This window comes from Passer domesticus, chromosome 2 (genome assembly GCF_036417665.1).
Source record: "Passer domesticus isolate bPasDom1 chromosome 2, bPasDom1.hap1, whole genome shotgun sequence".
Lineage (NCBI taxonomy): Eukaryota > Metazoa > Chordata > Aves > Passeriformes > Passeridae > Passer > Passer domesticus.
In genome coordinates, this window is record NC_087475.1 from 76107963 (window position 1) to 76396320 (window position 288358).

The 288358-nt window shown below is 39.4% G+C and overlaps 1 protein-coding gene and 3 long non-coding RNA genes across 9 annotated transcripts; 3 read left to right on the top strand and 1 right to left on the bottom strand.

Moving 5' to 3' along the window:
- Positions 1–56509: 56509 nt before the first annotated feature.
- LOC135295526 (uncharacterized) lies at positions 56510–74534 on the top strand. Its single transcript, XR_010357653.1, has 3 exons — positions 56510–56612; positions 64168–64468; positions 74280–74534. It is a non-coding gene; the product is annotated as an uncharacterized LOC135295526 (long non-coding RNA).
- On the bottom strand, positions 66541–73129 carry LOC135295527 (uncharacterized). The gene is made up of 3 exons (XR_010357654.1): positions 73042–73129; positions 72077–72257; positions 66541–66902 (listed from the first exon to the last, which is right to left on the bottom strand). It is a non-coding gene; the product is annotated as an uncharacterized LOC135295527 (long non-coding RNA).
- Positions 74535–90169: 15635 nt separating the features above from the next.
- On the top strand, positions 90170–227129 carry PDGFD (platelet derived growth factor D). Of its 6 annotated transcripts, none has more exons than XM_064409401.1 (8): positions 90170–90791; positions 169183–169369; positions 173354–173534; positions 174188–174229; positions 196950–197009; positions 202249–202450; positions 212771–212985; positions 223612–227129. In XM_064409401.1, exons 1-8 carry the CDS (start codon positions 90662–90664, stop codon positions 223744–223746), a joined length of 1152 nt encoding a protein of 383 aa, XP_064265471.1. In that variant the 5' UTR covers positions 90170–90661; the 3' UTR covers positions 223747–227129. The 6 variants fall into 6 exon arrangements, with proteins under 6 accessions (XP_064265471.1, XP_064265470.1, XP_064265474.1 ...); XM_064409400.1 differs by having other exon boundaries at positions 90172–90791; positions 169165–169369; XM_064409398.1 differs by lacking the exon at positions 90170–90791 and adding an exon at positions 144423–144540.
- Positions 227130–265622: 38493 nt separating this feature from the next.
- Positions 265623–269161, top strand: LOC135290632 (uncharacterized). The gene is made up of 3 exons (XR_010353402.1): positions 265623–265676; positions 267969–268010; positions 269071–269161. It is a non-coding gene; the product is annotated as an uncharacterized LOC135290632 (long non-coding RNA).
- The last annotated feature ends 19197 nt before the right edge of the window (positions 269162–288358 follow it).

The window sequence follows — 288358 nt, forward strand, 5'->3', positions numbered from 1 at the left end:
CAAACAGAACAGGAACTACTGATTCTCTGGAAAATAAAGAGAGCCTTGACTTGATTTTATTTCACTTCTGATGACACTTAAGATTATCACTGAAGTTTTGAAATGTTTGAAATTTTGAATTTTTTCTTAAATTTACTATCTCTTTATGTTCTACTTTATTAAGAACAAATTTTAATATTCCTGTTTGCAAATGCAATTATTTGAAAAGATTAAAAATTTACCAGCATATAAAAACCAAACCAAGTTAAAAAAAAAAAACAGAAAAAAAAAAAAAAAAAAAAAAACATTTCCTTTAAAACTTTGTCATGACCACCCAAAGATATTTTGGACCAAACTGCTTGTGAAAAACACTATACAACTGGACAGCTATAAGAAAAGCATTTGAATTTACTTCTTACCTTCTGATTTATCTTCTAATTTCTATAAATCAAAGCTCTGCTGTAGCTCAGTGCTCAGCCACTTCTCACCAGCTTTACAAAGATACAGCTGGGCACTGTCTCAGTTAGCAGGTCAGAACCAGACCCATGGGGCACTCTTTCAGTTTAACCCTAATATTCTCACTGGCACTGTGGAACCTGGCATAGACTGAAAATGCCAGGGAGGACCAGAGATGGGCTGCACTGTACTTTTAAATAATGGCTATTGTTCACTGAAAGAAGAATCCTTCAGAACATATGAATATGTGCCTAAAATACGTCAATATTTAGAGATAACACCACAATATTAAACTGAAGTAAAGCATTTTCCAGATATATCTGCAAACAGAGTTTATTACTAATAAATTACCCAATGTGCAAACATTCTTATTCAGCAGGGAATACACCACAGGGAGATTTTATTCCCAAGTATCTTCATGTAGGCAAGAATTAAATGAAAACAAGATGGAAGCCTCTGAAAGATGGAAGTATCTGAAAAGCAGAAAATAACAGTGTCTGAATTTAATGATGACTCTATTTCAACTCAGTGGCACTGGGTCTGAAAAAAGGAATCAAGATAATTTTTTTCCATAAAGATCAACAACACATCTGTTAGTTGAAATGTGAGGGGAAGTGGGGAGAAGAATATTGTCACATGTTGTAAGGCCAGAAGTAAAAGTCTTACATTTTGTAAGGCTTTTTTCACACAGTCCTGCAGTACCTCAAGGTTTTCCAAATGTACCTTTGACTTCCAATATTCTCTTATCTTTAATGCTAAGAATGGATTAAATAATCTCACTCTGAACTGATCTGATTTCACTCCAAAGGAAACACTTGAATTCTGTTATCAAGTTACTCTTAAAATTTCTCTCAGTTTGGGTGAGTGTATTATGACGCTGACTGTAGAAAGAGCCTCACTGGAGTCACACTGTAGGTCATTCAGGGAGCCCTTAACTCAGTGCACTTCTTGCAGTTCTTGGCCACAAAATGGACCCTGGGCTCCCACTCCTCATTTCTTCCCTGCAGAGCAGCAGTACCAGATCTGGGCTCCTCCTCAGTCGTACTTTCCCTATGAATGTTAACTCCCTCAGCCATAACTGGCTGCTCCTTACTCAGCTGACTCTTTCCAGGCTGCTGCTTTCCACAGCACGGTCTTCCCACACTGCCAGTACAGTCTGTGCTGCTTGCAGATGTGTGATCTAGCACTAAACTGTTACAAGTTTTCTAAACTAATAAAAGTTTCCTAGCAAACGTTTTTATATCATCTTCTAGAAGATATCTCTGTGAATATTTACTGGGTGTTAATTTTAAAAAGGAAATTTAATTTTCTTTTCCTGAAAAACATTCCATGTGATCTCTGACCTAAAATTTTTATTGTTACATTGTAGAAATGAACCTGAAAGTAAGTAATTTGTGGTAATGCCTGCTGATGCTGCCAAGATACATATCCTTAAACAAATATAGGTTTCATTCCAAGCCTTACTTTGGGATTTCAGACAGTCATGTGTTGGATTTTCCATACTGCTAACACCCAGGCTATTCCAGTGGTTCAAACCTTGGACACAGCTATGCAGCCCAAGGACCAAGTCATAAAGTTTACATTTCTCAACAGGACTGGTGCTATACCATTTCCTATAATCACTGTCCATCTGACAGGCCTCCTACCTGCCATAATGCTGGTATGGGCTTTGTATCATTGTTGATATGCTTTTTTGAAGAGAAAAATAGTCTTGCTACACAGCATAGCTTCTGATTATTCAGGCTTGATAAAACTCAATATTGTGTACTACAAATGGCTGCTTCTGGCAGCTGCTGCTATCAGTTCTTCAAAGTGCTGGCATTAGATGGGAAAATAGGCAGTAGGAAAGAACAGTTCCTCTCACCCACATTAACACAGCAATGTATTACAGCAGTGGGAAGTTCTTTTTTGCCTTACAAATGATAATACAGAAGAAATATTAGCAATTTTCTTTGAGCATTAATTGAATTGATCTAGTTCTGATTACCACAATCTGCAAACAGCTTCTCCAATGTACGGAAGATCTAATTATTCCCAGAAGAAATGTTTTGTAAATCTGAGGTATAGTAAGTATGTGAATGGACTAAATATTCTTGCAGTTCATCACCCTGTAGGTATCTCCTTACATGGCAGAAAAGCAAACAGAAACATTAGAGGCACAAGAAGAAAGAACAGCTTAAAAAAAAGGGGCTGTATCTAGCAGCAAAAATGTACACCATGTAGCCCCATGTGCTTCTCTTTGAACTCTAAAGATGTTTGAGGATTTCAGAACATTGTAAGGAGAATCAGAACAAGGACACCAGGGCACCTCACAAGGCTTCAGCAAAGAACAGATTGTTAAAAAAGGGGTTCTAGATTATCTCCTGCTTGACAAAGACAAGACTGTTTTGTAAAGGCAGCATCTAATGCCATGTGTCTGAGGATAAAAGAACAGCAAGAGTCATTACCACAAGCAGCACATCATCAGCTTTCTCAATATGCATGCCCAATCCTTTAATTGTTTACCATACACTTGCATCTTAATGGGAATTCTGCCAAAGTATAAACTGTTAGATTAACTGCTACAAAATGTTGAAAAATTAGAACAAATGGTCTGTGCAGGAATGGTAATGTACAAAAAATATCAATAGCTTTTGCATTGGAAGCTGAGCCAGAAAAGCCATGAGCAAGAAAAAAATAGGAAAGCCACTTGATCATGCCATTTACTTCATTAATATGCTCACTTTTTGCATGGAGTATTTTCTGAAATGCTCCTACCATATTACCTGCTAAAAAAACCCCACCCTAAATGTCCTGGGCACAATATCAGGTCCAAAAAGGAACAGTTTCCTGAACTTGTCAGAATTCTATTAGGCAGACAAAATTATCTTTGTTTCATGATTTAATAGCATGCTACTGATATTGTGTCTGTGTCAGAGCTTATGTAAACCAGCATGGCGTTTCTGAATTCATTCACATACTGTGTAGTGCAGGAGTGACTACCATTGCTCACAAACCTCATTTCAAAACCTGAGGTGTCTGGGATGCACACCTCTCCAAGGCCTGAGAGGAAGAGACATCAAGAGCAGCATTTGATAAGTGGACAGTGACAATAGATTCCCAAATGCTCTGTTGCAGAATAAGAACTGGCTGAACATTGAGCTGAAATCCCATCAGCATCCACCTCATCACATCTTCTAGCCTGCTACTTCCCATATTTGGAGATTTAGATTTCCTTCCATGTCAACAAGGACCCAGACTCTTCCTAACTTAGTAAGCCAACAAAATGATAAACAAAATAATATATAGGAGCTTCCCCACTAAAGTTAAACCAAATTATACCAGTACTTCAATTAATTACCTTCCAAAGGGACTAGGATCTCACAGAATCTATAAAATGCCAAGAAGCAATTCTGCTGTGACCACACTCATCAATGCTTTTGTATGCCAGATTACTCTGATCAACAGCAAAGAGAACATTCCTGAGGCATGTGGAGGGAAAATCTAATCAAGACAGTCTATTTCTAGACATCTGGCCTTGCCTTATAACCAGTGAACCAACAAACAATTTAGGGACTAATTGGTAGAATTTCAGCTATTAATATGAACCTAAAGTATTTCACTGTAGAAGTAGCTATTTCTATCTCCTGTCTTGACCTTGGAATAGTGCCCTGGAGCAGCACCTTGCCTTCCTCCCCTTATGCAATGATGGGTTGTTTTGAACATGTCAAAGTCCCATTCTCATTTCCAAACGAGTTAGAAGAGGACACTAGATGGTGCCGACTGCTGATTGTCTTTGTAAGCTTGAAATACACAGTTAGAGGCCAGTTTAGGTAATCTTTGCTCACAGCTGTAACTCCTTACAGCCTGCTCTCCCATGATCTATAAATATCAGCCAAGTATTTGCTTAGAGTTTAATAACTAACCTTAAAATAATCTATAGAAAGGATCACTGGCTGAAGAAGGGGCATCAAATAATTACACTCGGGAGATTTTGGTAGTTCGTTTTTCTATACAAAAGCATAGTTTATAATAAGTGTAATTCATATCGAGTTTGATGTGTTCTATTCATAACAGTGACTGGTGTGCTCTTATTTCAATCTACATACACCATAGAAGTCTCAATAAACACACAAACTATAAAGAATTTCCTGTGCTGTAGCAAAGTGTCTAGTTAGTTTGGTGAACAGGGACTTCTGGCAGTGATGGCAATTATTTCAACAGGATTTCCTCAAACAGTGAGAGCTTTCAGAACCATCTCTTGTTGGTAAACCCCTGACTTCAGTTTGGTTACAACTGATGCCTTCCCACCCAATAACTCATAGGCTGATAGAAAGACAAGTCTTTTTTCTTTGCCTCCTCAGAGGCAAAAGCATGATCATGTGAGTTATTTTAAGAACTTTTTTAAAAAACAGTATAGGCGCACACTCTTCATTTGTGCATTAACCCAGTAGTACGACTGGTGGATGTTTTTCCACTTCTAAAGCTCTGATTTTCATTCACCTCTGTGCGGTAGTCCCAGCCTTTCATAGGCTTCCAATAGGTAAATTAAAATGGCTAAGCTATATATCTGATGGATGCAAAACCAATTTGGTATACTTTCAAAACACCTTTTTGTGGACAAAGGCAATCAATTTCAAAGGAAAACATAAAACTTCTTCCTTTCTAGGTGTTTGTCCCTTATATTGAATAAACAAAGTTCAAATCAGTGATTTCTTACAAGTATATATCCATACAATTGGTAAAAGAAATATGTTACTTGTATTTTTTTTCTGCTAACAGTACAAGTGGAATGAAAATCCAAGTCAAAATGGGACAAAAATAGAGTACTGAAACAGGTAGCCCAGATTTCATCCTTTGTGCATTGAAAAGAAAAAGTCAACTCATCCAGAAGGAACAGGAAGGGAAGAGAGGATTGGAGGGGCAGACACTTGTGATTTGTGCCATTGTAAAAAAGACTCTGAAGTGTCTGATCCACTTATAGCACCTCACATTAAAGGAGACAAAGAATCCCTCCTGATATGTTGTCTCATCTCACAAGAAAGCACGTACCAAACCTTTTGGAGAAAAATCTTACACCAGGTTCTGGGCAATAGAAAGAATCTGGGGCTACATTTGCTCACATCTCAGCTGGAAACAGCCCCCTGGGCTGGAGGGACTGAACTGCTGTCACCTCGGCTCACCCAGGGACACCAGTTTTTCCCCCAGGCTTCTGGTCTTGAATGCTTACATACTTCTCTTGGAGAACTCTCCTATGTCCAGGGAGAGTATTTTCAGTATTTTCTTACACATGTGCCCCTCATTCTGCCTTGCTTTCTCCTCTGCAAGCCCTGCAGCAGAGGTGTGGGTGGGAGCATGGCCTCTGCCAGCAGCACCAAGGATGAGCAGTCCTGACTCCTTGCAAATAGGAAGTCAAAGACAACATCAAGGCCTTGTTCACAGCAGGAGACCTTTTTCACCCAAGAAGAGCACAAACACATTATTTATGCACATATGGAATTCCTGCATGGGTTCAGCTTTCTTCCTCTGCATCACTGAAAAAAATCTACTTTTTTCTAATATCATGCCCAGACAGTAATTGCCATTTGGTGTCCAGACAGAGGTAGTCACTCTAATTCTTAACATTCTCAAATTCTTCTAAATGCCAACATTAAAGATCAGAATATTAGCTCAAATACTAAGAGAGCATAAAGGGCAAATGAATACCCAGAGGTACAAGGAGAGGCAGAGGGAAAAAGAAAGGAGGAATATCTTGATTCATGGCAGCACGGTTGAAGTGTTTGTCTTTAAAATGTTCAAAAGTATATAATGGTGATCTAATGAAATTTCACTCCTACCTTTCATGTCCTCAAATATACCCTGAAGCAGAGTCAGCTTTCTTTATTGTTAAGTATCAAAATAAATGTTGTATGGTTTTGTTGGATTTTTTGGAGTTGGTTTTTTTTCTTTTTTTTCTGGTTTTTTTTTCCTCTTAAATGAACGTTAGTTGTCAGTGTACAAAAATTTTTCAGACAAGGGCTCACAACTGTGCTACTGAAATATTTTTTTAGAACTGTGTTCTCCAGATTAATTTTCAAAGGCTGACTTGACCTTCAAAAGACTATGTTATCTGTGTTTTTTCTTGTCATTTGATCAAAGAGGCTTTGCATGTGTCTGGACAAGCAGAAATCACATAGACGTTCCTTTCCTTTTTTTTTTTTTTTTTTTTTGGTGTCTTTTCTGGGAGGTTCCACCTTAAATTTTGCTTTCTTGCCTTGCTAGAAAAAAATTGGTGTCTGCATTCTAACTGCTGACACCAGCTTTCACATCCCTTCTGAAATTTATTCAGCTAATTGTGCTTTTTCAGTTAATACACTTACATGGAACTAATAACATAATCAAAACACTGAGAGGTTCCTTGTAATAAAATATACCCTGCCTCACTATGTTTCTAGTCTGACCTTGACAATGAGCTTTTTTTTTGCTTAAAGTAATTAGTTAGATGGCTACTACTCCCTCCAGAAATTCCATTGCCTTTTGCGATCTGAGGGGTGTGCGAAATAATTGCTTAAGTGTTTTGTGAGTTTTTCAAATCCTTGCCCAGCTAGGCTTTTTTTTGTCTTCATGGACACTAGTGTAAGGACTAATTTCTAACACAGATGAGAGCTCCTGGATGAGGTGAGCAGGATCCATGGCAGTGGATAAACTAAACTCATAAAAACCCAGGATGTTCAAACCCCAAAATGGCACAGGTGCACCCAAATAATAAGAACATGACACATGACTAGGAATGAAAAAATGGAACTTTTTCCATGCAACTTTTTTTCTAGCTAAAAGTAAAAAAATGTGTTGGTTAGAAAACCAAATGATACATATTAATTTATAAGGGGTTGGGGGTTTTTTTATGGCTACTCAAGGCCATTACAGGGAAATGAGTTACAGTCCCATTTTCTTCTACAGTCTGGACCCCCAAATAGGACCACACATTCCATGAAGCACTGTGGGAGAAGACAGCTCCTCACAGCTTCAGAGCCTCAGAGCTGGTGAGGTTGTCAAGGAATGCAGATAGGGATAACCAAACCTCTACCCTGAGATTCTGTGGCCACAAAATATTTCAAATTATCTATGCTCTTCTATCAAGGATTTTTTTCCCCCAAAGGAAAATAGTGATATTTTCTGTAGAAAATCTATCTAAAACTGTTTACTGTATAAACAGTTTCATAATATTTTTCCCTACCTTAGTACTTTTCCCCTTTCTCAAATTCCTCAGGGAAAAAGAGCCTTGAAATGGATAAGATGAGCAAGACTCCCTGATCATATTCTCTTTATTTTTTTTTTTTTCTTTTTGCACAAGAAAACTTGAATTTTCTTTAGCAGCTGCTATTACTTCCAGCTGAGGGTCTTTTAGAAATATATTAGAGCTCAAGGAAACTGTATGCCCACCCACATACAAGTTAAACATAGTATTTTACTTTCTTGTAGAGAAATTTGCAAAATAGTCATTGTCTGAAAGAACATCCTCTAGAAAACCAGATTTATGAAACATCAAGCTTTAAGCTAAAGCATCAAAAGGTGATATTTTAGAAAATTTTGTCAGGTTGGACTAAGAAAAAACAGTACCCTTAGCTTGCAAAACTTAGGGCCAGGAAAGAACACCTGATTCTTGTCTTTCTTCTTTACAAACTTTTTTTATTTCTAGAATAGTTTCTAATGTGTGACCCCATCGTCTAATGTTACATAACCTGAAAGAATCTCTTTTTTATATTGATCATCTCTAGCCAAAGTCTTGAGCAGTACTCTCTGCTGTTGGATCTGCAATGTAAATGACCTTTTTTCTTTTCCTGTGCTAAATTTCTGATACAGCTGGTGCAAATTCTGTGCAGACAGGAGAATAGCAATCTGTTCTTACAGAAAAAAAATGCTGAGAAATGGAGAATATTTTCCTTATCATTATTTTCCATGAATATGCTACAGTATTAACGACAGGATAAGTTAGCATGCACAAAGACTCCAACCCCTTTAAAATTTTCCCTTTACAAAAACATTTTTTGAAAGATGTTTTCCACCACTGAGCCTTTTTTGAAAGGATCTTTAGAAAGGAAATCTAAAAGAGAGTTTGATCATGCATTTAAGAGAATATAAGGCTGAAAAAATTCCATATGCTGCATTTTCAAAATGGCAATAAAATCCAGTTCATATTCAATTTTTCATTAAAGATATATAGAAATGAGTAACACTAGAGAGTTATATAAAGGTTGTGCCAGTAAAGCTTTCTTTCTGCCTTTATCACTATTCTATGTAGGTCATATAATTTACAAAAAAACTCAACCCAACTTTCAAAATGTGTCATCTCTCAAAATAATTATCAAGGATTTTAATATCCTTCTTCTTTTACAGACATACCTGGTATCCTAGGTCTGCCTAGGCAGACCTCTGGGAGACAGAGAGGAAAACCAAAATATGTTATATGCTTTAAAAATTGTGAACATCCATCCAAAGCTTGGGTTATCCAAGCAATATATGTGTTTAACTTTATTACAAGCTTTTATTGCATAATTGTACCATTGCAAAGCCTTTAAAATGTTTAGTTAAAGAGAAAACAATAAAATCTCTGATACAGGCAAATGTTGACTATTGTTGAAGTGCTCACAACATGCAATAATGCTCATACTTCACATTTCTGTGGTTAATTTGGACCAGAGTGACCAAACAAAGCAGCCTAAAACCAAAGCTAAGGATAACACTATGTGAGAACTCTAGAAAGGTCAACATGACAAAATTTTATGAAAGATAGGATACCCCAAACTATTGCTCTCAAATAAGACTTCAGTTTGTTTCAGAATTTCCACAACTTAATAAATATGATTCATGGAGTTTGAGTGATTATTTCCCAGCTTTAGCTTTATGCACAGTTTTTCAGCCTGCCAATCTAGGATCATCACATAGAGTACTAACCAACTATTTGTTTTTTAGTGTAGCTACTGGCTGATAACTCCTTACTGAAAATTCTCCTGCTGTTCCACTTGGCATATAAAGAGAGAAACTTACCCAGTCCCAGGAACACCTAAGAAATTCACAATATCTTACACGGGGACTGTATGTCACAGATCTTACAAATAATTTGAACTCTAAGAAATGAAAAAAAAATTAAATTTCTAAATCTTACAGAACAAACTCTGAAGACAAGATGATACTTTCTTTTTTATAGAGGATGTTGCCTCTGTACTAGCTGTAAATCATTCATTTCTTGTGTTGTACATGATGTGTAATTATTTATATTACAGAAAGATAAAGTCCAAAAAGTAATTCTGGATTGAGCTAAGCATTCACCTATTTTAAAGGTACTCATGCTTCCTGCTCTACCCCAAAAACCCCAATTTCAAATTTTAATTATTAACATTGGCAGCTTCATCAATCTGAAATACTATTCCCAGAAGAACTGAAGCAGAACTGAGTGAAGAAAGTTAGGAGTCAAAATCATCTGTCTTCTAGCACAGGCTTATTCCTGAATGACAAAATTATCTTTCCTCTCTGACACTGGAGGTGAGGTGAAGTGGACTCTGCTTTGTTGTCTGAATAATTAGCTTGTGAATTTTGCAATTCCAGAGGCTCGAGCACGTCTGTGTAATTTGCACATAGCATACATAGTAAATAGAGTACACTGAGCTCATCGGCAGGCTCCTGTTATTGTTGCATAAAGCTATCTAAATAGAGGTTTTTTTTCAGTGCAGCATTATTAATTCTTTCCCTATTATTGTGTAACATGAGGAACAGAAGGCCTTTATCTCCTTTGTTGGCTGCAGGTTTTCAGCAGAGTTTAAACATGTACTTTGTTCTGCAAGTACAATCTGGTTCAAACCTAATGCAAACAAATGCAGGTTGAAAAATGTTTTTCAAAAGGAACTTTCTCTAACAGCCATCCTTCCCCATAACAATCAGTTCCTAATTAGGACTGACCAGTCTTCACTCTTCATTATGGATTTTGGAGTCTGATCTTCCTCGGCTCATATTCTCTCTCTCTGCAGATATGCCAAGCTTTCCTTTTCAGACATATCCTGGTACTGCTCTCCTCCCACTAAAACCAGTGTAGGCATGCAGAAGCCCCATGCCCCCAGCCCTTCCCACCAATCCAGGCAGCTCTGTTCCCAATGTCCCTGTCCCAGTCCCCAGCAGGCTGTCTCCACCACTGGAGAAGTAGTACTATGTGTCAGGACACCAGCAAGGTGGAGTTCTTTGGGCATCCACCCAGCACTGGCCTGCCACACATCCACAGACTTGAGGGAAACCTCTCTGTGCTGCTGAGGAAAGGATGAAAGGGAGTAATCCTGCCACCACAGCAAAACAAAAAGGGAGGAAGATACAAAAATTATTTAAGGGAATAAAAAATGGACAATAAAAAAATTTCCTCTTCTACATAATTCCTTTCTGGAGGCTTTACTGTTGAACACCCGGATTCAAAGCTATATTCCAGGTGTTTTTTCAGTCATTTGACCTTTGTGCACCTCATCCAGCTTCTTGTTCGGTGAAGGCCCTTGTGTTTGTCTGATGGCTAAATAAAAGTAAGTGGCATTAGCATGAACCTGAAATAACTGCAGATACCACCAGTACATGTGAGAAACCACATTAAACTAATTTTAACCTGTGATCCTGCCCTTTCTCAATGGAAGTTCTCTCTCTGCTTAATGAAGTGTGTGTCTAGAGAAATCTGCAACAAACTATTATCTGATTAACCAGGCAAAAGGTATGGGAATTAAATACCAACAGACATTTCTTCTCATGCCTCAAGCTTAAACATCCTACTCCCTACCCTGAAATATACACTTCAATTCTGTATCTAGTGAGAACAGATGACAGCCTCTGCTATAAGACTGAGAATCTTGTTAGTAGCATAATGCTTTCAAATAGCCAGGAAGCTGCCTTCTGTTCTGTACTGGTGAGTAGAGGACTCAGTAGGCTGACATACATTTCACAGTTCTGCATATTAGAACTTCAGATTTCAATTATTGCTTCAGGTACACATGAATGAGAAAAGAAGGCAGAATTGTAGTGAAAAGCTCTTGCAGGCATAATTTGTGCTTCTTAATGTGCTTGGTTATGAAAGAGAAGTACAAATGACCTACACAACACTATTTAGCAAATAAGAGACTAAAATGCTGGTGTGATGATTAACCCTTGGTTTTCTAGCAAAGAAAAATGTCCACTACTGTATTCTTGTATATTTTTTCCCTAAAACTTTCAGACTGTACCACAATTCAGATCAACAATAATAAACATGTACTAGCCCTCTGTCACGGATGACTACCAGATTTCATCTCAATGACCATCAAAATCAAAGCTCAATATCTTGTGAAAGAAAAGTGAGTACAGAATGAGGCCAAATGAATTTTCAGCATTACTTCCTTTAAAGTACTAATACTCTGAGCCATAGATATGCTGTAATCACTGATCAATGCTTGTCAAACTTCACCTTTGAGATCAAGGGTATGGATTTTCAAATTTTCATTTTTGAGTATAACAGAGCTTACACTCAAAAAGTCTCATAGGTGAGATGTGTAACTATATGTGTGTTTCAAAGGGAGGGAAAAGTTTGAATATACATTTTGAAAATTAGTAGTTTGCCTAATGGTGAAATTAGATTTCTTATTTGTTTCCATGTGATTGCTGGCATACCATACTACAAGAATTCTAGACTAACTTTTTGTGCTTTGTTTTTTATAACAAAAGTTTTAAAAATTAATGAAAAATTTATTTCTTTTTCCTTTTCTTTCTATGTCATCCTATACATACTTTGAACTGAAATCCTTAAAGAGACAACTGTTGAACAGTTTCATCTTACCATGTAGGCTGCCAGAGCAAATAAGCAAATCAAATGAGGAAAAAAATAATATAAACGCCTACTGTTCAAAAATGTTGGCATACCTCATTGTTTTCCACCAGTTGGACATAATTTTTTGGTGCTACATGTCTTTTTTTTTTCATTTTTCATGTGAACAACAGTTACATGTCTGGCTCCCCATCTCTAGCAAATGCACTGAGAGCAGATGTGATTTGCCTGACTCACTCTGGATGCCCATGGTGCAGGCATGCACATCTGAATGGAAATCATGGATATTTTACTGTCAATAGAAATTGAGTTAATGCAGTCAGTGGAGTATAAATGCAATTCATTGTCTGCCAATGTAGTCAATAAAGTTTGTTTGATTAGACCTTCACAGGATGATTACTTCAGACACAGATCCCCAGCGAACAACTTCAGTTACCTAAGTATAGATGTCTCATGTCATCTTAGGTGCCGTGGTACATCTTCTGGTGCCTCACAGAGACATTTCAGAGAGGAGCAGATCTATTGGAACTCTTGCCTCAAACACACCATCATTATTTAGAATTTCATGACAGCGTACAACAGCTTCAAACAAACCTAGAAGCTGCAGGTCATGAAACTGCATCAGGCCCCTAAAGTAAGATGAAACCCAACTGTGAGGACAGGAGAGCAAGTGAAAGACCACAGGGCTTCTTCAGCTTAGCTCCAAGCCCTGCAACAGAGTTTACATGTGTCACACAATGGCAGTCAGATGTGTGCCCATGTCATACTACTGGCCTTTGGGATTTTTCCCACAAAATGTAGAAGAAACACTTTTCTATTGGGTGCTGTTGTTGTTGCTATTGTTGTTGTATTTTGATATTGTCTAATCAAAAAAGCCAAAATTAGACCAGCAGAAATTACAAGAGCAGAATCTGGCTTTCTAAAATCTGATCTGAAGCTCAAGCTTTGGGCCACATGGATTCTGTTCCTAGTTCTTCCCAGCAGTTTCCTATTCTTATTTTTTTCCTGAACACCACAGCAATGAAACAGCAACAGAGAATTAGACCCATTCTCTAATTTTTCTTACTTTCTTTCCTGACCCTAGATGAGGACACTTATTTCCAGGCTGGGACAGATTTTTTGTGAAGTCATCCAGCTCTCCCTCTCCACTGAGCCCTTCCTGTCTGCCTGCTGCTGTGTTTGCCTGTAAAACACACTCTCCCCTGCTGACCCTCAGCAGGCTAACTGCTGGCATAGATTTTCATATTTTCTCTATTGGATAATTACATGGAAGGACTCCACGCAACTAAAATTACCTGTCTCTAAAGATTCTCATTTTCCTGGGGTGCTGAAGCTAAAGCTGGACTTCCATCCATGATCCCACAGAATGAATGCCAGTTTTTTTTCTAGTCCCTTCCCTTGTGCAATCCAGGCTTCTCTTGCTGCATGCAGGTTCTAGATCATTCCATGGCACACTGACTAAACTTCAGACAGGCTCTGCTTCTTCTACAAGAAATATAGTTTCTTGAATAAAATTGAAACATTCACCCCAGAATTGAACACACTAATTGGAAGTCCCTAGGAGCACGTACAGGGAACTACATGCCTCCCTCGCACCCAATTTAGACATCACTCACTGTCATAACTGATCTCATTGGTAGTTATGCACACAGTGAGCATATCCTTGGAATCATGGTGGTAAAATATGGAAAACATTGATGGACCGATACAAAAATATCCTAATTTGTGTCATATTCCTAGATTTACCTGTGCCCTCTAATCTGCACAGTCACTGTGATATACAGAAGGTTCATGGAAAGTAAGGAGAAATGAATGTTGGGGTAGGGTTGCTCTGAAGAATTTCCAATCTCAGAAAGGAAGCTGAAGCATTTAGATACAAAATTGAGAGGAGTTGTTGACTCCCTTGAAGGCTTGACAAATTAGGGAGCTGGGCAATTATCAGCCACATGAAGTTTCACAAAGAGAAGAGCCAGATTCTGCACTTGGGACAGGGCAACTGTGGCTGGATGTGTAGACTGGGGAATGAGATGCTGCAGAGCAGTGCTGCACAAAGGGAGCTGGGGGTCCCGGTCTGTGACAAGTGGAACGTGAGCCAGCAGTGCCCTGGCAGCCAGGAGGGCCAACCCTGGCCTGGGGGCATCAGGCACAGCATGGCCAGCTGGGCAAGGGAGGGGATTGTCCTGCTCTGCTCTGCTCTGGGGCAGCCTCACCTCCAGTGCTGGGGCAGTTCTGGGTGCCACCATAGAGGACAGATATGAAACTATTAAAGGAGGGCCAGGAAGATGGTAAAAGGCCACGACGGGAAGCCATATGAGGAATGGGTGAGATCACTTGGTCTGTTCAGCCTGGAGAGGGTGAGACAGGGGAGACCTCAATTTGTCACAACAATACACACACAATCCAAGTTGTGCTCTGTGTGGTATAATCGTGTCAAGAGGTCATTGGACTGATAAGTTTTTAAGATTCTCCTGCTAAATAATCCTCTCTTGAATTCTCATTAGTAGAAGTGATTTACACTTCATGTATGGAACAATGACAATAAAATGGTGGTCAGATGGAGAAAGTGTCAGGAATATGCTGTTATTTTTATAACAAACATCAAATAAATCAATTCACTTACCCTTCTCTTGAGACACCTTGGATAACTACCTTCAATATGTCAGTTGTCTAAAAGAAGTTGTGTGACCTTGAGATATAGTAATCCAAGAATTCCACTGTTTCATTCCACCCTCTCTCCCCCTGCTTTTTGTAGGACTGTGTTTGACCATGCCTGGCTGTCAGATCAGTGCAGGGCAGAAGGCCTGAGTTAAAGTTACTAAAGCTGGCACACTTGACTAGAGCTTCTCTACTTCAGTATATCTGTATGTGTTATATAGGCCTGTCACTAAAAAACAAATGTACTGGATATCACGGTAATAATAACTCTGATAGAATGTGACATTAGGCACATTCAGAATCCTGATGTGGTGTCTGCTCTGACCACATTACTCAGTGTCATATAAGGCTTTCACTCCTAACCTACCAAAGTATTAAATATTGATCAAGAAGCACCCCTGTTAGCTCCAAAGGCTCCACAGCCTCTGAATAAGGATACCCTAGTATCTCTGCACTCCAAAATCTTTTAGGGAAACTGAGAACATCAATACCAGCATCTCAGTCTTGTGAAAATTTCAATTACAGATCTTTTTGTTTTGAGGGGTGATTTTTTTAAATCTTCTCCAGCTACATTTTTCTTCACCCACCTTAAGTTAATTTCTGTATATGTTCATGGCAAAACAAATTTCAATTTCATGCATCTAGATTTGCTTTTGTAGCTATTTATTTGATAGCTGCTGACATGCTTATCCAATCAGAGAACAAATATAATTTCTTTTCAGTCTGTGAAATTAAATGGTGGGGCCTAAATACCCAAAATGAACTGGTTTCAGATCCCTTTGAATCAGGTACATTAAAGTGGAAAAATTAATACAGTGAAATAAGATGTCCAGAGATGATGTGAAATTAAAAAAAAATACTGTTGGCTAACATAATACAAAGTGAGTGTAAATGACCTGGTACTTTTTAATAACAGCTACTACTATTCACAGACACCACAGAATCACTGTGATACCATACAGACAAGGCTGAACTACCTAGCAACCCATCATGGATGTTTCAGTCAGTACAGATTACAGTACAGATGCAATGCAAAATAAGTCCTTTACATATCAGCTGTTTGGTGACTTGAAAAACACACACACAAATATCATGTCAACCTAAGAAAATACTCCAAAGGATTAGAATAACATCATGCCTCTTTGCTTAATGTTTCTGGCAATGTGTTAAAAATGTGGCTAATTAGAGACAGAATAATGTAATCTATAAAATTTTTAGCTTTGCATTGGAAAACAGTCTTCTAATTTAGACTGAAGACACTGTTTGCAGAGAAAATTGAAAAGAGATGCAGTAAAGCATATTGAATCATCAGTTTCTTAGACAATTTAATAAAAGGAATTTTAGCTGGTTACAATTAATCTCTTGCTTGAGAGACTAGTAATATTACTAGTAATGACTACCTGTTTTCACAGGAGTAAATTCACTTTTTCTTTTTAGAAGTTCCTACACTTTTAAAGACATCCTTTTGACTGGCATTCTTGCAAGAAGGTTTATTCAATACTTTGGATTTTATAAATGCACATGTAGATTATCCTGCACTAGATATTTTGCAAGTACCTCTGAATCCAAATTCCCAAGGTGTATTGGACACAAAAGCCTAAGGGAAGTACCAGAATTTCATATTGGGGACAGCGAGACACCAAAAGGACTTCCAATGTCAGCTTTGTGTGTACTAACAAGAAATAAGAGAAAATATTTTCTTTCTATACTTCTTTCAATGCCTATGAGAAAAAAAATTATAGCCTGAAAACCCTTCCTGAATTTCTACATTCCTTCCCCTTCCTCTCTCTCACAGCCTACTAGCCACAAACGTAGCAGGAGCGAGCAATTTACTGCCACAGATCAAGCCTGCTTCTCCTCATCAACACTCTTGTAGAAGAGCTGAAGGCAAAGCCTAACCCATCCATTCTCCATTCAAAAGTGGAACCAGAGACCAGAAAAGAAGGAACCTGATTTCCTAAGTTTTCAAGGATGACACCATCTTCCTGCAAAGGAACCCTCTCTACTCCTGTACTACTTTAGAATGTAAAGTTCTGATCCCATTAGTCTAAGAAATGCTGCAGTCCCTTGTCCTCAAACTGCAGCTTCAGCATTCCTTCCACCTTCAAGGAGACTTCTAAGGTCACTCACTGCCATGTCAGATGCTAGGGGAAAACACAAGGAGGCAAATTGAGGGACATCATTTGTAATGTGAGATTTTTCCACAGGGAAGGCAACTACATCTACCCTGATTACCATGATGAAGGAGATAAAGCTGGAAGTGGTGCAAAGGAAATGCAAAATGAGGAGTGCTTTTGCACACTTACAGGGCTGGAAGCTAATTTTCTCAATAAAGAAAGGGCTGCAAGAATATTCAAGGAATTGTGACCAAGTCTGTCACAGAGGTGCTCAAGAAAGCACTTACCTTTTCCAAGAAAGTGAAAGTATTCTTTGGGCTATAGGGAGTTGGACCATTATTCTTTTCCAGAATAATTTTCTTCAACTCTCCAAATTCTGAAGTGTGCTGTTGTGAGTGGTCAAGGCTGGATGACAATTGTGATACACAGTGGCCTTGAATTCTATGAGGTTCAGCCTCTCTATCATCAGTTTCATAGATGAGCAGATGCTGTTTTCAGCCTTATCTGTGTTTGGTCAACACTTGCATTGTCACTTGTTATGGCACTTCTAATACAGCATTCTTCTCTGCAGCAGTTGTTCCTCAGCTCACTTCAAACATTTCCAATATAGTTCTGTGATAAATGACTAAGCTAAAATGGTTACAACTCTTTGAATGAGGCTCTTTAACGGGAACCAACTGGAATTTGGTACTTTCAGCAAAACTTGACCTGACTATATTAGTAAAGAAAGATATTTCACAACCCGGTGTCATGATCAAGGAGTCAGAAGGTAGCCTGATTTTGGCACATGACTCTCTGTCATGGTCTTCTGTTAATAAAAAGGATAGCAATCACTGTCTCCAGAAAAAAAAACAATATTGCAGTGTGAGATATTCAAGGCCCTACCCCAAGACCTACAAAAACACCTAGAATATGTTGCTAGGAAAAACTTCCTTATAAGAAAAAAGCAGTTGTCATTCATTCTTTCCTAATGTCCAAGTCAACTCAGAGATTATATAGACATAGGGAAAACCTAGTCAAGAGTATTAGCAGTGTTTATCTGGAGCAATCTAACAAGAGTGTCAGAAAGAGAATTTAGAGCATTATTTGTTATCTGAAGTCAATTAAGTTCTGTAGCGATAATATCTTTCATTAAATGAAAGTGTATAATCTTTAAAAGGTAAAGATATTTGATTTTGGGCACCTGAGATGCTGAGATGTTCTCACATTAAAAAAAAAAAAAAAAAGCAGCATAAAACTTCACAGCTGTGGAGTGGAACAACTTCTATAATTATCGCAAGTATGTCAATCAATCAGATAGGGCATCTGAGGGAAATAAAAATTGATACTTGCTCAAGAAATTACAGGAAGGTGAAAAGTGATAATGGCCACTCCAATAAAAAGCTGCTGATAGAAGACTTCTATACTCTTTAAAGGAGCATTCAAATATGGAAAACCAAAATTCTTGTTCCTTACATTGTTTCTGAAACATAATATCAAAGCAAGCTTTTCTGCACTGATCAGCTATGTTTTCAGCCTTAAAAAAGCGGGATTCAAATATTCTCGTCACTCTCAGACACAACTTCATATTTAATGTATGAAATTTGAAATATCATATTTTGTAAGTCATAGAATGTAATCTAGAAACCAGGCAGTAATTTTTGAATTTGGGATTGGAAGCCAAAACCACTTTTATCCATATTTTCCTTGATATGATCACATTGGAAATTACAAAAAAAAAAAAACATTGAGATGTCAAATTACATCTTTATTAACTAATATTAATTAGCCCAAGAATCTGCTTCACAATTAGTATACTAATTTCACACAAACTGCTAAAATTACTTTTTTAAAAGCTATGCAAAAGATTGGATTTTATTTTGCTTATCTATAAAAGGCTCGTATTTTTCCTTTCTTACTGGCTTGCTCACTGTTGGAATGCCACTGTTTTGTAAACATCCATCTCCATAACATGTTATTACCCCCCTCTCTTTCATTGTCGTCTCATAGCACAAGATCCTCTAACTCCCAAACATACCAATGAAGAGTCCTTCCTCTTCGTGCAATTCAACAATAAAAGTTACTGAAATAGGAGGATGTTTCCCAAGCAAATGATTATAACAGTCTGGATCAGGTATGTAAATCTAGTTACTACAGCAAAATATCAGCAAAAGTAAAAGCACATTTATATATCAGGGAACCAGATCTGGAGAAGATAGCCATGTTACACGTGCATATCTCCAGTCTGTGCCAAAACTGCAAGAAGCTACCGTATAAGTAAGGAAGAAAAGACTTCACTGAAAAGCACTATGAAGGTGACAGATTTTATGATTTTACTAACATATACTCTTGCACATCCAAAGGCAACTCCTACCTTCAAAGTTATCTCAAAATCTATTAAGCATTCTTCCCTTGTGCTCTTTTAAGAAGCCTAACTTCGTTTCTCTCTGGCCTATTTTGCCTGTTCAAATAGACTTACACACAGTGTTGTCACACCTGTATTGATGCAGGTAATATCTGAGCCCTACTAGTATTCTGCATCATTTACAATGATTTTGACAGGCAAAATGAGAAGAGTTCATATTTGTAGAAAACATTGGTTATAGTCATCTGGCCTTGATTTTCTTATTCAGAAGCTTCTGTTTTTCCCTTCTGCCTCCCTGAGCTTAGTGAGACAAATTGGATGTAACTAAATTGTGTTATCAGGTCAAACAGACTAGATATGATTATTCATGGGCCAGACAATTGTTCTGAGAAAATTTCATTGACATCTAAGCCTGGGAGCTTTTACATTTCATTTCATTTCATTTCATTTACCTCTGTTCTGCATAGAAGAGAATAAATATTTCTTATCGGCAGAAAGAACCATTAAAACACCGTGGGCACAGAAGTTTCTTTCACAGAACTGTCAGAAGAGACACAAGGTAACTGGTAGCCTTACCTACCCAGGACATCATCTCTCTGAAGCCAGCAGGACACAAGTCAGGATGCAGCACAACCTGGGGAGGCAGAAATGAGATAAAACTGTCTTGCCTAACTCTGGCAGCTACTGCAGCAGGATGCAAACTGGAAGAAAGCAGAAAGCCCCTAAACTTCATTGTATGTCCATGCCTAGTGGTGAAGCAGCTATGAAGAAGGGGAAGAAGCACAATCTCTAAGTCTGCACAGTAAGAGAGGGAAGATTTCAAGCATCTCTACTCTTCTTCCTTCAGATGTCAGATACAAATGCATTGCTTGCTCATGCAAAGCCATAGTTCTTTGTATCCAGACCCCTCCCACAGTTCATTATTGTTCCTAAGCACAAATGTATTGAGTACACATCAGAAATTGCATTACCTTGAAATAGCTACACTTTTCATCATCCTCCCTTCTCCCATCTTATGTCTGCCTTAATTGCTTCAATCTAAACAGCTCTTAGAAAGAAGCATCAGCTAGACTTAAGGTACTTAGCAAGATTTAGGTCCTTCTGTTTCCTCCCACATAATGTAAGCGGAAGAAAATAGATGGCCCTCTACAAACAGATGATCTGTGTATTACCTGACATCATATTCCACTTTGTGACCAGAATGGGGCTGTCTGGGGCTTTTTATTCCCAAAATTTTAAAGAATGCTCCTTTTTCCTGAATCTTGCATTTTACGAGTGAGTTACCGTTCCCTTAGGTCAGAAAAAGGAAGCTTTGATAGCCAGAGACAGCTGCAACATAGCTGATATAGTATATCCATTATGAGTTTGGTTTAGTCACACATAAAAGTTCTGTTGATTTAAGTATTCATGTGTGTCTAATTCTGCTCCATGAGACAGTTTTCAGGCATCTGTGTGCAATATATCTTTCTATTTACCTTCCATGTGAATTGAGAGAATAGTTTGTCAGTCTTGATCCTGATTTTTTTCCTCTGTAGTGTTCCACTTTGCCTTTTGCCATGAATGTATCCCTGCATCCCACTTTTCAATGCAACATTATTTTGGCAAAGAAATCACCTCAATTGCCATTTACAGATGGTAAGAGGACAACTGGCACAGAAATTTTTCAATTTGCATCATGTAGGGGCTCCTGGAAGCTTTACAATTGCAACTCAATTTGAATCACATTTCCTAGAGATCAAGTAAAATTGCATACTAATTAAGGGAGGCTCCCAGCTCCTTCTAAGCCCATGCATCTCCAATAAATCAAACCAGCTTCCCTAAGTTTAAATCAGCTGAAGCCTTTGTCCTGACTTTTTGTACTACAAAAAGCTAAGAAATGGGATAAAAGACATATAAGAACAGATTTCTTGCACAAGCAGATGGAATTTTTAACCTCTAATCTGTCCAGGTGTTGAGTAAATCCTCCTTAAGTCATATATTGTACCTATTTAAGTAGAAGAAGGGGCTGGAAGAAACACCACTGATATTGCACTACAGAATTCACCACATAATCTAGCTGTATCTTGGGCACCTGAAAAAATGAACTTATCCACATGCCTAAGATTTCACAATAAATTTCATTATATTCCCCATGAAATTGGTGCAGTTATTGGCTTTGATAACTGCAGAGTAAGCATTTATATAAACAATGGTTGTAGCTTTGTAGCACAAATACAAACAGGTCTCTCAGAGATCTGTTGGCTGAATGACACTTGTTGATATCCCAATAATTGCTAATTAATTGCAATGTATTTAACACAGGATCTTACACAGCAATAGGTCAGAGGCATGTAGCACGGCTGCGAAAACTGAGCAATGAATTAAGCAAAACATTCACAAAATAATATTATATATAACTCCATACATGTTAGAGAGGAGCTTCAGACAATGAGAATAAATGTAAAAATAAATGTAAAAATATGAAAAGAAACAAGGAAAAAGAGACGGCAGTAATCTAATTAACATTGGTTTTGTTAAAAATAGGATTTCTTGGTACAGCAGGAATTGAAGAGAAAAAGAAAATTACACCATATTTGATTTAGAACAGACTATACAGGAAAATCCTGAGGAAGGTGTTAGACATACAAAATGAAGTGAGAACAAGTGTATATGGCACCTGGTACTTCCTTCAACACATTGCAGTTGAACCTTCTCTAGGCAAAGAAATATCTTACCATGGATGCTAAATATAGACTTCAAAGAGGCAATCATGGGACAAGAGCTCTTCTCTTACATAGCCTTTACTTCTTTTAATAACATTTTTAATTAATTTTGACTTGGTATTGTCTGCAACTTCCATGCCTTGGGTGATTTTTTCTAAAACTGGTTTAGCAAAAATATACGATTTGTTAAAAAAATATTTTAAACTCACAGAATGTCCTCCCAAGAATAACCATTGACATGAAAAGGTCAGTGCCTTTTTAAGGAGACAGTCCCTTCAACAAGAGCTTGATTTTTTTTTTCTTTCTTTTTTATGGAATGAAAGAATTAAAGTTGGATACTCTGCTAAAGCAATACAGTAACACTGGAGTGGGTTCATATGATGCAAGAGTCTGCAGAACTGCCTTGTACACCACCATGCTCTGAAACTTATGGATACCACAGTCCATAGGGATATTTTGTACACAAATTTTAAAAGCTTGAGAAAACCTGCCAAGTAAGTGGCTGTTTTTGATTGATAGAAATAAATAATAGAAGAAGTAAAAAAAAAAATAAAAATCAAAACTGTACGAGTAATAGAGATGCACATTTAACCCTAAAAAAAAAAAGAGTTTCTTTGAAAGTTACTGTAGGAAGTATTTTCCCTTGTTCAAGAGACAGTCACGAAAGCACAGCTGTGAGTGAATGGGATTGCACATAGCTCAATCCTGTCAGCCCAGTAACACAGGAATTGTTTTCCACAGGCAACTTGGAAAGGGAATTATAGCTTCTGCCCTTATATCCTCTTAACAACTGCTGCACCAGAAGACAAAAGCTTGGGTCAGCCTTGTCCCAGGGATAGATCTTCACCCCTTGAATGAATAAAGGACTTTAATGAATCAAGTTATTGAGTGGAAATTTAAAAAAAGCATTAGACTTTCATTAATTTCTTAAAATTTCTGCCTGATTTCTCACATGCAAGACTGTAGAGAGACATATATGCCGTCTGGTAACATGTTATACTGCATTTGCCTTTTATAATGTCCTCCAACAGGTGCTCAGATTATAGCCTACATCCAAATCATGAGGTCAATGTCTAAATCATGGGGTCATTATATATTTTATATATATATATATATATATATATATATAAAATAAATGCAATTTATAGACTTTAAAGTTAAGACGTATGCAGAGCTATTTGGTGTGGCCAGTAGAATTTTATGCATCCATCCACAAGAACTGTAAATTGATTTTCTACTTGAACTCCCAATGTTGCCCAGTAATTTGAAACTATTATAGAAAGATCATTTTCATTATATTTTCAAGGATCTCATTAAGGAAGAAATTTGGGATTAATATCTTCTTGCTCTTCATTTTCATGAAACATTTCTGTAAATCTTCTATTGCATTTTTTAAAATGTAAATAATATCCACCCTGATTTATAATTTTTGTGCATATTGTCCATATGTATACAACTGTGTGTGAAAAGGAAGAAATTAATTACTCCAAAGCTATAGCTTATCTGTTAAACATATTAGTTACATATGGATCACAGAACCAGGATCATAATTTTGTGTCAATTTTGTCTCAGTGTTTTGCATTCCCAGCAGGTGGCTGACATTGTTAACATTCTGTCAATTTGCATCTTTTGTTTTCAACGCTCTTTTTTTTTATTATTTGTTACAATCAAAATAACATTAGCCAATCTTTTACCTATCTTCCTTGCAGTCTCTCCAGGAAAACACACAGACTCCCACACACTTACAAACAAAGCCAGCACAACTTAATCAAACTGTTTTTTCAGATGAGAAAGCAGCAGAGATTGTCACGGCGAATGCGTTACGAAACTATTGCAAAGCCATGGGGAGAGCAGGGCAAGTTATGCCAAGCCATCGTTGTTTAGGTCAGAGACTGGGCACAGATACCAAAGCAATCCTGAATTCAGGACTGCAATCCTAAATCCTGTTAGCAAACAGCTCATTGCAGCACAGATCTCTGTGCTTTTCACTGATATTAATCAGCCTGGATAGACCCTTATGCTGCTCAGCCAGGTTGCCTCCAGCTAGCCAGAGTAGCTTAGTCTGATGCTCACACACCTCTTGCCTGTGCAGCAATGTGTGGTACAGTCTATCTTTAGAGGAGCCAGAAAGAATGAAAATCAAGACGAGCCATGAGATTAATTTCTTTCAGCAATTTTTAAAAGCTCACCACAATTAAATTACTGTATGAATTTCTTCAGCATATAAATGAAATGCAGCTATGGAACTGAGGTTTTATTCTTTTAACTTCCAAGGAAAAATGTTATTTACATTCAGAGATATCTGAAATTATTTCTGTGCTGAAATTATGAATCTATTATTAAAAAAAGGAAAAAAAAAAGATAAATATCATTAGTAAACAGACTACACCCTGTAATGATCATTTTATCATTTAGATGACTCCAAAGTAAAACCTATATATTTTCTTGCCTTCCTCCAGATTTTTATATAATCCTTCTGTCACGATAACTTTCCTTAAAATCTGAAATGCATCTCAAGGTTTTATTTGCAAAGGTAGGGAAAAAAAAAATTTCTACGCACAAGAAGATTACTTTCCTAGCATAGACTCACAGCTAATAAAAGTTTCTACTTAAGAATTGCCTTTATATCTATTAATCAGTATTTTCTATCTTTTTTCCCTCCTCTTGCTTTTAATATATTTTTTATTGCTACTAAATGGTTTAAAGTACTGTTCTGTGTGCAAGTTTGTGCATGTGAAGCATTGATCCTACAAGTGATAGCAAATAATTGAAGCATGTACTGTCAAAGTCCTGAGTAATTTGTATGCAATGTAAATCCATACAATCACTTGCAGGAGTATGTCATGGGAAAAAGCAGAAGTCAAGAAGCTATTCAGAAGCCTTTTTTATCTATCCATCTACCTATCTGTCTGCTTCGACATTTTAGCTTGCAGCAGTGCTCAAAATGATTGCAATAGTTAAATCTGTATCTTTGCTCCTACTTTAAATCCCAGTCTTAAAAGGATGAGAACTCAGAAAAATTCCCTCCAGGCTGGTTTGACATATGGTTTCTGACAACATTGCCAGCACAGAATGGTAGAAGAAAGACCAGTTAAAATAACTTTTAGGAGGAATCTTGTAGCACCTAATCCCACCTAGGACTCCACCCAGACAAGCTTGAAACCTGGGCTCATGGGAATCTCCTCGTGTGCTTTAAACAAGGCCAACTATAAGGTGCTTCACCTGGGTCAGGACAAAACCCAGTGTACCAGCACAGGCTAGGGGATGAACAGATCAGAGCAGCCCTGCTAAGAAGGGCTTGGGGGTGCTGGTGAATGAGAGGCTGGACACGACCCAGCAACGTGCACTCATATCCTGGAAAGCCAAATGTGCCCTGGGCTGCATTCAAAGCAGTGTAGGCAGCAGGGCCAGGGAGGGGATTCTGCCCCTCTGCTCTGCTCAGACCCCACCTGCAGGGCTGCTCCAGCTCTGGGGCCCCAGCACAGGGAGGACAGGGACTGAGTACAGAGAAGCCCACCAAGTTGATTAAAGCAATGGAGCACCTCTCACATGAGGAAAGACTGAGATAATTTAGTCTGGGAAAGAGAAGGCTTTGGGGTTACCTAGTTGCAGTCTTCCAGTACCTGAAGGGAACTACAAGAAAGATGGAGAAAGACTATTTACAGGGGAATGTAGTGACAGGAAAAGGGGGAATTGATTCAAACTGAAAAAGAGAGTAGGTTAGATTAGATATCAGGAAGAAATATTTTAGTGTGAGGGTGGTGAGGCACAGGAAAATGTTGTGGATGCCCCATTCCTGGAAATGCTCAAGGTGACTTTGGATGAGGCTCTAAGCAACCTGGTCTAATGAATTGTTCCAGCCCTTTCTCTCTATTGCATCAACATTCTGTTTCCTTTTCCTGATGTCCAAGACTATTTCTCACTTTCTTTTCACAGAAGCATTTTCATGCCTTCTCCATGACTGCTGTTCCTTTTAGAAAGAGTTTCCTGTAATTGTCAAAGCTACTTCCTTATCCTTCAAAGTTTCAAAAACATGCCTAGGTATCTTCTGGCTCTATCATTGTAAAATGTCACTGCTTTCTTGCACCCTTACACTTTGACTGTGTATTACAATATTATGAGATAGAGATCTTTGATCTTTGGAGCAGAAGCCAGCCCTGTGTTGTGGTGGCACTGCACCTGGGATCTAGAACTATCAGCAGGTGTTTAGGTGATACCACCAGCAAAAGTATTCTCACTGTGCTGAACTATTATGGTGGAGTTTCTAAGGCTCCCAGAAATCAGCATGACATCCTCTAAGCCTTCACAGGCACAGAAACGTCACTGTAAATTTAGCTGAACTTCCAGTCCTACTCAGGGTAGACATGGGTTTTGCTCCCCGTATCTCACTGAGTTTACCTTCGTCTGATTACATGACTTTGTGTACTTAATGCATTAGGAAAAGAAGCCTGGTTTAGCCAGAATAAACTACAAGAGGTTGAAATGCAATGGATAAATCATCAGTAATTACAACTTCATATCTCATTTCCCCTAGAATAACAAATGATTTCTCATTCTCATGTGGCCTAACAAGCCTTCAAGTTGACTCCTTATGAGCCAAGCCATGACTTTCTTTCCAGTACAATTGCTAATTTGTTTCTTTGCATTGTACCTAGAACATGACCAAATTCTGATTTTAGCAATCAGAATACTGTAGTCATAAGTATTTACTTACTACATCACTTTAAAATTTCATTGAGACACTGAGTGCTTACTACGCTCTAAAATTAATGAGATCACCTCCCTGCCCTAAACAACTTTCAAGGAAAGAAAAGACACCAGCTGCAACAGAACAAATTGAACAAAAAATGTTAGAAGCCCCCTTACCCACTGTTTTGAGCAACACATTTTAAAAGGTTGACAAGGCTTTACAGAGGCAGATCAAGTCAGAAAATAAATAAGATACTGTTGGTTATTTCACACCCAACCTTTTCTTTATTTTTTGAACTGTCATGGTTCAACCCCAGCTGGCAACTAAGCACCAACCAGCCATGGACGCAATTCTTCCTCAGTGGGATGGAGCACAGGATCAGAAAAGTGAGAAAACTGGTAGATTGATATAAAGACAGCTTAATAGGCAAAGCATGGTGTGCAGCCATCCCTAGGAAAGCAGGACTCCATCACACATAAAAGTTGATTAGGAAGACAAATGTCATCACCCCAAACATCCTTCCATTCTTTCTTCACTCAGATTTTTATCACTAAGCAAAACACCATATGGTCGTGAGTATCTCTTAGGTCAATTGGGTTCTGCTGTCCCAGCTGTGTGCTCTCCAAACTCCGTGTGCACCCCCAGCCTCCTCGCTGGTAGGGTGGGCTGAGAGGGTGAAGAGTCCTTAACTCTGTGTAAGCCCTGCTCAGCAGTAACTAAAACTTCCCTGTGTTATCAGCTCTGTTTTCAGCACAAATCAAAAATGCAGTCCTGTAGGAGGTACTCTGAAGAAAAATACCTACTTCAGCAGAAACCAGCATATTAGCCAAAGGAAATAATTTATCTTTTGTACTTGACAACCAGTAGGAAAAACTAAATAAAATTACAATTAACCCTCCACTCCTTTACATATTTAACCATAAAAAAATGAATGAAGTTGTAGCTATAAGAAACCATTCCACACAGCATAATGCTACTAAGTTGCTCTCCACACATCAAAAAAAAGTTTAAAATCACATGGGTCTGATTGCCATTTGCACAAAAGCCACTAATCGCCACTTTGGCAGTATAAAGGAGCTTTGAAGTGGGTACAAATGCTTGTTCTGCATTCTTATTAAGGCTCCTTTCATCTGTCAGAAAAATCTAAAAAAAGACAATGGTCATGTCTGTAAAAACTTCCCATCTCATTGTAAAACACACTCAATCTCATAATAGCTGTTTATCACAGAGTAACATTCTTGGAACCTACAACTCAAGAAACTGCATCAACAGTGACTGTGTCTTGTCTCCTCTAGCACTTTACACTGAACTGTCTGTCTATAAAAGCAGAGCTAATAGAGTTTTCAGATAAGGATATAAAATCCTGAATCTTGTTAGATTCTATTAGATTTGAATAGCGTGCCAAGTTGTTATCCCTGGGTCTGGCAGTAATGATCACTTCACTACACAAAGGCAAGCTTTTTAATAGGAAAGGGCTCTCCCTCATTTTAATTTTCCTGTCCCATTTCAGAAAAACAGGTATCTGATTTAAAGAGGAACATGTGATTAAATATTTATTACGAAGTCCTGAATCAGAAATATAAGTAGAGGGATTCTTGTTCTATAAAAGATATTGGTGAGATGCATATATCTGTAGATAAGAGGCATGAACCCATATAAGTCAAAACATTTTCAGATTATGTTGGGCATACAGGTGAATAACAGCTGATGTCACTGGGAACAGTCTGAGTGTACAAGCACAAATAAAAGCTCTTGCAAGAATCACAGGACTGACTATGCTCTCACTCTTCTCTCATCTACCTTCATGACCTTTCCTTGGCCGGTCTTCTCTAATCATCCTGTAAAGTCTACAGGTCACAAAGCTCAGTGCTGCTTCCAAAGGTGTGTTACCATCCAGACTGTTTTTCTAGTTGTACTGCAACCCCCTACCCCTGGTCATTCGTGGCTGAGACAACACCAAAACATGAAAATATTAAATGGGGGGAAAAATGGTTTATTTTCATTTGTCTTGTACTTCAGCAGTGAGACTGGTTCAGAAAACAATCTGCAATGCACCAGCCTGACATTGTGCCAGGAAACCGCATGGCAAGACCCACACAAAACAGCTTGAATTTCCTAGCATCACTTATCAAAACCAAAAAATCAATAATTAATTTAAAGAAATATCAAAGAAACCAAGAAAACCAAGGATCCCCAATGACAACAAGAAAATCCAACCACCAAAAAACAAAACTGAAATAAACCAGATGTAAATTTGAACAGCAGTCATATTTGAATGAACCCTGACACCACTACAGTGTTTGAGAGAGAGCTCTTTGTGTTTGGGTTCTTGCATGATGAATAGTTTTAACAAGCCTGTTTCAGACAGTAGAGTGAGGTGAATAAACTTCAACAGTAGCTTGGGGAGAATGCCCCCAGCCAATGGGCTGTAGGGACAAACAAACAAGTTACTCAACTGAGAAAATGCAGGAAATTATTTTCTACATCCTGGATTAGTCTGTCTTGCTGTGTTTCTCCCCATTCTTAGCTATAGTTCCTTTGGCTAATATTAACATTTGCAGATTATTCTTCCCTAAGTGATTATGGATTATTACTTTGAGTATCATCCACTCCTAGGTGACTACTTGCTGTGCCTGCCTAGCCATGTGCTGTTGCAATGGATGGGTTTCAATCCTAAGGGCTTTTTATGCTGATTTTTAGCTACTGCCAATACAAGGAAGGCATCTAGGCACACAAATGGTATGCTCCATTTGTAGGAATACTCTGATATGAATATTCTATGAACTTGCTTGTCAAGGAAATTGGTTTTGCATGAATCTTAATTTTAAGTGACTAAAGGGATCACAAATATTATCTTGGTGATTGGTTTTGTAGCATTCTTGAAGATTTATTTCTAGTTATAAAGAAAGTTTTCTAGTCCCTGGATAATAGTGAACAATTCATCTCCATCCAAGGAACATATGCTTCTCAAATAATACCTGTAGATCCTTATTAAAGGCAGAGTAATTGTAATTTAACCAAGCAATATGTATAAAGTTATTTTAATCTTTTCTCATAAATCACTTATCCTAGCCATTTAATCAATTAGGTAGAACTCCACTAAAGGACTACTAATTTGAGAAAAATCCGCTGGTACAGAGACTTACAGTACTACAAAGTGTCCTCTAGACATTATTTTAGGAGTGGCAGATTGAAAAAAAGGTCTTTCCCCAAGAAAGAGAGATGCTCTGCAGTGCTCTAGAGAATTTGGTTGACTAGCCCATAGCTATATCACAGCAAATGAAATTGAGGGGAATCAGAACACTGTAAAACTAGGAATTGTGGTCTTCAAATGCTCACCAGTGACACAGACAATATACCAAAACAGTATCTCACTAGCCATATGCACTGCAAATTTCTGTTCCTGATCCCAAATTAGTTGAATGGACTCTGACTGTATACAAATTTTCTTCTACTGGTTAGCAAGCACATAATCTTATTCTTGGAGAATAGTTTATCAAGATAGACTGAATAAAATTGAATGACTATTTAAACTATTCAGTCATTTTTTTTCTAAATTTTGGCAGGTTATTCTTTACTCAGAGATTTAGTAGTGCAACATGACATGTCTTACCATAGTGAGGGTAAGTTGCTTTTAACAGCAGTGTTGAGTTACTCAGGAGAGAAAACTTTCGTCTATAATTAGGGAAATAGAATTCTTTGCTGTCATAGCAGCACTGTAACATCTCACATCTTTTGTTTAAACAAATGTGTGCCACTTATGTCATAGGAAATCTACCTTCCAGTTTGATCCTTCTGGATGTTTGCCAGCATAGAACTTGAGGGCTTGAAAAGTGAATATTTTAATGGTATATAATCCTGGCACCTGGCATCTTTAAAACCATTGCTTGTCAAACCAGCAAGAACAGATGTTCCTGTCTGTTTGGCAGTGCTGTTGCAGCAGGTTAAGCTGTCTGTATCTATCTTTATAAGAAAGAAAATCTTTATAATTTTTCTGATCATTATTTTTCTAAGAAGCATTAATCTGCTTTGTGGTTTACATAATACAAAAAATACATGAGCCCTTCTCTTTGGCCATCCACATCTTATAATAAATGTGGTAAACGTTCCTTACAGTAATTGTCCTGGGTTCTTATAAGAAGAACTGACTTCAAATGATCTTCCACCTCATTCTTTTTCTTATTTTCTTTTTATTTTTACTTTTCTTTCATGGAGTGTGAATAGACTTAATACAACTTGCAGGTTCATTTAATGTTATCATTCTAAACTATAGTATCAATCAATCAATCCAGATGGTAAAATGCATAAATTTTCACCTCTGGCTAATCAAAAGCAGCTATCTTAAGAGGAGTATTGGCTATAACAAGGGTGACCTACAAACACAAAACCTCTGCACTGTCTTATAACTGTGGTATTACAGTTATCTGTAATATCAACAGCAATCTGTCTCACTTTCACATTTATATTGTCAAGAAAAAGAAGCTTCAGCCATAAACTCCTGTTAGAAAGATGTTCCATTCCCTGATCATACCAGTAACTTTTCTCATTATATGGCACTGGAAATAAGAATTTCACAGGGGCTATGAGGGCAGCCACAGCTTCAATGCTTCCTTGTCTTTACAAAAACAGCAGAACCAACCCTGTTCCACTATGCTCTAAATGCTGGTTCCTGGTGTCAACTTCTGAAATCCACAGACTCCAACACCACCCACCTGCTACTAAAGTTTTGTATCTAATGCACATTCATTGTGTCTAATAAATATAATTCAACAGCACCTAAAGAAATAGCTGAAGCAGTATCAGGGCCATTAATGTTTCTCTCTGAAAAGTGACAAAGTGAAAAGGCAGCAAAATACTTGGAATGTGAAAAAAGACTGAATATTGTGCTGTTTTTAAAATAAGGAGCAAAATAAGAGATGATGAACTATACACTGACCATTTTGACTTAAATTCCCAGCAGATTTTGTAATAAATAAATAATCTAGACATTAGCAAACAGCTTGCAAAAGACATCCACAATGGCTAATCGTGTACTTTTCAATAGTACCTTGTGTTAAATCAGTCTAATTGTCTTCTACAAGCAAGAATACACAGATGGCAAATACTCAAGTCTGGACATGAGCTATCTGATTCGACCCTAGGTAGCTCAAATGATGCTTTCACAATCAAGTTATGAACATATGATCTAGATTTAAATATCATATTTTTTGTTCATTTTTTTTCAAGAATATATTTTACCAGCAATCAAATAGAAGAATGTCTAGCATAAAGTTTCACCTGGGTTTGGATTTGTCTTTCCCTTCATGACACAGATTATGAAATAGAGGTTATGCTTATGAAATCTGCAAGAAATGTGAAAGTGGGAGTGGAGGACAGGATTCAAAGTAATCTTGACAAATTGGACACAGGGAGCAGAAATAATAAATAAAATTCAAAGGGCGATAAGGGGAAAGTTGTACACTTGTGCAGGAACAATCCATTTAAACAGAATACAGAACAACTGCTTAGGAAACACATTTCAGAGTAGGGTTTGAGATTACAGCAGATGACAGCTGAATATGAGTCAACAGTGCCACATTTGTGAAAAAAAAGTAGCATTGTCTGCAGGTCATACTGAAAGAATAAGAATCTGCAATTCTTGAATAAATTTCATGCTGAGGCAGCTACAGTATTTGGATTATTTTTGATCAAAACTTTCCAAATAAGAAATTCCAAGAGAGAATTAGCAGAATGATGAGAGGACATTCAGCTGTCATTTGTTTAGCTGATGGTGTGAGTTAAAATCAGGAAGACTGAAAAATGAAATTATTTTTTCTAAAGAGGAGAAGATTGAGGAGGAAGCTGGTAACTAAGTATGGCTGCCCAATAGAGATAATTTCATTTTAATGAGAGCTAGGATAGCTAGATAGGAGATTGAAATTGTACTAAGAAAAATTCAAGAAGGGCTTTAAAGACATCTAAAGATGATAAGATAATGGTAAAGATAGAGAACTGCTGAAATAAACTGCAAAGAGGAAAGGGAGAAGTTGTTTAAGAATAAGTTATCTGAGTATTTGTCAAGACTTATCTTAGAAGATACAGTGGACTACCCTCTCTCCCTCCCTCCACCAAAAATATCTTCTAGCTTTATTTTTCTGTTATACTTTTTCCTCATTCTATTACATTTCCTTTGTCTGGATAGGGACTGGACTATTTTTTCATTTGCTATATAAGTGTTTTATGACATTAGCCAAATCCCATTAAATCATCCCTTGGGATGAGTTATCAATAATAATATCAGCTTTGAGAAAGTTAATAAAATGTCCATTTCTTTGAGATATGTCATTTCAGCTTTGCAGTTAACCATCCTGAATTTGAGCACTGCTGAGCTGTTTACTGTTGTATCTTTGGGATTTGACAGTTTTTATTTGATAGATGGTGATTTATTCTTTCAGCATATCAACATTATTAATTTAACTAAATAAATAATACTACAGATGAGTATTAAAATATCAATGCCATACACTGCTGCATGGATGAAACAATACTTTCTAGCAGGTCACATTATTGATATAAAAATAATAAATTATTATCATCAGTTCCAAGATTCCTAATAATTTACAAAATATATTCTGTGTTATCATTTATAGGGGTAACTGGAACAAAGTTTTGCTATTTTATGACCTGAAAGCAAAAAGTAAACTACTAAATATAGTTCATATTGTGCAATGGAAATGCCAATGAAAAATACCTACCTCAAAGAAGAATATTAAAATCAAATCTCCCATTTGAGCAAGAGTTTGTGATTTAGAATAATAAGAGATGCAGTATTGCTTCATGTATAGATCACTTCTTTCAATAACAGTTGTCTACTGTATTGGTACAATCACAAATCAGTGCAGAAAGGCAATGATGCCATCAGTTATTTATGCCTATAAAATCGTTGCTGTAAGAACTTTAAAAAGAGCCAAGTACTGGTCTTTAGGGAAATAGTAGTGCTTGTAGTCCAGCCAGTAAAATGTAGGCATGAGTGGCACTTAGATGACCCAAAAGTCTGCTTGCTGGTGTTTGCATCACTTATCACACACAACATTAAACTCCCTTCTGAAGGCTCTCTTGAGGTGGAAAAATTGTTCATGTGTGGAATTGATCATCACTCCTTACTCCCAAAAATGGGCTGGCCAGAGCCAATTAAGCCAATTCTTATTGAGGGTGATCGTCAGCCCTTGCAAACCCCAAAATCATTCTTGTCTCTGTCTGGAAGATTTCTGCTGGGCCTAGACCCAGGCTATAATGGAGCCCAGACTGACAGACTTGGAACAGTGCCCTGTGGCTGGCGCTGGTACCTTGCCTGTTGCAGTCTATACCCAACTCCTGTGGCACCAGTCAGGACTGGCCTCGGTGTCTGATTTCAGATCTTCAGACTGAATCTAGTTTTACTGAGGCATTCAAAGAAAAACAGGAAACTGACAAAGATGCCTTGTGTGCAGCCATTTGCAGTCACATATACTCCAGAACATGAGAGTCCAGTGCCATCACCTGAAGAAAGCCCCAAAACACATATGGGGCTCCTCTGAAAACTTCCATTGTTCACCACTGCCTGAAAAGAAGGTTAGGGTGGTTTTATAGATCCTCTATATCATCTTGCAATGCAGTGTCCAAATTGGAGGCTCTTGAGAAAACACTTTAGGTCTTTCCTTAGACAAATTATATAAGAATAGTTATTCCATAGTTCTGAAGCAGCAGAGGAGAATTTGCTTTCAGGATTACTCTGGAGTTATGAGTTTTTCCTGTGAGGGTGGCATGACAGTGGAGCAGGTTGCCCGGAGAAATTGTGGGTACCCAGTTCCTGAAAATGTTCAAGGCCAGGTTGGATGGGACTCTGAGAAAACTGATCTAATAAAAGGTGTCCCTGCCCAAGTCAGGAGGCTTGGAACTAAATGATCTTTAAGGTCTCTTCCAATCCAAACCCTTCTATGATTCTATGATCCAACTTAAACAGAAGATACCTGAGAAACTTGAATAAATCTTCCCTGGATGTCTTTCCCTGTTTGCAGAAACTACAGAAGGGGACCACAAACTTCATGTAGCTTTAAATGACAATATAAGGTTACATATATCCAGTACATCCAACAGAACAAATAAATTTAATAAATAAAATAAATTTTGATTTTTGCTCTGTAGTCCTTCAGAAGACAAGTTAATTGAGATTCAGAGATTATTTCTACTGTATATTACATTCATTTTTCATAATACACTACTTTTCTCTTGTGTATACCCATGGGTAATGCAGTCTTAAAGGATTACATAGTGTGCTTTAATATCAGCTGTATATGAGTGTTGACTAAAGAAGAGGCATACAAAGAAAGGCCAAATTTAAAAGAATATTTTAATTTTGAAAACAAAGCAATGGCAAACAATTCTTTGTGGATTATTAATAGCTGGGTGATGAAATGTGATATTCATCAATATGTAAAGTAAGATTGGAATGGCAAGTGTGAGGTTTGCAGTACTGAAGCAGTACTATGAAGTATTCAGAAAGCACTCTTTGTTTCTTAGGTTCTGAATGTTCTCTGGAAAACTTCAGGGAAATCAGCTGGGACAAGTCACAGTACTTTGGGGGAAACTGGAACAACGGCATTAATGCAGGGGGCTCACATTGATTCAGAACAGGTTGTATCTCTGCTCTTTGTATTCCTTTGAGCTCATAACACACCTGCCAAGCATGTCAGAGGAGGTTTGTACAGAGAGACTGTAGGTAGAAAAAGGCCTTAATGTAGTAGTTAATTTTTTTTTTTAATTTAATTTATTGACTCCAGTTAGCATGTGCTGTTCCAAGAGGCCTTGGAATTGCTGTCAATAAGAATTGAAAAATCTGTCTGTACAAGTTTCTATTAGGTAGCAGTGTACATGTTGTGCCAGACTTTTTTTCCAGAAAAGATTGTCATACTGGAAATTAAATCTTTTCGCTTTCTGAGTGTTCATTCAAATCATAAAAAATATTTGGGAGAAACTGATAGCCTGACAATATCCATTCACATTCCTCCTCTCCCTGACACTGCTGCAAGTTCCCACTAGTTCCCACTGCTTTGGAAAGGCCATGAATCAGAGTGGCTCATGATCGTATTTGCAGAAATACCACAATTACCTAGGTATAGGTTTATTCAAGGAATGAAGCCCTTATTAAGAATGGATAAGGCTCTAAAACTACAACAGACACCATCACTAATATTTCAGTGCACAAGGTCAATTTGATATGGCACAAAACAGCCTTGTAGAGAAGATGCAATTCTGACTGGCTTTATATGCCTTTTTACCACCATGTTTGAAAATAGGCCTGGATGCAGTACCAGCAGTTTTTTTGTTTCATTCTTTGCAAGATGAAGTCTGAGGATGACAGCAGTAACTCTGAAATGCAAATTCATAATAGCCACATGGAAACAATATAAACTGTATTCTAATGTGTTAAAGATATCTTAACTCACTTAAGTGAGTACTCTACCAAACTTCTGAAATACTGCTGGGAGTTGGAAGATCCTATGATAAGCAGTGCAGTAGTCTTTTATTGCCCTGTCAATCCATCCTCATCCTCACCATTAAGTCTTCCGTTTATTCAGTTGTCTCAATGAGTCCCTGTAAGCCTTTTCATAAAATGGAATCCAGGGATTTTTCAGGCTCAATTTATCATACAGTAGAGTTTGAAACATCATATCTTCCCCAGTAATTTATTGCTGTGTGAACTAATAACTTTTTTCAATGTCAGTGCAAACCCAGCCAAGATAGAAATATCACTAAGTTATGACCACTTGTGTAGGATACAAAATTTCACAAAAATGAGTTGATGATTTCAGTAGATCACTGTTCTCAGCAAGACCCATTACAATAGACACTAATAACTCAAAGATTAGACTGGGCTAGCAATATTATATTCCTTAGATAGTTTTCTTATGATTTCCCATCACAGACATGCCACACCACTTCTATCAATTTGACAAAATAAACAATTCAGGCTTCATGGAAGTGCTATGAAGATGTGGTCTTTCAAACACTGTATTTTTTTCAGGTGACATAATTTTCAAAGATAAGATGCTAAAGCAAAAGTTATATTAATGTTTTTAATACTGATATTATTTGTATTCATAGAGACAGAATTTTTCATGTATTTCTATGGCCATGCCAATAATCAGATATAATTTCCTTGACTCACCAAGTGTGTGACACACTGAATATGTATACTGTATGTGCTTGATGTCTGCAGTATTGCATGTATTGTTACAGGTGGTATTGTGGTTTCACCTGCTTGACATTTTTTGAGCAGTATTCAGTGCTTGTGCAGTCCTTCACTGTGCAAAACCACTTTATGTTAACTGTAAATACCAACCAGGTTAATTAAACCTGATATGCCGCATACTGAATATCAACTTGCAATACAATTAGTAAACAGCACTTCCATCTAGGAAACATTGGTTTTACTCCTGATTGCTCTGGATTCTGTGGTTCTAGACAATGTCTCTTAATGTTCAGTCTTCCTGAGTGACATAATTACAGATTTATAACAGCCTACATAGGCCATAATTTTAAGGATCAGTAGGTTCAGCTAGTTGCAAGTTCTTCTAGTCATAGATGCTCCCTGAGCTGGAATCATGTTGCCAGAAAAACTCACTGTATCCCATTAGAGTTAAAGTAGTCAGTAAGAAAAATTAAATTGCCTAAAGCTCCAAGGAGAAATAGCATAAGCAAAGGCAACTGGTAAACACAGAGGGAGGAAACTTAAACGTTTGGATTTTTATCAGTAATTATATCTTTAAAAGATATATTATTTAATCTATTTTAATCATTTTAGTGAATTTTCTATTCTCTTTATCTTCTTTAAAACTATTCATATTTCTTTTGGAACTTTTCAGTTTCATAGATGAAAAATTGCTTAATATATGTTTTGTTCTTTAAAAAACTAAGAACAGTCACTTTTTCCTTCCTTCAGTCTCACTCACTAGATAAAGTGTTTTGCAGAAAACCTGCGTGAAATCTAAAGAAGCAATAGTTTGTCCAAAGTGCAGGCATTAACGGCTTCTGCAAAAGAGTTTGACAACATTTTCCATGCCTCCTACATGCAGTTTATTTGTTTATGGCTTATCAGGAAACTGAACCTTCTGAAGGTGCTTGAAGTTGTGTTACTGAAGACAGGCAACAGCTGACAGCAAGCAAGCTGACAGATTCTTTGCTTAGAGTGCAAGAGACAGCTTTTCAGCTGAATGATGGAGGTATCTCATTCCAGTGTTAGCCTAGAACTTTCCACCTCAGCAAAATGCTTTAGTTTGACCCTCTGCTGTGAAGTAGAATGTTTCATTCCATCCAGGAAATTCAGGGATCAAGCCTACATACATATTGCCAGAAAATGCTCTAATTGGAGAGCTCTGCTGCAAAAAGCAGGCAGGGGCTTGTTCTCCCATTGAGTGTGCTTTTTACACTCATGTTCCTAGTTGTAGTGGCATGGAAGTCAAGCAGAAAGGTGGTTTTACTGGATACAGCCCCTTTGGCACTCCCTCTTTGCTTGTTCAGCCATTCCCTGTTTAGGCTACTAAACACTGCCACAAAATTAATCTTTTAACATCCATCTTTCCCTGTTCACTGTCCTTCAGCATTGTCTCAATTGTATTCTTGAAGCCAGGCAACTGCATCTTTGTGCTGTCACCCTGGCTGCCAGGGTAGGAAAGGCACTTGGGGGCCCTTATGCATGTGCATTGTCCCTATTTGTATTTTTCTCTTTTTTTCTCACCATTTGTTTTTCTGTTCACTGACTAGTTTCAAAACCTGTTTTATATAAAGGTGAACACCTGAATAACATCTGTATATACAACATTTGGAGCAGTGATCAAGCAGATCATCAAGCAGATGATGAAGCAGAGAAGAAAGAACCTATTAACATTCCAAGTAAATGGTATGGTGATGCAGGAACTGAAGATGTCAGTGGTGTTAGAAAACATAAGGGGGATGAAGTTCCTCCTTTCTCCTCACCTTCCCTCGACATACTAACCATGAGAAAGCTTCACTCGGATCTCACAAAGAGACACATCAAAATCAGTCATGAGACACAAATCTGCACAAAGCCAAGATTTTTAATTTCCTATATTCAAAATACTACTTGGATCACTGATCCTGATAACACTTTCACACAAGAGTATCGGAAGCAGCCATCATGTAGGCACAGGGACTAATTGTCAACAGATAATTTATGGGAAAGGTTTTGATTTGTTCTGCTCACATATTGTCAGGTCACAGCCAGATTCCTACTAATGAGGTAATTCACCAGGTATTTTTCACTCTTTAAGGGCGGATAGGATATTCATACATTCACACTAGAAAAGAGTAAATGGTTTTATCTTTTATCCCACAGTTAACTGTAGCAGTTCCTTTGGATAGAACAAAATCAATCAATCCCACATGTTTTCGCAGGAGGCATAAAAAGTTTCCAAACTTTTACTTAAGAACTTGAGAATGCTTCACTGAATATTTTCACTTTTTCCGTCTCTAGGGCTAGTCAAGCAGGATGTTCTGACATACAGCTGGAAGGGTCATGGCCAATACTTATACTATTGTGCTCTGGCCCCTAAAAGCAGGTGTTCTAAAAAGACAAATGCACTTTATAGACACAGAGGTTATCAGGGTTATTGGAAAGCAACAAATGCTAAGAAAAGTTGTAGGTTGTATAACAACAGCTTCAGTTTTCTATCTGGAAGAAAAAGAAGTAGACCCATTACTGAATTTCAGAACAGGATCAAAATGGGATTTTTGACAGCAAAATCTGAAAGAATGTTACCTAGTTCCCACAGCAAAAGAAAAAAAAGAATAAAAAGAAGAAAGAAGACATAAGAAGCCACCACAGGAAATACCAGAAAAAAAAGAGGTAGTGTTTCAGTTTGTTCAGGCATAGTATCATAGTATCACAGAATGGTTTGGCTTGGAAGGGACCCTTAATATCACCTGGTTCCAGCCCTCTTGCCGTGGGCAGGGAACCTTTCACAAGACAAGGTTACTCAGAGCCTCATCCAGCCTTGAACACTGCCAGGGATGGAAAGTTCACAAAATCTGTTGATTTATAGATTTTTATTTTTTTGTTGAGTACAGGTGTATAGTAGAAGATGAACAGCGAGGACACTAAGAAAAAAGGAGCTGTCTAAAAGTCATGCAGCTATCACTAAATGTCCAGAGGCTTGACTGACCTCTTCTTTTTAGGTTGGCCAGATGGATGAACTAATGAAGGCAAAACTGGAGCAACAGATATACTCAATATATACCCTAACAAGCTTGTTTACAAATAAATTTAAATTTGCTTTTAGCCTTGAGTGGTGGAAAGCAAAAGTTTAATAAAGAATGATGCTTTGTCATTACCTTGCTTTGCTCATGTCTGAGTGTAGGAATTACATACTCTGCCTCAGATTCACATGGAGTATCTTCATTTTATTTTCTCAGCCATGAAAATAAATATTTATGAAAGGCAATATAATGTTTGTCTTCAGTACTTAGGATTTTTTCACCTCTATGCAATAATTGATACCATGTAGAAACTCATCTGTGTACCCCTGCTAAGACAGGCAACAAGACCTTAAAACTCACTATACTGAATTTTCCAAAAGACACCAGTGACAGGCTGATTTTTCATTAAAGTGGAGTAGTATAAAAAACTGAGGAATTACTTTTCCCATTGAGGTACTGCCCATGCAGTGCAACACTTGCCTGTAGTGCTTTGTTTAAAGATGCATGTTTGCAAAGGCTTCCAAACATCCAAAACACAACTCCTTTTTCAATCATTTCAATTTCAGTAAGATCTGCAGTGCTACATTTTCTTCCAAAGTCAAGAAAACATGGTTCTGCCTATAAGAAATCTAAAAGTCAACAAGACAAGACTCCTCTGATGCTGAATTACAGTGCATTGGTGAAGTTATTACTCACTATGAAGGACCAGGCAGAGTCAGTAGTGGATAATGTGATAATCATTCATGATGCTCATGCAGGAGGATGAGGAAAGCCAGTAGCTTGCTTGTTGGTGTGCAAGAGGCCAGAGGCCAGCTGTACCTAGTGCCCATCTGAAAAGTTCTGGGCGTTGGCTCAGACTGTGAAGCCAGCAACTCCAAGCAGCTCAACCCAACAGTGCTTAGCACCAGCCCTCTATTTACCTAGGAGCAAAGCAATGTCACAGTGCTTCAAATTATTTTCTGTCTTTCTTGTTTTGTCCTTGAGTTACCTTGACAGACACACTGCACAACACTTTGCTCTCTCTGTCCCTGTAACCTCCTACAATGAAAGCAAAACTGAGGTCATACAGCACATTTGATTGTGAGCAGAGGCTGGAAACACAGGAGTCACACTTTTTTCAACATGCGTGCTGAGAACCATCAGTTCTTGCAAACCAGCAAGAGCAGATGTATGACAAAGTATTACTCATTAATGTTGGGTTACTATTAAAAAAAAATGTTTCTTTGCTTTCCTCAAAGCTTCTTCTAAAGGAGTTAGGCCTACCATATTTCCTGGAAGAAAAGACTGCAGTTTTACTAGCATTTGACAACTAACTGGCCTACTGAGAGGATGGAAATAATAGAGAGGAACCTGGTTTCCATATCTCTTTTATCAATTTACAGACACTATAAATTCCAGTTTTCAGCCACAGCTGCAGAATAAAAAGATGCCTGTTTTCTGTATCAGGCATTCTTCACCCATAAATTGTTCCAAAGCTAAACTCAGTAAACACAAAATGAAAGGAAAAGTGCAACAGGAAGATTTCATACTCATGAATTTAATGTGAAAAGTTTCAACCTCATTGCATTTATACTCCAGATTGGGGGCCCCAAAGTAAAGCTCTGCCAAGGGAAGAGCCCTCACCTCAACATTATTGGGAAAGCCCAGCTGCTTCTTGAGATCATCTGTACAACACTGAGGTCACTTAAGCTCTCCATCTAAAATAACATACAAATAAAAGTACCACAGGAACTCATAAGGGTAGCAGAAAGAACAGGCCCTCTGAAGCATCCAGATCCTATGTGTTTCATAGAGAAAGGAGGAGAATAAATTTTGGATTTTATTATCAAAAAACTAGAAGAGAATAGAACTGGGTTTTCTTTTTTAGTTTTTGGGTTTGGGCTTTTTCTCTTTTTTTTTTTTTTTTTGAGAGTTTGTTGGGGTTTTTTGACCAAGCATAAAGCTTTTTCTAAGTTCTTAGGGAAACAAAGCAAAGAAAATGTCTATCCAAGTTCAAACTAGATAAAAATGTCAACCCATGTAAAAGTTAACTGAGTCCTTTCTCTAGTACAGTTTCACAATGAAACATTGCAAGCAGTGACCTCACTGAAAACCACATATTTTTGACTGTTGAATATATAACATTTTAACATTCAGTTTTAAATATCTTCTTAAGGGTCTACCATTTTTTTTTCATCTTTTAGGGTTTTGGGGTTTTTTTGGGGGGGGGCAGGGGCAAAAAAAAATCATTAGAGCTACCGATGGCTTACTGAAGCAGTCAGGTGAACTCAGCTGAATTTGTGGACAAGCAATCCCCTTATGGGCATCACAGAATGACTGAAAACTACCAGTGGTCTTATAGCTCAAACGCAGCTTCTCAGCATGTCTTTCTCCCTGTGCATACTAATGTCAGAGACCAATTTTTTTCATGCCAGAAGCCCATAACTCACCTAACAGCTATTTTAAATTTTCTTTATGGGGTGAAGAAAGGGTGTTGAAAAGACGAGTTAATCATTGGAGGGGAAAGCAAAACAAACAAAAAAATGGAACGGAGGTTTGGGCTAAATTATTTCTGAATATTTCTGAATATGTTACAATTAGCATCTTAGACAGTTTTCATTTTATGTGCTGTGCCACTGATTAGACATAACTTCACTGAAATAAAATCAAACCAGAAATTTAGCCTATTGTAACAGATCTTGTCATTCTCAAAGGACATTTTCCAATGTTTCCAGCCTATTTGATGTTCAAGTTTATTTTGTTATTCAGTATAGGATGACCTTGGCTACCAGTTAACAAGGGACCTTGTCTACTTAATAGAGCTGACAAAAGGCACATAAAAGACAGTGGAATATACATAATACTTACTAACTGTGACTAAATCCCACATGGCACAACTTTAAGAAAGAACACTTGTGTTCTGTAATCTTTCATTATGACTGCGGGGTTTTATTTCTACTATAGTGTCACACACACACAAAAAAAAAAAATGGCATGAAAAGCCTTGGCCTCGATGAAGTGTATAAATCTAAATGAAATTTCCTTATATATTGAGATTACAAGCTAGGGGAAAAAATGGACAAAACAGCCAACTAACATAATGGAAACTTAAAAGCTAGACAAGCTACGAAAATGAAGAATGTAACTCTTGACAGTATTTGAGAGAAGTCACCTAGAAAGATGGTGAGGAAAATAGACTAGCAGAAGAAACTTGGCTGCACCACAAATTCTGGCCTTGCAAAGGCAGGTATCATTTCTCAGTTTCACCATAATAAATGGTGTGATAAATGTGGTTTATACATATAAAAGATTATTCAACAAGAAGGAAAATAATCTGCTTTGTGAAAGGAAGTGTTAAAGGATTTCTCTTCCCATTACTTCACATTATTTGTCCCATGTGAAGAAGTGCACTTGAGTATTCCATAGACTACATTTATTAAGGGGAAATAAATCTTTTGGATGTAATCCCAAATAGAGAAGGAAACAAGGTGAGCTGGCAGTATGTGACCTGGCTTCTGAATGTAGAATGGGAGACAACAACTCAGAGGCACCACAGTCTTCAAAACCCACATTGTTATAGCTGAAGATATGATTTCTGATAATTCAAATTTTGGTATATCTTCTGTGTGTCCAGGGAGATCCAAAAGAGTCCCACTGTGATATTTTATAACTTGAAAGGTAGGTGCAATCTCCAGAGGTGCTGATGGCATTATCTGACGTAAGAGCTGCAGAAGCTTGTTTTCCAAAACTGTGCATAATTTAACCTACTATTTTCCTGCACTCTGTTTTCTAGATGGAAGATTTTTTAAGCTTCAGACAGAAAGAGAACAAAAGTGTTTATTATAACTGAGAGAGATAAATAATTTTCTACCAGATGACCTTTACACTTGTGTGCATGTATTGCCCAAAAATTAAAGTAGGAAAATACAAATTATTTAAGCTGCAGTACAACCAATATAATTTATTTCCCTTCCATAAGAGTTGTTGTCAATACTACAGAAACTTGAAGCAAGTTCAGAAATTAAATTAATTTTAACAATAATTCTGTGGCTCAAGTGAGTAAGTTATCACATTTTTATAGCCCCAAACTCCCCTCTTTTTAAATTTTCTGAATTCTACGTCCAGTCCCTTGAAGACTGCTGCATGCATAAAAATTAAATAGTTGAACAATTATTTGCATATCTAAAGCCTAAAATGTAGCCTAAGTGAAGGTTGACATTATATTCAAAAGGACATTGCAGTCAACATCTTTAAAATGCCTGTTTTCAACAATCTAGACTTTAATAGTGTTTAAGACCCTCTTGTAGAGCAAAAGAAAGCAGAGATTTTAAAAAAGCATTTTTAAAAATTCATTCCTATGCAATCCTTGTTTTTTTAGTATGTTTAGCTATGCACATGAAAACATGCAACTTATTTTTTTCCAGCTTGCTCTTCAAGACTGGTACAGTTACAGGTTTAACTACCTCTTCTAGACCAAGACAAATTGCTCTATCATTACTATTTTATTTTTATAGTCATTCCAACCTAAAATTTTGTCTCAGCAGTGTGGATTTTTATTAGCCTTTTGAAAACACTGGGTCAGAAAATTCAAACTATAAAGCAGTCATTACTCGGTTATTGATGCTAACTCTTTGATAGGTCTGAGGAAATCAGGTACATTACGTCTGGGCCTTTGAACATTTTTTTTCCTTTCATTTCAGCAAGCATTAACATCAGAGACATCAAGCTAATCCTTTCAGCTTCTAATCAGTGTTGTGGACACTTTTATTTCAGCAACTGAGCCTCTCTTCAGCTACTGAGAATTTCAAGTTGAAATGTTAATGATTCTAAAAATGTCAGTGAGATGGCATATTGTCCCTTCCTGCTGCCTACAGTTTGTAGGAAAACAAAGTTACTGGAAGTAGCACTTGTTGGTGCTGGGGAAGTACAACACAACTGCAACCATTCTACATGTGTAGACTGACTTTATAGAAAAAAAAACTTTCCTAAAGTACTACTGTTGCTAGTCAGCATAGATCTGTCTGCTCTAGTCAGTGCCCTCTTTACATATCTTCCAGGAAGTATTCGATGGTTTCAGTAACCACTCCTTTCTGGTGAGCTTCCCTGATGATCTCAGTGAGATTCCCTGAGAATCTCAGACCTCAAGTCTAGACTTTTCCTATGGTGTTATTTTTACCTCCTATAGAAGACACCTGTGTTGTCCACCAGAAAGATGCCACAGAGAAGTCAGAGTGAGTGAAAGAGTTATTTTCTGATTTAACATGTTGAAAGTTAGCATTTGTTCTTAAATAATCAAGCTCAGCTCTGCTTTCTGTTCTTCCTCTCTTGTGACCAAACAGCACAAAATAGAAGTGAAGAGAATGCTTTTAATTTCTTTTTGAGCAACATGGAGCTGCTATGGATCACACTTTAAACCCCCAGGAAAAGAAAAGAAAAAAACTAAAACAAAACCAAAAGAAAAACAGACACAAAAATAAAACAAAATCAAAACCAAAAATTCCTTTGGTATAAGCCAGGATTTTCATATAAGTTCCAAAGTCCCAGATCTCAAAATCCAAAGAGAATATTAAAGTTTATTATGATTAACCCTCCCCCCCCCAACAATTTACAAAAATCACAAGACTTGACAATACAAAAAAATTTAAATATTTTGTCCATTATAGAAGTGCACTAAAGAGCTTTAAAAGTTTTCTTATTTTTGCAGGGGAATAAACTCTTTCTCTTCTACCTGCAAAAAAACTTTGATTCAGTGTGAAGGGAGAGACAGCTACTGATGCTTGCCAACTAAATGAGGTAGAGAAACCTTTATAAACCCAGGATTTTCATCTCTAATCTGTGCTGTGAAATATTTTTAAAAGGCTTTGATAATAATGTCTGCACTCAAAATTAGCAGCAACACAATTTTTACAATTCTAATACAAGTTAATTAGTGTAACATCTACAAAGTCTTATCAGCGCTCAGTCTTGCTAAGACTGAGCGCTGATAAGCAACACCACTATCCCTCCATCACACTTTTTTATACAGAATCAATGTTTAGCAAAAGGAGTGGGGTTACTAATTGTTATCTGCCATATTACAGGCCATTTTGATATATCATCATAGGTCAAGCTCTTAAAATAGACATTGTGCTTCAGAGTTTAGAAACTTCTAAATTTTATGACAGCTTTAATTGATACAATTTTAAAGAACCAAGTCCCCTCCATATCCCTGATTTTCTTATAGGAACAGCTGGGGCTGCAACTCAGATTTTGGATGGGCAAGTCAGGTACATTCCTACTAAAACAAGTGGGCACTGGTGTTTCATTCCCTTCCACTCTACACTGTATACGGTCTACAGCAGAAACTGTCTTAATTCTAGATGGGTGGTTGTGTTTACTTAGTGACTGAATTTGGACTTGCTTATAATTTATGTACAAAGACTTCACAGTTCTCGACAAAACAGCAAATTTTATTTCCAAGCATTTCTTGAAGTAATTGCAAACTAATATTGGTGCACAACTCACAGAATTATGTTGATTGTTAAGTAACATTTGTCATTGGTAAAAGAGTGTTTTGGATTTATTCACAAGTTCCTCTCTAAGTAGGGGCAGGCCTGGTTTCACAAACCTCCTTGGCAAAACATAAGACACATAGACTGGATCTTTCTGGATTCATGTTTGAATTTTGTCACTATTCTGACTTAAAGACAGACCCTGTATTTTTCCCAAAATGGATAATGTTGAAGAGCTTTTTTTTGGCCATTTTTTTAATGCACCTTGGTCCTCTGCTCATGAAACAGTCTATTTCAATTAGGTAAATATGTGTAATGACCAGCTTTGTCTTCAAAGCATTTTGAGGATATTCCAGCTTTTTAGAGCATTAGCTTCTTCTTTATTAATTTGGAATTCCAGTATTAACATTTGTTTTATTCTTATTTAAATAAGGAAAAAAATTCCTCAATGCTCTCTATTGACTGGTTTCCAAAATAATATTTACTTTCTAATATTTGCAGTTAAATTAAAAGTCAATACTAACACAAGCAATAGTTTGCCAATAAATGCAAACTACTTTGGCCTTTCCTGGGTCCTTCTAAGACAGCTGACTCCTAGAATAAATGACAGTAGCATTTTCAAAGCTGCTAAATTATTCCAATCCTAGTGAAGCAGATACTGTCTGGCATGAAGGATCCTAAGACTGGTGAATCTGAACAGACAGGAGTAACTGAGTGAGCAGAATTCACTGTTAAAACTGTGATAAAGAGCTTAAGATAAAAGGAGAGATTTATATTGAAATAGCAGCTTACAGTAGCAGATCAGTGTAATTTACTCCACCATGTAGTAAGCAAAAAGCGTGTAAAAGGTGGGTAGACAGATTTGACTTGTGGATCAATATTCTGTTGATCTCTGGCCACAAAACAATTAATCTCTGCAGTGCAGGACAAAAGTAAAGGGGAATTTAATGTCAAATCAGTTAACCACAATCTGAAATTGAAAAAGCAGTATTGATAACGATGGTTAGCACAAGTTCCTCCTATTAAGTGATATCATCCAGTGCATTCATCGCAATGTATTAATTACACAGTGCAGGCAGCTTGATCATAGCAATCAATTCCAGCAGTGTCTCCACCATTCTGTTAAGAACTACATTTCCTTAGCTGATTCTGAACTTAGAGAAAAATTTAATTTCAGCTATCTGCCATAAGCTCTCTTTATCTACACAGCTCACATTTTGGAGGGAACCCAAATCTTTAGAAAATATATTTAGACACAATACCATCATTATTTTAATATATGTGGAAATTCCATTTGGAGATCAGCTGTATTTGTCAGGTGAGACTTTAGGAAACACAAATAGATTCAGTCTCTTAAAAAAAAAATGCATGCAGGGATTGATAGCACAGGGGATGATAGTAAAAAAGAGAAAAAAGGAGAGGAAACAGATAATTTAGCTCTCCTAAGAACAGGATCATTTTTAAGGAACAGACACAAACACAGTGTGCATATTAGATTAATAATGGCAATGAACAGAAAAAAGCACTATGCAACTGTACGAAAAGAATAACTGTTCAAAATTACATAAATAGTCCAAAAACTAACATTCTTCTGTCCATCTCCTCAAGTAATTCAAAACCCATCCCTCATTTTTAAAAAGTCAGACTTTGTCAGTTCTCTCCTGATGCTTTGCAGTTTTACCATGAGTTGCTCACATGAATAGTTCAAACATATTTTTCTTGCTCCTCATCAGAACCAAGGCTTCTCAGTTTTCCTCATGAAACAGGAGTATCCAAACAGACACACTGACCATGCTGGACTGAGATTTATTCACTTCATTTCAGCCAGCTGCCAGAGCTACCTGATCAAGAAGTATCTCTGAGGTTTCAATGCCACCATGGGACATAGCGTTGCCTTTCCAGCCATAAATCAGATCTCCTGGCATCAGCTCAATGCAAGAGAGACCCGTGCGAGAGCCACATCCTCTTGGGTGAACTTGGAACAGAGCACCTTCACTTTATCAGAGCCACTGCTCTAAAACTAAGCTAGGTAACAGTAAATGTCTGCTCTGAAACTGGTCACTCAAGGATCTCCCTGTAAATAAACAGAAAATGGTTTTTTTTAAGGTTTGGTTCATCTGATCTATTTTAGCTGTCTACAAGCTAAATATCAGAAGCTCCTGTTTCTCTCCACTGACTACAAAACAAGGTTCAACAGCCACCTCAGGTGTAAGAAACCACAAGAAATATGAATTTGGTCAGATAAACGCATTGCCTCCTCCTTTCACTGGCTCTCCATGTATCATCCTGTATCCTACTACAACTTCTCAAAAAAGCATTTTTCCCTATCATGTACTCTTTTTTTTTTTTTTTTAAGAACCAGTTATTTACCTCCAACCTCTGCTATAACTGATCCTTGAAATGAACAGGATAGAAACAAAAATATTTCAGAAAGACTTTTTTGCATGATTTACATGTATTTATTTTGAAACTGCTCAGATGCACCAATTATATCAGTCACTACGGATTAAAGAAATGTTCTTAACCCACTGTAACTTATTGTCTGCATCTATAATCTACCTTGAGGAAGAGACATGAACCAGAGCTACAAATACTTGAAAATTGTAGTGGAAGACCAGCAGAAAGGCAAAAAGACAACAGATAATGTAAGTACGTAAAGAGGCAGTACTGTCAATTAGAACTAATTTTTCAACAAAAACCCCTTTCAGTGTAAATATTCACACTACAAAGGCATACTGCCTCAGCTATTAAAGACAGTATGTACATATTTGTAGATTCACTGGGGGAGGTAGAGAAAAAGAATTGTTGATCCTTCATCACGATCTGCCATTATTGACTCTACTAAAAATTAATTACAGCATTTTAAGATACTTACTGATATTGGCAAAACTCTTCCTGAATGAATAACTGCACTAGAAATCAGGGAAGAACTATTTAATCAAGATCAGTGGTTCAAATGCAGGTAAAACCCAAATGAGTAATTTCTAAACTGAAGCATATTGGTAAGCCAAAAAATTAATTACTCCTGAAGGAATTACAACTTAAATTAAAGTAACGCTACTGAGTACCTGCAAGACATGAACATTCTTAAGTGCATCTTGTTAGCATGGTGATATCACGACCCTATTCCCACTTCAGAGGCACTCACAGCTCAGCTCTGCAGGGCATCTTTTTTCCCCCGATTGCCTCAAAATGTCAAAGGAGGTGTCAAACATATAAGTACCTCCACCAAAGTGCCAAAGGAAAGTTTACGAGGGTGTCTCTGGAGTTGAACAGTGATATCAGAGAAGTAACCAGGTTAACTCAGGCAGCTCTCAGCAGAGAGCAATGCTGAACAAACTCTTTTATACCACCTCCTGATGTATAGCCAGTGGTGATTAGCTTATCAGTGGTTACAGGCAGTGTAGGCTTCAAAACAGTTACACCCATACCTCTGCCAAAGGGGCTCGAGTCAGATATACACAGGGGATGCCCACAGAGGAAACAGACAAAGCAAACAGTTCAAATTCAAACCCATCTCCAGTGCTTCATTTTTAGACTAGATCTCATCGTTTATATTCCAGGTGTTTTCCTTTGCTGCCACAATGTGAGCTGGAGACATCGGAAAACGTGGATGGTTCAAATATTCAATAAAGTTGAGTGATGGATGCAGACTTGTTTTCTCTGAACTGTGTATCAAGCCATTAAACATTTGATGTTACATTCTCTGCTGCTGTAAAGACAAGTAGTTCTACTTAATCCCAGAGAATTGCACCCACTCAGACCTGTAAAACAATCTAACCTCCTTCAGTGATGAGTTTGCCTGCATATCGCTCAGGTCAGAAGCACTTGTCTGTGTTTTCTTGGTTTTTACCTTTTAATGGCTGCACTTTGCCCTTTTTGCCAAGAGGGAGCTAGCAAGTGAACTCAGAGCAAGATATTATTTTTGAGTATGAATAATGTTTATATCCCACCAGTCCAGCAACCCTTCCTTTTACACTAATGAGCCATTAAAATCTGTGTTAGAGGATCACTAATCTTGCAGGAGGTTAACATGTAGCTCATCCAATTCTAACACTTTGATCACAGAAGCAGGAATTTAGGAACAGAGCATGTTTTATTAAAAAGAAAAGGAAACACATGGAAAGAGAAATGCATTGTTAAGACTTAGGAGTGCCTGTGTTATTTCAGATATTTATACAGGAATAAAAGCTTTGACTCTGACCCCATTTTTTCCACTGTTTTGTCCTGCAATGACATCAGCCTTCTGACATGATTATAGTCTTGAAAATGCACAGTGGTATAAGGCTAAAGATGGGGCAGAGAAGCAAACATTAATAGCAGTGATCCATCATAACAGAACCTCCTAAGAGGCATCTGCTGTTCATCTTCAAGACAAGAAGCATGGACTGAGAGAGGCCCCTTTGGGCACAAAGGAGGTCACCAAGAGGCTCCCAAGAATGGGGGCTCACCAAAAGCCCAGGTCACCAAGTGAAGCATGGTAGACATAGATGGTGAAGCTGGTACTTAGACTGTGTAACCTGAGTTTTAGCCACCAGGAAGAAAAATATCTCTAGTGCAAACATGAAGCTCAGAGGGCTCATACAGTGCAGTGAGTAGAATGAGAATGTTCTCAGCAATTCTCAGCAGTATGCAGTTCAGAAATCAAATCTTCTGCAGAGATAAAGGCGGAATGTGCCCTTTTTTCAGCAGGAAAAAGAGGGATGTTTTGGTCTCCTGCCCTCTCCTGGTGCTAATACTTGTTTGTGCCCTTGATGGTCTCAGCAGACATATTTATCAACAGCCAGTGAAAAAACAGCCTCCAGATCATAACATCCCACAGTCATGTGCACTAAAACCTCCTTTCTCAAATGCAATCATTCCTTCTTCAGTTACATCTCATCCTTTGAGATGGATCTTTACATTTTAATTCATCTATGAAATTCACTGGAATTATTCACAACATAGAAGAGAGTGCAGGGTACCCAGCTACACTGCACGTAGTACAAGAAAATTGAAAATCAAATAGGCTTACCAACAGCTCTCTGCTCTCTACAGTAACCTGTCAGCGCCGCTTCTCTGCAGCAAGTGACAGCAACAGGAAATGATGGGATGCTGACTGCTCTCTGCACTGCTGGGACACAATAATATAATATTTCCTTTATGGTACCAGAGGAGCTACCTAGACCTCAGAGATTAATTCTCTAAGGAACTTGCAAAATATTAGCAGCCTCTTTCTGAGGCACTTGGAAAAACACTGAAAAAATAATTGAGTGATCTCCTGCTGCCTGTAGCTGATGCACAATTTGGTGAGCTCCGCAGAACTATGCTAAACAGAAGCATCTGTACATTTCCTGCTACTGCTATTCTAGCTTGGCTGTTTCACTGTAGCAATGTAACAAAACACATACCAAACAGGAAAACTGACTGTGGGCTGTTATGGAGATTGCTTTATTTTATATCATATCCTCACAAATTATCACAAATTATTATTAGCAGATCATGGAGTTTTTTCAGTGGTCCAGTCACTCTTCGAAGCTCTTTGTTAGATCATTTCCAATTATCTATTCTGAATGTCAATTAGGAGTGTTCAAAATAGGATTGGTTTTGGCTGGGTAGTGAGCACACTGTCTCAGCTCCTAAACAACCCAAATTCAATTCATTGCAGGCACTCATCAGAAAAAAAAAAATGGATCTTTAACTTCTCAAAACTTTTATGGCACAGTGGCTTGGTTTGAAAGACCTGTGTCTGCTAAGGAAGGAATGGAAAAATATGACCCCTTTCTGAATTATTATAATTTTGAAATTATGGGGCTTTCAGGCAAAGTTATGGGAATAGGAATAACAGTTCTTTACTAGCATGTGTAACAAGGCAAACCAACAACAACTACAGCACTAACACCAAACAGAACCGGGAGCCCAGCGCCATCCTTCCAGCTGCGGCACCTTCCCCGTCAGTGCAGTCCCGGTCACGGCCAGCAGGGGCGCTGGTGGCTCCCGGTGGGCGGGGCAGGTGCTGTGATTCCCCCGCGGCTGCAGGCGGCGCTGTGGCGCGCGGAGCACGCGGTGATGGCGGAAGCAGCTGGCGGGAAGGGATGGAGAAGGGGCCTCTTTTATGGCTTTCCAGAGGGCGCTGGGATCACCCAGCCCTTTGGATAGCAAAAGGAGCTGTAGCAGGAAACCTCTGGAGAAGCAAGCTGGAATGGCAGGACGTCCAGCAGGCAGAGAGTGAAAAGCTACAGTGCAGCACAAACCCGGAGCAATGGCGGAGGTACGGTGTGGGTTGGGCAGTAGCAGTCCAGCTCCGCGATACGGTAAAGGCTCCTTGGGCTTTTCTCACCTGTGCTGGTGGTCCCAGGTCCTTGTGGGGCATCCACTGGCTCTGGGCTCCCCAAAAGCAAAACAGCAAAAGAAGCCAAGCGGGCAAGCTCAGTCCCAGTGCTGAAGCAAAAAACAAAGACCAACAACAACAACAACAACAAAAAAAACCCCACACACAAAAAGGCCCCCCAAAGAACAACAACAACAACGCCACACCAAAAAAACAACAACAACAACAAAGAAAAAACCAAAAAGAAGCAGGCAAAACCCAGAGAAACAGCAAGATCCCTGGTCAGAGATACCAGCCGTGTGTATCAAATCAAACCACCCACTGGAAAAGAGCAGACTGCCTCTCGCCTCGCCCTCAGTTCTCCCCAGAAACCCCAGCTCAGCTTCCATTTGTCATGACAGCCCCACAACCAGGGAGGATGGGGAGGGGGCAGGGACAGCTGCCACCCCTGAGCACACAACCAAGCAAAACAGATCAAAGACACCAAAAACAGGATGGGATAATAAACAATCCTCAAGACACAGAGCTTGATTTATGCATAAGAAAACCAAATCTCTTTATGTTCCAGAATAGAAAGAAAAAAGAATCAGTTCAAAAGCCCCTCTATGCACTTCCCATATGGATATGGCAGTGAACAGTGTGGTAGAAAGAAACCTCTGTTCTGCTGTCTCTTGGTTTCTACAAGTAAGGAGAGGCAGAACACAAGAAGAGCAAATAGATCAAAAGTCCCAGAAACTCACAAAGGATGAGTAGACTTAGCTCAGGGGAAAAAAGAAACAAGAGGTGTTCTAATAACACCATGCAATCAAGGAGGGTTAAGATGGAGGGGATTACACTTTCTCTTGTGTAAACAAATGTGTGAAAACCAAGTTTCTCCTTGTTGTGCTCAGTGTCACCTGAGAGAACAAACCAGGGCTCCAGAAGCCTTTTTTGGACCATGTGCAGGACACAGAAACAGCACCCTGCTCTTGCCTCTGCTTCCAAGCAAAACCATGTCATTGTTTCTGCAAATGCTCTAGCAAAGGGCTATTAAAAGAATACATATTAATGTCCAGACTAGGCCCTGTCCAGTAGTTGCCCATTTGCTCTGACAGCATTATTTTGTTAAACAGCTCTAGCAAATCTTTGAGAGTTGCCCAAAACAATGAAAAAAATTTAAAAGCACCAATAAAATAAAATAAACCCTCAACACTGAGCAGGTGACAAGAATATTTTTATATATTTATTTTATAAGATATAAACAAGACTACTTTGTAGGCAGAAACACCTTCTGTTTCTGTTTCTTCAGAAATATTTTCTACAAAGCAAGCAGGAGTTTCAGCCATTTCTTATCCGTAACTGAAGCTAAATCGCACAAAGAACATCTGTTGTAAAAATACCCTACATCATATTATAGACTTCAGTGAAAAAAAAATATTTTAAAAATCACTTGCAAGTGGATGGCTAAGGGGTTATAAATCTAAGGATACACACACAAGGAGAGATAACTGGCTGTGGTTTAATACTGTAGTTAATTTTGTCAAACTGCCCATTTAGACACACATTTTACTAGTTATTGAGTTACAGCTTCTTCAGCATTTTTATTGATAAGAATCAAATGATTATTTAAGTTCACGCTTAACTGGCATTACTGTTGAAAGACTGTGAACTTCAGTATGACTGAAACAATGATAAATTATTAAACTATTTGCTCCTTATTACATAAATGTTCAGATGCTATTCTTACTCAAAAACTTAAAAAATTTTAGGAAAAGTAAGCCAAAAAACCTTTAAAAGTGGAGTATGGAGAAAGAGGGGGGTGGGGTGGTAGGAAAGGCAACGTAAGAGTAATCTCTCTAGCATATCTAGAATGCAGACAAATGCAGTGAGCTGGTAGCAATTTATAGTGCTACTCCATAAACAGTTGGCATGTAGATGGCATAACAGTACCACTAGTCAAGTAAATCTATGTGCACTATGTTCAGACTGCAGCTAAGAAACTTTAACTATCAAGACTACAATGGAACAATGAGTAGCTTTTACTGAAATATAAGCATCAAAACCCTCTTTCTCCCCATGAAGAAAAAAAAGCCTGATCCTTGTATTATATTTTGTATGATTTAGAATGCCTATGGTAGTTTTTCTGTGATTCCAGCAAATGCACTAAAGAAGACTCATGGCTGTTTTAAGCCCATACGCCTTGATTTACTAACCCACCTCACTTATTGGGACTGTTGCAGAAGAGGCTGCATCTATATTTGACATATTGGCAGAAAATACTCCAAAGTTTACAAAAAGTCATTAGCTGTTTATCAGAAGCATGTGTCAAGCAGACTTGAGAGGCATGCAGTAAATGAGCAGTTGTTACATGTGAATTAAGTGAAGCCAGAACAAGATATAAGATCCCTTATTCCAACCTTTTCTATAGTTCTTCCTATGATTCTGCTTCTCATTATTTACCTGAAATAAAGTATACAGACTTGCAATATCCAAAAAGGTGAAGAACCCATCACTCCTCATGGAAGCCACTCACCAGTTTTTTGCTCAGAAAAAAGTTTTAAACAAAGTTGTCTTCCCCTCACAGCCTTTGGCTTTTTCCTCTTCCCTGCATCACAGATACACATTAAAGACGTTTCCCTGTCACTGCTTCAAAACCATGAGTAACATTCTGTCATCACCTGCTTAGCTCCTGCAACCTGACTGAAATTGTAATTTAACAGTAGGCAGAGGTGTTGGGTGTTACTGAAGAACAAGGCATGGGGAGGCAGGCAGACATTCAAAGCACTGGCCACAAAACCCATCAGGCATTTCTGAGGAAAGGAACTCTGAAACCCTCAAGCTGTGCCCCAACCAGGGCTGTGCCTTCAGCAACCAACAGGCTGTGTTCTCCCTGGGGTTCCTTCCTGTAGACTCCTGGATTTTGCTGAAGAACAACCATCCAAGCTTCACGGCATGATTACTCACTGGCTCACTATCAGAAATAGTGAAAGGTAAATATGGCTTTAGGCAACACTGCTACTTGGAAGTATGTATTTTGTAAAGTTTTCCTGCTTTTAATGGAAAATAAGTTACCTGAAGAGTTAACAGCAACTCTACAGGACTGCAGAGACACTTCCAAAATGCTAAACAGAGTCTGAACCCATCTACTTTCAAATTCATGATGTTTATAACTTCTTCAGTAATAATTACTCACATAGTTCTCTAATATTCCCCCTAAAACACCTTTAAGTTATACTGGTTTTAAGTCTGGACACTCCAGGTACTTCATCTTACGGTAATTCTTGCTTCTATACTTCTTTTAAAAATAGTAACTATTTTCTTAAAATGCATTGAGAATGTGTGTTTCTAGTTTAAAAATTCAGCTAGTAACTGCATTTGGTATGGGGAGAGAAGTGGGGGAAAAACCCACGTAAAGGCATAGGGAAGGGGGGAAAATGCTCATTTGTGTAGCAATCTTAAACAGCACTTACATGTTGTCAGACTTCTAGTCTTGACATGTTAACAAATGTTAATGGGTTCAATTGCAGACAATTTTTAAAATTCTTTTTGTGTTTTTGAGGGGGGTGTCTGTGTCAGGCAGAGTGAGTGTAGTCTGAAATATGTCTGAGAAAAAATAGCAGCACCATTAAATTCAGTCTGAGGTGCATTTGAAGAAAGAAAGGGGGTTTGGTGCTATTCTGTGTGGCTAGCAGTATTTTGATAACACAGCTTGTCTTTTCATAAGATGTATCATGACCTCTTAGCAGGCAAAAATAGTCAAAGTCTCTTCCAGTCACTGAGGCAGGCAGATTTTATTCAAGAGATATATCACAGCTTTCCTAAACACAGCCCAGGATCATGGTGTTGGACACATGCAGCTGATTGTGGACATGGAAAAAAACTTCCTTTAACCAAGGTAAAAGGAAAATTTAAAATACTGTGTGTTCATCCAAAACAGCAATTACTACATGAACAGCACACAAAAAGCCTGACGTGAAGCCAATTAAGAAGTAATATGAAAATTTCTGGTGTCATAAACAAGTTTCAGATCTCACCTAAAGTGTTTTTGAAGTCCTTGATGAGACTCATCCCTGAAATTCTAACATAAAGAGAATGACTGTAGTTTTTAAAAACATATATAAAAAAGCATAAGCTCTTCAAATTTTTTGCCAAAATTTGTGATTACTCCTTTGTAAAAATTCCAGTGTTTATAAAGTGCTTAAAAAAACCCAGAAATTCTGTCAAAGTCTTCTTTGACATGTTCCAAAAAAGGCATCATTAAAATAAAATAAACTGCAGCTATACTGGTAAGACTCACTAGGAGCAGTCATTCTCCATACTCACATGATTCCTGGACTCCTCACAGGTCATCAGTAGAGACACATATAATGACATAATTCATGAAGGGAAGTCATATAGTGCATCCTGTCCCTGGGCACATTTATTTCTGCCTAAATCACTCCTGACCTATGTTTATTTACCCTAATCCTAAAAAAGGGAATGAAATCTTGCAATTTCAGTGAGGATCTATTGGGCAAGCTCTGGTCTATTTCCCTTCTTTTCATGTCATCCCATTGGCTTTTCTTGTTTTCACTTCATTCACTAATTTTTATTTTTTAATTTTTGTGGTATCTCATTTCTTCAGATTCTTCTTTGTCTCTTTGTTTACGTTCTTCAAGTTTTGGTCCTTTTCACTGCATGTCATTTCATCTCGGTATATTTGGTCATAATCACTGCATTTCAAATTTTCTGTTTTTTTCAATTGCATTTTAATTTGGTCATATCTCCTTACCAGAGTGTTTGTTTTGCTTGGTTGTCTGATTTCAGGATTTCATTTCTTTTCCTGACAGGAATCATTTTATAATTTTAGTTATTTTCATAGGTACTTCAGGCACATCACAGAGCTGTTAACATGTTAAAATGGGGTGTTTGCTCTTGCCTCATCTCATGTCCCTAAGATTTTCTGTCTGTGTGGCTTAGGATCACTATATGCCACGTCTGGTCCTGTCCTTTTTCGTACCTGGATTTGTAAAATGCAGAACAGGCAATATTACGCCCATACTTACTGGCCTTTGGCAACCAATTCCTATGGCTCTGCAAGTCTCTCCTTAACTTGGTGTCTGTGTTGTAAGAGAAGGTAGGGAACCTGTGGCTGTGTGGCTAAGAACTTAGATCCAGAGCCTTGTGTGAGCCTCTGGCTCTGTAGAAGAGGGGGAGTTGCCATCTCTCACACCATGGGCAACGCCTGAGTGCTGCATGAGCTCAGCCAGCCTGCCCTCCTCTCCCTCTCCTCTTGCCTCATGCACTGATTTCTTCACCTCCCCTCTGGGTCAGCACTCACACAGCCTTTCCTATATGCATCCTGAGCCCCTCTGTCATGGCAACCACCAGCATTCTCCCTGCTGCCACCATATCAATTTAAGGAGCCACAGCCAGAGGGAATGCCCATGCCTTGGCTGCCTGGAGGAAATGGGCTGTCGCTCTTCAGCCTTGTTAAATGCTGTGAGATGAATAAACCCCACAGCTCAGGCCCGTGGGGAAATGGCCAACATGGTGAGCTGCTGTCACTTCTGTCTCTGTGGACAGCCTCTTGAGCCAGTGCTGTGGTCACCTCACAGTAGTTTAGCCCTGGCAATGACTCTTTGTTCTCTAAAGAGAGCATTTCACCTCACAAGTCATAATTATATGAATGGATGTTCAATAATTTACTACAGAATTCCTATCTTTTAGCACATACTGGAAACCGAATGACTGCCATGTTGGCTGTTTCTACACAGGATGAATTATACTCAGCTGGAGAATGATGACAAAGTGTTATTCAATTCACAGCTCTATAAGTTGTTTCTTGGCCAGGTACTTTTGTTCTGATCCAAAGCTAAGTGCACATTATTTTTTCTCTGGTCTACCTGTGACTATTGTCAAAATTATACAGATTTACAGACTTTATAACTGCCTTTCAAGGTAAATCAGCACTAATTTTATTCACAGGGATAGAAAAGATCTTTAGGAACAGAAAGTTGAAAGTGTCTGCACTTTCATTGCCCAACCTCAAAATCTTGCGGCCTGGTTTTGCAGGTCTCCTAGCACAATATTTATCATTCATCTCATACTGACTTTGTTTTTATAACATCTGTATACCACCAAAATCCCTGGGGATTGGTATTTGTCTCCTTTGACCACAGGAAAATAATGACTGACATATATAGAGATGTCTGTCTCTATAGGTGCAGAGACAATTGAGTCAAAGGAGAGTGATCCGTACTTCCACAGCAGATGACCCCTTTAATTAAGATGAATAGCAACATTAAATGTTCCTGTTTCTCTCCACTGACTGTAACAAGAGTCTAACACAATCAGTCCTAAGGACAAAGGATGCCTCTTCAGCATCACGGACTGGCGGTTGTGGAACAAGTCTTCTTTTTCCCAAAGAAAAAGAAGACTTCTTCTTCCCAAAGCCAAGATTCTGTATGCTCATATTTTAAGCAGTCACACAGGAGGGGGGAGTTCTGGGTGTCACCAGGGCTATTTATGCAGTCTGCATGGGACATTTATTGAATCATACATATAAAAAGTAGCATAAAAAGCCTTTTTTCTTCTCATTTTTTATTTCTTATTCTACTCTAACATGACTGAGGGTCCCAAACAGTAAAAAATATTTCAGTACTATGTTTATAGCTCCCATGTAGCAACACCCTTTATTAGGGATAAAATCTGAGCAGGAAGGGAAAAAGTCAGGACTTTATTATGAACAGATTTCCTCTCTGCATAATACTGAAAAATATTCTTTCAGCAGCAAAGGTCAACAAAAATAAGCAATAGATTGTTTCTCAGACTTGCCAAATCTACTGTTCTGCCCTCACCATTCCCTCACCTTAAGAACAATAGAACCTATTCCATGTTGTTTAAGCCAAATTTCACACAAAGAGATTTAACAGAAAAGATATGTTAGTTTTGGGGTTTTTTCTAGTAGCTTTAGTCCCAGAAAATTTGACTTTTGTTTTCCTATGATCTCTTTTCAAACACCACCATTTAGATTATCTAAATCTAAGTTTCTTTGATTGTCCTACACATGTCAACAAAAAGTGGTTTTTCTCCCCAGGTATGTATAGTATGTCATTCCCCAGGCACCAAGAAACTCAGTATCCCTTCTACCCTTTGCATGGCACATAGTATGTTACTGTGCATGGTGCAGGTCTTACCTGTTCCCACCTTTGCAAATCTTGGCAGAGAGGTCCCTGCAGATTCTGGTTCTCTGCTGCTGGCATCCATCCCCTTGCACAAGAACATCAGCCTAGCAGTCATTGTCTGTATCCACTGTCAAAAGTATGTCTGATCCCAAACAGCTTTGAAACTAAATACAAGGCACATTAAGAGATGCTGTGTGGGAAATTATATCATTCTCACTTTACAGAAGTCCACTTTTCTGCTGTATGTTATTTGATTGCAGTTCAAAATAGGTCACAGATATTTCTTGTCTTCTCACTTCCCATAGTTTTTCCTTCCCTTCAGGAAAAACACCATGTGGTAGGAAACAGAAGAAGTATGTGAAACCCAATAGATGTCATAGCCTTCCGACCTGGAGTAAGCCATTTCCCAGCACCTTCGATTCAGATCTTGCCATTTAATTAATACACATCAGCAGAACAAAACAGTCCTCTTCACCATTAATTGCAAACAGTTTGTGACCAGTTACTTGCAACGTATTTCAGGCAAGCTTATGAGAGGATGTTGGCAAATATATTTTGGTAGTAGACCTCAATATGGAGAAGCTGACCCTGCACAAAATACCCGAAGAATCGCTCTATGTGCCTGAGAACATTGTAACATTGTCCAAACACTCAGACAGGCTGGATGCTATAACCACTTCCCTGGGAAGCCCAATTCCAGTGGTCAGCTACCCTCTGGGTGGAAAACCTTTTCCCAAAATCTAACTTATACCTCCTCTGATTCAGCTTCATGCTGTTTCCTCAAGTCCTGTCACTGGTCCTGAGAGAGAAGAGATCAATGCCTATCCCCGTCTTCTTGCACTCACAAGGAAGCTGTAGACTGCAGTGTGGTCTCCCCTCAGTCTTCTCCAGGCTGAACACACCAACTGACTTCAGCTGTTCCTCATACAGCTTCCCCTCAAGGCCCTTCACCATCTTTGTTGCCCTCCTTTGGACACTCTCCCATAGTTTAATGTCTTTTTTATGTGGTGGCACCCAGAACTGCTCCCAGCACTGGAGGTGAGGCTGCCCCAGTGCAGAGCAGAGCAGGACAATCCCCTCCCTTGCCCGGCTGGCCATGCTGTGCCTGATGCCCCCAGGACAGGGTTGGCCCTCCTGGCTGCCAGGGCACTGCTGGCTCATGTTCAACTTGTCCCATGTTCCTTTCCACAGCTCTTTTATCCAGTTTTTCACTCCTCAGTCTACACACACATCCAGGGTTGCTCTGTCCCGGGTGCAGAATCCAGCACTTTCCCATGATGAACTTCATGCAGTTGGTGATTGCCCCATTTTTCTAATTTGTTGAGGTCTCTCTGCAGGGCCTTTCTTCCTCTGAGGCAGTCAACAGCTCCTCCCTATTTAGTGTCACTGACAAACTTAGTATTCCTTCAAGGCCTGCATTCAAGATTTTCATGAAGATGTTGAAGAGAAGTGGGCTGAGGATGAAGCCCTGTGGAATCCCACTAGTGACTGGATGCCAGCCTGATGTCACCCCATTTACTGTAATTCGTTATGCCTGACCTGTGTGACAGCTGCTCATCTATTACAAGAAATTAGGGTGATTCTTTCTTCATACCTTTAGCCCTCAGATGCATTTCCTTTTTTGTAGACCAATATAAGACACTCCATGAAAAGCTTCTAGCAACAGAAATAATTAATAATTTCTACTTCCCTAATATATAATTTCCTCTTGTTCACTATTCCTCCCTATTCTCTAGTGAGCTTGCACATCACTGCAGGACAGAAATATATAGGCAACCAGAAATACTGTGTTCTTGCTCTATTTAAATTCTTTAGGCATACTTAGATTCTCTTTCATTCAGTTTCTTGCTCTTTCCTGATGGAAGATTTAGACTTGTTAAGAGGAAAAATAGGGAACACTCCATGCTATTTCATTGCATTAATGACATCCAAAAAGAATTTCATCTTTAAAAATTAGTCTGTTCCCCTCCCTGGAATATTTCTGGAATTTTTTGTCCTGGCTTTACTAGAAATGGTGCCCTGAAAAGCAGGCTGTGATAGATGGGGTTGTTCAGAGGGGAGAAGTCTCTGGGATACCTTATTCTGGCCTTTCAAAATGTAAAGGGGACTTACAAGAAAGATGGAGAGAGACTTTTTGACAGGGCGTGTAGTGACAGGATAAAGGGCTGGTTTTAGAGAAGGTAGGTTTATATTGGACATAAGGAAGAAATTTCCTGTGATAATGGTGGTGAGACACTGGAATAGGCTGCTGAGAGAAGTTGTGGATGCCCCATCACTGCAAACATTAAAAGTCAGATTGGATGCAGCTTTGAGCAGCCTGAACTAGTTGAAGGCATCTCTTCCTCTGACAAGGGGTTTGGACTAAGTTATCTGTAACAGTCCCCTCTAGTCCAAACTATGAAATCTAGAACTCCATCACATAGTTTATGGATTCACCTGTGTAATGCAAAGTACAGTGTGTCAGTGCAAACTCTGGCTGTCTCTGAGCAGATCTCATCTGGAGATCTATTTACAAATTTTAGTATAAAAACTATGCACAATGCTGTTTAGCTTCCCCTCAGAAGATGTAAATGTCACTGCTGCTATGGCCAGCATAAACTTAGTCTTGAAAATACTAAACAACAAGCCTGTGCTTTCTCAAATTCTCAGGCTAGTTCTTCTGCTCATCTCACTGTGAGAGTTTGAACTGGCAGAAGTGGGAGGTCTTGAGGACGCATTCTGAACTAAATTTCACACAAAGTAAAAAAAAGTCCCAGAATGTTTAAGGGAAAGATTAGAGCTGTATCTAACACAAAGGTCTGGAAAACTGTTCATACTCTAATAATTCTTTCAGTAAAAAAATAAAACCTGGCTCTTCTATTTATATTTGGCTTTTGTTACCTCTATGGATATTCCAAGTCCTGCCCAGAATTTACCTGCCTGTCTCAGACAACATGAAACAGCTTCGCTGAAGTATCTGGCTGAGTACCCCATTCAGGAATATCTCTAATTTACATAGGTAAGACACTGTTACAATTCCCTCACATGGAAAAATAAACTGAAGCTGTGCTTTACACATGTTGGATGAGTACAATAATCTAAGAATCTTTGAATAAAGTATGTTGAGTAGTTCTTTAGCCATGTTTTGTGAAATAAATTTGAGAGAAGCACTTCATTTGATGAATTTTTTTTAAGATTATAAGTCTCTCCCAGATGAAGAAGGTTTTCTAAATCCTTGGGGAAGAAGAGTATAGTTTAAAGAAAACTCAGATCTTTAGGTAAGAAAACAATATTCTTGCTTTCTATAGGCAAGTTTCTGATCAGATATGGGCTTTTTCCAATCCCTTTCTTTTCCACCAATTGCTACATCTGAGTATTGTTCTTCAATGGTCATCTGCGATTTTGGCAACTAAAATTCATAACTAGTGGAGTCATAGACTGAATAGGAACATGGGTTCACAACCCTTTACAATTTTCCAGTCTCTTATTCCCTCCACCCACAGTCTGTTTTTTATCTGGTATAAAAATTATATCCATCTTAATTAATCACAGTTGTAATTTGCTTTGATACTTGCTGTGTTACTCCTAGTGAAAAGCTTGTTCCTCTGAAAGCTTGTCTTCCTTTAGATGCATATATATAGATATATATGTATATACACAAAAGCTAGACAAATACAAATATTCCTCATTCCCACAAACTTTTTACTAAGTGCTTTTCTGTCTTTTTGCTTGACAAATGAAACAAAGGCTTTATTACTCAGTGATCGTTTCAGATCATGGTTGTCAGCATGATTCATTGTCAAACTGACCCTGCATCAGGCTGTAATTTTGTTTCCTTTGGACTGCTGGTTTCTGCACAAAATGGACACTGCTTGGTGTAGGCAGGAATGCTCTTGCTCTGAATACTCTGTGGATTCAGCATGAGGGTGATCCATGAATTTATACATTTATATAGTTTAGTTTTCTCTGTTATACCAAATAATTTTCTTGTATGTTCCGGGATGTGATCTGTTGATTTTGGTTTGGTGTTTCTTTTCTTCTGTTGGTTGGTTGTTCTGTCAGGTACTGAGTGCATTTTTCCACTGATCTATCTGTCATAACCTCAAGTCTTACTTTTATAACATTAATGGTCACCTCAGACCCTGTCAATTTATACAGGAAACTGAGTGTCTTTCTCCTCACATACATCACTTCACATCTATCTACACCAAATTTCATCTTTCATTTTATTGCCCAGTCACTCAATCTCATAAGCTCCCTACGTAGTTCTTCATAGTGATCTCCTGTCTTTTTTATTTTGAATAGATTAATATCATCAGCAGACTTTGTGACCTCAGAGCTCACACTCTTCAGCTCATTTATGAGTATGTTGTCTGGAGAACAAATGTACACTGCACAGAGAAGAGCTCTCAGTGGAAGGTACGGTGAACCTTCAACACCCTGATTTTGGTACAAAAGTGTCCAAGTCTTGTAGGAGTGACTGTCAAATGCCAGTGGTTGGAGGACTGCACAAATTGTCATTTGCACGTTCCCTAAGGGGATGGGAGCACTAGGCTGCAGTGACAGTGGCAAGAGAAAGGTTTTCCACTCAGACACATCAGAGGAGGTAAGAAAATAGTAATTCCTAGATAACATGAGAAGGTTTGTGCAATATCATGACTACACTCATGATTTTTAAGTGCTGTAGTTACAATTTGTTAGAGTGAGGAAGATACTCTGACCACTATCCAAAAGACCAGAGCCACTGGAAGCTCAAACAAGACAAAAACCAATCAAAAGTAATATTGATGTTTCAAGTGAAGTAATAGACTGTTTGGTCTAGTGGACTGTATTACTTCATATATTTTGGTTGTGAGTTGGTATTTTTATACAATGATGATCTCACTGAAACAAGTCACATTCCTGTTATGAAAGCTGGTTTGCATTTGATATTGCCTTTTTCATGCTTAGGGTTTTAAAATAGACAAAGATATAGACTCAGCTTCAGACATAGGAGTAACTGTGTCTGAACTAATGTTTATGGAGAAGAGTTCAGAATATACATATACATAAAATTATATATATGAAATTTTTATTTCTAATTCTATATATATAAAATTATGCTGGATGCACATGCTTTATAAAGCATCAGGATGTTCACAGACCCTTATTTCTACATCTCTGTGCCTAAACTGCAAAGTCATCACAATTGCATGAAGCTTTCTATCCATTTCAATCACTTATTTGGTAAATAGTTCCATATTAGAATGAACCTCCATATCAGAATTTTAATATCTAAGAATAATTTTATGCACAGTGTTAACTCTCTGGTACACTTCAAGTTAGAAATAACTTGGATATAAAAAAGCAATCATTAGTGGAATTTTATTCTGTTCTCAACTCAGGATCCAGTATTTTCATCTTCTGAGCAGAAGGCAAGATACAGTTTTTTAGATACTGACTTATTTAACAATAACTGAGAGCTTCATATCTCATTACTCCTTAATTTTTCACTATTTCATAGACCTAAATAATCCTCTTCCTGATGGATTTTGTATCCAACAGTCTCAGAAGCTACACTGCGGTATCTTTCCAGATGATCTGATTTGAAACACTTGTTCCACTGAACTACTTAATCATTGCAGCTTTAAATGTTTTGGTAAAGTTTCATAATTTCATAATTAGTTCATTAACTCTTTTTTTATATGATGTACTTCTTCTGCGAAAACTTTAATCCTAAGGGATTTTGATATTTGTATAATATAATGGAAGCATGCACAATTTTGTCCTTGTCTTTAGTATTCCACTGACAAGTGTCATTTTGGAATGGATTGATTAGGTTTAATCACAGACATGGATTACTAAATATTATGTATCCAGCATAAACAATTATTTTACTCCCTGCTGTTTTATGCTGGCCATGAATAATGAATTATTTGTCACTATTTGTGGCACCAAATGATTTTTTTTCACAAAAAGACAACTGACCACATTTTTCATTGCTTTTAGTATCTGCGGCAACTTCCCATTTCTTACTTTTGGTTGTGAGTTTTAATGTATGTCATATCTACTGTGCTAGGTCATCATGATGGCTTTTTTTTTTTTTTTTTTTTATCCCACAGAATAATCCTGCATGTGACTAAAGCTTTTTGCTTAATGCTTCAGGGCATCCAAGGGCTTTCTCTGTCACACTTACCACAACATTACTTTTCAGTGACTACATTTCACTTGCAGGTCTAGGCATTGCTAAACCACAACCTTTTTTCCTATGTGCATTATTGGCTTTCCAGAGCTAGAATAGTCTAGTTAAACTAGCACAGATCTATTTATTTCAGTGGAAAAATTCTTTTTAGTGCCTAATCCATTCTTTCTTACTGTTAAAGCTTACTAAGGTCATCTAGTGAAGAAGATCCCACAGAGGAATCTATTGTCTGGCACAGCTATCAAAAACTAGGGGAATAAAACCACAGCCACATAAAAGAACTTTGTAGACTCCAGTTGTTTGCAAAATCATTTGTTATAGTTTGATTATGTGTTATTCTCAGGTGACATTTATGAGCCTCATGTTATATTTTAATGTCTGTAATAATCCAACAGAAAGTGCATTTGAATAAATTCCACACTGCATTTTAGATGATGTTGCTTTCCTAGGAAAATTGCACCATTCCTCATAGTTTAAAATTTTTCTGATGTCTGACTTTTCAATTTTCTAGTTCTAAACTGATACCTGTGAACTTCATGCCTTTTTTTTCCACCCAGACATTTTCTCTGCTTCTTTGCTGCACTGGATCACAAAACCAATGGTACAAAGATCATGGCAGTGTTACTTATGCTTTGGGAAGGGCTGCCAACTGTCATAGGCAGTGATAAAATTCAAATACTGTTTCAAATAGTCTTTTTTCCACTCTGTAGAAGCCAGGCTACCTAGGATATGATTCAATAATGGGTGGTGTTGCAGTCACAGAAAGGCCTTTTTCCTTCTTCTTTGGATGTGAATTCCTCTCCTGTGTCCATTTTCCAGTGAATCCTAAATACACATTCTTTAAGGACATGCCTTGCTCCTGTAAGTAAATGTAATTGTGAAGTATAAGAAAGTGAATGCTTCCTATGAAACATATAAATTACACTACTGAAGGAGAACCAGTTTAGAAGATATAAGGGAATTTGTCTATTTATTTATTGTTTTTTCAGGACTGTGTAGCAAAAATACCCTAATAAATAGTCTTTTAAATACTGAGATCCTCTAACAGTAATTCCCAACAAGTTATGGTACTTATAATAAAAAATTAATCCAAAATATATAATACAATGTGATTTCATGAGAATATATTGCATCTAAAAAAAGAAAGCATTCAAGATCAGTGTGCAACAGTGATCAGAATAAAACTCCTACGTGATTTGCCCAGAAGTAATTTACATGGATATTGTAACAACTTAGAATTGTTAGAGGAATTTTGATTTTATTATGAGAGTAAGTTTGATTAAAGAAAGTAACTTTGTGATGATTTAGCACTGCTTTAAAATGACTGATTGGATATTTTGCCCCAAAATCTGTCCTGTGGGAGTGGTGTTTTAGTGAGCCTGTGAACTTTGTGCCTTTTTCTCCACCCACCCCTTTTCAAGCCAATAGGGCTTGTTTTCTAGAGGATTTGGTGCCATTTGAAATGCCTTCTGGATCCTGTTGGGTCCTCAGATGATACTGCAGAAGGGAACACACTTCTACAAGCTCTAAGTGGTACCAGTAAGCTGCAATGAATTCTCTACAATGTTTCTAATCTTACATACATTTTAGATAACCAAATCATACTATGTATGCTCCAAATAAATAATAGAATTGGTGTGACATCCAGAACAGTTTCTGCATCATTGCCATTTCTGAGCTGCCAAGTTGTTAAGACCATGAGGTCAGCTGGGTGCTAAGGAGAGCCTCAGACCACTTCAATGAACTTCTCCGGCCTCTGCATCTCAGTCTACTTGCAGACATATAGAAAAGATGCCACAATGATTACTCTGTCAGCGGGGGCAAGTTGCAGATTTGAGAGCTGTAGAACTGCACAAAGTACTCCATAACATAGCCACAGAATGATTTGGGTTGGAAAGCAACTTAATGAACACCTAGTCCAACATACCTGCCAGAGGCAGGGACAGGTTTCACCGGATCATACTGCTCAAAGCCTCATGCAACCTGACTTTTAACATTTCTAGTGGTGAGGCACCCACAAAGTCTCTCAGCAAACTGTTCCTGTGTCTCACCACCCTCATGGAAAAAAAAAAAATCTTCACTACATCCATTCTAAACCACTCTTCTTGTATTTTAAAAACACTGCCCCTTTTCCTGTCACTACAGGCCCTGTTAAAAAGTCTCAATTTTCCTTATAAAATGCCTATACATTTTAAAGGACCACAATAAAATTCCACTTGAAGCCTTCTCCAGGCTGAATAATCCCTGGACATATTACTTCAGGTGCTGTCTCATGAAACAAGAGATGAATGTTAAAATTCTGTACATACTCTGTTCTTCCCTTTCTGCAGTAGCATCAATAAAGGAGTTGTTCTGTAAAACACTTTCCACTACTTAAAAAACTTCTCTTTTGCCCTTTACTTGATAACTTCTCCATTCCTAAGAAATCTTGTTCTTTTACTTGTAAAGGATGATAATTCAGAATTGGTCAAGTAATTAAACCTCCAACCTCTTTGTTTTCTAAGTCTTTTCTTATATTTTTATTTTAGAGGGTATAGTGTACTACTATAAATATAGCTAAATCAGTAGATTACATATTCTTGAGTCTTGTTTTGTGAACAGAGATCATTTGTTCTGATTTGTGCTGATTCTGTAGAGCCTCTTAAGAGAAGTTAAAGGCTCCCCTGGCTGATCTGGGCTGCTCTATGAGTATGGACTGTGGGAATTCCTACTCTCTGGAAAGGGCTTCTTACTGAGTCAGGAGCCAAACACTTCAGCCTCTTGTCTGGTCTTACCCAGGACAAGAACACAAAGCATCTGCTGAACCTTGCCATTAGAGGGATGGGATTAGTACCTGCATTTCTGCACTGGAATGTTTAAATTCCATGCAGCCCTGAGAAGGTGTCCAAGACTTCCATAATTTGATCATGAATATTTCCAAACATCAGTTCCACCTGAAAAATACTCAGATTCTTCACTTAGAACCCTCATGTTCCAAAGCTGTACAGGAGGTACAATACTGGCATGAGGAAATTCATTAAAAAAAGATAACAGGGGTGGATTTTTCCCTCTCATAGCAGTGAGGGAGCCCAAAAACTTGGATCTTGACAGTGGTATCAATCAACCACCAAAAAAAAAGTCATCACTTTTTAATCATATATCAAATTTCATAAAAAATCTATAGGAAGACTAAAATGAAAAATAGCAGAGAGATACACTTGGTACATCTAAAAGAGCACCTGGTAGATTTTCAGAGGAATTTGGAATTAGCTTAGCTCTTTTAAAATAATCCATTTTTAGTCACTACACCTTTTTTATTTTAATAGCACATGAAATACATTTCCAGTACCTTCATATTTCTTAAGACAATTATGTTTCACATAAAATATCTGAAAAATAAAAAAAAATTATTTACACATATTCTATTTTTCTTAGTAGCAACTGTGTATTTTTTTTTTTTTTTTTCATTTTCCTCACCAATTGTTTTCTGGGTGGTTTCTTTGCTTTTGTTTTTTGTTTGGTGGGGTTGGGGGGTTTGTTGCTCTACGCCCTTGGTGTTACAATATGCTGAGAAGCTGGGACACAGAGCAAAGCTCTATTAAAAGCTTTCAGTAAGATTTCTCTCTCTACTACTTCTGTGGTTCATCAGCATTCCCATTCCACAAAATAATTAAGTGGGTGCTTATACTTAGGCTTGTAAAGTGGTTCAATTTGAAGATGGATGCTGCAAGGTTTAAAATAAGGCTCAAGACATTTTTCAGACTCAGGGCCTCATTATTTTCCTTATATCTCAGGCGTGCTGAATCAGAGGGCCACGGAAAATCATCCAGCAGTAACGTAATCATAGCTGCCTGAGAAGACAGGCATGGAAAGGTCTGTAAATAATGGCAAAGCTTTTCTTTAGTTCAAATAGTACAGCTGGAAAAGCCTTTACATAGTCTCTTCCAATTTTATGGCTTGCCAGTGCTGTGGGATTTCTGCGTCCCTTGAGTGGATATGCAGTGAGAAAGCTAAGGTGACTTAGCTATCACTTACTGGAATGCAAGCAACTAGAGCTGAGCAGTATGCATGAATTTCTTTTACAAACTACATATGGCTTTTCTTTGCCTACACAGAAAGTTCAAATAAAAATGCTTTATTTGTGAAAATGTCTTGTCCAGCTTGTATAATTTATACAGTTCAGAATGCCATTTAGCATTCAATGATAAGGTACTTTATAATATCTCTTATAGAGTGAAAAAATAGAATTATGTATCTTTTCTATTTTATTTTGTAGAAAATAAAGTAAATTTTGCCATGTCTAAGCTTTGTCACTGTCTTCATGCTGTGATCCATAAAGCAAAAAAATCTGCAGAGAAGAGCTCCATATTCTCTGGCAATAAGGATTAATAAATCATTGCACAAAAGACTGAAAAATACCCCCAATAACTAAAAATTCACAATAAACTTTGACAGCAAGATGAACTTTGGAAAAATCCCATTTACTTATGCCTTAGGAAGTCCTACTGAAACTCATATTTATATTTCATTTGCTTTGACTTCTGGGAAATCATCTATCTATTGAATATCAAGTACAAGAGAATACTACAGAGAAATATACTAGAGATTAGTGAGTACAAGAAATTTTATAAAAGTGCACATTTTTGGGGCTTTATATCCCATATATACAGGTGACTCCAGAAAGAAATGTTGACTGCAGAGGACTAGAATTTAAGTCTGATAGGTACTCAACACAGCTCTTCCACTGATGTGCCTCATCATCAATTTTAGCACCTTTGAATGTGCATGTACTGGTCTTTAAAACAGCTGTCCAAAGTCTGCCAAACTCACAGGCCCCGAGAAGTTAATAAATAATATTTGCAAAGTAGATTCCTATCTTAGTATTGGAAGTGTTTGATAGATTATTGTGACTTGATTAGGAAAGAAACTGGAGGACACAAGGGTAGAGATTAGGTGCCCAAATACTTTCTAGAATCAGTCCCCTGCACTATATGCATATTTACATGTAGATGTTTACATAGTGACTGAGACTGGGATAGTGATTGTTATACCAAGTGTGAAAATGTAACTTCCCAGAAAAATCAGTCATGCTAAACTGCACCAAAGGAGTAAGGAACTTATACTTCATGAACAGCAATTTGTTTTTGTTTTCTTACATTGTTCTACTTTAAATTATACTATAAATCTGATACTAAATCTGAGCTACTTTTAATTAGGAATATTTTCTGAAATACCAGTTCCAACCACTAGCTTTTTATCCCATTTCACAGCAGGAACTCATTCTATATAATAATTCAGTCTAACAGATCTTTTGCAGTCCTTTTCCACAATATTTGGGACATTTATCCTATCTTCATGGAATTTTTGCTTCAGTTTTGTACACTAATAACAGATCAATTGATTAATGAACTGAATCAACCATTTTTGACTCAAAAGAGAGCCAAATTCCTCATACTTTGAAATCTTGAATAGAAAGCAAAGTCCAGAGCAAATTTCTTAATGGAAAATCCTGTGAAAGCTATGTTGTGAGAAATAAATAACACTAATGCTCAGCAGGTCTTACAGAGCTTGCAATAGAAGTCTCTTTCAATGGTGGCTTGAGATGATATTATACATTAAACTTCACGGTGGATCATGCTGCTTTTCTGTGACTTATCAGTCAAGAATCACAAAATCAGTGATTAATTTAGGCTGGAAAAGATCTCTAAGACCATCCAGTCCAACTGTTAACCAAGCACTATCAAATTCCCACTAAACCATGTCCCCAGTACCACATCTAACCTGGCCTTGAACACTTCCAGGCACGGGGCATCCACAACTTCTCTGGACAACTTGTTCCAGTGCCTCACGACCTTCAGAGTAAAGGATTTCTTCTAATATCTGATCTTACCTTGACCTATTTCAGTTTAAAGGTGTCCCCCTATGTGCTGTCACTACATGTCCTTTTAAAAATCCCTCTCCACCTTCCATTTAGGTTGTTTTTTGGTGCTACAAGGCTGCTGTATGCTTACTCACAAATCATCCAGTATTTTCTATTTCCTCCTGAACTCTTACCTTCACTACATTTTGTAGCAATGAGTAATACTGGTAGTTCGCTTGCTTATCTGCCTTTTTTTTTTTTAATGTCAGCTTCACTCATGTTCATGTGTCAGCAGGTACACTTACTTCAACATCTCTTCAAGTCCTGTAAATTTGGAGTCGAACTCTGAAAGTTCTCCCCAGAGTATGGGATTAGCTTGGGGAAAGAATAAATTATGCACAAAATTACATTCTTCTCCTGTAGATAATAATGCTAGCATGAGAGAATAATTAGCTTATTAATGTCATATGAAGTCTAAGACTTCTAAGAGATAGTCCAACCTGGTATCACATTATTTTCATTTTTTTATGCTGAAGAAATGGTGTTCTCCGATGTAATGCTGCCAATCTGCCCTTTCCATTTTCTGTTACAGCCAGACTAATTTTTATGTATCTCATGCCCTTTGGGTCTAAAATCTGCTTAGTGGTACTAAGAAGCCAAGTTTCTAGGTGCCTTTGAAATGCTAGAGAAGAGAAAGCCAGAAAGATTGTCCAGGGTTCCATTTACCTCGTACCTATTTTAAAAGCACATTAAATCAAGAGCTTAAAGCACCCTTGCTAATTACTATTCGCTATAGTTAATCATAGGACAAGATGGTAAAATAGCCTACTGAATCATTTGGATAGACTGCACAAGGTTTTGATCTTCCGTGGTGCTATGTCTTGAATTTCAAATTGCTCAGAAAATTCAAATCCACGATCTAAATCAGCTAAATACTGCAGCCTTTGGATTCAGAGCTAATACCTGTGTACAGATGATAATAATCTCCTGACTTCCCAAAATTTTTGAACACTAGCTGGCAAGGATAAGTTGCTTCAGTTATAGGACAGAAAGCCAAATATCTACAATATTACAATGGGATATGGTATCTATCTTGTAAGCAGTTAGAATGAGGACTGACTAAAAATTCCACTCTCCCTTGTAAATTGTAAATCAGTACCTTCTAAGAAATTTGTTCCCTCTTGCATGCATGATACTAGTCCTGTGATGCCACTGCAAAGGTGGGCAAGAAATATGAGCACAGCCAGGGAAACAACATTCTGCTGGGGTGGATCTGAGGTCACAGCAGATAGCAGTGCCTTTGGATGCACTTTACAATGCAGGAGGTACTAGAAATTTTCCTACTGCATACAGAAGCTGGCTTACTCTAAACCTGGCCTTTGGATCACTCTTCATGAATAACAAGGGCAATTAGTGAATCTATTCTCAAAGAACAGCATATAGAGAACCTCTGTTTTCCAGTTCTTCTGTAAAACAATGGCAAGTTATAATTAATAATGCATAGCAGAGGTATTACGGAAATGAACATATTTTGAAAATGGCTCAGATACTGTTTTAGATGGGGAATGACTGAAATTGCATCAGTTCCACATAGTATATTACATAAATTGTATTAGAGACATGATAATTCATTATTATTTTTAGTACTACTAAAAAGAACCTATACACAGTAACAAGGTGTTACCTGAATTTGCATAAGGATACCAAAGGAAACATAATACTCCAGGAATACATCCAAGCAGTAATCTCTAAAGAATCCAGGTAAAATCCTTATATTTGCTGTAATCAGATCTCAAACTTCTATGCCTATGTTCTCCAGTATTTACAACCTTAAAACCATAGAAATGAAAATCATAATCTTGCTTACAAAAAGAACTTTAACTAAAAGTCTTTTTCACTTGCTCACTTTCTTACTCAAATACTTAGGGTCTGGCTGGGTTCATCCATGAAAACTTTTCCACATGCAAAAAATTGGGTCTTAGAGTAGTAAAAAATGAATCACTGATGATGTCAAAAACTGAACACAGGAGAGGATGGCTACAACGTCTTCATTAAGCTGGTGATCGGCATCTGGCTGATAATAAGGTAAAAAAAAAAAGTTTGTGAAGCCCTCTTCTCCAGAAAATACCTAATTTATCAATGTCAACCTGACATACAGCCTACTAATCATATTAGTTCAACTGACTGAATTAGCCACACATTTTTGACTAAGGGAATGATAATGCACTGTGCTGAATAAGGTTGCTCTATTATCTAAGGTTTAATGGTCTGAAATGACAAATGGTTTGGTTGCAATTTGGATTAAAAACTAAAAAACTATGTATTAAGGATATTGGTTATATGTGATTTTCTCTTGGCCCACAATTAAACTGAATTTTACATTTTTTTCCTCTGTAGATTGCTGCTGAAAATTCATAGCAAGATACGAAGGAACTGGTTTTCTTCTATATTATCTAGAGCAGAGCTCATTTTGCAACAGATGACACATGAAGAAAGAGCTGGACCATGCAAGAAAATAAAATATAAACAACATAGGATTTTTCTTTTTTCTAGGAATAGCTTCTTTCCTTTAATCAAAAAGAAGTCATACATATTACGAGTTTTGAAATCATATATATTATGAGCCTTATAATGATGATGAAAACACAATGATCCCCAGTACAAAACCAAGATGATTTTCCATTACATTAAAGCTCATTATAAAGTTATCTATTTTAAAACATGCTTTACAGAAATCATAGAATTGTTTAAGTTGGAAAAGATCTCTAAGATAATCAAGTTTAACCCAGCACTGCCAAGTGCTCCACTAAGCCATGTCCCTGAGTGCCACATCTACACATCTTTTAAATACTTCCAGTGATGGTGACTCCACTGCTGCTGTGGGGAGCCTGTTCCAGTGCTTGGCAACCCATTTGGTGAGAAATTTTTTTCCTAATACCCCATTCAAACCTCCCGTGGCACAATTTGAGGCAATGTCCTCTTGTCTTGTCACCTGTTACGTTGGAGAAGAGACTGACACACACCCCACTGAAAACTCCATCCACCTCCACAGACTTATGTGTGTCTAAGGGGTGCAGCAGTTGCTGACCATTTCCCCCTGGGTTATAGGGACTTCACTCTGCTCCTCATCCTCGTCTTTCAGCTCAGAGGACTGGGTACCTGGAAAACAACCGATCTTAGTATTGTAGACTGAGGCAAAGAAGGCATTAAGTACCTCAGCCTTTGTTGCTACGTGTTCCTCTGCATCCAGTAAAGGATGCACACCCTCCTTGGCCCTTCATTTTTGCCAATGTATTTGAAAAAGCATTCTTTATTGTCTTTTATGGTAGTAGAGAGATTAACTTCTAGTTGGGCTTTTGCTCTGCTAATTTTCCCCTTCATAACCTCTCAACATCCTCATAGTCCTTGTGAGTTTGCCTGCCCCTTTTTCCAAAGTGTTCCATAAACTCTCCTTTTCTTCCTGAGTTCCAGATAAATCTCTCTGTTTAGCCAGCCCCTCTGGCTTATCTTTTGGCACATGGGGACAGCCTTCCCCTGTGGCTTTTTTGATCTTGAAGAATGTCCAGCCTTCCTGCACTACTTTGCCCTTCAGGTCTGCCTCCCAAGGGACTCTAGCAACTGAACTCTGGAAAAGTCTGTGCCCTATCATGCCAGGGCATATGGTGGGGTAAAGCAGTCACAGAGGAGCTGCCTTATCAGAAACCTATATGGGGACATGATGAGAGTACAATGTTCTGATTATGTATCACATCCTTTTCTTTAACGAATAAAATATAGTATGGAAAATACAAAGTAAAATGCTTTTTTTTTTTTCAAGAAAAAAAATTAAGGCAATGAAAATAAGTTCACCAAAGCACTAAATCAGAATAAAATGAATGAAACCTTTAAATGTCATTTTAGTAGCTATATGAAACAATGGCCTTAACCAAAAAGAGTAGAAAAAAATATTAGAAAGGCCAATCATGGGGATCTCAATATTTTGAAAGTTTGTCCTTTGTACCCTGTACACTGCAAATTAGAGGAAAGAAGGGGTAACACTCAAAGGCTAAAAATATGGTCTCTCGGCACAAAAAGAGCAAAAGGATAAAGAGAATGCAAAAAATGACAGCATCTGGATAAAAGCCAGTCATATAAAGATATCAGCACAGAATAATAAAAGAGACTGGCACACATCCCAAATCAATTATGGAGGATTAGTGCAGCATAGTCCAATATACCTGCCTTCAGAAAGACTAAGATATGCATAAAAAAGTTCAAGAACAGCTACAAAAAAAGGGAAGAAAAAGTGAACTTTGGGAGATAGCAGGAAAATGAATGCAATGTTAATTATAAATCAAAGGAAGGCACAAATGTATTATTATTTCACTAGAACTGTTTGTCAACTCTGTATGAACTACACAGGTCTGAATTTACTCATCACAGACTCTACCTAAGACAGTAACATATTGAGACACCTCATCCTGTTACCAGGTAGATTGTCACTTGATATTCAGTACTTCTGAAAAGATACAACTTGGTATAAGATCCCAAAGGCCTAATTTACTCAAGATGTGATATATTCTTACCAAACCAAGCATGTCTAATATGATATATTTCCATTTTTTAAATTAATAATGTTTTATGGACACTAACAAAAAAATGTCAAATAGACTACTGCTCATGAATCAGTACTGCTTGTAAATAAGCCCAAGGCCGTTTCCATTACTCACTCAGAAAGGGAAACATGATCACCTTGGGTACCTTAAAATTCAGGGTAAAGGTAAAGTAACACAAAAATGCTGTGCAGGGTAGTTCAACATACATTAATAATTGGCTAGTGGAGCTACAACTACTTGGACTACAACTCAGCTGTCAATCACATTGAGACTGTGACTGAAAATACTGACAGGAAGACAAGCATTAAAATCACCTACTGTTCAACTTTTATGAACTACCATTGCTGATTTACTTCTGTAAGCTATAGCTCTTTCCCTGGCAATTATGCACTGAATTCCAAGCTAAGTATGCTCATCTTCCTTGGATTAATTTTTTTTTCCTTCATGCTTCTCAAACACCTAACATAAGAGCAAGCCTTCTAATTTTTCATCTAAATCTCTGTTTACACTATTTAAAGCATAACAGACTTTGAAGGGCATTTTCAGACAAACAGAAAATTGCCCCTTCTACCTCATTTGGTTTTTATTCTGTGTGTTCAGCAACAGAATTCAGAAGAATGCATTATTATTGTTTCTGTAGAGTTATTATTGTTATTTTGTTATGAAAACACTAAGAAAACATGATCTAAAAATATATTGTAAATCACAGACTGGTAACAAAGCTACATTACTAGAACTGAGGTCCCTTTCATTACTGATTAGATCCAATAAGGGACATAAAATAGGGTCTTTCTCATGCAAATATATGACTGTGTGTGTTTATGCAGGCGTGAAGAGGTAAAAGTCTCACCTGTAAGAATACAATAAAAATAGGCACATAGCTTCCATTTCAATTACCAAAACAAATTCCTTCTCCTTTAAAACTGTGAGATTTGATCAGAAAACATTGTTTGAATGCTTTTGTAAAACCTGCAGTAAGCCTTCTTTATCTTTTAATCCAAGAAAGAGACTGATCATTTTTCCTTTTACAAATTGCTCTTTTCAGATCTCAGTGACTCAGCTGATTTTGCTCCAAATTAGTTTACTTTGACACCTGACTGAACACCAGAGCTGCAGATTCTGTAGTTCAAAGCAGAGATATTTCTTTCATCAGTAAATATCTGTAGATGACTTTGTTGAAGTTTTTTCTTGGTGTCTTAGATCTGCACCAGAACCATGATGTGTTCAGTCTAAAACAGCTGTCTATTGCATCACTATGTGACTTTTGTCCTGCAGATATGCATAGTGTAATTGATACATACAATTAATTCCTACCTCCAGTTACTTCTGATATAAACTAGCTGTGAGTATAGCCACACAAACAGTTCTCAAAAAAAACTTGGTTACTCAATGAGTAGTCCCACAGTCCTTATTTAAACTGTGGGTGGAGAATAGTAGTAATGCAAATATATCTAATAATGTGATGATTCGCTCAGTGTTAACAGAATGACTAAAAAAGTTCACAGTCCATTTCTCTTTTTCCTTCCCAAGTAAATCTGCAACAGCAGTAGAGATACAATTGTAATGCCTGAATATCTACTGTGGCTGAAGATGATGCACTCTTCTGAAAAGCAGATTTCCAAAATTAGTAGGCAGTTTTGGGTTTGACCTTTATTTAAAGGTCAAAATCAGTTTTCTGTTGTCCTGTGGTAAACTAAATCAAGTCAGACTCAGAACTGATGCCTCCAAAGTCCTTTTAGAATGTGTTAGATCTTTATGCCCTGCCTAGGAAGGTCACAAGTTCTCATACACTGTGTAGTGGGTTCGCAATGGCTAATAAGGAGCTCACATGGCCTACCCCTGCTTAAAGTAAGTTTGCAACACAGCCAGAGCAACCCTACAGCAGAGCCTATAATGCCTGATCTTACTGACTTCCCCCATCCAGGGCAGTTTCTAAGCAAGCAAAGTGCAGACAATAAACTTAGGAAGGAAGTACAATGGTATGTAACACTGCTTAGTGAGATTGAAAGACTTTACAATGCTCATGAAATATCCTCAAGACTTACACCAGGAAGACATATGAAAGATGGCTGGTAAGCTTAACATAAACTGTGTCTGAGGAACTGTGAATCAAGCTGTACAATCACCTCCTGCCAGACACTGTAATCCCTGAGCTGTTTGAAATGGTCATATCACACAGTTTTCAGGGCTTAGTCAAGGTCCTTCTCCTTTTAGAGAAGCCTGTAACATCAGCATGCAAAGTCATTGCCCACATGCAATGGGACAGTGCAGCCTTGCCAGGAAGAAACAGAGAGAAAACTTTGTAAGGAATGTTAGCCTAATGAATTAAACACTGACTCGTACTTCCATTTGTTACCTGATAATTTTGTGCAATGTGACCCTGGACAAACAATTGCAGTCCATGTTTTCCCTATTTTTATAGTGTGAATGTTAACAAACACCTAGATAGTTTCCAGTTCCTGAGGATTAGGCCATTTTTGTGAATACTCTTGGAAATTAAATGTCCTTACTAACCTTAGAGGAATGCTGAACATAGTACTAGAGCTGAAACATGCACAGGCCTACAGCGCTGCCCTGCAAGCTCTGTTGCATGTCACAGGACTGAAAAATGATGGAAGTTTCTCAGGGAGAACTGGTAAAATTGCCTATTATGAATTTGTTCTCTTTTCCTACTGTTCAACTCTCTTTTCAAACTTTAACTGTTTGAACAGAAATGCAACATTCCAAGTGTCTGCCTCAGGCTGACGTCTTTTCATTCCCACTGAATAACTATTATACTGCTATGAAGATTGCCACACCAGACTTTCAGAAAACATTCTGTGCAAACTTAGTTTGGTCCCTTGTGCACAGCTATTACAAAGACAACTAACAAATAACATGATCTGAGACTATTTTTTCTTATCGTCTCTGCCTCATTCAGCGTCCAAAATGGAGGTCAGCACAGTAGGCAGGATTCTCCTGCACTGCCTCCAGATACATGCAGCCCTGATGTCTACAGATGAAGTAGACAGTTTGTGTTTCCCTTAGTTTAATGGGAAAAAAAAAAAAAAAGTACTTCCAGGATGCAACTCAATATACTCTTAGATAGACACATTAACTCTGTTCAAAAACGGTCAATTTTTGTCTATGTTACAGACACATCTATGGTTAGATGTAGGATTTTATTTGGCAGATAATATACCAGTCATTAATTTGGGTGTTACAGTGTATAGTGAAGTACATCATCCCTTTTCTCAAATGGGATTGGGGTGCAGAAAGATTAAGTTTCTGTTAGTTCTAGACACTGAGATTTATAATGTTTGGTATTATATAGCACTACACATATTCAAGAAACAGCGAACAGCAACTGTTAACTTCAAATACAGTTATGCATGCTCTGAACTTTTTCTAATGAGACTCTACTGTCTCCAGCTGGGCATCCAGAAAATGAGAAACATAGAGCTGAAGACCAGCTGTGAGAAATCTGGTTTGTGTCATCAGTGTAACAACACACAGGTGGGTGTAGAAACCTTTCCATGTCACTTAACTGCCTCAGGGATTCAGTTTTCTTTTCCATCCACCTCCTGTCCCACTCACTTAATGACTTTAAGCACGGTAACAAATGAAGTAAAGATTCTACAGACTATCTCCCTTTGCACTGCAAAGTCATGATTTATCTCCATTAGGTATATTTAATCCTCTGAAAAAAGTAGTTTTCACATGTGGTAATTACAACATATGCCAAAAGGTGGCTGAATCAAAGTGTTTTATTTCAGAAATGTTCTAACTCCGGATTGGTAACTTAGGTTTTCTTAAAATAAACATCTAAGTCTGTGCTAATCATCTGCATTTGTCTTACTGGGCAAAAAGAAAGCCATTGGAGGTGGGGGAAGGGCAAGGGGAAATCAACACTTCCTAAGTTAATTATAAAAATGGCATATTAGATCAAGTACCCTCTGGTGGCACCTGCTTTTCTCTCAGACTGCAAATGGGATATACAATGTCTACATCACATTTAGCCCTCAAAGTTTTGTTTACCCTTCTAAGTTTTGTTTCTTACATCTATGTTTAGAGCAGATTATTCCAACATTTGTTTATTAAGTACATCATTATTTTAAAGTTTCCACAATTGCCTTAGGTGTGCACAAATCTTTCTTTTCCTTGTATTTTTCTACTGCATGTTTTTGTCTTGTTCTGCCATTCCAGAGGTCTCTGGAGAGGCCTTGATATTTAATTTAATACTTGAACTAAAAATCGAGCTCAATAAATGACAAAATGTATTTTAATATACATGCTACTTCCTAGGAATGCATTGAATTAGTATGCCTTGTTGGGTTCTCCCCCAGGAGACTGATTTAGTCTAATGATAGTGCAAGGTCATTAGCACAGTATCAGCATAAATTCTGCTTAACCAATGCCAGGTGATTAACTAGTTTGTGTTAATGTGTTCTGTGCATAAAACTGTGAACCCAACTCCTCTGTATGGCAATGTGATCTCAAGAAAGATTTGGGCAGCCTGAATGTGTTCCCACTAATCTGGAACCAGAGATAAGTCATTCTCACCGGTGCACCTAAGATAAATTGAAGACACTCATTGCCATCCAAGGCAGATTAAAAATATTTTTTCTTAGCAAGCTGATTAAAAAACTTCATATATTTAAAAGAAAATCTTAAGCATGCTTGTCCTGATTTAGGGCAAATTTGGGAGAAAACCTCCAAAGGGGGCCCCTCCTGAAAGCAAACCCACACAGCCCCCCCTCCCCCACCCCTCACCCCCAACTGGATCGGAAAGGATTCCTCAGAGAGAAGTGGAAAGAAATTGTTTATTTGACAGGCAAAACACCCCCAGCACACAAAATGAACAATACCGGATGACAACACGCTTTCACCACTGAAAAAGATGACAAATTCAGAAAGTCTTTCCTGGGAGTGGTCACCCTGTTGTTGGTCCTTCAGGTGCTGGGGATGGCAGCTGCAGCCACAAGATGCAAACTCATGTTGTTTCCCAGGTCCCAGTCCACAGCAGGCTCGAGTGGTTCCAAGAAAGGGAAAGAAAAACACTCTAGGAAAAATTCAGACTGCTTAGCTAAACTAGCTAATGAGAAGAAGCAAAAGCAAGAGCAAAGAAAACGCAAATCAAAAAGCAAAAGGCGCACCATGTACTGCCCTGTCTCTCTGTCCCACTGACCCTTGGGGGAGTGAGCAGGCTGGTAACAAAACAAAAATTGGCTCTTCAGAGCCAGTCTTGAAGGCACAGAACATAATATCCAGCATAAACAGAACACACGACTGGGGATACAAGCTTGACCCTAGGACAATGCTTCATGTGCTTTCTCCAATATGTATAAATCAATTCCATTTGAAAATCTGGTTGCTTTTATATTTTTATCAATTGTATAGGTTTCTGTTTTTTGTGTTTTTTTATGATCTAAAACAATCTTCATTAAAGAAAGCAAACCCAAACTGTGAGTGCAGAGGTACATTTTACAACAAGGGTGACTGGAAGGCCCTGCACATGGGTCAGGGCAATGCACGGTATCAATATGGACTGGAGGAATAAATGGATTGAGAGCAACCCTGGGAAGAAGGACTTTCATCAATGGATGAAAAAATGGACATGACCTGGCAATGTGCGCTCATGGCCCAAAAAGCCAAACACATCCTCAGTTGCATCAAAAGAAGCATAGCCACCAAGGCAAGGGAGATGTTTTCCTCCACAATTCCCCATTTGTGAGACCCCACCTGAAGTGTTGCATCCAGCTCTGGAGGCCCCAGTGCGAAAAAACCAAAAGGCAACCTGTTAGAGTAGGTCAAGAGATGGACCCTGAAAATGGCCCAAGGGCCGGTATATACACTTCTCCTACGGACAAAAGCTTACAGAGCTGGCAATATTCAGCCTGGAAAAGTCTCAGGGAGGACTTCATTGAATTCCTGCAATATCCAAACAGGGCTTGTAGAAAAGGTGAAGGGAGACTTTTTACCAGGACCTGTAATAACAGGACAAGGGAAAATGGTTTTAAAGCAAAAGAGGGGACGTTCAGAGTGGCTGAAGGAATATTTGTTTTGGTTTTTTTCCACTGTGAGGGTGGTGAGGTACTGGAACAGCTCACTGATAGAAGTTCTGGTAGTCCCACTACAGTAGATGTTGAAAGTCAGGTGGATGGGGCTTTGAGCAACCTGATCTAGTGAGAGATGTCCCTGCCCATAGCAGGGAGGTTTCCCTATGTGATAATTATTGTTTTTCCAATTCAAACCCTTCTATGATTTTATAATAAAAGCTCTGAATTTTCAGCATCGGAGTTTCGCATTTTTTATTTTTATGTTCTGGATTTTTCCATTTAATGATGTCAAGTTATTGATTGTGAAATGATTGAAAAGGCTTCATTTTGCTGTGTCTATGAAATACAGGCAAATCAAGAGAAATATGAGAAGCTTTTCCAACAACAGTACTAATTCAGTACCAAGACGGTCAGCAACGGAAAAATGGTTCTCCATTCTGCATTGCACATTTCTCACTGCAAGCCAAAATCTTCCCTATTTATGAAGTGGTGACGGAAAATTCTTCAGTGGGAAAGAAAAACAGGAAAAAAAATGGGCTGAGGTTCTTGAATGATCAAATTTAGGAAGTATGTCCACTGCACATATGTGTCCAGACCTCAAAAAGGAATGAAATTACCCATGAAGGAATGAAAAAAAAAAAAAAAAAAAGCCCAGCATCATGGCTTGGAGGTTTTGGAACACTCTCAACGATATGAGTCAGTGATGTTCTATTGAATTCAACAAGGGATTAAAGGCAAGCTGTAACTCAGGAGGACAATAAAGAATTTTGCATAACTAGAAGGTTCAGTCCTTATAAAATCCTTAAAATATTTTAATAAACTTCTGATTATCTAGGTGGCTGTGTAGAGGAATTTACACAGGACCGATATATATGATGGCTGCTCAGAACTCCAGCCTTGGGAAAGTGAGGGGAAATCTTCAATCACCAAAGGAAGATATTTAATCTCTTACATGTATTCTGAATTGAGCACAAACTGCAACACCGCAGATGACAAGAAGTTCATATGCCATCTTTGTTGTGCTGAGACATGAGTTACTACTCTCAGGCTTCAGCATCAAGATGCATTTCAGTCTTTAGAACAATGCTCGGATGATATCTCCTAAGTTGTTTACAAGATAATTTATAGAATTTGAAAAATGTTCCCATGCTGAAAACATGCTGAAGAAAACAATGCTGAAGTCAAGAGAAGGCAAATACATCCTACCACAGAGAAGACAACACAGAGCAGTCCAGAAGGAATGTCTGGGCAGTATTACACACAGAGAACCTACACCATTACTGTTCTTACTAAAACTTGATGCTTTATTTGTAAAGTAGTACTTGCAACTTGCAGACAGAAAGCATGAATTACCATGAAAAATTCTGAGTCTGAAACCTCAGCTCCTAGAAATCTCATACTTGCCGTTGTAAAATGTTCCTAGGATTTCTTTAGAATTTTAGATGTCAGTTTTCTACTCAAATGTATTTGAAGACAAAATCTGACATCATTTTGAAAGGAGCAAAGAAATTTATCACAGAAGTAACAGAAGTGGTTAGGTAGAAGATACAAGGGTTTGAGGACAGCTCTTTTACTAAATCCAAACGAATCGTTCCAGCTTACTTACATCCAAATATTTAAGACCAAGCACAGGATCCTGATAAACCATTACTGTTCATTCACAACACAAGATCTAGAGGAAAAAAAATCAACCAAATTAAACCAGTCATTAATCACTTGAATTACCTAACACTGATGGTGGGTGATTCTGTGTCTCAAGATACTGTAAAATTGATTTCCTGTTTTAAAATCAAGTTTTGATCTTTTCTTTTTCTAAAAGATACCACACTTTTAAGCAAACAAAGCAGGAGGTCAGACAGCAGAACAGTTTGGCTTATTAATGCAAGAAGTCTATATCACGTCAGAAAGGCCTCTTCAGCTTTAAATCTACAAGGGAAGAAGGGCTACAGAAGAAATGTAGTATTTTTGAAGCTTTTACTTTTTTCTTATTAAAAACTTATGAGAAAACATAGCCCGATATTTTTAAACCTGAATTTATCTCTAACTGCTGCTTTCACTGATATAAATGGTGGGTAAAAACCCTACTTGACCTCAGGAGGGCAACATTTCTTATTTCATTGTGGATTATCTTCAGTTTTTGAAAGCATGACTCTGAATATTGCATGCACACTAGATGTCAAATGATATTGTCACTAGGTACCAGGGCAACAGTCTGAGTGACGTGGCACTTTCTCAAAATTTAATATATCAGTGCGTTCAGCTTAGGATAATGTTTTTCTCTCCCTTCCTATGTGCATGTTGGTGCAATATTCTTCTAGCCATTTGCAGTGGAAAATTATCCAAAAGTTACATAAAGCCAGCAAAAGTAATTTAAGAGTTGGGACCAGAAGCAGGTATGCAAAAAGAAGAAGGGCATCTTGTAGCAGTGCAGGCACAAAAAGGAAAATCAGAAGACTGGATAAATCAAAGCTGCCTGCAGCTGTTCTCAAGAATGGGCCAGACAAGTGACCTTGCACAGCTGGTTGCTGGAGGGGGACAAACAGCAGTACCACTTGCAGGTCTGTGGCCCAGATCTAGTGTTCAGTGTTTTAACATGAGGTTCCACAAATCAATGCTATGTTTGTAGTGATACCAGGCAGCAGTGCTTGAGCTTGTGTTTGATAGGTCTGGCCACCTAAAGCGACCAGTTTCACTGGGGATTTTCTGTGTGTGCAGGCAGTAAATCTGGCCATACATCCCGGTGCTGCACTTTTTTCTTGAAGTCGTGGTGCCTGGGGCAATTTTCTTAGTAACACTTGACTCTGCCTGTGTTTTCCACTTCCAGACATATAATGGCTTTGGTCTAATTTTCCTTACATTCTTTTAGTCTTCCATCATGGTTACAGTTGTTTACTTAAGACATATTTCAGCAATTTTGAGATGTTTCTCCATCCTACTCTATGTACCTCTGCTCATTCTTACATCTTTGTCACAGACTATAAACTAGGGGATGAGGTCATTGCCCTCTCTTGACTGCCTTCCTATATAAAAATCACAGTGCCTGGAATTAATCCTTGGAGTTTTATTTTTTCTAGTTGTTGTTTTCCATTAAAATTTAATGGAAATTTAATTATTAAAATTAAAATTTATCTGTAGCTTGTAGTATAGAGCATATGAACATGCTTTCTTCTGTTGCCTTTACAGACTTTCTAGAAGTGATCAATAGACCCTAAGAATTCCTAAGCACAGCTTGAAACCACTTGAGTGGTTTTAGGAAAACACCAAATCTTGCCTTTCAGATTTTCAATGGTGAAGAACTTTGATAGTTCCATAGCTTTCTATAGAGAAATATGTGACTTTTACTCCTAACCTTAATTTGTCTATCTCCAGCCTTCACCTTGATATGTCATTGTCCACTAGACAAAATAGCCTTCTAGAATCAATACCTTACCTCCGGGAGGAAGCTGTGACCCCTCTGATTTTCTTCTTGATAAGCTAAACGGCTTGTGATTTTTTTTAAGCTTTTCCCTGAGTGGCATGTTTCTCAACCTCCAGCTAACCCTGTGGTTTTCCTCTGAGTGTTTCTCACTTTATTATGATCCTAAGACTTTATTCATAGGAACTTGAGGCAGCAGTCTAATAATAACATAAAAAGGCATAATGCCCCTACTCTGTTATTCTCTTCTTTAAATAAGTAGTCAAGGATCCCAGAGAAAACTCAGAGATCTTGGATTTTGCTACTTAATCAACATAGATCAAATATTCTGGACAAACAGTGCATTTGTGCTCCATAGACAAACTGCATGACTCTGTAGCATCACCCAGTCAACAAACGATAACAGAGATGGCTACAGGCCATTGACTTTCTTGATAATCCACGCCCATAATTTTTTTTCTGCATCAGTGCTTTCTAGAATTAAATACTCTATCCTATAACTATGAATGCATTTTTTCTCTGTACTCTCTCCATAGTGAAGAGAAACTGGACCTTTCAAGCCACCCCACCATGACTGCCTAAAACCTCTGGGCTAGAGGATCCTCTGATGGGAACTCAATTCTCTCAATGAACAATGAGAACCTGTGTGACTAACACCATACACTTTCAGAGAACTAAAACAAGGTGAGGTGAATGCCACAGGCACTGGGAAGTACTGCCAGTGGCTATTTTGATGCATAAGCTGGGCCAGGGCACAGCTTTACACTTATATCCAGTAACTACATATCTGTCTCAGTGTATCACCAATGCTATAAATCATCCTATTGTTACTCCCCCAAAGTTTTTGTCATCTTCAATACTCATCTATAATAGCTGCAATTTTATAGGTCATTGTTAGAAATGTATGTTGCAGCATATGTCACAGCTGAGACAGCCACAACACACAGAATATTACCACACAATTTCAGAAAGCATCAACCCACACAGAGCAACACCATGCCACTCCAGAAGGCTCCCAGAGTTGCTCTTCAGGCCCTTTTATACCCTGATTGTTCATGCATGGCACCTGTACACCCTCTGTGCCCTTTGTGATTGCTCAGTGCACCTCAGCACTCTGTGTCTCATTACCTTCAATGCTGCTCATCGGCCCTGCACAGCTGTAGCCCACTGGGGATGAGGCTTGGCCACAGCCCCACTCCCAATTATCACAAACTGTATGGTTACAAATGTAAAGCAATGCAGAAATAAAAAATTAGCCTAAATGGCACTCTCTCAAAGAGAATACATTTAATAATATTTCCCTTTTTCATAAACATTTTTAAGCCTGTCATTTAAGAAGTTTTGAAAACCTTTAGTATGCATGGCTTTCATTTTATATTATTCAAATCATGCAGTACCAATTGATATGTTATGAAAGCCATAATGGGATGCTATTCTGCTTGTCAACCAGATTTCCAAGTTGGCATGGTAAGATTTTCCAGGTTGGTAGAAAACACTTATATATTTTTTTTAATTTATATTAATTTACTTTTATGTGAAGACTTTTTTTATTAGGGTCCTAGCTGACAAATCTATAATTACCAAGGTTATCACACTTATATATCAGTGTGTCCTTTTATGCAGCAACCTTTTATGACTTGGTATAGGTCTTCCTGTAGAAGCCACCTGATGCTTTAAATTATTCCAAGCACTTAGAATGCAGATTAGCCAATGTGCTAGAATTTTTGCCAGAAAGTAAAGGCCCAGTGATGTGCTTATAAAACTGCCTGAATATAAACCAAACTTCTCTCTCTTTGATGGAGGTTCTATGACACCTTATTATAAAGATACTTTTCTGGCTTTTAGTGGACCTAGTGGTTTTAAAAGTGAACTAAGAAGCTGTAGCAACAGTCATTAGAATGTAGGCTTTTCCTCTAACAGCCTACTAATGCATGTTAGTTTTGCTTCTCTGTCCCAAAATCTTTCTGTCCAACTGTACATCAAATTGGAAAATCTGGGGTTTTTTGACACTAGGGCTAAAATAAACATTTGATAATTCATAGATCTAGGCCTCTGTTTTGGACCCCACAATGTTATTCCTCTTTTCTGACCTGAGAAACAGACTTGTCTGCTACAGAAATAATTTTTGCTTTAAGAACAAAGAGTGGCACTATACCATGCTTTGTACAGGGAGAAACAGGAATGTACTGTGAGCATATGATACGAGTGATAAAGGGCTCCTCTTAGTATGTATCAAAGCCACAGGTGGTGGAATCCACTTGCCTGTATCCATCATCGTCTAGTTGATGAGGTCTCATGCTGTTTGCTTGAGAATTCTCCAAGCAATCAGCTATCTCTGCTACATAAACAGGAATTTCATCTTATGTACCAAAACAGTATGTACTCTCAAAAAAAAAGAAAAGAAAAAGAAGTGCTAAGGAAACCTCACTTCTGTGCCCTGGTCAGCTCAAGGAAGTTTAAACTTATAGTCCCTATCAAGCCAGGGAGCATGTCAGCCAAACAGCTGTGGAGTGTTAAAGACAAAAGTCTCTTTTACTCTTCTGTTAAAGCTGGACCTTTGTAGCCAGGGAGGCATGGGGCCAGAGAGACTCTGTCTCTATACTCAGGTCTTGGGAAGATGTATGAATTTTATATAAGCAAATGTATATGGATGAATTTCAATACAGAAAGAGAAACAGTCTGGGAAATACTGCCATTTCTTGACTGAATTGTGCAATTGCTCAGATACTGTCAAAACATTTTTTTTTGTCTGACTTTTGGCTGGAAGGTAATCTGTCCTTCTTTCTCTTTCAGTTTAAAATGGCCACTCCCCCAAAGAGAACCAATTACAGGTTCCAGCATCCTGAATCTAAAAGTGAAGGAGGTCCTGAAGGCACTAAGAAAGGCAAGACTTCACCACGAGTTGTGCTAAAGGTCAGAAGAGAGCTGGGGAGCAGGGGTTCTATCGGCATTTTGTGGTAGTTCCTTGCAAGGTAACTGGAGAGAGGCAGACACACTGACTGGCTGAAAAGAGAACATCTCCCAAGATCCCCCCATACTCATTCATTCTGTGTCCTCTATTTGACATTCTGTTTCTATTAGGATGATTGAATTGGCCACCTTCCCTCTCTTCACCCAGCTCCCCCCCTGAAATGGGCACCTAAAATATAGTCACATCTGCTCACAAATGAAGCACTGTTGGAGCCTTTCCATTATCTACCACATGGGAGCAGGATTAGGTTCGCTGTCAGTTTTGGGGAACATGAAAGGGATAAAGGAGCATGAATTATGCATAACAGAATTGCACCCTACTGGGTTCCTAAGACATACAAGATGTTTCAGTCCCATTGTCATCCTAGCATGCTCTTGGAGAAAATGCTTCACACAGCCAGAGGCAGAACTCACAGTGTAGCAGGACTCATCCAAGACTCCTGATACAGCACCATATTGACATTCTTCTGCTAATGACGTATGTTTCATGTTGTTAAAGATCTGGCAGCATGTAACAGTTTGTTAGACTGGCTAAGACTGCATAAAATGTTGTAAGAAATAAACTGAGTAGGGAAAAATTTATTAGAGAACTGTTAAAACCTAAGTGTTTTTGGTTTTTTTTTCCTTTTTTTAAATTTTATTTTATTTTTGGGGTTTTTTTGCATCTTCCTTTTGATTATTTTCATTGCAACTAATGGAAAGAAAAAGAATATTAAACTAGCAATCTGATTACAACCCTCACATACCTTTGGTTTAGACCTAAACTCTTCCAGGCAGTAATACAATCTTTTAAAACCAGACCAATTTAATGAGGCTCTAAATTAGTAAGAACTAACTTTTTATGAAAAGCTTTGCACAGTGCTTGGCATGACAGGAGAAGCCCATATATTTCTCCCAGGGACAACTGCGGATTATTCGCCAGTTGTCCCACGAAGTCTTCTCACCCGCCCTGGCACAGCTCGGAGATTTGAGGCATTCGGCCCAGCGATGACTTTTACGTGGCCACCGCGAGCCCGAGGGTGACGGGACCGCCGGGTGCGTGGCCCCTGTGCAGGCGGAGAGCCCTTGGCACACGACTCCTGTCCCATCCACTCGCCGTGAGCCCGGCGTCCACTCCGCACCGCACCGGGGACAGCCCCCTCCTCGCACCATCCCTCCTGCCACTTTCTGCCCGGAGTGGAGACGGCGCGGCCGGTAGCTCGGGGAGGGCCTGGGCACCGCTCCCGCCCCCTTCCCCCGGGCCCCCTTTCCTCCCCCGGCGCTGCAGACCCCGGCGGCGGCTCCCGCGGCGGGCGGGGGCGGTGCGAGGCGCGGTGCAGCCCGGCGGCGGCCGCGGGGGAGCGCGGCTGCGGCAGCCCCCGCCTGCTCCTGGGGCACGGCCGTGCTGGACGAGGGGAGCGGGCGGCGGTCCCGGCCCGGGCGCTCCGCACCTCTGCCGAGTTTGGCCGGCCCAGAAGGGCAGCCGAGAGTTCAGCATGCAGGAAGTTTTGAGGCAGCTCGGAGAGTAGCGCGGCGGCGGTAACCGCTGCTTCGCGTGCTCTGGGGTTTTGCGCCTTTTTTTTTTTTTTTTTTTTTTTTTTTAATTTGCGGGGATTGTGCCTTTTTTGCCCCCCGCCTACAACTGACCCAAACACACAAGCAACTCGCAAGAAGCAAAAAGTCCGGTAAGGGGGAAGAGAACACGAGCGAGGGAAGCACCCTCGGCGGGAGAGGAGAGCCCGTTTCTTCGCAGAGACACGGTCCCGCTCGCAGCTGGTCCCAATGCAACTGCTCATCCTCCTCCTGCTCTACGCCGTCGTCTGTGCGAACTTCTGCAGCCGTCAGGGCACCACCGCCCCTGCCCAGAGCGGATCTATAAAAGCCCTGCGGGCTTCCAACATCAGGCGAGATGGTAGGTGTCCTGCTGCTTTATTTATTCCCAAGGGCTGCTTGTGCGGGGGTAGCCCTTAAGCGCGCCCCGGGGCTGCCGCTCTCCTGTCCCGGGAGCGAGGGCCGCGTGCCCAGAGGGCGACTGGGGTCGGTCCGGGTGGGGTCCCGTCCCGGGGGGCTCAGCCAGGCCGTGGGGTCGGTCTCCGGGGTCCGGTCCCGGCGGCCGGTCCGGGAGCGTGTGGCCAGGTGGCAGGAGGGAGGTGTGGGCTGAGGGGGCTGCACCTCCGGGCCGTCCCAGACTTCTCGGGGCAACTTCAGGGAGGTACCCCCAGCGTCCCGTCTGGGCTTTGGGGAGCACCTCGCCCCTGACAAGGCGGAGTGCTCGGTCCCGGCTGCCCAGGCGGGCCTCGGCACCCCCGGGCCCGTGTCCCCCGTGTGCCCGTGATGTGCCGGCGGCGGGGCAGAGCGGGGCGAGCGGCGGCTTCGTGGCGTCTCCGGCCGCACGGCCGCCGCTGCGGGGGCTCTCATGGGCGGCGTGTCGGGGGCGCTGCCGTCGCCACAGGGCACCTTGGCCGGGAGTGGGATCGTCTCCCGGCCCTGGCACAGCCTCGCCGCCTTCGAGTCCTGTCGAAGGGCTGTCGGCGTGCTGCTCGCCGGGTTAGGGGACTTCCTCGAGCGCAGGGTCTGAGCCCAGAGCTTGGTACTCCCCTGCATCGGCTGGGCACTGCCCCACCAGGACTGGCCTCGTCCCTTGTGATGGCCGGGGATGCTGCGCACCCATTAGGGCGGCTCTCGGACACCGCCCGCCCCTAAGGGTGTTCTCAGCCCTTAGCTCCGGTGCGGTCCCCTCCGGGAGCTGAGGATGTCCTGGACAGCCGAGGTGCTGCCCAGGGTCCGCAGCGCAGCAGTGCGGGACACAGGTGCCTCCAGTGAACGCGGTCGTGTGCCATGGCCCCACGGGCAGTGAGTGGGAAACTGAATGGAGATAGTGCTGCTGAAATTCACCTGTAGAATCTACGACTTTAAGTTTGGGAAGACTGATGGGCCTTTGGCCGGGGAGCAGCCTGGATTGTTCCAGCCTCACGTGGGAGAGCTTGCTTTTGCACGTTGCCGTGTACCTTCTTAGACGACGAAATGCAGGATGTTCTCCTTGCAGATGAACAGAGTCAACATCAGTCTTCAAGTTAACATCATCCAGTTGACAGCAGTTATATATTTTATAAACCCTTTTCAAAAACCCAGGCCCTTGAGCCATTTCCAAGACTGTATTTGCCAGTGTTTATTTTCCAGCATGTATACAATGCATGTAATGGGTATACAGTTGATTTAGGAAGATGTTTTTGTTTAAAGTTTGGAGCCATATTGAACTTAATAATATTTTTTATGCCTTTCCTAGTCACTGAAAGAGGACTTAGAGAAGGTGGAAGATTTTTTCTTATAGTGGAAATGTTGAGTCAGGAAGCAGGACAGAATTGCAGTTCTTTCTGATACAGAAGTCAAATTTAATCTCATTAAAGAAAAAAAAATTATGTGTTTGCAATAAAAGTACATCTTTGTTGTTTCTATTTCATTCTTTAAAATTTCTCTGTGTTTTATTAAGCTTCATGACTTGTTAGCCTGCCATCTTCATAGAAGAACTGAGTCCATCTCTGAATAAGGCTAAGCAAGCTTCCATCCAGCTCAGACTTCAAACAAGCTTTTTCATTGAAAATTTACATACTTAGAACATCAAAATGTGTGCTACTCTCATCATCTCTGTAAAGACAATGAAGTAATCATTAACCCCTAATAAAGTTTTTTTATTAATGGAAGTATGATGGGTGTTTTACTCCTCAGAAGACTTCCTGTGGTGAAATTGATTCTTGGACTGATGAAGAGAACAAGCCTCTGAAATTATTTCTTAATTGCTGTCTTCCTAGTTGTGATAATTTAACACTTTGATTAAGCTTTGCACCTTCAAAATTACCTGAGGCAACTTGTAGTGTTTGATCTTTGTGGGTACCAGGTGGACTAATACTGGGGCTGTTGGAAGGTGGCAGATCTATGTGTAATTACATCCTACCTTTCATCTTTGATGGGACATGTGCCTTGCAGCCTATAGTGAATGTGCCTATGGTAAAGTCAGACATTACTGCATGTTATGAATGTACTGAAGAGGTCACAGGCTTTGATGGAGACTACCTGCAGACCTCTAGCATGCTGCAGCCTTGCTCTCTCCCTGTGCTTGGGAATCCTGTTGCTTTTTCTCTGCAAAGTATGGTGTGTTCTGGTGTGGGGTTTCAACATTTAAAGCAGGTCAGCTGCTGATCTCCCTGATTTTACTCAAATGAAACTGTTGCTTGAGTTCCTTGACTGAGGGTCTATATTTGTACAGCCAGAGGTTTTGAGCAGTATTCCAAATGTTGCATGCATGTGATAGACTCACAAGCAAATGCTTAGACCACAGTTGGCTGTAGGCCACTAATAGTATTTCTGTCTTTTGTAATTCGCAGCGTTTTTGTGTTGTTTTGGTCTGAGGCAATTATATGGAACAGCATGAAAGACATGTAAGTTGTGTTGCTGAGTCAGACAGTATTTTTTGCTTTGTAAATATTTGCAGATATGACAATACAGAATGGGATCTGAGAACATGCAGTACATGGAGGTAAATGTGTTACAACACTCTCTCAACACATAGCAAAGATAAAAAGTAGTTTAATATTATGTTCTGGGTTGGTTATCATGATTATTAGGTTTTGAAATTAAAAGAGAAGAGGAAAAAAGGCCTATTCAGCTTAAAAAAAAAATCGTGGTAAGTTCAAGACCACCTGCACATTTTATTTAAAAAAAAAAATAAAGTAACCCTTTGAGTTCCAGTTCCAAGCAGGATAACCTAGTGGTACTGCATACACAGAGTTTAATATGGAGGCTTGGTCTTGCTTCTGGCTAAAATAAACCTTTGCAGTGTGCATGATTCAGTATTGTCTTTCTTCTTTCAGACTAAAAGAGGTTGGCCTATTTGTAATTGCTCTTACTCAAGACTGAAGTTGATCTGATAAGAAATCTATGGAGGAGGGCAGCTCATACAAAAATTGCTATTTAATGATTACCAAACCTAACCAGACTGTACTTTCTGCTGAAGATATTAAGAATATAAATAACTTGCTTACAAGACATCCTCTTGTCCTAGTTGAAGGACGGTCATTGATGACTCAGCAGTCCAGTGTAGCATTAATCAATTTTTTAAAGTGTCCTGGAGGTGCCAGCAACATTTATAGCACAAGTACTGGTATTCACTTAGAGTGTTTATTAATGCTATTAAGTTAAGTACTTTGAAGTTCATCAGAATAACACAGAGGTCTTCCAGATGCTTCCATTGTTCTATTTTGACTCAGTTTCCCAGTTTGCAGTATGCAGGTAATACTGCCTAATTACAAGACATATGATTTTTTTTTTCTTCTATTTTGGTTGTTTATGTGTACGTAGAGATGAAAAGTAGAAGATTAAAAGTGCTAAATAATATTATTTACTATATAATGTCTAACTGAAACATCACATACTTTTCCTTATCAGTTATTGAACAAACATCTGCCTAGTATAGGGAAGTATGCCTTGGCTGTATCTTCAGACTAAGCATCACCATACATACTTTAAACTTCAAACTCCAGAGTTCAAAGAAAAACCAGAACAGAACAGACAGCATAGTGTCAGGTCATTTCAGTATGTAAACAACTGAAAGCCATGGAATCAGTGTCTTCTCATGTGGATTTGAAACCATAACATCAGATGACTCTTGATAAGATTTCACTCTCTTGTGGTTTTCATTATGAATCCAAAAAAACCTGGAATTTTCAAACTTTGCTTTGCTTGTGCACCACCAAAATACAAGGAAAAAAACTGTACTTTATAATTCTGGAGAACTGCCAACAGCTTTTAGCTCTTCAAGGCCTGGTCCAAATGGCTGTATGCCATTAACTCTACCCTCTTCTTCCCTGTATTGGCTGATGCCTAATCTCAGGGAAAAGTATATGGTGATTTGGGTGGCATTCTCTCACCAAACAAATGTTAAGTGCCTGTTTTGGGGAGAAAAATGTGTTGTTTTCTGGTTTTTGGTTGGTTTTTTTCAAAGAGGATAGGTTTAGATCAGGTTCTTTAAGGTCCCTTCCAACCCAAGCCATACCATTTTATGGTATTAGGAGGAATTCTTTACTGTGGGTGTGGTGGGGCCCTGGCACAGGTTGCACAGAGAGGTCTGCTCAAGGGGTTTCATCAGGCTGGTCTAGTGCAAAGTGTCCCTGCTCATGGCAGGGGGATTGGAACTAGATAACCCTTGAGGTTCCTTTCAACCCAAACCATTCCATGACTGTGATTTTATGTTTCCATGATTCTATGAAATGTCTCTGGTATCACTAGTGGTATAGAACATCACTTTTAGAATGCACTTACTGAGTTATTTTGTAATAGGCTTGTATACATTTTTTTAGAGGACTCTGGTAACATAAAATTGTGTCAACTATAAAATGGCCAAAATAAATTGGTTTTTACAGGCTTTATTTCCTTGTTTTCTAGATTTTGTATAAAAATATGTATTTCAGACTTCATCAGTTAAAAAAAAAAGGCTTACTAATTTCCCTGCAGTAATGCACTTTGGTCTACAATTATTTGACATTGATGATATCTCATATCTGTATAATTAACAGTTTGGACTGAAATATCAAAGCATATTGCATGAAAATTCCAACCCTGACTCAGCAGCAAGGAGCACAGAGGAATTCTCTAAAGGAGCTTGAAATATGTTTTATCAGGCAGATGTATATCATAGTAAAAGTCACTATAAATTCTTCAGACTCTTGAAACTTCTTGGTTTTCATTCTGGCTTTTTTAAGTATTACTATGAAGCTGAATTAGGCCAGCTACTTCTTAAAAGGCTGGAAGAGAAAACTCAGTTGTATTGCTTTGATTTGTGGAAACTGAACAGTGCGGAAAATCTAAAATAACGTTAGGAGTTCTTTTCCACTGTTGTGCCACAGAGATGTTGTGTTTCATAAAACATCTAGGAATAGGCATAAAAAGAAAATTCACTAAGAATCATTACTGCAGTAATATTCATCATGTACTTAACTTTGACCATCTTCATAATTCTGCTAAAGTCAAGGGGTTCAAGTCATACAGGACAGTGTAATAAGAAAGCTCAAATAGCTTTTATGTAAATGAGGTGAGTAAAAATAACTATATATTTTTTATGAATCAAATGTACCAGATATTTGCAAAATTAGGAATCAGAGAATTGTTTAGGTCACAAAGACCTCCAAGATCATCAAGCCCAGCTGTTTACTGAGCACTCATACAATTGGCCTTGGGCCATTGATCTGGCCTGTCCAGATCCCTCTGCAGAGCCTTCCTACCCTGCAGCAAACCAACACTCTTGCCCAACTTGCTTTTATCTGCAGGCTTGCTGAGGGTGCACTCACTCATCCATCTTTATCATTGATAAAGATATTGAACAGGACTGGCCCCAGTACCGAGCTTGTAACTCCATTCAGCACCACTCTCTGGGCTTTGACATTAGGGCAGTCTTCTATACAGGAAATAATGCACCTCTCCTAGCCGTTTCTGCAGGATAATTCTGTGAGATATGGTGTCAGAAGCTTTACTAAAGTGTCTTGGCACTGGCTGAGATGGAGTTAATTTTCCCCACATCAGCCCTTAGTACTGTGGTCTACTTTGGTAGGTAGGAAGGTGTGGATGACACAGCAGTGCTGGCACAGCATCAGGGCTGTCTCTCTCACATTCTGCGCCTCTCAAGTGGCTGGGAGTGGGAAAGGTCCTGGGATGGGGGACAACCGGGCCCAAATTAACCAAAGGGGTATTCTACACCGTATGACATCAGCTCAAATATAAAAGCTAAAGGAAGGAGGAGGAATGGGGGATATTTGTTATTTTTGCCTTTGCGCCAGTATTTGCCTTCTGGCGCAATCACTACATGTGCTGCAGCTTTGGGAAGTGGCTGGATATCACTCCCTGATGGAAAGTAGAGAATAAACTTTTTTTCTCTTTGTTTATACACACCAAATTTTTGCCTTTTTTTGTTTTTTGGTTTAGTGAAATGCCTTACATCAAGTTGTTTTCCATCTTACTTTCTCTCTCTTGTCCCACTGAGAAGGGGAGTGATAGAGAGGCTTGATGGGCACTTGGTGTCCAGTCAAGGTAAGCCCACTACATAAAGTCCAGGCAGGCAATATCCACAGCCTTTCCCTCATCCATTGAGAGGATCACCAGACCTTCTTCTGGTCACAGAAGGAGATCAGGTTGGTCAATCAGACCTGCCTTTGCTAGAGCCATGCTGACTGGGCTTGATCCCCTGGTTGTCATGCATGTTCTGCATGATGACACTCTTGTTGGCAAGGTGTGCTATGACTTTCCCCTGCACTGAGGTCAGGCTGACAGGCTGGTATTTCGCTGTATCCTCCTTCTGGCCATTCTTGTGCTTTGGTGCCATATTTGCTGACCTCTAGTAAACTGGACCTTCCAGATTTGCTAGGACTGTTGGTAAATGGTGGAATGTGGTTTGGTGAGTACTTCTGCCAGTTCTCAAGACCCTTGGGTGGATTCCATCTGTCCCTATAGACTAATGTCTAAGTGGTGTAGCAGGTCACTGACCATTTCCTTTTGGATTGTGGAGGCTTCATTCTGCTCCTTGTCCCTCTCTTCCAGCACAGGAGGCTGGATACCCAAAGCAAACTAGTCTTACTATCAAAGTCTAAGGCAAAGAAGGCATACATAACTTTGGCTTTTCTGCAGGTGTTGTTGCTATGTTTTTGTCAGTTGTATTTAGTCTATCAGAATATAAAAGTATATGTCATAGGCATGAGTCTTTTGTACATGCATTTGCAGATTAAATAATTTTTTTATCTTTAGAATATTGTCAAATGTCACAAAATAGATATTCACCTATCACAGAATCACAAAATACGTTTAGTTGGAAAGGACTGAGAATGATCATTGAGTCCAGCTCAATGATTTTAATTCTTAAAAGTTTTTAGCATGATCCCAGCTCCAAAGAAGGGCTACCTGGCTTGCTCTGGCTTTTGTGCACCTGCAGGTATTTGACATCAGGATACTGAAAGAGTCCTAAGAAATACCATGAAGGCTCTGTGTTGGCATTCTCTGTAGTATGACTTTGCCTACTAATGCAGGGAAATTTAGTAGTAATCTTTTAGTCAGTTGTTTCAAGCTATATTCACGAACTGCCTCCAAAATTCTGATACTGTATTTATGAGGTTGATTACATTATACTACATTTTGGATAAAAGAGAGCACTTATATCACTGCTTCTGGTGAGGTTTTCTTGGCTGAAATACTGGGTTGCCTAGAGTTGTTTGGCAGTTAGTTTCAAATCAGTCTCCTGTTTACAAAGTTAAGGAAGTGTCCTGTTTAGTGTGAAACTGGAGATACTTTCTCTTGGGAGTTTGGGTTTGGCTCTAATATTTTTGGTAGTGAATAAATCCTCCATGATCTTGAGCTTCCTACTGAACTTATGTAATCTTCAGTTTCTTGTTTCCTTTTTGATCTGTATCCCACACTCTGAAGGCCAACATCCCATGTTTCTGTTTTGTTAATTAGAGCTCTGCGTATTTGGAGATGGTGCAGGAGGACACACTTACCTTCTGTTCAAACTTCATGCCAGTGTATTTTAACCCTGCTGTGCCGTGGGACTTGATGATGTTGAGACTCTGTAAAACTGTTAATTAAGCAGTAGGTCCATGAACAACTTAAAAAATAGCCATCTTGACTTTTGTTGCACTAAAATCAATGACAAAACTTCCGTCAGCACTTCTCGTGGCAGGGCCTGGCACACAGTTCACATGAATTAATACAGGATAAAATAAAATGTAGGAATTCAGTGATAAGTTTGTAATACAATCAAAGACTTATAGAAATATTTTATTTGAAAAAGATTGAGTGGCTACACCCTCCTTTCAGGGAGTGGTAGAGAGTGATAAGGTCCTCCTGAGCTTCCTCTTCTCCAGGCTGAACATCCCCAGTTCCCTTGGCCAGTTCTCATCAGACTTGTGCTCCAGACCCTTCCTGAGCTTTGTTTCTCTTTGGATGTGCCTCAGCACCTCATTTTCTTTCTTGTAGTGAGGGGCTTGTATATAGTACTCAAAGTTATGATGTTTGATTAAGTGTCCATGCACTGAGACAAACCAAACAAATCCTTTACACTGATAGAGATGGAGATTGTGTAGCCAAAATACAGAACAAAGCCTTGTATTCAAATGTCCAGTTTCTTTTTCTCCTACTTTACGTGTCACCCACAGGATATCCTACAAGTGACTTCAGCTGCAGTACATTTCTAAACAAGACCATAAGGAAACCTGTCGATATTTTTCAGTGTCTTGCATTGTTTCTGTTTGTTTTTTAAAGAGGCTCCAAATGTAATATGCAGGGGTTTCTGTTATTGTTTCTTTTTGGATCAGTTGCAAAAGATTTTTCTCATAGTTGAATGCATTTCTAATCTGATGTGACTCACAAAAAAAGTGGATTGAGGATGAAGCAGAGACCCAGACTGGCTAGAGAGAAGGAATAAAAATAGATACACAGAATGTTGATCACTGGATGTACTGTGGGATCTAGAAACCCTTTATGTACTGTTCTGCCCTTAATTTTTCAGCCAGTTTTCTAGAAAGATAAATCCTTTGCCTTAGCAAACCAGTAGCAGTAATGCTGAGTGAGAACAGCAAGTAGGTGGTGATAATGCCTTGGCATTCTTTGTGGAGATGGACCAACACAGCTTCTTAATAATGATTCCACAGCAGGGATAGTCACTGATAGGAGTGATTTCACTCACACATCCAGATGTCAGTAAAAGCGTTTAAGACCTCCTTGTAGAAGCCTACAGGGAATTTTCTGCTTTGAAATTGATAGAAAGCCCCAAAGTTACGGCACTGTTTCCCTTTGTAGATCAGATTGTAAGCCTGTTCCCTTTCTCCATTAGCCACATTCACATTGATTTGTTAGGTTTCTGAATGTTTGGCAGTTCACATAGGGGCTGCTGGTTTGCTTCCTCGCTGGCCATATGGTGTGACCTGGGGTTCCCAAAACCCCAGGTATGCATGTATCACTGCTCCTCTAGTAAGATATCTTTGAAATTGTGAGAAGGGGAAAGGGATTCTTTGGGTTTTTTTCATCCTCCTAATGGAAGAAAAGTGTTCTGTACCTGAATAGGCTTGGCTTTATTTTTGTTTGGAATTACTATTTGTCACCCAGGAGAGCTTATTGAATGATATGCATTTCTCACCAGTTCCTGACATTTATAAGATCCTGGAAAATTAAACTCTTCTTTTAAGCAAAATACAAAATTCTAGCGTCATATATAGGAGTGATCTGGCTGCTCCTAGTATGTGTGTGGTCTGCTGCTACATAATTAGCCTGTGCAAACGTTTGAACGTTTGAACTAGAGTCAGTTCAGTGCACACACCCTGTTTACAGTATACTCAGAGTGTCTTGAGTGGTGCCTCGGAGAAATGGCTGCAGTGACATCCCCATCTTTGCAGAACCCTTGAGTAATCTTAAGGTGTCTTGAGTCTGTTCTTGGACCTGCATGGCAAAGCCTGATCTCCATACATACAGCCTTGCCTCCCAACAGACTTCAAGAAATGAGGAATTCTCTTGGCCATGTGACAACATAGAAACAAGCATCACTCCAGAAATAAACTTGTTTGCACCACAGAGGGACCTCATGCTATACTTTAACGTGCATCTGAGGACTGATCCTGTACCTGTGTTGTTCCCACACTGGCAAGCAAAGGAGGATGAGAAGTGGATCAGTATGGCTGATCTTGTTCTTTCCCCAGTCTCCTCGCCAGTCGCAGCATACACAGTAAGCCTTTCCTGGGCAGTGCACATGCATTTGACAATATTTTCCTGCAGGCAATATCACTACATGTAAATTCCTTCGGTTTCAATGTCAGTGTTGAGCCCTGGCAGCTTGGAGAGGCAGAAGTGCCACCCACTGCCACAGTGGCATGTGGGCAAAGACTGGAGATCCTTGCCAGGGTGCATCCGTCCTTAAAATGCTGTGGCCTTGCTGTCTGTGCTGTTCTGCCTCCTGTCTGCTTTCCTGCTCGGAGCTGCCACTATTTTTGCAGACTGAGAGCCATGTGCCATACATGAGGTAAAATAACAGGGCACATGAATAGCCAGTTTTGGGGAACAAAGAATTACACAAAGTGACAGTGTGATGTCCTGTATAAAAATCAAATATCTTGGTTTTCACATGCTTGCCTGAATATGACTTCAGTGGCATGGGAGTTAAATAGCAGTCTCTTCTCTAAAGAAATCCTGGAACAAAACAGGGAAAGCTATTATTCTGGTTTTGTTACTTTGCACTTTTGTTCTCTGGGTTTGGTTTCATCTAGTGCATAAGGATATAGAGGAAGGTCACGAAGAAGAAATCACAATGACTGGATATGTCAGTTCAGTTTATTTTTTTGAAGAATTACTTTAAAGGCCTTTTTATCAATGTGTGCAGGATATTTTTCAAGGCTTGCAGGAGCTCCCTTTTATTTTTGTACAGGGATCTTGTCTCAGGATTTGTCTCCAATGACTGTGCCATTTCCTGATTCTCCTGCTATCTTTTGTGCCATCACCAACCTTTGCAGGATCTAAAGTTAAGCCTTGTCAAGCAGATTGCTTTTAAAGCTTACCTCAGGCAAGGGAAAAAGTGTCACCTGTTTTTCTTTCAGAAGTCAGACAAAATGTATTTCTATATATGCTTTTACAGTGAAGTGATTGCAAATTTAAGTACATGTCATTGCAGTTTTGACAATGAATTGTTAGCACATCAATTTCAAAAAGGTATTTGAAGGTAGCTTCAAAGGTATTTGGCCAAACCAGAACAAAAATACTGTGAGCTGCCTTGTTTAATTCTAGGGAAATACCCAGCCTTGTCACCTAATGCAGCTTCTCCTTCCCTTCTCTTACCAAAGCTGGGAGAGAAGCATTTCTTTCAGGTATTTATTATAAATCAGTATTGTAGAAATTTTTAATTTTTATTTTACAGTTACTGTGGCTAACGCAAAATCTATTCTTAAAAGACAAACCACTATGAACTCCACGGTATTATCATTATCTTGCTGGCTTGATGTTCTTTCCAGTTAAAAGTTGCTTAAAATTGCCAGATAAAATAGAGGATCTGATGCCAGCACATGAAACCAGGCAGTTCTCTAAACTGGTTTTGACAGAGTTTTCTGTGTGTGCAGCAGCAGCTGGCAGAGCTTTTCAGAGAGCAGAGTGGGCCTGGCAAAAGAACTGACCTGTGGAAGCCCAGGGAGTTCCCACTGGGGGCTTGGCTGAGCCTCTGTCAGAGAGCTACCTTAGACATACACCATGCTTGCTTATGATGGACACTAACAAAGAGTTCTTACCCATAATGACTGCTGAATAGTTTCACTTGGAATGTGAATTTCACTTTTTCCCGCATGTATGCACAGCATTTCTGTTAAAAAGCTGGTAAATTTTGACTGGCTGGTGCTGACATCTGAGGTTCAGAAAAAGAAAATTGAGAATAGACTCGCAGTTCTTGAAGCTGAAGATTTCTAGAACCTGTCAAATCTCCACATTTACTGTATTCAAAACAAAGCACTGCTCTCACAAACTTTTCACTAAATATTTGCTTTTAAAATAAAGCGAAGGAAAGCAGCCAGAGAGAAAGAAAGCATCAGAGACATTTTCATTTTGGTTTTTGCCAGGAGATAAAAAACCCCAAAACATAAAAGCACTGCACTGTCAGGTCACTGAACATGTGGGTTTAGCCTGAAACATACTTTTTAAAAAAAGAAATTCAAAATCACATTAGGTACAAAGTTGAATTGACTACGCAGCCTTAATGTTAAATGTTGAAAATAAAGAAAACAGATGAACTAAAAATCTTGAAGTTATTATTTTTTTTTTTTTTGTGGTGGTGGCGGTTTTTATGTCTTGGTTTTTTTTGTTAGATGCATTGTAGGGCCAGACACAACAGGAATAAAGGGTGAAATCATGCATGTTCAGCCAGGTGCATTACCAACCATGTAGTGTGTCATAGGGAAGATGATCTTCAACCCTGTCTCACTTTACCGAATAATCTTCCCCTTGGGTACCAACACAATGGAGTAGGAGGGGAAGGGGTCATAGTAACTGATTGGTAAGGCAGAGGAGCCAGAAGAAGTTGAATAGTGTGCCAAGACTCCGCCTTAGTTCCTGCTGAAGTGACTGCTCCATCTCCTGCTGGTGAATGTGGAAGGGCATCCTCTTGTTCCAGTGTGCCCTGGTTGGGGCTGGTCCTTCCTCCCCCCATGTCTGTATAACTGAAGCCCCATCTTAGCCCTGTGTCAGCAAGCAATCTGATATACTGCCAGATTTGTTTTTTCCCAGTTCCTCCATGTGATACTGCAACTCTTGCTAAGAAAAAGATGTCCCTGATCATTGCAGGGTGATGGGACTAGATGACATTCAGAAGTCCATTCCAACCAATTTATGCTTAGATGATTCTATGAAAAACAAATGATGTGTGCAGTCTCTGTATTCCTCAGTGAGCTGTGTGGGAGAGACCGTCCATGTGCGCCTCATGTGAGATATATATATATTTTGTGCATTTGTTTGTCAGTGCATGCCATTTTTACTTCCTTTGGAAAATGGACACTAGGTGTAGATCCTATCTTCTACACCTTGTCCCACGACTGGGAATAATGCAATTTTAAGTATTGTGTGATTGTGTTCAGTTTGCAAAAAAGTAATTTACTGTAATTGTGACCTTATTAATGTAGTGTGATTTCAGCTGCAACTCACCTCTTAATAATGAACGGTAAATAAAATGCTAATCTATTTTACAGTTTTTGTGTTGCGAAAGTTCAGGTACTCAGATAACTTAATTAGCACTAATTTCCCCAGTACACTGATTAGTTTCTCAAATTTATCAATTTTTAGACATCTTAGCTAAAAGTAGTCAAATTATAATGAAGCTGGTATTGCCACTGTGGCTTGAGGTCTGTCTTTTTAATATTAACTGGTATCTTTGCGTTCATACTCTATTAATCCATATTTGACTGTCAGTAGACAAGAGAAGGAATAGTATAAATAACAATTATGGTTTTTCTCCCTTGTGGTTGACAGAGGAGAAAGGAACATTACAAAAACATGAGAGGGAATGTCTTTATGTGTGCTCCCCTCTAGATTTGGTGTATGATTGCTGTTCTGTGTGCAAGTTTAACTGAAGAATACAGTATCTCGCATTGTGTCTCATAAATCCATCAGGATCACTCAGTCAAGAGCGGGGCAGCAGCTGATTCTGTCTAATTTTATGTAAATTATGAGTTACTCTTTTATTATCCTTTAGTGATTAACGTCTCTGTCCTTATGATTATTCTGGTAACTTGTAAACTGAAAAAGGAATACCTCAGACAGCTCCTCATAAAGAAATCCTCTGCTGCAACATGATTCAGGCTTGCATTCATCGTGCCAGTGCTGGGGGTGTCATGTGGAACTCTTAGCGATTCTCTGGAGTTCTCTGGTTTCTAGTGCTCTGAAGGATCTGGTTTTAAGACCTTAGCCATATTCTGCCACCTTCTCCCATGTCCTGTTTGTCTAAGAGAGGTGGTTCCTATGCCCGTGTGTGTAGCAGCTAGTCTGTCTGTGGAAAGGTAATCAAACAGTGTGCAGTCTTGCTTGATTCTAGTGCAAATATCTGTTTCCATAGAGCGTTAAAAAGATAATACCAGTCTCTATGCTGTTATATTTTAGTTTTTTCCTTTGGCTCTTCATGCCAGAACAATTTCAGAATAAACCTTTTCTGTTTGCCTCTGTTTTGCAAAGAAGTCCTGATGGACCAAGTGACATTGTCAGCCAGTGAGAAAGTTTATATGTCACGTATAGTTAGGATTTCTCTCAAATAAGTGCAAAGTCTTATAGATTAATTTCTTTTTGCAATCCCTGGTAGTATGCATGGTCTTAAGCTGATGCTGATCTCTCAGTACCTGAGACCTAACTCTGAATTCAGGTGTCAAAATGGTACAATTTTGTTAACAGGCCCTACAACCTTCTATTTAAAATCTATGTAGGACTTCTTATTGTTCTGATAGACATTGAAAAGCAGCTCATGCTTTTTTTGCGTCGACAGTTTTGGGCTTACCTGGACATAAAACTTTAATGCTACTACCCTAAATGTGTTGTTCTTAGATATAATATTGGTTTATATTTCAATGAAAATCTTTCTAATCCTATGTTGTTTTGAAGAATTGGTCGTGATGAAATTAGTAGCTTTTTGAAGGTCTGTTTACTTTTCCTGTATTGTTTACATCTGTTGCATTGCAAACTGAATGCTGGTGATGCTGCTATACTCTGCATATTATTCTTCACAAATCTCCATAAAATCTGCAAAATTTTCTTTGTGATTATATATATTTTTCTTTAACTTAGGGCTCCATTGTGTAATAAAAACATACTTAATAAAAAACATATGCTATCTAGCTTGAAAAAGAAACCCATTTGAAATCATGACAGCTTATTTGAAGATGTGAGCAAAATGTAATACTTTACAAAATGTAAGACATACGCTGCAAAAGGCTTTCGTTGGAATCTGTTAAATTCTACTTGACATATTGCTGTTTTTGTAATTATGTATGGAATTGAAGACCTATTTTTATCTCTTGAGGTCAGCCCCAGTTTTTCAACTATAGCACTGTGAGATGCAGTTCCTTACATGTCAGTATGGACCACATTTACAGTAGGCTGAATAATGGTTTTAGCATTTCTTTTTTTTTTTTTCCCCAAAATCTGCCGTCTTCAATTGCTATTGTACAGAAATTTTGCTTTCATCATACCTGTTTGCAATTTACCTGACAGTTGTAGAGTGCATATTCGTTTTTCATTTTGTTCTCTTCACTCAAAATTGAGAAGTTAGTTTGGACATCAGAAAGTCCCCAAACCAAACAGATCACAAACAGAACAATTGGCTTTATCTTTCAGTCAGTAAGTAAAAACAAAATGTACAAAGTCAGCACTGCAGAGAAAAACATCCAGAATAAAAATAGGAACGCACCTGCACAGATGCTTTCAAAAATATTTAAAATTTCATTTTATTTTGGGGCCCTTGAATAATTTCAGAAATATGGCTGTTATTGGTGAGTAGAAGCAGTTGGAGTTGATTAATAGGCAAATTTTCTTTTTACTAAGTCAAACATGTTATGGTAATTCTTTTTCTGATATTTTCAACGCAATTAGGTGGTTTTTCTTAACCAAGAACTATTTAAAATGCTGAGATACACATATTTTAATTGAATTCTGATTCCTGTCTAAATGGAGCTTACCATAGTCAAAACAACTTTTTATGAATATGTTCTCTGACATCTTAAAAATCATAAAATTCAGGCTGCACAATATATGTATGATGAGACAAAATAGATTTAAATATTATTAAACATAGCTAATCTTCCTCGGGAGCAGAACTACTTGATTTTGTGCTAAGTTATATTTAATTGCAGTCTGTTCTTGATGGTGGTGTCTTTAAATATTCTTTTAAAAGAAGAAATCTCGAAAAGTAAAAATGAAAACTTAGAATAAAATAAAGATATAAAGCTAGGTTTCCTACCTGTACCTTTAGAACTGAGCTGAAATCTCATATGTGGTTCGATCCATCTGCCTATCTGCACGATAGATCAGAAAATCGGTCATGAAGTCAGTCACTTCATATCAGGTCCTGGCTGCAGGCCTTTGCAAAGTGTGTGTATATATCTATGTACAGCCATCTGTGTCTGTGTGTTGGTTTGCTGTGTGCTTAAAGGGATTCATACGCATTTACATTTAGATTGTCTGCCTTACCTTTTAAATGAGGCTGAAATGCAACTGGTAGAGGAAAAAAAGTTAATTTTAAAAAACTTTGGTGGTTTGAAAAATGGGACATCTTGCTAAAGCTTTGCTTATAATTGAGGGGGAGAGAAAGACACCTGCAGAGAACTGCTCATCCCATTTGTTTTAGACATCTACCTTCAGGTGGGATGAATTACCTTCTGCATGTGTCTTGTTTTTGCACTCAGAGCAAGTCTAGGGCAAGTAGGTCACTAGCACAGCAAGCTCACAAAATTACCTAAAAATATTTCTGGTTTTATTGCTGTCTGAGAAACATGGTTTGGATCTTCTAGATCTCTTCAAAATGCTGCATTTTTAGGATGAGATTAAAGATTTCTTTAGAGTGATGAGCAATGGCATTATAGTAGTTATTTCTGACTAGCAATTCGTAACAATCCATTACTCTGCGAAATGTAAGCTTCAAGAATAAACATTCACTACCACTGCTTCTGGGATAAAATGTGGAGGGTTGACACTACTGTTGGAGTATGAGAAGATTTAGGATTGGAGTATGAGAAGATTTAGGATTAGATTCGGCTTCTTTTTTTCTTTTTTTTTTTTTTTTTCCCCCGGGGATCTCTGGCAGTTATTAAATAGACTAAGACCAGCATATACTTCACAAGATCTTATGTTAGCAATTTTTTATGTGTGCAGAGGTCAACTGAGATTAATATGTCTCACTCCTGTCAGCTGGTTTAGACCTTATAATGGTATTAGTGTCTGACTCATGGAGAATGAATTTATCAGAGGTTTATCAGCAAAGAACATCATAAATCTTGTTGTGGTAACATTCGTAGGAATATACTTTGAATGTGGGCTGGTTGAAGGAACATGTAAGTGCAAACATGAATTTACTTATTTTGAGCCTAGTACTGCTCTACCTTCTGAATCTTTTCAATTCTGTTTGTCTCGTTGCTCAACTAGCTCTTTTCCCTTTCCCTCTCTTAACTCATCCTGACCAAACCCACTCAGGCATAGTGCTGACTGAAAGATCTGCACCTGCAGACCTCCTCTCTGGAGCAGCTGTAGTGCATGTAATCGTTGACTGCTACATGTGTTCCTGCACCTCAGACTGTGTAGTGGGAGATACTTGGTACCCATCTGCCGCTCACATGTTGTAAGATACTGTTTTCTCTTGTTGATCAGAAGATACGAAGCAAATAAAAATAAATAATCCAAAATATATTTTATGTTTTACCATTTTCTTCCTTAAATTACATAAATGCATATATAAAATGTCTAAATCTTACTGTGTTAAGGCTCAAACAAAATTTATTTCATTCAAATCAAGTGTAATTCTTTGTATATTTAAAGTATTGCAAACTTAAGGCTTTTTACCTCATGTGTAGGCTGCCTTACAGTGTTCCAGAAGTGTTTGGACAGTACTCTGAGGCACATGCTCTGGCTCTTTGGGATGGTCCTGTGCTGGGAGTTGTACTCCTTGGTTTCCAGCTCAGCTGATTCTGTGATTCCGTGAATGTGAGCTGTATTCTAAACTTTTCCCAGTGTTAAGGCATACCATAATGTTCTCCCTCTGGACTGACTGCTGAACAGTGAGGATGAGGCTCTTCCCAGCTCCCTGGGAGACATTAATACAGTCTCTCTTCTCTCTCTTTTCCTGCTAGTCTTCAGAAGGCTTACAGAACTGAAATACCTTTGAGGCTTTATCCTCAATTTAGCCAACAGGTTCAAGTTATTAGGGAAACTCACAAGTGGGAATATAGGCATAGAGCAAATCCACACTGGTGATGTTATTGAGTGCTTATGGATTAAAAATAGATTTTGTGTATACCTAGAAGTCCATTTATGGAAACATTACAGCATGAAATCAGGCTTCAGTGCTGCCTAAGCTCTCATTTCACAGGAGTATGGAATAAACTAGCAGTGACTTCAATGGGAATGGAGTATTGGGAGCTTTCAGAAATCCCCATCCAGTCATATTTTTATTTCTCAGAGAGTTATGAGTATTTCAGATACTAGAATTTAAACACATAAAGGAACAAAGAGTCATAGAAAGTAAGGAATTTCTCTTGTTCAAGCAGAGAAAATTAATGTCTCTTTAAAATGGTAATAGTCGAAAGAAATTAATGAAAGCAAGAGCCTGGAGAGATTCTGTTCCATTAAGAATGAACATAAGGTTGTATATCTAAACTTGCCAGTAAAGGTAGTTAATGTATAATTCCTATCTAAAAGTATAACAGATGCATAATATAAATGGCTGTTTGCATGGGAGAAGTAGTAGAGAGGTAAATCACATTTTGGATATTAGACTGAGATTTATATTGTGTTAGGAGCACCATGAGTCTCTAAGGTTTGTTTAGCACTGTGCAATGGCTCTGAAACCAAAATAATTGCATCTAGAAACTGAGTATTCTCTGACCATCTCTGAACTGTTTCTGGTTCACATATACAGAATTTACAACACAACTAAAATTTTATAACTCAGCGTGCTTCATTTCTTTTTTTTTTTTTCAAAAAAAGACACAGCCAGTTCTTACGCAGCCCTTTACATTATTTTTTTTCAACTGCTCGTATTAAAAAAAACTTATTTGCAACTTGGATGTTTGTCTCCACAAATAATTTGTAGTTTAAATGGTATAAATGATGTGTGTATATATATATAAATGGTTTAAATGGTATATTTGTCTAGTTGTCTTCTCAAAGTTAAGCATGAAAAGCTGATATACAGAAACATTCAGTGGGGACTTTGAGTGTTGCTTTTTTTGTCTTACTACATTTATTTGGTTAAACGAACTGCACCAAAAAGAAAAAAAAATTGTGTGTGTGTATATATATATTTATATATATATATATATACATAAATATATATAATAATAGTAAAAGACCTAGTAAGTAGAAATGCAGAAGTGAGAGGATGTATAAATGGCACAATGCAGAAAAGCTAACATGGGGTTCTTTCTTTGACCCTCTTTGGGAATATGGTGGAACCCAATTTAAATGAAAAACAGTGATTCTGTAGAGGTCTCATAAGGATTTATTTACTCAATAAATTCACTCGCAGAAGTTCATGTGGTAGAAGGCTTGATTCAGAATATTTCTAAAGAGTATTTGATTGCATCTAATGTGAGACAAATGGTTTAATATATTTTGAGCAATGCTAAGACACTTGTGGACTTGACCATATGCCCTGGAAGATAAAGACATTGCTAACTTTTTTTCCAAAGTTTTGTACTGGACCCTGAATGAAATTGAATAGAAACTGTCATTAAATTAAACAAATGTTTATAGGGCTAGGAGTCCAAATAGAATTAAAAAAAAAAAAAGCCATGAACCACAAGATGTTTTTCTTTGTTATCTAATATTACAGAATTGCTTATGCCTGTTGTTGTTTTAAGTTGCCCTTTGAGGAACTCGGCACAAGCACTATCAGTAGAGAGTTATCAGACTGAGTGATTTGACCTGTTTCATCAGAGTTCCTTCTTGGCTTCTATTATTATTGTGCTTAGATTAAACAGAAAAGCAAAGGCAGATGGATGTAATATGTTTGTGATAATAGTTTCGACAAGCTGTAGCTGGTTTTCCTCTCATCAGGTTATTATCTGTTGACATACTGAAAACTTCACTTGGAAGTGATCAGAACCAAAGGATTTTAGCATCAGTCCTCTCTTGGACTGAATAGCTGTCCACTGGGGGAAAGGCTAGTTCAGAATGAAGGAACTGAAGAGAATAATAGTGTTTCATGTCTAAATTTTAGTCTGCAAATTGAAGGCTTTCAACATGAATTAAAGGTATAGCTAAGGTACTCCTTTCTCTTCCTGCAGCTCTTCATCTTTTCAGTGACATCTTCATGAGGTTCACAAATGTTAGGTGGCTTTTTCCTCCTCCTTTCTGGCTTGATCTTAAAAATGCTGAGAGTTGTGGCTCAGATATAGCAACAAATTTAAATGTGTTGAATCCTGGAGTAGATTACTTGGTGTCCTTCACATTTTGCAAACCTGTGGTCTCTCTACCCTAAGCAACAGTCCACATTCAGAGACTTGTTTTGCCTTAGGTCTGGAGTTTTCCTATCTTGATTGCCCTCTCCCATTCTTCGACTGAACTATTTCTGTCCTTCATTTTCCTGTGCAGCTCATTCCACTTTGTATCCTTCAGCAGGGATAAGTACCACCTCACACTACCTACAAGTTGTCTTTCTCATCTCATGCCTTTTTTATTATGCTGTATTAAACTAATTTTTCTGGGGTATAAGGTTTTGCCCATTAACAACCTGCATCTGTCTTGCTGCTAGGCAATATTCCTAAGGTTTTTTCCTGCTCTTCACACTTTCTATGAAATCCTTTGCTAAAATTCATGTGTACCAGTACTTCACCTTTGTCCCTTTTTTTGCTGACACTGCAAGGGTTTCCTCAGTCCAAGTATCTGTATACAGGTCAAGTGAGCTCTATCTTAAAAATAGTATATTCTTTGCTGCTGTTGGTACTACTGGAGGCTGTAACAAAACTGCTTAGCAGCCTTCCTACCATTCTGGCCATGACTTGTATGTGCCAAGTTTTCATCTGTTTGCTCCCAGATGAACTCTTCCCTCCATGCTGGGTGTTTCTCTTTCTTTGAAATTAACACCGTGGTGTATTTATAGAAAATGGGCATCTTGTATACCCTTGCTAATGGGAAGATGTTCTGAGTAGTTTTGTTTCCTAGTCCCTTCTGGAATGCAGAACTAGCACCCTGGTCTCCAGTTTTAGCACATGAGGGCTATACCGCTGTTCAGGCACTGGACAGCGTATTAATAAGTGGCTGAAGACTTACAGAGATGACAGATGAATTAGGTTTTGGGTGCTAAACTATTGAAATGCTTTACTGAATAAGTAGTTTTATGAGCAGTGAAGCAGTAAAGATTGGTTTCTTTAGGGTTTTCAGCCTTTATGATGGGAGCCAGTGTGGATTCCCTGATACCTGGTAAGGGTCCTCTGATTGTGCAGCCTTTTCCTGAACCAATGTCATTAGCAGAACCCCTTTTGCTAGCTAGCATCCTGTTTTCTCTTAACTTGCAGAAATACTGTACTTTGCAGCCTCTTTTCCTACCTCACATTGGTTCCAGTGGGCTTGAAGTTTAAAAATCCAGTAGTGGGTATTGACAAGGAGGCATGGAGACTTAGTGTGCTTCTATGGGTAACCAGCTCTACAATTCTGCATGTAAATGTGTGCCTTGTACAGGATCCCTTTGGCTATTGAATGCTATGGTGCATACTTCAATCAAAGTGTAATTACTAAATTATAGCTCACCAAGTGAACGTGTCACATACTTAAAAATGGTAAAATAGTTTGACAAAAAATATATGTGACTGAAGAGTTTTTGTTTCTGGTTAGACCAGGTAGGCTGGTCTCCTACCTCTGTCTGTTTATCACAGTTCTTTGTGGAAAGTGGAGATAATGTTGATACTCTTGAAATACCAGGCATATACACCCCATTGAGGCGGTAAGTGTTAGAGCACTAAAGCTTTTCACCTTGGGGATTTTCTTTTGGCTTAAGTGGAAGAAAGTGAGCAAGAGCCTTTGACACTTATGATTTACTGGGTGTTAAATACTTGGAAGAATTTGGAAGAATTCTCCACAGAGTCTCAAGTTCCAACATCCATTTTTTGAACCTCTTGTTTTCAAGAGACATATTTTTTTGGCCCTGAATTGAGATAACACTCAAGCACATGATTCCATCCCACTGACTTCAGTAGCATTAAGCTTCTTTGTGTCCGTTTGTGTACATCCTAATCAAAGGGCTGATTGCAGAAGTTATATGAACCAGTGGCCTAAAGGTGAAAATCTCCTTCTGAGATGCACTGTCAAATTCTCATACTTGGGATATCACAGTGCTGCTATGTGCCAGCAGCTAGAACTAGAGGGGCTCTCAGCAAAAGTTGCATGTTACTGCAGGGTGAAATATGATCAATACTTGCATTTTTTCAGAATTACCTAATATATTTGATATTATTAGATGGTGTTTTGGGGTTTTTTTTCTGTGGAGGGGGATAATGTGTTTTAAGAATGAATGAGGTTAACATAAACAGTATAATAAAAGAAACTTGAATACTGTTTTAGGGTGGAAAGACTGACAAATCTTTCTCTTACACTGAAATCTCTTTCCACACCATCTGTATTACTGTAATTTCCATTGTGGTTGCTGATGACCATGTGGATGTTGAATTGAAACACTGATCTCACCATTTCTCTCATTTCTAAACAAAGACTAAGTTTTTGAGTCTTGGAGACCTTTTTCTTGTTTCACGCCACTGTAGCTTGAATGATTTCAGCAGAAGTAGGGTACTACAAAGGAGAGGCCTGATGCATTACAGCTGTAATGCTGACAGTGGCCTTTCAAATAATGCCATTGTGGTGGGCTCACATGATTGGTATAAATGCAGGGGGTTTTATCCCAGGGTAGTTATTCTGCCAGAAGAGTTCTTGCAGAACTACCAGCAAGTTATAGACCAGAAAAATCCACTAGATTGATTTTGGCATTCTTCATTAAACAGAGTGCAGTATTTCACCAAATGGTTACTTCATTGCAATGACATATTTCTGAAGAGGGTTAGAGGAAATTTTTTTGTTTCATTACTTAAAAAATCCTTTTTTAAAACATTTAAACTTGCTAGAATCCATTGTTAAGTTATTCCACTGGTTTGGAGTTAATTTAACCTCATTTTCAGTCTGAATTTGTCTAGGCTTGTCTGAACTGTAGCAGCTTGCTGTGCCTCAAATATAAATATTTGTGATAATGGTAATGAGAATAGAAGATGTGTACTGGCTGAGAAAATTTTCAGTCTGTGAATTTGCTCTAGTGTGAGAATCTATTCCCGGCATTTTAAAGCAATAAAAAAACTTGTTATGTCCGTTTTATACAGTTTTGTCACTTAAGAGACTGACTGGAATTCAGATTTTTCACGATAACTTTACATTTTATTACTAAACTTTAAAATAAGATGTGACATGAAATCAAATAGCCCTTCTATACTTATGTGAGGTATGTGTCAGGATGATTTCCAGACTCAGAGCAACTTACGATCTACCACTGAAAATTATGGTTGCAACACAGCTGCTTTGCCAAAAATACATACCTTGCTTTATATCCTGGATCCTTCATGAAGGTTGTTGTTTTGAGAAGAATTTTCTCCCCCACGAAGTTGGGTCTGTTCTTTTCCATATGGTAGAACTCTGGAATTAGCTATTTTTCAGTTGATAAAAGAGGACCTCTCTCCTGTCTCCTACCTGTTAGGCCATGTTGCCTTCCCTCTGATGTCTGCTGCCCTCTGCCCTCCTTAGTGCTGAAGAAAGTCTCACATAAAACTTTAAAAGGAAGACATGGTTTCATGTGTAAAACTGTGTCTTCCTTTTTCTTTCCTATCATGAAGAGAGATGTTTAAGTTTTGTTTGGGAAATATTTGAATCCAGCCACTGTCTCCAGTGGTGGTAATCCTTCAGATTTGGTGTAGCTTTATGATACTTCATTCGCTCCGCACGTAACTAGTCTGAGCTGTTACTTCTTGCTTAACAGAAGCATGGGATTGTGGTTTAGACTGTCATTATGAAAAAAGGAAGTAGTGAAGTTCACTGGAAATTATATTAATCTATTAATTTTTGTTGTAATGAAGCTTTGAAAAACCAAGGTAATATTCCAGAGAGTGTGAGAGTCTTGCAGAGTCAGGAAAGAGTGAATATCAAGTAGTTTTCCAGAGGGAAAAAAAGAGTAGGTTGTGGAAGTGGCAGGCTTCCTGGTTGGAGACTATTTCTAGCATTATCTAACATGCCAATAAGACAGTGAAACTTTGGCAGATATCTCTCTACATACAATGTTAAATATTGTGCTAAAAAATGCTAACATGTGTTGTCAGTTAGTGATTACAGGAAAAATGCTGGTGAAATAGTTTGCCAGAGAGGATGAAAATAGAAAGTGATATCATCTTGTTTACAGGGAGATGCAGTGGAACACAGACTTGCAGTGGGTTCAGAGTCACACACTTGCACAGATGTTCTGTGAGGCCACCTTACAGATAGATTTTTTTCCTCAGTGAAGAATATCCCACTGCAATGGGGAGAGTTGGTGACCCCTTTTCAATTCATCTCACTCAGTGATTTAAACAACGTGTGTGTGAAGCTGTTCATCTGGGTTCTGTCTGCAGGCAGTGAACAGTGACAGAGAAGTCTTTACCATACCTCAGACTGATATTAAGGCAAAATGATAGTAATCCCCTCATCTTTCCTTTTTTTTTATTTTTCCCTAACCTTCTGACTGTCCTCTGGGACTGATTTTGCGCAACAGAAGTCTGTGTCCCACTGTTAGCATTTCAAAGCATGCTAGCTGTTTCTGACTTTCCAGTCAATTAAAAACTTTGGTTAGGCTATTTCTTTGATCTGTGACCTGTCTTCTTCCTTCTTTTCCGTATTTTATTTGCCCTAGTCCCCAGGGAAAATGTATTAGTTTACATTATTTTTTCAACTTCCTTTCTTTCTCTCTGTAAATGAATAGGGTAGGCCATGTGTTGGTCTGAAGAGAACATGAAAGATGTTGCACAACTAGGACCAAAAATTGCTGGAAAAACTGAAAGCTGTGTTAAGCTGCCAATTGCTGTGTTTGTGTCTTGTTGCTAGAGAGAAGTTAATACATTTGATATACAGCAAAGAAAAAAAAATTGTGAAAAGACACAGAGTAGAGAATAAATGAAAAATCACTGGGAATGTAGAATGTTTATTGAGACTCCATCTTTCATAATTTTAGCATCTTCAGTTAAATTGGACTTTCCTTGTAACTTAGCAGAAGCAGCTCTGGTCACTTAACTCCTGCACAGCACAGGCTGGAGAAAATTGTGCAGCAAAAGTGGGTTAATATGAGTGGTAGCAGAAGTTGCAGAATGGAATGAAGGGATTCCAGTAGGTGTGATCATGAGTGACCTCGCTCCTTCACATCCTCGGGAGATTCACACTATAACCAGAATGGATGCTAGGTAGTTGCATAAAAGTAATTCTTTATGAGGTTTTTTGCTCCCAAGGAGAGTGAACTGACCTTTCATTCAGGGGTCTTTTATTTGCTGGACTATTACTATTCTGTAGTACATATGTATTTCTTTCTAAGTATCCCAATGATAATAGCAAGTAGCAACATTCAGGAAAAGGTCCTGAAGGTCAGGAAGCTATGAGCTGGGGAGTGAAGAACAGCCTGTGCTGTAGCTGGGCTTGGTGAGAGGAAAGCAGGAGGAGAGCGGAGCTCCTTTCCAAGCACTTGCACAGGAGATGGGTGTTAGACCTGACTGTCAGCATCTTGAGGTGCCAGCTGCAGTCATTGTCAGGGCTGGGGAGGGCTCTGCTGGACAGAGGATGTGCTTCTGCACCCCATTTGCTACCGTGTGATGCTTGTCTGCTAGGAAATTCCCTGAATTTAAAATATTCAAAGTTCACTAAACGGCTGCGGTGGCAACACATTCCTGTGAGTAACAGTTGTGCCTTTTGACATCATTGAATAACACTGCAGTCATTCAATTCTCTCCTTCTCTTTTGCATAAAGGAGAGGAGATTGCTGTGCCTTGGGGACGAATGTGGACATTTCTCTTTCTTACTCTTATTGATTTCCTGTTATAACTTGTAGCATAATAGTGGTAATAGCTTGAACGCACTGTTTTTCTCAGCAATAAATGATGTGAAAAAGTACTGGTCCTTTTGTCTCTTAATTTGCTCTGGCAGCCACATTAAGGCTTTTTACATAGCACTGTGAGACTTTTATTACTTTATTCAATTAGAACAGCAGACAACCTGAATGAAGTATGGAGGTACAAATATAGTTCACATTTGGTACCCAGAAAATCTCATGTCCAGAACTGGATATTTTACTATGTCAGCTTTAGTCCGTGTTTGGACATTCCAGCTCTTTTGACTATGGAGGAAACACAAACATTGCATTAGGTGGGGTAGGAAGCTTCAGATGGCTTATCCCACCTAGTAAACTCTTTGACTGTAGGGACTGCATTTGTGTATACCCAGTGTAACATCGGACTACCTTGATTATATTTTGCTGTTAGCACATGTATAGAGCTCTGGATAGATAGGGAAGCTTTCCCAAGGAACTGGGCAAATGCCTTGCTAGTTATTTTGCCTTAAGCTTTATGGTGCTGCAGCTGTACTGTTATAGGTATCCAGATTTAGGTGTAGTGGGAAAGATAAGGCAGGGGTTTCCATGAATTACTATTGCAGCAGACTGTGGCATAGTCATGTCTGTGTTCTGCAGTCTGTGAGACGAGAATGATCTGGAAGATACTGCTTATGTAGTATCTCATCTCCACAAATTTCTGGTGTGATCCATGTAAACTTAGTACTGTGACTTCGAAGCTAGTACTGTGTAACAATTGAGAAATGGCTGTGTCATCAATGTCTCACCCTCAAAGCTGTACAGCTTTAATACAACATTTTATTATACTGATGATTTTTTTTTAATGTCAGGTTGCTGTACTAGAAGCTGTAACTAGAAGCTACTAGTTCAGGTTGCTGTACTAAAAGCTACTTCTTTGTACAAGTTCCTAAAGAAAATGAATTTTTAATAAATATTTTTCTTTGGGGTTTGTTAAATGAGATTAACTGATGATATATAGCATATGATACGTAGCATCTTTGCACACATGTTATCAGGGCTCATTGGGTGACCTTTAAACTAGATCTGAAGGGGAAAGGATTAAAGCCTGGGGACATCATACCGATGTTTGAGAGATAGTGTGCTAACTAGGTAATTCTGTCTGCTATCTCAGTGGAAGTTGTGGAGGGACATCCAATCAGCAGCAAAGATGGAAGGGTTGATGATGTGCCTGAGAATGGTCACATTGGAATTAGGACTTCTCCCCCCAGAAATGCAGTGGGGTCAGTAACCTGTGAAGTGCATCAACAGCAATGCACACACCATGTGCAACAAGCAGGAGGAAATGGAAACTGTGGCCTAGCAGGAAAACTGTGACATTGCCTTCATAGAAGTGCAGAATGACTCACACAACTGGTGTGGTGCAATGAACAGCTACAAGTTCTTGAAAAGGGATAGGCCAGGAGTGAGAGATGGTGGGGTAGCCCTGTATGTTGGGAGTGTCTCCATTATCTGGAGCATAATGCTGGTGACCCTAGGGTTGAGCATTTGTGGCTAAGAACCAGGGGGAAGGCCAAGAGGGCAGCTGTCCTGGTGGAAGTCTGTTACAGGCCACCCAGCCAGGATGAGGGAGCATGTAAAATATTCTGGGAGAATATTTTCTGGGAAAAAAATATTCTGGAGAATAAGATGGGAAAAGTTTCACAACCACTAGCCCTTGTTCTTGTGGGGGATTTCAACTTACCAGATAAGTAAGTTGGAAGTACAACACAGCAGAGAGGAAAGTGTCCAGGGTGTTCCTGGAGTCTGTGGAAGAGACTTTCCTGAAATAGCTGGTGAGGGAGCGAACTAGGGAAGGTGTCCCCCTGGACCACATGTTTGTGAGCAGAGAGGGACTGGTGGGCGGTGTGGTGGTTAGAGGCTGTCCTAGGCACAGCAGTCATGTTTTTGGTTCCAGGAGAATTTGGACTTCAGAGGGCAGATTTTGAACCATTTTAGAAGCCCAGCCGAAAGACTCATTGGGAGTGAGTCATAAAGGGCAGAGGAGTCTAGGAAGGCTGGATGTGCTTTGAGAAGGAAATCTTAAAGATGCAGGAGCAGGCTGTCCCAGATATCAAAAAATGGACCAGTGGGGAATGGTGATTATTGGATGTCTGAATGGAGAGATCTGGGTGGAATTTGGGAAGAAAAGGAGAGTTTGTAACCTTTAAGAGAAGAGGAAGGCAACTCAAGAGGACTACAGATAAGTACCATGAGGTTATGCAGGAAGAAAGTGAAAAGAACCAAAGCCCAGCTGTAACTACTGGATACAGGGGGAAATACAAGCTCTTCAGGTGAAGTCACCACCCCAGGATGTATTTGAAAGACATGGTACTTTGGGACATGGTTTATTGTGGTGAACTTGGGAGTGCAGGGTTAAAGGTTGAACATGATGATCTTAAAGCTATTTTAAAATCCAAATGATTCTATAATTCTGTTTCATGGTTGACATACAAACAGTAGCTAACTATTTGTTGACAAACTGCTTGCACTTTGGTGATGGCAGAACGAGAACTGAGGTGACATGCCTTCCTGGGGCCATAGAGGCATTCAGTGCCTAATACAAAGTAGTTTCTGGCTTTCTTGGTGTAGCCTCTTGCATGCAGAGAGGCTCTTTTCAGTTGTGCAAAGACTGCAATAACACAAGGTCCAGCCAAGGAATATAAAATCAGAGGAAAGCTGGAGACATTTACTCTCCTACACTCTCCCAGCCTGCAGTAATCAATATCACTATGGAGGCTTTCTGAGCCATAGTTTGCATCCAAACCATCATATTTTACAGCTTATGTTGAATCCATCCTCTACAAATATCTAATATTTTTTGAAATAATGTAAACCTTTTCCATTTCCTGTTACAGTGAGCTGTACAAGGTAATTATGTGCTGCATGGAAGCTATTTGATTTTGCTGTCTGTAAATGTTCTGCTTATTTTGCACAATATCCATTTTTCTCACTGTGATATGACTTTCATCCTTTCCCTGTGCAGAGGGTAAGAGGTTTTGGAGAGTGTGGCTCAGAGTACCTGGCTGAGCATGGGCACATGGTGACCATCCTTTTCCCTCTTTTCCTGTGCCAAATCGTGCATGACTGGAGTGACTGGCTTCTTTACATGACATTCCGTGGCTATAGGAAAGCAAAGGAATATCCTTTTCATTTTAAGTTCAACTCAACCATTTCTTGGTCTGCTTTCTTTTGGCAGAAAAAGGTGTCAGTGGCACTTTTGCTCACTTCCTGGAAAGAGACCAAAGTGAAGTTATATTCAGGGAAGTGTCTGACCTTCCCCACACTCTCTGTGTTGCTAACATGCTGTCCCATTTTCAGCCTAGGAATAGAAAAGAATTTAATTCTTAAAACCACTGGCCAATTATTTCAGTTAGTTTTAGTTAAGCCTCCTAAACACACTTCTAATAATTAAAAAAGAGAAACTTAAAGTCACATGTAAAGTGTTTTTTTAATGCACAACCAATTATATTTTAAATGGCGGATAGCAATAGTATGTAAGGTGAAAATTAATATCCATTTAGATCTGAGTGGTTTCTATTGTTTCTTTTCAATACAAAGTTGAGGGGGAGGAATGTGTGTTTGGTATTGTGTTTGAATGCTGGACTGGTTTCTTAGCTTTCACAAGAGGAAGGAGCAGGGAGGAGGCGGCATTCTCTCTTAAACCCACTGTGACTGTGGTGCTCCATGCAGAGCTGGTGCAGGTCTTTGTACAGAAACGGGTCCCTCTGGCAGGAGTGGGACCCTACAGGTGCAGCAGTACAACATCTTCCCAGGTCTGCCAGCATTGCTCAGAAATGCTCAAAAGCCCTAAATGCAAATTTTCAAGGTCTTCCAGAGTTGTTCACTTTTTAGGTGGAATTCCCTTTTGTCTGTGGATGGTGCTTTTCCCAATTTCTTTTGATTGTTCACTGGAGACTTTTCTGCATGTCTTCCCACAGCAGCCATCCACAATATGCAGCTCAGCTCATGTTCTTTAGGAAAGAAGATTTCCCTTTCTTTTCTCCTTACAGAAATAGGAGGAGAGGTGGCAGGTGCTTCATCTCTTTCCTGTGCTGGGCAGCTAGCCAGCAGTTTGTAGAGAATGTGTCACCTCTTGCAAAGATGTGACAGTGGAGAGAAAAATGTCATTGAGAGATCTTTCAAGTGCTTTTGGACCACCACTAGACTAACAGATAAGGATGTCAAACTCTATAGGAATAAAATGCTTGCTGAAAGCTCATGAAACCTTTAATAGAAAATAAGAAAAAAAATTATATTGGGAACATGAACTCAAAAGCCGCATACCTGTAGTATTTTATATGTGATAGGTCAAAATGCTAACAGAAAGTTTAACACCTTCTAATAAATTCTGGGGCTCTTTAGAGTAATTCCTCTTGAATTCCTACCATTTCTGTGGGTCCTAGATGTGGAATACCTGTTCTGCAGGACTGCTCTGCTGCAGCCTGACTTGCTTTGTAGTGGTTTTTTTTTTGTTTTATTTTTTTATGGTGCACTGATTATCCATGGTGCTGTCTCCTGGTATCTCCCCAAGTAACTTTTTTCCCATCTCACAGACTAAATCCTGCCTTAAGTTGATGATTGACAATGAGATAATTGATGATGTTGTAGGATAGAGCTTGCCTCGGGAGATCCTGCTTTTTCAAGTTCAGCTGGGCGGAGCAGCTTGGGTGTTGGTGAGGAATGGCTCCACACCCACCAGAAATACTCTCACAGGCGCAGGAGCGTTGTCTATGTTTGTGCAACTCCTTGTGCTCAAGACACACCACACAGGGCCACCCTGGCAGAAGCCAAGAAAATAAACAAAACAGCTAACTCCTGCTTTGTCCCGGGAAGCCAGAATGCTTCAGCAGCTTCTGTTTCCTCACTGAGGACTTGGGAATTAATTAAGGATCCTTGAGTTCAGACCTCCTGCGTTGCGTGGTTAACATTGCAGCGATCGTGATGCTGGAGATCATGAGAGCAGCGAGGGGTCTGTGTCACGTATCTGGAAGTGCCAGGTACTGGTTGCCTGTCGTGGCAGCATGGGGAGTCAGGTGGAGTTAGGATTGTCTAAGATTCCCAGTTTTGGGGTTGCGGCTCTCTCTGCGCTGGGAGCTGGAGTTGATTGATGAACCACTTGTCCTCCTTCTGACCCCCAAAATGCAGCTGGGCAGCTCAATGTGTGGAGAGTGCTGGGGTGTGTGAGCACTGTTCCTCTCCTTTCCAGCATGTCAGGAATAGCAGAGTTGTGTGAAGTAAACCCTCTTGTTTTACTTTTTTGGCATGAAGCATTGAAATAGGTTGTTTATACAGGTATAGTGATGGATAATCTCTGGTTTCTGCTAGTGGAAATAAAGCAGGCCAGCATTGTTTTAGCTTTTGTGACCCACTGCTGACAAATTCTTCCTGGTGTTTCTCTCCTTGCAATACAGAAAGGGGTTGGGAGTTTTCTAGTGCCAAACCATCCAGTTCAGGCAGACTTTCTTGTCTGTCACAACAGCAGTCTTTTTCTTGTGCCCAAACAGTGTTTGACATGACCAGACTTCATTTGTATATTGAAGTTTTAATGAAGTGGTCTCTTTGAAGAAAACTGCTTAGAGACTTTCCAGCAATTGAATCTCTGCAGATAATGGCCAGGCACTCCTGGATTCTGCCAGCCCTTCATTTCCAACTTTGGGGGAAGCTGTTGCAGAGCTGTTCAAGGACGAGCACCCAGGAGGCTGTTCTCTACATTGAAGCATTCAAAGCTTCACCAGTGATGGTATTTTATCTCTTTAATGCAGTAATACAGCAAAGCTAAGAAAAAACTGCATGACTGAGTGTCAGGTGAAGCTTTTTTGCCTTCATGTCTTCTGGATACAAATTAAGCAGTGTAAATTTGTCTTCTCAGGGTGATAACAGACCTGTGATATTTTAAATTCACAGTTTGAAGAATTGTAACAGAAAGCAAATATTTCAACAACATGATCTCTGAAAGAGGAATTCTTCACATTGACTTTCTTCATTTTGTTCTTTTTTGCACTTAGTTGTAGTGATCATTTACAGGTTTGAATCTGCTTCTACAGGAGCAAGAAGCAGTTTTAAACACCTTTTTCTGGTTTATTTAAGTACTATTTCTTCAGTCAATTAAAGTATATGATGTATATGTTTACCTATTTTTCTGTGAGTTTTATAATTTATAACAAAGTAACTAATTAAACAAAAGAACATTTTAAATATTGACTTGATGTGTTTATTTCTAATAGCTACATTCAAGGCTTCAGAACTGAACTGCAGTGCTCATCCTCTCACCCTGTGTTTTTACGCACAAGATTAAGTTAGAAAGCAAGTTAGCTCTGAAGCTTTTTATTTTGCTTCTTTTTTCTGCAACTCTTTGCTGGTTTCAGCTTTTAATGAATTATTCAGTGAACCAAAAATACTTAAATAAACTGTCAAGAAAGATACATTATCTGTATTTGCAGAAGAGACTAGTGCTGTCAGAATCAGTTTCAGCACTTTGTATTCTAGGTGCTTAACCACTGTCTTCCATTTAACTTGTTACTAATAAACCACTTTAGGTATTTGACTTTGAAACTTTAGCAACAAGCACGTGTTAATTCAATTATCCAGTGTAAGTAAAACACTATTAATGTTATATATTTTAATAGACATAATTGTTCTCATTTTGAGTTTAAATAGGGTTATTAGAGATAGGTGAATTCAAATGCAATAGCATACTTCAAAAAAACAGTATTTACGTTCTCCTTGGTCCTTTCTTAATTGACCTGTACTCACCTGTAGTTGGACAAGAGGCACCCTGGAGACCAAGTTCAATCTAGTTCTTCGGTCAGAGACAGCTGAAGCTTGTGCAGGGTCTTGAGAACCCTAAGCACCCATTCATGGAATCATAGAACCTTTTAGATTGGAAAAGATCTTCAATGTCTTCAAGTCCAACCGTTTACCCAGCACTACCAGGTCCACCACTAATCCATGTCCCTGAGTGCCACATATAGAAGTCTTTCAAATATGGGCAGTGATTCTACTGCTTCCCTGGCCATCCTGTTCCAAAGCTTGACATCCCTTTCATTGAGGAAATTTGTATTAATATCTAATTTACACTTCTCCTGGAGTAACTTGAGGCCATTTCCTGTCATCTTTTCACTTTTTACCTGGGACAAGGGACCAACCCCAACTTTGCTATAACCTGATTTTAAATAAGGTCTCCCCCGAGCCTCCTTTTCTCCAGGCTAAACACCCCCATCTTCTCACAGCACTTGTGCTCCAGACCCTTCCCCAGCTCCATTGCCCTTCCCTGGACACGCTCCAGCCCCTCAATGCCTTTCCTGCAGTGAGGGGCCCAGAGCTGAGCACAGAATTGGAGCTGTGGCCTCAGCAGTGCTGGGTACAGGGGGACAGTCACTGCCCTGCTCCTGCTGCCACTCCAGGGCTGACCTAGGCCAGGATGGCATCGGCCTTCTTGGCCACCTTCTTGGCGCGTTGCTGGCTCATGCTCTGCTGCTATCGACTAACACAATCAGGTTCTTTTCTGCTAGACACCTTTTCAGTGACTCTTCCCAGTTCAGTTACTAGTGATTTTTTATTTTAATCAGTTAGTGTTTTCTATTTAGAGCTCCTCTTCATTGTCGCCTTTCCTATCCTTTATGAGGCTTTAAAATTGTTCTGTTTCAGGGATCATGTACCAACTCCAGCTCACTTTTTATTATGATACATAAAAACTGCTCTCAAAGTGTATCTCAATGTGTATTCTACATTCAAGGTACTATTTTAGCCTTCCTCCTTCACTTCCATTCATCGAAAAGGGAAGGTTCTGAATCTTGTGGTCGGCAGTTCAGATGAAGCCACATCTTTTGCCAATTTTTGTTCTTTTCTTCTCTACTATTTGTCATTATTTCTTCTGCAGTACTTTGCTGGGGATCCCAGAAGTTCATTAGGAATGGTTGTGTTGTGAGAGTCATTTAATGAGGACCGAGGGAGCAGAGGAGTGATACTGCAAGGAATATCTAAAGTAGTGCATTTTCCCTCTGTCTCACTTCTCCATCACTTTGCTTGGCATGAGAGAGCTGAAGTCAGCTGCCTTCTAACACTTAAACACAGCAAATTATAGCAGATGATTCTCGTCCCAGTCTGTGTATACTCTCCTGCCAGCATAGAAGTGCCAGAAACACACTGTAGTAGGACTAGGAGAGCAATCCTATGACAAAGAAACATCTTGGTAGCTTTGTCACATAGACCACAGACCTCACTGTGAAATCCAGAGAGCACCGATTCACTGCTACAGAAATTTCATCATCTCAGAACTCTGAAGCTGGGATTACCCTGAACCGATGCAGACCACTTCTGTTTTAGTATTATTTTGGCAACCATTTCACTTCTCATAATTGTCTTATTCTTGTGTAGGAAAGAAGGTACCTGAAAAACGGCACACTTAGTCTAATGGGAATTTGTTATCCAGTTTTGTCCATTTAAGAAAAAATGTAAAATGAACACCTGTAAGTAAATTTCACCTGTTATAAGGTGTGTGGAGGTTGAGCTCCTTTCCGAGGAAGCCTCTCTTGGCTAGCTAAAAAAAAAGCCTTGAGGTGACAGATACCTTTGCTTTAGATGACTGTACTTGGATGAACCCCACCTTGGGTAACATAACATGCATTTATTTTCTACTGCTTAGAGGTAGAGAGGAGAGAAGATTACCTGTGTGGGTTCAAGCTGGTAAGTATCTTGGTCTCAAAGTGGGAAGGGGTTGGGAGTGGTCCCTTCCCCTCTGGGAACCTTTTGAGCCAGGGATAGTTACATGACATAAAGAACCCAGTTCAATCTTTCTGTTCAGAAAGTATCAGCAACCAAGTGTCAGCTTTGCCTTCTTTTTCTGGAATTTTTTATTTAGAAATCCTGGATCTTTGTAAAGGCCTGCATTCCTCTCTATTGCAATGTTGATTTCATTGTGGCTCTTCTTGTTGAGAAACTCTATTGATGATCTTTCTGTTTCCAAATGTCTGAGCAAAGAGTGGCCAGAATATCTGTTTCAAATCTTGTTTAACAGGAGAACTGCCACATTTCTCATTGGGGTTGCTCTGAAAGCTCCAGCCTTTCCACCTCTGTCATAGGTCCCAGCTGTCACACCTGCTGCCGAGGTCTCTGCTGGGGTCTGTGCCAGACCTGAGCCTTGCTGGGGGCTGGCAGCCTCTGCTCTGACCTGGAGCCAATCTCTGCCTCCAGACTCAAGCCCAGTGAGACCAAGAATGAGGAGACCTCAGCTCAAGGGCAGGCAGTGAATTTTCTTTGGCCTGAAAGAGGCTTTTGGGGATTTTTTTTTTTTTTTTTTTACAAGCAGCATACCATTTGCACATTTCAATCCCGAGATAATACCAGATAGTTGCGATGAGTGAAATCGCAGAAGTGGCCAGAGTTAAGAGAAGCCTGTCAAAAGCAAAACAGTATCAAGTTGTGGTACTTTGCCAAAATGTGTTAGGCCCAGATTGTATCTAAGTCAATATAAAAGATTAAAGTAGGGGTTAGGGACAGGGTCAGGCATCAGGCTGAAGGTTCACTTTAGCTAAGAGGCAGCAATTACAGCCTGTCAATAGGCAGAAAGGACTTGCCAGACAATTCAAAAGCTTTATGAACAACCATGGCTTGTTTTCAGAGGAATATGTGTTACAACTGTTGCTTGTTTTTATGTTCATGAGACAAGAGATTCTTCACATCTTGGTGAGTAATTGGAGTGAATAGTGTGTCTTGGGTTTCTCTTCTTGCTTAAATATATAGAGCTAAACACTCTATACGTTATATTGTCAGATATGAGAAAGTTGGCACTGATGCAAAGGCACTTTCCAGCCCTCTAATAAACTAATCATAGGGCTCTCACAGCCTCAGACAGCTGAAATTGCTGTGCTACACTTGTAGACATCTTTTGCATTTGGGGTCAAGGAAGTGACCTTTATTTGTATGAACAACTCCTACTGGAAGTAGTGGCCTTGCTGTGGCTTCACAGTGGCCTCACTGACATGATGTGAATTCAGGTTATTTGGAGGGAACAACACAAGAAACTTCAGGATTGTGTTGGTGCCATTGACATCTGTTACCTGTGCTCCAAAGAAATTGGTGTCAGTAGCATCTCTGGGGTGAAAGTGCATTGTTCAGTTATATATTAGCATGTGGGAGGGGAAAACAGATCGCAATGAGGACATATGGTAAAACGATTTTGGATAGTCAGGGAATGATGAAACTGACTTGAAGTGTAAGGGTTGTTTTTTTTTAAGGATCATACACACCTTTTTATTGAGTGTCTGTTGTACCCCACCTCCTTCTGTGGCTTCCCTTAAGTTATTACGGAGTTGTGCTGAACAGCCAGTGTTTCTGAGAAGTCAGAGCTGTAAATGCCCCAGCAGGGCTGGTCCTTGCCCCAGGAAGTGTAGCCCAGTGACTGTCCTGGGCTTCTACCAGCCAGCCCCGGGTGACTGCTGTGCTCTGACGTTCCTCTGTGACAAGTGCCAGATCTCTTTCCTGCTCACACTGGTATCCATCTGATTTGGGAGATTTTAAAATTACACCTCAAACCTACAGAAGGCTTCATCAGTCTTTCTCCCCAATGGATGGAAAGAGCTATCCAGCTCTGTGAGGGGGTCCATCCAGTCCTGACATCAATATCTCTGGTGAGTGGTATGAACCAGCCTCTGTGTATTACTGGTACTCTGGTGACTACAAGGGAAGCTTCAGTCTGATTTCATAGGACTGAGGTTTAGCCTTCATTCTCTTTGAGATGACAAGAATAAAGCTGGGTTCTAGCAAGGGCATAAGAGTATGGCTGTGTGGGTGGTGTGGAGCAATGATTTAAATACTGCCTTGCATGGAAAGAAAACAAAGCACAGTCATATACAAAACCTGTTGGTTTCAGAGGTAGAGATACAGGTTTCCTCTGCATTTCATCAAGTGCAAAGTGAATAAATTTTAAATATATTCAGTTTTATTTTAGTTTTTTTGAGTAAGATTTTCATTGTCAAAGGAATTAAATGCTTAATTGGTTTTATTTTTAATTTAGTCTTTTAATAGGAGTAGGTAGAGATATTGTCATTAAGTTTTGTTTGCTTCAAGGTTTTTTAAGACCCATTTTTAAACAGGAAATACTCTTCCTTACCATTTTTGTACTGAAATTTAATACCACTTTAATAGTTATCTGGGATCAATAAGAAATTGTACCTACTGTGCAAGAATTGTTACTCCGAAGCAAAAGACCAGGATACTTAACACCTTTTGACAAAGCTGTTTTAAACATAAGGTAGTAAAAGCTGACTCTGTTATTGGAGTCCAAAATTCTATAGCTGCATGTAAAAATGTGTGTTACAACTGTGTCATTGCCTCAGGCAGAGGCATACCTCTGCTTTGTGACTGATGAACGTCGTCTCTGCCTGTGACATCCTGCCCTTCAGCCCCATAAATGCACTGCTCAAACACAGTGAATTTTCAAAAGTATTGTGATTGTACAAAGAGTATAAATGTTTGAAATATTTGAAATATCTGAATTAGACTGTAGTGGAAATAACTGTGTGTTATAACTGAGACTGTGCCAATGTCTCTGCTGCAAGTGTGTTCTGTTTTACATTCCCGAACACATGCCAGACTTCAACCACAATACATTTTTCTTTTATCCTTAACATAACCATGCTATTTAGATACGTACTTTTTTTTTTAATGGCCTAGCTTTTGCCGTAGTTTCTGACACTTCACACAAATTATCCCTAGTGCATTTAGGCAGTAGAGTGTAACTGAGATAACTTCTCTTTTAGTGTAGAAACAGTCATTATAAGGCAAAAGATGCCAGACATAAACTGGAAATCAAAATACAGTTCCACATTAATTTCCTAGGTTCTTTCTCCTTCCTCATTAAAAACTTAAAGAGGCTTGAGTGCCTGATATGAGTTCCCCTTTCTCTTCTTAAACTGATAATTACGGGGGAACAGTAGTTCTGTAATAACAGTTGGCTATGAAGTCCTCTATGCAGATGGCAAATACAGGTAGCTCAGAGGAGGCAAATACAGGTAGCTCAGAGGAGATTTGAAGGTAGTAAATACTAGGTCTGCATAAGTAGAGTGGGAGAGGAGTATGGCTGCTTTAAAAGGGATTGTCTGGATGGTTGCATTCAAAGAGTTACGGTCAGTGGCTCAGTGTCCAAGAGGAGACAGTGGGATTTAGTGCACGCTCAGAAAGCTTGCCGTTGACACCAAGCTGTGTGATGCTGTTGAAAAACTGGAGATTTATTTTCTTGTAGTGTTGTATAATGACCTAACTACAACTGCCATTTAAAAATGAATACCATGTTTGGTGTCAAGAGTAAATGTACATTGTAGTTTGAGATAATGTCAATGTCTGATCTGTGGAGTACTGTTGCTTTGAAACAGAATGAATTGCAACAGATCAGACTAGTTTGATGCCATCAAAATATCTACACTGATAAATTTATCTGCAAGGTTTTGTTGTGAACTAACCAAATTATACAAGAAGGTAATGAAATTCAGAAGCTCCAAGATTTCTGTTTGGAGCTTGAAAATAGATGAATCTGTACAAGCAAAATCATTCCTATGTTGTACTTTATCACGTCATTGATCTCAGTTTAGTTGGTAATTGCTTTTAATGCACTGAAGATTCCCTCATATTTTTTCCTTCAGTCTTATACAATGTTCAGTATTACAGCGTTCATCACCCAAAATTTCAGTGATATTCTTGTGGGGCATTATAGTGGAGCATCTTATTGAACTAGTATATCATTTCATCATAGATAATATTTTTAGAAGTTGAAGCTCTAATGTGAAATAACTTAGTTTTCTCCGATCACAATCACAAAACATTTTGCAATTTTAAAAGTGTCTTGAAACCAACAGATATGGCTTTGATTTCAGAAGAAGCTTTTGCAATGTTAAAGGGACAAACAAGTTTAAAGTTTTTGTTGTAGTAAAGTAGTTCACCTTTTACTGTGAGTAGACATTTCAATCCTGTAGAAATGTGGTTTGTAAGTTGGTTACATTCTGCAAATGTACTGAGGGTGAAAGGATCAATGACAAGGATCAGTCCCTGTTCAAAGTCTGGCCTCTGGTTCCTGCACAAGCGAATAATGTTGCTATGCTCATGTTCCTGATACAATGGAAAAAAGGTTAATAGGGTGCAGAGTTTCTCAGTAAGAAAAAATAAAAGCTGTTTTGCTGAAGTGTGTGGAACAAGCTGACATGAAAATGTACCCAGGTTTTATAAACCCTTCTTAACTTCAAATATACCTACAAATAGACCTTCTAGTTTTACTATGATGAGTGAATGCTCTTGGGCTCAGATTTGTATACTACATGACATGTCTGGAGGAGTTACAAGCTCTTGAAATGGGAATGGTTTGCTGTTTGTTCTGTGTGTATGTATTGATGGGTGTAGGTAATTGCACATTGACCTTTTGATATAGCAGCCCTAACAATTGCTGCTATAATAATCATCCTCCTTTCAATTCCATGGGAGAATGGAAATTGCAGTTCTACAGATGGCTTCTAATTTTATGTATGAGCTTTTTTAGGGTCATCTATCATTGAAGAACATGCTGAACATGAAGAACATTGTGGCTTTTAAAAAGTCTGTAGCATGCTGACTGTATTTGCTGACATACAATGCTGGATGCAGGCAGATCAAGCCATCATCACGTGCATCCTGGCATCAGCCAAATGGAGTTTATTTACTCCTCTGCCCATGATGAGAGGTGGTGGTGAACACTGCTGCTTTTCCAAGTGATAGCCCTGCCCTAAGTGCTGGCCAGGTATGCAATGGGGCTTCCTTCTGTAAGGATTGTTCCCTGCAACTTTTCTTTCAACGTTCCAGTCATTGTGGTGACTGGAACTAATTAGGTCCTGCTGATGTGATGTGGCTCGATGTTGCTCAAATGTATGGTATTACCTTTAGGGGCATAGATGTCTTTGAGAACAGTTCTTGAATTGTCAAAGGTCTGCTTTGGTTTGGTTTGATTTTGGTTGGGTTGAGTTTTTTTGCTTGTTTGGGTTTTGAGTTTGGAGTAAGGAGAGAGCATGGTCTGGTTGTCTGTGGTGACAAGAGAAGTCGGTGCCCTTCTGTGACACTAATTCAAGAAATACCTCCTATCCACATATCTGTTTTAGTGTTCTGGCCCTGTGCCTAAATCCATGAGCTGGTTTCTGCTGGAGGTGTGTGATCTCAGTGAGCTAAATCCAGAGCTTCTGGAAAAGCCCATATTCAAGTAACAGTCCCATGGCTTTTCTGTAAATGTTAATGGTGTTAAACCAACAGAATGACTTCAGAAGAGTTCAAGTGCCAGGGGGCAGGAATGGGGGTCCACGGAGCTGAAGGAGGGCTAGGCACTGGGACTGCACTCTTTGGAAACATGAAGCCAGAATTGTTAACATGATGGGAACAGAAAGTCATGGGCATATTTTGAGGGGGATCAAAGACAAGGTGACAGAGTCAACCATGTGAGAGAACTTCCAGTAGAAGTTAGTGATAGGCTAGAAAAAAAGTAATGAATATTTTATAAGACAGAAAATAACAGTAAAGGTGCTACATCATGATCAAGGTGTAGTCATTATGCCATTGCCATGTGCCTCAATTCAGAGGCCTCAACATGAATGATTACAGGCATTGAGTTATCTTTGTGCTCTGTGCTCCTAGAATTGACTCCAGTGGATCCAGGAGATAGTGTATTCTGAGTCTGCATGGAGAATGTTTGCAATGTGTGCATGCATATTGCCAGTTTAAATACAAACGAAAGCAGTTCATAAGATTTTACAGGTTATTGTTTTGAATTTCAGGCTTTCTTTATTTTCTCAGCTTCTCAAAGTTTTTATCTTTCCCTGTATCTACCTTAGGACTCCTAAATTAAAAAGTGCCAAAGTGGTCTTTGTTTCCCTGGTATATACTGATTGTTTTTGTTAAAAAGAAATAGGTACTGCTAAGAAGAATCCAAGCTTGTTCCACACCTTAAATGCTACAGCAAATTCATTCCAAAAAAAAGAGGCTAAAAGAAATGTGGAGGACTTAGAGGAACTAATTTAAATTTGGCTTCAATTATATTAATGGTAAAACTTCTTAGATAGCCATGGAGCCAGTGTTGCAGCTTTGGATTTAGTTTCCATTACTGCCATTAGAAGTACTGCTGTTCCCCTGATGTGAAATGAACACTGTGGCACTTTCCCATCATTGTACAATACTGCAAGGGTCACTGGAAAGAAAGCCCACACTAACTCCAGGTATTTGCTTCGTTTACAAAGCGTTGTTTTATTGCTGATTTATCATGGGGTAGAAAGTGTGGGGAGGTTTCCCAGCTGTTTCCAGACACCTCCTGTAGGGACTCTCCCCTTCCTGACAGCTGAGGCCATATCCTCCTGTCTGGCATAACAGTTGTACTGACAAACAAGAAAGATAGCCACACAAAACTCAATGTCTTTAGTGTGTGGCGTTAATTCCCCATCTGTCTAGCATCCTGCAGCTATTAGAGATGGATAATTTTTCTGCAGGGTAGAAAACATTCCCTGGAGCTATGGATCATAGGGGATTAGGGGTGCCATTACAGGGCCACTGCCTAGAGAGGGTCTTTACATCTCAGGCAGGCCCTTTGGTTTGTTATCAGAAATGCCTGGGGTTTTGCAGTGACTTTTCTGATATAACTTGTCTTAATTTATACTGTTCTCAGTTACTGTCTCAAAGTTTTTCTAGCAGCTGTTTTATCATTGTGGAAGTGTATCTCCAGTGGAGAGGAGCAGATGGGCACCTCACTTCAGACTCTCTGGGGAGTTAGCTTTGTGAGTCTGTCTTATAAGCAAGTTGGCTTTAGAATTTGCCTTTGTTTTGAAAGCAAACTTAGGCATTTGGCCGGAGTAGTACCCTGCCAAGGAGTGATGAGGTTAGCATGGGCCTGGTGAGTGTGTAGAATCTGAGCTTCAGATACATTTTCCTCTTGATTATCCCTGTCCAACACATTCTCTCTTGGGTTAATCAAGTTACTAACTACATTTTATTATGAATTCTGATGCTGATACTTCTGCTTCTGTCTAATACTTCATATGTCTATGTATCTAGATAAGTTCATGGAAAATTACCTCATAATTTTGCATAGCTATAGTAAATCAAACTGAACCTGAAAAATTGACTTGAGAGGAACAGGAAACTGCCAGTAAAAGTTATTAATTGGTAGAGAAAAAGCTAATGCCTCTACTTCACGTTTACAGGAATCTTCGTGTTTACGGGCTTCAGGCAAAGCACTGAAGGTGCTTAAGCAATATCATGTCAAAGAAGTGAGTACATAAGGAAGGAATGTGCAGGTTTGGAAGAGGCTTGCCAGACTGGTAGCTCCATCCTTGTGATCTTGCATGCATGGTTGCATGGCAGAGTGGTTGCAGTTGTGTGTGTAGCAGAGAACTGGGCATTGGCCAGGACAGGGCAGTGATATGTGCACATCTGAAGTGGGAAGGTGGGAAGTTAAATAGCATAGGACTGTGATACTAGAAACAAGGCATTTCATCACTAGTGCTGTTAGAAGGAATTTATGGAGATGCACTTGTGCAGAGTGATCTTGGCAGTTGGATCCATTCTATGTTATCCCAGAGAGGGCCACTCTGTTTCTCCACCTGAAACACCAGCCACTGTTCTAACAGCATCTTCCCATATCCACACTTGCTGCACAAGAGCCTGCCTTCCCCACCACCCCAAGGCAGCAGACAGCAGCTGTGACCCACTCACACCTTTTCCCTCCTTAAACATGCTGCCCACCTCATGGGCAACCAGAGATTATTCCCTCTCTCTCTCTCTCACTCCCAGAAATAGCAAACTCTTCCCATCTGCTCCCTCAGAGCCAGGCAGAGGAGCCCAGAGGTCTGTGAGCTGGCGTGGGAGGAGGGTTGGCTGCTCAGCCAGCCATTCTTTGTGCTGCCCCGGGAAAAGGCAGCCAGCTGAATGCAGGCACTGGGTTTGACACTCCAGCTGCCAATTGGGCCATGCTGCTGCAGCACATTCCAGCCATGAGCAGTGTAAAATGATACACCGGGAGTACAGATGTGGTTTAATGGCTGGCGCTTGCTTCCCAGCATTCCTGATCTGTGCAGCATGCTCATCACACTTTCTCTCATTTCATTTGATTGAAAAATGTTGAATACACTGCTTTTCTGCTGTGTAGAAATTTGGGTCAGTTCTCTCTCTTGGCACAAGAACAGAGGTTGTGGTACAACTTCCACACAGCACTGCGAGCCTGTAAAGGCATTTGCTATTCTGTTTGTGTAGTCTGCTTGTGTGCGTGCAAACATTTATGCACTTAGTGCATTTGTAGTCTTAAAATGCTGTGGAAGGCAACTATCAGGATACTAGGAGAAACAGAATTGCAGTCACAGGATAGTTGAGGTCAGAAGGCACCTCTGAAAATCACCAAGACCATTCAAAGCAAGGTCAGCTGGACCTGGGGCTGTGACCAGCTGCATTTTGAATATCTATAAAGATAAAACTGCACTTTCTTTGGGCAGCCCTTTATAAAATGTGACCATTCCTGAGACTAAGTTGTTGGTTTTTTTTATGATGTCTAAATGAAGTTGCACGCATTTCAGTTTGTGCCCATTACCTCTTTTTTTTTTTTTTGGTAGTGCACCAGTAATAAGATTCTAGCTTCATCTTCTTTACACCCTCATCAGGAATTTAGATTCATAGATAAGAGCCTTTCATTCTCTAGGCTGAGCAGAACCAGCTCTTACAGCCTCTCATCATATGACAGGCGCTTCAAGACCGCAGTCACCTTTGTGTACCTTTGCTGGATTCTCTCAGTATGTCCATGTCTCCCTTAAAGTAAAAACCCCAGAACTGGACACAGCACTCCAGGTGTGTCTCAGCAGTGCTGTGCAGCGGGCCAGGGCCACCTGCTGGCAGGGCTCTGCCTGATGGAGCTGTTGGCCTTTGTCACAGGGACACATTTCTGGCTTATGTTGAACTAGGGGCTTACCAGGACCTTCTCTGAAGAGCTGCTTTTCAGTTGTTTGATCAGTCTGTCCTGGTCTTTGCCATTATTCCCTTGCAGGTTGTTGAACTTCATGGTCTCCTAGTCAGCCGATTTCTCCTTTTTTTTGAGGTCTCTCAGAATGGCAGCAAATCCATCTGATGTATCAGCCACTCCTCCCAATTTTTTATCATCTGCAAACTTTCTGGTGCACTCTCCGTCGTCATCCAGGTGATTAATGAGAATACTAGGAAGTATTTAGTAGATGCCAATATGAACTGTAGGGTCAACCACTGGTGGCTTGTCTGGATTTTATGTCACTGACCGCAGCCCTGTGAGCTTAAAATAGTTTTCAGTGCACTGAAAACTGTCCACTTACCTAGACTATGCTTCATCTGTTTATAGCTAGAAAATTCAGCTGTTTCCTTGTCCTTTGTCAGCAGATCTCAATTCCTATTCAGCAGTAGGCTTACATTTTCCCTAGCTTTTCTGTTGCGGATATACTTTTGGAAGCTTTTGCTGTTGCCTGTAATCAGATTAAACTTCAGTTTGGCTTTAGTTTTTCGCAACTCCATTCCTGCACGTTCAAGCTGTTTCGGCATTTCTTGTGTCCTTGCTTCCACCTCTTATACTCTTCCTTTTTATGCTTGAGCAGGACTTTAATCGTACATGGAGGCTGCCTGCCACCTGCACTTGACTTCCTGCATTTTAGGAATGGACTAATTTTGAGTTTGAAGGAGGTGATCCTTGAAAGTCAACAAGCTCTTGGACACCTTTTTGCTTGGGATGATACCCCATGAAGTTCTTCCAAGCAGATCTTCTAACAGGCCAAAGCTGATTCTCTCAAAGTCCAGGGTTGTGATCCTGCTGTTTGCCATGTTCCATCTTCTCAGCAGCCTGACTTTTACCATTGCATGGTCCTGCAGCCAAGGCTGCCCCCAGCCTTCACATTTCTGATCAGTCCTTGTTGATGAAGACCTGGTCCAGTAGTGCTGGACATAACTAAATAATCCTCAGACACAGGGGTTTTAAAGTTTGTCTGTGAAAATTTTACATTTATTTGAGCCATTGGTATCTTGTATTTGATACTTTTTATTAAGTATTATCCTGTATTTCTCTGCAGTGGCACTTACAGAAGCAGAGCCACAGTATAAGTTATTCCTGGCCAAAATTTTTAACATTATTTGGAAACAGTGTGGCCTTGAATTGGAGCATGTGAGCGCCGTTCTCTTTAAAGATAAGCCAAAATTAAAGATGTAAGGAAAATCATGTCTTTGGTCCCTCACATTGCAGAGAGGTTAAGTTGGTTCTGTTGTCTTTTGTGTGTGCTTGTCACATTGATGTCTTCCTGGCCTGTTACCTGTGCCAGTATGGACATGTTTTCCTGAAACTGGGCTTTGGGAAGAGACATTAGTACACAAATACCTCAAGTCTTTCATCTGATACTGCTTTTACCAGGTTTAGTTTGACTTTTTTCCTAGACTTGAATTCTTGCCCAAGGACAAGCCAATGTTTGGCTCTTGCCTTTTTCAGAAAGTGCTGGTGGTGATATAATCAGTTCCTTACTGTCAGTGTGTCACTTTTCAGTTGGCTAGCACAGCAACAGATTGAAAACTTAAGTGGGTGAAAAAACAGCTTTAATTAATTAAGATGGTTCATAATTATTTCTAATGTTACTGTTCTCTGAGGGTATAGTTACCCATGAATATGCTGCATTAGTTTAAAAAAGACTAATTTATCCAAAAGAGAATGATAATTTTATATTAAAAAGCTAACCACTAACAGTCTGTATACATATTTCCATTTATTTTTTTATTGCAAGTGGATGTTGTTGTCATAGTTCATAAATGATGAATTACAGTGAATAACATAATCTTGCCTTTTTCTGCATTTGTCTCAACTCATGGGCCTCAGTTGAGTGGCTTTGGTGAAGCTGGGGAGAATATCTGCCCTGGGTATGTTTAGGTAAGTAAATTTTTTATTGATAAGGAGCGGTACAGACCAAAGGACAACATGGAATATTGTGTTATTCAGTATTATCCCATTCCCCCAGAACATTTTTATGACTGTCCAAGCTTTTGATCACCGCCTTTTTACATTATCAAATTCACTTTCTGTGTCTAGAAGCTAGAGAGATTAAAAAACTGATATCTCTTAAAAAATTAAGTTGCAACATTCATCTTTGGTATCTCTTCCTAGATCTGTGGCACTCCCTCTGGTGAATACTTTCCAGGAATTCTTTTCATGGGTATTTATAGCAGTATTTTTTTAACTAAATCTTTTATGATAGACTTTGGCTTTTGGGCTCATTTTTATTCCATATCTCTGTTCAGTTGCACAAGACCTGTAACACGTGGCAATCCAGTGGAATGAGAAGAGTTTTCAGTTTACTATAGGTTTACACAAGTTTTGAGGCTTTGTGCATGTTTTGGAATATAATTTTTTCAGTAGCATTATTGAAGTCTTCCAGATATTTTGCAATATACTCTGATAATTCTTGGCTTCATAACATATTGATCATTAAAGTTACCTAGCTAAGGAAACAACCTGGGTGAAAATGAAGATTGGGTGAATCAGATACTGAAAATACATCAGTAGAGATATTTCTTCAAGAAAAGTAGATGAATCAAAGGTCTCGAAACAGGAGGAGAGGGAACTGACTGACAGCTCATCTGTCTGTGTATACTCCCTTGGGTGAAGGTCTCTAATCCAAAACACTGGGTCACTGAGATAGTGGTTTAAGTCAAACAAGGCTCACCAGTAAAAAATTTCAAAGTTTGTTTTGCAAGTTGTGTTGTCAATTCACTGATATTCTTTCTGTTTTGTACATGATGCCTGGTATGAATTTCCAGATGTGGACAATTTCCCAGCACTAGTAGCTTGGAAGTGTGCTTATCTTGAAGAAACAAATAGTTTTAGATGTTTCTTCCATCATACCTGAGGGCCTCCCTCGTATCTGTTCATTCTGCTGACCAGTCCTCAATCACCTGAAAAGTCATCCCTCTCTCACCTGAAAGTTAGCGTATACTTCCATGGTTTTCTGTGAGAGTTTAAGCAAATGTGTAAGAGTCCATTACATAACTGCAAATTTAGCTTATTTTATAGTCCTAAGTTTTAGTAAAAGTAATGACTTTCCAAACTTCCTGTCATTTGTCATCAGATTTCTACCTAGTTCCCAACCCTGGGAAGTCACTCAGCCTGATATTGTCATCCCATTCATTTTCTTTGTTTTTTTTTTTTTTTTTTAATTTTGTCTGTTGATTTCAGTTTGAGCAGATCTAGGCCAAAAGAATATCTTACCTGGTAATATGGTAAAAATAGTACTTAATAACCTGAATGACTTAAGGGATGAAGAAGCCTGCTTTTTTGTTTTCTCCCTTCAGCTAATTCATGTTGGTTTTCATCCTTTCTTCTCATTATTTCATTATTCTCCCTTCTTCATTTGTAAACTTAAAATAGTCATAATAAATATGGAAAAAAAATAAAAGAACCCTTCATTACAAATGCTGCTGAGGTTGTAGCTCTCTTAGAAATACCTGTGGTAAATTTCAAGGAGCTGCAATATTCGGCATGCTGTGATGTGCTGTGTGCTGTGATAGCTACCCTGCTACCAGTACTGAGATAGCTAATTTAAAAATAGCTCCATATGTTCCCTTGAGCTCTGGTGACTCCTGGAGTGCTGACTGTGAATAAGTACTCTGATTACACAGTGAATGAGTGTTCTATATAATATATGGGGTATACCCAACAAGATAATGGAAAATGGAAAATGGAAAATGGAAAGAGTGCTTTTCTCCGTTTGCAGGTATTCAGTTTGACTGTAGGAAATGAAAAAGGTGAAGGAAATTATGTGCAGGAGGTGCAGGACACCATCATAAGAATTACTGTCTGTTTCTTCTTGTGAAAGGGCAGCATTAAAATTCAGGCCATCCCAGCAGCAGAAGCGGCATCAGTGCCTTTCAGGAATGGGAAAATGGAATTCAACAGTGCTTGCATTTGTCAGCAGATCATGGGACTGGGGAGAGGGAACCCACATTAAAGGTGTCAGCATTTCTGCACTGACTTCAGGTTCCAGAATAGTGTATTGTATCATAATTATTCCCGTTACATTTGATCCAGTGAACTTTACTCCACTTCTGCAGTCCCACATCTGTTTTGTTGCACAGCTGTAACTGGTTTGGAGTCCTCATAATAAAAAGGAAACCTCTTTTCTTTCAAAGCAATCTGTAGTTTGGCAGGGAATAAAATGGCTACTTCAGCACTGGTGAAAGAAAAATCTGCCTTTCATTGACAGAAATAGTTTTCTCCAGACTTTTTTAGGCACACTGTCTGCAAATATATACCCTTAAGTACCTTAGGGGTTAATATGTAACATAGAAATACAGTTTAATCTTTTATGCTTTGTAATAATTTTCTTTACAGTGTTTCTCTGTGAATTCTTCTCCCTCTTATGCTGTAGTGTTTCATTCAATTTCATGCATTTCTCTGCTGCAATGCTGTATTGTAGTTTCACTTCTTTATCTTTTGCAATAAAGCACTTACTTTTCTTTATAAATAATTTGAGTTTCTCTGCTAGTATTTTTTCCAAAACCCTCATTTCCTATTCTGAACAGAAATTGTATATAGTAGGGTGGTTTTACAATCCAAGAAGTTCTAGAAGCCCAGACCTGATCTGCAAAAATTTTGGGTTTGTAACTCAGAAATACAACAGTAATAAATTTGGAGAGCAAAATGTTATTTGTTGAGCCAAACACAGCACAGCCTTTGAATGCTCTCTTCCTACTCTCAAACCAATGTAGAAAACAGGGACAAAACACGTTGCACCATTTTTGTCTTGCATCCTGAAATATTTTTCAAATTTCTAGTTTCTTCTCAAGCTGCAGACTCAGCCTTTGGTGAGAAAGAACGTGAAGTTGCCTCTGGGCAATGGGATGCCAGATTTCTGCAGCAGTTGTCTTCTTCAGCCATTCTGTCTCCCTCTGCTTTCCACAAGTTCACCTCAAGCCATTCAGCAGGGAATTTACAAGCTATAAAACTGCATTATTCAGTTATGAAGTAACAACCTCATCGTCATGACTTCAGCAAGGGCTCGTAAAAGGCAGCGTCAGATTTATAAGCAGAAGGATTTGCCAGCTGCATCTAACAGATGGTTTGCAATGACAGACTTGCTGGTTTTTGTATCTCAAGAAGGTAAAATTCCGACTAGGTGTTCATTGATAGTCTTTCTTTGTAAATTATTAAATGGGTTAAAAATAAAGCCAAATACTTCATGTGGAGCACTTCTTTTAGGGACATAGGATAGTTGCCTTGGATGTAATTTTCTTCATTGCAAATGAATTTCTATGTTCTTTATTGCTTTTGAAAAACAGTCATGATGCAAAAAAACCACTGTTCTTCCATGTCACAGTTTCATCACTGTCCCATGTACAGTTTGTCAATTTTCTGTTCTTTTGATGCTTTTTCAATATGACACAAGTAGTATGTTCACCTTTGGGTTAGGTAGAAGGCTGGGGACTCAGCTGCCTGCCTTTGGAAGCGTAAGAGGCATGTTGCTTTGCTCTCCAGGTAATTGTTAACTCTATTTTTGAAAAACAGAGGCCACATTTTCCTTTTCCTCATTTTTTGGGAGCTCACCAGATCTGCGTGGTCTTTCAAAACTAATTGCCAGTGGCTCAGAAACTTCATTTATTTTCCTCTCACTTGAGGCTGTATTTCATAGCATCTATTAGTGAACTGAAAAATATAATGAAGGCATCAAACCATTTTTTATTTCCTCACAGAAGCATGAAAAAGGGTTAAAGATGAGATTGCTTATATCACCCACACATATCAGACAGTATTTGGGATATCTTAGGAATTGTTCTAAGACACAAAAACTGTTAGTGCAGTCTGGACCTATTATTAAGGACAAGCTGGAACAGAGATGTTGAGAAGGCTTTCACCTTACTTCAGAATAGGTGTTTCCCATTAACCCTACTAGGACCCTCTAATATTGCAGAAGTTGTTAAAAGGTATTTAGAGATCATTAAAAGATTAGGCATTTAAAGATAATTTTGAAGGCACAGAGTCATCTGCATGAACCTGGAGATCTTAGTAAGTCCATGACTGCCTGCATGGACACTTCTTCTCTTTTACAGATTAGCCCGGTAATATTTCAGTAGTCATGAAATTATGACATATTTAATTAGAAATATTGAGGCTTCATGGTAATATGAACATAGGTCCTATGATATGTTCCTATTATTTTTTCTGTAGCTCGTGGAAGAGTGGGATGTTGTCTCATTTTGGCACCCTTGGTGTTCTGGTGGCGTGAGTCAGCGACAGTTTAAACAGGGACCATGTCTGCTTCTGCTTGCTGTGATTGCCCATCTGCTTCTTCTCTATCATTTGCAATTATTTATCTGCAAATTGAGGAAATAGAAAAATGGCTATTCTGGTTTGTAATAATGGTATTCAAAGTCTGATTCCACACTATTCTGAAAATAATAGAATCCTGAGTATAACATTATGCAGTGCAAGATTACAAGCAACAATAATTTCAAGAAAAACACTCAATGCATAATGAACTTAGCACAGTTAATAGTTGCTGACATTAGTGTTTGCCTGAAGGTTGGAGTGACAAGTCTGGTCGGACAGAGGGACACTGTGTATTATCATAGGCCTGGGGTGGCATGGATGTGTCAATGTTGCCAGCCCATTGGTGTACTGAAAACTATTTAATTCTGAGGTTGCACCTCAGACCGTTGCTGTGTGGGGGTGATGCTGAAATGTATTTCAAAAGGAAAATATTTTGAACATCAAAAGAGGAGTGGAAGCAGCTCTTCAGCAGGTGGCTTCAGAGGTGAGAGGTGTGAGACACGGACAGGGCAGTGATACGTGCTTAGGGGCCATGTGAACATTGCCCATGGTCCCTTGGAAGTGGTCAGAGTGAATTGTTCACCTCTTGATGGATGCTTGGGAGAAAATGGAAAAAGTCCCCTCTGCTGACTGCTTTTAGCCTTTGCTCCAGGAGTGCCTTTTGAATAGTAATGTCACAAAGGTACTTCAACACATAAAAAATCATGGTATTAAAAAGAAAAAAGAAAAGGAACAATTGTATGAAAATGCATTAGGGGAGTGACATGCCTAAACACACCATGTTAAATCAATAACATTTCTCACCAATGCTACGTGAAAATGTGGTGATATTTTAATCATCTAAAATATTGCTTTGATGCTTCTGATCATCCTGTAAGTGCTATGGTAGTCCTGGAAATACGGGTAGATGTTGCTGCATACCTTCAATTTTTCATTGTAGCTTAACAGATTTTGTATAAGGAACGATGACAAAGTCTATTGCAGCCCTATCAGGCAGTATTGTCATTTAGTGGGTCCAAATTACTCCAGTAGCCTTTGTAGGCTTTGCAATTATTTATTATTGATTAGTATCAATTGAGATTATACAATTCCATAGATATAATACCACTCTAGTTGAGGGTTGAATTAATAGATAAGGAGGTCATTGGTGTAAATCATAGAATTACAGAGTCATTAAAGTTGGAAAAAGCCTCAAAGATCAAGTCTAACCTGTGTCTGAGCACCTCCATGTCAAGTAGACAATGACACTAAGTGCCACATCTTGTCATTTCTTGAACACCTCCACGGTGTTCAAGACTCCACCACCTCCCTGGGCAGTCCATTCCAATGCTTGTCAACCCTTTCAGTGATGAAACTCTTTCAGATACCTGACCTGAACCTCTGCTGGTGCAATGTGACTCCATTTGCTTTTGTACTGTCACTGGTTGCCGTCAGGAAGAGACTGACTCCCACCTTGCTGCAGCTTCCTTGGGTTTGTGCCAGCTGAGCAGGCTGCTTTTGCACATGTGGAGGCTAAAGCTTGTTAGCTTTTGTACAGATTGATGAATGCAATATGTGCTTGGGCCCTGCTGGGTTTGAGTACAATTAACAATAATGATGCATGCTATTAAAACCTGACATTTATTAAGCACAGACAGACTTCCAAGTCTGCTGCAGCTGTGGGCTTGGGTGTGCCCTCTCCCGTGGGGTGCATGCCATCTTCCTGAGCCACACCAGCACTGGTGGGAAAGCAGGGGAGGCTGCAGGAACTACCAAGAGACCACTTAAACTCCCTTTCCAAGACAGTTGTCAGGATCCTGGGAACAGGAAGCTTAAATCTTCCCTCAATCTAAAATTTCAGGTAGATGATGCTGAACCCATTGAGTTCAAGAAGCCTCGCTGCGTTCAAGAATTTGTCTCTGTCATTAATTTTTGAAATTGTTAACTGCATTTATCTAAAAGATTGTATACAGTTTCTACTGATTTTATCATGGCTTTCATTTAATATGAGATAATTCCTACTTATTTCTTTCATTAGAAATTGCTCAGAAGTCAGTTTTATGCTGGCACATCAGAAAATTAGACCAGTTGTACTTCAAAACAACACTTGAAATGTTTTATTGATTTTTGGGTTTTTTTCCAAAGGAATGTTTCGTCAAGGGCTTTCAGTGAAGCTCTTTCTCCAACACTTCTTTTAATATACAGTGCTCTGAAGAGTCATAATATTGTCTTCTTAAATGATTAACCTTTGAGGGCAAAAGCATCAATGCCTGAGGAGTAGAATAAGTCGAGACTGATGTATATTAGTTAGTAATGCAGGTTTTTCTGCTTAGATTTACAGCATTTAGAACTGTATCCTGTCAGGAAGCAAGACAAGAAGGCAATTTTCAGTTAAAAGTGTCTTCACTGGGAGTACATGGTCAACTTCTCAGTTTGTGTGGATGTGTGTGGATATGTGCACACATACTTTATTCAGTCTTAATCTACAAAATCTGAATGTTGTAATGTGATCAGCACTTCATGGTGATCTTTTAAAATTTTATACAAGATCACACTCATGAGTTGCACATGTTTATAGGTAGAGAGAAGGGTGAGAAGGAGCAAGGGGGAAAAAGGTGTTCTGTGGGATATGAGCTGAGATTTTATTGTGAGTCTTACAGAGTCTCTCTTTATTGCTGGAGGTGGCACAATTATGCACTTTTCTTGGAAGAGTGGTGATCAACCCTTGTGTCACACCAAAGCAGAGAGGGTCTGTGGTGGAGATGGATCAGGGAAGCTCCTGAACAAACAGTTAGAGTGCTCTTTAAAAATATCTGTAGGATTAATGCTCATATCCATTTGCTTTTAATGCTACACTTGATTCACTTATGTGGCCTGGAGTTTATCTTTCTAATTCTGTGCTTGGAGAGAGAGCTCAGGTGCTGACCACCATGCCCCTGAGGGTGGCCACCGCTCAGCACACTCCGGAGCTGGCTGGCACTCCACCCAGCATGAGGTTTGCACCACCCACCAAACACCACCCAGCATGTCTTGGAAGGAAGGACTGGCTCAGCTCAGGTCCACTCACAGTCCCACTGAGCATTCTTAGGAGTGACGTCTCTTATGAAGACTTCCTCCTTTTTCTTTGTCTCTTTTTTTTCCCCTCAAGATTGATGACTATGCTACACTTTGACAGCCTGGGATGAGTTTTTCCAAGATGAATATCTGCTCTAAGCCATATTATTTTAATTATTCAGAAAAATTATGACCAGAAAATATCAGGAATTTCTGGGAATAAAGCAGGGGATGGGGAAAGTTTATTTTCTGATCCTGATAAATGTGTTGACTTTGAGTAGCTATAACTTCTCTGTATTTTCATGAAGGCTTAAAATTTGTCAGGGGGTTGTTGGTGGTGTGGATGAGGGGCTGAATTTCCTATAAAAAAGTAGTTTTTGTTATGTTACTCCTACACATATCCAAGAGAAAAGCTGTGTGTTTTTCTGTGCTGAGTGGATACTCTATGGAGCTCCTGTGAGTGAAGCCACATGGAGCATCTCCAGGTTGAGGCTGAAGATAAATTTCCGTGTGTTCACACCAGGGTTTCTGTGGGGAACACAGGGCTACCTGTGCTTTCTGTGACATCCCAGCTGGCTGGGTAGTGTAGAATAGTGCTGTCTCCTGTGGGCGAAGCACTGTATTTACCAATGATCACCAGGAGGAAGGGACTGCTCAGCAGGGAGACCACACTCTGCTCCTCCATCTCCAAGCAGTGGATGGTGTACTTCCTCATGTCAGATGTGTTGTTTCCAGCACAAGAACTGGAGGATTCACCCATGCATCATTGGCTTCTACAGCATTTGGGGTCTCTGGTTCACTCCTCACAGACTGCTGACTCCCAAGTCATGGTACTCAGAATACCCAAAACTGGCAGCATGAGGCTGGAAGTCACACTCCTGGCAGTGAACCCAGCAGTGGTCACTGATGGTGGGAGTCCTGTTTTAGTGTGTGCCCTGTTAAAGTTTGTTTCTAACCTATGTAAGTGCTTAGTGCCTGTATCTTGAGGGTGAGATAACTCCGATACACACCCCAGGAGTGATTTTAGATGAATTAGGCACTTTGTCTCATGTGTGCAGATGAGTTTTTTCAGATGTAAAGAATGATCACATGGTTTGGGGACTGGCCATCACATTTATGTTAATATAAAAAAGACAAAGAGCCAAGGTTTGTGATATCACAGCAGCACCAAATGGTGGAAGGGGAAAAAGAACCTCATAAATTGAGCCATACTCTTTTTAACCTCTTTATTCCTCCTAAGCTGTTCCAGTTTGGGAAGGCTTATGGGTAAGAAACAACGAGGAAGAAATGCCTGCATATCCAAACTTGTGCAATGCAGTAAGAACACAGAATCAAACCTGGTTTTCAAGAAGGAGTCAGAAACAATATGTTTCTACAAAATCAGATAAAGTTGTCAGTATTGTCAAGTATTGTAGTATATATCAGATTGTGTCAAGTCTTTTAACAGGCATGAGTGCTGTCTCTCTGGCTTTGAATTGGTGGAGTACAAGAAAAAGACCTGAAATGTGTGGTCTTGTCCAGAAGAAAAATAATATTGAATCTTTTTTAAATTTCTGCAGTCCCCAGTTAGGCATGATCAAAGTACTCCTGAGGTAGTTTAGCTCCCTGCCTCTCACTAAAACTTAATACAAACCATTCACTTCAAGCTGTGTGTGAGAAGCCCCCTGCACTCCAGTGAGTGCAGTGTATTGACAGCAGGGCAGGCAGACCAGAAAACTAATTAATCTTTCCTGAAATCCCACTTTCTGTTGCTATAGAAGCTATGTTAAATTCTAGTTAAAACTTGTGGCAGTGGTCCCCAAAGTCCTCAGCCCTCTTGGTAACACCAAATGCTGTGATGGTCCAGGTCTACATACCCAACTGTGATGAAGGGGACTGAAGCAAAGAAGGTTTTGGACGTTGCCCAGGTGTGAGCAGGTCCTCGGTGGATGGGATGGGTGCTCCCCAGAGTCCCCAGAGTGGGGTTGGAGAAACCAACAGCCCCATGCCCTCGCCTGAAGCGTCCTACTTCAAGATGGACATTGCCGCACCAAACAACAATCGTCCTAAAGTAAGGTGATTCACATGCTCCTGCTAGCAGATAAATATCTTAATTAATTCTGAATCCACTGAATGTAGATGGAGCCTATGTGGCAGGTTTAGTGGAATTTTCAGCAGCAAAGGTATCACCTTCTTCAGCATGTTCACATTCCAGTCCCGGTTCTGCTTAGGTCACATTTCCCAGTCTTATCCTCTGCCATCAGTGCTGTTGGGCATCTTTTTTTGTCTTGAGTGTGGCATGAATGAAAAAGAAGAGGAGGTTACTTTGACCAGATGGAGTCTAACACAAGCAGTGTCAGATTAAATTTACAAAATTTACAAACTGTTGAGAGCAGTCCTGTGGCGAGGGACTTCAAGGTTCTGGTGGCTAAAAAATTAAAAATGACCTGGCAATGTGCACTCACAACCCAGAAAGCCAGTCGTGTTCTGGGCTGCATCCAAAGCAGCATGTCCAGCAGGTTGAGATAATACCTCACCTGAAGTGCTGCATCCCGCTCTGAGGCCCTGAGCCCATAAAGAAAAGCATAGATCTGTTACAGCAAGTCTGGAGAATGGCTCTGAAAATGATCTGAGGGGTGGAACACAACTCCAATGAAGATAGGCTGAAAATGTTCAGTCTGGGGAACAGAAGGCTAGGGGAGATATTACTGCAGCTTTTCAACATGTAAAGGGGGCTTATAAGAAAAAGAGAAATTTTTTACCAGGGCATGTCATGACAGTTCAAGGGACAATAGTTTTAAACTGAAAAGAGGGTAAGTTTGTATTGGATGTGAGGAATATATTTCTGCAGTAATGATGGTGAGATGCTGGAACATGTTGGTGAGAGAATTTGTGAATATCCCATCATCGGTAGTTTCCAAGGTCAGGTTGCATGGAGCCTTGAGCAGCCTGATCTAATGACAGATGTCCCTGGCAATGGCAGGGGGATTGGACTATATGATCTTCGGAAGATCATCTCCATTGCAATTCTAAAACAAGGTAGAATAATAGCCAGCATCTGGTCTGACCTGGTTGTAAAGTTTCTGTGGGTATTACATGCAGGAGACTGTAAGGGAGCTGGTGGCTGGTGGGGACATGCATGTTTCAAAGTTACATGGCAAACTAATTATGGCAGTCATGGCCTCCAGATCACAGGGCATAGTTTGTAATCAAGAGTTGATAGCACATAAGAAGTTACGAGTAAGCCATAATAAATTATACAGCCTTTGGAAGTCAGGATAAGTCACTGTGTAACTGTGTACATGCTGCTGTGGAGTAGAGTGGGTCAGGGATGTATAGGTGACGTGATGTGGGCAAAGGCATAGGACTCAGAAAATGATGTCTGCAGGGGTTTTCAGGATAGATATGAATGGTGCACAAGTCCACGTGATGAAGGTAGAGATGACAGCTTAGACCACATTTTGGCTATACAGCTTGCTGTGAGACAACAGGTACAGCTTATGCGTGGCAAACATAACAAATAGAGGACCTGGAGTGAGAAGATACTGCCAACACTACAGACCAGAAATACGATGGTAGAACCCCAATAAATGAGTTGGAAGGGACTACCTGTTTCTTTTTCTCCTTATTAGTAGATCTTTTGTCATAGATCTCTGCTTTATTGGATACAGCAAAGCTCAGCATGTCAGCTGTTAATTGAAATTAATTATCCCAGGCTTGGAGCGTGCAACAAGGCTTTGATGTCTCACTGCCTGGCAGTGATGGTTTCTTAATGGCTGCTGTTGTATTATGTGAAAAAGTATGCAGAGACGTCTGTGAGCATTGTAGTGTCAGGTTTGGTGATTTACTCCATTTTTTTGTTTAGAATTGCAGAATATCAATGTTTTCAGTCCTCAGAAATGTGACACTTGTACATGATTTGTGACCGTCGCATTAGAAAGGAGCTTGGCACTCTGTCAACTTGGCACGCTGTTGACTCTGCAACAAACTCTTGAATGAGGGAAAGGAGGCAAACAAGGAATTTCAGACTCTGGTCCCTGAAAACCATGAGCATAGTCTTTTAAAATAAATGTTTGTCATAAGTTTGGTTTTGAAACACTTCAAAAGGACTTACATGACTAATAAAACTTGAAGGTTTTTTTTATTAGAGTTTTACCTTTGGAACAAAGCAAGTCTTCCATAAAGATCCTATTTGTTCATTAAATCAAAAAACCAAATCCCCTTCTTTGGGCTATTTCTTACCTTGGAAAAATTTTTTCTTGTGTTGTTGCTCTAAGTAACTTTTTTAAAGCTGCTCTTTCTTTTGCTGACTACAGCAGTCAGAGCTCCCTGACCTGAAGTCCAGCATGCTGTTCAGTTCCATTATAGAGCCTTGCTTGCTTTGAGTGCATGTGGACATGGGTGTGAAGGACCGCATGCTTCCACCAAGACAGTTCTGTCAGATTGGCATCCTGACCTGGCTGTGGGCCTCAGGACCCAGAGCAAACCAAACAAATTGTCAGTGGCAGAGTGCCACCATCCCATGGTCCATTGCTGGGCTGGCTCAGCTACACACAGTTCTTCCAGCAAGCATGGGCTACAAATATGGTATAGCCCATTATTTAATTTTTGACAACCAAATGCACACAACCTTATCTCTGCTGGGACAGATAATCCTGAGAGGGCAGGGAGTGAATTTTGCATATATCGTTCATGCTTGTTAGAAGACAAAGATAATGCAGTGACACTTTTCTCATTCCAGGCATTCAGGTCCATAGGTAACTTCAGAGACATGAGAGGTTGCACCAAGTGCTGTTGAGGGGTTTCAGTCCCTTTGGCAAAGGACAGGAACTCCCTTTACCTCAGTATCACCTTGAGCATGAGTGAAGCTCTGTGAATAGCTAGCTGGTTCTCAAGGTCAAAAGTGCTGCTTATTGAATTTTGACTCAGGAAAACAGCTTATTTTTAAAAAATATATTTTCCATGCTATATGCGTAACTAAGTGTGATCTGAATGTCTTCAGAATATTAAGGAGCAGCTTCTGGGTCCCATAGGAATTTTATCTGACTCACGTTATAAAGCCAAGGTGCTGCTGAAAAGGAAAAATTCTGGAATTTTTTATAGGGTCACAGAAAGCTATCTCCCCTGTAGTTGAACTGTACATATCTGTCTTGTAAATTGGAAATTTTTGCTTCATTTGTATAAAATGAGGAGTTTGGAGAAAAAAAAATAAAACTCAGAAAAAAGACTGCAAACAAAAGCCTTCTCCCCTCATAATAATTGACATCTTTATTGCTTGTTTTCTTCTACTACTGCTGTTTTAAGACATTGTCTAGATTGCACAAAATTTCACAATGTTGCCGCCATAACTATGAGTTTGATTGTTTGTTCTAACCCTCTTTTCTTTACCCAATATTGTAATTGGCTTCTTTTGCTAAGTTGACCCTTCCTTTTTTCTAAATGTGGGTTCCCTGTGAAGGATACATTAAAGTACCTATGACAGAAAGATTAGACAATACTCTTTTAGCAACTTCTTCTTCTGTACAGATTGACCTTTTCCATCAACAGAACAGCCATTGACAGACATGCTCCTTCCAATGCTTAGGATCCAAAGTGGAATAAATTGATGCAGTTGCTGATCTATTTTTCTGCTTTTTTGATATGTATGTACTTTCAAAGCAGCAAGTAGGAAAAGTGGTTGGGCTCCAAAATGAATGGTGACAAGTAATGATCCTCATACCTGTCAGACACATAAACATGCTGTCACACTGGATGAAACTGAAGTAGAGATGTTGTCTGGTTTTGCTAGATAATTTCTGGGGAAGGACAGGGTTAGAAATTTTTGCAGCTTGGAACTACTTTCTCTACATTCCTTTTCCATCCTTTATTTTGCTGATTTGAAAGATAATTTAGATACCATGTGCAGTCCCTGAGATGTGGTTACGTCATTCTCAGAGTCCATCATTGACACAGCATTTGGAGAATTAAATTCATACCTGAATTTAGTGGAAAAAGAATGTCGTTACTTTTTTGATGTAGTTTTAATTAGTTTTGCTCATTATCCCTGGAGGCATCTAGAAGAAATCAGATTCATGAACATATATTCCATCCTGCTGCTGGAATCAAGCTGGGAGACTCCTGTGTGTTGAGTTGTTAATATTTCCCTGTAAGTAGCCAAGTGCCATATCTCGTTCCCCTATGCAGGTATCAGTTATCACAAATATTTGTGTCTGCCAGGCTGTTCTTCTCACATGTTCTCACTCTGCTTTTCTCTGGCCACAATTACACCTGTGCCATAACTTTAATTTTCTTCTTACAAACGTTATCATAGAGGTGCTATCACCATTTCTAGTTGCCCCAGCCTTGGCCAGCAGCAGCCCCATCTGATTCAGGGTTGCCAGGGATTGGCTCTGCCAGACACAGGGGAGGCATCTGGCAGCTTCTCACAGAACCACCCCTGCTACCAAAACCTGGCCATGCAAAATCCAATGTGGCATTTTGTCAGTTAACTCCTGATCTCTGTTCTTCACGTTTGAGGTTAAGAAAGGGCAATTTTGGCATTATCTGGTTTCCACAGATCTCTCTGATCCCTCTTATTAAGACACTCAGTCTGAAACTGAGTGGGGCTGGCCTTGGAAAATGCTCACCATGAACTCTTGAAGGTCAGGTGCTTGCTGTTCGTGTCAGGTTATGCTGCCCATTCTGCCAGTGTTTTACTGCATCACCTTGAAGGGATCAATGAAGTGCTGCAGCCGTAGCATCTTTGGGACCTCTTTGCTGCCAAATGCTGTGAAGTAAAATTAATAAGGGGAAAGGCACAGATAGCAGAATGTGTTAGTATAATTCAACTCAGAAGTTGAGCAAGCAAGAGAGAGACAGAAGGATACCAATCTTAATTTGTTCTGCTATGTGCAGACCCATTGTTTCTAGTCTAATACATTTTGACTGTGGGCTATAGCCTGTATGCTGTCAAAGTTAAAATAGATGTTCGTGATACTCTGTTTTGATTTAACATCTGTGAACTCTTTGTCTGGCAATAATGTATTTGTTGATTCTTGGATACATATCAATACTTATCTTGTCCCCATTTTTCTCTTTCCTTTTTTTTTTTACTGACATTGTGGTTAGAACCTCTAGATCATGGATTTAGATAATGATTTGGATTTGGTGTGATTAGGTTATTAGTTTATTTATTTGTTAATTAGATAGCTAACTGCTGCCTGTTATCTCACAACTTCTCTGAAATCACCTTTTCTGTGAGGTTTGAAAGAAGAGAATCCCAAATTTTACTTCATCTGTGTATTTTGCTCTAGCTTCAGCCATGGACTTTGTGAATGAGGACAGGTCTTCAGGGGTGTTCTCAAGACCTGTCTAGGTATTACTGTAGTGTGTTTTAGCACATTTAGGAACTAAGAGACATGAACAATAATTCTCTTCATACATTATCAAGTTTATTTTTCACAGTAGTATTCACCAGTTCTTGTATCATTGATGCATGTAAAACACAGAGAAACAATACTGCTCTGAGCTTTGGTTACAACTAGATTGTTCTCTATAGAAATTCTTCCTCTTTGGGAATGATTTATCTTAGTTCTCCATAAAGGTTTTTGGTTATCACAAAAAATATTTACTCCCTATTGTTAACTTCTATTTCTGGAAATTTGGTATTGTGCAAAGACTTTGCTGAAGCAAACAGTGCAGGAGGGAGTGCATCAGGTTCAGATCTTGGTCCCTAGTCAGTTCTGAATCTCTTTCTCTAATGTAATTGCAGTATCTAGACATAGAAAATGTCACTGAAAATGTTGCAGAAGAGCCTGATTGTTATAAGAAAAATGTTCTGAATTATTTGAATGCAGTCACAAATACATGTAAGACTACAGTAGGCATAAGATTTTCACATTTTGGTGATGAAGTTAAGACCAAAATAGTGTTTCCCATGGTTTCTCTTTAGCAGAAATGAATAAGTATTGCATAAAAAAATTGTGTTCTGAAGAGGAGCAAGTCCTTCTTCTTACATAGTGCATAATGCTTATGCAAGATCAGTAAATTTTGATATTATGAATTCTGTCCACTTCTTCTCTTCTCTTTGAATTCTTTGTCTGTATTCTATGTATTTTTTTTAAAGAAAGGTTTGGAAGTTTTTAAAATAAATGCTGATATTGATGAATGGTTTTAGCAACCACTTTCTAGTGGCAAGTTATTCACAAAAATAAAAAATAAAATGGTGAAATAAAAGTTATTGATTTAATGCTGGAGTGTTTTTCCTTTACAGATTTAGGAAAACGTCTGTTGAGAACACACCTTTCTAAATAATAATTGAATCTTTACATTTCAGATCAGATGTCACTTTAAAAGGGAAACATTAGCATTTTTTCTTCCCATATTTCTCTTAACTACTTTTGCACTGCTTTTACTATAAATGCAGCCTTATTTTTCAGCCTTTTCCTTTCAAAAGAATCAAAGTCAAGAGTTGATTGCATCCATGCCGTTGCCATGGCTGGAGTGCAATTTCTTTTTCTTCAATACTTTAAGCATGTGCTGCAACCTCTGAATGGACACAGATTATTGGACAATAGTAAGATAATACAGAGAAATCTTCAATCTCTCATTGTGTTGAAAACATTTGCTTTATTCTGCCTTTAATAGTTTTGCTGGGATATATTCAGTTCCTTTGGCGTTTAGATATTAGAAGCTATAGCTCTTTCAGATAACATTAAACAGAAGTCATATTTCTGTTGAAATCTTGATGGTTGGCAGAATTCTCTCACTAATATGTGAACCAACTGAAGGGACCTGGTACACGTTAATCTGCTTCTCATACTAGAACACTTGGGTCCAGAGAATATGAGCTGTATAGTGGTTGGATTTTAAATGTGCTTTGGTCAACGTTTTGGGTTTAGATTTGATTTTTTTTCCTTGTTTTTTTCCATCTTTTTATGCCCTGGCGAGTGTTTGCATTGACTTTAGTAGCATTTGTACAGAGCACATAGGAGTCTGAAAAACACAGTTACCTTGCCAAGGAGTTGTTTTCCTTGATCTGTTTAACCAAGCATTGATTTTGCTCCCCCATGTGCTCTGAATGCACTTCAGAATTAAAGCCTGCTTTTATTAGCAGTTTTTAAGGCAGGGAGCAGTGTGATGTCTTCTTGAGCATCTTTAGAGAACAGCAGCATCACAGCTCCTAGAAGAGCTTTACAATCTATGTGTGTTAATTACTGCTAAAAATTCTTACAATAAAGTAAGTATGATTGTACTTACGGATTTTGCTAAAAAATGGAGTCCATCCCTGACATCTCATTGGCATGCAGTAAGGAAGCTTGTTGTTTAAGTCAGGAGTGGTTTAGCTCTTCTCTATTTTCCTCAAGGTTTTCACTTCCAGGAGAAAAGCTCTGGTCCCAGTGGTCTGGAGAGTGTGCTTCATCTGCCCTTCCTGCACTCCCCAGTCTGGCATGAGAAGAAGGGAGATCTTAAAAAATCCACTTCTAAACCTCACCAGTGGGCCTCGGACACAAAACCAGAGAGGATCAATGAAAATCCTGTGTGCTTTTTTTAAGCCAATTCAATTAGTCCAACTAAAAATGTTAATTTTTCAAACTTCCTTTTCTGCCCTCAGACTACATAGTGTTTTTCTACTGGCAAATGATGGGCATATAATTATGTGATGTGAATATGACTTGCTTTTTATATGTTTTTCTCTTACTTGTCATTGTTGCACTTACCTGGTTTTTGGGCTCCATCTCCAGTTCTTTTGCTGTCCTGCCAGTTGTCGTCAAGGCAGCTTTTGCAGAAGGGTTTTATGTGACCATATGGCGCCTAGCTCAGGAAACGCCTTGAGTCCTGAGGACTATAGGTTGCTGCCATGATGCATTTTAAGAGCAAATGTCATGGAAAGACATCTTGTCACTGAAGGTGTCCCCAGGCAGTTGTGGCATGCTCCTCTGCCAGCCCAGGGGGAAGGCTTCCAGGAAGCTGTGGGCACGTCTGTCCTGCATTGTGCACTGCACAGCAGGAACCGGTGCAGCGTTTTTTCCGGAGTATTGTGTAACTGTGGTTTAGTTAGGTGTTAAAACCTTCTATAGACCTTACATGTTCAAAGGAGGAAGCAGATTGAGAAATGTGTTGCCTGTCATCCTGACCAATGATATACAAGCAGTCTGCTGGGTTTTTTTGTGTGATTGCACAAAGGAGGGGAGGGAGGAGAAGGAAGGCTCACACAGCAGATGATGTGATTGATCAACATGTTAACTAGTGTAGCAAAATCCCATCTGTTTATGTGGTTTACATCTTTCCCAGCTATGAAGCAGGGATGAGAAGAAAAGAAGCACAGAAACTAAATCCATCATGAATGAAAAATTGGAGCCCAGTCCTGTTACTGATGAAGCTAGCACAGTTTCAAGAAGAATAAGATCACGTCTTAAGAAAGAGTCTACATGAACATCCACTAATACTATCCTCCCCTAATTCTGCTTGGCAAGAAAACTGGGCTTTTTCTCTCCAGATCTCTCTTTTTTGTTCAAAATGTGGTTAAGCCACTGGGTGTCTTCTGCAATAATCAGAATCTGGAATAAAGGATATTATAACAAGGAAGCCTTTCATAACTAATTGCTACTTAATTGTGGTTGGAGTTTTTCAGTTTCTGTCTGCTTGGTTTCTCTTATTCCTGGCAATGGAAGTAAGTGGGATAGTAAAACATACTGAGATCCAGACCTATTCTGATAATTGCATTTCTTCCTGTTAAAATATTATGACACTTAAAAATTATTTGTGCTGTGAGCAGATTCTGTGGAGTAACAGCATCATGTCTGCCTCGCTTCTTTCCGTAGTTTCTACAAAAGAAGTAGCTGAAGTGGCTTTAATTCTGAATGAAGCAATGTTTATGGTTTCTTTAATCACTGTTTACTTTCAGTAAGAGAGATATTTCAAGTAATGAGAGTAAAATATATTCTTCTATCAATCTGTCTAAACATTAAGAATGCTATGTAGAAAACTATTATAATTTAATCATAGATGTACTCATCTAGGGGGAGGAAAAATCACCAGAGGCATGCATGCAGAAATGTCTTAGCTGTGTATGCAGATTCTCAAAAAAAGGGCTGTGAATGTATAATTCTGCATGCACAGAAATTCAAACTATCAACATTTTGACTTCTGTCCCAGTATGTGTGCTCCGTGGCATGCCTGATGAAAAGCTGTTGTGATCTGCCAGAAAATAACTATGATCTCTTACAAACACCAAATCAGGGGTAATTTGTGTCCAGTCAGTCTGTCTTTGAGATCTCCTGGATGTGGGCTGGGGCAGAAAGTGTAAAGACCTGCAGAAGGTGTGATGCTCACAGATATCTAAGAAGAGAGGTGGCAGTTTTACAGTGAGGTTAAGAAACACAGTTTTGCCAGAACTGTAGAACAAATGTGATGCCCAAGTGGTATTTTTGGATCTAGCCACAATTCAGAGTACAAATAGTATGAGTAATGACAAATGTATTGTTGTATTGGTTCTCCTTATAAAGTAATCCAGTGTCGAGTCTCCCTGAATTGCAAATTTTGTCTGAATCCCAAGGTAATTTAGATTGCTTTGGTGATATCTCTTCAACACATGGCCTCCTAGGACTACAGTCTTTTTCCCATTCTGTTTGTCAACACCTGCCATAACAGAGCCGTGGTGTTAGTCTGCACGAAGTACCTGTGTATTAACAATATTTCTGCTGCTGTCATGATGCTAATAATTTATAGCTCTAACATGTCTCATATCTTTTCCAGAAGCCAAGAAAACTCCCTTCTCTTACCTGCCATTGTTTAATTTAGAGAGTAATACTTTCTTTCCTGTTCTCCCACTAACCTTAGATATTTATGGTAGCATAGATGCCTTGACAGTCTTTGTGTCCTGCTGCTTAATTTCTGAGAGAAGGTACAGTCTTCTGGCTTCTCCATAATCAGCCATGTGTTGTGTTTAGGTAGAAAACCATTCTCTGCAAACCTTTTTCTCTCCAACAGTTGGTACAGTTTATGGTCTCTTGTCTATTTGGGGGAGAAAGAAGTTAATCCCTACATCCATTCTATTCATTCTCCTTTAGAAAAAGAAATCTCTGCTTTTTAATTTTTTTTTCATTGTTTACCTTTTTCAAACCTGTAGTTGGCTTGAAGTTTGGGGTTTTTTTCTGTTAATATTTCTTTTTTAAAAATGGTGTTGCCAGTGGGCTTTTTTGAAACCATCTCCTCCAAATTATTCTTTTTTGAGCTGTCCTTCAGCTCTTGGATTTCTTCATTAATTGTTATAGTACATAAAGACTGATAATTCTGCATCTTGACGAAACAGCAACATGTATTTGGAGAATGTGAAGAACTCATCACATATATAATTGATTCCTAGGCTTTTAATGACTAGTTAGCATTTCTTTCAGGACTTGCTTTTTAAAAGCAGTCTTTTTATAGCCATATGGAAATATTTCAGATGATTAAAGAAAGGGAGGAAAAAACTCCCTAAAGTCAAGTATCATATAGAGGAATCTGGCATTGAAAAGATTTTAGGTGAATTTTGAAATAAGGCCCTGAAAGTATCTGTGTGTTTACATCAGTAACAGACATTACATTAGTTTTTAAACATCCAGAAATGGTATAGCATCTGAGTGTTTTTGTAAAGGGTGAGCTGCGTATTTCAATGTCAAATTCTTACTTCAAAATCTGTGTTTCATCTCTGCAGTAGTGGCCATTTTGTTCAAAAGGTGTGACCAGGAAAGGAAAAATCCACGACGGGAACAATTGCCTGGGTGAAAGCTCCATTTGGGTCACATGAGCAATACTGGTTTGCACTGGTTGAGGAACTGACATTCTCTTGAATCACATGGGAGTCCCCAGTCCATGTGGCTGAGACTTTCAAAGGTGCCTGATTTGCTGATCCCAGCAAATTCTAACAGCACTAAAAGTGTGAAAAGAAGGAATGAAAATCACAAATTCTTTTCTGAATTCAGATCTTATGTTTATGTACAGAATTTGGAAATGACAAAATAAATAACAGTATATTAATATTTGTGTAAAAATAAATGCAAATATTTTCCTTTGAATCAAACAACTCAGTCCATGTTGATATAATTAGGAATCTTCCCCAACTCTATCTGCAAATATAAAAAAAACATGTATAAGTTCTTCAACTCTGTTTAATAGGTCAGACACACCTTGAATTTTCCCTATGAGCCAATTTAGTTCAATTTCTCATGAGTTCAGTGTATCACAGCACTGGGCACTTATTGCTGCTGGACCTGCTCAGATTAAAGTTTTCCCCTTTTCAGCTGCTGTTCTGGTCAGATCCTCAGCTGGTGTAAATAGCTGTGATCACTGTAGGGATGCTGCTGATTTACACAAGCAGGTGGTCTGGTTCCAGGCTGTCTTGCTGCTCTATGAAAATGGATTTGGAGAGTGAGCTTTTCTGTAAATGTCTGAGCTGAGTTCATTAACATCTTAGTATGCCTCCGACAAGCAAGGGTTTTTTTTAGAGTGTTTTCATTTTATTTCTTAGGAGAATGTTATGTTTATTCTTTCTTTATTACTTGAAGGCTGCATTGGAGAAACAAATCGTCCATTGAGATGGGTTTAGTGGGGCGTTTGTTTTGTTCTTGACAGAATGATTCTCTGCATCCATTAAAAAGTAGGAAGAAAAAAGAAATGCATTTAATTTAAAGCTTTATGTATGAAATAACCAAGTAAATGTGTATGTGGCTAGACTGGAGCTGGTAGGTGGGGGACCACCAGTCCCTTAATTAAAGTGTATGAATCAAGGAAGACTCTCGGCCTTTACCTTGCAGCTCTGTAGCAGACAAACGCTCAGCTGGTGGGAACCTGGGGTTCTGCTGGGCTTTTAGGGTTTCTGGAAGCTTTTTGGGAAATGCCAGTGCGTGCCAGGACTGATGCTTGCTGCTCCTAGGCAGGGAGGGATAGAGAGAAAGGGAGGTTTGCCTTCTCCTTGGCAAACATTTGCTGCACAAATCATGGTAGTGTTTGCATATGCCAGTGTGGGCTTCGAAAATTCCTACAAACCTGTAGTTGACAGAAGTGCATGGATGTGGGCAGCGTGTGCCATTGCATGCTCCATCCTGTCCATGGCCCGTGATGCCCTTGGGGAGTGCAGTGAGAATGATGGCTCTGAAACGCTGCCCCTCGTTTTGGGCAATGAAAGGGCAAAGACGACTGGGTCAGCAAATCTGCTGTGTGGGAAGCAAGTGGCATGAAATGTCTTGCTGTGATTCCACCAGTGCTCTTGGAGCCTCTCTTAGCTGGTGTCTGCTCCCCTCCCCTACCGCTGTAGCCAAATCCAGCATCTCACTGGTCCGTGCGGCTGCCCAGTGCAGCTGTGAGCACGGGGGAGAAATGGCTAATCATGGAGTGTATCAGTGTCCTTAACAGCTCATCAGGTTTAGCAGGTGGGAACTTTTTTTTAGTAGCAAATGAGAACTGAAGGTCTGAGAAAGATGGAGCTGTTGTGAGATGGGGAGTGTCATGAAAATGCAAAAAATGCACTACTTTAAATAAAGTAAATCAGTACATAGGCCAGCAAATGATAGGACAGTAGTGCTTCGTAGAGTACTTAAACTGCTCACAACTGATTTTAGTAACATGCAATGAAGCTGTCATTTACCAAAGTTGTCAGTTACTTAATTACAGTTTATACTAGATGTTATTTAAGGTCATACTTGTGTTATTTTCTTATTTACAGTCTAAACTATAAAAAGACCCAGAACATTTCACCCTAGGGAATCTAAAAAATGGTTGCTGCTATGTAATCTAGAATGTCTGCTGTAAGGTAGGACTTCTGAAGTCGATAAGAGAGATTTAAGATTTCATCCTTTGATGGACTGTTCTTCCATGACTTCCATAGAAAAGACTAAGACAAATAAATGAAACCGGTTGGAAGTTCAAACAACAAAAAAGACAGTCTCTGGAATTCTTGCCAATAAATATAAATCAGAAAAATACAATTATGACACACCAAATTTGTCATTAATCCAACTTTCCTATTTGTTTTTTAATATTAATTTTTTTTCCTTTCTTGTGTGGAACACATGAACGTAAACATTTTCCTGACATTGTATATTCCATTGCTGTCATAAGTAGAGATGGTTCTTTTTGTCTTACTGGACTGTAATTCCAGATGCCAAAAAAATATGCAAAGCCAATTGAGTAGAAGCCATTTGTTGGGATAGTCCAGAGAGTGCCAAGGTATCCTTATGCATTTCAAGCATTAGTGTGGAAAACAGTTTTTTGCAGGAAATGATGCAGTATGTCCCCGTCTCCCTTCAATAGCTCTGATACAGGGTGTTAATGAAATGATGTGAGAGTACTGTATTTACTGGACTTTCTCACCCTTTTTATCTCCGTTACATAAGCCTCTTATCTGCCTCCTCTTGGGCCAAACAGCTGCTCGGAGCTGTGTTTAATAGTCAACATACAGCTGTGCCCTCTGAAGGGACAGGATCTCAGCACATGGTGTTCATCCAGATGTGCAACATCAGTATCAGCACAGAACTGGGGTGACACAGCAGTAAAATAGTCCCCTCTGACCTCCCTGTCTAAAACAGATGGAGGTTAGACCTTCTCACCTGCAGGCTGCAAGCCTCCGTGGCTTGGTGTTGATCTCTTGGGTTTCAGATGCTCTCAGGGACCTATTCTGGTCATGCCTCAGCCAAGCATCCAAGTCCTACCTGCTGTGCTGGCACGTGCATGCCACCACTGTGTGCATCTTTCCTTTTTTGCTGTGCAATCTACGTCAGGAAGTGTCGAGCAGAACCTGAGATGGCTCCTTTAAATCCTCTGCCATTATATCTACAGACATTTCTCCTCCCTGTTATGCTTTCAGCTGGGTGGGGGCAAGCTGGGTTTGGCTGGTTCGCTGTGTTTCTCTGGAAGCTTTAATGTGAGGGGGTGCTGGTGGTGTCTGCTGATCAACCTTAAGTCATCTCATGTGTCTTCTGAAAGTTGGAGGAGTGAAATGTGTCCCATTGTGTTCCTGCTGGTGAAATCTGTAGCCAAAACTGGCTGAATTTTTCATCATAACCACTCTATTCTTTTTTTAGTCAAACATTTCACTGAATCCACGGTCAAAGGATGACTTTGAAGTTTGGCTTTGTCTCAGTGCAATTGCACAGGGGACTCCAGCTTTCCATTTAAAAGTGAGAGTTCATTGAAGGTCTGTGAAAGTGAAGGATTATTTAATTACATCCTGATTTGCCCACAGTATACTCAGCCCTGCTCAGAACATAAAGATACATAAATGTCTGCTCCCCGTGGAGTCTTAGCAAAGTCCTGGTTATCATTGGCTCCATGCAGGTTTCAGTGTTTTTTTATCTGCTCACATAGGATCTGTTGTGCCTCTAACTTAGCAAACCTAAGAGTAAGTTAGGTTCTTCCTTTTTTTCATCAGCATCCCCCAATACAGCTGAGAAGGAATGTTTCCAATAACTTTTTCTTGGTAATGAGCCAAACAGCTGTTTTTTCCAGAAAAGACTTGGTAAGCTGAGGTGTATAAATCAAATGTTTGGAGATAGCTCCTTTTCCAGTTTTGGTTTTGGCTTATGGTGGGCAGGATGTGACGGTACTGGTATGAGGGATGGTTGCTGCCTGTGACAGCAGCTCTTGAGGTTTTGGGCTGTGCGGATACACACCAGTATCATCTTCCCAGCCGCTGGTCCCTAAATATTGGCAGTGAATTAGCTCTCCTGCACTCCAGCCACATGTAGTTTTGTTCCTAGGTGAAGGACTAAGGAAATGTCTAGATGATCCTTTGGTGCAAGATCATAACAATAAAAGAAGGCCACAGCCAAGAATTTTATGTGCCTGGAAACTTTGTTGAATTGCAGTATCTATCCACATGACATCTCTGCAGCATTCTGATGCCAAACCTCCACAGAAAATCCTAAGCACTTACAGGAAAGATCCCCCGCACTTCAAGTTCTCAGTACTTTCAGTATGCATGACTTAAATTACTTTCCAGACTGGGAATTTTGTTTCTCAACTTGGGTTTCATCTAAAGGATGTAAAGCCGCCCTGGTGGCCCTACTCGTGTTCTGCCTTCATTCCAGGAAAAGATCTCAATGTCTTCTGGTCTCCTTGCATCAGTGCTGTGGTTTTCAGCAGAGGAAAACTGAGACATGGGGGCAAAAAGGAGGCTATGGTGTGCTCTGCTCTGGTTTGAACTGTCAGAGACTGATAACAGAGTGCCTTGGAGTAGAAAGTAGAAAAGCTGCTGGTCTTTAATTTTTTGGCTTAATCTCGAGTCCTGGTCCTTGTGCCAAGAATTTCTCCTGCATTTTACCTCCATCTATTCCTTTGAAAATGGACAAGCCATTTTTGAAGCAATATCGAGAACCTATCTGTCCATTGAGAGGAGACAGAAGTGGTCTGAATTTTCTTGAGCAAATAGAAGAATCACAACACAGGCTTCTGTTTCCTTGGAGGAGATTAAGCTGTGTCCTGATTTTGAGAATAGAGATAATTTTTTAGCTGTTAGGTTACTGTACAAAAAGGAACAGACTACTAACAATCATACTTTAATGCAATGAGATCTGCCTTTTTTTTAAAAAAAAATTAAGGTAACTTTATGGTATCAGGTATTTAGTGTACCTGCCTTAAAGGGACTGAAGTATCCTCACAAGCTTTTATCTTTGTGCAATTGGTTGATATATGGACTCTAAGAGACAAAAAAACATGCCCCTGGCAAATGCAGTCCAAGGAAAGAGTGTCTGTTAGAATACTTTTGCCAGACTTTCCATTGTAAGAAGTGACCTTTCACTCCCTTTCAGAGATTTTAGATCTTCAATGCTGACATAGAGGATAAGGAAACATCACATCACAAGAGAAAATTGCCTTGATTTGTCTTATGGAACAGATCTCCTTTTTCTGCCTAATGTCCCAGCATGTGACCTCCACTCTGTAATTGCCTATCTATCTGCTACAATATGTTCAACATGAGAAGACTTTCCCCTTTTCATTGGATTTTCTTTTTCCTTCTATCAACATTTTTTTTTCTGTAAGAAAATTCCATGTCTTGTTCAGACATGGAAGTACTTCAGTGAAACAGTTTCTAAAATAGTAAAACAAATTCTCTTCTAAGACTTGAACTGTGCCAGATTTACAAGGCAAAAAGTCTTTGTTTGGTTGTAAAAAACTGAAAAATAATGAAGGGAAAATTGAAAAGGATATATTTTTGTATATATATGAAAATATATTTTCAGGAGAATTTGAAGGAAGCTTCCCATAAGGTCTGCTCTCTTAAAGCCACTGCCTAAACAGGAAAATTCAGTGTCTTAAGTTCACAGGTTGCTATTTCTTTGCAAAATATTATGTGCCAATGTCCAGTGTTTGTGCTTAATAGAAATTGTGTCTCTAATTGGCACCATCTTGTCCAAGGCACTACACAAGTTTTATGTACCAGCCTTCTTACAAAGATGTTGGCACTCACTGCAGACATCTGCTTCAGTTATCATGTTTCCCTTCAGCTCTTTGCAGCACCAGGAGAACCATTTCCTTCTGTATTTTTTTTTCTCATGGTTTCTCAAGGTTTTGTATGTTTTTATGCTCACAATCATGTGGATATATGCATCAGTCTTACTGCACATCATTAGAGCTACACATTCTTGATACACACTTTTTTTTCTTTCATACTTAATTATGAAATCCCAAGGGAAAAAATACATAAATATACAGCATTCAGTTTGCTGTTGGTTTAAGAGTCCAACAGAGGTGCATTGCAACACTACCACCCATCAGGAAAGAGCTGGCATTTAACAAAGTGTTTTATGTGTTGCCCTAACATATGTTACTTTTCTAAAGACACTTTTGCTTTACTGTAAGACATTCAGGATATTCTTTCATGTAGAAGAAAATCTCTATCAAGAAGTCAAAAGCAAGTAATACAAGTCACTGCTAAAAGCAAACTGCTCTGAGTTTGGTATCTTTGTAAACATAATTAAGGAATTGTTTTCTCAGTATTCATCTGTGGAAGTCTGAGAAAGGCCCCCACTGCAAAAGGAGAGCCTTCACCCCACCGAACTGCAGTCTTCTTCTTCATTTCAGGACTGTTTTTTTAGTTCTGTATGCAAAATGCCGTTATGATGGTGACCCTTTCACAGGGAAAATAGTATTATTAAATGCAAATATAACTATGCTTATTACAGTGAGAAGCATAGAGATATGTTGTCTCTTTGAATTATATGCCTGGACTTCCTTATCAAGTGGTCATTTAAAAGTCTCATAAGTGGTCTTTGCTGAGGTCATGTTCAACCACAGATTGCATACCACCAAGACTAGTGGGGTTGCTCTGCACAGAACCACAGGCAGACTACTAACCCTTCTGTTACCAAATAGATGATGGCTCTGAATTGAATTTTAGATGTCTGGAGTACATCTGTACCTTCTGTACACCTTCTGATACCTTCTGTACTGGTGTTGTGCCCTGGCTAATTTTTTTCTTTAAACTAAAGCTCAATTTTGTTTCTTTTGTAAATCCTCTATGGATATATTTTTCTAGCAAAGATCTGCACACAGCTCAGGGACTTGGAGTGAGCTGATTACATGTGAGGTCTGAATTTAGCTGAACATGCACAGAGCATCTTTTGATATTACCTCTGTGACAGAACAGGTCATGCTTTAAATTTGAGCTGTGATGTTGCTTGGAGTATCTTTCATGCTCCTGATAAAAAGAAGAGGCCTGTTAATAAGAGAAGGAGCAGGTACCTGGAGCTTCTTCTTTGACGTCCAGTGGCAAATCAACTAAGTTGATATTCTTTCATCAGCTCCCGTGGGATTTGGGTTCACTTCAATTGCTCATTTGCTGGGTGGCAAGTAACATGTTAGGTGGTGTTAAAATGCTGTTCTCTTTTTTTGGGTCTTGATCCAGCACACTCCTTAAGTATGAGCTTAACTATAAGTTTGTTGTGTTCTTGAAATAAATAGGGTTATTGAAATTGTATAAAGCTGAGAGCAAATTGAATTGATGTTTTGGATGTATCCACTGCCTTAATATACTCATACATATACATCCCTATACCAGATTGGCTGTTTCTCATTTTAGTGCCTCTGTAAGAGACAATTTGGATCTTTTAGCCTGGCTGGGAGTGTGCTATACCTCTTTTATCACTGACCATCCCAATCCTTTCCCTCCTTTGGTTTGCCTTCTTGGAGAACTGCTGCTGAATAGTGATGGGAGCTGAGCTGATTTAGGTGGATTAGACCTCTGTCATTGAAAGGACAGAGATGTGTAGGACTGGTACTACCATATGGGATTATATTCTTCATTAGAGAGCTGAAGTGTGATGTTGTGTTCACTGTCTAGGATTCATTTTATTTTTTATATGCATTTAAACAAACAAACCCACAAAAAAATAAAAAACAAGTCCAAAAAATGCTCTATTTTTAACAAGGAAAATGACCTTACTGCTTTACATCTTCCCAACAAGCTATGACCAGCTATGGCGTACAATATTTTTACAATGAACTCTTGTCATCTTTTCATCTGATTTACACAGAACCTTATGCATAACAAAGTTTATGCTTATTGTAGGAGGGTGGGGAGTAAAATGCCAGTGACTTCCTGAACAGGCTATGATAAATACAACTTGCTTGGCATTCCTGTCCCTGAGATGAACTGATTTGTGGTCTGGATTCAAAAGTGTTTTACTGTTCTTTACTTCTCTGTAGATTCAGCTATTTAGATCAGGCTAATTTTCAACTGGAGGAGCTGAAGAGCTATTTTTCTCCCTGAAGGTTATCTCATTTGTTAAAAAACTGGTGGCAAACCACTGACTGCTGTCTTTTTTTTTTTTTTAAGACAACAGCAATGGGGGAGGAGGGTTATATCTGGAAAACTCCCACGTGCAAAATCCTAAGGTACTTTCCTGAAATAACAAATACTTTCATAAGTAGTAAAATGAACTTCACCATGGTTCTCAGAAACTCTCTTCTCAGCTGTACCAGAGGATGAGCTCATGAGGTTATGCTCCATGGCATTTCAGAGGGTGTATTTCTTGTCATAATACATTCAGAGTATGGTATTTTTTCAGCCTTTACTGCTGTATTGAAGTTGGTTGGCCAACTTTCCCAAGGGGAGGAAAGACAGAAGCAAACTTACAAATAAAACAACACATTAGGAAGTGTTGGAAGTGTTGAAATTCCAGAAACCTTAGAAGAGTGGATCTGAGTATTCCATATTGTTGGTTAGGTTCTTAGACAAGGTTATTTTTGTAATTATTCTTCTTTCTAAAGGAAGTGACACTTATAGACTCTCCTTGCTGGATATATCACAGAACAGATGTCATATTAGCTATTATCAGTTAGAAATTGCCTTTTAGGTTGGTTGGGATTTTTTAAATTATTATTGCCATTGTTTTACTGAAGGAATTCATTGTCTGTTGAATGATGATGGTACAAGCAGACTTCTGTCTGTAGTAACAGGCATGTCATGACTAGGAGGAGTAGCTTTAAAAGCAAAGTGTTGATATGTTGCTAAAGCTCACAAGGAAGTGCAGGCATCCAGAGAAAACACAGGATGAAATTTGTCTTTCTGATTCTTGCTGCTCCTGCAGCATGGCCTCACTGGGAAAGGGAAACATTGGATGCACTGGGCAGCCATGGTGGGGACTGTCTTGAGACAAGCACATTTTCCTGAATACATTGAACTGTACATCCCAGTTCCCACTCTGACACCCATCTGCACTCCTTGCAGGAGGAGGAAGGCAAGCACTTTGGAAAATGCATTTGCCTTGAGCATTGAAATGGAGCTCCTCTAATTTGGACAGCTGGACTGTCATGTATGCCATTATGTTTAAAATTAATGGTTGCGAAAGAATTAGGGGAAAAATAAAAGGAGAGATTAGTTCAGATAAATAAAATATAGAGCAAGCTGCTTCACAATCAGCACAGACTCTCTACAGGGAATTGCCTCACCAAAAAGGATGTCTTCCAGATTCCTTCCCACTCATCTTCCTTATGAGACAGTTTTTCTCCCCCAGTGCAAGGATGTGTTTGTGGCTTCTGCCATCTAGAATATCCTCCTTCTGTGCATGGCCTAAATGGCCTTTTTGCCTTATGACTTAGCACCTGCTTTTATTCATTGTGAAATGATTTCATATGCTTTTTAGTAAATGTGACAGGCAGTGCATTATGTACTGTCGTGTTTTATTTACTCCCATAAAGCATTATGGAATACAGTTAGAATGTGACATCTAGGACACGGTATAGTGCTGCATTGTGTTGTGTTGCAACATGGGACAGTTCAGTGCCTTGAAAGATACACTGTCTTTGCCTATATCTTTCATTAAGTGCTTTCTATCATGACTTTCCCCGTGGTAAATGTGTGATTTCCATGAGTTCCCCCCCAGTGTATCTGATGAGGACAATACTTGTCTGCTTGGAAAGGTTTTATTTTAGTCTCATAGCTTTGTTGATACAAAAGGTATGAGTGTTGCTCACATCTCCTCAAGCTGTTTCCCAGATGCTTGATGATTCCTCCTAGGAGCGACTCTGTGCTGACTGTGTTTTATCTGTGAAATCCTAATGAAAATCACCTTAGAAAATTCTGTGGTGTTTGATTACAGTGCTGGCTACACCACTTCAGGTTGTAATTTAGTGCATGGTGAGGAGGCTGAGAGGGAATCAGGCTGTTTCAGAGCTCCTGAAAAGTCTGCTCCAGCATCGGGTGAAGGTTCCAAATAGCTTTAGATTTCATCCCATGTGGCTGTAGAAACAGTATTTATGACCATTCTCATCAAACATACTTTCTTTCTTTGTGGAAGGGGCTTTTCCTCAGAGTGGAGTATTTGAATATCCCTTATTTTACTATAGTGAGAATTTTATCCCCGTGCTTCTCTCCAACCTTTCCTCCACAATGACTTTATAATTGCCGCATTTACCGTGATGGAAATAACAAGTTATTGTGCTTTGATTTTTAAACTTCATAACACAGGCAACTCTATTGCTTCATGTACCTGTACAGCTTGGATACTGCAGAGCTGTGCCAGCCATGACATTTCAGCACTAGTCTTGGTCAGGTGTGACTGCCTTGCAGGCAGAGCACTGTAGTCTGCGCAATTCAGATTTTAATTTAAATGAAAAGCTGTGACAGACCCTCTTCTTGATGTACAAGAGAGAAGGTAGTGTTCATTCTCAGTTGGGGTGGTATGGTTTTGTTTGGGGGTATGTATATGAGCACATTTTAGAGATACTGTCCCCAGAATTCTAATTTCAGCAGCTGACGATATGAGACTAAAGCCTGTGCTAGAACTGCCTGGGAAAAGGGAACCTTTCCCTCAGAATAATGAACCAGATTGGACCACACAGTAAAGTGCATGGTGACAGAAGGGAAATGACAATAGTTCACTGTTCAAGAAAGAAGAGTAATGGACTCTCATCTACAGGATGAGTTTTGCCATGCTTTACTGCAGTAATTTTTGTTCTGACTTAGGGAAGGGTTGTTTTTCACAAGAATTTGTTATCATCAAATCTGGTTTATTTTTATCCCATTTCTTGGATGTTTTGGATAAAGTCCTGTGAAATAGTGTCCTCTTAGTGTACTGGGTGTTTTCAGAGTTCAAAGGTCCTCAGGATTTCAGTAAGAGCTCAGTAGTGTTGGCTGGACATTTTGTTTCATTCCAGATCAGGGGAAAAAAACCCCACAGATGTCTTTTTTGCCCTTTTTTTTAGAATAAAAGCAAATACAAAACAGACTTCAGCATAGATGTCCCTGATGAAAATAGCAACAAAACTAATAGGTGGGTGGTCTTTATTTTCACCAAATTGGCACTTTTCCAATGCAAATTGTTTGGTTAAAGCAGAATGAAACAAAACTAGTTCTGCACTTTTTGAACCAGGGCTATGTTTGCTTAGAAAGGGTGGCTCAGAGTGTGAGAGCATCTTAGAAAGATGTCACAATTAGGTCTGTGGAAATAGTTTTATAAGAAACATAGTACTTTTTTCTCCTGAGTTTCAGGTTGTTTGGAAGCTAGAATTACTGTGCTGTCAGAAGAGTACAATGAATGGTTAGACAACCGTGCTTTGTTTACAGCGGCATGCAGGGAGGTATTTACAGCCAGGAACCAGTGAAAAGCAACCTGAGAAATAGATGTACTAATCAAGAAGTTTGTACTTTTTGTCTGGATTCCTGGTTTCAATGAGCATTTATTAAACAAGTATATTTATTTCATATAAAGAACTTAGAAAAATTCAGTCACATGTTAGATTTTATTTCAAAAGTGAAGACTTAGATTAGTGTGTGTGACAGATAGCTGTGACTGGTTGCTTTGGTTTTGTATTTCTAGTGTTCACAGAGTGGCCTGGTGGATATATTTTTCCACCATTTGTTCTTCTTCGGTAGCCAGATTCAGGAGAAGTACGCAGTTTTCTATTTCTATTGCTTGCAGTAGAACTGGAGGTTGACGTGGCATTCAGCAAAGTGTAGTGATGTTCAGTTTAAGATAAATACACCAGAGTTTGGGTGTTTACATGAAAACAAGTGTCCAAATTCATGTAGATCCCCACACATCATGTGGGCTAGGAGCACAGGTAGCTGTCCCAGAGGTAGAGGCTCAGAAGTACATGACTTGACTGGGAACTGAAACCTGCTGTGATCTGAAGGTTGCCTTGGAGCCTTCTGATCCTCAAAATTTCTCCACACTGAAGTTGTCAATGGACAGAAAAATGGTTATTTACAGTTCTTTGATGCAAACTGACCCAAATTCCAGTATCGCAAACATCTGGGCAGTGCAAGTGCCTGGTGCAACTGAGAAGACATTTTTTACTTTTAGAGGTCTGAGTCTTGACACAGTTCCTGTAATCCTTGGAGCCATGGATTTACAGCAGCAGAGGTTTTACCTCGGTAAAAGTAAACTTTAGGAACAATTAAATATTTGCTCAGGCAAAAGTTGTGGAATTTTAATTAAGTAAAGACTTGGCTATTTGTCTTGAAGTTACTGAGTAAGATGGTTGATGGGATAGGATCTGGCCTCAGTTACATTGGTATAAGCATGGAGTAGCTGTTTAAGTAACCAGACCATAGGCAGAAAATGGTTCAAACCATATAAATAAAATAAAAAATTACCTTTACATATTTTATATATATTTATAAATAAAATCAAAACATGGCCTTACACATGTTTCTGGGAGGAAATACTTAAGCACAGTAAAGAAATTTTAATTCAGCCATACTCACTTTCCTGCAGCCCTTCATTCCTGTTTTTGTTTAGAGGGCATTGCTCCCCAGAGCACAAAATTTGGGAAGCAGGACTATTTACTTTTTTTATTGCAGTCTGTCTTACGTCATTGTTCTCAAGCTTTTATTAAATTATTTTCTTGTTTTAAAACCAATGTGGTGAAAATGAACTTATATAATCAATATAAATGTAAAAATATAATTGTACATTTCTTGTAAAATAAAGAGTTTATATACTTGAGCTCTCTTGTTCTTACTGTTTAATAGGGGATTGAATTAAGAGAAAATACAGTGTACTTTCCATTTAATAACTGCTCCTAGACCCAACATTTTATAGACTTGAAATGCTAATAATTGTGCTGTGTTATAAACTGTTGTGTTTTTTGCCTTCCTGTAACTGGAACAACATACTAATTTCTACAAGTTGTGACTACTAACAGAGAGCAATCACCTCACAGACTTGTACCGAAAAGAAGAGACCATCAGCGTGGCAGGGAACGGCTGCATCCACAGTCCTCGCTTCCCCAGCAGCTACCCCAGGAACCTCCTGCTGACGTGGCGGCTCCACTCCCCAGAGAGCACCAGGATCCAACTGGCTTTTGATAATCAGTTTGGGCTGGAGGAACCCGAAAATGAGATCTGCAGGTGAGTGCCAACTGAAAGTTTGCAAAGGGTTCTTAAGACCACCTTTGAGCTCACTGGCATGAGACTGCACAGCAAAATCAGAGCATCTCTAGATAGGTCTAGGATGTCCTTGCAAGGAGGACAGACCTTTAAGGGGCCCTCCCAGCTGAAATTAGTCTTTGAGTTCATAAATAAACGGAGCTGTCCTGGACCCGAAGCAGTTTTGTAAGGTTTTAATAGTATAACGTTTTAAGCGCAAGGTACTTGTATGCTCAAATCCAGCTATCTAACAACATAGGTGCTGCTTTAATGGGATTTTGTCCTCTATCACCTCTGTCACATTTCAGCTAGGCAAGAAACATCTTTTTCAGTAGGTGGAGGGCTCTAGAAGGTTTGAGTGAGTAGGTAAGCATTTATATTTGGGTGTGAGGGACAGATAAAAATGTATTGAAAAACAGAATTATGTTCAAATTACTTGCTTATCTTTATTTTTGCTCTTCACTGGTACAATTCCTTTTAAAACTTTCATATGTAGGTCCACAAATGTCAGTGTACTGATGCATGCTGATGTATCTGTAAATCTGTTAAAGCCTACCCTATTATATCCCAGTTGCTTTGGTTCTCCTTTTAAACAAAAGTGACCTTAAGCTAAGCTGATCTGGCTGATGAACCTGGGTGGATAAACTGTTTTGCATTAGTAGAGTACAGAGGTGAATCTTGCCAGCATTGACTAAAACAGTATAAATCCATGTGTTTATATTTCTTTTATTCAGCCCTCTTTTCTGTGGGAGAAAACAGGCTCAGGATTCCCATGCCCTCCAAAAGGCAGATTTCTGTGATACTACTTACTTGAAATGCTCAAGTCTCAGCCTCCAACTCTGTGTGATCATGTTGTTACTTATACCTTATCTGTGCACAGAACTTGGTTGTTAGTGTTCCTGCACACCCAACCTCTTCTTATCTTATCTTTGTCAATTAATTTGTGTTTGTAGGGCTTGGCATCTCTGCAGGCATTTTACAGGATGGATTTTTTTCCTTATTTTTCTTTGTTAAATTTTCTTTATTGCTGGTAGAGGGAACCGTTCCTGCAGGTTTGTTTTCCATGTAGCAATAAAGGAATGCAGCCTAAAATTGGCTCTCCTTCCCTGCTCCTTGGCAGGTCTGCTCTGGTGATGTTGGTCCAAGATCAGCAGCAGAGTCAGTAACAACAGTAACCTCCCAGTACCCCAAACGCTTTCCCAGATTCAGATCCTAAGGCACACAGAAGCAGCCTGTTAATATTTACATTGTGGATAAACTGTGGCTGACCTTAAAGCATTGCAACTTTGAAACAGAGGACTAATTTACTGTGGAAAAAAAAAAAGATTAAGTATTCTCTGTCAAAAGCCATTAAAGGTGGTGCCACACTGAGGGAAAGTCAAGCTGTTACTGGCATTATGTGCTTGGAGAGCATCTTGGAAGACAGTCTGCTTGCTTTTTCCAGGGCACCTAATTTAGAATGCAGAGAAAAGCAAAGACCTTCCATCATCCATAGTGCTGGAGAAATATCACATCCTTTTCTGCAGTAAAACTTTCCCTAGAGTTTCTGGAAGACCTTTATTTGGGTAGTATTACTTCCAGAGCAAGGAATTTTTTGGTCAGACAGATTGTGATGGCTTTAAGTCTGTTAAATACTGTATGCAGTTGGATGTTTTGCTAATGCTCAATATATTTTCCAAAACTAGATCCTTTCTGCAGCTTCAGTCCCTGACAATCCCTGCAGTGCTGCTTTAGCAAGACAGCCAGGACTGTTTTAATTGAAATGAATGCCGAGAGCTAAGCATATGCCTGAAGGCTGGGCATATTGGACAAGTAATTCAGCACCTCTGCACCTTACCTTGCTTTTGTATTTGCTTTTGACCTTAAGCTTTTTTCTCCAGAAACTTCCTAGTGTTTTCTTTCAATTTTTCATTAATGCTAATTATTGTAATTTGCATACTATTAAGTCTGAACTGATTGAAATTCATCCAGGCTGAGGAATGAAAAGGTATATTTTAGCAGAGCTATATTTCTTCAGAGCTTCTGAAGAAGGAGAGGAAATATTCAAGGTCTTACAGAATGTTCAAGAAGTGCTGTTAGCATTTCCACAGGCACTTGATAAGAGATGATTCTGAAAAGCAATTAAATTACCCAGCCTCTGAGGCTCCTTGGATGCACAGAAGCAACTCAGAACACACCTACTTCCATGATCATTGCAGCAAAGCCTCTGCTGTTGAAAGCAGATATAATCCTTGAAAGTATCTGGATTTTCCCTGGTTTTGCTGCTTAGTCTGGCTTCTGACATTCAGAACTGGGGAGGTCAGTCAGGACAGCTTTCACCAAAGCTTACAAGGTTATCTCCTGTCAAACACCACAACCCCTTGTGTTGCAATAGGCATCCACAGTTCCCTGCTTCCCAAGGGGCCGGAGTGAATCCTTGGGAGCTCTGCTGGGTACCACATCCATCGGCACCAGGGAGTGGGAGCTTGGGTTGGTGGAGGGAGATTGAGACAAGTTTACTTTGCTTGGAACTAAATCTTGGTGTGCTTCAAAAAAAGAATATTTCAGCAGAGTTTGGGCAGATTTAAGTGGTCATGGTGGATCTGTTATTTTCTGTTCTGTGCAATTTGGCATTGGTGAATATAAAAGCAGCAGAGCTGATATTCTCAAACCACATAGTACTTGTGGTTTTTTTCTTATGGGCTCTCAGCAGAAAAACAAAAGCAGGTCTGTTATTTACAGAGCTATTCAACTCCCACAACTGGGCAGGGAGGAGGGTGCTTGGCCCACAGACTTGGGGTGGGAAGCAGTGCATTGCTAGCAAGAATCACTCAACAGTCCTGAACTCCTTCTTTGGAGGGAGCAGATGCTTTGATAATAGAAAACATTCCTGGTAAAGACCTCCAGAGTTTTAAGGCTTAACTGTACTGTGAGGATGGCACTCAAGCTGCCCCTCTTGTCATCACCTCTGCCTCACTGGCAGCAATGTGTGGGGCCTAATTCTGGCTCCATAGATATTGAGAGATATTTTTTCATAGTTCTAGTAAAAGCAGAACTTCATTCTATGTCCCCTTTATTCTCCAGCTCAATAACTTTACTCATTTATTTATTTATTTATTTATTTATATGGTCATTTATACCCAAGCGGGCGAATGCGCGGGCTGGAGCAGTGAGTGTTGCCACTGTGTCCCTTCATCCTTGGGGTTTGGTGCCTTCTGCTTCTGGCAGAGCCTCTTTGGGCTCAGGTATCAGTGCTGTGGCACGGGTGCCTAGATGTGACTTTTGATATGCTGTTTCATTTTCCCTGGTGACAGCATGCACATGAACTCCCCACTGCAGCACGCAGAGCAGCAGCATGCTTTCCTACTTGAAAGCTAGACATAAATATTTCCAAACCAGCTGCAGGAGCAATGTTCCACCTACCAAGGAAGGTCCTAAAAAGCACCTTTCAGTATTATGCACTGCCCTGTGTCCCTCCAGCATCTCCCTTTGCTCCTGGCACAGTGGCTGCCCTCTCTAGCCCTCTGACTGACAGAGCAGGCGGGCGCCTGTGGCTGCTGCTGCTGCTGCAGGGAGTAGGGTGACCACCAGAAAGTGCACAAGTGCTTGCAACTGCTCAGGTTGGGCAGCTTGCCTTAAATAATATTTTATCAGGTCTCTAAATTATTTACCCACCACATGAAACAGAATGGGTATGCTTACTGTATACTAAGCACATGCAAGTGCCTCTTATTGCTCTTTTAACGTGGTAGCAAATACTGTCATGTTCCAGGAGCACAGAAATCAGTCATTTGAGTACTCAGGCAGTAGTTTGCAGCTTAGTGTATTTAGTGGCACACAATCTTGTCCACCATTTGTAATATTTAGGCTGATGTTTTGGAGAACAGGGGACAGTTGTCTTTGTGTCTCCAGCTGTGCTCCTGTCAATTTGCAAACACTGTCTGTAACCAGAGTCAGCAGAAATTGAGTCTTCATACTCTTTTTCAGGTATGACTTTGTGGAAGTGGAAGATGTATCAGAGACCAGCACAGTTATTCGAGGACGGTGGTGTGGACACAAGGAAGTACCTCCAAGAATAACATCAAGGACAAATCACATAAAGATAACTTTCAAGTCCGATGACTACTTTGTGGCTAAACCTGGATTCAAGATATGTTACTCTCTTGTGGTAAGTCTCCTAGGGGTAATAGGGGTAAGAGACAGCTTGCAGTGTAAAAGAGCATCAGTTCTTGAAGACTGGATGGCGTAGCTAAATGTGGGATCAAAACACTAAATGACTGAAAGTAATTTTATTCTAGCAACTGCATTAATGCAGATCAAAGTATTTCTGACATTGTGTCATTAAATATAAAATAAAGTCAAGTTCAGTTCAAGATTTACTCTAATTACATGTTTCAGAAGCACTAACACTTTCTACACTAAAGCTGCACTGCCACTGCCTTGAGAGATGCTGCAGAAATAGCAAAGAAATGGCTGCTCTGTGAACCCCTTTTTCATGTTCATTCGAGGTCAAATAAAAATACCTTGAGGGGTTATGGCTGTGATTCTCAGATGAAGAGTAGTTTATCATGTATTCAGTAGAAGTCTGCATGCAAGACAGTGTGCTAAGTGTATTTTTAATCAGATATCAACATACCTCTGTGTATGCAGAAGCATTAGTAGTGTATCATGTACTATTACAATGAGATGAAAATCTCCTCTTTTTTTTTTTTTGGTTTTGCTTTTAGGGAGCGGGAATGCTCAGTACACTTAAGTAGATTTTGATACAAATATGTATTGCTTTGCATTGCCCTGATTAATATTATAATGCTTTTGGTGCAGTGTAGCTCGAAAGAGGCAGATTTTGCAAACACTCAGGAAATGGTAAGCAATAATTTATTATACTGTCATCGTTATATTTTCCTATCCATCATACTTCTTATTCCCTTTTTATTCAATCCACTGTCCTTTAACAAGAATAAGAAAGCCTGGAATAGCAATAACGTTGTAACAGGAAAGATTAATTGTTTGAGTCATTTAACTTCCTCCTCTTGGCTTTGCATGCATGTATGCCTGTGTGTGCTAAAAAGAGTCCATCAACAGCATATTGTCAAGACAGAGCAAAGCTATAAAGATTTTGCTCCCTTGCATTTAAATTGTTAGGCTTCTAGTGGAGTAAGGCATTAAATTGTAAGTACATCCTGAGCTCTAATTTGAAGATAATCTACTAAAACTCAGATTCAGGCAGAACAGTCTATGAAAGACCACTGGGCATAAAAATGAGAGTGAAGCAGCAGCCTTTCTTTACACTGTTTGTATTTCAGCACAGCCACAGAAACTCTGCTGCATTTAGTAAGTTTTATTCCAGAGAATATACAGATAGTCTGATAGTATTAGGCTTTCCAAAAATGAATGTTATCACTCATAAGACACGGGACTCTGTGCACTAGAAAGCTCAGAAAAGGCTACTGTATTTATCTAATTTCAAAACTAGGGAGTAAATTTGCAATTTGCAATCTGAGAATTTGCAATCTAGCAAATCTATTTACAAGAATAATCTCTAAGTGCACCCTCTGAATGAAATACTGCTTTATTTCAGAGAAGAGCCCTGGTGGTTGGTGGTATTTGTGAGTTGGGGAGTGATTTTCAGTTAACTGCTCTTCAAATTCCGAACCATACAACCTAAAAGTGCAGCATGATTCTGTGCAGAATCAGCCCTTTTTCTATAGTCCCCACAGTCGCCTGTTCAGAGATATCCTGAGCACTGCTGACCCCTGAAGGTTGGACTCGCTGTGTGTTTCTAGTCAGTAAACCAGGGAGCATTAATGAAGCATGCAAAAACATATGGTATTTTCTATGAGATGAAATTAAGGATCTTTACATTGCCTTTTTTCCTTCACTTCATAACCTTCTCCAATAAAGGGCTACTTTCTGGGGCCTTTCTTGGAACATGGTGCACAAGATATGCACAAATCTCTTCATTCCCTCGCTCTTTCTTATATTTGAAGTTTGGATCTGTGTGGTAGTTGTTTATTTGTATACCAGAGTCTGATAATTTTCCAGAGAAAATAGGTGATTTGGAATTTATTGATCAGCTCCATCTTCTGTGCATCATGCCAGAATGACTGGGTAAATTTCTCACAGTTACTCATGCAGCCAAGCAGCCTTGCAGCCTGACTCTTTGGCCTCTCATTAATAAATCTTCAAGAAAGTCAGTGAAGTTCACTACATTTGATGCAGATCAAGCTTTTACTTAGGTCAGCACTCTGACACACTCTAAGGCACAAATAAGTCACCAGAGAGCTTAGCAGAAACGTCCTTCACTATCTTTATATATTTGTGTTTTTCTATTAACTGCACATTTCAGTGCCATTTAGTGAAACAGAAGGGGATTATTTTTCTAGAAAAGACATAAATTAGACTTGTATGACTTGTATCACATTTGCCTTTGTAAAACAAGGTATAGAAAGTAAATACCCCATCTAGGATAAAAGGGCTCGATGGGATTAGAATTCAGACTGATGCTGGAAAATTAGTCCAAGAAGATACAAGGATAGTTTTCAACAGTATAAGGTTGAAAACTGTATGGATACATGTGAATATTTAACTGTCCCAATATAAGAGACAAGGGACAGGGGAGAAAAATCTATGAAATAAAGTCTGACCACCTAAAAAAATTCAGCAACTTTTGCTTGTCAAGGCTGTCTCCCTCCACCTTCTTCCTCCTCTTCCCTCATCTTCTGTATTTTGGCACCTCTGCCTCTACTCTCTCCTCTGTGGGCCTGAGGGACTGAGAAGGCTGGAAGGGGAGCAGTAATGATGGTCTTGAAGGCATGGGATGGGTCCAGCATGCTGCTACATGCTGCCTGTCCCAGATCTGCTCTTCCCTCACAAAAGTATGGCATTCACTGGAGGTGAATCCACTCCAGGGTGGAACTGACTCCAGGAGTTTGCTAATGAGTTGATTGTATCCCACTTCCCACTGCTGACCTCAAGTTGCCTGAGTCAAAAATGTCCTAACCTCTCTGGAAAAAGTCCCTCCTCCTGTGTGCTGGTTGCAGGAGGTCAGTGTGCACAGCTGGAGGCTGGTCTCTACACTCCACACTTCACATTCAAAGCCCCCATCTGTAGATGTGTGGTTTGTTGGCTTGGTCTGGGTGTTTGCACAGAAAGTTATTTCCCTTGAACCTCTTTAAAAATTGCATTTTTCTTTAAGGTTCACAGATCTAGAGCAAAAATGGTCTGGAGCAAGACCTAGACAACTATTAGGCATGAGCCTCATGTGATTGCAAGTTTGTTTGAAACTCCTCCCTGCCATTATGATTTAAAGCCATTATTTCTTGATATTTTTTAATCCTTTTCTTGAGTTGCCTTAGAGATACTAAATTGTATTGTAGAAAGAACGAAGGTATTCTTGAGTGGTGGGGGGTTTTTTTGTTTGTTTTTGTTTGTTTGTGGGCCTTTTGGGGTTTTTTTTTTGTTACATTATTTTTACTCTAAGGACATAATCATTCACAACAGTGTAGAAATCCACGAAGCAGAGGAGGATAAATTTATATAATCCCCTTTTTCCTTCTGAAGTTCTTTCAATGTCATAATTCTGGAAGGGGATGTTAACAAGATTTGGTCCCATGTTTTACAACTTCATTTGCATGGACATTTAGTGAAAGAGTCTAAGAACTCATTCAGGAACATGTTTCAGCAATAAAGGTGTATGTTTGGAATTAAAATTCCCAACTCTGCATCTAATTTAATTTTAATGAGACAGCTAGAAAATGTTAGATTCCATTTGCTAATTAGAAACATTATTTAAAGTTTATTGTAAAAGGCACATATTTGTTATACATTTATAACAATAAATTCCTATTGCTGTACTAATTGCTTGATTAATCCTAAATGAAATCCGTACTTTGGAATTTCGACTAAAATCTTTATTGGAAGCAAGAGCTACCAAAAAATCTAGGAACATATCTATATGTACTTGTATAAACATGTATATATAAAGGTGTAAGGTTACTTATACATCTTTTTTACATACATACACATATACTTGTAGACATGTGGTATTAAACAGGAGAACGTAAGAGCATTTCTCCCAAGATAAGCTTATGCTTCAAAATATCAAGGTGTTAAATCTAAGTAGTTTTGGCTTGTTTAAAAATTAAGTTTTTTGGATAAGGGAGCCATAAAAAATTAATGCAATGGAGGAGGGAGGAACTTTGAGTTTGGATTCTTATGTGAAATTTTATGGGGAATAGCTTTCTGCTAAACACTCTGTATATAGGTCACCACACCTACAATCGAAAAGAGAGCATTAGTCACAAACAGGGGTAAGACACTACAATAAAATTCAATCACTTTTCCATACAGAGAATATTGACCAGTCAAAGTTTGCTCAAACTCTAAGCTTAAACTGTTTAATACTTGCCTATTAAGCTCAGAAGAAAACAAACAAAATTGTAAGAGCAATCAGAAAATGAAAATGGGAAAAATAAGAAGCTGATCCTGATACTTGTACTCACTGCTATCACTCTGAATTAAGTGACTGGTTCCCCATATTTTACTACACTTCTCTGCACAAGCAGTACAGCAGCAGGCCTAAGGGTTTTTTAAAATAAGTCAATAAATAAATGCCCTTAAGAGTTAACACAATCACAAAAAGACTCACCAGTGGGAATACAGATCCATAAAGATTATAAGGAATGATTAATTCTAAGCTGAAGCCAGTCAGGAAGCTGCATGAGTCTGCTGCTGTACTTCTGATTTAGCTTGTCACTTCTTTCACAGAATGGATAGATAATTAATTTCTGTATCCAGGACAAAATATTCTGCCTAAAACTCCATGTAATATATCTCATGTGACAACAGGAGTGATAATGGTGCATCTATACCTTCCCTGCTATAGATAATCCACAGAAGGAATCCCAGTAAATTGCTGGGAATACTGAAGAAAGGGAATGGGGTGGAGTGGCATGTCTTGGTTAATAAAGTGGTTGAACGTGAAATAGATTTCACAATGAAGAAAGAAGAACTTAATTGTGAACTTTTATCAATTCTTCTGCCACTTTCTCTAACTTCAGTTTTGGTTGCCTGTCTATGCTAGACAGCGAAGACTTTATAAATACAACCCAAATGCAAAACAACAATCTCTATGATGAAGCATCTATTTTCTTAAGTTTTGACATAAAACTATTTTCTGTGTTTTGCTCAAGGCATACTATCTCCATAAAATTATCTCCCAGAGGCTCATCTTTCAGGAGAGAAGTAATTAAGTCCTAGGCTCTAATTAGATGAGACTTGCTCAAAATCTTTAACATTACTTCTCCCACTTCACACAAGCAGAGAATTTAAGAGATTATCTATGCACCTTTCTTTTTTAACTTTGGAAGATGTTAAAATTTTTAAACACCAACATAAAATGACAGCATGTTAAAAAGAGATATTACTTCTTGGTGCATCTTGAGACATGAAATATCTCAGAGTAATTTTATATGGGGAGGAGGAATGCTTTCTATTTAATAAGGGTTCCTGAGAATCCAGCAATCCTCAACCTGCTGTGTAGTTCACAGGACCTAACCTGTCCTTCAGCAAAGTTCGATGAAGAAAGGAAGGTGGCATGGTAGAAAAGCAAAGCAGTGTGGTAGACAGGCCAAGTTCTGGTTCTCCCAGGAATCAGACAGAATAAAAGATAGCAAAGGATAAAAAAAAAAGAAAAAAAAAAAAAAGAAAAAGTGGCAGCCAGATAGTCTGGCAATAAGGAAAGGGTATTCTTGGATTCAGGGTCATGTCTGGATGGTCAGTTTCACAGGCAGCACTGGCTGCTCCAGGGACAGACAAAATTTCTAATTAAAAGATTCATGATGATATTTGCATGAAACCTTTTTCTGCCTTCAGTAGAATGGCATCCTGTCACACCTTCCAAAACCCTAAACCTTTACTGACTAACTTCCAAGTCTCATCCGCCCGATCTTTTCCTCCAGGGTGGAAAAACTTGCAGGTTTTCAAGTCTGAGATGCACCAGCTGAATGCAGCACATGAGTCACAGGGAGCCTGGGGGCTGCAGCCAGAGCAGCCCAACCTGACATGACCCAGTGCTTCACAGTCAGTTGTCCCGGACTGCATTGTCCCCCAGTGTTCCCTAGGCTGTGTTCTTAACATAGTCCTTCTCTTGCCAGCTCTTCTTAAGGCCTGATGCCCCTTCCATGTTTATTCTTGTCTCAGACAGTAAGATTGGTTCCAATCCTTGTGCTGTGTGGCTCTCTAAATTTTAAACTTCATTGGGAGTGTCCCTGTTTTGTCTTAGTTTTTAAAGCCATTCAAAGTTCAGAGGTTTTGGGGAGAAGAGGAATCACCGGCCAGCTTGGCACTAGAGGAAGCTACAAGTACTAGAGGGAGGACTGATACAGGATCATCCAGGAATGACAATGAAACAGTGGCAGCAGCAAAGACAAAGGAGAACAGTAAAATACAGTCTAAATTCAGAAATAAAGGTTTTTGTGGGTAAGGCAAACACACATAGTAGAAGAGTCAAGTCCACAGAGAGAGAGAAGGCAGCAGAAACACCATAATGCCATGGTGGGAGAGATAGGTGAAGCCCCAGACAAGCAAATATTATTGAACGTGAAAGGAAAAATTACAAAACCAAAGGACAGAGAGGCTGTGATTAACAGTATCAAACTTGGCAAGCACACCATGAAAGAAGGAGCTTTCCCTCTTTGCTAGGAAGGCGTCCACATGTCACTTGTTCATTATAGTCACATGAATGCAGTTCTTGTGAGTGAACTCACATGTGAGTGAAAAGGAGAATGAATGGGAGATATTAAAGAGGAAGTGGACTTGAAATAGGAAAGACTGTGTCCAGAAAAGGAGGGAGGGCAGGTAGAAAGCAAGACAGAAGTAAGACAATTTTGCTAGATCAACCTCTTCTAGCAATACCTGTGGCTGTGAGGGCTGGGTTTAAATATATTTCAAAAGTGGGGACATGAATGAGGAATTGAGTTATGGCCAGCAAAATACAGACTTTCTTGCAAGGAAGATAGAACCAGAAGCAGTGGGACCATATAAACACCCAGAAGCTCCCGGAAGCTGTCAGACTTCAACTGATAAAACAATTGTTTTAATCAGAAAGGAAAATAGACTTTAATGCCTGTGTTTTCTCAGCTGCAAGCATGTGTGCCTGGCAGTTTTGTTGTTTGAACAGCATGAGAGAGAACTGGCCATTTGCTCCTCTGTCCTTGATTTGTTGACAGCTCTGTTAAAGTGTGGCTTCTTTGCAGGATGTTATCATTGATCTGTCTTAACATAGCAGTAGTCCTGTTAATGTCCAATTCCTGCTGAAAATGCTGTATCTTAACTCAAGTCATGTGCTATACACTGGATGAGAATTCACCAAACTCGTGGTGGTGGCCAAGAACAAGGAAATGCAGCACATTGTACCTTCAAAGTACTGTACAAACACAAATGTGTTATTTTCAAATCCAGTATCCTGTCTCAAATAATTTATTCTAACAAGACTTAGAGACATTTAGGTTCCTTTAGGACAGCTTTAGATTTTGAAGAACTGCATTTCCTACAGTCAGAACTTACCTGGTTACAGAATTCCTGACAAAATTACTGATCCAGAGGAAAATTCCACTTTTCCAAGATAAGTTAGATATACAAAAGACACGAACAGGAAAAGATCATAATGTGCAGTACAAGAGGGTTACTTACCCGTGTTAGCTAAAAGTAATCAGAGACTCACAAGCCTCATTCAGTATGAAGATGATTTCCTGCAAAATACAGCAGAAGCAAATTGGAAAATGCAAATTGCAAGAAGCACACATTCATATTAGCAATGAGATCGTAGCATGTAAGAATAACAGATAAGAGCCACAGGAATGTTGCAGTTGTTGGGAAGTGTGTAATACTGGCAGAATAGTGACTTCAGTATTTTCATTGAATGAAGGGAGCCACGGTATCATAGCAACTGGCTGTGATCTTGCCACTGTATTTGACTAAGTGAGGGCATGTGTAAGATTCACAGTAAATCTCCTGCCCTGTTAGCTTTCATGCTGTTGTGGTTTAAGCCCTGATGGAAATTAAGCACCGCACAGCCGCTCACTCATGCCACTCCTCTCTCTACCCTGGTGGAATGGGAAGGAGGATTTAAGTAAAACTTGTATGTTGAGATAGGAACAGGTTAATAATTGAAAATAAAGTAAAATATAGTAATAATAGTGATAATAAGAAACAAAAAGTGATGTTCTGTGGTGTGGAATATGCCTTTGGTCAGTCTGGGTCAGCTGTCTCAGCTCCCTCCCAGTTTCTTTTGCATGCCTTCTCATGGGCAAAGCATGAGACTAGGAGAGAAGAACAACTTCTTGGAGCTGACAGTTAAGAAGACACCAGAAGGAAAGATGGCAAATGTAGCAGCAAATAAACACACAGTCAGTGCTGCTGGTAGACTTGTGATCCTCTTTCGTATTTGCACTAAAGAGGAGGGTCCAAGCATCCTCCCCTATTAACTACCCCTAAACAGAACATCAGTATGCATGAACATGAGGTTAGTTTACACTGTCAGACTTTTTTAAAAGCACTCATTATTAACCTGTCAATCACATTAGCTGTTTGTTTGAATAGCAGGTCTGTTTTAGACCGTTGACTTGAAGATGTAATGCTGTCTATATAAATCCATCTTCTGTCCTTTACTTCCAGTTCAGCAACAGTTGAAGAATTTTGGCATATGAAATGTTCATAACATATGAAGAACTTGGTTTGGTAAATCTGGAGGGTGTTTTCTAAGAATTTAGTTAAAATGGAAGATTTTTTGGGAGAAGAGAGGGTCTATGCTTGAGTCTGTAAAAAGTTTAATTCTATTGCAGTGCTGCAAAGAGGTGTCAATTAACTTCTCCTGGTTCTTCAATGTGGCAACATTAGTGTGACTTACTATCATGGCCACAAGGGAAGAGGAAATGGCCTGTTCTTCCCAGGCCCTGTTCCTGTTGAGCAGCCTCTGCTGTAGATTTTCTATAAAAGACGAAGGTGCACAGCTTAATTTAAGTGTACCAACTGTGTTGGAGAAGAGTAGGAAGTCAGTCTGCTTCCTCTGGAAGTCTGTCAGAAGCAAATACCAAAAGTGGTATGATGCCCTGAAACATGCTAGACCTCCAACTTCACTGAGGAACTTGTGAAAATCCATCACAGCAGGTGTTGGTTGCAAGTTGTCTTTTAAATCAAAACAAGGATTGCGTGTCTTCGCAGCCTTGTGTGGAGAGAGGCTCGAAGGCACAACTTCATGTTCTGTGCTCCTCCAATACTATTTATTTGACTGTGTGTCAGCACCTTGCAAAGCCTGGCAGCACAGTCCTGCTCTTGTACTGTTCTAGATGAGTTTGAGTTGCAGAGTCTGTTTCAACCTTAGCACTGTTCAATGTGTTTTTGTCAAGCCAGGGAACACAATGCATTGTGTATAATGGGTGTTTAATTGCTTACATAATAAATCTTTGCCTTGTTTGTTGCAGCAGCTGTAACTGCTGTAGACTACTTACATCTCTGGATCAGATGATACTGATTGTTTTAAGATTACCGAATCTAAATTTAGGCTTTTTTTTTTTTCCCAGTAATGTCTAATGCAGACAAACCTAGAATTCTGATGTGAGGTGATTCATTCAACTTTCCTTCAGGACAAGAATTTTCTGTATTGTAAATTCATTGCTTGATCATTTATATAATATAACAAGCACATACAGAACATTTAACCACAGAGTAATAAATCACTGTTGCAAAGACATTTTTTCTTTCATAATAAGTTTTAATTTCCTTTTTTTTTTTTTTTAATGCCATACCGTTGCCTACAATTATATCTCTTACTGATTTATGATAAAGAAGTCTGTTCATTTTGTTTTGGGTGTATATCTCCCTTAGATATTTGCAGCGTGCTTTCATGCTTTGCTTTTTGCTTAGTCAAGCAATGATGTCCATATTTAGCTTTTAATCTTATCCAAAAAATCAGGCAATTTAATCCCCTCAGAGATTTTGATGTTCTTGTCAAAACTGCCCCAGATTTTCCTAACTTTGTACAATGTCTACAGTAGTTAACAGAGCTGGGTCTGGTGATTCAGGCATCACCAGGGCTGTGTTAATGGGTGGTGTTACTGTCAAAAGTGATTTTGGCGTCAGTGTCACCTGCTAGGTTACGCTTCTTAGGCAGGTCTGCATGCCTAAGTTGCCGGCCTGTCTACCCTAACACTGGGAATGTGTCCTTCAATGGGTTTTCTTTTGCCAGCTCACTCCATCTTTGGGCTCCCAGGTTTCCTATGCCCTTCCTTCCATTCAGCATGTAATCTAGGAACACATTAAGTTGCAACTTTACACAGCAAACTTTCTTTGTGTTGGGTTGGGATACTCGTGCAATGATTTTTGCATGTCCTCAGTGAAGATGGTTGTGCATGCAGTTGCAGTTTCCATGGGATTGGATGCAGCGTCATGACCTAAGGGAGGGTGCTGGTTCCAGGCCAGGCTCCACCACTGCCCTAACACCTTCTCAGAGCCTGAGACCTTCTCACCTCAAAGACAGGCACATCAGTTGTAAAATGCCACAAAATTAACTTCTGAAAGGCAGTACAGAAGCAGGTGGTGGTGTTCCAGCTTCTAGTCTGGGACACTGCCAGCAGGGTGGGCTGCATGGTCAGACCAAGAGTGATGAGCAAAGAGGTTTGTCTGCTGTGCTGTTTTATTTGGATGCTCACTTTTCCTGTGCCTACAAGATGTACCTGGGTCCTCTCTTGTGTAAGAAATTGCATGCCCACAAAATAGAGAGCAGCAATCCCAGATTCCAAACCAGGAAAGTGAAAGAACAAAAATCAGCTTCAGACCACGCTGATGCACTGGTCTGATGGGTGTGAGAAAGCTTGTTGCTATTCTCATCCCCGCCTTCCTTCTTATGTGGCAATGATGACTGGAACACTTGGGATCTCCACACTTCTTTTAACAATGCTTAGTTTTGTTCTGACTCTGTAGCCCCAGGCACAGGTCATCAGACATGGTCCTTCCTACTGGGGAAGCTGGTTTACCCCCAGGCTGCTGCTGTTTTTTGCTGAGCACAGTGGTTCTGGCTTCAATAAGCTTCACACTCTCCACCATATTTCCAAAGAGAGTCACTGCACTGTGTAAATCTGACTTGTGTTTTGTATGCATACATCTTTATTAAATTTGCCACCTTTGATTTTGCCCTGAGCACTCGATAAAGTCCATGCATGTCTTCATAATAAAATAGGTGACAGACATGGCAGGGTGGTTTTGGTTTACCCTTTCACATGTATATTTACACGCACATCTTTTATTAGTTGCAGAGTTCCTGTCATTTTTAGGCTTGATAGGATAAATCTTAGTTGAAAAATTTTGCCTAAATGGCACCATTACATAAAATAACCCCCTGCATGTTGCTGAGCTTTGTGCTACTGAACTGAACACCTCCAGCCCGGGGCTTGGGTTGTTATCATCATTCATTGCCTGCAACCTCGTCTCTGTTTCAACCCACAGATTTCTCTCCATGTTGAACTAATTTTGAACATACATGGCATGCCAGGAAAAAAAAAAAAATAAAAAAAAGAAATCATATTTCCTATATCTTGTAATACCAAGAAAAATGTGGTTCTGTTTTTCTCAATTGTCAGTTTGATAACTAGTCAGAACTTAATTAGAGAAGGTCTGAGCCTGGAACAGCACAGGGTCAGATTTTGCAACTCATCTGTAGCACTGAATGCTAAAAATGGCTTTTAGGTTCATGGAATTAGTGTATCTTGTTAGATCATTTTCAGCAGAATCAAATAACGTCCAATTTTTCTGTGACCAGTAACAACAGGGTTGATTTTTTTTTTCTTTCATTTTAATAGTTTTTGTTCAGGAATACAGCTTAATTGTACAAAATGCTGTTTTGTGGCAGATAACACTTATTTTCCAGGTCCCTTTCCTAACCTGAAGGTTTAAATAACACTTCTGATCTCGGAAGCTATAAAAATGCTTTCTTTCAATCAATATTTGTGTCCTGATGTAGTCCTTAGGTCATGTTTTGTGAAAAACAGTAATAAACTTTTCCTCAGACTGTAGGAATCAGGCACTATATTGTCTCACTTTGTGTTCCTGATTCTTGGCACTGTTGTTGTCCAGCCATGAACCAAATAAATGAAGCTTAAACGCACAATCTTGCAGGATCAGACCCTCTAATACGGAAGTCTGTGTATCCAGAATTGTCAGCAGAGACTTTTCAATGGGATGTATGTAAGTCAAGGCATAAGCACAACGTTGTTTGCACCCATCACATTTTTAGCGTGGCTGGTTTGGAGCTAGCACGGGCCCCAGGCTGTTTTTAATGTGCAGCTTGTTGTGGCCACTCTGTTTTACAGGGCAATAGTTGTGTCTGAAGACATGAGTCACACTGTATCTGATCAATCTCTACCTCATTTTACTGCTTAATATAGATGTAGCCCAGAAGTTCTCATATGGAGGTCATCTTTTCTTTCATTTTCTTGTCACTCCTGCCAGCATGGAGAGTGACACAGTTAACAGCATTCGTGAGCCCTGGAATTTAATGTTTGCAGGCTTATGGGTAAGTTTGAAAAATAATTTTATCTTTGAGGGAGGAAAATGAAAATAACAAAAAAACCCTGAGACTTGAGAAAACAGCTTAGAAAGCATGAGGTTAATTTTTCCACTGATGTAGGGCAAAGTAAAAAAACCAACTTGGGACTGCAGAAATTTATCTCACACCAAGGTCTGGCCAATAAACTTGAAACAAAAGAAATTCTGAAAGAACCTGGGCATCATGAGGACAAGTAGTCTGACTGCTCTGTGTGGTTTGTGTTGCATGCTGAAGAGGCTACTAGTGATAGAAATAGGCAGCTGAAAACTTTGCTTTCTCTACTCCCAAGAATTTGGAATTTGGAATGCTGTGTTGGTGTGGGAACCTAAACCAAGCACAAAGCAATTGCTGTTTTTTACAGATGAGGTGGAACTTTTGTGCCTGACTGGAAATTAGATCCTATTTCAAAATGTGCATTGTACTTACATGTGTGTATTAATCTCTGAATCACCTCTCCTCTAAGCAGCCGTGGTGTACACAAGGTCTTGTGTGCTTATCTTATGCTGATGGTTAGGAAAGAACCTGAATGTATCAGTCATGTTCTTATTCAGGCCTTCCACCTCTTTTTGCATATGCATGAGTTTATACAGAAAAATTGGCGTTACTAAGCTCTGAAGAGAGAGCAAAAAGACCAACTCAGAGAAGATAATGTAAGGCAGCAGAAATGGGACACTCTGCTCCCTATACATATAATTTATCTCTATCAGAAATATGTGAAAATAAACACTCTGTTTTCCCACCTTAGCAGCAACTTTGTGTGCTGACAGTCTAGCTCAGTGCTGGTTCAGGTACATTTTCCAGGTGTATTAAGGAATAGATTAAAAGCAGAGACAGTGCTTGTAATAGCAGCTGCTGAAATTAGGAGTATTGCATGGGTGCAGGCCTATTGCTGGTGCAGTCCAGGTCTAGTCCTCCAGGACAAAGTGGACAAAGGTGGACAAGGTGGCCAGGAGGGCTGTGCTAAAAACCAGCAGTAAAAACTAAACCGTCTGTAGGTCTGGTACTTTTAAAATGCTGTCTGGTGTCCAGGAAATGTTCAAGAGTTTTTATACCATAGAGCAAGGTCATTTTTCTGGAGTGTGTGAGAGCCCTCCCCAGTGTTTTCTCCTCACAAGCCTGCACTGCCGATGGAGGTGGGCAGCTGAAATGCCTGGCCTGTGCAGACCAGCACTGCAAGGCCAGGATGGCAGGGGTTTGGTGTCACCTTGGCATCCCCATAGATGGGGTATGTAGCTACTTTGTGCAATTTTTATCAATACTGATATCACACCCATGCAGTATAAACCTAACTGTGCCTGTTATCTTGGGAATACCCATCTTCAGTTTCCAGAACAGTTGTTTCCATCCACAAATGTCGCATTTTTTCTGAGCATAACCGTGTTCTGAACCCATAGGAGGGTGGTGAAGATGTGCAAATGCTCACACATCCCTGCCAGTGAGGAGAAGTCCTACCTGTGCCCGTGGTTCCCTGGAAGGTGGTGGTTTATGGTGATGTGGTATCCCCTTGGTGGTGATTTGTGATAGTGGGTGTCCCCTTGGTATGGGGAAAGCATCTCCTTGTGCCTGGGGAAGATACTGTGTGTGCAGGCGTAAGTCATCCTCCATGCTGTGCCACTGTTACATTTCAGATTAATGTCATGTTTTTTTATCTTTGTTCCATTCAGTCTCTTGGCACCAGTTCCTTTCAGAGTCCGTGTGTGCCATCAAATAGAGTTTATGGCTTTTACCTTTTTTCCACTTACATTCTTTAAAGTGAAAGCTTGTTTTTCTTACCTGACACCGCTTCTGACCTCTGGTAATCCTACCATTTTTCTTTGTATTAAATGATGTTTACAACTTCTTTTTATTTTTTGCCCGTTCAATTTTCTGTGACGTTTTCCATGTCATTAGTATAAAACTGAATTAAACTGTTTGTCTTGATTTTCATCGCTTGAAAATATTTAGCCTATTATAATTTTACAGCCATCCTTAGTCTATTTGGTTATGCTTCTGTTTAGTCAGAATTCAAATAAAATGTGTTGCACACTAATTGTGGCCCAGTACACCCCCTCCTGGTTTTGAGGCTATGGTCTCAGATTGGTGTGTAGAAGGATTTTCAAGGCCATTTTTTTGGTAAGATGATCCCAAAACTGATAACATGGTTTAGTTAGATTGTTTGCAAAAGGTGATATGCAAAATGTAAAGTACTCTTTATCTGGTCTTAACTCATAGTGTCACTTGCTATTGATATTTGTAAAATTATGCATAAGAGAAATAGAAGCTTAACTGCTCCTAAAGTACATATATTTAGCATTAACAGCAGTGGTGTTTCTGAGAAATAGATCTGGATCTGGAAGTTCAGTTGGAATAGTTTGTTTTTTTCCTTAATTTAGCTGTTTGATGAAACTCATGTTAAACAAAATCCCCAATAAGCAGTATCCTGTGCTGTATGCAGTAAATTGACTGCTTTTGATCACATCAAAAACCTGAAAATCTACGAGAAAATAGTTCTTTTATTCTTCAAAGATCAGGTTTTCTTGCTATTTTTATGATTATTGAACATCTTAGAAAGCTTGGATTGCAATCCTTTTTTGTTGTCCTAGAAAATGCAGTGCCTTCCAGTCAAAGCAGGAGGGTGAACAAATTGCTTTGTTTTGCATTATCTGTGAAACATAACACATGCTCCTGCTGCATGCTTACTGCAGAATTAAACCATCCTCTGACAGAGAGCTCAAAAACAAATGGATCCTTCACAAAAAATCAATAGGCTGGGATTACTGCTAGGACAGCTAATGTCCCTTACCAGTACCTTTTAGAATTAAATTTGCTTAGCTCCATTAGAGTTTTTTGTTATTATTGTTATTGCTTCCATGTTTCTCCCAAATCACATCTGAAGATGTAAGTGTGCGTGTCCGAGCACTTAGTAGATCCTCCTGATAGAACAATGGAAAACTTGGAATATTAAATGAAATTACACTGTATCTGTTAATGATTATTTTTCTGTGATTATGTACTGTGTTTAAGTTTATAAAAAATGTGTACAAACCCAAGTGGAAAGAAGTCAGAAATTTAATAGCTTGCTCCTAGGAGGTTTTCTCTCATTAATATTTTTCCTTCTATCCTGAGTACTGGGGCCTTTCAGTACATTCCCATTTGGTATGAGTCACACCAAGAAGGAGGACCTGAAATAACCAGCTGTCACTGCCTTCTGTTAACTCTGAAAGAGTTTTTTGCCCACCTGGACTCTACCGAGCAAGTGAAGTATCAGCTTTTCAGTTTTGCTCAGGGCAGAGTCACCTGTTATCATGGAGGCTGCTTCCAAAACCCTGCCAGTCAGCGTGGCAGAAGTTCACCTAAGTCCTCACAAGGGCACTAGATACTGACCTGACAGCAAGTTTTTGGCTCATGGGATCACTCCTCCCAAGCTGTTTTCCCACTGATCAGCATGTGGGAAAAGAGCTTGGGAGGAGTGATCCCATGAGCCAAAAACTTGCTCTCAGGTCAGTATCTAGTGCCTGCAGCATCACCCTGATCAGGACCCTTCTGGAAGTTTGCTTCCCACTACCCTGGCAAAGCCAGTGTGGGACATCACAGGGGACCAGCAAGCCCTGCAAATTGGGATGCCACCATGGCCCAGGCATGCTTAGACACAAACCCAAGGTGAGCAAGGAGCCCAATTGCCTTCAGACTGCTCCACTGTCACTGCCGAAAGATGGGCACTACAGACCATAAAGCACTGAGAGTCACCTCTGAAAGCAGGTCCCATTTACATACAATAGGAATAGAAAGGGAGCGAGGAGCAGATGCTGTGTAAGAGTAATGTAGCTGGATTGCATCCCTGGATTGCAGTAAGGTGAGCCAGGGCTCACTTGGAGATGGTGAATGCAGTGGGAGCCTACAGCATCAATGGCCAGGGCACCTTCACACTCCTAAGTCTGACCTAGAATGCTTACAGGGCACTTGTCAGCAAAAAAGATGGTTAAGGATGCAGGAATTTAGGAATAAAACTCCACATCTCTTTGTCAAAGAAATTCATTCCAGGCTGAAGGATAGCCTGGAGTGGAAGGAATTGCTGTCCAGCAAATGTAATTGGACTCCAGAGGAACATCTCACCCCATGTCACTCAGGAAACAATCCCTTGTGCTGGAAAAGATGGCACGTGGCAGTCAAAGGGCAGGCAGTGTTCTGTAATGCTGAAGGGAGTATCCAGCCAGGGACAGCTTGCTCATAGGAGTTTCTAAAAGGTTAATCTCATGGTCAGTTATTTTTGGGATGTTTTAGGGATCAAAGAACAATCTGCAGAGTAGCATTTTAGTGGTTTTTGCAGTACACGCAGTGCTGAAGTGCATTGCTCATGAATGGGAAATCAGAGTATCAGAGAGGCAAGCTGGATGACCTTGAGCAGCACAGAATTGATTTGCAGTGAAATGGAACAGCCCAAAAATGAGCAAAGAGGTCACTCATGTAGAGATTAATAGCAACAGTATTTGCTGTTAAAAGCATCTCACTGGTTATTGAAGAGGGGAAAAGAAAATTTCTCAGTGTACTAGGCATGTGACCAATGAGGCTGTAGTTGCATCTCTTCTGGAATACTTTGTACAGTTCTGGTCTCCGTGGTACAGAGCAACCACATTTTTCTTGGACTGAGTTCAGGGACAATGAGGGAGAAGAGGGCATTTCTTACTAAGGGCCAAGACAGCTTGGCTTGCTTAGTGTAATAAAACGGATGCTGAGAGGAGATATAACATCTCTTCAAAATTACTGCAGGAAGCAAACATGGGAGAGGAAGAAAAGGATAAAGCTGGTACTTACATAAGTGCAATAAAGATAAATTTAGCTTGGAAACAGCCAACCAGTCTGATGGGTTTGGAAGAGACAGCCTGAGAGAGCCTTTCAAGTTTTGCATCCTGGTGTTTAACTGCAGAATCAAAATTTGCCATTCAGATAAAAATGGCAAAGGAGGAATTGCAGAATATTTACAATGAATGTTAGTTGATTTGTGCTTTGTTTACAGTTGCTTTACTGCAGTATGCAGCAGATTAGCTATTAGCAAATCCCTTGTATATGGATATATGAGGACAGGTTTCTGTGAGAAATGGAAAAAATAAAGGTAATGCACAATTTGCACAGCTTGGTAATGAAGTCCTTGTGGGTATGAGTAGCAAACAGTATGCTCATAGGCATAATAGTGTCAGATGACATCTGATTTTTCAAAGGCATAACTATCATCTCATTTGAACAAGTATTATGTGATCTTTTAGACAGATTATTTAAAGTCAGTCTCTCGGACATTCTTCCAATATGCACCCAGCAATGCCTATTTCCAGAGCTAGGTGAAGGATGAAGAGGAGTGTTGAAAAAACATAACTTACTAAATATATTTTTCTGCTTCAGTTTTACTTCAGCTTTTCATAAATTAATGTAACAAACTGCAGTTAACCTAAGTCATTATTACAGCCTTAAACTTTTGAAATTTTAAGTATCTTACTTTTCTTGTTCATTTATAGCTAGTAAATGTGTCATAAAAAATCAAGAGGGATTTTATATGTTACCTTGCACTAGTATTAACTTGGTTGATAAGGTTGTAACTACTGACATGTAGTGGCAACTGGGCTTCAGAAACTCAATTTTTGTCTTTTTGAGGGGCAAGAATCACATTATTACACTTGAGATCAGACAGTTTGGTGGCTGTCTGACCTTTTGCTACTGACTTTAAAATACTGTTGTCATGGATGCCCTGCCTTTATGGGACTGCAGCAAAAAGCAGAAAAGAAAATTCTATATGATTAAAGTTATTTCTTAATTTCTTAGCTGTTCCAGTAATAGCTGGCATCAGTGGTAAAATTTGCTCTTACCTCCAGTTTGGATACTGCTACTTGGGTTTGTTAATGCTTGTACTGCCAAATGAAAGAGCTTGTTGACATTGGTAATAGGCTCTTTTAGCAGAGTATGGGTTATTATCTGGAGAGACAAGGTCAATTCACATCTAACCTTTGTTAAAAACACTGGCCTGCACTTAATGTTTCATAGCAAGGCATGATTCCCAGACTATGAACCATCATTGTTGCTCAGTCTCCAAATTCAGTAACTTTATTTTTATTAATGTCTGGTCACTAGACCTGAACAGAGCAGCAGGGTTTTGACCATTACTGTAAGAAAAATGCAGCCTCTGGCTTCCTAGTAGCCTGCTATAGGTACCTTTCAGCATCCTTAGGAGGTGTTAATAAATATCATTCTGATACTAAATTAAAACCCAGCAATGTGACAAAGTGCAAGTATGGTGCAAGAAAAAGATATTTCAAAGTGTAAATCTATATGCTTATATTTATAGAAATTGGAGTGTCCTAAAATGCTACATGAGAAATTAAATTTAATCAGTTGAGGTGTACAAACTTGATTGTGTATCACAGCATTTTTTTGAATGGAACTATGATTTTTCTTTTACCTTTAACTTATATAACACCATTTCTGTTATACAGTATGTTCTGAGTTTGGAGTTTATTTGCTTGAAATATGTGTCACTTTGTATAGGAAATGTAATACCTGTAAATCTAATTGTTAGTGAGAATATAGGTACTATTGCTTGTGGCAGGAAAAAAAGATTTACGGATTATTGTATTTTGTTGTTACTATATACAAATGAAAGTTTATCTGCTTATCAGCTACCTGTCTGCACATAACTCTGAATGCAATAGATACATGTTGACTGTTGTTCAACAATGAATATCATTGATTTTCTATTTATTAATCTAAATGTTAGGATAATTTTGTCTCTTTTTTCTTCAAGTTGCAATTTACTCTAACTTTTCCTTACAGACCTTCCACTGTCCTTCATCCCCAATTCTTTCATTGCAGGGAGAGCTCACAACTTCTTTTTGTTTCTGTACTGGACCTCTTTGAACATGCTCCATTTCACCCATGATTTGTTTTTGCAGGGTCTTCTGTGTGTCTCAGGACATCCATTGGTCCAGTTCTTCTGTAAATTTCTAGAAACTGCTTTTCTTTTGGATCATTTATAATTATAAATACGGTCTAAATACCACAAATGGGGTGACCACAGGCTGAGCTCAACACTTCAGCTTCTCTGTCTTAATTTTTTCTTAGTTTACTTCATTCTTCCTCTTTTTCATGCTTATTTCCCCAAGAGCGTGCCTGCATTTTGACCCTTTTCTCCTCACTTCTCTTCTGCATAGAAGGGCACAGTAGAGAAGATGGCTCCTTTAGGAGAGGACCTTTCTGAACCAGTGGACCCAAATCATCAGTCAGGGGTACTGCCTGGACTCTAATTCTTAATCCCAACTCCTTTGAAATCCTTTCTCACTCACTGAAGTGGAGACCATTGCGTCAGCTTTCATGAGCAATATTTTGTAGTTGTTTTGTCAGAAGAACAATTTTTTTTACTAAATCTAGTCCAGTCACCCCAAAAGCCAGCAGATTAAGGAAAAGAATTGACAGAGAAGCTTATAGAGAATTCTGGCTGCTTCTTTGCACTGGAGAGAACTGTCAAAGTGCTGTGCCCCTCCTGTGGTGGTTACTGCCTATCCCAGGCATCCTTCCTCACAGTAGTCATGCACCAAGATGACAAAAGACTAACCTACTGTAAAAAAATACATTAAAAAGGCAAAGAATCAGTGCTTCTTGCAATGAAGTGCTTCTTGCTTTTAATTTGAGGACCAGGCAGTAACTCAGCCTAGCTTGGAGGACTCGCATGTTTTGCCATATGGGTGGTACAACAAAGTGAGTCATGACAACATGCTTCTCAAACTGGCGAGCTTCCCAGCCACATCCCGGGTGTTTTCCTGGTGTCTCTCAGTTCCTACTGACCCTGCCAAGCCCCATGGCTTCAACACAGCAGAGCCTGTGCTGCTGCAGGTCATGGCTGCAAATCATCTTCCTCAGGATCCAGTGCTATCTGGCTCTGCAGTCTCATATATTGTTGATAGCTGTGATTTTGCATCATGATCTCCACTTGGAAAGTCCTGGCTGAAACAGGGATTATTCCCTGTGACTCCTTGTCACTTAGGGGCCATCAGTGGTGGGAGACAGGCTATAAAGTTCGTCTGCAAAGCAGAGAGTGGCTTTTCTTTGTCTAAAACAGAGCCAGGAACAATATATCAGTGTCCATATATATTTAACTCTGAGGACTGATGCAGAATTTGTCTTGCTGAGGTGTAATTTTGGAAGTTGATGTTCGGAAGTAATTTTTCTTCACTGAGTGTAGCTGCTATCAGAAGGTGATTGGTAGTTCTGTTGTTTTGCCTGTATTTTTGCTGCTTGTAGAACAGTTAATTCAATGTTTTGCTGAAGTCTCTAATAAAGTTTTTATGTTACCATGACAAAAATACAAAAATAGCAGCACTGTTGTCAAGGTGATGTAGCCAAATTATTACCACCCTGATTCAGTAGGAAAAGATATGAGCATTTTGATGGTTTTTTTAATGTTTAAGATAAAAGTTTTAATGTTGTTTCAAGTAATGAAGTAACAACAGCAAAACAACAGCCAAAGCGATCACAGGCAAATTCACATGAACTAGGTGGAATGAATTGAACAGATAGCACTGGAAATAGATTTGTCCTTCAGCTTCTGCTAGGGGCAATGGTGAGAAGGAGGAGAGGGTTTTGTAATGATGAGAACCACTTTGATATTATTATTTGAAATAGCTGCAAGCAGAAGCCATAGATAATAATAATCTCCAAACTGTAGAGGTTGAAAGCGCCAAGAAGCCAAGAATGACTGCAGCTGCCTTGAGTGGTGGTGGAACAAAGCCATAGAGTTGTGAATAGTTTATACAGATTGAATATAATCAGAGTTGAAATGTGCAGTCATCAGGTTTGAGATCCAAGAAGCAGGTGGTACACATGTCTATATCAGGATTTTGGAGGGGTTTCCTGGCATGAACCAATTCAAAGAATCACAGACTAAAGAAACAGTTTTGATATCCACATTTAAAAGTGGTCCATCGCTTTTGAACATAAGAGTACAGTCTTCTCAAAACATTCAGTGAAGCAAATTGTTTCTGTTTTAAAATAATGCTTTAGAACTCAATGCCACTTTTTTTCCTGGAAGTGCTAAATGGAAGCTAATGACAGAGAGGAAATTATTTCCAAGTTCTGCAACTGGCAGACTTTACCAGAGGATTCATGAGCTTTTCAAACACATTTTTATTTAATTTAAATTGTTGCTTGTCAAGAACTGGACAACCAAATGTGTAGAGAATGTCGCCAAGGGAGGCATATTCAGAATGGTGTATGATCTGATTATAGTTTGCAGATCTCTTTACTGTTTTTAAGAAAAAAAATCTGCATTGAATATTTCACCATTTTTCTTCTGTATTCTTAGCAGAAAATGACCACATATTAATGTTTTTATTGCTCTGCAGCTTCAGTGGTCACTTAGTGATGGAATTTCTTAATTTCTATTAATCTTAAATGTTGAAGAAGAAGAAACAGTAACAGTTTTAAATAAACAATCTTGTAAATTCTGACACATTTAAATATTTTTGTATAGCAAATGAAAAACATTAAAAAACCCAGTATATTGATTCTGGATCTGAAAGCAGCTCTGTTCCTTCTTGAGTAATGGAACATTTTATTGTAGAATTAGGAAATTATGCGATCAATTTTCTGTTTTCCATTCCTAAGAAATAATTTAATATATGCATATATAGATATATATATAGAGAGAGAGAGAGTGCAGTTTCCTTCCCATTTCCCCTTTCAGTTGCCATCTTAAAAAAAAGCTGATCAGATACTGAGTCAGTATGAAATTGTGAGCAAAGGCATTGATCCATCTTCCTTAAACCTTTTCATTATGAATTCTGTTATTAGAAATTAAAACCTTGGTGTGCTGTCGCTTCAGTCCGCTTTCCTTACCTGCATATTCATGCCGATCATTAGCTATTCGCTGCATGTGTGTGTTTAATAATCATTCTGTAATGCTGCCTTTTTTTCCCATTTTTCACAGTTTAGTTATTCCAGTTGGCAATTAGTAAAGCTGCCAAAAGATTAAAGAAATGGCTTCTTCATTATTTAAGTAGTGATTACTCATCACTGGTCAGACAAAATAGATTGGGATTTAGGTGACCACATGTCAATATATACAGTTTTGACATCTGTTTCTAAGATCAGCCTCCCAGGTTCACTTTATAGAGACAGTGGAGACAAAAATGCAGTTTCAGGGTGCACTGTCATCCCAAGTAAAGCTTCTAAAACAGATCAGATGATTTGCACCGCAGAAATGCCAGGTTTAGTTGATTGTAAATGAAAACAAGACTAGCTAGCTTAGATGTTGGATTCATAGTTGTCCAAAGATAGATGATATGAATCCCACCCGTGTGCTCAAATTAATCATAAATGCCCAGAGATTCTGTGCAATGACACTGTTAATGGGAATGTACTGTGTCTGGGTTTTTTGATGTAACAAAACATAATGCAGTGATGATTATGTACTGTTCAGGACAAGTACCAAAAGCAGTACAGTCATGTTAGGACTACTTTTGAGATGGATTAGATTATCCTGCTTTTCACCTTGACTAAGTAGTACCAGGGAATTAGCATGTTCACATTTTTTCCAGCAGATCCTTTTGGCAACTGCATTAATAATCTGGTTGTAGACATACAGAGATGTTATTAAATATTTATGTTGGCAGATGAATGTAATGTCCTTGACCAGATTAGGTCCTGCTATGCAAAGCAGCACATATCAGATTGGTACTATTATTACTGTTATTGTGGTTGATGATTATGATAATAATAATAATAATAACAATAATAATATTCACCCATTCTTGTCCAAGCAATCTCACAAGGAGTTTATAAACATTGAAAATGGGACAACCTGAATGGAAGTAGCTTTCTTGAGGAGTGACACATAGCGATGGACTTTTGCATTAAAAAGGGTTAGAAAAAGCGACAGATGTTGAATGCTGAAACATTTTTTAGATTTTGTAGTTAATTTAGGGTATTGCCTTAATGGTGATTTTTCCTGTGTGTTTCTCCCCTTAGGATGATTTCCAGCATGCAGCCTCAGAAACCAACTGGGAGTCAGTCACAAGCTCTGTCTCAGTAAGTAATTTCTCACTGTTTTGCCCATCGATGGATTAATAGGGTGGCTTGAATCCAGCTCAATAAAATGGCCTCTGTACAGAGAAATCATGTATTCACCTTTGAAAGAGGCTGAATAAAGTTTTTATCCAACTGATACTGGACTCAAACAGTATGTTTTTAAGGATAAAAGATTAAGGATATGCCCTTTGCTGTTGTAAACACATGAGACAGCCATTGGGAAACATTTGGGAAACATTTCTTGCTTTCAAACTCATCCTACCAGATACAAACCTAAATTTTTAATCATTTAATGTCTTGACTTACATGGAAGACCATACATAAAGCAGGATGGCAGGAAAATGGATCTGGCATTTCATTGTCAATACTGAGAATTTTATTTTAGGTATTTCCAATAAAATAAAATATCTGAAGTCAGATACAGTTACTCCATATTCAGCAGTGAATTGCAACTTGGGAGAAAAATCAAGAAAGAAAAAAAACCAAGTAATCTAGTAAAAAAAATTAATTTTCTCTTCATTACATTTGATTTATGTTGTTGGCAAAAAATCTGCCCTCTCTGCCATTTCCCAGTGCTGGGGAATGGCACAGTAGCACGAGAATTCGTAATATGGGCAGTCCTCTTCTGTGTTTTGCTGCCTGCTCCACACCACGTCATGGTTCTTGTTAACTCCTCTTAAAACACATGAGATGGGAGTAAATGCTTAAAGCAGGCTTGAGACAATGTCTGAGGCATTCGTAGAAGAGAGCTTAGTGACAGCACCTTTGTTACAGTCGCTGTCAGGAGTAGCTAGTGAAGGAGCAGTAAATAAAATATGGGTTAATTCTACTGATCAGGGTCCAATCAAGACAGCAAGTAGAGAGAAAACTCTGTGCTGCCAAAATTAGAAGATGTTAAGCCAATCTTGCTTGTGTTTTGCTCTTGAATTTGCAAATGACACTTGCCCTTCATGATACGATTCACTGATTGCCTGGAACCAACTGTGCTGAAAGTCTTGAGGAGTGATGCTAGCAGGGCTGAGATCTACTGGATGTGCCAAGCAGGAGATGCTAGAACAGGTTTACTAAAAGACACAAATCCATTTTTCATTCTAATGTGGGCATGGGAAAAAAACCTCAATGTGATGGAATATTTTGTTTAAAAATATGGAAGGCTGATGTTTGAAAAAGTAAGCCTAGGGCTCCCTCATCAGGTACCTATGTAAATGAGACTAAGCCTGTGGTAAACGCCATGTTAGCTATCATCCTTAATGTCATAAAATGCACAATAGACCAAACAATAACCCTGTATCCTTTTCATATTGAAAAATCAAATTCATCTTTTTGCTTCTATTTTTTTTTCCTTAAAAATTGTTTTTAATGTGTTGTAACTAGAGAAGTTCAATACAAATATTACAGGTAGCAAGCTGATGCCCAAGGTCACATGGAAACCTACAGCTAAATCAGAAGCAGAACCTCATTTTCATTGGTTTTCCCGTGTCATTCCCTATCTAATAAAATATACTTTCTCCAGCACATTGCACCCACAAGTCCTTTTTAATCCTCAGAGAAAATAAGGCAGGGAGATTGAGCAATTTTTCACAAAGGCACCAAGGAAAGTGTCTGAGGACATCCAAGTTCTTTGGCAGAGAAAGACTCAGGGATTTTGTTATGGTCTTGAGAGGGAGAAGGACAAACTCAGACCTGTGAGTCAGTCTTGGACAAGATGACATACAGTTCTGCTGATGCTCAGATAGTATGACAGGTCTGAGTTTCTTCTCTCAAACCCACAAGTAACCCAAAGACTCATTTTAGGATATAGACACATTACAACTCTCAGAATAAAAATTTTAGAGTGAGCAAATTCTTTCTTCCATGTCTGAGGCCATATTACAGAGTTATATTTTGGTTTGGTTTTTTGTTTGGGTTTTTTCTCAGAAAGTTAAAAAAAAAAGCTTCTACCCTTAACCCATCATGGCAAACCCAGGAAGAAAAAAAAAAAAAGGAAAGAAAATCTAACTCCGTATAAGTTCAGTTTCCTTTATATGTAAAGTAATTTTTTAACCAACAAAAAACTATGATGCACACTGAATTGCCTGTCAGGCTCACAGTAGAGATAGGAAAGTGAAAAGAATGAGTGAACAGAAATTAAGGGCAAGAGCACATAGCAAAAAAAGATACCTTTGTGTTCCAGTAAATTAAAAATGTACTCAGTGCTTTTCAGAAATGCAGAGGAGGTACATAATGTGGAAGATCTTCACTCCTCATTGCTTCTTATGTTTCCTCTTGCCCCCTCTTTGGATGTGATCTCAGAAGTCAGATTATGACAAGCACAAACTCTCCCAAAGCCAGCGCCTCATTCTTGGCAGGACAAAAGAAAAGCAGTTGGGTTGGCAGCTTTGAAGTTGCTTTTGGGCCTGTCACATGATGTTGCTGCCAGGAGGCTATCTCAGCTGTTGAAATAATTCCTCTTGATTTGGCTGTCACTGAGAAAAAGTTAAGCTTTCTTCTGTGTTTGAACGAGGTTGCACAAATCTCTTGAGTAGGAGCTTTTATTTGAAAAGAAAATGGGGAATCCCAGCTGCCTGTATGAGTTTGAAATGCCCTGCATATTCAGAGCTTGACCTTCACTTCTGTAATGAAATGTGCAGTTGAACATGTGGGAAAAAACTCCTGCACTGAGTAATCCACACACTTGTGGCCTGATTTTTATGCTCCTGTTTCTTTAGCGTCCTTGGAGCATCTCTCACACTTTTTAAAGGCAGTCAGGGGCTTCTCTTTCCCTGCTGGACTGCCATGAGCTCCGGCAAGCTCTCCCCAGTAAGAAAGCAGCATTTAGGTGCCTTTTCCTTTTGTAAGCCCAGCCCCTATGTTAGCACACTGCATGACGCTGCCTGCAGCACAGTCTCTCCTGCAGCACTGCTTTAGATACCAGTGCTGTGTTGTTCGCTTTGCTGGTGTGAGCTTTTCCACTGCTGGGACTTCCACCTCTCTGACATTCTCTGTTGCCAGCCATGTCTGAGTCAAGAGAGAGGCTTCAAGGTGTGCCTTCCTTTTTAAGGGGTCATGCATTTTTACAGGCCTCTGCACTGTGTCTTGGCACTGCACTAGAAAGGCACTGCAATCACAAGTGGGCCCACTGAAACTTCTTGGGCTGTTGGTGGTAAGCTGTAAAGTGCAGCTATGCTTTCTTGACTGCACTATTGTTATGTTTGCTGTTTCTTCTCTTCCTGATTTTTAATGATTTGCACTGTCCATATTTTCAGCAAACGTGCAGGAAAATGTAGAGTTGTTAGTTCTGTGATACTGCTATATTGCTTACCATTAAAGACAAGTGTTTTGTTTTAAAAGACATATATGTATATATATATATATACTTTAAAACCATTATAGGAGGAATTGAAAGACACAATCCTGCAAACAAGTGAGTGAATTTACTCAAATGAGTTGACCCTCCTATTATGACCCAACTGAGTGAAGTTAATCACAAAGATTAATAGTTTAACATATACATTTACTAGGGAGATAAGGCAAAACAAATATTTTGGGAAGCCATTAATTTTAACTGGCAAATATCTGCTGCATTATTTCAGAGCTGAGTTTTCATGAAATAATTTAGATTTCTAGGGGTTTCTCCCCAACATTTTAACTTACAAGACCAAACAATTTGTGTGCTATAATATGCCTGGTTTTGGAAAAAATGTATTGTGGTCCTTTGGAAAGGAAGAGATCTGTATTAATAGTTTTTCTTGTACATATTTTACATACTATTCAGCCTTGTGCTTGGATAAGGGAAAAAATTATATCAGGATAGTAAATATTGTGATTCTAAATTAAGAATTTTAACAATGTTTCAAGTCATCTCCAATAAAACTAAAAATGCTGCAATCAATCTGTCAAAGTCAAATTATTCCAGATGTTCAGTGGGAACACTCATAAAATGGTACTTGGTCCTTACTGGTAGAAAATAAATATTCCATTTGGTGTTATGATATAATTGAGAAGATACTACTATGTTAGTCATCCAAATATTCATTATTACATTGCTGAGATCATAGAATTATAGAATATCTAGTCTTGGAAGGTTCCTTAGAGATCACCTGGTTTCAATCCCCTTGCAGTGGGCAGGGATGACTTTCATTGCACCAGGCTGCTCACATCCCTCTCCAGCCTGACGGTGAACACTGTCAGGGGTGGGGCATCCACAGACTCTTTCAGCAACCTGTTCCAGTGTCTCACCACCCTCACAGTAAAGAATTTCTTCCTCAGATCTAATCCAGACCTGCCTTCTTTCATTTTAAAGCTGTTCCACCTTGTCTCATCACTACCTGCTCTTATAAAAAGTTTTTTTGTCTCTCTTGTAGGCACCCTTCAGGCCTCAGTTAGGTCACCCTGATGCCTTTTTTTTTCTAGGCTGAGCAATTCCAATTCTCTTAGTCCTTTTTCTATCCTGCTGTTCATCTTGGTGTCCTTCCTCTACACTTGCACCAACAAGTCCATGTCCTCCCTGTGCTGGATGCAGCCCTGCAGGTGGGGTCTGAGCAGAGGGGCAGAATCCCCTCCCTGGCCTTGCTGCCCACACTGCTTTGGATGCAGCCCAGGACACAGTTGGCTTTCCTGGCTGCAAGCACATTGCCAGGCCATGTCCAGACTCTCACCCACCAACATCTCCAAGATCCAAATATCATGTTTTTTTCTGATTGTTTATTTAGTTATATTTTTAGTAAAATGTCAGTTCAATGTCAATTCATCGTTGTTTTGTAATACATTTAATTTTGGGTAATAAAGGGCCATTTTTCCAAGTCTCTAACCATGCCAAAACTGTTGTCCAAATCGACCAGAGAAAGATAGTCTCGTGGACTTCTCTGCTGTGGTTTCTGATCTGCCTCATGTGAAATAAGCAACAGAACTGGCATCTCCATTTCTGTGGCCATGGCCATCAAAAGACAGTTTCATTCCATCTTTGTATATGTGCAAACCATTATTCCCTTTGAGGACTGCATGCGAATACTGACAGTCCACCAGTGGCAGCACTTTTGCTCCCTGCATATCCTCTGGGATTTACATGGGAATTTCTTGGTATGTTTTCTTACAAAAAGAAAACACAGGTATAAGAAAGTCCTGGCCAAAAGACTTGAAAAGATGGCCCGAAGTAACTGTTTCACTCAATAATGAAACAAGCTTGTCAATAACTGTTTTCAGTTGTTTAAAGTGGTGCTTTAATTCATTCCAAGTGCACTGAGATGTATGTCACTCTTAGGGGGTGTCCTATCCCTCTCCATCAGTGACTGACCCTACGCTCACAGCGGAAGCCCTGGATCAGACCATCGCCGCCTTTGACACGGTGGAGGATCTGCTCAAACACTTCAACCCAGACTCCTGGCAAGAAGACCTTGAGAATCTGTACACAGACAGTGGGCACCATTATCGAGGCAGGAGCTACCATGACAGGAAGTCCAAAGGTAGGAAAAGACTTTCGGACATACTTACGCATACTTTGGGAAAAGGACAGGATATTCCTTCACTCCTCATAGGAAAGTCCATCAGTCAGGTATTGCATTCTGGCACTCATGTTCCTGTTGGAGTCACAGGGCAAGGTACCACCTGTTAAAACTAGGGATGTGTCATTCAATCCTTAATCAATTTCCAGGTAGGATCTCACTTGAGAAATCAGGCTGAAAACTGCCCTTTTTATGATAAATTCACAAATAAAAACACAGGTCCACATGTAAAGACAGATGGTTTCTTAGCATTATCCTCTTAATCATTGCTTTGTATGTAAAGCATGGGGCTCCTAATTACCTGTGTTATCATCCTTTTTTAAATACCCTGCTTAGGGACTGTTCTCTGTTGAGTGAGGAATAATCACTTTTATCACATTGTGCTTAGGGAAGCATCTGGTGCAGGCACCTGTATGTGCAGCTGGTTTTTTTAGGATGTGAACATTTCACTGTTTTTCATTATGTTGGCAGGGAACATTATTATGGTTTAACATCTTTGTCTGTAATTGAGCAAAGCACACATTTCTGGGTTATGTTTCTTGTTTCCTTCTGTTAGTTCAAATCATCCACCAAATGGTAAAGCAAAGGGGTGTTTAGCTGGCAGTACAAAGCCATAATGATAAAGAAACACTATTGAGAAGTCACAGTTGTGCTCTGGGGTAACCATGCACTCAAAGGCCTGACAAAATTGCCCTTCATGTGCAGTATAGATGTAGGAGGTCTGTTAGGATTCTTCAGGATGACAGTCACTGTAGTTTTCACAGCAGATCTGGAGTTAAGAATTTTATATTTCTCATGTTGTCATCTATTTTCAAGTTGGGTAATCACATGCATTCTTATTTGTAACTTTAAAATTAATTCCCAAATCACAGTTCCAATTCTGTGCAATCTACCATTTATTTACATAATAGATTCCATCCCCACATACCTTAAGCGTGTTCTGAGGAGGGAGAGGGAATTGTAGTTCTGTGTTTGTAACTTACTTGTTATCAAATTATAAGGCTTTATTCTTAAAAGGAATATACAGACTGCATCCATATTAGGGAAAACTGTGTCGAGAAGTGTTCCCAGGCCCTGAAATACAATCACCATATTGCTAAATTGTCAGCCTGGTCATTGCTGGGCATGAACCAGGATCTGGCAGAGGCCACCTGCCATTCATGTGCCCACCTTGACTTGGAGAGTAAGAGGTGAATGGTAGGGACATGGCCTCTCCTGTGGTTGTCCTTGAGCAGGAGAAAAACCTCTGGTACATACAGTGTAGTAGATACAGTACTGGTGTAAAATTTCCAAGACAGGTTGGTTTTCCTTGTTTCTGGGCTCAGCACTTCAAAGGAATCTGTGATATAGCCCTGAGCACCCACTCAGCAAAAAGTGAACCCCTTTACTTTACTCCCTTTTGGCACATCAAAAATTTCAGGCAACCACCACAGCCATTGTTGGGGAGAAACTACGCTTAAGTGTCACTGCATGACTTTCAAGAGTGTTTTGATCTCTCTGTGGGTGTGTGCAGCATGATCTGTGTGTCCCTTATTCATCTAGGCTGGATTTGTCACCAGTAGATATGTCTAAAAAAGAAATAAAGGGTCTGTTCTGTTTTTAATAGGAGCTGATTAGAATCCTGTATCCTGTACTGGTTCTGTTCTCCAGATATCATTTCATTCTCAGATCCTGTTTGGCTCAGTATCCCATATATGTAAATAACCACATAAATACAAAATAGCATTTGATGCTTTATTGATGCTAATTATGCAGGCTGCAGGTATCAAACTGATCTGATAGTGCTCAGAAAATTCAGATGCATAACATTTTTCAGTTACAGTTTTAATACTTGATTTATTTTAATAGGATTTCTTGTTGGTGGTGGTTGGGTTACAGGAAAAAGAAAAAAGGTTTTATAACAGTTTTCCTTTTGTTTTCAGACTAAAGGCCAAATTCCCTGACTGTTAGCAGTTCTCTGGGCTAAAGCACCTCACCACAGAGAAATCTTTTAAAATTTTCAGTTAAGAATTTTTATTTAGTCATAAACTTCTGACAAGATTAAAGGCTTGTTCTTGGAGGATGTGAGGAGTAAGGAATAGCTTTGACAAATCCTTAAATTAGAAATGCTTGGTGGCTTTTAAACACAGACAGAGTGGATCTCTGAGGAATGTTTATAGGCACTGGGGTAACCTTGCAGCAGAGAGAGCAGTAGATTATATCATAATTTATTTCAGATACCTATCTGTTTCAGCTTACAGCTTGGGTTTTATATTTTTATCCTAAGTTAGAACAGCCCTGAGGCTGATAAGAACAATTTGATGTCATCTCTGCCTATCTTTCACAGCATTCTCAGATCACACCATGTAAATGGTATAAATTAATCACTAATAATTTCACTCCTATCCAACCTTCCACCCATACCAAACTCTGGCACAAAATTGAGCTAAGAGAGGCAGTGTTGCTGAATACTAATTCTGATAACAGGGATAGGTGATAAATGATATTTAAATGGTATGTTTTCTTAATTTGCCACTTAATAATCTACAACTGTCAAGGTCAAGCAACTCAGTATTTTATCATAACTGAAACTCACAATCAGGGAATAGATGAAGTGGGAAGACTCCTCAAGCACTTAAATGCCCCTCCTCAAGGCAGGGCCATCAGTAGAAGGTTGCTCATGACCATGTCAAGTCAGGTGTTTAATATCTCCTAGCATGGAGGCTGCTCAATCTCTCTGGAACCACTCTCTGAAAAAAAAACAAAAACAAAAGCCAAAAAACAAACAAAAAAAAACAAAAAAACCCAAAAAAAAAACAAAACAAAAAAAAAAAAAAAAAGACCGAAACCCCAAAATCTAGTTGTCAGCATTTACATAGGTTTCCATATGTTAAAATTTGAGTCCAGAACCTTTTGTTCTTTAAAAGTAGTCTCCAACTCTATTCTTGCTTCCTTCCATCATTGCTGCATTGATGCAAACTGAATGAGGCTCAGCAAGGCCAAGTTCTGTGTCCTGCCCTTGGGTCACAGCAACCCCAGGCAGCACTACAGGCTGGGGACAGGAGCTGGAAAGCTGCCCAGTGAAAAAGGTGTGCTGATCAGGAGCAGCTGAACACGATCCAAGGTGTGCCCAGGTGCCCAAGAAGGCCGATGGCATCCTGGCCTGGGTCAGCACTGGTGTGGCAGCAGGAGCAGGGCAGTGACCGTCCCCCTGTACCCAGCACTGCTGAGGCCACAGCTCCAATCCTGTGCTCAGCTCTGGGCCCCTCACTGCAGGAAAGACATGGAGGGGCTGGAGCGTGTCCAGGGAAGGGCAACGGAGCTGGGGAAGGGTCTGGAGCACAAGTGCTGTGAGGAGCAGCTGAGGGAGCTGGGGGTGTTCAGCCTGGAGAAAAGGAGGCTCAGGCTCATCACTCTCTGCAGCTGCCTGACAGGAGGGTGCAGCTGAATTGGGATTGCTCTCCTCTCCCAGGCTACAAGTGACAGTATAGGAGGAAATGCCTGAAGTTGCAACAGGGGAGGTTTAGATTGGATATTAGGGAAATGAATTTCACTGAAATGGTTCTCAGGCATTGGAATAGACTGCCCAGGGAAAGCAGTGGAGTCACCATCCCAAGAAATGTTCAAAAGGTGTGTGGATGTGGCATGTGGGGGATATGGTTTAGTGATGATTATGGCAGTGCTTGATTTATGGTTGTATTTTTGATGTTTGAAGGTCTTTTCCAGGCCAAAGGATTCTATGATTTTTTTGTATTTGTGCACATTAATATATGCATATACAGATCAGTCTCTTCCTGGATATCTCTTGCAAGTATCTAAAAATTGAAGAGTGTGTGGATTAAATACATATTTATGGCAACTCCATTCAGTCTACAAAATCTGATCTCACACCTCTATAATACTGATGCAATTCTATTAAGTGCATTTCTTTCTACTGAAATCAAAACTGCTTTTCTACTGAAATTTGTATTGCATTTCTTACTATTGAAGTGAGATATTGGTGTGAAATGTGTCTCACTAATAACCACATGAAGTTTGAAATTTAATTCTCTGTATGTTCATCAAGGTTTGCTGTTAACCACTCCAGTGAAAGCTGACTATAAAATCACAGTAAAATCCAGACTGGCAGAACAGGATGGAAAAGAAAGAAGAAGATACATTCAGATTTTCACAATACTGAAATGAGGGGCCTTGTATAAGCTATAAACAACGGTGTACACCTATATGAAAATATGATAGTTATTTTACATAACCTCTGCAGCTGGAAATATAACGTTTTGCTACAAATTTCTGCATTTTAGAAACACTGAAAGTAAGAATATTAAGCTTTATGTTCATTCTAGGCTCTTAGAAAAAAAAAAAACAGGTCATACCATATATATTTTAAAATAATTCCTTTTACATTGCTGTAATATATTGAGGATCTCAGTGTCAGAGTAATTTGGTTATTACAAATATTAAGCATCTCCAGAAAGATAACACTGGCTTTTGGTCTATTTAATACTGTTCATGGCAAGAACACAGGTAAAGAAGTAAACAACCATGCTTCACTTCATGTTGAACTTCTTCACAAACAGGTTTCTGTTCTTCTAGAGAGTCATGAGGAGGGTTCAAACATGTTTCAAGGAAGCATCTTCATCCTAGTTTAAATTTCTGAAAGCATGAATTTATCTGGCTAATAGTATTAGAAGAACTTCTAGGAGATAGCGTTGCAAGCAGTTCCGTCCATCAATTAAACATTATTTAACTTTTCCCACATACTTGTTTGCTTTTATGTTTTGCTATTGTCTCTGATTTTTTACCTCCCATTGAATAAGGATTTTCAATTTTAAAAAGACCTCCACCTGTGAAATGGTTTCTATATAAATGAAGAAAGAAAGGAAAAAGAACAAGGTCACTGTTTCTCATCACAGAATTAAATCCAAATGTCATGGGTCTGTTTACCCAAGGAAAGGTGTTGTGTTTAGAAAGGAATGGAGTGTTTTGCTTTGTTTTCCCATAAATAAATCTTGGAAGCAGGAGCACATGTAGATAGATGCATTCTGGTAATTAGAAGTACTACCCCTTCCTCTAAGCTCATTTTCATTTTTAGAAATAATACACAAGAAGCCTTTGGCTATGAGAGGAAATTAATCAGGTGGGACATTCTTGCAATAGTATCTGTCTCCAGTGACAGCTTTACAAGTTAAATAAATAAACACTTGCTGGCATAGCCACACTGCTCTCTGGAAGGGGAGTAGTGAGGTCAGACCATGGGTCTTCACAGAATGTTTCTGCTGTTCATTGCCAAATCAGTTCCCAAGATTAGACAAGTTTCACCATGTCCTTAACAATAGTTTTTAATTGTCATTACTTAAAACGGTCTAGCAAGAAGTTAAAATTTTAATGTTATTTCTTGGAGGCTTGCAAGCAGTGGCCAATAAATTACTGCAAACGTCCATGCAGTGTTCTTTGAAAGATTCTGGGATGGCTGCCAGCAAGTTTCAGTGCAAAAGACAGGGAGTGCAGGCATCACAAATGCTGAATGCTCCTTCTCATGGCAAATTTGAATATTCCAAGTACATGGAATAACTTCTTAAATTGCTGATAATTTAAAGTATTCCCTGTGCTTATAAACCAGAATATTTCTCCCACCCTTCTTCAGTTAGGAGCCAAGTTGTCTGTTGCATGCAAACTGCACACATTCCTTCATTTCACAATCTAATTCAGATCTGAATTCCTACCTTCCCTCTCTGTGACAAATGAGATTTTCCCTCGCATGTTACACGATGTAATTGTTGGTCACTGCAGTGAAAGATTTTCTTATTAAACCCTTTTTTAAAATGCTAGTGAAACTTATAGCATGTTATTTATCACTGGAATAAGCTGATCTTTTTCATTGATTTCAATGAAGCTGTGTCCAATAGTTTGGCCTGCTTTTGCTACTTGACCTGTACCACAGCTGGTAATTGGTTTGCCAGTCCATAATAGGCCTATATATTTTGCCCTTTTTTCCATGAAAACAGCTATAATCCTACTGAAATCTTGCTCTCTCATTCCTCTAAAATAATAGCTGCTGTATTGAGGAGGTTTGTCTTGGTGCTGTGATTCTGCAGTAAATGCAAATGCCAAGGTCTTCTTAGTTCCCATGAGAAGGATTTAGATAGCTCTCAAGTTTCCAGGTATATTTAACAAATTGTTTATTTTAATATCATTAAGCATGGAACAGTCAAAACCATCAGCCGTATGTGTTGAAGTCTAAAAGCCACAGTGTTTGGTCAAAATTTGGTATGGAGAAGAACTGTTTTATCAGTGTCAGAGCATTTAGATGATTTAACCAGTGGAGACTGGGAAATTATATTTCATTTGTTATTGCCATATAATTGTGAGGATATCATTGTTTTTGTAATCCAACTGTTCTTTGTTACATTGTTGAGGTCATAGAAACACTGAATGGCTTGGATTGGAAGGGACCTTAGAGATCATCCAGTTCCAATGCCGTTTCTGTGGACAGAGACTCCTTGCACCAGACCAGGTAGCTCAAAACCTATCCAACCTGGAACACTTACAGGGATGGGGCATCCACAGCCTCTCTGGATAACCTTTTCCAGCGTCTCACCAGCATCACATTAAAGAATTTCTTCCTAATATCTAATCTAAACCTACCTCTTTTCAGTATGAAATAATGTCCCCTTGTCCTATCACTACTTGCCCTTGTACAAAGTCCCTCTCCAGCTTATTTGTGAATTTTCCAACTCAAGTTCAGCCACACCATAGCTTCAGTCACGTACAGCACTGCTCTGATGTCTTTGATGGCTTTTACAGTGCCTCTAGTTTACCTGCAGATCTTTAGCAGTATTGACCGCAGCATTACCCTGTGGGGAACACAAATATTAACCAGCTACCAGTTGTACTTGGAATTGCTGACCATTTTCATCAAGTCTTTCAGATATTCCACTTATCTACTGAATTTGTAGTCCACCTATTCCATTATATCTCAGATATCTGTCTGCAAGGGTGCTGTGGATCACACAGATGCCTCTGCTGCTTTCACCTCATCCAGCAAGACAGATGTCTCGTCATAGCCAGCTCTGAGGTTGGTCTTGTTAAATCTATTCTGGATGTTCCCAGTCACCCCCTTGTCTGTCATGTGTCTGGGCATTGCTTCCAAGAAGGATTTGCCCCTTAATTTTATCATAGGCTGACCAGTCTTCAGCTGCCCAAATCCTCCTTGCCTTGCTTGTAGATGACTTTGACATGCAGTATAGGAATACCATGGCAAAGTGGCTACCATCTCTTAGACCTTAGCTCTACTCCGTGACTGATGCATGAAAAAGGTGTAGAATGATCAGATATGATGATGTTGAAACCATATGTGAATTTGAAGCAGACAAAGTGTTAAAAGCAACCCTGACAGACCACCTGTCTTTTTAAAATTAATCAGTGATCATCAGCAGAGGTTTTCTCCTCAGTCTTTAAGGCCTCCCTTTTTCAGAATAAAACATGGCATTAGCTGCCATCTCTGATTTCAGTGGCTATCTCTGATTAAGATCATAGAATCACAGAATATTTTGATGACTGCTTCAAGGTAAACACATACCATAAAGCTATGTGAAATGAGGATGGTTTTAATCAGTGGATTTAAGGGAAGGAAGGGGTAAACACTGGGCCCCAAGTATCCAGTTTAGTGCTCCAGTGCATCTCTTTTATGTTTGCCTTACTTTTAAGCTGTCTCTGATGCAGACATTCTGCAATAATACTTAGGAATTATTTTCATCCAGTCTAAAGAACCTTTTAGTTCTAGTTTTAAATTAAGGACTCCAGTGGTTTCAGTCCTTGATAAGTAAAGCAGCTGGATTTCACACCAATCACACCAAGGCTCAGTTACATTTTAGTCACAGCAGTGAAGTGATGCATGAAACTGACTGTACTGTAAAATCTCATTCCTATATGGATGAGGAAATGGACTAGCTCCAGACAGTAAAACAATCCAAAGACAGGAAAAAAATGCATATTGAAGCTTTCAGGAGAGAGAGTTCTTTAGAATAAAATGTGCTCTTTTGTTGGGGAGCAATAAACTGTGGTCTAGAGCTTAGGATTTAATTAGGCAATGGGAATTGCTCTTGTGTGTCAGTGTGGGGCTACCAGAGTACAGGATACATTGTTCACAGAGTTCTCTGCATGCCCACCTTTTTCCCACCAAGCACTGCAGTTCTTTTGAGCAGAGTAAAAAAGAATGTAGGTGTTCACCTCCAAATGAATTTTAATGGAGGATGACTTGTGTGTCTCTTAAATTGTTTATTTAGGCTTTTCTTCTCTGCTTGAGATTAATTTTAGTTTTCAACATCACTGAAATAAGACCTTTCTGCTTATTTGAGTATCTCATAGATATTCCCCTGAATTGCTGCAAGTGTCAGTGTAGATGATCCAGGTTTTCCCCTCAAGCAATCTCATTAGTGATGAAGGCAGCAAATTTTCAGCCCTCTTCTTCCTTTAGTAGATTTTTCCTTCACATCAGTTGGCTGAAGTGAATAGTAGCTAGCGAGTGCTTGCTTTACCAGTTAGCAAAGCTGATGGCAAAGGTCCTGGTGAGAATGTTTAGAGGTGTGGGAAACACTTTCTTGTGGAAAGAATTAGCCTGAAAGCCTGCAGTGAGAAGAGGTGGCTTTGAAGGATGACAGTGGAGAAGAAAATATCATCTGTTAAAACAAAGAAATCAATATACCCTGGACTTGCCAGTCCCGGCTAAGGACACTCACAGTGTATTTTTCTCTCAGTGCATGAGTATACCACCAGTCTCATTGATTTTGTGCTTATGGAAGGAGGATGATCTATACCTCTTCTGGAGAGATGCTAGCTCTCTGGAGAAAACCACTGAGATTTCATGGGGGAATGTATCATAATTGCTATAAAATAGCAATTTATCTGCTAAATTCCCATTGACTGAGACAACACCTTGTCAGGAAAGTGAATCTGCTACGATTTTCTATAATAGCACTTCTGATATTTATGTACACTTGTCTCTTGCATATCAGCCTTGTGATTATTTCCAGGTTAGAATGTAAAGGTGCATAATGTTTACAAATCAACAGCTTTTTCTACGATTAACTTAGTGATGTTGACAAGGCCTGAGTCACAGAAAGTATGAAGTGTCTTTGTTGTAAGTTTTCACATATTTGTAGTAAAGCACAAGCATAAGTGTTCTCAGAACCAGACGTTATCTGTTGAACATGCCCTGAAAATCTGATGTGTTCACAAACTCTAGACTGTTACCTGAGTTCGCATTTGGGCCATCCCTATTTTCGTGCTGATGCTTCTGTTAGCAAATACTGTTTGGAGTCGAACTCAACACAAGTTCACATGCCCCCCACTCCTGAATGAATTACTGAGCTTTGAACACTTAGTTGGTGGACTAAGGAAAGGAAGGAAAAGGAAATTAATTTCCGTAGAAATAGAACTCATTAAATTTGTTACTTTGGTCTGTTTCAATTGTGGCAAATATATTTATAAAAGTGGGCTTTGCAAGCTAAAACTAGAAACAGCATTTAAACTCACATTTGATAGTCTATAAGTTATTTTTATGGCTGGCTTTACCACTTGTTTATATGACAGATCTCACATACTAGGCATTTAAACATAAACCAACTACTGGCATTCAATGGGTCTATTAATTTTATATTTATTTGTATGCCTATTATAGTGACATTTACCAGATGAAATTAATGCTGCTTAGATTGGTTTCTCTCCATCTAAAAATGAATTATCTAAATTCTGTTCATAAACAGTATAGACAGGCAACTTGAGGAAGAAAGTTTTGCAGGCTGTCCTAAATGCTCTTGCATCGGAAGGGATGAATCACTCCCCAAAAATGTTTCTCTAGTGACCACAGGAAGTGCCTTGTTTTTGCCCATAATAAAAAAATAGATCTTAGCATCTAAGTAAGCCGGGTATAAACAGAGAAGGGAAGAGAGTGGCAGAGGTGGAATCTCTTGCCCAAGGATCCAGTGTGGAGTGACAAAGCAAATAAAATGACCAGTCTTCAGCTTTCAGGCCAGTATTTTACTGCAAACCTTCCCTGGATCTTTATAGTTGGTGTGATCTGTGCTGTGGCAGTCAGTGGGAGAAGGATGACAGCCTGGATGGCCACCTGTAATGATTTAAAATTGGTAGGTTTGTGTTTATCTGTTCAGAAACCACTCCTATAGTTCACATATTTTTCAACGTGCACCCCATCACTCTGTGTTATTGACTGCCCAGGGAGCAGCATCAACCAGAGGAATGTCCCACACTAACCTCACTAATAAAACTTCTTTTGCATTGCAGTTGACCTGGACAGGTTGAATGATGATGTGAAGCGTTACAGCTGCACTCCAAGGAACTACTCTGTCAATTTAAGGGAGGAGCTGAAGCTGACAAACGTCGTTTTCTTCCCCCGCTGCCTCCTTGTCCAGCGCTGTGGCGGAAACTGTGGCTGTGGGACTGCAAACTGGAAATCCTGCACCTGCGTGTCAGGGAAAACAGTGAAAAAGTATCATGAGGTATTTTCATTCTTTCTTTGTTACTTCTTTTGGGTATTTATTGCTTCCATGGATTCTGAAGTCTTTTCTCAGAGCTGTTTGTGCTGCTTGTTAATAGACGATGTGTGTGAGAGAAAGGGATGTTGGCAGTATTTATGTGTAAGTTAACTTAAAAGAAGTTGGACAGAACTTTTGCCACCTCTGAGTGGGTGCCACCACAGCATCCTAGTGAACTATGTTTCAAGAATGAGCCTTATGTTGGACTGATTTTTCCCAGTCAAGGACTAATACAAAGTAAATGTATATACCACTGGAAATACTCTTTTTAGTAACACAGAGACATAGGTTCCTTGAGACATTTGACTTCATTTCCTCTTGCTTTAAACTTATGCTCATACTTGGAAATTACAATTAAGTCCCTTGTAAACTCTATTCCCTTCCAGATTTATTACTTATAGGAGGCAGCTGAATCATTCTGCCTTAGCTTTTTTTCCTCATTCAGCAATTTTTCAGGAAGGCAAAATTTTTGCATAGGAACAATGGCCATTATTTTAATCCATTCAGGATGCATTTAGAGAGGAAAAACACAATGAAAGAGCATTTTGTATTCTTTCCACTTACACAGTATTTTCAGATCAAGACATGAGCAATGTTCTCTAAAGTGAGCATATCTAGGAAAGTTACTTGGTAGTTGCCTTCCAGTTGTTGGAAGGTAGGATAGCTGTATGCCATGCTGACTTACTTCTGACACATATCTCTTGTAAGAGCCTTGGCTTAAGGCCCAAGTGAAAATGAACTTCATGAACTTCAAAACTGGATGTGATGTAGGCTCATAACATTAAGGCATTATCTTGAGAGACCCTGGGGCTGCTATTGAAGGCCAGAGCAGTGTAGTTAACTCTTTTCAAAGGTAAGAGATATTTTCTCACACATAACTGCAGAATACAGCATACTCCACATGCTAGGACTGTAGAATAGTTAATATTTTCTCTAATTTTAAACAAGATGCAGGGGATGACCCTGGTAATTACAGAGCAGAAAGGCTTATCGCAGTGGTAGAAAAGTTAATTGGAAAAAAAATTAATAGTATAAAGCACCTAGATGACTATGAGCTGATAAAATTAACTCAGAATGCCTTATATATGAATAAATATTTATACAGCACCACAATATTGCACAAGAATGCTAAAAGGACTGGCACCTCCTGCAGAGAGCAAACAGTCAGCCAGACAAGATCAGACATGGATTAGAAGCTGGTTATGAGATAAAGAGCAACGAGGTGGAAGAGACAAGCAATTTTCTAAATGGGAAAGGGCTATCTGAGGGTGCCCCCAGAACAAAGATTATTATTTCATGTCTGTTCAATCTGGAGGGAGGTGAACAGAGAGGTGGCAAAAATGACAGGTGGCACAGGAGATAACATACTTGAACAGTAGAGAAAGCTGTGAGGAATTCCAGAAGGTCTTTGTAACTGCTTATAAGTGCAGGTTAGAAAAGCAGCAAGCATTAAGATGAGTGGTCTCAACTATTTATTCATATAATACTGGGTGTGTGAGGGGAGGAAGAAGAAATAAGGGGTGGAAATTGGGCTAAAGGTCAAGCAATGAATCACTGTGAAGAGCTTCAGGAAAACAGTTTAGTGCAGTGATAAGAAAAAGACAAGTGACAGTCTTCTGCAGGAATGGAGATGAAGGGGTAATAACACAGTAAATATTGTGGTCTGGATAAATTTGTGGGGGACTTGTCCATTGGTGCTCAAAAGGAAAAAGGCAGGACTAGAAAAAATGAAGAGAAGCATCATGAGAGATGTAGGGGAAGATACACTTTAAGGACAGTGGCTCAAAAGTTTTTGATCATTTCATTTAGGAAACAAAGATCTAAAGAGAGGACACAGTGAAAGATAGGAAATAATGAATAGTAGCTAAAGGAAGATTAGACCTTCCTAAGTAATCTTTTTGTTAAGAAAAGAACAGGAGAGAGACTGGAAAGGAACTAAATTAAAATTATAAAAAGGAATTCAGGGGTTTTTTTCCACAGTAAATCTATGGAATTTCAACACTTAAATATGAGTTGTGCATAAGTCAAAAGATTTCTGAAAGAACTAGAAGTCAAATATAAACTAAGGAACCCTGGGTTACAGCTGTATCAGAAATTGAGTGAACTGTTGACAATTGACAATAGCTAGAAATTAAAATGCTGATTATAAATATGTTGTGAAGCACTTCCTTTTTTCAGGTGTTTGGAAACAGGTAGTGCTGGAATACCAGAATATCACACTACCCAGGATCAGGATGTCATGACTTACAACTGCCCCAAATTAATCACTAAATTCAGGAAATTCTACATTCACACAAATATATCACTGCTAATTTATTTTCCTACTCATTTCTACTCTGAAAACCATATGAATTCAAGACAGTGTTTCATCTTTAACATGAAATGGCCTTTGTAAGTTTAAATTTAAATTTTATCCCTTAGGGATGAATTAACAGCTCACTGAGCAGATATTTAGCCAAGTGTCTCACATTAACGTGAGTGGAAGTCATGCAGATAAATTCATGTATGACATACTAAAGATGTGTCCATTAATTTTAATCCAAAATGTTTTCCACTTTATTATTATTATTAGCCACACACAGTTAATCAGTTTTATTCTTATTCTCCTTTGACACTTTAATTTTACTTAAATACCAGGTGGATAAGGCACATGCCACTTTTAGAACCATAGAGCCAGTTTACTCTCTTAAAAGCCAATTTGAAACCCACTAACCTTATCCAAAGAGCCTTTACTTGCATAACGAAGGATGGAGCTTTACACTTGATGAAATCCCCAGCACCATTAATTTGGTTAAAAAGCTCAGCCTTCTGCTGCAGGCCAGATTCAAACACAAGTCTCAGTTAATTTGATTTACAGAAGACACCAGAAGGAAATATTAGATGGTGGAGCAAAGAAAGTGTTTGAAGTAGCTGAAACTGAGTCCTGCAGACCCCAGACCCCTTCTCTTGCCAATCTGATTTTTCCTAACCTCTATCCTGGAGCTTCATCTGCTGAGCTCCTAAACCTGCAAGAGCTTTGTGTCCTGTATATGGATATGCTTGTTCTCAAAAGTAAAAATGTCTCTGGAGATCATTTAAAAATTCCCTGGCACTTGTGAGCTGCCCAGTATTTCTGTGCAAGAAAGACAGGCAAATTTTCCAGAAGCAATAGGCTTCTTTTTGACTTTGTGGCAAGTGCTGCAGTAGCTGTGTGTTGGCAGCTGTGGGGACCTTAAAGTCCAGGGTGTTTCTTGAAAGAGAGGCTTCTAGTCAGAGGAATTTCAGGGTTATCTTCTCCTTACGTACTTAATGCTTTTTAGTTCCCTCTCAGTTCCTGTTCAAAGCTTCCCACTGTAATCACTGAGCACTCTCTCCTAGCCTAGCCTCTCAGGACATGACAGCTGTCATGTGGAGCCTTTAATTTTCCCGAGCTGAGAGTGCTGCTCCAGTTCCCTGAATGGAATATACAGCTCTTTTCTATCATGTCTGGCTGTAGGAAGTGATGCAAAAGCAGGGGAAATGAGAATATGAGATGGTCACAATAAGGGGTAGCTTTTTCTTTATTGCCCTGGGAGATGTTAATCATGAGATCTTTGGTCTTTTTTATAGCCTGGAAGTTTGCCATGACTTTACCAAAATACTCAGCAGTTTTTTAGAAATGAATGGGGTCATAACTTGGATAAACAGATCGTTTTATTGGTAGATTATTTTTTTTTCCTTGCAGGAGTCTTGTGATGCTCTGTGGTTCTCCGTGGCTTCTGGGTTTGCTTTGGAGCAGAGCAAATACTCTGGACAAATACTCATGACTTACCACATAGTGTCACGAACCCTTCAAACCAAACAGGCCAAGTCCTGGCAGTGTCTGCAAACATCTCTCAGGCATCGTCTGCCATGAGTGATACTGAGTTATGTTGCAATGCTCTGTGCAAGGGAAAGACAAAGCAATACATGGAAGTGGATGCATGCAGCACACCTTAATCAAAGCTCAGCCCTACGGCTGTCTAACTTTCTAAAGCGGACCTGATATAAAAATGTGTTTCCCACTGCAGTTCATTTCCTTAAAAATGCCTGGAGCTTCTCTTTAAAAAGGCACAGGCTCTAAACCTGGAGATTACTCAGCACAGAGAAGGTGTAGGGGAACTCAGGCCAGGACTGAGATCAGCTGTGGCTGTGCTGTCCAGCCAGCATGCACACATCTCAAAGAAACAAGAAATCAGTTTCCCCATCTCATTGCTGTAACTGATGAGATGTGAAATGAGTTTCCCTGGGGAATATGTGCTCTTAAGGTAGCAACCAGAATTTGTCAGAATGTATAAACCTCTGCAAACACATTGCTGAGCTGCACAACTAAGGGACATACAAGGAAAAAAGGGAAGTGGTGGTAGCTGATTGCGACTTATACCTACTTATTTGTCTCTCCTGTAAAGTCTGATGTGTTGTCGACTGTCTATAAGGTGCTTCTTCCCCCACCCCACCCCTTTTTGAAGCATTATGCCTCAATTCAAGTTTGATGTTGACTGCAGCTTGTCTGGTGCCTTCACAGGACATACATTCAGTTAATTCTCAGAGAGAAGGTTTTGATTGGTGTTAGGGTGGCAATTTCATAACCTTTGGTTGCCTTGAGAGAGGCAGTACGTACCCCAGAGCACACAATAATGTATCTTGGCACAAGTTTCTAGGGCATAAAAACAGCTTCAACTGAGCCCACCACTGCAAAGGGAAAACAAGACAGAGGGAATATTATAGGGGAGACGAGAACGCAGGAGCACAATAGAGAATTAAAAAGTGGAACTCCAGTAAGACAAACCTACTGCAGTGGAGTTAAGAAATGTAACTAATACAGTTTGATGCTGTTGGGGCTTTTTTCTTTTCTTCTTTCATTTTTCACAGAAATGAGAAGCAAACCTTAAGGAGACACTTGAGAGAAAGGACAATAATTCTCAGCCTATCCTTACACAGGGAGACATAAGATAACTGGTCAAAAAATGCTGCTGACACAACAAAGGGAATTTGCTAAGGGATTAAAAAGAGCTAGAATCGTCAAAGCAATGTGCAAGGAATATGGGCTGATTGCTGTACATCCTGGAGTTGATAGTACATGTTTAAAGGAGATAAAAGGTTGTTATGGTAATAAAGGCATAGAATTAGCCTGACAAAAGAGTTAATTCATGGAATATTGTACAAGAAGCAGCAATGGGATTTATTTGGAATGCAAGTACAAGGAAACAAAATGAGTCAGAAATGACTGCTAGGTCACGGGATGAGCAGAGAGCGCACAGAAGTGCAGTGAGAGAAAATGGTTCATTTTTGACTAGATGAAAAATGAAGTTCTTTGGTTGACATGTGGAAGTGAAGTGAGACATCCTGTGACATGTCAGGACAGAGAGGCAGTTTGTGAAGGAGGAACACCTGTGTCTAGTCAGTGAGAAAACAGCAGCTGTAGCATAATGCACACATAATTCCTGACACAATCAGAATAAGTGAGGGTCTTGTTGATGTCACATATGTCAAAAACATCATAGCTTTAGTGAGTGCTTCAGGTACTTGAGTTTTAAGCCAATTAATTTTTTCCATGTTTGTTGTATTAAAACCAGGTGTTTCTTATGCATAGAAATTAAAAAAAAATAGAAACAATAATCCCATCTATATTTAATAATCTCTTAGTTTGCATGCTACCACTGCTCAGCAAGCCAACTCATTTTTCTTGTTCCCAATACCCTGTAATTATCTCTGGTAAGAAAGCACACATCTTTGGGTCTATGTCATTGGTTTAGGCTATGTTCCTACTAGAGTAAAGGTCCTTGTGCTAAATTGTGAACCACATTCCCATAATACTTGTCTTCTTATACTCAGAGCACAGCTAAACTATGTGTGACCTTTGGATTAAATAACTTTCAAAAATTGCAGAGTAAGATTTTTTATGTCTATCAGAACTTGGATCTGTGTTGACTGTTTTGCACTTTTGATGCTTCCTCTTTCATGAATCTTAGACAAATATAATTTGGTTTTCATGCTAGAATGGTGTTATTTTTAGATGTGCAGAAGGAGATTAGATAATGCTGCATAGCAGAATTTTAAAATAAGTTCTGCAAAGTACAAATTTCACTATCTAAAATAGCATCCAGAGTTGCTCACCATCCTCTGTCACAAGAATATGAAGCTAATTAGATAGTGGATAAGCCATAGTCATAGTATTGATTTTCTGTAGGCTTCTTAAACTAATCAGAAAGGAAAAAAAAGCCAATTTTTGAGTGAGGCCTTATTTTTCTGTTGGTGCTTAAAATACTGGTCAAGAATTAAAAAAAATAGTGTTACTCTTGTTACTAATAAGTAAATGATAAGTCAAATTCCTCAGCCTTTGAGGAATTTTTTTTTCAGCTTTGACTGTGTTTGCTATCCCTATTTGCTTTTTAATAAAAGAGAAATCAGCCATCAGGGACTGTCATGGCTAAATGTTGCCTGACTTCAAGGGTCAGTGATACCTGGCCAGGACCATCAGCAGATCCTGAAGGGGTGGTTCACCTCATCTGGCTCTACCCATCTAACACTGTGAGTCCAAGCTTTGGGCCTGGTCCTGCCAGAGGTGGGTGTTTCAGGTGAATCACGCTCTGCAGTTGGTGCTTTATTCTTGCTTCTACTGGAGACATGCCATCCATGGATCAGGGTGATCAAGCTCTCTTCAGCTGGGTCATTTTCCTGGCAGTCACTGCCACTTTGCTGTTCTCAGCCCCAGATCTTGAAGTGTTAAGAGTTCTTAAGTGTTTTTACAGACCTGCTGAGATGATAGGGGCTGTCACCCCTGACTTCCAGTGCTCCACAGGCAACAGGAGAGCACCTGCTGTCCCCAGAGCACAACCCAAACTGGTACCATACACCTCCTGGACAGGCAGACCTCAAACAGGCTGGAAACTCCCCAGTTCCCTGGAGGGCTGTCCAAGCAGTGTGTGGGCCTGACTTAAACATGTGTGCCCTAATTCCACTTGAAGTTTTTCTGGCTTCAGCTTCCAGATCCTGGTTTTTGTCATGGCTTTGATCTCATTTAAAGAGGCTTTCAAAAACTGGCATCCAAATTCAATACATGATCAGTGAGTGAGATTGCTGGCAGGGAAACACGTGTAAGCATTTTCTTTATATTTCCTATATCACTGCCCCCAAGGAAAGTTATGTGGTGGCTACAGTCATCTTACCTTGAAACTTCTCAGGTGCTCAGGCACATCTACAAAGTATAATGCCATCCAGCATATTGGTGTGCTCCTATGGGGCTGTCTGCACAGAAAATTCCCTGCTGCACTTTTTTTGTATTACCTATAAGCACCAAATCCAGCTCAAAGCAGAATAATCTGTCTTGATTTAATTTTAATTATTCTAATAGTTTGATGACCATAATTTACTCAGTGTTTGACGAGAGGGGACGTGGCTGTAGTTGCATGCTCTTTGGGGCAATGATCTGAGTGAATGATCTGAGTGGCTGAGGCACTGCAATTTGATGAGAGGTGACAGACACTGATCCTTTAATTTGAAAACTACAAGGTTGATCCTTTTCACCCCTTAAAAAAAAAAGCGCCTTTTGAGCATTCTAGACCTGTCCATATTTTCTTACAGCTACTGATCCCATGAAAAAATGAGTGATTAAATGTCCTCAACAGAATTTATTTGAACTGTTCTCATTAATTCAGTAGTTCCTCAGTTTTAAGGATGTGACCATGTTATAAACAAACAGCAGCTATTTGCACAATAAAGGCTTGTCTTCCTTCTACTGTGGTCACCAGAAATGGCCTTATTTCCATGTTCTTTTCAATTCCCTTGTACTTAGATGAAAATAAAACTACTGGGGGGAGTGAGACAGGGACCTATGAATATCAGTTCTGTGATGAGCTATTAAAGTAGCTCTGGAGAGGGATCTGGACAGGCTGAATCTGAGACCAGTGTGTGAGGCTCAACAGGGCCAAGTGCTGGGTCCTGGACTTGTGTCACAACAGCCCCAGGCAGTGCTACAGGATGTGGCAGAGTGTCTGGAAAGCTCTCTGGCAGAAAAGGACCTTGGGGTGCTGGTTGACAGCAGCTGAACGTGACCCAGGGTGTGCCCAGGTGTCCAAGAAGGCCGATGGCATCCTGGCCTGGGTCAGCACTGGTGTGGCAGCAGGAGCAGGGCAGTGACCGTCCCCCTGTACCCAGCACTGCTGAGGTGCTGAGGCCACAGCTCCAATCCAGGGAAGGGCAGCAGAGCTGGAGAAGGGTCTGGAATACAAGACTCACATGTGAGGGAGCTCAGGGTGTTTAGACTGGAGCAAAAGAGGCTTAGGGTGAACCTTATCACTCTCTCTGAGTGCCTGAAAGCAGGGTGTAGCCAGGTGGGGTGCACCTCTTCTCCCAGATAACAAGTGTCAAAACAAGAGGACGTAGCCTCAAGTTGCACCAAGGGAGATTTAGACTGGATATAAGGGAAATTTTCTTTACTGCAACAATCGTCAGATATTGAAACAGGGAAGTGTTAGAGATGCTATTCCTGGAAGTATTCAAAAAGCAGGTGAGATGTGGCATTAGGGGTCAGAAGTTAGTGGTTGACTTGCTGGTGCTGGGATGAGGGTTGGACTCAATGATCTCAGAGGCCTTTTCCCACCTAAAGGACTCTATGATACGATAATTTCAGCTATATTCAATCACTGTGTTCCTGTCTTGTCTGAGGAAGTGCCTAACAGTTCATTCTCGTATCAGCAAAGTCTATATACTGTGCTCATGGTTCTTGATAAAAAACACAGGGAAAGTCCCCAAGCTGTCAGATGGTCTGTTAACTTAAATACAGTCCAGATCTTTGCTCTCATCCCATTGCATACTTTGATTTGCTCTCAGCTGGAAAAAATCAGATCTACCTACCCTATGATTTTGCAAACTGCCAGTCATCTGGATTGGTCATAATTTGCTAGGAAACCTCTTTAAATAAGGAATTTGTAATGGGTTCATTGTCAGCATCTGTGCTTGATTTTTAAAGCACTTTTTTTTAAAAAAGTTGTGGTCTATTTTTAGCTCTGTAATAATTGCAGCAACCTGTTTGGGTTCAGTTCCTTTGTGCTTGGTGTGACAGTGTGATACAGCAAAGTGTCCTAGTGTCCATCAGGACTTATTGCATATATAGATGCAACCAATGTTTAAAATGAATTCAAAGACTATATTTTTGTTGCTCAAAAAAAAAAAAAAATTACGTTTCTGCATTTCTAACAGGGCAAAATAATTCTGTTTTCCCAACACAGAACAGCAGCGTGTCTGTACCTTGCTTAGGCACAGTCCTTCCTTTCAGTATTACGTAGGCTAAATATAAATTTCATCACAAAACAGAGTACAAAATAATAGACTGTATTCAGTGTTTATCACTTTTGTTATATCTCACGCCTTTTCTAGCCTCAAGGCATTAATGGCAGAGAACAAATGGTCTCGTCATGAGAGCTGCTAACCTGCTTGCCCTTCCCCACCCACCCTGCACAGCATCTCTGGTTGTCCTTTGGCAAGTGCTTCACATTTACTTTCTGGGGCTTTCTAATTCTGTTGAAAATGCTAATACTCTGTTGATCTGGAACACAGCCTCATATTCCCTGTCATTTCTGGACCCATCTCAACTCTTGTGTGGTGTTATGACATCAAAATACAGAAGCTGCTTTGTAAAAAGGAAAAAAAAAAAGGGATTGTTGAGTAACAGAGTGATCTGTTGGTTATAAAACAGTGTGATCTTTTAGGGCAGAAACATGGGTGCTACAGTGGCTGAGGTGTTACAGACATTTAGGTTCCACTTCCCAGTTGGCCACTGGCTTTGGGAGGTCATGTACTTAAATAGACATCTCTCCATCTGTGAACAAGCAAGAGAAATCCAGCTGATCTGGTAGTCACTTGGCCAAGCTAGCTCCTTTTTACAACCTTCCTAGGGGTCTCAAGATCATCTTCCCTAGATAGAATTTTTTCAGAAGTGTTTATTATGATGCAAACTTCCCTAGGAAGTAATTTTGTTTTCTTGTTTGCTTGACATTATTCACATTAAATTCTTCACAAATCATTTAGGTTGAGGAAGAGATTTTTAAGGTAAGCCAACAAACAGATTCCACCAAAACTCAGTGGATCTGACACGTTTTGTGCAAGCTCTATTGTCTCCTTCTGCCCTTCACAGTATTTCAGTATTTCAGTTTTGGACTAATTCTAATGATATGTGCTTCAGAAATTTCAAATTGTGTAAAAAAATGTTCCTTGTTCTTAAGAGCAGAAATATTCTACAAGGGAGAGGAGGGACAGGGCAACTCAAATAGGAATGGGACTGCAAAAATGAGCCAAAGGAAACCTGCTTGATAGTTCGCATGCAAAGGAGCAGCTCTGGACATGGCTAGGAAACTGCATGATACAAAGATACCTGGCGTAGGAAAAAATACAGTCTGTCCAAGCTCCAGGACAAACAATACAGCAGGATGTCAAAGTGTACAAAGAAAAAGCTGGAAATAAAACAAAAATGTGTCCAAATTAATGATGGTCAGGGCCATTAAGGGCTGTTGGTACCCTTGGGGCCCCAGCGTTCTCATCCTCAGATCTCCAACAGCGTTTTCTAATTCAGTGCATTTTTGTTGATCCTCCCAGGTGCTGAAGTTCGTCCCTGAGGCTGGGCATACCAGAAGAAGAGGCAGAATCAGGAACAACATGTCCTTGGTAGACATACAGCTGGATCACCATGAGCGCTGTGATTGTGTCTGCAGTTCAAGACCACCCCGATAAAAAAGGAGAAACAAAGAAGGAAAAGAAAAAACCAGACACACTAATTGCATCTTACCGGACATTTACTTTCAAGCAGGATTGCTCTGAGGACCTTTACTCACTAATCATTTGAAATTTGCTACTAGCCTGCCTTAGCAATTAGCAAAAATCATTGCTGTGCTGATTAGTGTCATGGCAACTAAACAGATATAGCATACATTTATGTATCAGCATCCAAGAATTTAGGATTGTGGTTATCTGTAGCTAGATTCTGAGGACTGAGATTTTAAAAGCTCAGTTGCAGTCCTTGGGCACACAGTGCCCGCTGAATTTTAATACCAGGTATGTAGGTATTTTTGGTAGCTGGCAATGAAATAGCATTGTGCTTCTTTTTCACTCACCAGTTCCTACACTCAAATTCTGCTCCCATTTCTACCTCCTCAGCTCTCCTGATGGTAGGTAGGAATTTATGGTGGGTAAAAATGAGGAGAGAATTTGAGCCTGTAGGAGTGCAGAAAGGTTTGCCCCACTCTCAGAGGGAACTTCCCAACATTCTGGCCCAACAGAGTGAGATAGAATGCTTAAAGTCCATCATTACATAAAATCACACGTCAGTAAAGTCAAATCTCACTGTTTCTACTCGAGCAAATTGTGTGCTGAAATTAGTAGATGCTTTGCATAAGCCAGGACACTGAGGGTGGTAGGGGGTGCCAAGGCTGGAGCTTTTGCTGTGGTGGCCCCATGGCAGCCATCACCCAAGTGCTTCTGCAAGAGGGGGCTCCTGCCAGCTCCCCAGGTAAATAAAACCTGCAGGCTGGAACTGATTTTGGTCACTACCTACATGATCTGGAGCCCTGCCCCTTGCCCAGAGGGGCCCCACAGTTGCCCAAGAGGAGCCCCCTCTACACAAGAAGGGAAAGCCAGACCTCCCCTGGGATCCTCCTTGCAGCAGTTCGAGGAGTCCCGTGCTTTCCTGTGGAGGAGATGAAGATAGGGCACTTGTTTGTTGAAAATATTGATTTGTTTTGCAGTTGTGTTACTGGGAAACAAAACTGTGTTTGAGATTTAATTATCATTATTTGGTTTGGGGTTTCTTTATTTGTTTTTTAACTTTGTCATATATGCATTAATCTTAGTTATCTGAGGTTAGTTGTCTCGTTCCAGCTCTGTGTATTGCCATGGTTAAAGTGTTGACAGTGAATTTCTTTTTTTTATTGCATTTTGCTGAAGTGTATTAACTCATTAACTATTGTCTGTCAGTCATTGAAAATGTGCATCAACTTCCAGAAAATTATTACTAAATACCACCTCATAATAAAATCAGCACTTTAAAAGCTACAGCATGGTTTCCTATGCCTTTTAAACTATTACAAAAGTGCTCTAGCTGAAATAAGAAAAAAGATCCTTCCAAACTAGCATTAAGGATTTTCAAATGCTGCTGCAAAAATGTAGAAAGCAGGCAAATTTAAGTTTCAAAAAGAATTAGAGTTTTGGTCATGAATGTAACAGAGGGAATAGGGTGGCACATTTAATGGCTGAGGTTTTATGTTTTATAGTAGACATAGGCTGCATCGAATCATCTTGTCCGTGTTGGCTCTTGTCTTTCTGCCTCTCTGAAAGAGTGAAGTAGGTTGCCAGTAATGCATTATAATTAGTGGAAAATGGCATGTGCTATAAAATACAAGGCCTTCAAACCAGTATGTTTTAGTACTCCACAGGTTTGTTATAAAAGCACCCTAATGGTCTCATTTTCCCTCTTCATCAGCTCAAGTATTTTGTAAGTGCTTTTTTATAATTTTAGCAAAACTTCGCTGAAAGATCCCTTCGAAATGTTGTGTTACTTTCTTTCCTGTACTTTAACCTTGGAGATTCAGAAAATGTGGAGGTTTTATTATTTATATTAATTTTTCCTCTCTGGCTCCTAGATGTCTGTTTAAAAATGCTCCTGAATGCTTACTTGGGAAGTGATTCATCATTTTTCAAAGCAATTCACATTTAAAGAACAGCCCTGTAACCAAAGATTACCACCTTAATTTTGTAGTTCAGGACTATTTAAAGAACATCTCATTCTTTTTCTGTCTCTAGCTCAATAACAAGATTGACCCAGCCCTTCCATAAGTCTTAGCTAAGTTTGGAATGAATTTGCGTGCAAGACCTTGGCAGTACGGATTGTTTCTGAGATACTGAACTCCTGTTTGTATCTCTGACTGAGTCATGCCTAAGCACTCTGATTTCATAGTTAGCATTGGTTGCAGGATACACAAATTTTACAAGGCTTTGTGCTCTAAGTGGTCCTTTGATTCCCACCCTCCAAGAGGGACTGGGCAGCAGGCAGTGCACCAGGTGTGTGCCACACAGCACCGCCTGCCCAGTCCCACCTCTGCAGCCACGGCTTGTGAGGGGCCATGATGCCTCCTGATGGGGGATTTCAGCCTTGGCTGGGAGCTGAGTTACCCCTGGAGGCAACTGGGAGAGGCTCTGCCGTAGTGTGCCTTAGTCCAAAGGCTGAAATCACACAGTTTGGGAGCATTCCTTTCTCTCCTTTGACTGTATAGAAAGATTTAAAATTTGATTTGGATATCTAAGTGAGATGCACAGAGGTAGATAGTATGAATAGTCCTTTTAAAGACTGAACAGCTGAGAATTCAGCTAACTGAGTCAGATAAAGGCAGCAGTGGATGCCAGGGTCCAACAGAAAAATTCAGATGCAAAGTAAAAAAAAAAAAAATCCTCTTGCTTAACGATAGGTTTGCCTTCTTAAATGTAAGCTAAGCTTGTCACAAAGTTTAAAGAATTACTCCTGGGACACTTACTAATTAATGGAACCATTCAGTGCTTCCTGCTGCCATAGAGACACCATGTTCCCAGCCAGTGCAGGCAGGTCAATGCATTACTGGCTTTTTGTGGCAGTATGGGGATGATAAGACACATGTGAACTAAGAAAAACTCCCCAAAATCCAAGCCCCGAGATGCAGTGACCGTGTTGAACCCAAAAATCAGATTTTTTTTTCCTTTTTATTTATTAGCAGAAATTGCAAAAGTGTATCTCCATACATTTTTCCCTCTTTTGTCTTTGTATAAGTGTTATGTTGTTTACATACGATTTTAAGTTAATGAGCAAAGATGTTAAAAAACCCTAATCTGGTTCAGTTTTATTCGTGGAATTGTAAACCCCCCAAAATAAATACATTTTCAGGCAATTCAGAAAGAGTCCTAATTTTGAACTACTCATCAGCTTTTTATTTACTATATTCTTCTGGGATAGAGCCTACTTTCTCAAGTGCAATCTATGTATATTTTTTTTTTTTAATCTCAGTTAAATGCAGCTTTCCTATCAGTACTTTTTACTTGATGCAGTATGTAATGTGTTATCTTGATGAAAAAATAAATACTGCTTTTGAAAGAAGATCCTCTGAGTGATTATTCATATTTGGATGAAGAAAAACCTGTTATTTACTGAAAGACATTTCCACAACATGACACCATCCACACTCACAAGGTCTCCTTTTGAATTTTAGCACTCACTCCCAGGAGCATCAGGGAAGGACCAAAGTGCAATGTTGGGATAATCGAGTTTGAACCCCCGAGCTGGCACAGCTTCCTTGTGGAGCAGCAGCAGTGTGACAGCAGCAGAGCATTTCTTAGAGCTGGATTAGGGCACCCCCCCATATTTGGTGCTGATCTCAGCCTGCAGGCTTGGCTTGGCTCCAGGAGAGATGTCCGCACTCGTCTTGCTGTAGCTGCTCCTTACTGCTGAAGGAAGCTGCTGCAGGAGCTCTGCATCTCACCTCAGCAAGGGCAGAGCTAAGCATCCAATGCGTGCAGGGCAGCTGAAGGAGCCTAGGGCCTCTCAAGCTGGGCAAATCTGAGCTGTACTTCTGGGTTTGGGCATTTCCTCCAGCTTTGCCAGAAGCAAGTTTTGCTGTGTTGCAGCAAATAACTTTCAAAGCTTTGGTAACTACTTTCAATTTTATGTTCTTGTGTTAAGATGAAGCTGCCTTAGCCTTCACTGGATCTTGGACTGAATAAGAACATGAAATTTTTGCCCAATTGATTATTCACGAGCCAGATCCCCTGTCTGATAAGGGAAATACAGACAGCATACAGTAGCCTGGGAACCCCTCTTTTTAGTCAATCCTCATGCATGAGCACCTTTTTCTGTACAGTAACTCTACTGATCTGAAACAGTCAGCCATATGAATGAGCTTATTTATCCTCTTTGGTCCTTGTTACTCAGAGAAAAACTGTATATTTTTTCCATTTTTTCTTTTTTAAAGGCAGTCAGAAGGTATATTTGCTAACATTTGCTAATAAAGGAATAATTTCTCATTTCTGTTGCATACAGTGAAGAGGGCCATAGTTAATGGGTAGAGGAGATATTTTTTGCCTTTTGGAAGTGCACTGAATAAATTTCATAGACAGCAACTCAGCAACTGCAATATGTTCAAGGATGGCATAAAGGTCCTCCCACCTGGCATTGCTACACACCTCCATAAGTAATGGCTAGCTAACACCAGTTTATCCTTATGCTCACAGGAAAAGGAGTGTGTGAGTGAAAGCTTTAATAAATCTGAAATTTGGAAAGCAGCTCTGCATCTCTCTTAGTCTGTAAAAGTATATGGTTCACAACGTCATTCAGGAACTCACTATCACCTTTTTCTAAAAGTAGTGGGTTTTTTTAAACATTCTTCTCCTTTTTGAAAAACACAGAATCTTCCTCTAGCTAATTTTAAGATCTGTAACAGCTGTAAAAATGCTTGCCTGTAAATTCAGTTAAGCTTTCTCTTGTTCTTGTCCATACATACTGCTGTAATGTAAATTCAGCAGAGGTCCAATTTGTACTTATTCTCCCAGGGGCTCCAGTGCAGCACATAATGAAAATTTAGAAATCAGTATTCCTGTCTCTCATTCTAGGAGTTTTAACTTTGTTTATTGACAGTCTTGGTCAAGTATGCTGAAATAAACATTCATAGCTTATTTAGTCATTCATTGACAGGCTGTGAAAATCTGCTTTAAATGTTCTAAGTACAAATTCAATTTTCTATTTCTTTTCAAAGAATCATAGAATGGCTTGGGTTGGAAGGGACCTTAAAGATCATCTAGTTCCAAATGCTTCTAGAAATGGAATTTCCAAACCAGCAAATGTTCTGCCATGAATGATAGGAGGGAAATATTCTAGGTTCCGTATGTCTTTTAAAACTGATTTGACTTACGATGGTCTGAAATTCTTGTGGCAAAAAATTATATTTCAAAACTGAGTTTATATAACCTGATTTTTGAAACTGGGTTTCAAAGCCTCATTTATGTATTGCTTATAGAAACTTACTGTGGCACAGACATGCTTTAATAAAAATGGAAATAGTTATGTAATAACAGTTAATGTGTTTGATGCTCCAATTTCAAGCTGACAAAGATTTCTGCTTCACTTGAAAGAATTTCAGTTTCAGAACTAGTACAAAGCAAACAGGATAAAAACGACTGGGTACCTTCAAATATTTTGACATAAAGAGTCAGAAAAAAAACCTTAACTTTTATTCATTGCATTTCCTTAGAAAAATAATAAGAGCAGACATCTTAACCTTTTTGTTCTGAGTTTAGAGAGTATCATCTCATGTAGGGAATACACTGAAATGACCTCTCTCTGAAACCAGTTTACCCTTTCTGAGATGAAGATGGTCTGGAGAACCACCCTTCATATCACTGCAATTCTGTCAAATCATTCTTTGTGCTCCCATTCTCATTGCTTTTTGTCAAATAATTTAAAAAAAAATTCATTTGGTTTGGTAATACTGTCCTTCCTCTTGCATGTATTATGGTAAGAATGAGGATTCCCTTCCCCAAAATGGGGACCACTTTACATTGAAGAATCCCAGGCTGGCTGAGGTGGGAAGGGACCTCTGGAGGTGGTCTTGTCCAGCCCTCTGTTCAAAGCAGGGTCATCTACAGCACTACAGCTGAGCTCAGTCCTGTCCTGTTGGGTTTTGAATTTCTTCAAGGATGGAGATTCAGCTCTTTTTACTAAATTATGTAGAGCAAGGGTGAGGTAATAGTTTTGACAAATTGTGTGGAGACAGAGAGAAGTCTGACGAACCCTTGGACCTCCACTGAGGACTGTGGCTCATGGAAGATTCCCCAGTCTGTGATGACCAGGCCTTTCTCCCTGCCACGTTTATCCAACAGTATCACCAGGATGCTAAATTCCAGGACCAGAAAGAGTATCTTAGGTGGTGTGGGGAGAAGGGCCAAACATCCATGCTGGAGGATTTTCCCCCAAGGTACGGTAACAATTTTTTAGCTTAAATGTCTAAAGACTTCTGCCAGTGCATGAGACAAGCAGAGGGGCACACGGCACAGGAGGGAGCCCCAGTCATCTCAGCACAGCAATGGAGACCCCACACCCTCACTCCAAGCTGCTCTGGAGAGTCTCAGGAATGTGGGATACCCATCACCAGAAGCCAAGAGGACAGGATCACCACCACCCCATAGACGAGGGAGTGGTCACTACCAGGGGACCATCATGGCAGGGTGAATGCATCAGCCTCCATCCAGCTGCCAGACTCAGGAGCCACTAATACTGTTCAGCAAGCCATCCCTTCAGCAAGGGATCCTTTATACATCAGGGAAAGACTGGAGATTGCAGTTATTTTGCACCTTCCAGACAGATTCTTTCATTAAGGCATAGGAAAGCAAATTGTCCAGCTTTCCCAGAATATACAGGTCAGATGCAGCACAGAGCAGAGCCCCCAGAGCATCTTCCTGAACTTGTAGAGCACCTGATGTAAGAGGCCTTCATTAAACTGTTCTGATACCCGACAGATGGCATTCATTGCAACCTTTACATCAAAATACCAACCCTTGGATTCTGTTGCTAATTTATTTCAAAAGGTCAGGCAAGGATTTGTGTGCCCTCAAGGAATTGATCACATTATAGGAAGCTGCACTTTCAGTATTCAAATAACCCCATAATGGCAAAACACTGCAATTTTCTCAGTTAAACTGTATCTGAGCACCAATTACACAACTGATTATTAAATGAAGATAAGCCATATAGGCTGGCATGAAGAAGACTAATTGTTTTTTTCAATTAAAATAAAGACACTTGGGTCCAAATTAGGACCCTGACAATAAAAGGTAAGCAAATTAGTTTCACTGGGAAATGCAGCTACTGCATACCTGAAATGTTCAGGAGCAAATGAGTCAGCAATTTTAATAATCAAAATTGAAGTATCCCTTGAAAAGTCCTTCTACATAAAGCTAATTCAAGGAGCAAATGAAAACTAGCCCTTGCATTTTAATACCATAGCTGATTGCAATGAGCTATGGCCAGCATCAAGAGCTTTTTATTTTATCTGAGTTCTGTCTGACAAGCATTTTAAGAAGCTATGCAATGTTCAGCAAATACCAAACTGCTGTTCTTTACCCCTCACAAAAGTGCTTATTGAAAAACAGAGACCAAAGGGTACTCATTGGATAGACCACAGCTCCCATGGACACACAAATCTATACATTAAACAAAACCACAGCATGTTCAGAATGATTTGTGGGTGTGTGCTGAGGGAGTTTTCTCATGGCTGATGTGTTTACAGGCAGCAGTTTGCTTCTAGTTTCCAATACACTATGTTGAATATTCATATAGGACCCTACTGAATAATCAACAGTGGCTACAAGTTGGCAAAGTAATAGCCCACCTATCAGCTGAAAGTGATAACCCACCTATAAACCACATTTGAGGCACCTGCTAAGTGAACTGTTCCTGCACCTCCTGCCTTTTCCACTGCATCCTGACACTAAACCAGATTAGTATTGCACAAACTGCAATGTTTGATTTCCAACGACACTGACCTCCAGGAACATGCAAGTAAACACTCGACAACTGATTTGACCAAAGAATCAACTTGACATTTATTAGCATATCAAAGTGAAGACTGACACACAGTATTGTTATTTACTCTTTATAAAATGTGTGAAAGCCACAAAATTACATGCAGCATAAAACAGGTAAAAAGTTGCCTGTAGATAAATACTGCAAATTTTAAAAGACCATTCAAAAGCCTTTAACTCAGAGAAAATTTATAAAGGCTGCATGCTACAGGAAAAAAAATTATCTATGTGGCCCTTGAAAACTGCAAAAGGACCTTATGAACTTTCCTGCATGTAGAGCACCTGATAAGGTACCAAATAAGAGACAAACTTGCTGTACAACAGTGTATAATAAATTACTCTTAAGCTGTAGTGATTTTTATGATCTCAGGAATTTTCCAGAGTAATTTCTTTAACTGCATTTTGTTCCAAGCAGCTGCTTCTCCTCAGTTTAATTAAAAAACCAACCCTGATCAAATGCATCTTGGGAACTTATCTGAGTATGTATGAATATAGCCACAATATATATAAATAATTTTTTTCATATACAAGTATACAAACTATTCCATAACTCTATATTTAAAAATAAGCAGAAAAGGTTCAAATCCTCCACTAAGATAAAATTCAGCAGCAGGTAAAGAGAAATATTCTTACACTGTAGGTAAATTTCTTTTTTTTAAAAATCACTGAAGGCTTTTCATACAAGACAGTCTCATTTTTCTCCCAGTCTTCTCTTCCAGGCTTCCATTGTTCACACAAGTAATCCTGAGATATCTGCTCAGCACAGTTACTGCAGGTTGTTAGTTGTAGTTCATTGAAACTCTTCAGCTGAATTTCTTTTGTGGCTTTGCTGCACAAGACTTGAAAGATTGCCAGCAGCTACACTTTGTCTTTTGGGTGTTTAAGCCTACATCAAAGAAATGTGCCTTTGATAGAGAAATTCAGTGCACGAGAAAAGAGGAAATGCTACATATACCTCTGCCAAGGTCTTTGAATTCCAGGCATTGCTGTTGACCTCAGATCTCTGTTAGAAGAACCCCGCGGTCTTACTGTCTCAAGATATAGCAAAGCCTGAAGATCCTAGGGAAATGGTGAACTGCATGAAAGCATGAACATCCTCCTTACCTTATTTCACTTGCAAGCAGCAACCTTGAGCTGTAACTCCTAGAAAACCCTCTAGTACTATCATCTTCATCTATGGTGGTAATTAGTCTCAGGTTCATAGGGCCACAACCTATGGAGAGAGGAGACCTTAAAGAAGTTATCCAATATGTACTACAGCAGTCTTGACAGAGTGGGAAAAGATATACAAGGATGAATGATGAATATGAGCCTTCTTTCCTCTAAAAGCAGCAAGATTAGTCTGGCTTTGAGACTTTGCTTTAATTCGATAACATGATTGTACACTGCTTAACAGGTGTTAGCACTGGATAACTAAGGGAATCTTTAACCCAGAAAACCAGCACTGTTAAAATGTCTGGTAATACCTCTCTGGCCCGGCCTTTTATCCTCTGGCAGTCACAAGGGAGAATCAGGTCGATGCAGGGCAGCTTCCCTGACCATAACACAAACATCTAAACCAGGTCAGGCAAGGAGAACAGAGAGGAAGAAGTGCTCCCTTATCAATGTCACCCAAAATCTCGCTTTGGTAGAACTTCTACAGCTTTGGTTCCTAATGCATATGGCTAATTAGCAGGTGGTACCATAAGAAGTAGGGACTGGTGAGGCATGGAAAGAGTAGCTCACACAAGGCAATACAGAGGGTTACAAAGTCTTTGTGATGAGGGTTGAAGGTTGGTCCCAGTAGACACATTTGTAGATGGAAAGTTGAATAATTGGACTGAGTTGTCACTGGTAACTAAACACACCTCCCCCTGAGCTTTGAATAAAGGTCATGTAGATTAACTGTTCCTACTTGATTGTGTAACCATTCCCCACCTCTTCCTTCTAAAACAGTGGTTTTACATGTTATTGCTACACAGGCCTGAACTGAATATGATGTTAAATGCAGTTATATCTGTTAAATATGGCCTTGAGGCAGCATTTGCATGACTAGAATGCAGATAAGTTGGCATGTTCTGTACAGAGTAAGGTAAATTCAAGAACAAGCACACTATTGCATTGCAAATAAATAATTTTCCTTGTTGAATAAAATTACTAATAAAATGCTGTTTATTCACACTGCCCAGTCCAAGGCAGTTTTTGCCAACTAAACTGGCTGTGATGATTACGTTATCCATTATTTCACACTAAAATCCATTGAAACTAAAAATAAATTATAGATCACTGCAAAGTCCTCTCCTGTATCTCTTGGCAAACAATGCTCTCTGTTCTTTCCAGTGATGACTGAATGGCAGGATGCAATGCAACAAGAAAGTCATAAAAACTGCAGAAAACAGAAACTTCCTGTCTATTAATTCTGAACTGCCTCTTCATTCTGAACAGTCAGGACAGAGTGAAGCAATGGGCAATTCTAAAGTACATTGTGACTAATAACAGGAAGACTGAGTTTCCCTAAAAGAATTATTATGAGAGAATGTTCAAGTGGCTGGGAAACCTACCCTGCCCAATTGTTGTTTGGAATTCAGCTAAAATGGATTGTGTGAGGCAGAGGAAGCTATAGAAATTCCTCCTTCCTCTGGGAAGGATGGCAGATGGATTTATCATGCTTGTAGAGTACTAATCCTATTCAGGCGTACAATGTCATATATCATGTCATTTGTGGTGTGGATCATTGCAATTGTTTTGAGAGGTAGTTCTACAGGAAAATACCAATCCCTAAGCTCCCAAGTCTAGTTGGAGTACATGCTTAAAACTCATATCTTGGTATTTCTATTATTTCTATTCCAACACAACCAGTTTGCTCCAGGTTTTTCAGGTCGCTCCATATCAGCTAGTGTGCAAAAGCAAGATTTAATTTTAACCCCATGTCAATGCCAGCTGTTTTCCCCAGTAGATTCACAGGTTAACTGATTCTGGTCCACAAAGAAACAGTTTTTCCTTCTGTAGTAGTCCTGCTGATTATTTTACATTAGATCTTGACTGCAAGAAATTTATTTTGGTGGAATGACGGGGCAAACCTCTCTGTGTAAATCAGAACAGCCATGCTTCACTTGAGCCATAGTTTTCAGCTTGTGCTGAGTATTTATTTACATTTATCAAAGTGACATCATCACAAACTAGAAGAACATTCTAAGAGCACACATCCAAAACTGAACACAGCTCAGGCTTTCACTTTTCCCATATTTCCTGATGTGTGATATTATTTGGAAAAATTGTGAACTTAGAATAAATAGATATCTTCCTCACAAATGCTTATTTTCTATAGTAGGGCTTTCCTGAGTTTTTGAAGATAAAATCCCACCTAAAACCATTTTTTTTTTTCTGAGAAAAACAGCCAATTTTTAAAGCAGGTTCCTTTCCAACCTGTGCACAGCTGGTGATTTGCAACCCCTGATTCCACCTACTGTCCCTGCAGCAACATTGCTCAGTCAAACTTCATCAGCATCAGCCAGTGCTCATTCCTCAGCAATGGGTGCCAATAAAATGCACCAAAAGAAGCTGAACTCTTGAGCACTCCAGGAAACTGTAGATATTGCAGATGTAATGACAGAAAGCTGGCACTCACAGGATTATTTTTTTAAGACACATAGATATGCTAATTCCGGTTCCATAAAAATAAAAATATTTATCTAGCTGTCTAACATAGCTGATTATAAATTCCCAGTCACTTTAAAGACAAACTGGATATTGAAAATCACCTTTGAAATTCAGAATTTTTCATTTACTCAGTGTTGAGCGTGTTGAAGTGTGTGGTGCATTAGTAAAATCCCAAAGAAATAATTCAGCAGAATAATATGGACAGGATAAGCAATACAAAATTGAGAAGAGATATTAGACTGAGACACCATGGTGCAGTATGCCTGGTGGGAAACTTGCAACAGCCAAAAGCTCTGATGATTAACTCCCCATAACATTCAGGTATCACAGAGGGTAGAACTGGTCTTATTAGCTGAGGAATGGGTCAAGGAGCATGCTATAAATTATGCTTTTGCTCTCTCAAAAATCTTCTCTGTGTTTCTTACTGTGCTAAAGAAATCCTAGATTGCAGAGAAACAAATGATAGAAGCCTTGCAGGAATTATGTGCAAGATAGGTACTATGGCATCTTATTTCTAGTGCTGTATTTCTTAGCAGCACTGGCAGAATGATAGAGAAGATACCATTTAATTTAATGCTGCTTTCATACTGTAGAGAAAGACTGGATTAATTTTGTTTTGATCCAGTAAACAGAGACAGATTCTAAACACTAAAACAAATTTGTGCTGCAGTAGATTTTGCAAAACTTTTTTTTTATTATAGACAGTAAATATCATAAGTGAACTTCAAAATAATTACCTGTGCAGTTTTTGAGACAAAAAACCAACATTATCCAGAAGGACCACTTGCCAGAAATGTTCTACAATGACGTAGAAATATTTATATTCAGGATATATAAAGTATCCGTTTTCTGCAGTTAAAAAGATTTTTGGGTTTGAGGTATAACTTTAAAGAAAAAGAGAAGTGCCAGAGGGGTACAAGTGTCCCAAAGCTGGAAACTGGGAAGAAAATTCATCATAAGCTGGAAAACAAGTTAATTTGTGTGTTGTTAATTCTGGTTTGGTTTCATGGATCTGAGCATGTCTAGAGGGTACATCTCCAATCTCTGAATCTCAAAGAGACTTGTTCACAGCGGAATTTCAGCAAAGCTTGTGTGTGCATGCTTAAGTTAATTTCTTGAAGGTAATGAGGTTTGGTAATGTTGTCACTTTGACTTAGGATGGTTTACACTTCATCCAAAAAAATAAGTTCCAGTAGCTTTGATATCAGTCTAGTGGACTTCAGCTTCTTCTTCTTGACCTCCACTGTTGCTAACACATAGTCATGAAGTGAGCTACACCATGGAAGTATCTGCATTAAAATTAACTGAAAAGAAAAAAAAAAAAAAAACAAAATCTCAGAATCATCACTTTAAGCTGCTAGGAAAGGCTGGCTGGGGAAGGCAGTATCACCTTGTTCCGTGACAGCATATTGTGGAGCTTATTCAGCTTTGTATTTTTGCAGTTGAAAGTAAATTCTTTATCATAAATTAGGTAATTTTAATAATTAATTGTTTTAGCCAGCTAAACTGAAATTAATTGGAAAATATTGAGGGAGGGAGGGAGGGAGGGAGGGAGGGAGGGAGGGAGGGAGGAAGGAAGGAAGGAAGGAAGGAAGGAAGGAAGGAAGGAAGGAAGGAAGGAAGGAAGGAAGGAAGGAAGGAAGGAAGGAAGGAAGGAAGGAAGGAAGGAAGGAAGGAAGGAAGGAAGGAAGGAAGGAAGGAAGGAAGGAAGGAAGGAAGGAAGGAAGGAAGGAAGGAAGGAAGGAAGGAAGGAAGGAAGGAAGGAAGGAAGGAAGGAAGGAAGGAAGGAGAGGGAAACACATAAATAAATTTTTAAAAATTAAAAATCCAGCTCCTAAGGAGATACAACTGCAGAAAATTATGCCTTTGCATGGAGTTGCAATGGCACAAAGTGAGACAAGTCCGAAAAACTGTAAAAATCCTGCAAGCTGAAAAAAAGCCATTGTTCTGAAAATGATCAATCTTGCTTTAATGCCCTTTTGATTACAGCTTTGTGATCCTAGCAACACCACCTGCCACGAGGAACAACAGCCAGATCGGGAATTAGTGTTATTAATAAAATGTGATATTTTTCCTTATTTGAATGTTCATAGCAGAACATGCAGGCATTTAAATACATAATTAAATGTTACCTGCCACCCCTGCTGACTGCACAGTAAATAGTGCCAATTTTTCAACAATTTTTTTCTTTTGAGTAATGCTGTGCTGCAGTCAGCAATGATTCTTAAAACTCTGCAGTCAGAACAAATATGCTGTAAGTTTTACATAGTCTTTAAAAGAGGTGAAACTTTAACCACCTTATTAGTTGCCAAAAGCATACATTACCACTTTGGATTTTGAGGCAAGAATCTGCAGCTTGCCAGAGAAGAAATACTATCTGAGCAGTGCACACCAGCACTTTCCATAGAACCTACAGAATTTTACTACACCAGGAGGGGTGTGTTTTACAGCCAATAAAAGCATGATTTCGTTAAGGAATTTTATCATATGCAACACTACATAAACTACCTCTTTTTTCACTATGAAAATTCCTACTGAGATCAACTGGGCAACTTTCCAATTCCCAGACTAGAATTCTATGTAACAAACAGAATATGAAACTGTAGAAAATAGTTTTATTTCAAACAAATTATGATTTCTAGGTGGTGGCTGGCATTGCCTTGTGAAGAATCCTGTTTTCCCACTGAAGTCTGAAGTTGTGGTTCCATGACACAAAAAGGCCTCTGAGCGCTCTCAGGCTTATGTCAGGGCTCTTTATGCTAGAGCATTGCTGAGGGTTGCAAAAGAAGTTCCGCATCAAGCAGAAGCAAGTTTTTCTGGGTAGCAGACCCCAAGTTACAAGAAATAGCTGCGAAAAAAGTAAGGACCCAAGGAAACAGCAACAAGCTGAGTTGGGGAAACATACGTTATGGACATGTATGGACATGTCCACAACATAAGCATTCACAAGTAAATCAACCATAAGAACATCCCATATATAACTGAGAGAGAAACAGACAACTTAATGTGGATTTCTACATTTAGTCAGAAGAATTATGCCTGAAAATGCTTATTTTGCTACAGCAATTTTAACAGCATGCTCAGTATCTGCCTGTAGACCTCTAACAGGTGGGATGAATCCCACTGCAGGAGTCAAAGATGCCTCTGAGGTGGGGTGAAGAACCTGCTGGACAAAACTGTGTGTGGATGGAGCTGTGTTCTCTGTTCCTATTTTCCTGTCTTCCTTTACTGAATGTAGTAATGAGATGCAGCTTCTACCTTAGACATCTGTTATCTGACAATAGAAATTAGTGCATTCTCTGGACATTGTACAAGCCATACATTTCATTAATAATACGACATTTAATCACAAAAATTTAGTACCTAAGTCCATATGTAAACTAGTTTTTTCTCTACTCTTTCACAGTTACTGAGTTCACCCAGCTGTCTTTGTTTTCTGCAGGAAGTGTATGTTCCCAGCACTTAGACCTTAATTGTCTGTTTTAATTTAAGAGGTCTATTGAGTTTAAGAATATGCAGTGCCAGTGTAATCTGATACATGTGAACAAACAACAAAGTATTGACTGGGAAATAATGTAAACCAGATAACAGTTGTGAATTCTCTGCAAGAATTCACTGTAAACATGATACCCAAAGGCCAGTACAAAAGCAGTCTTGTTTAGTGTCTTCTTCATTGTCCTGTATATGGAGAAGTAAAAACTTTAGCATATCTTTAAATGACAATACATAGGAGGTGAAAAAAAGCAAGGCACTGTGAAGACTGCATTATAAAGTCTCAGAAAGACCCTATTTCTGTCCAGCAGAAATTACATGGATTTCAGTAGTGGGAAGCAAAAATCTCTGTGCCCAGGTGGACTAACTGGGACCACCAATAAAATCTGGGAGATAACCAGCTGAGTAGCAGTCATGATCAAAGGACAATTGCTGTTGGCACCAGGCTGAACATCAGCCAGCTGTGTGCTCTCAGTGCATAGTGCAAACTGCATCCTGAGATACTTTAGGGTGATTTTCATCAGCTGAAAAGAAGGTGGTGTCCCCCAGCATTTACCACTGATGAGGCAACACCAGGAATCCCATGTCTGGATTTAGTCCCAGCGAAAGACTGGAGAAGGAAACCTTGAGCTCATGGCCCATAGGGAAAGGCTGAGGAAATGGGTTTGTTTGATGTGGTGGAGAGGAGAGTTAGAGAAAAGCTAATAGCTGTCAGTGGCTGCTTGAAGGAGATTTAGAGAAGCAGCAGTGTGAAACTCATTTTGATATAAGATGGTGTAAGAAGGAGCAACAGTCACAGTTCCTGGCTTGAGAAATTCTGTATGGACATGAGGAGAATTTTTTTTGAAGCAGCAGCAGTGCAGCCCTGGCAAAGGCTGCCTAGAGAGTCTGTCAAACCTCCATCCTTGGAGGCTTTCAAGACTCATCTCACTAAAGGTACATAGCCATCATCTAGTGTCAACAACAATCCTGCTTTGAGGAAGAGGTTGGACAAGAAGACTCCAGGACTTCCTCCCAACAATTTAAGTGACTCTCCAAGACTTGCACTTAGTCCTGATGCCTAAGAAAAATATAAATTACTGAGGACTTAATTTTCAGAAATAAAATAATTTCAAGGCCTTTTAAAACTGTACCATATATGGAAATTGAGACTAATTGGTATCCTCTTCCTCTATCTTCCTTCCCCCAGGGCAGATCAAGTGCTTGAAAAGGCACATAGTGAGAGGAGACCAGTTGCCTGAACACCGATTTTCAGAAACACATTTTTCAGGTGCTCTGTGGTATCTGAGACACCCAGAGGGGACCAGCAGGTGTGAAACAAGGTCTGGAGAGTCCCAAACCCTTGGGGAAAGGCAGCTAGAAACCTGTATTTAGAAGACTGCATGCCACCCTATTAGTCAAATAATTTGTTGAATTTCTGAGAAAGAACAGTGGCATCATGGCTAGACTAACATTTCAGTGAAGGTTTTTTGTTTAAATGTGTCAGTTGTGGCAGATAGTTAATGCTAGCAATAATTTGCTACTGCTGATTAAAACATAAAATTGCAATATCTCATTTAAAACAATTTTCAGGGTCTTAGGGTATTTTCTTGTAGTATTTGTCATCAAACACACAGAAAAGGCTTTATGAATATCCTGGAGAGCACAACTACATTTTAACCACCATTTTCCTTTAACCCTGTAATCTGTGTATTCAAAACTGACACCAGTGATTATAAATAACAGTCATCCAAATTAATAACTGTAATACTACAAATTTGGGAAGAAAAGGAAGATACAGGATTATCTGGGCAGGGTTATAATTTACTGGTGTGCAACTCAGAATTTGAAGGAGAAATTAAATATCCACAGAAAAATAGAAGACAAGCACAGCTATTTTTTTTCAATATTTTGTTCTTCAGCAGTTTTGACTGTTAAAAAATTGGAATAACAACAGTTAGCTAAGACATGAAAAAAATCTATTATGAAAGACTCAAAATCACAATGAATTAGACAAATAGTTCTTATTACGCACATGCTCCTGAGAGAAAAGGGTTTTAGGAATTGCTAAAGACATTGAGGAAATATAGGGATTTAGCTGAGTCTGGACTTCTGGAACTTTTAATTATTAATTCCATGTTGAATCACCTGTACTGTTTTTCTTCCTTTCGTTGTTCTTGGGTTTTCTTTGTTTTCTTTATTTATTTATGTTGCTAAGATATCAATCATCAAGAAACCAACAAAGACATAAACATTTAACTCAATCACTGCTTATATTATACCCAGCACAAAGCACAAACACAGATACACTTGTACACATTTGCATGTTCTTGTTGTCAGTTGTACTAATTAATCTTTGTGGGGTCTTTTCCCTAAGATGTTTTGGTTCTGAGTTTGATTTGGTTAAATTAAATAGAAGAAGATATTCTCATGAATTCAGGTCTTTTGTTTTACCAATTATTCACAGAGAATTTATTGGACGAGAATAATGTGAACATCAGTCCCACTCAGTTTCGTTGGAATGGGAACCCACAACATGCACGGCTCTATGGATGACCCCCTAAAGACATTAAAAACTTTGGAGAGGCAAAGACACTGAGAAAAATCTCTTCAGATAGTGATACCAAATATGTAAAGTCACAATTGAAACATCAACCCAAACACTTGAACCTCTATACAGTCCCCAAACCAATGTTTACTTTTTAGTATTTCTCTTCAAAGCTACAGCCAGTGAAAAGCAGCTGCTAACTCTCAGTGACATTTAGCAACAGTGCTTCCATCTTTAGGGAATTGAAATTGATTTTCCACAGCTACCAGTGTAAAGACCTTTGGCCTGGGAACATAAAATGATACCAAGGTCAGAGGATTTGAAGGCAGCAACTTTTATAGGGTTGGACTTCAGCCATGTGGTCATTACAACTACTGATTGATGCCTCTCATTTTACATCCTGAAGTCACCTGTAATTTCAAAACAGATTAAGCAAAGTGGTTCCTGCAAATTTGTGGAGGCTATTCTCTAAAGTCAAATATCAGGCTCAAAAAAATCTGGCAGGAGACAAGACAAAAATCAAAATTAATAATAAAATAGCACTGTACTTAGTGCTTGATCTGCAGTTGTAACATGGTATAGCCATCATATATGCTGTTCTTTTTAATTCTGCTGCTGTTGTTTTTTAGAGAAAGTGGATTTATGCAAAGAAGAAAAGGAAGCTGACCTGCTTGGTGGATAGGCTTCTGGCAGGGTCACATTGGTTTTTCCTTTATTAAGAATATTTTAGAGTCCCATTTCTCTCTCTCTCTTTTTTTTTTTTTTTTTTCCCTCAGGGTCCCACCTTGTCTGAAGCAATATTTGCTCTTAGGAAGACAATTTATACACAGTATGCACCTCCTCTCCATCACTATTTTCTCAACATATCTTTGAAATTCTAAACCTCTTCTACTGCAAACCTCAAGTATCATTCAGCCAGACAAGAAGGCAGAAGAAGGAAAATTTTATATGGCACTGTACAAACCAATGCAGAAAAAGTGCTGTTCATACACAATAACAATGGAGCACCCTAGAACACACAGAAACAAGTTGCTCTGTACCCTCCCTGTCTTGAAGTATAACCCTTTGCATCTGAAAAAGAGCTGAGAACATGATAACAGTATATGGGGAGTTAACCCTGACTGGACACCAGGTGCCCATCAAAGCTCCATCATTCACTTCTGCAACTGGAGAGGAGAGAACAAAATTATGATAAAATTCTCATGGCTTAAAATAAGAACAGGGAGAGATCACTCACCAGTTACTGTCATGAGTTAAACAGACTTGGCTGAGGGAAATTACTTGAATGTATTACTAATCAAAATCCGAGTAAAATAATGAGAAGTCAAACTAATTTTTAAAACACCCTTCCACCACCCTTTCCTCCTTCCTGAGTTTCAGTTAATTCCCATTTCTCTATCTCCTCCCCTCCAGTGGCACAAGGAGACAAGAATGGGGTTTATGGTCAGTTCATACCATGTTGCTTCTTCTACTGCTTCCTCCTCAGTGAGCCCTTCCCACAGGCTACAGTTCTTCATTAACTGCTCCTGCATGGTCCCTTCTACAGAGTGAAGTCTTTAGGAATGGGGTGCTCCAACCTGGGTCCCCCCACAGGACCATGAGTCCTGCCAGCAAATCTCCTCATGCGTGGTATTCTCTATGGGGCCCCAGGTCCTGCCAGGGATCTTCTCCAGTGTGGGCTCCCCACAGGGTTATAGCCTTCTTTTGGGCATCCACCCACTCCAGCGAGGTTCCTGCAGGGGCTGTAGGTGGATCTCTGCTCCATCATGGATTTCCATGAGGAAACAGGGGCACAGTTGCCTCACCATAGTCTGCACCGGGGGCTGCAGGGAAATCTCAGCTCTGGTGACTGAAGCACATCTTTCCCTTCCATCTCCACTGACCTTGGGGTCTGCAAGGTTGTTCCTCTCACATATTCTCACTCCTCTCTCTTCTGGTCACAATTACATCTGTGCAATAACTTTTTTTCCTTCATAAATCTGTTATCCCAAAGGCACTACCACCATTGCTAGTTGGCTTGGCCTTGGCCGGTGGCCCTATGTCCATCTTGGAGCCAGCTGGCATTGGCTCTCTCAGACATGGGAGAAGCTTCTGGCAGCTTCTCAGCACTCCTGTGGTCCCTCCCAGCTCCAAAACCTGTCCATGAAAACCCAATATACTGTAATACATTTGGAGACACATTCTTCCTTCGCTTCCTTCCCATCCTGTGCTGAATACCAGGTTGTCGGAGAGGGTGCATTGCCTCACACCTGGAGAGAACAAACATTGACAGCTTTCTATAGACTATTCGATACTGAAGTCAAGACAGGACTCAATGCCTTCAGGGTCTCTCTATTGTTAGTGGAAAGAAATCTCATTGAAAGAGAATTAGAAAGTAATTTATTGTATTCATGTTACCACACAACGTAAACCCTGTAAGAACAGGAGTTATATGACTGATATAAATGAATAAATTAATTTACGTATGAAATGTGGCTTCTTTAATTTTGCGAAGAGGCACTGACTTAATGCCTTTGTTATCCTGAAGATGTTGCACTGGGTATGTTGTTTATCCATAGTTATTGACAGCCCAGTAAAAGACTTTGAATTCAGAAGTGCTAAAGGGGCAGACAAATCCATGAAAATATATTTTTGAAAATGAGTCTGCCCACTGTTAAAAATGTGTAAGTGGAAAACCTCAGAGCTGCTAATTATTTGAACCATTTAAATGGGAAGTGCTGGTTTTGTGTTTAACAGTTTTGCATTGCACTAATCTGTGCTGGCAGCAGAGTCAATGAAAGCTTTACAGAGAGTTTGAACACAACGTGATTTTTCCTAGCCAGATAAATCTTACCTGTCCTCACTATCCTTATTATCCTCCTGACAATGCATCTAGCAATTGGAATAAATGTGTGATTGAGATATATGCTGCAGAGTGAACTTGCTCTGAAAACATTTTGCAGGAAACAGCCAAAAGTGAAGGTTCAAGCTTTGTATGAGTTTTGTGTAGTTCTCATTGCTCTGGGGGACGGGAGTCTCATTTAGAAAACAGGAATGTGCATCAGTCAGGGAACTGTTTGACTTCCAAATTCATTTCTGATTCCAATTCAGTAGCTGTAAGGCTTTCCTAAAGAAAAAAGAAATCCAATTGCTAACAGCTGTGGGATTATCTCAGGTGTTTATTGCCTCTGTTCATCCTGATTGAAAACAAGAACAACAAAACCTGATCACAGGTATCACTTTGGATGAAAAGTGGGAATGAAATGGCAGAAACAAGAGGCAAAATTGACTGGATGAAAAATAGCAATTCCCTCATAATCTTCTCATGTAAGCTGCCAAGTCTTGCCCCAAAGGCACTTGCTAAGATGATAGCTATAAGAATATAAACCAAAAAGTCTTCCTGATTCACTCAGTCCAGTCTCTTGATGTTACATTCAGCCAAGTTATAAGTTTCTCCTAATTATCTTTAACAAACTCTGTCTTAAAGAGTGTTGACTTTCTTTCCCCAGTTGGAGGAGCTTTGGAGAAATCTACCAAGGATTCAGTCTTTAGAAGTTTAGGAGATTTCTTGTAAATTCTGACCTGTTTTTATTTATAACAAATTTACTTACACCAATTAATTTTTCTGCCAGAGATGTCCTAGTGTTCAAATGACTCTTGCTCACCTTGGAGAAATATTACCCATATTTTCACAATGAGCCAGCATCAATTTATTTGCAACCTATCTTTAAAGCTTTTCTATACACAGTAGCACCTTTGACCATTCAAAATCTCCTCAGAAGAGATCTACTCTGGAAGACTACTTATCAACCAGACTGCTGCCTAGTAAAAAGAAGAAGTTTGGGATTTTTTTCCTTCTCAGGCTTGGAGGGTTTGAATTCCTTATTCTTGGCTCCCTTCCCTTCCCAGAATATGCCCTTAGTTCACAAAAAAATGCCACATACACTAGCAGAACTGGGGGTATTACACAAGAAGGCAAGTCAAATTCCAGCTGACAGGACAGAATATGTCAGGGAGGAAGCCTGACTCCTGCTTGCATTCAGTGACATGAACATCAGCCTTTCCCTCCCCCACTGACAGAGAAGACTTGCTCAAAGTCAGGACAACCACCTGTGTCTGTCAGTAGCTGTGAAGAGTTAATACCCCTTTATCTCTTCTCTTTGGAGGTCACTAGAGTTCTGTGACTGATATCACATGAGTTGGGCAGTGTGAGAAGATCACTTCAGTGTAAGGTGGTCATAGAAGTGTGGGACAGAGCATTTCAGCCCCAAAACACCTCTCCAAACACCTTTTTCTCAGCTGTTGATGCAGGTACTGAGGGTTATGTAACCTTTTTACTGTCCCTGCTCACTGGGAAGATGGTAATTTCTTCCAGCAGCACTACAGAGGGAGTTTCTATACTACTTTGTGAGATGGGAAGGACTATTCTTCTGTCTATGACTCTTGGAAATGCTACAGGCAATGGGAAAGTGTCAGTAGAGGTAAATGAGTGCAAAGGAATAAGTCATGCTGGTCAGTGGGGACAGAGGTCCTTTTCCTTGTGAGAATTAGGGATTCTTGTCTTAAGTGATTTATAAATTAGGTTTCTCTACCACAAATATTGGCAAGTCATCTAGTAGCCTGCTTTTGATTCCTTCAGTTGGATTAATTACTGTGTAAGAAACAAGAGTACAGAATCAGATTTGGTCTACATGTACCCTCTTCCAGCCTGACCCACACTGTTTTCAAGGTAGTAGGAGGATCCTGTCAGTAACACAGGTCTGCATCAAAAGTCACATCACCAGTGTACCAGCTCTAATGCTGCTTTGCAATCTGTCTCGTTTGGTGAAATTATAGCACAATTAATGGCTACATTAAAATAGAATTTTCATTGGGGTACTTATGACATTCCCATTAAAATCACATTAGTTCATAATGATTAACACTCTTTTACTGAGCATGGAACAAATTGATCTGTGGATGCTTTGTTTTACCTGTGCCCAGGAAAGCAACTTGCAGAAGTAGATAGGGGACATGCATTGTCTCTGTTGTGGATAGCTATTCAGCTCCTGTTTCAAATCAGAGCAGGTGGAAAGGGAACCTTAACAGGGCTCTGTGTAAACAAGAACACAAGAAATTCTTAATTCACAAGAATGGCCAAGTTACTCAAAATCACACTTGTTTTCTCTATAACCAAGAGAGCTATGACCATTTCCAAAATTAGTGCATTAGATTGTATTTTTTCAGTGATGCTAATTATTTTTAATTTGGTGAAATTATAACTTTTCAAGCCTATGAGAGTGGAGATCAATTGATGCTGAACACACAAATCCTTCATTTCTTCAGCCCATGCTTAGATGTGATCCATTGGTGTGGTATTTCTAACTAAGCTTTGCAGAGTGCAAGTCTTGATAGTGACGGGAAATAAAGCTGGTTTATGTTTTGGAGCATCTGTCCTACTGGAAGAAGCTGAGTGAGCTGGCACTGTTCACCCTGGAAAAGAGACTGGAAAACAGATGATGTTGTCTACAGTTATCTGATGGGATATTACAGAGATGATGGAGCTAGGCTATTCTCAGACCATCATGGTTTTTCATGTTCCAGTCGAGACTGACATTAGCTTCTTAAGTCTGAGCCAAAACTGACCCCAAAATAGCACAAAAAACTCTGCTAGCAGCTAGCAGGCCCAGAAGCCTTTCATCCTCTGCAGAAAATGCTTCTTTGATGTCATTCTTTTGCCCAAATAACTTTAAAGAAAGAGAACATTTTCTCAATACTTTTCATTTTGTTAGCTACTTGGTGATAAAGTATTCAAGGCTATTGGTGGGAAAGTGGTGTTTCCTAGCTGGGCTATATTGTTTCTTCTCCAAACCAAAATCCTATGAGTTGTTAAAAGAATATTAAAACCAGCTCACTCTGAGGCTAAAATAAGGAGCACAGAGCTCTACAACTCAACACTTCAGGAAATCAATACTCTTAAATAAAGGGGAGTTTGTTCATCTCCATATTTTTTAGTTAACTTAGTATTGCCTCTCATGTATATTTACAGGAGATTTTTTTAACTGGTCAGCAAGAGAAATCCTGAAAGATTAACTCCCTGAACATGGAGCAGAATACATTTCCATTAACAGGTTGTCTTGTTAACAAAATTAAGTAATTAGAGACAAAATATTCATAGATGCTACAGAAGCCCATTGCAAAGATGCAAATATTTGCAGTAGAATAAACAAGTCGCCTTGATCATACTTTGAGATACACTGTTGCAGAAATCATGATCGATTTATTCATGGCAGGCATAAATAATTTGCATGGATTCCTTGCACAAAACTGCTTTGACCTTCTGTCTTCTTCAGTAGCAACACAAGCATCATGATGGCTTAAAACTGTCACACTGTTGGAGAAATAGTGCAAAGAATCACGCAAAAATTGCCGATAACCTAAAATGTGTTTGATAAAGGCTAATCAACTACATGAATCACCTTAATGAAAGTATCATTATGTTCATAGAAGTCATGAATGCAAAGATGCAAAGACAAATCTGTGTTTTCAAAACCAAAAAAATAGTCCTAATTTATTGAAAAAGGCACTATATTTAAGGCTATGAATTTGGGAAACAATTCTCATGTGCTCCTCATTTTTTTCTCAAAAAGCTGTCTATAAACTTGTATTTATCTCTAAGAAGAGCATTTGGAGAGAGTTTGAGCTAATTCACTTCAAGGTCATTAAACAGCTGTTGCTATTTGTTTTGTTTTATTATTAAAATATTCCATTCATATAAAACACTTTTAAAGAGATCAACATTTCTATGCATGATTCTTCACTTTTTCATGGCAAATTTTAAAAGACCATATAGACCAGTTAAATTCTTCTCCACAATAACACATTTCTGATTCATCAGAAATTTAGAAGCCAGACAATCAGCTATTGTCTCTTGTTTTTGTCTGTTCTCTTTATGTTTTCACTAAAATTTGTTATACCTAATTTGTATATATATAATGTAACCATTTATTGGTATATATAATGAAGCAATATGCTTTCCTTTCTTCAGTTTTCTGCATAGCTATTTTTGTGTAAATAAATGAGGGTGGGTTTTTTAAATATATCCCTGTGAATTTGCTAAATCTTGGCTGCAGTGTTCATGGTAAAATTTTCTGATTCTTACTTAGGATCACTGTGCAGTTTATGCGAGCTCTTTAACAGCAGTTTCAGTATTTCAGTGAAAAATCAGAAAGTTTTATTTATTTGTCATCATAAAATCTGCAAAGTCTTCCACCTGATTCACCTCCCACTTATGAAATGGTATTTTCTGTTAATATTTCTGGAGGTATTTTGAACATTTTCCTCCATATGTGCAGAGAAAACGAGCAGATTTTTCTCCTAAGCAACACTAAATATGTGTTAGTCTACAATTATACAGTAAAGTAATGGTTAGCCTTTACTTAATTTTATCTACCAGTGCATTTCTAGATAACTTGGACGTGTAGAAAATGGAAAGATAATTTCTCAGGATAGATTTTAAAGGACAGGCTAAGGTATATTTTAAGGGATTTCTTAACCACTCCTTTTGCACCTGTAATTATTAATAGGCTGCATGACATGGCCTAGGGAGGGAAAAACCTCCAGTTCTTGGGATTGGCACACATTTTTGTGTAAGGAAATGGTGCAAAGCAAAAAGTACAAGAGCAAGTCAACTCACAGTCTGAAAGGTGCTGCAAAATGTGATTAATGTGCTTAGGTCTGCATAGGACCCATCAGATATGGCCCATCTTTATAGCCACCACCACCCTTACTATGCACTGGCCAGTGGAAAAGTCCAGGAAAGCTGAGTTAACAGGGGGTTCCCAAATCTCCCGCAAACACCTGGGAGAATGTAGTGTGGTCTGTCGTTTTTTACTCATGGGAGTAGGTCTAGGTCTCATGCTTTCTCTGCAAGCATCCTCAATTACAAGGCTAAACAGTGACAAACATTAAGCAATGACAACTATGCAGTGAAATTTCCATTTGTTCTAGAGGAACAGCTCATATGTACTGGAAAACAAGGCCCATATCTGGTTTATATGGCTGAAAAAATCCTCACAGAAAAGGTATATTCATCCTAAAATGTTGTGGGTCTATAACTCTTGCTGTTGGATTTTGCTTTAAACCAGTGTATAACTCCTGTAACAAGCTCATCACATCATTCTCTGTCCCCAATGGGATGTGCCATCAGACAAACAGTGCACTCTAACAGATAGAGAATTATCTCACCAACATCTACAAATGGCAAAGTGATAATATTTTGCAAATAACAGAAGAGAAAGAAATGCATTTGAGTGCTCATTATATTAGCATCCCTGTTAGAAATACGCCTCAGCTCCTAAAAAGTCTCCCTGTGTATGCATGATTACAAAATATGACACGGTGTCAGTCTGTTCTCCACAGCGTAGTGTATTGCTTGACAGCTAATGTGCTGCACTGTTATTAGCTGTCTTGCTGCAATGCAGTATGTTACAGAGAGTAACTCTGGTCTGTGTGCCTCTGACCTGCTCAGCCTCGAATTCACAGAATTAATGCTGATTATCTTGGAATGGTAATGACAAGATTTTCCAGTACACGCCACAAAAGCGATCATATAGTTAACAGGAGCTGTGACTGTCAGCCAAATCACACACTGAGCGCAATTATTTGAGCCATTAATTGCAGTATAGCATTTCCTCTTGAGATAACAATGATTAAAATTTATGCTGATAGATAGCTCTAGAGTGGGACTGAAAAAGGAGATTTCTGAATGCACATGCAAGTCACACCTTTGACAAGAACTTGCTGATAAGCCTGACAGTTTATCACTGCCGTAACAAGAAGGAGCGCAAGCAGCATCGATGTGAAACAGCAGCATCCAATGGACTAAACACCGAGTTTTCTAGGCAGCTCCTGAAAGATTTGTGCTGCTGTCCATCTGCAGATGGTCTGAGCACCTCTTATGTAAAATCAGCAGGCATAATGAGGCATTATTAGACACTCAGCAGGAGTCTCTGTCCTTGTTTTTCAGAGCAAAAGCTGCGCTTGCTGAGCTGATGAAGCTTAGGAGTCCATTGGCCCAGATCTTCAGAGCTGGTCAGATAACTAACACGTATTGATTTCAGCAAAGCTCTGTGCATCTGGACACCCAGGCACTAAATCACTGTCACTGTATAGTCTCTCTGTCTCTAAGGGTTGTTAACCATCATCTAATAATGAATCTGAGAGTGCCTGTTGTGGCATTGTCAATACCATGAGATAAGACTTTGTGACTACGTAAGCTTCATCCCGTCAGCCACTGGTGCAAAGCAGTCCCTGCCTCTCTATAAAAGGTGACCTAAACCCAAGAATATCACAATCTGCATTTGCACAGATCACCCTGCTCTTAACCAGCTGTGAGTTCAACTGTGGCAGTGCAAGCTCAACTGCAGAGCCCTTGTTGGTGCCAGCAGCTGCCACTACCCCTGTTGCTGTCTGTGGATGCCCCAAACCATGGGACAGGAGGCAACACAGCTGGAGGGACTGTGGTGTTCACAAAGAGAAACCCTCCTCACCTGAAATACTGAGAATATCATGAAAACTCCCCAAAGTGAAAAAGCTGCAGAATTAACATAGTGTTGTGTCCTCAGTGACCTGCACATGCACACAAAAACAACGCAGCCGTGAGCATGGACCCGCACGAGTGGCAGCAGTCAGCAATACTCAGCACAGTAAGTCCGAATGCTCTACTTCAGGATGGGGACTGGGGAGATCAACCCTGTGCCACTTTTATTAACCTGTTTTAACCTTCTAAACTCAAAAATCTGTCAGTCATGAGGAGTCATCATGAGCAAAAACACTGCTGATGTATTCTATTTTTTTTTTTCTGTGAATGATATTTTGGACCCAAACACCTATCCTGTAACACAGCTCTGTGTGAATGCTAATACCCAAGGCCTTTGGATGCTGTAATCTGTATATTGTTTTTTGGGCTTGAGTAACTGACACTACCACACTGCCAGAGCAGAGAAAACTTTGGTGATCTGCTCCCGTGTGATGTACAGATGCTAGGAAGTCAGGACAAGGATGGGCAAGCATGACTGTGCTCTGCAGCAAAACATTTTTTCTTAAAGGCATTTTTTCTAAAGGCAAAAAACCTTTCAGGTTGGTAATAAATTGCTTTAAGTTATAAGTGTTAGAGTTCATCTTATAAAATGTGATGTCTGTGTGAAGGTCCTTGTCTCCAGTGCATTCCCTTGCCTTTACTAATAACTCTCTGAACATTGCAGTATTGCACCACTATATGGTAAGTTCAATAGATGCACAAAACACCCTCAGCCCCACACCTTTTCTATTTTTTGGCTTGTCCAAGCAGCTTGTGGAATGAACTGCATGGAAAGTCCAAGTGTCTTTCCCATGAACAACATACCAAGAAGCTGAATATATTCTTACTTGACCCTTGTCTTCAAAAGAGTCTATCAACCAGCTCCTTCACCTCTCTTCAGTTCATAGTTTAGCATGAAGAACAAAGGTTCATGAGTTTGGATTTCTCTGGGCTCTGTAATTAAGTAAGCAAAACACAAAAGTAATCAAATGGCATGTCTAAGCATATTGTTATAAGTTTGAAAAATAGTACCTATGAGACATACAGAGAAATAATTAAGAATGCAGAATGTCAAAGAGATGCTGTAGGATCAAGATTTTCTTGTTATGGGGGACAAAAATTATCCTTGATTCCTACAAGAAACACGAGGATTGCAAAGACACAGCAGTACACCCCAGTGCATTGTGATACCCTGAGAAACAGGAAATCACTACTCCTTTAATTTTAATACTTATTATTACATCACTGAATGTCCACTGCCCATTAGACACTAATTACCAAATTAAACCAGAATCCATGGGCCATGTCGCACACATAACTGCTTGCTATGTTTTTCTGCAACCTGGCTTCACTGGGAAAGAGATGTCTTTAAACAAGCACCAAAGCAAGTCTTTAAACAAGCACCAAACAATGCATAAAATGTGCCCATAAAATGACCCTCTAGAGCTTCTGTTTGGTGTTTGACAAACATTTCTTATAGATGTGTATCCCAGCCATCTGCTGGTTCCTGCTCTATTTGTTTCCTCTCTCTGTGTAGGTTGTTGGTATTCTCCCCACACTGGCTCTGCTGCCCAAGCAATCCATCACAGCAATCCATCTCACCTCACATGTCAGTAATGTTGTTGCCATTCAGGCAGCAAGACATGGGTAGAAATATGAAATAGAAAATGACCCTCTTATGTCAAGGAAAAAATAAACTGAAAATTGGTCATTGGCTAAGTCTGGTATTTTCAGTTCCAGGAATCATTCCCTATTGTCTGGTGTAGAGGAAGTTGTCACATCTGCACAGCTTGGGTACAGGAGAGAAAAAAAAATATTTGATAAAAGTCAAAGCTGCTTTGACCCAAGAGTCACTGTCTAGGATTTCAGCTTTATTTCCGAGCAATTACTGTAATTCTCCAGACAATTATTTGCACTGACTCATGAAACAAAATCTCAACACAGATAAGGAAATTAACACAACTTAGTTTTCAAATTTGTAAAAAAAGACTAGAGCTCAATAGCCATAACTTCCTCATGGTTCAGTCTCTACCTGAGTTCCAAGTGATTTCATTGAGATTGGCTCTGCACTGCCATTCCTGGAAACCAGATAATTTCCTTATTCACCTGAAATTCCTGGCCTCACAGCTCAGCTCGGATCGGAGACCACACAATCACAGAACCATAGATTGTTTTGAGTCCTTTGAACACCACATTTTTTGTTCCAAGTTAAAAATTGCTTAAGGACAACTTCTTTAATTTGATCTTTGTGTGTTAGAGAACAGAGGACTGCCTTGCTACTGGCACTTAACAGGAAGGTGAAGCTGCACACGATGTTAGGAGATTGCTAAATCCTGCAGCTTGACAGAGGCAAGGCTGCCACATCTCCATAGCCCCAGATCCAGCCATCAGTGAGGGTGCACTGGTGTCCCCAGAAGGTACATGTGCATATACAGCATATTTATCCATCATATGTACATATGTACATAGCTGGCCACACAGAGCAACAGAGATAGAGAATACAGCACTCCAAAAGACACAAAATGCACCAAAATGGCCTCATTCCTCTGTTGGTTCAGGCAGAATGTTCTGTGCTGGGAAATGTGATCCTGCAAGGTGAATTCCTTCAATAACTGGGCTCAGACCCTCAGCTGTTTCAGCAGTTGCCCTGGGTTCCCAGTCTCCCCAGCTGCTGACACTTGGACATCCGAGCCTCTGAGGCTGCTGCCCTGCAGCTGCTGCTGTGGAAACTCTCTGATATGAAAACACAAACACACACACACACACAGACAGACAGAGGTGGGTCTCAGTTGACATCCCAATTCCAGTTTCTCTGATCTGGACCCTCTGGTCCCTCCAGCAGCCAACTTGTCTCTCCAGACACCAGAGTCTCTTTTTCACTAGGGAGACAGGGCCCTCCAGCTCCTAGTCCCAGTCCAGGGGCTGTCACTGAGACTCCCCCCCCCCCCCCGCACAGAGGACAGGGCTGTTTGCCTGGAAAAATGGCTAGAAGTGGGGTTTAGTCAGAGTCCAGGATGGACTGCACTGGTCACACATAGGGCACAGCCAGGCAGATGCACTGACAGCCCATACTTGTACACTGCATCCCCTTATCTTCCTGCTTTCTCATTCACCTCTCTCCAAAGAACTTCAGTCCCCCTTTCCCCCATCCTTCACAGAACATCCCCTAAATCCCATTCAATCCTAAAATATACTTTTCCTGCCCCTCAGTGATGATCCTCTCATCCCTGGCAGTGACCCCTTTGCATGGGGGTCTTCCTTTGGCTTGTGGTGATGAGGCGCTCCAGCCCAGGACCTAAGGCTCCCCAGAACACCCCAAAGGGGTGATTTGGGGTTCGTGTCAGTGATGGAGACACCAGGATTATGCATGTCTCTGTGCCTTAGGGTCCTTCATGGTAGGGAACAAGCCTTCAGGGGCTTAGCCACCCTCCTTCAATGCCCAAAGAGCAGCCACTTGGGATATAACTGGGGCTCCCCACACTGATTCTGAGGGCTTCTCTATGTGTGGGGACCAGCTTCATGCTGCTTAACCCAGCACAAAAACTATTACATGATTTGCCAAAGGCTATGCCATTACAGTGCGTCAAATGTTTCACTTTAATCTTTGCGGTGTTTAAGTTCTTTTAAAAGCTTAGTCTTATTTTCAGTCACCAAAATGTTGATTAAAAAAAAAAAACAAATTAGGTTTGAAAATACTCATCTGAAGGAAATCACTTAACTGCTCATTTCCTAAAATATGGTCTCAGGCTTAAGTTGTTTTTTTCATGAAAATGCCACAATAGAGTATGTGTATTTCCTGTGGTATCATGTTTAGGACAAATATGAAGTACCCGAAAACTTCACCTGTGCCTGAGCCCTCTAAACAGCCAAACCAATAGTTCAGGAGCAGGTTGTCAAAAATGAATCTATTCTGATGCAGCTGAACTCCTAAGTAAATCACATTTTTTTTATTCTTTTAAGCTCCTTTTAATAGAAAGTTATTTTTTATATAAATAAAACAGAACAGGAAGCTGCTAATAGAATCATAATTTAGACACTGAAAAAAGCTTTACTGCAAATGATTCAGTGAAGAAAGTTTTACTTAAACTGAAATGTTGTACTTCAAAGCTTATATCATGGTATATAATACTACCAATGAGAAATAAAACACATCATAGCCTTGCAAAGAAGAATTATCACAATCTGTGAAACAGCCATATAGAAAGGGATAGGCTCCCCATGGTCTGAGGAACTTTAGTTGCTTTGCTGAACAGCTAGGCTATTTTCAGAAACTCTGATACATTATTTATAATGTCAAGAATGATTATGAAAAGCCTTTTTCTCATATGTAATCAAAACTTACTCTTTCTGTTCTAAGCCATTCACCCTTGTCCTGTCACTACATGCCCTTGTAAACAACATCTCTCTGTCTTTCCTGTAGACTTCCTTCAGGTACTTGAAGGCTGCAATTAGGTCACCCCTGAGCCTTCTCTTTTCCAGGCTGAACAATCCCAGTTCTCAGCCTTCCTCATGTGAGAGGTGTTCCATCTCTCTGATCATTTTTGTGGCCTCCTCTGTACTAACTCCAACAGATCCATGTCCCCCCTGTGCTGGAACCCCAGAGCTGGAGCAGCCCTGCAGGTGGGCTCTGAGCAGAGCAGAGGGGCAGAATCCCCTCCCTGGCCCTCCTGCCTGCCACTGGATGCAGCCCAGGGCACCTTTGGCTCTCTGGGCTGTGAGAGCGCACTGACAGCTCGTGTACAGCCTCTCACCCACCCCCAGGTCCCTCTCAGCAGTCTGCTCTCCATCTCTTTCCAGCCTGTGTTGATACTGGGGGATGCCCTGACCCAGGTGCAGCACCTTACACTTCATTTAAAAAAACCTCATGGGATTGCCATGGACCCACTTCTCAAGCTTGCCCAGGTCCCTCTGGATGGCATTGTCTCTTTCAGGTGTGTCAACAGCACCACTCAGCTTGGTGTCCTCTCAAAACCTGCTAAGGGTGCACTCAATCCCTTAATCTGTGTCATTAATGAAGGTATGAATTAACACTGGTCCCAATATAGACCCCTGAGGGACACCACTTGTCACTGATGTCCATAGGGACTCTGAGTCATTGACTAACACCCTCTGGATGTGACCATCCAACCACTTTCCTATCCATCTCACAATCTACCCATCACATCCATTTCTCCACATTAACCCAAATTAATACAGAAAACTGCAATATCTTTAAAATATTTTATACAGAAAAAATGCAATATCTTTAAAATATTTTATATAGCAAAGCCATCTTAGTATGTCCTCCTTTTCTTTGGTGTTGTGCTCACTCTGTCAGTGCTGTTCTGGGTACTAATGCTGACAGTCAATCAGAGGGTGTCAGCAGCCTGAGGTCTATGCATGGAGATAGGCTGGGAGCAGATGTGTCTTCCCCCTTTTCTTCAGGAGAGGTTGGATGGTTATTCTGAGTGTCTTGGGGTGCACTCTGCATCATTTTTATAATTTTTCTTATCCTTTTTTCTCAATTCCAAGTTATTTAGTTTTGTTCAGTTCTCTTTGGGACCTCAATAACTAATTTTCTGGAACAAGTCCCATAGAGCAAGCCAGAGGTTTTTTCTCTCTCCATGTTTCCTATATAATGAGCTGTCCAGATGCTAGCTTTTTTAGGTTAACCATATTTTATGCTTATCTTTCTGAAAAACAATATGGATTATGGGATGCATACTTTCTTTCCAGCCCCAAATCATTGATGGTTCATTTACATTCAAATCTCACCTTCTCTGCCATTTTTTTTAGTTCCTTCTCCTGCCTTAGTTGTCTCAGTTTAATTAGGGGATAAATTAAATCACAATATCATTAAATTACTGGATGCGCTGGCATTTAAATAAGTTGTGAACATGTTGTTTGATACTCTGAATAAAACACTTGGGCAATGCAATGTTCCAGCACCAGGAACTTGTACAGCACTGTACACTTTATAATTGGCATCTGGATTTCATACAAGTAAGATATTTGGCCAAGGCCAGGAAGGGTAACAGACATTGCTTTTCAACCTACTTAAATTTTAATATAATTTTAAATTTTATTTTTTAATTTTTAATTGGAGTCCATTTTAAATCAATAAAGATAAATGTTCCTTATTCCTTTCATTGAATGATCCATAAAAGAGCCCTACGACATGGGGAACTTATTGTTTAAAATACAAATATTTTTACACAGCATTCGAATATTTATTTGAGCTCCTATTCCTCCATGCTAGACCATTTTAACAGACTTATACAGTAATAAATATGCAATCAGAAATACATTATATATGGTCAGCAGGTTGTGCAGCTTTGCCTAAACTGAACAAGCTGTACAACTTACTCATCAGTGACCTGGATGTAGGGACAGAGTGCACACCCAGCAAGTTTGCTGATGATACAGAGCTGGGAGGAGAGAATGATACCCAAAGGCAGATGCAGGATCCTGCACCTGGGGAGGAATAACCCCATGCACCAGCAGAGGCTGGGGCTGACCTGCTGGAGAGCAGCTCTGCAGAGAAGGACTTGGGAATCCTGGTGGACAATGAGCTGTCCCTGAGCCAGCAGTGTCCTTGTGGCCAAGAAGGCCAGTGGCATCCTGGGGTGCATCAGGAAGAGCAGTGCCAGCAGGTCAGGGGAGGTGATCCTGTCCCTCTGCTCAGCCCTGGTGAGGCACATCTGGAGTGCTGGGTCCAGGGCTGGGCTCCCCAGTTCAAGAAAGACAAGCCTTCATCTGGCAGTCCTGCCTAGCGATAGGGCCTGGCTTCAGCTTCCCAGAAAGCTGACAAGCTGGGGAAATGCTCAGCTGGCTAATTCCTGCCAATGAGTAATGACTAAGATTGTGCACATAGAATATCCTGAAATACTTTCTCTTGTTTGCTGGGACCTTGTATACATTCAGAAGGATTCTATAAAGGATGTACACAATATATGTATTTTTGTGTTGGGGTGGTGGGTGTAATTACAGATTTTCTATTGCGTAGTTCAGCAGAAAACAATTCCCTGGATTCAGATTATCCCCATTTATTTTTGTCAATCTCTGTCTCTCGGCAGGTTTCATCTATCCACATGTGTGCTTTCAATCATTTTCAGGAGTCTCATAATCATTAGAAGGCATTATCCTGACACCATTCTCTAAAACAGAGAGGCACTGCAATCCATATTTTATAAATGAAGAAATGAGATGCAGTAGCTGACACAGACCATCTATGATGTCTATGATGAAGCAGTAGAATGATCCAGGTCCTCTGAGTCCCAACGGCTGTCCCAGGTTGTGGATACAATAACTCCCAGTGTTAAAAGCACTGTTTTTCACATTTGAGAGGATACAGGTAACAGACTGAAAAATACTGCCATCAACATCTTAATTTATATTAGAGAAATAAAAAAAAAAAAACAGAGCTAAAAAAACCAGAGATTATTCGTGAAATCTGTCCATTCCAAAACGTGCTAGGTTTGGCAAAACTTTCATTAAGTCCACTCGCAAACTTACATTGACTAATTTTGATTCTGTTCAATCATTCCTGTTAAGGAACAGAACTCTTTCTTTTCCCATTACTTTGCTGCATTTTGAGCTGTTATCACTCTGGTGCCACACAACCTTTGAAGCATGGTCTCTGTGAACTCCCAAAGGAGGCAGCAAAGCTTCTAAATACTTGCCTGAAGTCAGTAGGATAACTTGAGGTGCAAAGCTGGTCAATGTAGGTACCCTGAGGAGCTGTAGGTTTCAGAGCCAGTTTCCAGTATCCCCTGAAATAGGCAGGAATGTTTTCAATGACCACAGTGGGATTTAGTTCAAGTTCATTTTCACTTCAACTTGCAAAGACATGAATGGAGTAGTGAATGAGGGACATATTTCAGCCCTTTTGCTCAGGCCAGTCAGCTCACCAGGTCCACGCTTGCAGTGGATGCTCACCCACAATTGCACAAAGCCATTCCTGTGCTGAGGGGTGTCTGCACTTTCAGAGAAGCATTGAAAACCCATGAACCAGAGCTCACTGAAATAACTGAAATCATTGAAAACCCATGAGCTCAGATGCTGCCAGCAGCTGCAGAGGCAGCAAAGGCACTGCAGAGTCTGAAGGACTGTGGTGGAGGTCTGCAGGGACGCTTAACAGGCTTGAAATGATAAAGTGAGCTGTTGTCTATGAAGATGTATCATATCGATTATAGGAGAGCAAAAAGCTTGTCCCAGACCAGCAAAATATGAGACAAAGTGAAGAAAGAAAAATGCATATCAGTTCAAATGAATATGAGTGATCAAATGAAGGCAGGTGCCACTTTACATCTCCCAGACATATTAATCTATCAAAAATTACATCAGGTATTGGTTTGCAGCTGGGGCAGAATTAATGCTCTTCCTAGTACCTGCTATGGGGCTGTGTTTTGGCTTTGTGCAGAAACTGTCGATAACACAGGGATGTTTCCATTCCTGCTGAGCAGGGTTTACACAGAGCCAAGGCTTTCCTGCTCCTCACGCCACCCCACCAGTGAGGAGGCTGAGGGTGCACAAGGAGCTGAGAGGGGACACAGCTGGGACAGCTGACCCCAACTGATCCAAAGGATGTTCCAGAACTTAAGGCATCATGCTCAGCATGTCAAGCTGGGGCAGGAGAAGCAAGGGGGACACATTCAGAGGGATGAAGTTTGTCTTCCCAAAAATGGTTATGTGTGATGGAGCTCTGCTTTCCTGGGGATGGCTGAACACCTGCCTGACCAAAGAAAGAGATTAATTAATTCCTTGTTTTGCTTTGTTTGCATGCACAGGTTTTGCTATTAAACTGTCTTTAATCTCAACCCAGGAGTTTTCTCACACTTGCCTTTCTGATTCTCTCTCCCATGCCTCTGGAGGCAGTGAGCAAGCAGCTGTGTGGGGATTAGATGCTGGCCACAACATCAGGGAACACAGAACTTCTTTCTCTTTGTTACACATCTATCTTGCTTTGCTCATGTAGTGCAAGAGGAAAAGAAGGAAAACCTAGCAAACTTTTCATTTTCTTTACGAGAAACAAAGGCCTGTTGCCCAGAGAAATGGTGGAGTCACTATCCCTGGAGCATTTAAAAGATGTGTGGGTGTAGCACTTAAGGACGTGCTTAAGTGGGGGATTTGGCAGCGCTGGATTAATGACCAGATCAATGATCTCAGAGGTGTTTCCCAACCTACACAACTCTGTGATTCTAGGAAGTCAGCCCCTCTCCATTGCTGTTAGCAGACTTCCCCGTGCTGCTCGATGCTGAGCAGGTCGCTGTTTGGCAGCACAGAGACCAGCATGGCAGCTGCCATGTCCAGGACAGAGCACTGCAGGGGAAGCTGTGGAGACAAGGGAAGCAGCACAGACAGTGTTAGTCATGCTGGGAGGCAGGCAGAGGAAATGAAGCAGGAACGGAAACAAACAAGCAAACCCAGCTCAAGGCTAAGCTGCACCCAGAACAAAGGTTCAACTAAAAAATAATTTATAGCATTGTAAACAAGAAGGGAAAACATTCAGCATACAGAACGAGGAAAACAGCTGTGTCCATTGCTCTATTCTCACACCCTCCCAGCCAGCGACATCCCCTAGGAGAAGTTCACAAGCATGCACAGAATTCCCCTGGGAGAGCAGTGGTGATTAGGACTGCGGCTGCATTACTTCCCAACCTGTGCAGAACCTGGCACGGGCTGACATGCACTAATGCATTTGACACGTCTCAGCAACTGTGCCAGACTGTCTTGGGGCTCTGCATACTCTGCATTTCCCTGTCCAACCCATGTTAAATGCTAAATGGAAAGAAGCAAACTTCATAGTGCACTGGGTATCTCATGGATTTTGATGATGAGCCCTTGGGGAAGGGAGAATCTCTTTGGTTCAGAAGGCATAGGACAAAACTGTAGTCTGGACCATGAAAAAAATGCATTCTGCTCCAAAGAGAGCACAAATTATCACCTGAATCTCAGTGAAAAAGAAGTTGAAATGTTGAAATATTTTGTCTTCAAGACTGAGGATGTGGCTTTTCCATATAATATCTCATGCAATGAGATAAACATATCTAAATAATCTAAAATAATGGTTAAGGACAAAAAAGTAGTGACGATGTCTTGGCTACACTGACCTAGGAATTGAGTATTTTACATTTACCATATTCTTCCAAAGTACTTGTAACTGAGCACCCCTCTGTCAGAGATTCAGAAGCCAATAGGACAGACAGCAGATAGGATCCTGCTCACTGGTTCCCACATTCAAGGCTGCTCATCCTCTGGGGTTGCTGGAGTTTTCCCACTGACTTCACAGAGGTCAGGTGTCACCATTGGCAGTGCTGTTTTGTGCAAAACCCACTTCAGCATCAAGAATAAATCTGGGACATGTAGATTCACACAACCTTTTTATCATTATCAAAGTTGTTTCTTTTAATATGATCTACTTGGCTACTGTGTTTCAGACCTTTTGGGGAAAAATACAAAATTATTTTAAAGTTCTTGCATCACTTTTAATCCCCTTTCTCCCTCAAAAGGTGTGTTTTCCTTTCTACTCAAGGAATGTTTTCTCAGTTCCAGGAAACCAAACACCCACACTATGGCAGATACAGGTTTCAAGTCTCTCCAGAGACACACGGGATTGGCTGTCTAAGTACCATTTCAGTTCTCAAGCCCTCTGCCTAACTACAGCCTAACTTTACAGCAGCTGAGAGCCTGAACTGACAGCAGCATCCATTAGGTGCTTATGTTCATGTCTGCATTCTTGTTCCAGCCCACCAACACCATGTCCCTGCTGAACTGATGAGAGCTCTCAGCCTCTGCTGCTGACCCCATCTGAGGCTAAACAAGGTCATTATCCTCACAAAACACAGAGTACATTTCTTGGAGCAGGTTCAGTCCAAGAGCTCAGGGACCTGAAAATTCCTTATTTTTGGAAGAAAACACAGGAGCATGACAGGGAGTCATGAGTTATTTAACTACACTCTTCAGCAATTATGGGAAAGAAGAGGAGCACATTGGCAGTAGACTTTGCAGTCCTTCATGGTAAAGAGTTGACCTGGATACATTGACTGGGAATGTCAAGAGATGGTGGATATCCACTGTTTTTAAATGGCAGAGATTCACGAGGGGCCTGTTCCTACTAGACACATCATATTTATTCATTGTGTTTTCTGAAAATTCTCTGCTTGCATGCTTATATGTCCCTTGCACTGCGCAGAGGAGTCCATAGGCTGCACTGGATGTAAAGAATTTTCCTGGCTGGAAGGAATAGCTGGTGACTACAGTAGCTAAGGTCCTGATTGATTCTGCCAGAGGAAATACATTGGAAATTATTACAACTTAACCTAAAAAGTTCAAATTTCAATAAAAAAGACAGCTAAGTGTCAGAAGTTGAAGTGTTTATACCCCAGTGCTGATGATTGTAACAATATTTTGCATTAATTTAAAGGGAGAGGAAGATACATTAAAAAAATTACAAAAGAAAAAAAAATGTATCTCAACCTGATATTTTAGTGTGATTTTCCTTGTAGCGAGGTCTACCAGACTGAAAAACCTCCCATGGGAAGGGACGGCAACTCCATCAATTGGGTGATATAATTGCTGCATTCTGTGCCTTTGGTAAAGCCTAAGAATCTCTCTCTGAACTGAATCCAGTCCAGGTTATGCCTTTCTAGAGAAAGCAGAATGCCTAACAAAGCTCCCAGAATATTTACTTATTTTTGCAGATTTAATGGCTGTGAGTTAAACAAGCATGCCATATGCTTGTGAGTCAAAGCATCCCTTTTATGTTTTGAACTAGAACTATTCCCTTGAGCATGAGCAAACTTGTGAAACTCTTTCTTTATTTTCAGCCTCATAGTTGTTTTATTCTACCTCTTTCCAGTCCCTTATTTAATGAGGTGTTGGGCTCCTAAGTAAATCCTTGCTAGGTTTGTTCTTCACGCTGCCAAGATCACGGCAGCCAATGTTCACCAGTCAGATTCTTTTACACATTCAAGGTGGCGATGAAACAAATAATGCACAATGGTTACTAATTTTGGTCCTACAGATATTGTAGTCAACATCTGGTACCTGTCTCTTCACATGTGCACACAGGCATATTAAGTCAACACCACCAAAAAGTAATCAATAGTCATTTCAGCAACATTTTTTGGGGAGTAAGGAATGACAGTGAGGATAACCATCCCTGGATCTTTTGTCCATAGAGCTTGAAGCGTATTGCGAAGTTGGTATCAGAAACTCACAATTTAAATTGGAGAATCAAATGAATAGAATAGTCTGTGGTGTGCAGGGCATGTGAAGAGCACATATTGTGGAACCTTGTAGAAAAGTTGTTCATGTGAAAGCAGATTTTGTATCTTGAATCCATTTTTCAAATCTTTTTTTTTCTTCTTTTCCAGAAGTTGGAAATTTCTACCAGCTCTCATAAACTCTTAGCACAATGGCTTTACCATCCTCACTCAAAACAGCACTGACTCTCTAATTTTGAGCACCAACCATGCTGTAGGAGTCAGGGCTGACCAGATTTCATGCAGCTGTGGAAACTTGCCTCTGAACTGGTAGAACTTCTCAGTGTAGGATGACATGGAGAGTTGGTTTTGTCCCAAATCCATTCTTACAGAGAAGTACTGTAGAGCTTCTGATGATAGCTGCAATCCTGGTGTGGCCCATGGCTCTGTCACCCTCTTTGACTGGCACACTTCTAGTATATTTTGGGTTACTAAAGATAGGATTTACCTAATTCCATGCATCTTGAGTATGGTGTCTGGTCCAAGCTGGCTGTTTGAGCTCACTGAAAAAAAAAGAAAAGTGCATCCAGAAAGCAATTTGTGGTATTTTTGAACAGTCCTTCATCCCTATAGTCACCCCAAATGAAATTGAGATTACCAGAAACAAGATGCTTTGGACATCTGGAGTTAAGTGACCTGATTTCACCCCCTTAGATGACTGCCAGCAAGGTTTGTGAATGTCTGCACAATTCTCTGTTGACACATCTATGCTGAGAGAGCTCCTTACATTTCCCAGCTTATTTTGTTTTTTCAACCCAGAAAACCAAATATTTCTGAACAGCAGAAGGGCACTTGGTTCCTGTACCATGTTTGGGTCTTTCCTTCACAACCACCCATGCTGAAACTTTCTTACTGCCCTTGAGCTAGGCAGGATCCCATCACTCTGGTCAGGTTTTTGAAGGCTTTCCAATTAATTTCTGGAGGATGAGGGAGGAAATTAATTTCTTTCACTATTAGCATTTGGAATCCTGACCTCTCTCTCTCCTGACTTCTAGTGAGATTAATTCACAGACAAAAGCAGTTGACCATACTGTGTCAAGCAGCTCTTCATAGATGAAGGATGGTTCCACCCTGACAAAATCAGTCTACTTTGTGTTTTATCATTTCTCCCAGATATTTTCTATCTTGCTTCTGTCAGAGGTCCAGATTCTGTTTACACAAATGGAGGTGAGGTAGGACTTTCTATGGTCTGTCCCACCTCCATTTTTAAGATCTTGACATTATTGTTGTTTATATGTAAAGTAAACATGGATATGATCAGAACTGAACAAGAAAGAAAAATAGGGGAAACAGATGCTGTTTCTTTCATCATCTTTCAATATTTGGGAGAGGTTTTAATTATTTTTTATAATTTATTCTAAAATATTAAGCTACAGCTTTGCTGCATTAAAGCTTCTTCACTTACAACTCCACTGCATTTCTCTGTCTTTACTCAGAGACACACACAAGAGTAATAAATTATTTTCTTTATGGGAACTGCAGCATCTCAGGACATCTCAGGACAATTGATTAAACCACTGCTCCTGGTTTTGACTATATTACTCTGGCTCTCCACCAACATTCCTGCACTGATAACTTAGACAGAAGCTTTCTATGTCCCTGAATTGTTTTGGGTTTTGAGTTAATTTAGTATTCAATGCACAGTTATGACAAAGACAAATACATGGCTGTGCTCATTGTCGTCTGTGTCTGCAGTATACTATTAATTTGAAGCAATATATTTTGTGTGCACAAAACATTCTGTTTTCCTGATTTTTTCACTATTACATTACCCCTTAACTGAACTCAGAATATTTTTCTCCATATTTTACATCACTGTCATTTCATGTCCTTCTACACACCTGTGCTTTTCCTAGGTGAGTTAAATTCTGTGCATTAGATGGGACCATTTCTGTGGAAGCAGAATCACTGTTAATGCACTTTTTTTTTGCGTGCCTATCCTTAGTTCCATAAAACAAATCCTGTTAAGTGTATGCAGTATAAGTTCCCTCATCACAGATTATATTGAAAAAAGGCCTTCAGAGCTGGAAATTACTTATAAGAGGTAACTACATGATATTTTTTAAATCTCAATTTTTTTGCCAGTTTCCAGATGTCAGAAACATCTAGATTCTGTTGAAGCTATTTCAAGGAGGATACATTTGAAAAGGAAGATACATTTGAAAAACCAAGCAAACAGAATGGAAGGAAGTACAGATGACTGGGAATGGATGGGTCCTCCAGCAGCAGCAAGCAGAAATGGCCTTGCAGCTCACTGCCAGACACAAGCTGGAAGAACAGTGAGCAAAGATAAATTAAAAAATCGATATTCAGGTAGTATTCATATTGCTGAAGAGATTGTTTTGTCTCGGGTGTACTCTTGTATTGTGACTCAAACCAGTATGGACCAGGAAGTGTTAGCAGAAATAATATTTTATGATGCTTTTGAATGGTAAAGCTGTTGGAAGGATCATCCTTTGTCCTGTGTTAGTAGGAGCCTGGCATTGTGAGGTGCTGGTGTATGGCAGGTGTTCTTTGATGTTGCTGCAGTAACAGCAATTACAGCAGCAGTGGAACATTTGACTTTATTGGCTTTCTTGTGCCCACCTCTGGCAATGATGAAAGACTGCAAGCCAGTCCCTTCTGCATGGTCTGTACAAATAAACCCTTTTACCACACACTTTCTCCCACCTTTGTTTTGGGACAGAAGAAGCTGACTTCTGTCTGCTTTTCTTTCTGCTAAGAGCAAAAGCAGCAAGAAATTTTGTAGTTTTATGTAACCTTTATTAGGACAAAGACCTCGGTTTTTTAACATGTGTTGAGAGTCACACCGTTTGAGTCCAGATATCTGTAAATTTAGAATCTAATGTAAGCTAACTACCCAGAACTCCTGTAAGAAATAGGAAGACTTTCACCCTTTCAATGAAATAGGCATTGGGCTTGATCTTCCCTTACTTAATGGGTCTTGCCATGGGAATACAAGGTTTCCAGATCAGCCCCAGATCAGGGATCCCATAGGGAGGCCAAATGCACAAATTGTGGTGGAAAATTATGGTTGTAAATAGTCTTGTAGAGATAGTTTGCAATTAACATTATTTAGCATGTATAGGGTATCCTGTATTAAATAGGCTTCACTTCATATTATCAAGTTTGTTTGCCAATATCACGTGTAGAAGAAGAAGGAAAAGTTTAAAACAAACTGAAAAATGACTTGTTGGACTAGGATTGTAAATGGGTGTTTATTTATGATGCTGTACTGAGTTAATGGGTTTTATATTTTGCTATTTGATCAGTCTTTAGATTTTGTAATTTGTCTGTTCAAGAAAAAATCTGAGCATAAAAATACCATCTTGCTACTTCTGAATGGTGATGAGTTTCCATGGTATTGAGATCCTCACATTAAACACTGTAAGAATACTTAGCACTATTTGCCTCTAGACATCAATTTATTTCAGAGTTTTGAATTTTACAAATCTTGAAACTGGAGATGGCTTGGGGTCTGTCTGTGCACAAAGACCCTGATGAAACCATGAATTAAAGCAATCTGGTCCTGTCATGGTGAGCTGCCTCTTGTACCCATATCGTGCATCTGCTGAGGGGGACAGCAGTAGCTGCAGCATTCTCCACCTCTGTCCTCCCTGTCTGGTGCAACCCTGTGCTATCATGCCCCATCAATGACACAGCTGTATTTTTTGTCTGTGTGTCACAGAGAGGCATTTTGCCTGTTGACTTCCCCCAGCCTTTTCCAGGAATTATTTCTTGTGTGCCTGGTTTTGCACTGCTTCCCAACAATTTGAATCTGATTTCCCCTTTAACAACATTAATGCACTCAATATCATGTTTCAGAAAACATTTTGCTCATCAGCTTTTCATTGATTTGTGCTAATATGGTGATGGTCAGGAGATTTGTTCTCTGCTTTCATTACTCTTACACAATCATGTCTTGACAGTGGGACTGACAAGAACAGCAGTCCTTAATGAGAGAATAAAGAGGCAGGTGAGGATTCCACTTTTGCAATCATGCATAGTACCCTAGCTGGAGCTAGGAGATCCAGGGTGACAGTCTGCTCCATCCTCTCCCTCTTGGGAGGTTACAGAGGGGCCTGACACACTAATGTACCAGTTAAGCACAGAGTGTGCACATACATGAGTAAATTAAATGTGTCCAGGTCTTTCTTTGGCCCTGAGACCCAGAGGGCTGAACTAACTTTTGTCCACAGAGTGAGCTCTCAGAGCTTCCAAAACCACGTGTCTGTATCCAGGCAGTCCCTTGGAAATAGCCCTTGTGTCATATCCAGGAATAGTGTGGGTGAGGGTACTGACAAGAATGAAAAGCATATAGGAAACCCTTCTAACAGGTCAGTTTAGCTCTTGTGCTCATGAACATCTTCTCACTACCGTTTAATCCACAATCATCTGTGGTGGAGGAAGGGAAGAGAGGTATCTACTATATTTTTTGTAACCTTCCATCAGACAGGAGCTTCCTTTATCTTTATCCTGGAAGCAGCAAGGAGTCCTGTAGTCCTGTGGAAGCCGTTTAAGGCGAAATGGACTCCTAAACATGGCTTAGCTGCACTGAAAATTGCTAAAAAACATTTCAATCATGCCCTGCTCCATCTCTCAGTCTTCTGAGTAAAATCCCACCTGCTGTGCTGGCTGGTGCTGCACTAGCCTCCCTGTGTGGCTGTGGAGGGCCCTGCAAACCCTTGTACAAGATGTGACATCCTCCACAGCAGCAGTGCTGGTGGTGGGAGTCTGCCTGAGCCTGGGAACAGGTTGAGCAATAGGCACTTTCAGAGGCTGACTTTGACTCACAGCAAATCCTATGTGATGTCATTGAAGAATTATCTGTAGTCCTTGATACAAAGCACTATCCCTTCCTATCTGCTTCCAGTGTGCAAGGAATTAAACTTTCTTTTTAAACCTTTGCCTTCTGTCTCAGTCAGGAAGGGTGCAGAGCTGGCCTTTAATCCCTGAAGGAAATGTAAGTGAGAAATGTTTAACACTTTGCAATCACAGTAGAATTGTTCCGTATTGTTCATATTCTGTGAATACATCTAAAGAGACTTGGACATCCAGCTCCCCAAAACACTTACTACACAATAAAAGTGAATCACAGTTTCCAAGCTCCTGCAGCTAATGCCTGTTCACACTAGTCCATTTTGTGCATTGCTCACAAATCAGGTTTTTTTACTTCTCGCTGCTCAGAGCTTTTGAAACAGGTTCTTACATAGGAAAAGCTTTTTTGATTCCTGCAATTTGTATGAGAAGGATTCAGTGGGACTGTTTTTTCCTGCCTTTAATTGCTTCCTCATCAGCTCAGTTCACAAAGCTCCCAAAACACAGCAATACTGTCCTTCAGCATTTTACTTTATCTTTGTGTGAAAAGCTCTGATCTGACTCTACCCATAGCTGAAAAGGATGGTGGTTTATTTTACTGCAGAATAATGACAGCATATGGATATAGAGACTTATCAAATGGTATTCACACATGAACAAGCAACTGCAAGTATTGGCACTGTCAAAGGAAAGCTGTCAGGGAAAGATCATGTCATAAACCAAGAGAAGCTAAAATTAAATTAGATGCCAAACATATTGAGCATGCAACCAATAACAAAATTATTCTTTCCTTTTAAGAAACCTGAAATAGCTATTTTTCATATGCTAAAACCCACACACCATTCAAATATTAAAATTATTTATAATAATTAATAGATGTTAAAAGCATGGAACAGGTCTAAGCTGCACATGTACCCAATCATTATAAGTTCATCATGCACATAAATACAAGAAATTGGCAAAACAATGAGCTGATAAGTTCTGCAATAATTCATTATTTATTGAAATAGTTATTAACCATCTATTAAGCCCCTATACATAAATTTATGTATGAAGGTTTAATAAAAATTCCTTCTTTCCTAGTCATGACGTAATGACTCAGAGCATAGCCTGCAATAGTATTTAATAATGTTTACTATGGAGCAATGCAGTACACATTATGAGATGATCTGAGAAGAGTCTGTTATTAAGGATTTGTTTTACAGAGCTAAAAAAGAAAACACAGTTGGGTTTTGTGTTGATTTTCCATTACTAAGAGCTACACTACAAGACTGGAGGAAAGCTAGGAAGAAGAAGGTGGGCTTTCTCTCTTCTGTATAATCCTATCAGAAACAAGATTTCTGCTACATGTGGTCACCTTGTTGTTTTTTATAACCATACAAGGAATTTCAAAATAATAAATACTCCTGGAAAACACAAATAAAAATGAGTATTTGGAAGCATTATGCAGTCTCCAGCAGGGTGCTTTCCCTTATCCAGCTAGATATATAATTCAGTCTCACAGCCATCATATATTTTGTGTTTGCTGGGGCACCTTGTGTTCCAGAAGCCCATTACAGATAGAACTACCCTTTCACAATAGGCTGGATGATTATATATTGGCATTAATATTTCACAGAGTGATGAAGGAACCCAGCACCTTGCTTAGAGCCACACAGATGGCAGAGTGCTTTATGCCAGTGAAGATAAGTAGGATGCGCCCTGCTCACCAAGTATACTGAGCAGGCTCCTGCCCAACTTAAGGGTCTGTCATGCCTCCTTCTTTTCTCAGATGTGATGCAAATGTCAAAAGAAAGAAACTTTGCCTCTCATTTGCTGGTCCTGCTGCATATTATTCCCCTTAATGATACATCAGGCACAATTACGTCCCAAGGTCCCCCAGAAAATACCCAGCATGCTACTCACAGACACATAAAAGGAGAAATATTATCTGTCTGCAGAAAGAAAAAGGGTTAACTACAGTAATTTACATCTCATCCCTGCACCAAATAGACTATAAATGAGAGAATGAAATTGCAAAATGTGTTTGCATGGTTTAAGAAAAAGCAAATATACAAAAGCTGCCTAATTAGGCGAGAAGCTAGGACTGCACAGATGTTTTCATCTGTTCTCATGCCATCAGGAAGCATTGAACAACCCCACTACAGACACTGTGAGGTCATTTTTTTCAGAGTTCTTTGTAATTATATAACAGATAGCTCTTTGGAAAACAGCCCTTATTAATGAACCACAAATAGACTCTTCCCTGAGGCCATGTTAAAGCACATTGTACTCATTGTGAATAGAACAGTGGAAAGATGGGATGAAAAAATTATCTTTTAAGGTCATACAAACTCTTCATAAAATACATATCTATTATTCAATTTTTATTACAGCAATGCTTATGACGAATGCATTGAGACACTTAAACTCTTAAGTAAACCTGTATTTTAGACATGTGCAAGATCTGGTTCTAGATTCTATAGAAGACAATGGATCTGCAAAATGCAGCTGTAAATAATTTACATTTTTAAAGTTTTTTATTAGTCCAGGAAAGGTTTTATTATTTTTTTTTTAAAGTATGCTACCATAGCATACTACAGCCATGGTAGCCTTTATAGTTCCATGGTTACTGTTCTTATAGATTCTTAGTTCTGGTCTTAGAGACATTTATGCTGAAATTTGTAAATGAGAGTTTCCATTGTCAAAAGGCCAGAAAGCTGACCAAGTCCCTCTGAAAGCCCTGAATTTCTGCATCAGTTCTGATTATGGTCACTTAATATCTCTCATCCCAGATAGCTATATTAATTTAGAAAAACTACAGATTCTTGTGGCCCAGGCTCTGTCTTCAGTGCCTGAAGTTAGTCCTTAAATATCTTCTTTCCCTGGATATTAGAGACTCTGGCTAACAAGAACCATTGAAATGTGAAGAAGTTTTAGGTGCTTGGCATATTTCAAGATGTCAGACTGCTTTTACCTAAATGCCAATTAAATATGTCAGATAAGGTAATGGAAATTCACAGAACTCTGAAAATTATGGCTATCCTTGTTTTAGGTTACTGAAGAATGTCCAAAGCCAAGCAAAAAGTATGGCCAGCTGACAGTTTTCTCATACATATAACTAGAAATGACATTTGCATCTTTCACTTTTACACTTCTCCAAACAAAATCCTTCTCTCAGCCTTCCGTGTCAATCAAACCCAATCCATCCTTGGCTCTGACACACCAGGGTTTTATGCTGTGTGGGACATCTGCCTGTCTGCTGAAGGCGTTCATTCTGAGTACCTCTTTGCTCTACCCTAGGCAGCAGAACAAATGATCAGATCACAACATGCACCAAGGGACTAATGAGTCATCTGAGTGAATGCCAATATCTTGAATTCAGATATGTAGTGGCCTTAGAATATTCTCATAATCAGTGGAGAAATTAGGGTGCCTGGTGTTTCTCTGATCGATTTTACCCTGAGTAGGTGTCTAGGATGGACCAGCTGATGCACAGCACAGATTACCATTTCCCTCCAGTCATTAGGAACACTCTAGAGACACAAACTCAGCTATAGCTATTAGTAGGGATGTCTACAGCTAGTTAGGATGAATCCCTCCTGTGCTTCTGATGAATGGCATAGAATAGGCAAGGCAGCTCTCCTACAATGAATTGAATCCTTGCAAGAGCTCCTTTGATCTTATGCCTTTTAATAGATAGCATTGAATATTCAGCTAAAAGAAGGAAGACTCAGTGTATAGCAATGTGATAAACATACACAAAAATATGCTGGAGCATTGCTGATTGAAAGAACAACTGTTAATGAAAATCTTGGGTATGATTGCAAATTTTGTTGGAAAACATTTGTGATCATCACAGATGCACTTGACTGAGTAATCTACCTCTTCCTAAATAACATCACCCTTGATCACAAAATACAGAGGGCAAAAATGAGTTAACACTGGAACTCCTGCACAAAATAACCAGGAAAATGCAAGTCAGGCTAAATATTTTGTATGATCCTCTCTTAATAATCTCAAACATCCTCATGTTTTCAAGGTGCCACTTAAGCCTACATATTCAGAAAGAATTGTCTAAAGAAACAAATATTTCTCTTGTATTTTTCAAACTACACTTGGCTCCTGAGTTTATATCTTTGTAATAGTAAAATCTAAGAAAAAAATTTTATAAACCCAATACATTTATATGCAATCACTTTATTCTATCAATTGGGTCCTTATACAATAATGAGGAATTATTTCAAATCCTCAGGTGTAAATATCTCAATTTATTTTTTTTTCCGTCTTGGAGTTAGAATGACCATCAATTGAGTCATTTTGGAAAGCATCTAATATGTTTTGTGGTGCTATAAGATAATAAATATAACACATCCAACACTGTAAGAGCAGCCAAAGCAGGAAATCTGAAAGAAGTTTTTTGCATGAACCTTTTTCACTATATTCATATAAACATTATTTTTTCAGTGGCCCCTACTTCTCTGTGCAATATGAGAACTTGCTTTGTTTATTTTGAAGCTGAGGGAAAGTTAGCCAGCAAAGTAACAGCCAATGACAATGTGAGAAAATTCCATGGGCATTGAAGGCTTCTCAAAAACTGGCCTTTATCTTCTTGTGACTAAAGCAGGATCACAGGATATTTAGCAATATGATGTATGTAAGCATAATGGAAATCTGCACATGTCAATTAAACTTTTCTGATATAATACATTGGTAGGACCTTGCCAAAATTTATGTTGAGGGGAATGTTTGGGTATGTGCTTCCCAGTAATGTGTGTAAAACTTATGCAATTGGCTCTCAAAAACATAAACTATCTATACTTTAAGTAGGCCCTCCTTGAAAAAAATTCCTCACACATGCAGTTTTTACTTACTGGTAGTGAATGAAACAAGGGAAGTGAAAAGAATTTCATGGCTGAGTATGGTTTACAAGCATTACTTAGATTGTCTAATATTATTTTTATTATAATCTGCTGAGCTGAAGGTTCAAAAAACCTTGATAGTGTTGAATAAGTGCCAATGTGGACCCAAAACAGTTTTAGTGGAAAATGAAAAGAATATAGAAAGGATTTAGAAGACTCTCAAACTGGATTTTAGTACTAAAAACCTATCTGTGGAAACCCAGGGCACCAGGAATGTTTCCCTATCTGCTGTGGGGTGCCCTGACCCTCAGGGGAACACTGACTTTGACCCTCATTCATGGAGAAAGTTTCCTAAACTCTTAAACTAGTTTCTTAAACTAGAATAGACTAGAATACACTAGGATGTGAAGTAGATTGTAGAAAGTAATGTAGGTGTATCACTTAGGTGGGAAATTTAGGTTTTGAGATTTTTAGTATGTTGTAGATGGAAGGAAGATGGAGGGCACAAGGTGTCATCCTGGGTTTCTTCTTCATGCTTCTTCTGCCTTCTTCTTCATGGGTTTGGGTGGCATTTTGTAACTGGGTGGAAAAGTCTGCATTGCAGGCTTTTGGGGATCAGTTATTGGGTTAAAAGGGAAAATAATCTAGGTGTCACTTCTTAATTGGATAGTTTAGCTTTAAAAGACCTTGTAACAAAAGAGTGTTAGCCATTTTTGTGGTGCTTTTCCAGTGTGCTGAGCCTTGTGTGGAGAGTGCAAAACTCTAGATAACATAACAATAAACAAGAACCTGAAGACCGAAACCAGTGAGTCTCTCTTTCCTGACTCAGGACTGCTCCAGGAGAGTCTCCCCCTACAGAGGAGCCCCCTGGGAGGACCCAGCTTGAGTCCCAGAAGTCAGCGAATCGGCAACAGGTACCTGACACCAATCCACAATAATTTCTGAATCTTCTCACAAGGAAATGAATTTTCATTTTAATTGTGGTGGGACTATTATTTTTCTGGAAAGGTCTGTTCTAAATACACCAGCACCCTGTCTCAAAACTGAGCAAAAGTTTGTTGTCTAGGACAGTCTTAGCATGATGTTCTGAAATCCAGGTTGGTTCTTTGGCTCGCTGTGTCAAATGTGTGTTGTAAATCCTCAGATCTTTTGCTAGTGCCTTGGATACACTTCCAAAGATAAAAATGGTGCTTGTTTTTCTGCACTTTATCCAGTGTGACATTGCAATTTCATAAGTCTTTTTTTTTTTTCACAAGAGTACCACTAGGATATCTAAGAGAAGACTAAGCCAGCAATTGTCAGGTTTTCCTCTTCCTTAAAGCCTTTTTTGATGTGACTGACAGCATATAAAGTCCAAACCCACAACATTCATCAGCATCAATCAGATTAGGGAAGTTAATAAAGTCATGTAGTTGGGAGTCTGCTGCCTGGATCAAATCTCTAGGCATGGTTCCAGGTTGTTCCAAAGGAGCTGAACCCAGTTTGTCCTAACTTGTTTAAAATGGCAACAGACACCTCAAATTATGCACTGTTTGGCAGTCACATCAACACCAAACACCAAGCATGTAAATTTAAGGATTGACATATGTCTTCTCAATCTTTGATCTGTAGTCTTGACTAGTTCCCTCCAACCAGAGCATTTCTAGAAACTGCCTCCACCTGCAGTACCTATATGGTTATTGTCAGGCTATGCATGTGATTCATCAGCCCTGACACAAAAATATGAGCTTTTCATACAAAGTAACCAGATTTTGGCTTAAAAATAAATTTTCATAACAGCCATCTTTCTGCTGATTAAGTCATATACCTACCTAGCACAATCTATGCTTCTTATTTAAATAACTGTTAAACTGAAAGAACTTTTACATCATTTAAACTAGGAATTTGGAGCAAGAAGAAAAAGTAGTATAGAGTTTGCTGTTCTTCCTGATACAATAATTCCTGGAAAGAGTTTCAGAAGCAGGTGCAGCAGCTGTGAGCATCAGACCAGCTCTTTGATTTCCTGTAATGTAATTTTTGCCAAAACTAGCTTCACCATTTGCTTTGCAGCTGTTAGGCAGTATTGGGTTGATTTTTTGGACACAGATGTGTGTTAAGTGCTTCAGTGACCCATCCAACAGCAACCATCACATGTACCAGACATGTTTAAAATCCCTTTCTGGTCTTCTTCTGTTCAAAAAAACATCCAAGCTCACAAAGGACCATATAGTGCTGCTGTGGTATTGTCCATCTCATGAGGTCAGGGAGTTTCATCTCAATTTATATGTGTAGCCCAATATAAAAGTCAAAAAAGCTTTCAGCTGGCAGCTGATGAGATCACTGAGCTCAAGGTAGTATATTTGATTTGCTCTGATAATTCCATCACAAATGATACTTAAATGCTTATGATGGTTACAATGCTTTTGTAGCAAGAAGAAAATGTGCATCAGTCAATCCTCTCTGCTTTCCCAGTAGGTTGCCCGATTTAGGAGAAATCTCAACAGGATGCCATTTCACAGCAGAACAGATCTTTCATGAGATAGTTATATACCACACCACACTATACCACATATATTGTCCTTCAATTTTTGACCTTGTGAGTATATACTCTCAGTCAGGAGGTCTTGTACATTTTCTGCTCTTAATTCTATTTAATCTTTACAGTTCATTTTAAATTCACCCTCACTCTCCTAAGCATAAAAAATAAGGAATGCAGTTTTTTATTAAAAGTCTAAAAGAAAAGAAGACTTATTCAGAAAAAAGGGGTGTTATAAATTGATAGTATCTGAAAGGACTTTCTGAATGAGTATGGTTTACTGCCAGTCTTCATCCAAGAGAGATTTTAATCCAGAGGGTCATTTGAAAATTTGTGCAAGTAATGGTCCATGAAATGATTGTATGGAAATAAATAGAAAAATGCTAAGTGTGGATCAGTGAAATTTAGAAGTATAAAGACCACAGAAGAAAAATAGGAAACAGTGGAATGGGACATAAGCAGCTGGAGATGCAGAATAGCATCAACTGACAAACTAATAAAGGACAGGAGCAACAGTGACCAATCATGCAATATCAATCAAGAAAATTCCTAATGAAGATTCATTAAGAGCTCTCAGATCAACTTAAAATCAGCAGTTGGGGGCAAAAGATCAGAATCTGACCTTGCATGACATTCATAGGATAGAATGGAATAGAATAGTTCCAGTTGCAGGAGACCTATAACACTCTTCTAGTCCATCTACCTGACTAATTCAGAGCTGATCAAAAATAAAAGCACACTACTATGGCCATTGTTCAGGTGCCTCTTAATGACTTGGGGATCTATCACCTCTGTAGGAAGCCTGTTCCAGTGTTTTTCCATCCTCTCAGTAAAAAAATGTTTTCTAATACCATGCTTGAACCTCCACTTGTTTTGTTGGGCTTTGGTTGTTTGGGTTTTTTATTAAATGAAGGCCACCACTGGGCTTAATTTTTTAGGATTTCAAGTTGATATTTATCATGATGACATTGTACATAAAAGTTTGCTGAAGAAGAATTTCTTTCAAGAGCACTGTGCAGTACAAACACAAAAAAGCAGATATTTTTAGACAGGAAAGTGGAATTACTTGCTGTGTGTCTTTCAACATATCAGTAAAAGATATTTAGATACCAAGATCTTTCTGATATCCTCTTTATGATCAAACTGAGAATTCCAGGCTCTCAGAAACAAGATAGAGAGAAACTATATTTGGACAGGTACAGAAAACTATATTTTCACAGGATATAAATAAGACAGTTTACAGAAGACATAAGGACACGGTCCCATCACACCCTATAGATTTAATCTGGGTTACACAAGATACCTATTTGCAGTGAGTGTGTTTCCTGTTTTCTACAGGCACACTAGACTTCCTTTGAGTGAAGCAAAAAGAATCTCTCTAAATGTAATACAAGTTTTACTTTTGGTGCTTAAGACTTTTTAGCTCCATCCACTTTTCAAAGCATCACTGCAGGTATTAGCCACTCAACAGCTTTCATTTGCATTGATCAGTTGACACAATCTATTCTCAAGAGAATTAATCATTAAATTACATCCTAAGAGATACAGGAACAGCAAGCTCCATGTTAATTTTATGCCATTCTTAATTTTTCATATCTCCTAGGTGCTGCAGGCTGTGCACACGAGGGTGTTCATGCATCACTTAGTAATGAGACCTATTTGAGTTTCTGGAACTTATTTCTCATTTTCTGTATTCAAGTAGTGTGAGAGCTGCAAAATGCCAGATGATTGCTGCACAACCAATTCTGCCTATGAATATATAAGCACGTCCTATCAAAATCAAAGAAAATCTCTTTGATTCATAAACTTTTAACTCATTTTGGTTTCCTTTTTCACCAGTTTAAATTGAGAGTAATTCCAGGGAAATTGAATTTCATGAAGTCAAAATTCACACCCCAAAAGATGACATCAAGCAGTATTAATATTCATTCCCTAGCCGATTAACCTGACCTATGTAATGAAAGCATTTTAAATAGCATAGAAAATACAAGATATCAACTGGCTATTGTGATTCTTTGATAATAACAAACACATCTGAAATGTTGCCATCAAAGAAACTCTGATCATTTCATATAAGTTAATACATGTGATTTCCCATTCCATGAAGGCTGAAAAATAAATTTCTACAGTCATCAGAACGATTTTACAAGGCATGACAAAACACCCTGTTTTTGTATGCTACACTGGACTCCACAAATACTGCCCAGACTTTCTTAAGTTCCTAAGAGTTCTGTGAACAAAAACACATTTGAGATACTGGACTAGAGTTAAAGATGATAGGGAAGCTATATGGTTGAGGAAAGAGGACACAGGAAGAGTGTGAACTGGAGTTCTTGGTCCTGCATGGTGCTGCTGAGCCACCATACAGCCATGTGCAGCTTGGAGGGAGAGGTACCCAAGTGCAAAGATTTTCTACTCATCCACTGAGATTCTTTAAATGGAAGTAGAGCTCTCATAAATTTCTCTTGCAAATACAGTTTGCTCTGGTTAAGTAACTCTACTAACAGAGAGCATTTGCCTGTGACAAACACTATCCAGAAGTACTTCATTTTGCAGCTTCAAAACAAATAACACGGGGTTATGTAACTTTGTTCTCTGGGTGCACAACATTTTCATTGCCATTAGCCATAAGAAGCATTTTAAATTGAGCTGGCTGTGCTCTTTCTACCAAACTGGTCAGGTACCTCTACTCAAGCCCATGACACAGCAGGTTGAATGCTCATCATGTGGCCAAAACATGACAGCCCTTGATTTACCCATTTACCCCTGTCTGATGGCTTCTGAAATAAAAAGGCAGGAGGGAACAGACTTATGCAGATGAATTTTTCTGGAAGTCTGGATTCAGTATCCTGAGCAGAGGTTGACAGCTTCTGAATGCATAAGTATTTCCATAATTGCTTTGTGGGTACAATTTTGTAGGTGGTCTATATGAAAATGTTTGAAATTACTTGAGATCACTGAATATGAGAATGAAATATAGGAGATACTGTAAATGTCAAAATTTAGCATTGGCATTCTTGCCTTTTCCTGGTTAGTCCAGTGATAATTTGTTATGGATTTCTTTGTAAGCAGCTAACAGAAAGATCAGAGGGAGAGGAACGTAAATTATGCAAAGCTTTGAAGCAATGTCCTTTATGCAGAAATTCCACAGCTACAGATACAGTTTTAAAGAAGAAACTGAAGGTGGAGAAGGTAGTCTAAAAACACCCATCTAAAGGTAAGCCCAGCTTGCTCACCTTCTCCTCTTTGCCATTTCCACTTTTGCAAATTCATGGCTCACGGCAGTTCTCTATTCCAAAACTGTGTTTGTACCTTCAAGTTTTGATCTGTCAGAGCACAACAGACAGCCTGGGCAAAGGAATAACCTTGGCTTTTTTTAAATAGACTTTGTTTCTGTTTGATAAGTTCCCAGGAAGCATGTGACTGCAACTTTTGCCCTTCTTAGCTTTCCTTTCTCTGAATAACTCTGCATAATCTTTAGCAAGCTCAAGCACACTTTGAAGTGGGTTAGTGGTGGTTTGTAAATCTTAAAGGTATATATGCCAGTTAAACAATATTCAGCTGTATCTAGCTTGGCTATTAATTAAAAGTCAATTAAGAGTTTCCACACCACCCAAAGAAATCAAAAGAATAACAATTAGATTCTGAAGTTGGAGGGAAAAGCTACAATAATTGTTTCTGCTGATAGTTCTCTTCCACATTTTAGTAAAGAGGAACAATACAAAATTAGCAGGAAAAAAAACGTATTGAACAAATTGCAAGGCAGGGAGATATAACAAGATGAAAGAATGCGTTTTGGGTGAATATTTTAGCAGACTGAATAAGGAAAAAGTGTTAAAACTTTGCCTATAATAATTGCTTTTAAAAAGGTGCATTAACTCTTTGGGTGCTTTTTCAACATGCCATATAGAGAAAAATTAAGTTGCTGCAGCTCCAGTCATTTAAGAGTTTGGGTTTTTTTCTGTGTCAGGTTTAATTTCATCCTCATATTTTCTAATAACAAGAACTTTTGAATAGTTTCATTTTCCTCGTACAAGCCTTTGTTCAGCCATCCTGAAAGACCCACTCTAGAGAGAGACAAGCAGCCATTGCAGTATCATCTCTTCAGGCTTCCTGACCATCAGCCTGAAGTAAAAGTCATCACATCAATGGAAGAAAAAGTGCTAGACTGCCTCAGGAATATGCTCATCAATAGCCTAACTGGTAGATTTAATTGTTTAGGATCTCAGAGATAATACAGATCCTGCCACAGTCCTATGTGCCATGTTTTCTTGTGGCTGCATCAGCTCAATCGATTAGGGAAGAGAAGTAGACTTGAGAGCAAGCCTCAGCATGGTCTTACTTGCCCTTAAGTTAGATATCATAGTACAAATACTTTATGTGCCTGGCACCAATGGGAAATCCAAAGGTCACTCATATTATGAACAAAAAACCTCAGAAAAGAAATCTGCAATATCCAGATAGTCAGCAAAAGCCACACATACTAAGCAATACGAATTTCTTCATACAGGAACATACCCGAATTTCCCTATTTTTTACGGCTACGAGACAGATGGTTCTTCATATAAACTCCAGTACCTGACAAAAAAATTCCTGTATAAAACACTTGTTTAAATGGTTTAATGGCCCCCACATGTTTCTAAACACAGCTGGGAGCAGGTAGGACTTAACATGTATGACTTTATGTAAATGTATAGTGATTAGAAAGCCCAGGAAGCACCTTCAATGGAAAGATTTAGCAAGCATAAGTGTATCATGTGCAAAGTCTTGTAGGAGCCCATTTCTTGATTTCAGGGGCTGAGATCCATCTCAAATCCAGTGCATAGGTCTATGCTGGTTGAATATCTAGGCTTTCATAGCAAAAACAGGGGACAGCCAGAACCCAGTGTCCTACCCTGCATAACAAATAAAGTAAAACTTTTCCACTGAGTGAGCAGCAGCCAATATCTTTGAGTCCTTATTGTTCCCATTAACTGTCTTGGAAGACTTTGTTATAGTCCACGATGAGTCATCTGTGCAATTATAATAGCAGAGCAATATCAAAGTGATAGATGAGCCTCAGGTTCCCTTGGAACTGAATGACGCCTCAGTAACCACAAAGAGCGACTGGGACACAGCCAGTAATGTCTGAATGACAGCAAGTTAGGCTATTACTGGAGTCAGCTCCTATTGACAGCAGCAGAAAAGAAAAGGTACAGAAAACCTGCTCAATGGCTCATTGAAAGGAACCTTGTGGCTTCCTTTTACAGTAGGTAACACTTAAAGTATCCTTTACTGGAAAAATAATTGTCAGTCTTAATGTAGGGAACCAGCAAAGGAGCTTCTCAGAAAGGTTCACAGTGGCATGGAGGGATTTCCAACAGTGCTCCACATGCTGTTTTACAGCCAGCAAGATGCTCTTGTCTTGAAGTTGTTCCCAGTGAAGCAACTTCAACTGATTTTTAGTTCAAGTACAAAGAAGAATAGAATGTGCAAAAGAAGATTTGTTTGTTCTTTGGGCAATGGGAGGCAATGCTGTGCTGAGAGGGAAGTGCTATTGTCCACCTGCAACACAAAAGCTTCAGGGTACACACCTCCTCTGGTAGGATGACCTGCAGTCTTTGGGAATCACCTGTGCCCACTGAACAAAAGGAAATTTGAGTTTAATAGTTTGATTCAGGTCTATCATCAGGATAAGTTGTTTTGATGTGCTATGTTTACATATTTTTCTTTTAAACTTGAATTTTTTTATATACTTTAGTAATAGGTGAAGTCACTTTGGGAGAATCTTTCACTTTGAAGTTAGATATTCCTCCACCTATTTATCGAAACTTTGTTTCTGCATGGAATACTAAATACAAAACACCAAAGGAGCTTCAGCTGCTTGTTGTCTTACAGAACAATGAAGCTTGTATCATGGAGTAGGAAATACAAAGCTGGTGAAAAAGATTGGTTTTGTTGTAGTAAAGTATGCATTTATGAAATTCATTGCTATAAGGGGTTTCTACAGCCTAGAATCAGACACTTATGGAGACCACTGAGCTATCAAAGCATTGTGGGACATGGATTTCCACACTCCAGATGCTAGAACAAAACCCCCTTCTTTAAGAGATTTGTCTTGTATCCCTCTGTTAAAGATATATTAGACACAGCCCTGGAACACCTGCTATTTCCAGCCCATTGTCAGCATTGAACATGGTAAACATGCAAGTGTGGACTTGGAAATGTGGATTTGCAACTTCCTTGCAGTTCCTCAGGTTGTAGGCATCAAAATTAATAAAATATGCTCTTTGCATTTTATTAAGCTGTCTCTTTCAGTTTCTAATACATATATATATATAATTTGACATGGAGTGAGTTTTACAGGCAGAAGCAAACAAGGCACATGCTAACCTGAAGTTATAGTGAAAGCTCAAAAAGATTAAAGAAAAGAAAAAAGGCTTGTAGTCTCAAGATCAAGTGCTAATTAGAGCTTCTACAACACAAATTATATTTGTAATTTACAATGTAAACAAAATTAATAGAAGTACAAAGTCAAAAACACATGGGTCTGAAAAGGGCAAAAGTCAGCTAGCATTTCTTCATGGACACAGATGTGTTTTGGAGTAAAAATATTCTATTTTTCTACAGTGTTAAGTGTGTTCTGTAAGCAGTTGTTAATTATATTGTCTTAGAGCCACTTCTCTTACAAGAAATTAAACTCTTCCATTCCCCTTCTAAATTCTCACAGGAGAAAATGAAGTATGAGTGTATCTCCCTGAAGGAAATCTCTATGTGAAGTCAAGTTTTGCCTGTGTAAGCAGTTTAGAGCTGAAAGCTTAATAGTGCTGCATAAGGCCCTGGAAAGGGAACCTGATACAATAAAACCTTCCCACAAGAAGATGAGCAAAAACAGCAAAGAGAAAATACACATGAATAGTAGAGGAGTCATAAACTACAGCCAAACTGATTGATGATGAAATTTTACAGTCTTTGTTTCATTTACATATTATCCAGTTTATAGGAAAAAGAAGCACCTGACTGGTAAGCACACCGTTCATGAGTCAGAGATACTTTGTGCAAATACATAATTCATGAAAAAATGTGCTGCTGCATGAACGAATGACATTGACCAGAACACTCCATTTGAACCTGGAAAATGCATAGAGAAATTAATCACCAAGCAAGCTAGACCACAAATGTCTACCTATCTGATTTATCTCTCATTTTCCCCTTTTTTAAGTTCTCTTCTGGGCTCATGAGAAAACAAAATTAACACTGCTGGAGTTAATTTAAGTATCACTTAATAAAATAAACTATTATTTCTTCACTATGAGAGTGATGAGATACTGTCATAGGTTGCCCAGAGAAGCTGTGGCTGCCCTGTCCCTGGAATTGTTCAACACAGGTCAGATGATGCCCTGAGCAATCTGGTCTAGTGGAAGGTGCTCCTGTTCATGGCAGAGAAGGTGGATGGTCTGTAAGGTTCCTTCCAATCCAGCGCATTTTATGATTCTATCATGATGATGCCAAGCACTGATCTCAGTTAGTTTTCTGCTAAAATAAAATGTTTCCTGAGTGAAGCCTGGGGAACATTTAGTTTTAAAAGGTTCAGATCTTTAAAAAGCTGAGTCAAGACTCTTAATTTCTTTCCAAACAGACCCTGTGGACTAGGACTCAAAAAAACAGAGGAAGTCGATGAGAGAAAAGAGAAATCTCTTTTATTTGTTCTTTTCCCAGGCCTATGAAAGATAGAGGATCTGAGACTGATTGGCATGTTTATTCAGACAGAGGAAGCTAGAAAACAAACTAAAGAAGTGATTTCACAGTTTCAGGTCTTTTTTTGAAATTCAACTTTAAAAAAGGAGGAAACACTGATAAAACAAAGGTGGCCTGTGGTTACTTTCCATATTCCAAAACAAGAAACATTTCATGACTGTTTTGTGTTTGTGAAGAATTTACCCTTTTACATCCATGTGTTGTGAACTGGGAAGTGCAAGGCCCAAGATTAAAAAGTGACTGAACAGAAAATATCTCCCTCCTTGACATTTTTTTTCTAGCATCATGAGAATTTAAAAAAACCCCCACCATATATAAAAGTGACAGATGCAGAAAACTAGAACACCATAGCATTTCTGTGGCATCCACTTAACCTGGGGAACAGCCACAAAAATTTCCCAATATCAAAACTTCAACAAGATGATTTTTTTTTAATAAAAGTTAGGATTAATTAAAACAAAAAAAAATCTCTGAATAGCACTAGTAGAGTGTAAAAATTATGAGAGGACATAAATTTCAATATGCTTCAAATGTAAAATAAAAACTCTGTCAGAATGGAGACCTAATAAACAAGGCTCCACCATTAGTATTCCCATAGGCTGCTCTCTCCTGCCACCTGCTTTGCAGCTGGATATGACTTGAGAACCAGAATTTCAAAATGCAAAAAGGAATGTGGCTTACACCGCTTCTCTGGGCAACTTGTGCCAGTGTCTCACCACTCACAGAGTAAAGAATTTCTTCTTAAGAGCTAATCTAAATATTTTTCAGTTTAAAAACATTAGGCCTTGTTGCATGGCTACATGCCCTTGTTGGAAGTTCCTCTCCAGGTTTGTTGTGCATACAGGAGGGTGCTCTAAGGTCTCCCTGAAGCTTTCCCCTCTCCAGGCTGAACAACTCTCAGTCTTTCCTCACAAGAGAAGTGCTCCACCCCTCTGATCATCCTTATGGCCCTCCTCTGGACTCAGTCCAAGTGGTACATGAACTTCTGTTATGGGGCTCCAGAGCTGAATACATGTACAACTTAATTTAAATACAACCTAAACCGAAGACTTAAGAAAGGGATATGAAAATGCTCCCAGGTATGCTTCATGCACTTCTGTTGATGGTGGAGATTCACCAGGTCTGTACTTAATTTCTCATGGAGTGATAAACAGAGCCTTTGCCATGAAGATTGACACTCTTATTTAAATTTCTTCCCAATTCTTGTTCCAATCTTCTTCCTTGCCAAGCCTGTATCACATTTCTCTTTTCAGGCTGCCTATCCTCAGCGTGACTGTTTCCCTGGCCATTAACAGATACTGCTAGCACCTTTCACACCTTCTCCATTCCCACTGATGTTTAAAAATCTTCATACATGCACAGACCTTGCCTGCCTGTTCTTTTCCCAGCTGGAGTATCCATACTTTATACAGTGAAAATGGTACCATTTTTGCCTCTTTTGTCCCAGGTCCTTGTGTCACTATTGACTATCCCTCCAGCAAAAACTTAGAGCCATGGGGATTCTTTGCTAATGTCTGTAACCAGTCATCTCCTCTCTGATGCACTTTTTAAAATCCATTGAGTTAACAGAAAGTCACCATAATTATATGATCCACAGCTTAAACTTCACACATAAGGTTTCCGTCCATTGGAGAAGTCTGAGGTTTCTTGTACTGCAGTATTCCTTTTATTCTCTACCAACCTGGCTTGTGCTCTTGCTCCTTTTGATATTGATTAATTTTTTTTTAGATCCAAACACTAACTGGAAGACAGTAATTGGACATTTTAAGTAGTGAAAAATGGATAGGAATTAATATCTTGATCTGAAGTTGGATGGGTGAGAAAATATTAAGTTGGGAGGGATCTGTGGAGATTACATGATCCAAATTCCTGTTCAAGACATGGAGTCTGATTAGGCTGCTCAGCAACTTTTCCAGACCAGTTTGCAACATTTCCAGAGATGGACATTTCACAGTCTCTGTGGGCTCTGTCACATTCAGTCTGTAAAATTAATCCCTTATGACTATTGGGAATTTCCATTATTATGACTTACAGTTGTTGGTTCTTGTCTCTTCATTATACACCACTGAGAAAATCTGGTTCCACCTTCTCTATAATTCTCTTCAGGTAGGTGAAGATAACAGTCAGATTCCCTTTCTAATCTCTTCTCCAGCTGAAAAAAGCCAGCTCCTTCTTTTCATACATTTTGTGGTCTGGATTCCTAACGTGTAGTTGGGTCCCAAGCCCAAACATACTCAAAAAAAAGAGCCAAACCATATCTAATAAGTGTTTTCTCTCAACCTTTGTTGTTGTGAAAGGATCCAGTATAGACTGGTATTTGTCACTTGAAGAATCACTGCAAACAATTCCTTCTTGGTAGCCTGTCCTCATTTTTATTTCCTGACAAAGCTTCCGAGTTGCCCTTATGAATTTGACCTCCATCATGAATTCCTCTTCAGCCAAAGTGATCTCCTACAGTGCCTGACTCTTTTCCTGATGACCGGGATAGAGGAAAGAGGCTCTGAGGATGGAGACTCTCCTGTGAGTAGAATATAGACAAAAGTGCCACATCCACATTACACAATGATTGGCTTGGGCTCTCCTCTGGGCTTCCTGTGGTACACACCTCTAGCATAAACGCTGTTCCTGACAAATGTGAAGTACTTTTTCCAAAACAAGGAGGCTAATTCTGAGATATGGGTGAAGTTATCAATATAAAACAACTCAAGCCTTTTTCCCTAAGTCTGCAACTGCTTATCTTGGATGAATAAAGACATTTTGAATGGAATGGTTAGGTTTCAACTTTGCTCAAATTTTGATTTAGCTTTTCCAAGGTCATCTTTTAGTTCATCTTATCTTCCTAAGCATCTTCTGTTCATGCTTATCTTCCTAAACATATTAACCCATGCATCATATTTCCCATATCTGTATTGCATTTTAAATTATTGAATAATTTCCAGTAAGCAAAGCCCCAGAAAATATGTAGAGAAATTAATAAAGAAAATATATATAAAAACAATGATAAAGATGACATATATAGAAAAAATTATTGTGAAATATGTAGTATTATTGCACATATGAAACATATTTCTTGACTGGATGAACCAGCTGAAACTATCTCTGTTCTTTTAGCTCATGAATAATGGTTAATAACAGGTCCTGGGAATACATTTCTCTTGTCATGACAATTCATTCAATCCTAATTCATAACGATGAACTTTATCAAATTTAATGCTGCTTTTACAGAAGAGAAGGACCATTATTTCTTTTTCAGTGGTTTTAAACTCACTTCTTCTTTAGAATTTGGATTCAGAAAAATAATAAAGCAACTCATTAATTTAAGTAGGAAGTTCAAAATAGATGCATCAACACATAAGTATGATTATGGTGGTCAATATATGTAGCAAAGCATTACTCATCAGTTTTTATCTTCAAATGCACACAGTTGTAGTGAATTTTGCAATATCTGCACATGGTCCAGGGCAAAAATACTGGGTTTGGGTCTTGTTCTGATACACAGCAAAATGTATTGTTCCTTGATATTTGCATGGAGTTTGAACTCATCAATATTTAATATCTTAATTAATATTTACGGATTTTTGACAACAAAGATCAACTTCTGGTTTTTACTTGGTACATGCACTCAAAGGAGGATTCAAAAAAAAAAAAAAAAAGGCAAGGCCAAGCAAAAAAATGAAACAAAACCCCAAAAAAACCCCAAAATCCCCCAGACACAAATTACATAGAAATTACTATTTATGGTAGGTCTCTGGAGAAAGAAGATCATAGAATCATGGAATGGTTTGGGATATAAAGTACCTTAATGATCATCTAGTTCCAGCCCCCTGCCATGGGCAGGGACACCTTTCATAAGTGTTATGATGAGAGGCAGAATCCACTAAGATCATGTTAGTTACCATATAGAAGAAAGCAAAAGTCATCACACCACTTTTTTAAGTCAAAACATTTGGAATCTGGAATATTCACTTTCTGAAAGAATTTCTTAAGAAAGTAATGATATTAATGGTAACTGAGCTGAAGAGGGAAGGTTCTGGTTTGGATTCATCTCCTGTATCCATGCATCTATCTATAGATGTTTAATGTATGACACACTGTTTTATTGTGACCAGTTTCTTCTCATTACTCATGGATGATAAAAAGCTTGAAATTAGTTGCCTGTATTTAGTTGAGATTAATACCCACCTGTAGTTACCCAGGCACTAAATTTTAGTAAATCAATGTAAGAAAGCAATAGAACCAAATTTACTCTGTCCCATGGTTTTGATCATAATAAAAATAGTTTTGCTATGTTTGCATATACATATGTATGCACATATACTTTTCATTTTTCTGCCTATTGTTTTGAACTGCCAAGAAGAAAAGTTGAATCACCTCCAGAAAAACCATCCCTCTCTTAATTTGCAACCAGGATGGTAGGGTATGGATGGCAGATTGCTCACAATCAGACCCAGAAAAGTTTTACAAGCCTACTGGAGCCTTCTGTGGGCAGTGAATTGCAAAACTTTAGACAAAATAGTTATTTATTGATATTTGCTGTACAGCTGTAGCCAACGTAGAAGTCTTTCATATGATTTTTCTCCCTTTTAAATGCTTAAAAGAAATAGCTATCCTGTGAGTGGTGGCTGTGACTAGCACTGACTACTGTGTTAGGTTTCTTTTTCTCGGGCCAGGTCTTATAAGCCCTCAAAAGGGAACCTAACACACCCAAGAATAGCCTAGCTATTAACTTTGGGGGGCAAATAATAAGCAGGATGGCTTCTGCTGCAGTGTTAGAAATAAAAAGGGTTTAATAAAAGGCAAAATAACAAACAGAAAACTCAAGCCAGGTACAGAGGTCTGCCCCTGGTATAAACACCTCACAAAAGCCCCTTAGTTCTTTTGTTCTCCTCTTTTCTACCTGATGGGCCAGGTGGGACTTTTTGGCTTCTATCCAATTAGATGACCCCGAGTTTTTGGTGAAGTCTCTGAGGTCCTATGAGGTGGCTTTTCACCTAATCGTTGAGAGAAACTTCTGGGCTTCTTTCCTTTTTTGGGGGACAAAGGCTAGCTTTGCTACTCCGTCATTAGGGGGCACACTCCTAAACTACTGGACATTGACCATTGCACAGAAACCTTGGGATTTCACACAGGCTTCTGCCAATAAGCAGAGCTTTATTTCCTATAGCTTTGCTCTGCTCCATTCTGCTTATGCAGTCCAGAACATGTCTTCTTGGAAAAGTACGTCTGTTCAGTACAGACACCATCATGAAGATGGAGAGTTGAGTTTTCTGGTTTGTATTTACAACCATGCCAATGAGTCTCTCATGAATCAGCATTTCCTGATTTAGCCTCTCTTGCTGAAGATAAATAAGAATGTAGAGCCCAGAAGAAGCAGACAAAACTATTAAGAAGTTTAATACA

Excerpts from the sequence above, each read along its gene's own strand:
- PDGFD (XM_064409400.1), top strand. The coding sequence starts at position 90,662 with ATGCAACTGCTCATCCTCCTCCTGCTCTACGCCGTCGTCTGTGCGAAC. Across the intron at positions 173,535-174,187 it reads AGATATGTTACTCTCTTGTG|TGTAGCTCGAAAGAGGCAGA; the intron begins GTAAGTCTCCTA and ends CTTTTGGTGCAG. Across the intron at positions 174,230-196,949 it reads TTGCAAACACTCAGGAAATG|GATGATTTCCAGCATGCAGC; the intron begins GTAAGCAATAAT and ends TTCTCCCCTTAG.